This window comes from Halichoerus grypus, chromosome X, assembly GCF_964656455.1.
Source record: "Halichoerus grypus chromosome X, mHalGry1.hap1.1, whole genome shotgun sequence".
NCBI lineage: Eukaryota > Metazoa > Chordata > Mammalia > Carnivora > Phocidae > Halichoerus > Halichoerus grypus.
Genome location: NC_135727.1, coordinates 678,106 through 913,406, shown reverse-complemented (window position 1 = coordinate 913,406; position 235,301 = coordinate 678,106). Strand labels below are relative to the sequence as shown.

The following is a 235,301-nucleotide window of genomic DNA, read 5'->3' as shown; positions in this document are numbered from 1 at the left end:
TACAAAGTAAGAAAACAGCAGGGTATAATTTCTCATGCACCGGACTGGCGAACTACAAAAGGACTGATGATGTTTCATGTTCTCAAGCGGGCGGGACACTGGGAACGTTACACCCCTACTGCTGGCAGGTGTGTAAATTGGTGCAATCACTGATCGCGGGGTGGGGCGTGCACTTACCCTTAGACCCAGCAAGTCAATCACAGGGTATATTCTGTAGGGAAACTCTCCTACGTGTGCACTGTGAGATGGGCAATAATGTTTATAGAAGCTTTATTGAGAAGAGAAAAGAAAAAACAAAACCCGGAAACAGTAGAAATGTCCTTCTACAGTTGGTCTAAATAAGTAGAGCTCTTTTCAAGTATCAACCTGGGAGAATCTCAGAACATACAGCAACTAAACAAAGAAAACCACAGAAGAATACATACATATGATTGAGGTTTTATAAAGTTTAAAAAGAGGCAAGGCTATGGTGTTAGAAGACGGGGTTGCCTTGGGGGCAAGGAGGGGCTGGTGATGCCAAGGAGGAGGGGGCGACAGATTTGTTCACTTTGTCCACTTGTCCCCTGTTGGCCTCTAGAGCAGCCCCTGGTCTTTTGGTTTGATCTCACTCTCAGCAGCCTCTGTTGGTCTTAACTAAGTTCACCTTGGCCTGTGCTGTGGCCGACAGCTCCCTAGATCCCATCTCAGTATCAATTAGAGTATCACTTCCGTCTTTCTTTCTCTTTGCATTTTCCATGTAGCAAATTCCTACCTTCCAGCCTTTTGCCTCAGCTCAGTAAATGGTGACTCCATCCCTTCACTTGCTCAGGCCACAAGCCTGGGAGGCACCCCTGAAGCCCCGCTCTCTCCCACACTCATCCAACTTAGATCCTGCCTGCAACTTGGCTGCTCCCCACCCTGGTCCAAGCGAAGTTGTCTCTCACCTGACTAGTCTCCCGGCTTCTGTCTTTGCTCCCCTATATTCTCAACATGGCAGCTGAGATGACCCTATAAAAACATCTACCAAATTATCTCCCTTCTCTGCTCCAAACATTCTGTTGGCTCCCTTATCATGCCCACCCAAATGCATTCATTGGCCCACTGGGACCTACTCGGCCCTCACTTACTCTGGTTTGTTTGCTGCTTTCGAACATACCAGGGGTGCTCTTGTCCCATCACTTGTGCCCCGCTGTGCCTTCTGCTCAGAACACCTCTTGGCTCAATGATCTGGATCCTCCCACGGGCACAGTGCTCCACGAGAGCCGGGATTACTGTCTGTGGGGTTACCTGCCGGGCTCGCAGTAGCTGTTTGGTAAGTGTCCACTGAATGCTTTCAACCCCAGAACAGCAAAGGGGAAAAGCAAATTGATAATTTGTAAAACTATTACCAGCATTACATTTATAATAGTATCATTTTATAATATAGATTATAAGAGTAAACAAGTAGAAACACCCTAAGTAATTATTGGAAAAAGGGGTGGTTAAATGACTTACATCATATCCACTGCAAGGAATACCAGGCAACTGCTTACGATGATATAGACATATATTTACTGACATGGAAAGATATCCATGATTTGTCATATAGTGAAAAAAACAGTAGGCTACAAAATAGCACGCACAGTGAAAGACTGTCCATGTGAACAAATTTCTGTGCCTGTGTGCACATCAGCATTTCTCAGTGTTTTAAAAGGCGAAAATAAATGCAAAGATAGTTTAAGATGGAAGACAATTTAATTTTAATTCATGGGTGCTTCCTCATTGTAAGCAAATAGCATACTCTGCCCAACTGAATCTTCTAGTACTTCACTGGATTGGTTCACCTACAAGAATACTGGGAAAAGAAGAGAAATGGATGAACTAAGTTTAAATTCCTATACAGTGGCCTGGTTTGCACAGAGTTGCTTTGTAGTTACATTACATTTCCCAAGATATGATTTTAGACAACGTCTCCTCTTAATATGAACCACGTGATTTCATTCAGACAAAATGCTTTGATGACTTGAGAAAATAAGAGTATGAATGTTTCTAGCATCGTATGGTTGGGATTGGAGGTAGATGTAGAAGTATGGTTAGGTAGCTTTTCAGTTAAGTGTCTGACTCTTGGTTTCAGCTCAGGCCCTAATCTCATGGGTCGTGGGATCAAGCCCCACATTGGGCTCTGTGCTCAGAGTCTGCTTGAAGATTCTTTCTTTCCCTCTCCCTCTGCCCCTTCCCACTTACACTCTCTCTCTCAAATAGACAAATCTTTTACGAAAATAAAGTATTTGCTAAAAAACTAACTAAACAATACAAGTTGTTCTGAAAAGATTAGGAAGTGCAGTTAGATGAAAATCAATAAAACAACAATAGTAATAATAATTAGAACCACAGGGGCGCCTGGGTGGCTCAGTCGTTCAGCGTCTGCCTTCGGCTCAGGTCATGGTCCCAGGGTCCTGGGATCGAGTTCCACATGGGGCTCCCCAATCCGCGGGAAGCCTGCTTCTCCCTCTCCCACTCCCCCTGCTTGTGTTCTCTCTCTCGCTGTCTCTCTTTGTCAAATAAATAAAATCTTTAAAAAAAAATAATTACAACCACCCATTTACCACCACAAGGACATAACCAATGTCTAATACTTTGGTTAGATCCTTAAAAGCTTTTTACCCTGTACGTATAGTTTTTTAAATTAATTTTTATTTTTTTTTGTTTTTAAGTAGGCTCCATGATAGCAGAGCCCAACGCCGGGCTTGAACTGACGACCCAGAGATCAAGACCCAGACTGTCATCAGCAGTCTGATGCTTAACTGACTGCTGCTTAACCAGGTGCCCTTAGTTTCTAATAACAAATTAGTTTAAATTGTATATCCTCTGTTATAATCCGCTTTTTCCAACTTAATATTTCTTGAATATGATTCCATGTAATTATCCTCTACAACAACATTTTGGTGACTATATAGTACTCATGGTATGAACATTCGGTGCTTTCTTTAACCAGCCAATGGACATTTAAGTTTTTTCTATTTTTTCACTATTATAAACCATACTAAAAATTCCTTATACACGTTTCTTTGCATACTTGTTAGCACTGAGAGATGAACAAGGCTTCCATGATGATTTCCTCAGGCAACGAAGCACTTAGTTTAAGGATAAGAGGCACAGAGAAACTCTTTCCAATCCTCACAGTGAAATGTATTTTTTTTTAAGATTTTATTTATTTGAGAGACAGAGAAAGAGAGAGCACACTAACGACTGAGCCACCCAGGCGCCCTAGGGAAATGTATTTTTAAAAAATCAGTATTATTGGGGCACTGGGCTGGCTCAGTTGATGGAGAATGCGACTCCTGATCTTGGGGTTGTGAGTTCAAGCCCCACATTGGGGGTAGAGATTACTTAAAAATAAAATCTTTTTTAAAAACTCAGTATTATTGAGAGTCTACTATGTGCCCAGTATTAAGTGCCAGTTTTTCCTGGGACTTCATGTGCCTTTATGACGATAGACTCAAAGCTTCCTTTATTACGGCAACATTTAAAAAATCATACCTCGAAGTGTTCTTTTCCTGTTGTATTATTTTGGTCCTCTTCTACAAAGAAGTTAATTATGTGCCCCCTGCATCTATCAGTGTTTCCTTTCATATTAGTTTCACTGAAATATTTCTTAATCACTAAATAAGGTTTTTTATATAAATTACTTATGTCTATTTAATGGTTCTGGCTTTTTAAATCCTGTCTTGCCTATCTCCTTTTATATTTCTTCATCAAAGTCTTCTTTTGTTTTGCTGTATCTTGCCTTCCCTCTTGCCCTCACTGTCCTCACTGGTGTTTCTTTCACGAGCCAGCTTGCTTGTTCCCAGCCAGGCCTTAATGGTTTTTCTCCTCAGGTTGAGGCATCTACTTCAAAGAAGGAAGTATTTCTTCTGGCATCTTGCCTGCTTTATCTCCACAGAAGTCCTCCTGAATATGTATGTTGAACCAATACCTCAGATGCTTCCGATGCAGCTGGCTGGCTGGCCAGAGTTTGAGTAACGATGACTCAGGAGATGGAGAATCAGATATATCTTGACTTGAGTCCTGGTTTCTTTCGTTGGGAAATGCAGCCTTTCTCTGTTTCATTTTTCCTTCCATATGTGGAATACAGCCACCCTGTAGGGCACACGGAAATATGCCACTCAGGATCCCCCTTGAGAAGAGCCTTATTTCTCTAGCTGCTGAGAGTGTTGTCAACACAGAGCCTCTATAAAATTTCAGCCACTTCAGGGGTGCCTGGGTGGCTCAGTCAGTTAAGCCTCTGACTCTTGATTTCGGCTCAGGTCATGATCTCAGGGTCCTGAGATCGAGCCCCTGCATCGGGCTCTGTGCTGGGCGTGGAGCCTGCTTGAGATTCTCTCTCTCCCTTTGCCCCCCATCCCTTGTTCTTTCAAAAAAAAAAAAAGTTTTAGCCATTTTAGGCTAATGTGGGACAACTCTGATGGGGTCAGTGGAGGCTTTTTTGGGCTTGCAAAGCAGTTTGACTTCTCCCTTCCTCCCCCCACACTCCACAGGGGTTGATCCCTGATAATACCCTGAACACAGAACTCCTGTCTGTCCGCTTCCACGACAACTGACTTGTGGCACAATTTTATCATGAGATGAAAATCCCATTTATCACTGTATCCAGCTCAAAGTCCAAAGTACCTGGGTGATGCTTGGTTCTCTCAAATCTGGGTGCGGCTCCTCTTGGTTTGAGTAACTTATTAAGTAAAACAAGTTATCTGCTCCTGATCTCCACACCCCAAATACAACGATGGAGCAGGAAGAGTATAACCACCATAAACATTCCCATTTGGAAAAAGGAATAATGGGAGACACACAGCAGTGTGATTAGGCCTGATCTGCTTTATAGGAGAAGCTCTGTGGCCCACTGCCCACCTTCTCGGAGGTTCTTCCTGTCCATTATTCCCTGTGGCTGTGACTGAAGCATGCCATCCTAGGAAACCTCAAAGCCTGTGTCCTTCTCATGGAAGATCAGAGGTCCAAATACTGTTTTAAGGCTCACACAACAGATAGCTCATTTAGTTCTGGCTCACAGTTTCTTCAGCAATAAGGTTCTCTCAAAAACTTAGCTGACATCTGTTTGGCTCCAATCAGTTCTATGTGTCAGTAACCATGTCCAAGGTAGTTTCCTAGACAGGGTTCTTGATCCTGTGATCATTTCAGATTTTTTTTTTTTTTTAAAGATTTTATTTATTTATTTGACAGAGAGATAGTACAAGTAGGCAGAGAGGCAGGCAGAGGGAGAGGGAGAAGCAGACTCCCCGCGGAGCAGGGAGCCCGACGTGGGGCTCGATCCCAGAACCCTGGAATCATGACCTGAGCCGAAGGCAGGCGCTTAACGACTGAGCCACCCAGGCGCCCCTGATCATTTCAGATTATCAGGAGTCTTAGGTGGCGATGCCACACTCTTACCTGATCTTTGCCCTCAGTCACTTTATTAGATTGTGCAGTTTGAACAATCCTTTAGCATGCTCTCGTAGGTTCTCCCACTTGGACTCCATCTCCCACCATAGCATTGACCCACCAGACAATTATTCAGTTGTCTTATTTCTCTGTCTCACTAGCAACTAGGACAGAGACAGGCAAGTAGTCATCTTCTGGTAAATTTGGATTGGATTAATAAAAATAAGGTTTTTCTACCTATATTTATTTTGTTACTATTTCAGAGATCTCTTTGACTTCATGTGGTTTATATAGATAAATATTGTGGCAAATTTTGAATTTGTGACACTTGAAAACATAGTTAATTGTATATTTTCTGTGTATAATTCCTAAACCAAAAGGAAAGATAATTAGGAGTTAAGGAAGTTAGTAAGAAAAAAAATCAGTTGGAAATGCTGGTTATTCAATGTTACCTGTAAGTTGCTGGTAATGGATGGAGTGGGTTGGATAAAACAAGAATTACCTTCCTTAAAACTTTCCCGTAATTATAGATGTATAGGCTGGTGGGGAACTTGATTGTTCTTCCTCCCCCTCAGGTCTCCCTCCCTCTCCTCACCCCACAGCAGCTTACGTGAGGCAGCAGAGGGTCCCCACTAGGACTATGGCGAGAAGAAAAGCAAAAATAGCTGCTGGAGGTATGGAGCTCTTGATGCGATCCCCCAAGTAATCTCTGAAGTTGCTGAGCCAGAACCTGTGGTTTTCTGCAGAAAAAGCACAGATGTTCAATGAGGAGAGATCAAGTACATGAGAAGGCTGGGATGTGAACCCTGGTTCAAGTTCAAATTATTGTCCCAGATATCATGCTCTTATAGTTGCCCAGAGCCCATATTCTTTTTTAAAAAATATTTATTTATTTGACAGGGAGAGAGCACACGCACATAAGCAGGGGCAGCAGCAGAGGGAGATGGAGATGCAGGCTCCCCGCTGAGCAAGGAGCCCGATGTGGGGCTCGATCCCAGGAGCCTGGGATCATGACCTGAGCCAAAGGCAGACGCCTCACCAACTGAGCCACCCAGGCGCCCCCAGAGCCCATATTCTTAACTACTTTGCTGTGATGCCTCTAAGACTTTTCAAGGGATATACATTAAAAAAAAGGTACCCATAGATGAATATCATCTGTGCCTCCTTGTACGTCAAACAGAAATAATAATCTCTGTCCCAGATATCTCAAGGGTTGTTTTGAGGTCATAGTGAAAAGATCTGAGCACTATATGTGTGCATGTCAGCAGCTGGGCTTTGAGAACAAGTCTTCCCTAACCCCTCCCCCCAAACAACTTTAATTATCCCTTTGTCCTCAGGGAGCCTTTGTCATATTTCACAGAAGATTGGCATCTAGGGGTTTGGCTGCCCATCCGTGAACTCCTAATCCATGTCGTTCTGCAAAGGGCTTGGTGCACAGTCGGTGGGTTAGTGCCTGTTGATCTAAATTGACCAAACCAGAATAGTTTGCTTTACTGTGAACACTATTTTTCTTCTCTTTTTTAAAAAAGATTTATTTATTGGGGGGCCTGGGTGGCTCAGTAGGTTAAGCGTCTGCCTTTGGCTCAGGTCATGATCCCAGGGTCCTGGGATCGAGCCCCGCATCGGGCTCCCTGCTCAGAGGGGAGCCTGCTTCTTCCCCTCCCTCTGCTGCTCCCTCTGCTTGTGTTCTCTCTGTCAAATAAATAAATAAAATCTTTGAAAAAATAAAGATTTATTTATTTATTTGAGAGAGACTGAGAGACAGCATAAGCGGGGGCGGGGGGGGCAGAGGGAGAAGGAGAGAGAGAATCCTAAGCAGACTCCCCGCCAAGCAGAGCCCAGTGTGGGGCTTGATCTCAGGACCCTGAGATCAGGACCCGAGCCAAAATCAAGAGTCAGCCGTTTAACTGACTGAGCCACCCAGGTGCCCCTGTGAACACTATTTTTCAATACAAAATCAGCTTTTCCTGACCTGAGACATGAGTCTTGTGTCTCACAAAGATAATAGGAACATTGATCCTAACAGCAAACACACCCCTTGAGTGTGGTTTCGACCCTGCTTTGTCTTGTATTCCAAAGGCAGATAAAGGTGATGTAGAGGAAGCTGCAGTCTCCAACGAGAGGCAACTCATGGAACACAGCAGAAATCCAATGTTCAGCAGCTTCTGGGGCTCCATGGATTCTCCTTAAGGCCACTCAGCTGTACTCCTAGCTCATTTGGCCAAAGGGAGATGTCCTTTTACTTGGCTCTTTCCAAAGCAGCTTTGTCTGAAAAGTTAGAAAATGGTGGGGTTTTGTTTTTATTTTTGTTTTTTAGAGAGAGTGACCAGCGGGGGAGGGACAGCGGGAGAGGGAGAGAGAGAGGATCTCCAGCAGACTCTGCACTGAGCAGGGAGCCCAACGCAGGGCTTGATCCCAGGACTCTGGGATCATGACCTGAGCCAAAGGCAGACGCTTAACCGACTGAGCCACCCAGGCGCCCCAATAAATTGTTTTTGAACGAATGAATGGATAGCAAATTTTGTTTATTGCCTGAGCCAACAGTCCTTCCCATCCCTTATTCACTTACTGGAGGAACTAGAAAAGCTGAAGCCTGCCTTTCCCAGCCATCCTTGCAGCCAACAATGGTCGGGTGACATAGTCTGGACAATGAGGACTAACAGAAATCTGTTGGGTAGCTTCTGGGAAGACTTTCTCCTGTCTTGATAAAAGAGATGGTGCTACCATTTTCCCTTGGTATGAGAAAAAATAACCCCTAGGCTGCTTGGTATGAGAAAAAATAACCCCTATTTGAGCCATTCTAATTTGGACTTTTTTTTTTTTTTTAAGATTTTATTTATTCAGGGGCGCCTGGGTGGCTCAGTTGGTTAAGCGTCTGCCTTTGGCTCAGGTCATGATCCCAGGGTCCTGGGATCGAGCCCTGCGTTGGGCTCACCCGAGCAGGGTGAGGGGCAGAGGGAGAAGCAGGCTCTCCACCGAGCAAGGAGCCCGACACGGGGCTTGATCCCGGGACTCCGGGATCATCACCTGAACTGAACGCAGACGCTTCACCGACTGAGCCACCCAGGTGTCCCCTAATCTGGACTTTCTATTACTTAAGACATTTATAACTAATACATTCATCTATTGTTTGATAGGGCTTAAAGAGACCCATGTCAGGTGGGAAGCCACTTACCTGAAAATTGACTTAGTGACAAAGGATCCAAAGAAGCCAGTGAATTAGGCTTCAGTCTAATAGAACTAGTTTGCGAAGACGCTGGTCAGAGTCTTCTCCTAAGGTCTCTAAAATTCCAAATAGAACTCTACCATCCCTTGTGATATCATCTACGCATATGACCCTCCCCCCACCTCTCTCCGACAGCTAAACATAGAGGCATCTTTTTCTGTCTATGTACAAACATCTGTGTTTCCTTTTAGGCTTGAAGAATTCTCAGATATTTTATTTGCCACATGGTATCTACTATACTTTACAATAGTGTACACATGGGACTTTAAATAATGATAAAACTGGCATTTCATATTAGTGGAGAAAAGAGAGCTGGTTTAATATGATCAGCTATTCATTTGGGTGCACTGAAGGAAAGGCCCTACACACAAAAATAAATTCTAGATGGATCAAGGACTAAACAAAAATAAAATCATATACATATTGGAATAAAATATGGGTGAATGTTTTTATAATCTTGGTGTGGAAAAAGCTACTTTAAGCATGTTATAAAACCCCAAACCATATTTGAAAGTACTGATGATAAATTTATTGCGTAAAAAATGTAAAGCTTTCATAAAACAAAATATTGTAAAGAAATATAAATGACGAATGACAAATTAGGTAATACATTTCATAGCATATATGACAAATAGGTTAATATTCTCAACATACAAAGAACTCTTACAAATTAATGTTTTTAAAGATTTATTTATTTTAGAGAGAGACAGACAGAGAGAGTGAGCATGCAGGTGAGTGGGGGGAGGGGCAGAGAGAGAGAATCTCAAGCAGACTCCCTGCCGAGTGCAGAGCTCGACCTAGGGCTCAGTCCCACGACCCCTGAGACCATGACCTGAGCGGAAACCAAGAGCTGGATGTTCAACCGACTGAGCCACCCAGGCGCCCCATCATACAAGTTAATTTTTAAGAAAAGATGATCCCCTCCATAGAAGAACCAGCATAAATGATGTATTAGAGTTCTATCAGAAAAACAATGGATAAATTGTGATATATACCAAATAACATAATAGTATACAGCAATTAAAATGAGCAACTAAAGGGGCGCCTGGGTGGCTCAGTCGGTGAAGCGTCTGCCTTCGGCTCACATCGTGATCCCGGGGTCCTGGGATTGAGCCCCCACATCGGGCTCCCTGCTCAGCGGGGAGCCTGCTTCTCCCTCTCCCACTCCCCCTACTTGTGTTCCCTCTCTCGCTGTCTCTCTGTCTGTCAAATAAATAAAATCTTTAAAAAGAAACGAGCCACTAGGAAACATATGCAAGAGAGCTGGTTTCCAGTTTGGAGCTGTTACGGATGGTGCTCCCCTGTCTCATGGCCCACATGGCAATTCTACTCCTAGGTCATTACCCAAGAGAATTATTGTAGGGCATCCACATGCCCAACTTTGGTAGATAATGCCAGACTGTTTTCCAGAATGATTATACCACAGCAGAAGAGAGTTCCACCAGCTCCACATCCATTTGTCAATTGTACATATGCTACAAATATCTTCTCCCGCTCTGTGAATGAACAGAAGATCTGAATCTAAATGTAGTCAAATTTATCAATCTCTTCCTTCATGGTTAGTGGTTTTGGGGATGCTGTTTAAGAAACCTGTCCATGACCCTCCTAGAAGTTTTATTGTTTGTTGTTCAGAGAGCTTTAATTACCTTAAAACTGATTTTATTTTTGTATAGTGTGAGGAAGGGGTCAAATTTCTTTTTTTAAAAAAATAGCTTTCTCTTTTTTTTAAGTTTATTTATTTACTTATTTTTAGTAATCACTACCTCCAAGGTGGGGCTCGAACTCATGACTCTGGGATCAAGAGTCACATGCTCTACTGACTGAGCCAGCTAGGTGCCCCAAATTTCAATTTTTCATATGGATTTCTGATTGACCCTGTACCACTGTTCTGGAGAGCTTTTTTGTCATGAATCAAGTGTCCATATATAATGTGGGTCTACTTCTGGATTCTAGTCTATTGATCTGTACTTGTGTCAATACCACGTTGTCTTAATTACCGTGACTTTATTTTTTTTTAAGATTTTATTTATTTATTTGACAGAGAGAGAGAGAGAGAAAGCACAAGCGGGGGAAGCAGCAGAGGGAGAGGGAGAAGCAGGCTCCCCACTGAGCAGGGAGCCCAATGCGGGACTCGATCCCAGGACCCTGGGATCATGACCTGAGCCGAAGGCAGACACTTAACGACTGAGCCACACAGGCGCCCCAATGACTATAGCTTTAAAATAAATGTTGCTGGGGCACTTGGCTGGCTCAGTCAGGAAAACATGTGATTCTTGATCTCAGAGTTGTGAGTTTGAGCCCCATTTGGTTATAGAGATTACTTAAAAATAAATAAAAAATCTTAAAAAATAAAATAAATGTTGCTTTCTGATATTGGGAATATTTTGGCTATTCTTGGCCTTTTACATTTCCACATGCTTGATTCCACAATGAGAAAATGCAGGAAGTTAGACTGAGATTGGTTGAATCTGTAGATCTGTCTGTGAAGAACGGAAATCTTTGTAACATTGAGTCTTCTAATCCCAATTATTTAGGTCTTTTAAGATATCCCTCAATAAAATTTTATAAATAGTCTCAGTCTTGGTTTGCAATATGGATGAAATTGTATCCACAAAGTTTCTAGAAGCACTGTCAGTCATCACCCTGTGATGAGATAGTCGAGGAAGAAGGTTAGAAATTGTTACATTTTATAAACAATAAAGTTAAGTCTAAATCTGTATCTTGTCATCATAAAGCTTGATTTCTATATAGTCTGTACACTAAACTTTTCTTTTTTAAAAAAATATTTTATTTATGTGAGAGAGAGAGCACGAGCAGGGGAGAGGCAGAGGGAGAGGGAGAAGCAGGTTCCCTGATGAGCTGGGAGCCCGACGCGGGGCTCGATCCCAGGACCCCGGATCACGACTAAGCCGAAGGCAGACGCCCAACCGACTGAGCCACCCAGGCGCCCCTAAACTTCTCTATAACATTGAAAAATAGACTTGTTTTAGTATGTATCTTCCAAAGATTGTTGACTTGTAACCTTGAGATTATGTTTGATAAAATGCTTGTGAGAGAAAATTGTATTTGTTCACTTAGAGACTATATTTGTCATAGGAGAGTGAATTTGCTTCCTGATCTTCTGAAAATTAACTTGCTATGATCTCAGTGATTTTGTAAATAACTCACTTCCCGCGGAGCAGGGAGCCTGATGCAGGACTCCATCCCAGGACCCTGGGATCATGACTTGAGTTGAAGGCAGATGCTTAACGACTGAGCCACCCAGGTGCCCCTGTTCCGGTCTTTCTTTAATTTTGCTTTGCATTAACAGACTCTGATCTGAAGATTCAAATTTGTTTGATTATTATTGTTATTTTATCCCAAAGTTTTTCCTATTGTTTTATTTGACCACATCCAATCTGATCTTTCAGGAACTTTGAATTTTTATTGTGGTAAGAACACTTAACAGAGCTCACCCTGTGGAATTTTGAAGCGCACAATACAGTATTGTTAACTACAGCACAATATTGTACAGCACAGCTCTAGGACTTATTCATCTTGCAACTCCCCTTTCTCTTTCAGTCTCTCTCTATATAAAGTCTTCTCCTGGATCAAGGCTCCATTTCTAATTTTTAAAATTTTATTTTACCTCTCGTAAATGATATCACTTTCTACTCTGGGCTCAATTTAATCTGGTTTTCTAAGTCACTAATTTGGTTTTCTAAAGTCTCCATCCTGCTATTCAGTGCCTCTGTTTGTTTTTAATATGAGTGTTCACATTTTTATTTCCAGTGTAAAAATACAGATCCCGAAGGCATTTGTTTGTATGTGCCAAGATTTTATTTAACTAGTTATTGAGGAAACCAGCAGGAAGACAAAAGGCCTGGGTCCAAGAGCATTTGAGAAATAGAGATGTATATAGTCAATAGGAAAAGAATGCCAAAACAAGGTCATTAAGTTAGACATAAGAATGACTAAACTTTTACAGGAAATAAAACCATATCACCTTTGGGGTTAACTTTTCTACCAGGCTATTAAGAAAAACAATTTATTGATTTTTGTAAATTAACCTCTGACCTTACAATCTTACAGAATTATGACCCTTTGTACCTTCATCGTTGTGGTTTGTGCTACATTCCCCCAAAAGGTCGGATCAGCGTCAAGCAGGATTATTAGAAAATGCTCTAGCTTGTGGAAAAAAAGCATTTATTTTCTTACTTCTTCTGAGATTGTAATACATTTTTCTCTTATACTAGGAACTCCTGTTTTTAAATTGCTCTGGATTGCCAACTTTGGATGCTTCCTCCAACTGCTCTATGGTTTATCCTTGCCTCTAGCCCCCTTTGCCATCTAGGAAATGTTTGTGGAGTCATAGTGAGGGGGGCAAGCAGGTGTAAGAAGCAGGTGGAGGCGCGTCCTGCACTAGAGGTCTTTTCGCTCTGCTTTCGCCAGCTCAGTGTTCTTCTGACTCCTTGAAACTCCAACTATGTAATTGGGACTCTAGTTTCCCGTCACGGTATAGAATTTCCCCTGCTTCATTTTTGCTGTGTTTCAGCAGGAAATTAGCTGAGGGAGGGAGTAAAATAAGTGTATCACTAGAATTATACAGGTGAAGCTCCTATCCCAGATAGCCATGGATTCTCCTTGTTTCTCTGTGGGAATATTAAAAATACGCTCTTTAGAAATCTATTATGATTATTACCTTTCTTGGTCACCACAAATTTCAAGGGGACATTGTCATTTTACTTCTGTGATCCTAACCTATTATTTTCCTTGTTGATTAGAATTAAGACCAAATGGCTTTATTTGTACATCCTTCTGAGATTAAATTGAACTCTTTAAAGCCATTCGCTCCTTTAAAACTCTGATGAAATCTCTGGACACTGTTGTCAGAAAAACGCACATATGCATTCATACATAATGTTGTATATAATGTCAGGGAATTGAGGGGGGCGGTTCTTGAATCCCACCTGTGAGTCTCAGTTTAAAAACACTAGTTTTTGAGGGAAGAGTATGACCAACTAAGATAATTGTATCTATCTATACCTATATCTATAAGGAGGCAAAAATAGACTTTATGTACTGGTTCTGACATTATCTACATTTTGCAGATTGTTAAGATGACTTGCCTTTGGCTTCAAGGCTGTGGCGATATGATCCCCAAACGTGTTTTGCTCCATGCTTCACCAGGATAAGAAACAAATGAGAGTTTTATTTTAAATGTATAAAGCCTAATCTGAAATGCTTACATCATGAATATCTTCTGCCAACTTTAAACACACTGTTTTTCTACAAAAGAGGAAGTGGTGGCTGTGTGAGAGACCTAATTTGTCAGGAGGAGAATGCTTTCCAGATGAGTCTTCTCCTTTCCTCATTACATGGGAAGGAAAAGCCAATCTGGGAGCAGTTGCAGCAAATGGTGAAGAGTTCAACTGAATGCAACGCTCCCAGGAAGCGCAGGATTAATGACAGTTGATTTGGGAGGCTTCCGGGCAGTGTCTGCTAGGACCAGGTTATTTCCTGCCCCACACAGAGAAGTCAGGGCGCCACGGGCATCGTGGGGCAGGAAATAACCTGGAGGCTGGGCTCGGAGGCAGAAGACAAGTCTGAGGGGTGCTGCACCCTCAGGACAGCTGCTGTGCCGCACAGCCCAGAACCTCCAGCCTCAGGGCGATCTGGCGTGCCCAGCTCTGGGGGTAAATTCGAAGGTAGCGAGTCAGTAGTGGCGGGTCTAGAGAGTTCACCACAGGTGTGAAAGAGTCTTGATTTCCCTGAAAAACCTGAAAGAAGAAAGATAGCATTGATTAGTTGTCTGACAGGAAGAACATTACAATGTTGGTCCCCCGTCCCCCGCTCCATTGGCCTCCTACTGTGTCAGCCGCAAACCCATCCCTCCGGCCCCGACATGGCCCTCCGCCTCACTAGCATCTATCGCAGGGCCCACTGCAATGCACAGACGTTTTTCCACTCCCCACTGAGTAGTCCATGCTTCCAGGAGTCCCGGACTGAACCAGGGGGGTGGGGGTGGGTGGGTGACTGGATGACTCTGCATCCTATGCATCGGCCTGGGAAAGTGACATCTAGAATTAAGAGCACCTGGCTAGCCTGCTGTGGAGGCCTTTGCTCCAGCTATGCCTTATATCTGGAATGTTCTCACCCACTTGCCAAAATCTTAGTGAAATTGAATGTTTTGTGCGAGGTTACGCCACGCGTCTGCCTGCTGAGCCGTGTGGAGGGGGGAGTCAGACTTTTGCCCAGGAAAGTGCACAACAAGCCCTCACTAAATGGTATCTACGGTCCAACCAACGTGACTTGCTTTCAGACGTTGGTTTCACACCTCTTGGTACTAACTGGAGGATAATAACAAAAGCAACACAATGTCAGTCAGCTCCATGAGGGTCAGAGACCTTGGTCACATAGAATATATAGTATAATGTATATACATGGCAAATACACTATAAACATTTGTTAAAGTTTGTGTGTTTGATGAAACTCTTGAGAAACATTAAAGTCCCTGTTCTGGGATTTTTCGACAAATGTTTACGGTATATTTGGAGGCTTGTACGGCTTCTGTTAGACTTATTCCTTGCTTTGTCCCCTCAAGTTTTAATTTTAAAATGTTATCAACCTCAAGAAATTGAAAGAATAATGCAATGAACACTTAAATCCTTCACCTAGATTCAGTAATTGTTAACATATTATCTCTCTATTTCTCTACACACATGCTTACACACACACACACACACACACACACACACACACACACATTTTCTGAACTACTTGAAAGGAAGTTGTAAACCTCATGTCATTTTGCTTCTAACTACTTCAGCATGTCAAACCTAAAAATAGGGTATTTATAACCACAGAATAACATTTTCATATCCCCCAATGTAATATTGATATAATATAGCCTAGTATTCTAAAATTTCCAGTTATCAGTATGATACCCTTTATACAATTTTTCCAATCCAGAATCTAATAAAAACCACACATCACATTTACTTATCATATCTCTTTAAATCACCTTTAATCTAGAACAGACTCCTAGTATCTGGACTTTTTTTGTCCTTCATGACATGGACATTTTTAAAAGTGTAGGACTATTGTGTTGTAGAACCCACATTCTAAATTTGTCTGTTTTCTCATTATTAGATTTTGGTTAAATATTTTTTTAACATTGATTGATTGATTGATTTTAGAGACAGAGAGAGCGAGCGAGCACACCCAAGCGGGAGGAGCAGAGGGAATCTCACACGGGACTGCATCTCACAACCCTGAGATCAAGTCCTCAGCCTATACCAAGAGTCTGACGCTTAACCAACTGCGCCACCCAGGTGCCCCTTGGTTAAATATTTTTAGTGAGAAAACCCAGTGCATGATGTGTCCTTCCCATTACATCATATCAGGGGACACATGATGCTAGTTTGTCCCATAAATTGATGATGCAAAGTGTGATCACACGGTAAAGGTGGTGCCCACCAGATCACTCTGTTATAAAGGTGATCATTTCCCTTCCCTAACAATCTGCGGGATGATACTTTGAGACCGTGTAAATATTCCCCATCAAGCTTTCATCCAATGGTTTCAGCATTCATTAAAGTTCCCTACAAGTATTAAATAGTATATTGATGAATGCAAATTGATTTCCTAATTTTGTCATTTCTTCTACATTTCTTAGCTGGAATTCTTCTATGGAGAAAAGCTCCTCCTCCCCCTTTATATTTTAAACTATGATTCTGGACTCCTGGATTCTTTCTTTATCGTACGTATTATAATCCATTACCATCATTATTCTTTTTGATGCTCAAATTGTCTCAAATTTGGCCAGCAGGAACCCCTTCAATCCAGCTCTTGTGTCCTTTTTATAAGACCCCATTAGTGTTTGTGCATTCTGGCACACCAAGATGTTCCAAGATTACCTGGCAGTTTCTTTGCTCCAGCTTTGGAATCAGTAATTTTTCTAAGAATCCCAGCTTCGGGGCGCCTGGGTGGCTCAGTTGGTTAAGCGACTGCCTTCGGCTCAGGTCATGATCCTGGAGTCCTGGGATCGAGTCCCAGGATCGAGTCCCGCATCGGGCTCCCTGCTCGACAGGGAGTCTGTTTCTCCCTCTGACCCTCCTCTCTCTCTCTCTCAAATAAATAAATAAAATCTTAAATAAATAAATAAATAAATAAATAAATAAATAAATAAATAAATAAGGATCCCAGCTTCCTTTTACTGGGAAGTGGTATCTAGAGACAAAGAATGCTCTGGGTTCAAGGAAGCTCTGCTCCAGGCCGAGGCTCCTGTTCCATGTGTCTTCTCAGGTTGGACATTTTTATCTCATGGCAGAGGCACAAGAGACTGAGTCAAACACACACATTTAAAGTTTCTGTTCGGACTCACATTCCATTGGTCAAAATGAGTACTATTGCCAAGCCCAAAGTCAATGGAGTTTTCAAGGAAGGAGGCAGTGAAAAATCAAGAACAATAACACATTTTACCTCGTTTGCTGTTTTCTGTTCATTTAGAAGTTCTTTATAATTTCTTGTTCCAGAAATAACAGATGATTTTATGTAGGCAGGGATAAGAAAGTTGGGTGGAGTATTAGGTTTATTAGTCCAGGAGCACCCTCTACTGTTGATAAAGTGAAGTGCAATTTCTTTAATAGATGGGACAGAAAGGGGCTCGCGTCTTGTGATGTTTTTGCTTTTATAGGACACTTGATTTCCACCAGTTGATTTCTGTTCTTGTTCATCACCAAGCCTCCAACAGATATATCGCCCTTCACCAGAAACAGTGTCACCTCCAGTCCTACATACTTTCAATCCCTTTCCTTTTGGTTCCAGAAGCCAATGCTCTGATCCACAGGTCTTGAATATTAGTATTTCTTCACTCAGGGTGGGAATTTCTCTTTCCAGAAGTGATTTTGTTTTCTACCACTGACCTTTTCTCTTTTTTTTTTTGCACAGTCTCTCCTAGACTCTCCAGAGTGAGCTCTGGAGCTAGCTCAGCTGGCTCTGCATGTTTATTTTCTACTTACTTGTAAATAGAAACTTATAGTATTCTTTGTATTCTAGCTATTCTGTAGGTGAGTTATGGGTGGTTTTATGCAATTAAAAATATATATTCATAGCACTGGTGAAGAAAGATTTATTTCTTCCTTTCCAATTTAGATGCCTTTTATTTCTTTCTCTTGACTAATTTCTCTGGTTATAACTTCCAGTGACATGTTGAATAGAAGTGGCAAAAGTGCTAGTCCTTGTTTGTTTTGTGAAAATTAATAAAAGGAAACCTCCTTTAGAATGGAGTCAGGAGGCCAGCAGGGTGAGCTCTCACACCTTACCACTTATCCTCAATTGAAAATCCAACAAAAGGATACCATTTTCTTTACTACTTTACTACCAGAGCAGAAGGGAGAAAGGTTCACCCCTCCTCCACCCTCATCCCCGCAACAGCCCAGCCAATAAGAGACAGTCACAACTCAGCCAATGAGAAACCACTACACTTCCAACTTCCAGTTTATTCCAATGGACTTTTTGTTTATAACAGCTCCTCCCAACTCCCCCCTTTCCTGTATTAAAAGGGTGTGCCTCTCTTTTGTTCTGTAGACTTGACTATGGTTCGGCCCTAGCTTGCTTGTTCCAGATTGGAATTCTCTGCTATTCCAAAAAAATCCATTTTTGCAGGTAAAATAACTGGCAGTTTTCTTTTTAAAGTGAACATTTTGCCATTTCTCCACTGTATTTTCCCTTTCATTCTGGGATTCCGGTTATGTAATTTCCTTTTATATGTCTTGTCTTCTGTGCTCCATCCTAGGTAATTTCTTCAGCTATATCTTCCTATTGACTAAATTCTCTTTGGCTGTGTCTAATCTGCTATTAAGTCTTTCTTTTTTTTTTTTTTTAAGATTTTATTTATTTGACAGAGAGAGACACAGAGAGGGAACACAAGCAGGGGGAGTGGGAGAGAGATAAGCAGGCTTCCCACTGAGCAGGGAGCCTGATGCGGGGCTCGATCCCAGGACCCTGGGATCATGACCTGAGCCGAAGGCAGACGCTTAACGACTGAGCCACCCAGGCGCCCCTAAGTCTTTCTTTGATTTTCAAGCTTCAACAACTATGTTTTTCATTTCTTTTTTTTTTTCAAAGATTTTATTTATTTATTTGACAGAGAGCGCGAGCGAGTGAGAGAGCACAAGCAGGGGGAGCAGTAGGTAGAGGGAGAGGAGAAACAGGCTCTCTGCTGAGCAAGGAGCCCGATGCAGGACTCTATCCCAGGACCGCAGGACCATGACCCAAGCCGAAGGCAGATGCTTAACCAACTGAGCCACCCAGGCACCCCTATGCTTTTCATTTCTAAAAGTACTTTTGTTTTCCGAAAACCGCCTAATAATTTTGGATAATTTGTCATTTATTTTTATGTTTTCATAGTTCATCAATATCTGATGTTTTTCGATACTAACTCTGTATTGATTGTTCTTGCTCACTTGTTTTTTTAAATTTAATTTCATTAATTTTTTTAAAGTAGGCTCCACACCCGGGACGCCTGGGTGGCTCAGTCGGTGGAGCGTCTGCCTTCGGCTCAGGTCATGATCCTGGGGTCCTGGGATTGAGTCCCCGTGTCAGGCTCTCTGCTCAGTGGGGAGTCTGCTTCTCCCTCTCCCACTCCCCCTGCTTGTGCTTTCTCTCTCTCAAATAAATAAATAAAATCTTAAAAAAAGTAGGCTCCACACCCAATCTGGGGGCTTGAACTCATGACTCTGAGATCAAGAGTCATATGCTCTACCGACTGAGCCAGCCAGGAGCCCCTCTGCTCACTTGTAGTCAAGTTGGTTGGTTGTCTTGCATGTTTGCTAATATTTATGATCTTATCATTTAAGGATGTGGGAATCTTGGAGACCTATACTGGGAGTGCTTTCTTCTGAGTGGACTTCCAGATGCCAGGAGGTGCTACTAACCTGCAGCTACTTTAGCTCCCTTCTGGGGTTCATTACCTAATGCGTTCAGTTTTCCTTGCATTTTGCTCAAAGCTTAGTCTCCTAATAACACTAATATAAGCATTTTCCTTTAGGAAAGCTCATCCATTTTACATTTTCTCATATTTTACCTCTGTTTGCTATGATTTCAGCTCATTATTTTCAAATAAAAGCTCATGGGGTTTTATTTGGGGACTGGAGAGTCCCCTTTCCTTGTTTCCGAGTGTAACAATGCATTAAGAAGTATGCACCTCAGGATGGCCCGCACTATGGAACCAGTGGCAAAGAAGATCTTTAAAGGAGTTTTAGTAGTTGAACCCTTGGGCGTTTTTGGAGCATATTTTTTGTTTAATAAGATGAATGCAAGCCAAGATTTCAGGCAAACAATGAGCAAGAAATTTCCCTTCATCTTGGAAGTTTATTACAAATCCATTGAACAGTCTGGAATGTACGGAGTCAGAGAGCACGATCAAGAAAATCTTTAAGAAAAAAAAGAAAAATGGCTGAATAGCAAAAATTAGGACCAGTCATCACGTTCAGCCTCCCATCTAAGCTGTTTGAGACCTTTGTGGGGGAGAAGAAAGATGAGCACACCACATTGCAGACTCCTCGCCCCACAGAACAAAACAGGAACTTCTGGTCTGCCATGGCTCACAGTCATTTCCCATCCACTATGCACATCCCCTGCTTTTGTTTGTTGCTTTCCTTTGGCATTTATTATTAAAGACTACTGCTTAACAAATAAAAGACTAGGAGAAGGAAGGAAAAAAAAAAGGTATGTACTATAGAGTGCCTGGGTGGCTCAGTGAAGTGTCTGCCTTCGGCTTAGGTCATGATCCCTGGGTCCTGGGATCGTTGGGCTCCCTGCTCAGTGGGGAGTCTGCTTCTCCCTCCCTCTGCTCTTGTGCTCTTGCCTGCTCTCTCTCCCTCTCAAATAAATAAATAAAATCTTTAAAAAAAAAGAAGTATGTACTATAAGTGAGATAGCCTTCTTATTGTGATAATATATACATAACATATAATTTACCATTTTGACCAGTTTTAAGTGTACAATTCAGTGGCATTAAATAGATTCACAATGTTGTACAAGCATCACCACCATCCATCTCCAGAATTCTTCATCTTGCAAAACTGAAACTCTATGCATTAGACAGTAACTCTCCATTATCCTCTCCCCAAGTCTTCGGTAACCTCTGTTCTACTTTCAGTCTCCATGAACTTGCCTATTCCAGGTACCTCATTATAATTGTTAATTCTGTGTGCCAACTTGCCTAGGTCAGGAGGTACCCGGATATTTGGTCAAACACTATTCTGGGTGTGTCTGTGAGGATGTTTTTGGGTAAGATTAACATTCAAATGGTAGAGTGAATAAAGCAGATTTTCTTCCAAACCTTTGAAAGCCTGAAGAGAATAAAAAGGCTGACCTTCCTCTGAATAAGAACTCTTCCTGCCTGACTGCCTTGGAACTGGGACATTGGCTTTTCCAGCTTTGGGGCTCAAACTGAATTACTGGCCCTTCCTAAGTCTTGAGCCTGCTGGCCTTCGGCCTGGAATTTACACCATCAGCTACCTTGGTTCTCAGGCTTTTGGACTCGGACCGGAACTAGACCATTGGTACTCCTGGGTCTCCAGCTTGCTGGTTCACCCTGCAGATCTTGGGACTTGTCAGTCTTCATAATCATAAGCCAGTTCCTTACAATAATCTCTTTATACACACACATACATAGGTGTGCATGCACACACACATTCTATTGGATCTGTTTCTCTGGAGAAGCCTCACTAATACACTCATATAAATGGTCCTTTTATGTCTGGCCTATTTCTGGACACCACATTTCCCATGCCCCACCATGGGGTGTGGCCTATTTCATTTAACATAATGCATTCAAAGTTCATCCATATGGTAGCACGTATCAGAGATATACCCTTTAAAAAATGGGAATATCCTCTAGCATACATATTATCTATACTCTGGTCCACTGAACTGCCAGAAGCAGAAGTCTAATCCAGCATTGGAGGATCAGGGAATTCTTCCTGGAGGAGAAGATGTTTATCTGAGACTTAAAGAATGAGCCAAGTAAAGGGCAGTGCTAAGTACCTAGGAAAGAATTGTTCTAGGTAGAATAAACAGTATGTAAACAGGTAGAATGTAAAAGCCTGGTATGAGAAATAACATGCTGTTTTTAGGGACCTGAGAGTTTCTTAGTATGGGGGGGGGGGAGCTTAGAGAGCAAAGGAGATTGGTAAGGGCCACACCATGATTAATTCTTGATGAAAAAGAAAAGAGACCATAGAGATGAACTATTCATTCTCTCATTACTCATGGGATAGCAAGACTTTTGTCATGTCCTCTAATTAGCATAATTTGTTGACTTATCCAGCAAACCCACATCAAGAAGGAAGATTGTCTGGGTCCCATATGTTAAAGATCAACGAGGCTTGGGACTCTAAGTTGCTGATGAGGATACAGACATCTTTAAACATCTGGCAAGTAACTCTCATTCTTCTTCAGCCCTCTGATTCTTGCCATCATCCTGGATGACATCAACATCCATGAGGATAATCAACTTTTGGCTCTACTCTGCTCTTTCCTGGGATTGTACGTCCTTGCTTGGAGTCACTGTGTCCTCCCAAAATGTCTTTCATGGTGTCCTATTACTATAGAGACTCAATAAAATTTATCTTGAAAGTTTGATCTTATATCAACCTTGTTATGTTTCTAAATGTCAAGCCCTAGGAGAGCTCTTGTGCCTTTCGCATGAGACCAGCATACCTTTACTTTGCCATTGTGAAGAAAAAGAGTCCAGTTGTGGCCATCTTGACTACTGCTGATGAGGAACTCCTTCACATACATGCTGGTAAGGAGCGATTTTACCCCCTGCGTGGTTATTCCTGTGACTCTCATTATCTTCTGGAAGTCCACTTGCAGCCACTCTTTTGGATTATTTGCCTGGGGAAGTCAGTTAGACTAGTATCCTGTTGCTTACTATTTGCTCCCAGAAATCCCCACATCCTTTCTTCACCATGTCATAGCACGTATCACTCTGCATCTTAATGGTCTCTTTGTCAGTCTCCCTTATTAGACTCTAAGCAACTTCATTGCCGAAATTTTTCATGATTTGTCCCTGTATCCGTCTGCCATTCAATAGGTGCTCAGTAAATGTTGGCTAAATGAATATAGAGCCGTATATAGATGGACTAGAGTATTACAAGTTCGGCAAAGTGTTATACAAGCTGTTTTGCTTAAAGTAAGCCCCTTGGAGGAGCAGAGACCATTGACTGCATTCATCACCAAAAGCTATTCAGTGATTGAAAATCACAAATTCACTGGTTCTGGAAAAACAACTGTGCCCAATGAACTGTACATGGCTGTGGCACTTTCCTTTGAGGCACCGAGAAACTACTTCAGCTACTGCAAGTCCTTCACAGACATCTGCCCAGGATTGCATATAGAGATTCTGCTTCTAGGAGGTTCAATTAGGGATCATTTCCCCCCACAAATGCTGTGTGAGATCACATGGCACATCCACTAGACATCTACGGGGATTTTTCCCCCCAGAGCCAACCACCCTTGACACTTTTTTGGGAACAGTCAGGTGACAGAAATGCCTCTAAAGAAACAGTCAAGGACCTTCCCTATTCTTTCCCAACCTGTACTCCCTCCTCTGCATCAGTTAAATGGCAAATTTGTTGCCTCTTACCTGAGGTCTCCAGGCGTTAGTCCTCCCCTGGAGGTGTAATCGGGCTTGTGAAGGAGACCAAGTGGCAAACATACTGTTTAAGTAGGATGAGGCAGTAATCTGGGCATCCGATATTGCTTTATTCTCCATTCCCAGTGGCATGCTGCAACCTCAGAGAAATGAAAGGGATGTAATCGTCAGGAGAAGACGCACCCACAGGGCAACTGTCATCCTGACGTCATTTCTCAGGCATTGACTTCGGCACCGATTCTGTTACTGTTAACCTGACCTGCCCCTCATTTTTGGGTCAGCCCTTCTCAGTTCTGTTTGACTTTGATTTGCCTTGTTAATAGTACCTTGGGAGGTGCTGCCCCTAGGGAATCCCATGTTTCAAATGACCAAGTCCTGGGTTTGCTCAGGACTGGGCTGGTTTTAGCATTAATAGTTTTGTGCCCTGGGAAATCCCCCTACTCTTCAGAACACTAGGACAGTTAGTCATCCTCCCCAGGGTTGGGAGAGGGAAGGACACATGATGACTTGGCACTTACTGTTTAAATCACAGCCCATCAGCTCCATGCGAAGAGTGCTGCGGATGCTGTAATGTGTTGGGTGCAAACGGATGTACCGAGCAATAATTGGAGGGTTAAAAATATTGTGTTTTATCCCAGATGAATCCACATTGCCAAAGAAGACCTGTAGGGAGGAATTAGCACAGGTACATGGCAAGTGGAGACAGTAAAAAGCAATTCCTCCCAATCATATCTGCCTCCTAATCTTGCTTTGTGTGTTTCTCAACAGCATTCAACACACACAAATAAAACCATTCCAGCTAGACAGATGTGAGAATGGAATACATGAAGGAGAGAAACACCTGGAAGAAGAATGGAACAAGGGAGATTAAGTCTGGGCAGGTGAAGTGGTCTTCTATTTTGGGGTCCTGTAAAAGGCTCATCAAAGTTGAGGAAGCCATTTAGGGCCTTGCTAATCCTGCAGTATCAGCATTTAGAAATACTGTATCTTGGGCTCTATTCCGGATCTACTGAATCAGAATTCGAAGTTTGAGAAGCACCAGCTTAGGCCAGAGTCAGCTGTGAAAGTCTGCCTCACTTACTGGCCTCAGAATAATCTTCCAAGAATGTGGGCTGTGTGTGTGTGTGTGCATGAACTGTGAGGCTTTAATTAATAATTCCTTGTGTATGAATTCGAGACACATGTTAACATCCATCATGTGGGGTTTAAGACCTTGACAAGTCTAGGTTCCAGAGGAAAGTGCACAGCATATTTAAAGGAAAAGGAACACAGTTTGAGAAATATGATAGTAATGCCTATTCAAAAGGCCTAGATTTAAACCATGGCACATAGTATAAGGAAAGTTGAAAAAAAATTTTTTTAAAGATTTTTATTTATTTGAGAGAGACAGACAAAGTGAGAGAAGGAACATAAGCTGGGGGAGTGGGAGAGGGAGAAGCAGGCTTCCCACCAAGCAGGGAGCCCGATGCGGGGCTTGGTCCCAGAACCCTGGGATCATGACCTGAGCCGAAGGCAGATGCTTAACGACTGAGCCACCCAGGCGCCCCGGAAAGTTGAAAGTTATCTTTTACAAAACACCTGGGATTTGTATCTGCTTGAATACACTAAAATAGGAATCAGTGTAAGTCTGTTATATAATCACACAGCAGAGTAATAGTATTATGGGGAATTTTCTAAGAAATTGTTTTGCCGGGGCGCCTGGGTGGCTCAGTCAGTTAAGCGACTGCCTTCAGCTCAGGTCATGATCATAGGGTCTCGGGATCGAGTCCCACAGCGGGCTCCCCAGGGAGCCTGCTTCTTCCTCTCACTCTGCCTCCCCCCACTCATTCTCTCTCTTTCATATAATAAACAAAAAATCTTTGAAACAAGAATATAGAGGGGTGCCTGGGTGGCTCAGTTGGTTAAGTGTCTGCCTTTGGCTCAGGTCATGATCTGGAGTCCCAGGATCGAGCCCCGTGTTGGGCTCCAATGTCAGTGGGGAGTCTGCTTCTCCCTCTCCCTCTGCTCCTCCCCCCACTCGTGTTCTCTCTCTCACTTGCTCACACTCACTTTCTCAAATAAATAAATAAAATCTCTAAAAAAAAGAATATAGGAGCGCCTGGGTGGCTCAGTTGGTTAAGCATCTGCCTTCTGTTCAGGTCATGATCTCAAGGTCCTGGGAATGAGCCCCGTGTTGGGCTCCCTGCACAGTGGGGAGTCTGCTTCTCCCTCTCCCTCTGATACTCCTCCCTGCTTGTGCTCTCCCTCTGTCTCAAATAAATAAAGAAAATCTTTAAAAAAAAGAATATAGATGCAGAAATCCTCAAATAATTTTAGCAAACTGAATCCAGCAGCACATTATAAATATTACATTTCATGTCCAAATAGGAATTCTCCCAGGAATACAAAGATGCTTCAACATAAGAAAATTATTTAACACTAAATTAATAAAACAAAGTTGAAAAAACCCACATGATCCTCTCAATTGATGCAGAAAAAGCATTGAGCAAAACCCAATTTTTCCTGACAAAAAACAACAGCAAACTAGGAATAGAACAGGAATTACCAAACATAATAAAGGGCATTTATGAAATACCCATAGCTAATGTCATACTCAATGGTGGAAGACTGAAAGCTTTTCCCCTAACATCAGGAACAAGACAAGAATTCTTGCTTTCGCTGCTTCTATTCAGGATTGTAATGGAAATCCTAGCCAGAGCAATGACACAAGAAAAAGAAATAAAAGGCTTCTAAATTGGAAATGAAGAAGGAAAACTATCTCTATTCTCAGATGACATAATCTTACATATAAAAAATCCTAAACAATACACAAAACACATAGAGTTAATAAGTGAATTCAACAAAGTAGCAGGATATGAGATCAACACACAAAAATCAGTTGTGTTTCTATATAGTAGCAATGAAAAAATCTAAAATGAAATTGACAATTCTATTTTTTTAAAGATTTTATTAATTTATTTGAAAGAGAGCATCAGCAGGGGGGAGGGGCAGAGGGAGAAGCAGATCCCTGATGAGCAGGGAGCCCGATGGGGGACTCAACTCTAGGACCCTGAGATCATGACCTGAGCCAAAGGCAGACACTTAACTGACTGAGCCACCCAGACACCCCCAACAATTCTATTTAAAATATCATCAAATGGATGGAGCACCTGGGTGGCTCAGTCGTTAAGCGTCTGCCTTTGGCTTAGGTCATGATCCCAGGGTCCTGGGATCGAGCCCCGCATCGGGCTCCCTGCTCTGTGGGAAACCTGCTTCTCCCTCTCCCACTCCCTCTGCTTGTGTTCCCTCTCTCCCTGTGTCTCTGTCTGTCAAATAAATAAATAAAATCTTTAAAAAATATATCATCAAATGGAATTAAATGCATAGGAATAAATTTAGCCAAGGAGGTGCAAGACTTGTGCACTGAAAATTACAAATTGTTGCTGAAAGAAATTAAAGAGGACCTAAATAAATGGAAAGTCATCCTGTTTCAGTAAACTGAACATTTAATATTGTTAAGATGGCCATAGTCCCCAAGGCAATATAGAGATTCAATACAACCCCTATCAAAATCTCAGTGACTTGTTTTGCAGAAATGTTAAAGCCAATCCTAAATGCATATGGAACTGCAAGGGACACAGACAGCCAAAACAATCTGGAAAAAGAAGAACAAAGTTGGAGGACCCACACTTCCCAATTTCCAAGCAATCCCCAAAACGGCATAATGGTGGCATAACGGTAGACATGTAGGTCAATGTTTTGGAATTTAGAGTGAGAAATAAATTCACAGATTTATGAATAGCTGATATTGAACAAGGGTGGTCAGGCCATTCAATGTAGGAATGTGCAATCTCTTCAAGGAATGGTGCTGGGAAAACTGAATGTCCACAGACAAAAGAAAGAATGCGGAGTCCAGTCTGAAACCGTGTCTGCAAATGAACTCCAAAACTGGATCACAAACCTAAATGTAAGCAAGGAAACTATGAAACCCTTGGAATAAACCATAGATGTAAATCCTGGTGGATTTGATTATGCAATGGTTCCTTAAATATGGCAGCAAAAGCACAGCTACAAGAAAGGGAGGAGGGGAAGAGGAAGAAGGAGGAATGGAGGAGGAGGAGAGAAACAAAACTGTACCCCATCCAAACCAAAAACATTTGTGCATCAAAGGACTCTCCCTAGAGACTCTGTTACGCAACAGTTCCTTAAAAATGGTAGCAAAAGCATAGCCACAAAAGAAGGAGGACCTGTGTGGAAAGTGAAAGGCCAACCTCCCCCTCCCCAGGATGGGAGAAGCATTTGCAAATCATGTATGTGATAAGGGCGTATTTTTCAGAATGCCTCAAGAATGCTTAGACCTCAACAACAAAGAGGTGAACAACCCGGTTAAACAATGGGCAAAGGACTTGAGCAGACAAGGCGAACAAGGCAGTTAAACAACGGGCAAAGGACTTGAGCAGCCGTTCCTCCGACGCTCATGTACAAATGGCCAAGAGGCACATGAAAAGCTGCTCAACATCGTTATAGCCGTTAGGGACGTGCAGATCAAAAGCACCAGCAGGGGCGCCTGGGTGGCTCAGTCGGTTGAACGTTTGGACTCTGGACCTCGGCTCAGGTCATGCATGATCTCAGGGTTGTGAGATCCAGCCCCACGTCAGGCTCCACGGTGGGCTCTGCACCGGGCATGGAGCCTGCTTAAGATTCTCTCTCTCTCTCTCTCTCTCCCCCCTCCCTCTGCTCCTCCCCCCGTCTCCCTCTCTAAGAAAAAGTCACCATGAGATAGCACTTCACACCCAGTAGGATGGCTCTTCCAGGCACAAGAGAAACAAAACAAGTGGAAAATGACAAGTTTGGGCGAGGGTGTGGCAGAACTGGGACCGTCGCACAGTGCTACTGGGATTGGAAAGTGGTACCGCTGCCGTGGGAATCCGTTGGGCAGCTCCTCGGGAAGTTACACATAGGATGACCATAGGAAGGACCCCGCAATCCCACTCCTAGCTCTATACCCGAAGGCGTGGGGACCAGGCGCTCCGACAGAAGCCTGTACTCCGGGAACGTCCCCGCAGCGCTCTTCCTTCCCATCTGCCCCAAGGTGGAAAGCACCGCAAGGCCCGTCCACTGACGCACGGGATGCACGACACGTGGTCTATCCACGGCCGTGGGATATTCTTCGGCCGTCGAAAGACACGAGGTGCTGATTCAGGCTACCACGTGGAGGAACCCTCATGGAAACGTGGGTGCTGGGTGAAAGCAGCGCGACCCCAAAAGCCACCTATTGGTCTTACGATCCCATCTCTAGGTGAGTCTCCCGAAGAGGCAAACCTCTGTGGGCCGGAAGCAGATGAGTGGTGGCCTGGGGGCTACGGGGGGCGGGGGGGGGGGGTGGGGAGGGACGGAGGTGCCGTGGGGGGAGTGACTGCCTGACAGGTGCAGGGGTCTCTTCTTGGGGTGGTGCGCACGTTTTGGAACTAGAGAGTCGTGTTGGTCGCCCGACACCTCGAGTGTCTGCTCGGTACCACCGGACCCGCCACGTCCGGTTTGTTTTTTTTTTCTGTACAACGTCCCCGTGGGGCGGAAAAGTGAGCATTCCCTCCAAGAGAGGTTGCAGGGGGGCAGGGTGAGCAGGCTCCTGCCGGCGCCGTTTCCTGGCGGGCCCAGGCTCCCAGCAGGGGCCGATGGGAAAGCAGTGACCTCACCGGATCTACGTGTTACGAAGCGTGTCCCCGGACCAATGAAACGGGTCGGTCCGTGGTCGCTAGGAGACGGCGGCTCAGGGGCCCAACGACCGGCTGGTTGGAGAAGTTGGGCCAGCTGGCACCGCACCGCAGCGCAGAGCTAGGCCCGTCGGAGAAAGCGCGCACCGCACCGCACCGCAGCGCAGAGCTAGGCCCGTCGGAGAAAGCGCGCACCGCACCGCACCGCAGCGCAGAGCTAGGCCCGTCGGAGAAAGCGCGCACCGCACCGCAGCGCACCGCAGAGCTAGGCCCGTCGGAGAAAGCGCGCAGCGCAGCGCAGCGCAGAGCTAGGCCCGTCGGAGAAAGCGCAGCCAAGGCCCAGCATGCCGGGGAAAAGGAGCCGTCGAGGGTCGTCCAGGGGCCAGAGGCGGGCCCGCTCCCGCACTGCCCGAGCCGAGCTGTCGTTCTCCGTGAGCCACGTGGAGCGCCGCCTGAGGGAGGGCCACTACGCCCGGCGCCTGGGCTCGTCCGCAGCGGTCTTCCTAGCGGCCGTCATCCAGTACCTGACGGCCACGGTCCTGGAGCTGGCAGGCAACGAGGCCCGGAACAGCGGCGGCAGGCGCATCACCCCGGAGCTCGTGGACATGGCCGTCCACAACAACGCGCTGCTCAGCGGCTTCTTGGGGGCTACGACCATCTCCCAGGTGGCCCCGGCCTGGGACTAGCTGCCCAACGTGAGCCGGGTTCGCGGGCCTCGGCCGGCCAGTCAGGTCTGCTCACCGCTGGGGCGGCCCCGGCCTGGCAGGTGCCTTGGGCAAAGCCCTTGACGGTCCAGAAAAGTGGGGCAAGGAACCCCTTTTGGTCAAAGCAATAAAAGCGAACGAAAGAAAGAACCCCGTGTGTGTGCTTCAGTCGCTTTGTGTGGGACGTGGTTGGGGGACGTCCGTCTCCCGGGAGGGACGGGGCGGGGGTCGCGGGTGCTGGCGGCGTCTGGCTGCGGCGCGGGGAGGGGTCCGGCTCGGGGAGGACTGAGAAGAGCCGTTTCTCTCGGGGACAGTGCAGGGGGTGGCCCTGGGTGGGAGAGGCTGGCTGCGGTGGGGAGGGGGGTGAGGCCGGGGCACAGAAGGCCCCCCCCCCCCGCCTTCCCCGCCTTCCCCGCCTTGGCTCCGAGCACGTCGGAGCCCGGGACGGTCCCGGGAAGGACGGTGTTCCTTGGGCTGGAGCTCAGAGACCATGTGACCGTGGCGTCGTGAAGGGGTGAACACGTGCAACGGCGACCCGGGTGCGGGACGGAGGGGTGGGCAGACCTGTTGGCCTGGGCTCTAGTGGGGCAGGGGCTTTGGAAGGTTGAGGACGGACGGGGTGGCGGGGCTGGCAATCATGAAACGTGCAAACTTGGCTTTCGGGCCACGCGGGATCGCGAGTTGAGTTTTCCTCGGGTTCCGGTTCCGGACGCTAGGAGCCGCCTGGAGTAGCAACCTGGGTGCGCAGGCTGTCGCCTGGCAACAGCGGGCACCTGGCCAGGCCCCGCCCCAGGACCCACGATTTCCATAGACAACGGGCGCCCCGCGAGGTCTCCGGCCGCGGATCCCGCGCGTCTGCCCATCCCCCAGGGCACCGGCGCGCGCGGGCTCCGCGAGCGCGCGCGGTCGCGCAGCCAGCCCGGGCCGGCGGGACGCAAGGCACGTCGCTACAGGCGCCGCCACGTCCGACGGCCTGCGTCAGCGCGAGGGCGGCGAACATGGCGTCGTCCGCCGCCGGCCTGGGTGGCGGTGCGGGCCCCGGGTCCGAGGCTGGGGATTTCCTGGCCCGCTACCGCCAGGTGTCCAGCAAGCTGAAGAAGCGGTTCCTGCGGAAGCCGAACGTGGCGGAGGCGGGCGAGCAGTTTGGCCAGTTGGGCCGCGAGCTGCGTGCCCAGGAGTGCCTGCCCTACGCGGCCTGGTGCCAGCTGGCGGTGGCGCGCTGCCAGCAGGCGCTCTTCCACGGGCCTGGGGAGGCGCTGGCGCTGACCGAGGCCGCCCGACTCTTCCTGCGGCAGGAGCGCGACGCGCGCCAGCGACTCGTCTGCCCGGCAGCCTACGGGGAGCCGCTGCAGGCCGCGGCCAGCGCTCTGGGCGCCGCCGTGCGCCTGCACCTCGACTTGGGCCAGCCGGCCGCCGCCGCCGCCCTCTGCCTCGAGCTGGCCGCCGCCCTGCGCGACCTGGGCCAGCCGGCCGCCGCCGCCGGCCACTTCCAGCGCGCCGCCCAGCTGCAGCTGCCGCAGCTGCCCCTGGCCGCGCTGCAGGCTCTTGGCGACGCCGCCTCCTGCCAGCTGCTGGCGCGCGACTACAACGGTGCCCTGGCGGTCTTCACGCGCATGCAGCGCCTGGCGCGGGAGCACGGCAGCCACCCGGTGCAGCCGCCGCCGCCGCCGCCGCCGCCGCCGCCGCTGCCAGGGCAGCAGGTGGGCCCCGGCGCGGCCCCGGCCCTGCCCGCCGCGCTGCTCCCTCCGAGCGCCGGCTCCGCGCCCGGCGCGCCCTCTCCCGCCGCGCTGGGCGCCTTCTCGGATGTGTTGGTCCGCTGCGAGGTGTCCCGCGTGCTGCTGCTGCTGCTCCTGCAGCCGCCGCCCGCCAAGCTCCTGCCGGAGCACGCCCACACCCTGGAGAAGTACTCCTGGGAGGCTTTCGACAGCCACGGGCAGGAGAGCAGTGGCCAGCTTCCCGAGGAGCTGTTCCTGCTGCTCCAGTCCTTGGTCATGGCTACCCACGAAAAGGACACAGAAGCCGTCAAGTCGCTGCAAGTGGAGATGTGGCCACTGCTGAGTGCTGAGCAGAACCACCTCCTTCACCTCGTTCTGCAGGAAAGCGTCTCCCCCTCGGGACAGGGCATCTGATGAATCACCTTAACTAAGTGACTTTCTGCTTGTGACAGAACTTCGTGCACCTCCCCTGGCGTTGGGGGCGGACGGGGGCGGGCGGCGGAATAAAAGACGTGAATCCTGGCGGTTCTACCTTTGTTTATCTTATTCCTCTTGCCTCCATAGGAACTTAGTTGACCGGACGTTACCTGTATCCCAAAAACTTATTTCCATGACGGTGGGAGGGAAACGGCAGCAACGTGATAGAATCAGTGGAGGACATGGCTCTCTTCCCCAAAACTGCCCACATACAAGTAAGAACCCCCTTTATCCCTTACCTCTTCTTCCACCCGCTCCCCCCCCCCCACATCTTCGTCGCAAAGTGAGGATTTGATTTTGCACAGCTCTAAGTACTTAAGCTACATGATTTTTATCCTGATCCGATTTCTTGGCATAGATCAGTGTCTATCCATGTGACCACCCAAGTTCTCCTGTGTTTCATCCGCCCCATACGTGTTCGTGGGAATGATCTGATTACATACACCATTGTGGCTACAGCCCTAAGTCCATAATAAAGCCATTCTGATGCTCCGAACTTGTGGTTTAGCTTTCCTTCCATCTGTAACATGGGAACAGCGTCTCTACCTATCAGGAAGCAGAAAGTAGAAAAACAGATGGTTGTCTTTCAGGTCCATGATGTATTCATTCATTTGAAACTGACAGCCCAGGACTCAGGCTGTGCCACGCAGTGAAGCTACAGAGATCCTTTGCGATGTGGACCTTACTCAGCTGCAATGCAAATGTGTCCGGTGCAAGGGAGGGGGCGTGTTCTAATGCAAATGCGTCTGATGTGCCTTGGAATTCACAGTTCCGGTTCTGGGTTCTATTCTGAGAGGTATGCCTCGTCCGCGTGACAACTTTTATTTTGTGGTAGGGAGCTCTCTGCGACTCTTACTTAGCTCAAATATGTGAAATCAGCATGGTTCTCTGGTACTGTGCGGTCATATGTATGCTAGACGGTGTCTCTGGTCCCCAAGAGCAGGAAAGCATCCCATTTCAAAATACTACATTTACAAGGCTTTTTGGTCCAAATGTTACATGAAAGGTTACAAACTGGGCGTTTTTAAATTCGATTTTATTCTCTTTACAGTTAGGGTTAGGGTTAGTATGCATCCTCTACGCTGAACTTGTATACAGTACTGATCTTTTGGGGTGAGATTTGAGGACACGGTTCAGCAGTAGATTTCTGTTTTGCCTTTAGTGTGTGGTGGTGGGGGGGGGCGGGGAGGGGGATATGTGGAGGGTTGTCACCGTGAGTCAAGTGCCTCAAAATGGGTGGGATTTTTAGGGTCATCTTTTTTTTTTTTTAAAGATTTTATTTATTTATTTGACAGAGAGAGAGACAGCGAGAGAGGGAACACAAGCAGGGGGAGTGGGAGAGGGAGAAGCAGGCTTCCCGCTGAGCAGGGAGCCCGGCGCGGGGCTCGATCCCAGGACCCTGGGATCATGACCTGAGCCGAAGGCAGACGCTTAACGACTGAGCCACCCAGGCGCCCCTAGGGTCATCTTTACTACCTCTGTTTCAACAGTGTGGAAGCAATAGGTAAGGCAATATAAGAGAGGCCCATGTGAGACAGAAGCAGCCACCATTCCTGTGCTCTCACTTGGCTGCATGGAAGGGTCTTTCAGAGCCCTAAAAGCTCAGTCTAACTTATTGAAAAAGTGGGTAGGGTGTCAGACATGTGAAAAGATGCTCAACAGCATTCATCATCAGGGAAATGCAAGCCAAAACCGCCACGAGAGATCCCCTCACATCTGTCAGAAAGGCTAAAATAAAAAAACACAGGAAACCACAAGTGTTGGCGAGGATGTGGAGAAAAAGGTACCCTCGTGCACTGTTGGTGGGAATGCCGGCTGGTGTGGCTGCTGTGGAAAACACTATGGAGGTACCTCAAAAAGTTAAAAATAGAATTACCATATGATCAAGTAATTGCACTACTGGGTATTTACCCAAAGAAAATGAAAACAACTAATTCAAAGAGATAGATGAACCCCTATGTTTATTGCAGCATTATTTAAAATAGCCAAATTATGGAAGCAGCCCGAGTGTCCATCCATAGATGAATGGATAAAGAACACACACACACAAATTGGAATATTTCTGAGCCATAGAAAAGAATGAAATCTTGCCATTTGCAACGTGGATGGATCTAGAAGGTATAAGGCTATATAATGCTAATAAGTCAGAGAAAGACAAATGGCATATGATTTTACTCATGTGGAGTTTAAGAAACAAAGGATGAGAGAAAACAAAGAGACAAAAAACCATACTCTCAACTCTAGAGAAAAACTGATGGTTACCAGAGGGGAGGTGGGTGGGGGGATGGGTGACATAGGTGAAGGGGATGAAGAGTGCACTTACTGTGATGAGCACTGAGTAATGTACAGAAGTGTGGAGTCACTAAGTGTACACCCGAAACTAATATAACACTGTGCATTAATTATATTGGAATTAAAAAAGAAAGTGGTTAGGGTGCATGGTCCTTTGTGGTTTTGCTTCTCTTAGTATACTCCTCTCAACCTGGGCTACGGGCCTGGCCCGCTGCCTTACTGTCTTACTGATGAGGGAGCAAAAGGTGTGCTGAGGGCAAAGCACAAGCTAATACTTTGCGACCCCCCCCCCCCATCCACCACCACCACCACCACCAGGTGGGAAAGGTGTGACATTCCTCAGGCACTCCTGGCTGCCCAAGAGCAAAGGAAGAGGAAAAACAAATGGTTAACTGATAGAGATCACAGTCATGCATGACACGAATCTCCCATCAGTTTTGCAACTGTCTTAATGACTTATAAGAGAAAAAGCAATCTTGGGGCACCTGGATGGCTCAGTCGGTGAAGCATCTGCCTTCGGCTCAGGTCATGATCCCAGGGCCTTGGGATCAAGCCCCACTTCCGGGCTCTCCGCTCCTCGCGGAGCCTGCTGCTTCCTCTCCTCTGCCTGCCGCTCCCCCTGCTTGTGCCCATGCGCGCTCTCTCTCCCTCCCAAATAAATAAAATATTTAAAATAAAAAACGAAAAAAAGCAATCTTATCAATAGCTAGACCTCCAGAAACCTATAGACTCAATTTCCTGGGACCCTAATGTCACCCTCCCCTCCACAGGATAGGAATATAATCAGTCACTCCTCACAACCCCAGTGCAGCTCTTTTTGCCCACAGGTCCCTGTCCCTGTGCTATAATTAAACCCACCCTTTTTTGCACTGACAAAGTCTCAGGAATTCTTTCTTGGCCATTGGCTACCGAACCGCACTTCAAACCACATCATTACGACAAGAACGTTTAGGAGTTATGATATGTGACTGTGATAGTATTTGGATTTGGGCTTAAGGGAAAGCCTCCTCAGGCCTGGTCTAAATTCCTTGCATTGAGGAAGTGGGGGTGTGTGTGTGGGGGGGGGGGGGAGGGATTACCAGAGGCCTCGGTGTTGGGTATACCAGTATAATCTTAGAAAACATCAAGGTTGTTTTTCATTTGCCATTGGCTCATTTATATATCTCCCTCAGAAACTTCATAGCATAGATAGCTGGGCCAAGGCCAGATTTCAGCGATTTTCCCAGACTTTGACAAAATCACTTGGTAATTATCAACTTAATGTCAAAACAACACTGATTTCTAACATGACCAAAAATAAATATTTTTAAAGGACATTAAAAATAGTTTTCTTTTTAACCAGAAGACCAGAGAGAAAGAGCCACATCACTGAAATGTTCACTGATAAATCAAAATTAACATTTGCATTATTATAGACTGTTGAGAATGGTGGCAGTGAAGCAGTGGTCCTTAAGGTTCCCCTCTCCCTCTTTACGGGGGACATCTGTGATGGGAAATATTGCTGATGAAAAATATTTTGTATGTGAATGAAATAAATATATAAAAACATTTGAGAATCGCTACACTGGAGGATGATGACCAAGATAGAAATCTCCACGTTAGGCACACTCTGGGGTGGAAGGGTTCTGGTTAATGGTAACTGCCTGGGCATCTCTACTGCCATTACACTAGACCAGCAGCCTGCAAACTTTTTCTGTAAGGGACCAGATGGAAATATTTTAGTCTTCTCAGGCCACAAGTGATCTCTATTGCATAATCTTTGTTTTGCAACTTTAAACCTGTAAAAATCATTCTTAACTCACAGTCCACACAAAAGCCGGTGGTGGTCCAAACCCGTAGGCGGGCTCTAGCTTACCCATCCCATTTACTAGAACCCAGAACATAGCAGTTACTCAGTAGCTGTTTGTTAGATGAATGACCTTCATGAGAGTAATTAATAACTCTTTTATCATATTGAATGAGAAAGACTGAAAATAAATCAACTAGTCATTCAACTCCAGGTTCTAGGAGACAAAAAATAAAACCAAAAGAAAGTAAAAGAGAATTTTTAAAGTTTTGAACAGAAATTAATGCATTAGAAAACAGCTTCAGGGGCACCTGGGTGGCTCAATCAGTTAAGCACCTGACTCTTGGTTTCGGCTCAGGTCATGATCTCGGGGTGGCAGGATCAAGACCCAATCGGTGCTCTGTGCTCAGCACTCAGCACAGAGTGTGCTTTAGAGTCTCTCTCCCTCTCCTTCCTGCTCATGCTCTCAGTCTCTCCAAAAAATAAAAATAAAAATAAAATCTTTAAAAAACAAACAACCTCAAATCTATGTTTGATTTTAAGACCAAGAGTTGATTCTTTGAAAATCCAACAGAATAGACAAACACCCACTCTGGTAAAGAAAGAAATATGTGTGTATGTAGATGTGGTTCTGTGGCATATGCAAGGAGACAGAACTCGAATGTATACATTCACAGCAATTAGCTACGGGTCATAGAAAATGAGAACAACAGTATTCAGATAAGGAATGGAAAAGGCAGCCAAGCATCTAGCACTAAGTGAGGCACAAAGCTCAGTGGCATTTCCACCTAACTTTGATTAAACACATGATTACTACATTAATGAGGCTATTCTAGATCAATAAGTTAATGGGAAAAGATGGAAGCTTTTCTACTTTATTTTCAAGTTTAATATAACTCTCATGCCAAAACCTCATAAATAGAGATCCTGAAAAAGGTAAACCAATTTTACTGATTAGTATAGATAGAAAAATTCTATCTCTGCATTCAGTGACATTACATCAGCAGCTTGAAATCAGGTCTGATGGGAATCTTTACATCATGGAAACCACCCCCCCCTCCCCCCTCCTCCCCCCTCCCCCCCCCCCCCCCCCCCCCGTGTGCTGCAGCACCAGCTGTTAACATTCGCCAGCACACCACTGAGTGTGATCAAAGATGCTGAAACAACATTTGATGAAACTCTGCAGCCATTCTAAGTAAAACAGAAGTAGAAAGCAACTTTGTGATAAAAAGTGTTTGTTTGAAACAGTGAACATCAAACAGTGAAATAAGGGATCCATTCACAGTAAAGTCAAGAAAAGATAGGCTTCTTTGTTTTATATATATGTCTATATAGTGTCTCTCTGTGTGTGTATTTATGCATATTAATCACAAAAGCATTCAGGGTGACTGCTATTTCCTGTTTGCCAGGACCTGCCAGCATAACGTTATCAATATAATGGACCAGTATGGTATTCCGTGGGATGTCAAGATGTTTGGAGTCCCTTGGGTCTATAGTACAACAGAGAACAAGGGAGCTGGCATTGTCCTGAGACACGAATAGTAAAGTGAATACTCTTGTTCCCACCTCGTGAATGCAAATCTATTCTGACTTTGCTTATCAATGGGAATGAAGGAAAAAGCAGTTTCTAGGTCAGTTGTTCCATCCATATCAGGTGCCTAGTGCTGTGTTAATTTGCTCCAGGGAAGATACCACCTCTGGAATTGCAAAGTTTTTGTTATCACCACCTGACTAACATTTGTGATATCTGTCATTTCCCCATGACTCCTCTGCCTTTTATAGTAGCCAAACAGGGGCCCTAAGGGGACTAGACACTGCCTCGTGAGGTGCAGTCACTGAAAGACCTTTATGCAGAGAAAAGATGACTGCCTCGGAGACTTGGGGAAGGCTGCCTCCTCAGGCACGGAGATTCAGGGGGACTTGGAGCTTGGCTGTTCTCAGCCTCATCCATGTCTGTGTAAATGTACCCATCCCAGGTCTCAGAGTTCCACTTTTTTCCACCGGTACCCTTACCTTAGCATAGGAGAGCTGATGGGGTGGACCGTTAAATTGTCACTGCAAGTCTGCAATTCATATGCTCAGACCTTAGACTTGGTCTCAAGTCTAAGTATTTGTCTACAAGCACAGGATATGGAAGACTCCTTTTAGAGCTCCACGGATGTGTCCTGATTCTCCATGTATGTTCATGGGTGTTCTTGTGTATATTCATAACATGTAATTTATTTTCCCCTTTGTATGCCATAAAAGGAAGGGCTATAAAAGGTTGACGGGTCACTCTACAATCAGCTGATGCTACAGTTCTTGCTATAGTGACTAAATGCCCCTGTCAATTGAGTCTCCCAATGTCTTTCTCACCATCTGTAACGCATCCCATAGTATCACTGGTGATAGATAATCTGAGAAATTGTGATACCAGCACATATCATGGATTACCCAACATCCAATCTTAGAATTCCATCTAATCCTAGAATTCCATTTTGAGGGTATGTTTCTTAGGACTAATTCTGGCATTAATTACTGTATAAGACTGAGTTTGAACAAGAAACAAGGAACACTCAAATTATAATAATTTGAGAAAAGTTTAATATAGGTACTAGGTAGGTAGGTGGGGGCAGGGTATTGTCATCCCTAGGCCTGGTGGAAGAAGGAGTGGGAGCAAAATCTTAAAGGAGAAAATTAGGTAGATTCTTATAGTGGTTTATAAAAATGAACACAAATTCCTTACATTCCTCCCACTGAGAAGTGGGGTCTATGTCCCTTTCCCTTGAATCTGGGTGGATGTGTGAAACTGTCATGGTCTGAGAAGCTTAGATCTCATAGAAGGCCATATAGAGTTGCTTCAGTCAATAGCCCCAGCTGCTATCTTAGCTAGGTTAGTCAGCACCAACTACCAGACATGCAAGTGAAGATGCTTCCAGATGATTCCAGCCCCCAGCTGTCAAATCTTCCCAGCTGAGCCCTAGATATTGCGGAGCACAGCTAACTATCTCTACTGTGCTAAAAGTCCTGACCCATAGAATCCGTGAACAAAACAGAATGGTTGTTTTTATGACATTAAATTTTGGGGTGGTTTGGTACTCAGTGATAGTAACTGAACCAGAGAGAGAAAGCCACTCTGAAGGGAGCAGTGACCTTCAGTGGAGAGATACAGCCAAATCCTCTACAAGGAGGGCACCAGGAGAATAAATATCTTATATATATATATATATATATATATATATATATTTTTTTTTTTTTTTTTTTTTTTTAAAGTGAACTCTACCCCCAACGTGGGGCTTGAACTCACAGCCCCGAGATTAAGAGTTCCATGCTCTACCAACTGAGCCAGCCAGGTGCCCCAAGAATAAATGTTTTGGTCTTACTCTCCTTCCTTCCTCTGCTCTCTTGCCAGTGCTCCCAAAAGCTAGAGGATAAGGTAGCCTGTTGATGTATTCCACACAGGTCAGGCTCACAGAACAAGAAGCAGGGTAGAGAAGTAGGACCATGGATCTAAAGGGGAAAACAGGAGTTATCTTGCCCAGGGCCATTTGAGGACTTTGAACTTTATTCTAAAGAGAAAAGGGAGACACTGAAAGGTTTTAGCAGGGGGCTGATAAAATGATTATCCCAAAAATGATGTGCAGCTTTTATTAGAGAAGAGAACAGAAACAGGAGATGACTAGTTAGGAATTAAGGCAATATTAACAGCAGTAAAAATGAAACAGAAGAGATATGAGAAAGAATTGCTGGATTTGTGGACCAATTCATCGCGAGGCATGAAAATAAGGGAAGAGTAGACAATGATACTAAGGTTTCAAGCCTGTTTAATTTAGCGTCTTGTGATCATTTCCCAAGGTTTCACCCATCCCTTTATGTGGAAGACACAAATCTTCACGTCCATTCATGGTTTTGCCCCCTAAATTCAAGTCTTTAATCTCCTGCCTGCTGGACATTCAACGTGATTGCCCTGCTATCATCTCAAACTGAAAATATCCATAAGCAAACCCATAACGTTATCAATCCACTCAATCCTAATCACATATTTCTGTCAACAGAACATCTCTTCATTTCTATTATCTATGAGATCTTTGATGCTACTTTTTATCCATATGTCCATAATCACTCTTTTGCCCATAAGTTGAAAATCTTTTTTGGAATTAAGTTTGTAGAAGCTAGGAGTGTTTGTCCCATATATGAAATCTTTGTCAAAAGCTCTTTAAAAGATTCATGCACTCTCTTGAAAGAAGTAATTACATACCATTAAGGTCCCAGTGGAATTCCCTCGATAACTCTGCCACTTCTTTCCATCAAGACTATACATGATGATAAACTGAGAGATGTAGAGGCTGGAGAACTTCTGACGGGCACCCTGGGTCATGATGCTGTGAATAATCATTGGTGCCAACAGATCCACCTACCAATTGAAACAACACTTTATTTTAAATGTACATACCACCTTCTGAAATTAATTATTGGCTTAAGAAGGATCTACATCAATACAGATATGCTCAGTAGTACCTTGGATTTGTGTGAAATGGTGAGATAAATGACAGGAACAAAAAAAAGGAAAGGTGCTTAGTGGTGGGTTCCCAGGCTACTTCCCAACAAACCAGACCACTTTCAGAAAGTGGTCGCTTTTCTGTTCAGAGAGTTGTTGCTATTCTTTTCTTTGATCTCCTGTTGAGTTTGTAGGTGTTCAGAATGGTTTGATCCCTATCCAGCTGGATTCCTGAGACCAGATGAAATCCAGGTCTCCTACTCCTCCGCCATCTTAAACCAGACCACTTTCAAATCAATGTGCTGCACATATGGACCCACATAACCTAGTGCTTTGCCTACACCTCAGCCTCAGCCTAGTCAAAACCAATTTCCTCTGTTCTCCCCAGGCCAGTCCCCCTCCCAACATCACTATCAGCACTATAAACTGTTGTCCCTCCTTCAAGTGTTAGTTCAGAAACTATTTCTCCTGGTTAGCCTTTCCTGACTCACCCAAATTTAATGCTTTCTCTATGCTTCTACTTCACTTTGTATACAACTTCATTAGAGCATATTATTGTACTATATTATAAAGCTTTCTTCCCTCATCTGCCTTCCTTGTTACACTGAGATCCTTAAGGCAGTGAACCTGTTTGAATCACCTAACCTCTCTGTGTCTCAATTTCTTTATCTGTAAAGTGGAAATAATAATGGTGTTTATAAGCAAAGGATTAAAGGGTTAATACACGTAATGTGCTGAGTTCAGTGCCTGACACATACTAAACACCTAGTAAGTGTTAGCTTTTATATTTTTTCTAGCCCCAGTATTTAACATGGCATCTGGTATAATACCGATGCATAGCAAATGTTTTGGAATGAATGAGTGAATAATGGTAGAGTGGTAAGGAATTTGTTTTTCTTTCCCCATCCCCCCAAAATGATTGGTTCTTAAAGACAGCATGGACCACGAAAGCATTACAAGGCAGTAGCTAGTATAGGAATTTTGGCATCAGTTACTGCCCTAACAAGCAAGTCAAACTTAACTTGTCACAGATGCCTGGTACACCCAAATTGGATTGGTAATAACACTTGAGCTTAATGACTGTCTCTTTCAGTAAGTTCCTTCCATCCATCTATCCACCAGTCCATCCATCCATCCATCCAAAGAATATATTTTGAGTACTTGTTATGTGCTAGGCACTGCTCTACGTACTGGGAAGAGAGCATGAAGAAGAAAAAAAGAAAAAAGCCCTGCCTTAATGGAACTTACATTTGACTTGGAAAAACAGACTACATATCATATATATGTTTTTATTTATATACAGCATCAAGTAGTGATAAGGACAGGAGAAAAAGAAGCAGGGTAACAGGACAGAGAGTGGCAAGGTCTTCAGAAGCTACAGCACTATCTTGGCCCAGATTACATGATACTCCCAAATGAAGATATTACATTTTTCCTCTTGGTATTGTGGCATAAACAACTGAAAGTACCAGGTGCAAAAATTATGACTTTTGTTGAACTGACTTACACTATTTCTTCATGTAGTCTATGAGAGGTCTTTTTTGGACCACTGACTATTGCACTTTCTAGCAGTTTTTTTAAAATATTTTTTTAAAGATTTTATTTATTTATTTGACAGAGAGCGACACAGCGAGAGAGGGAACACAAGCAGGGGGAGTGGGAGAGGGAGAAGCAGGCTTCCTGCCGAGCAGGGAGCCCGATGCGGGGCTCGATCCCAGGACCCTGGGATCATGACCTGAGCTGAAGGCAGACACTTAACGACTGAGCCACCCAGGCGCCCCTAGCAGTTTTAATAAAGTCTGGCCAGCCACCTTTTTCACCTACATTCTGTAACTGATGAATTCTTGGCAAACTGCCAATCTTATCTACTTCATCTTGTTGTTGTGCCTTGTCTATATTATAATTGGAAACTTGGAGGAATTTGGCAATTACAGAGTCAACACTTTCACCTGTGTATCCAGCCATGTATTTGACTGTGACAAGACATATCTCTCTACAAGGAAGTACGCAAAGCAATAATGAGTCACTCAGTGTACAAATACAAACATTGCAGCTAGACATCTCTGATTGCCTCCCTGGCCCCCTAGAACCATTTCTTTCTTTTTTTTGTTAAGTCACCACAATTCTTTGTCTGGGGTATTTACTTTATAAAGTTACCAGATCAAGAAAATGTATACCTGGGCTTTAGTAGGACAGATGGTAAAAAACACCTTGAGGATGAGGTGATTTAATACAGATTGGGTGATAATACAACTAGGTGGATTTGTAACTGGTTCAATTACCAAAAGCAAACTGTGGCAGTTAATAGATGATTATAAACCTAAAGGGAGCATTCTAGAAACAGTATAGTATAATGATTACAAATTAGGCCTCTGGAGCCCAACTATCACAGTTTGAAGTTTGGCCCAGCCACTTATTGGCTGTATGACTTGGGGCAAGTTACTTTTCTTTGCTTCAGCTTTCTTATCTGAAATGAGGATGATAATAACAGTGTGGTAAGGATCTGATAGCTTGGGCTTGTTTAAAGCACACAGTAAGGAAGCCCTGTCTACTTCAGTATTTTGATCATGAATTTGCTAAAGTATAAAAACGTTTACTGATCAAGCAGTAGATTATGTGAAACTGGGAAGACTAAGAAATTCTTTGGGAGACAGAAGCTTGACAAGCTGGAACAATGGGCCAAATCTAGTAAGTGGAAACTTAACAGGGTGTATTACTCAGGTTCTTTGGCTAGGCATGGAAAAGGCACTCTATTTACTAGTCTCATTAGGTTGTATCCAGTGAGGGAGATAGAATTCCCCAAATGGAAATAACAATGCTATCACAATAAATAAATAAATGGAATGACAGATGCAGGGCACCCAAGTAGATGACAGTGTCCACTACCCAGGGATACATGTAAGGTTGAAAGTGAAAACCAGAGAAATACAAGGTAGAAAATGTGGTTTGGCAGCTTCACAAAGAAACAAACCAAATAAGGTGAGCTGATGGGACATTGGTTTATCTTTCCCTGATTCTTGTTTATTATTTTAACCTCAAGAGAAAATAGAGGAGTAGATGCAATCTTGCAAAGGAGGAAAATACGTAGGGGAATGTCTTTGGTCAACTCAGAAGAGGAAAGAAAGCTGGTGCACAATGAAAAGTGGACAGAGGTGGGGAAAGTAGGTGGTAAAACGTGTCTGCAGTACCCCTCTTCGGGCTGTAAGTACCAGAGGTGGGAGGCACGTTCGGGCTCTAGAGGGAACAACTCTTGCAGTTAGGCCGAGAGGCTGAGCTGGCACTTCTACACTACTCTCAGCTCTCATGGAGCATGGAAGGGACCCACAAGTCCCCACATGTATGCCCTTGAAGGGGCCAGAGCCCTGACTGACCCCATGTTCACTTGATAAAATCTTGGGATATGTTGGATGAAACATATCATTAAAATGAATTTCACATGTTTCTTTTTAAATGTGGCTACTAGGAAATATAAAATTACACATGTGGTTTGCATTTGTGGTTCGAATTACATTTCTACTGGACAGCGCTGCTCTAGAGGAAATGGGAAAGTGAGAAAATTTGAAATATTTAGTCATTTAAAAAGAAACTGAGTAAGCCTAAAGACACTGTTTCAGTCACTGGCTCCAAGTTAGTTTACCAGATTGGACTAACAAACAAATCAGCATACTTGATTCTATTCCCAAATACTCTATTCTTCATTCTTGACTGTTTTTGTACAAATCAGAAGCTATTCTATTCTTCAGTTCTTTCCCTGTTGGTTACCTGGAGTTTGATAAAAATGACTTTTGTTTTGAGCTTGCAAGAGGAATACATGTTGCGATTGAATGTGATGCACTTTCTAACCTTGATCCAGGAAAAGGGATCCTTGGTGCTCCAGGCATTGATTGATCCGGAATAATGAAGTCTGGCCAGCTTTGGGGCCCACTGTCCTTTGCCCAAGAAAGGAGAGAGATTAGATTCAGCTGTGTTGGTCCTAGACACTTAGGAATAAAATTGCTCTCTCTTCCTTTAAGATTTTATTTACTTATTTGAGAGAGAGAGAGGGAGGGAGCACATGAGTGGGGATGGGGTGGGGGAGGGGCAGAGGGAGAGGGACAAGCAGACTCCCTGCTGAGCAGGGAGCCCGACATGGGGCTCGATCCCAGGACCCTGAGATGATGATCTGAGCTGAAATCAAGAGTCAGTTAACAGACTGGGCCATCCAGGTGCCCCTAAAATTGCTCTCTTGAGAAAGGCTAAGCCTAGGTGTAGAGAAGATAAAGGCATAAAGCATAGTATTTTATTTTCTAAATTTAATAATTTCGTTTATTGTTAGCACCTCTAATTAGGTGCCACTGGAATGTGTTACCAGTACTACAAAATGCTATCATTGTTTCTTCATTACACAATGTATGTTCCTTGTAGAAAAGTTAGAAAATGAAAAATAAAACATAAGTAAAAATGAAAGTTAAAAAAAAAATCATCCTTTTGCCTAGAGAAAAATAATACTATTTTGGCATATAACTTTCAAGCCTTTTTCTTTTCTTTTTTTAAAGATTTTATTTATTTGAGAGAGAGAGCTCACATGAGCAGGAGGGAGGGGCAGAGGGAGAAGCAGACTCCCCGCTGAGCAGGGAGCCTGACATGGGGCTCAGTCCCAGGACCCCGAGATCATAACCTGAGCTGAAGGCAGACGCTTAACTGACTGAGCCACCCAGGTGTCCCATCAGGCCTTGTTTTAAAAGGGCATTTTGTTCCCTCTAAAACAGGGGTTGACAAGCCTTTTTCTGTAAATGGCCAGAGTGTAAATAATTTAGGCTTTGCAGATCATCTGGTTTCAGCTGTTGTTGTAGAGCTGTATGTGTCAATATAAGATTTTATTTACAGACACTGAAATTTGAATTTCACATAATTTTCACATGTCATGAGACATTCTTCTTCTTCTTCTGCCCATTTAAAACTAGAAAAATAATTCTTAGTTTGAAGGCTATATAAAAACAGGCGGTGGGCTAGATTTGGCCTGTAGGCCATAGTTTGCTCACTGTTGCTCTAAAGCAATATTTGAGAACTGTCAATAGATCATATTCAAGCTTTACTATCACTGCTAATAGAAAAGTGTAGCTTCCTGCCACACTGAAGACAATGGACTCAAGGGGAGCACTAGGGAATGCAGGTAGGACATTTAAGGAGGTGGTAATGAGAAATGATAGTAGCTTGAACAGTAGGAATCAGAGAAGAGAAAATGGATTTAAGAGGCACTTACGGAGTAAAATTAATAGAAGCATGGAGATGGATGGGTTATCTAAATCTCTCCAACAGAAATAAAAAAAGATATAATCAGCCCAGTTTTTGGAGACAAAATAATGGTATTTACCATATTGTCCTGAAGCTGTAATCTGAAAATCTCGAATGCGTCCAGAAGCCATTCCCAGTGGAGTCTGACACTCTGAAATCAAAGGAGAGGAGCATGATAGCTAGCAGTACATAAATTCAGCTTCACAAATGCAAGGCAATGAAAATGGGAGAACACAAAAAATGGTCAACATTTTTTATTGTTTACTATTTGCTGAGAACTGTACTAAATATTTTACTGTACTATCTATGTCATTTAATTCACTCTAATAGGTAGGTGCTAGAACCTTCCACATTCTGCAGCTGAAGAACTCAGTGGTTCTCTTACTTGTTTAGGGTTAAATCTTGAACTCTTCCAAGCCATATTTGTAAGTTATCTTTGGTAACTGAACCAAAATTCAGTTTCAAATTTTGCTCTTGGAGATCTTGGAGCTTCACAAAGTTGTGAGAATGAAGCTACTTTTTAGCACCAGTTTGTTAAATATTTAGAGCTTCAGGTTCAAACTGTTCAAAGCTTCAAACATATCTGCCCTTCTCTGAGGACTCTGCTGATTTCTACCAGCAATATTCGTTGTAGATTTGCTAATGACTGTGAGCTTGTATTTATTTCTTGACAAAAGCAGCCATCCTAGGAAGGAGGAAAGCCGTTTAGAAATAGGCTGAAGTGCTACTTACTTTTGCTGTACACCAGAAAAAGAGTGCTCATCCCAGCTTGTAGGTGTTCGCCAATAAGGCATTCTATCCGCCAAATTCCAACTTTGGATGGTAGCATTTCCACAGTCTCAAAAACACCTTATCAAAAACAAAAGGAACAAAAACTATTTCATTTTACTGAAAAAGCATGAGATACGTTGGTTTATGCAGAACATCAAAGGAAATCTACCTAAGTCAGTTCTTCCACTCTTGGACCCCTCAAAGCCAAAATGCTTGCTGTGTGACCCCTCCAGTTTGGAGGTACTGGGGATTGAGTTCTGACAGCCCTGACCCCTGGGAAATGGGAGAGACAGGAGAAAGCCACTGCACTCTCAGGGTTTTTCAGAGCCAAAGGTTTTTTTTTTTTTCCCCCCATCGACCAGATGTGAGCTCCCTGGGAAAAGGAAGTCAGGGTGAGGTCCTCGTGGACCTAGTCCACCAGGGCTGCCTTCAGGGCTAAAGTAACCCCAGCAGCAAGAAGCTGAGGAATGAGTCACAAGTGACCACCTAGAATAAAGGTGCCAGTTGTAAGTAGATAAGAACTGTCCTATCATTTACCAAAGCAGCAGCCAGGTACAGGAAGAGAAGACTCAACCATACCTCCCTTTCCCAGTGTAGACATCTTGGAGTGGACATTGCAATTCTGGATTTGAACTATATTTGTGATGTAAAGTGACTGCTGGGTGTTTATTACTTAAGAGTGAGCAGAAAAGTCACTGAACTTATTGGAATTTTTACACAGAAACGGGAAGTTTGCTCCCACTATTAAACCTGTTTTAAAGGGACAGTGGAAAGCTAAAATAAAGCTGTGTTTTGATCAATATTGTGAGTAGTGCTTAATCAATATACTGGTTACAGACATAAACAAATCACTCTGGATAGCTACTAGTGCTGTGTGGGATTTGAGATGGGGGAAAATCCCCTTTTCCCAGGCAAGTGCTACAACATTAATTATCCATTTTTTTCTGTTCTATTTCCTTTATAGCACATTATCTGTATCTGAAATTATCATGTTTATTGGCTAATTTATTTATTATGTCTCTGTAGGGTACAGTTACTTGAAAAAGTAAGTTATCTGAGATCAGGGACTTTATGTGCTTTGTTCACAGATTGCTTCCCCAGTGCCTAGACCAATTAAAGTACAGTAGGTAGAAAAAAAGAGCACAAATTAGCTCATACCTGGATAGAGGTTGTAGACTGCCATTTTATATTCCTCTTTTTTCCGTACAGTGAACACATGTCCACTGAAATGAATAGAATGGATGTTTTCATTGCTGCCCATGCTGAGCAGATACCATCGAATCTTTTGATCCTGAGCCATTACTAAGCCAGGTAGTGTATCCATCACATAGCCATTGATTGCTGGAGGAGAACACAGAAAAGGCTGTTGAAATCTGTTACAGAAGTTTCTTTCCCTCTACTCCAGTAAAAAATATTGATTCCTATGAGGATTCCACTCCCATACATATAAGCTCAATTCATACAATGTCCAAGCCTCAGGCTCCAGGCTCCTTTGTTGTACTGCATGCTTCATTCCACACTGAGTAATAATTGGGAGTGGGATATATTACCATGGAAGCGGTAATTTTCTTTAAGAGTGGGATCCTCCTTCTGGATATTGCAGGGAGCTCTGCAGTTCCTTTCCAGGTTTTCAGTGAAGTACCAGCTCTTAGTCTCATCAAAAATAGTGAAAAACAGAGCAAATTCCTGCACTGTCAGTTGTCTCCCGTGAACAGGGTTCAGTGTGTTGCTGCGGCAGATCAGAAGGGGTCCAATCAAGCCTGAGTGCACATCTTTTTCCTGAGAGAGAAGACATCAATCCTATGAATATAAGGTCCCTCACCTATGAACCAGCGTAGATTTCTTATCATCTTTTATGCCACTCTAACCCACTCCTTATCTTCCCATAGTACAATCCTTCCTGTTTAGTAGATTCCAGAGTGATAGTTCTCAAACACAAAAATGATAGCACCTCTCCTATTGAAAGCTTCCCATTAAGCTTACAATAAATAGCAAAATTCTTAGCAGATAACACGAAGTCCATTTCTTTTAAACCAGTAAGTGGCCAGTGCAATGTACACCTGCTTACCAGATCAACATCAGAAAAATAAGCCCAGGCTTTGCAGTCAAACTCATCTTTAGTGGGTGCCATATGATGTTGCACTGTCCAAAAGTAAATTTTGGTTTCATTAGGGTTGACAAACTTTCTTCTAGGTTCTGCTCCTTGCCTCTGATCTTCCTCATAAGAAATAAGGCTAGAATAGAAGGAGTAGGGACGAGAGGCCTGGTTTTTGAAAGTTACCTGCAGAGAAAAATTAAATACAAAATTTAAAAAAGAATTCGAGTATCATGTTTTAGGATCATATAAAGTCCTTGGCTTAGGGTTCACATCCCTAATAGTAATGCCTGTTTTTGAGTTTTTCCAAATTATTTTTTTAAAAAGATTTTATTTATTTATTTGACAGAGAGAGAGATTGAGAGAGAGAACACAAGCAGGCAGAGGGAGAGGGAGAAACAGGCTGCCCGCTGAGCAGGGAGCCCGATGCGGGGCTCCATCCCAGGACCCTGGGATCATGACCTGAGCTGAAGGCAGACACTTAACGACTGAGCCACCCAGGCACCCTATCCAAGTTCTTAATACCCAAAGGAAGTGGTACAGAGGACGGGTGTTGTCAGGACCAAACCTAAGGGTCTATCTATGGAGGAAACTGAGGAATTTTTTTTTTTTTTTGAAACTGAGGAATTTTTGAACTCTAAAATATTTAAAGCATGAACTCAAAGTTGCAAAAGAGAAAATTCCTAAATACTTAAAAGCAATTGAAAAATAAAAGGGAAAATATCACCCCAGGGGTTTTAAGAGAGCATAAGCCCAAGATTTAACACATATGGTTCTTATGACAATTCCAGGATGAATGCATATGATCTTTATTTATTTATTTATTTTTAATTTAATTTTATTATGTTATGTTAATCACCATACATTACATCGTTAGTTTTTGATGTAGTGTTCCATGATTCATTGTTTGCGTGTAACACCCAGTGCTCCATTCAGTATGTGCCCTCCTTAATACCCATCACCGGGCTAACCCATCCCCCCACCCCCCTCCCCTCTAGAACCCTCAGTTTGTTTCTCAGAGTCCATAGTCTCTCATGGTTCGTCTCGCCCTCCGATTTCCCCCCCTTCATTTTTCTGAGAGCTTTCCCCCTAAGGTCAGGAACACGGCAGGGATGTCCACTCTCACCATTGCTGTTCAACATAGTACTAGAAGTCCTAGCCTCAGCAATCAGACAACAAAAAGAATTAAAAGGCATCCGAATCGGCAAAGAAGAAGCATATGATCTTTAAAAAAGACTTCAGATTTCAAAAAATTATACATGTTTCATAGGACATATGTAAACTAAAATAAGAACCAAAACAGAAAAAGAATTGCTCACAATCCCATAATTTTAGATCCTTCTATATCCTTAATGTAAATAATCAATTGGGCCAATGGATGACTATTTTTGGAAAAGAATAAAACTACTTTCGGGCGCCTGGGTGGCTCCGTTGGTTAAGCGACTGCCTTCGGCTCAGGTCATGATCCTGGAGTCCCTGGATCGAGTCCCGCATCGGGCTCCCTGCTCGGCAGGGAGTCTGCTTCTCCCTCTGACCCTCCCCCCTCTCATGTGCTCTCTCTCATTCTCTCTCTCTCAAATAAATAAATAAAATCTTTAAAAAAAAAAAAAAGAATAAAACTACTTTCATTTTTAGCTCACACAATGCACCAAAATCACTTCTAGTCTACAGGAATTACTTAGGGATTAAAAGGTTAAATGTTAAGCAATTAAACTGTAAAATAAAGTTGAAGAAAGTATAAGTGATTTTAAGAAAAAAAAATCTTTCTATAGGGAAGGATTTTTATAAACATAAAAGGTATGTGTCATAAAGGAAAGATTTATGGGTTACTACCAATAATTCAAACCTGTTTTATTTCAAAAAACCACTATAAATAAAATTAAAAGATGACAAACTTGGAAAAATATATAGCATATAAGGTAATATAAATTGATAAGTACCCCCTCAAAAGGTCAAATGTGCAAAGGACATTAACAGATAATTCATTAGAGAAAGTCTTAAAATGTTCATGTACATTGCACTTCTGGAATTTTGTCCTAGGAAAAGGGTTGTGAATGCAGCATTATCAAACTAGTGAAAACATAACAAACTAAAAGTTGTTCAAAGTAAATGGCTAAGTATACCATAAATTCACGTAATAGACTATTATGCCATCATTAAAAAAAGATATTTAGAAAGTCTTTCTAATGACATAAGAAATATTTACAATATGATATTTAGTCAAAAAAGAAGAGGTAGAAGGGCGCCTGGGTGGCACAGTCGGTTAAGCCTCTGACAATTGGTTTTGGCTCAGGTTGTGATCTCGGGGTGGTGGGATTCAGCCTTGTATTGGGATTCTCCCTCCCTCTCCCTCTGCCCCTCCTACTCTTGCTCTTTCTTTCTCTCTAATATAAATAAATAAATCTTTAAAAAAAAGAAAAGGTAAAATTACACACTGTATAATTTTGAACACATAAAGAGAAGAATACATAGGACAAAGAGAACATACACCAAAATGGTAGTTATGGGATTATTTTTCAACTTCTTTATTTTCTATACTTTAAAATTCTTCAAAAGTAAGAATACATTATTTTTATAATCAGAAACAAAAATATATATGTAGGATTAATTTTCTTATAACTTTCAACTGTCCTCAACTCACCATGATATTGTCTTCAACTTCTGCTCTTATATATGGTCCCACGAGTCCCAAGTGTTCGTTTAGTTCTCCACGGTATAAGGGCTGAGTAAAGGATCCATCAGTAAATTCCTGGAAAACCACCTTCTTGAACTGAGGGACATCCATACCTTGAGCCCTGGGAAAAAAAAGCAGAGGAAAAGCAATATCTTCATGGACCAAAAACATCTCACATTCTTGCCCTCCCTGTATTTGAGACACTTGTCATAGAACTGATGATGAATTGGAGCAGAGAAGGAAGAAAGAAGAATTAAAGGTACTTCCAGGTTTCTGATTTGGGCAAGTGGATGGATGGTGATGCAACTCACTGAGAATAGGCAACCCTGGAGAAGTAGGTGGGGGTATACAGTTTTAAACACATGGGACAGCTATGTAAATTAAATTGGCAAATACAGAGGTTGAGAGCTCACAAAAGAGATCTAGATGAAGATTATCCATATTGAGACACTAATATTGAGACACTATCCAAATCATGTGAGTGGCTTATTAAAGCTGATAATCAATTTTGTTATGTCTTCATCTTTTTGGACAACTAAGCAACATTTTGCATAGTTAACCACCCCATCTTCCTGACATACTCTCTCTCCAGGCTTCGCTAGGATGTAAGTTCCATGAAAGCAGGGATTTTGTCTGTTTTGTCCACTGCTGTATTCCCAGCAGCTGGAACAAGTGTCTGGCACATAGTAGGTGGTCAAAAAATATTTGTTGAATGTTAAATGTATGTAGGACTCATAAACATATTCTCAGTATAAGACAGCCCCAGGGTTCAATCCTTGGACTACTTTTCTTTACTTAAAAAAACACCTGGGGGCACCTGGCTGGCTCAGTCAGTAGAACCTGTGACTCTTGATCTCAGGGTTATAAGTTCAAGCCCCACGTTGGGTGTAGAGATGACATAAACAAATTTAAAAAAAGTTAGAAAATCTGTTAAGGGGTGCCTGGGTGCTCAGTTGATTAAGCATCTGCCTTCAGCTCAGGTCATGATCCCAGGGTCCTGGGATTGAGCCCCGCTTTGGGCTCCTTGCTCATGGGGAGTGTGTTTCTCCTTCTCCCTGACACTCCCCTAACCCAGGCGCCCCATAAATAAAATCTTTTTAAAAATCTGTTAAAATTGTGAACTAAAATTATACAATAAAGTACATAAAATATAAATGTTTTGGTATAAAAATGTAACCACCATCCAGATCAAGAAGAACATTACCAGCAACACGGAAGGCTCACTCTGTACTTCCTCCCCACTAAAGGTAACCCCCATTATGATGTTTATGATAATTATTTCTTTGCTTTTCTTCACAATTTTACTGCTATGTACACTTCCCTAAAGAATACAGTTTATTTTACCGCTACGTACACTTCCCTAAAGAATACAGTTTAGTTTTGCCTGTTTTTGATGTAAATAGAACCATATTGTATATTCTTTTGTTTCTGGCTTCTTTCACTCAGCATTATGGTTGTAAAATTCATCTACATAGTCGTGTGCAGCTACAGTTTGTATTCCATTGTGTGAATATACCAAAATTATGAACATTTGAGTCATTTCTAATTTTTGATGCTTAAACAGTCCTGTTCCTGCTATGAATCTTCTTTTTTCTCCCTGGCTATGAACCGTCTTATACACATCTTTTGGTGAATGTATATATGCATTTCTGTGGGGCACATATCTAGGAGTGGAATTGCTGACTATACATATGTTCAGCTTTGGTAGCTACTACCATGCTGTTTTCCAAAGTGGCTGTGCCATTTTCCATTTTTGTCAGCAATGTATGAGAGTTCCATTCACTCCAAATCTTTACAGGCACTCGATACTGTTTTTACACTTTCGCCCATTCTAGTGGTTGCACAGCAGTGTCTCTGTGGTTTTATCTCACATTTCCCTGATTAATAATGAGGTTGAGCATCTTTTCTTGTGAGTACTAGCTATTTGAATTTCCTGTTTTTGGAATGCCTATCCAAGTTGATGTTATTGTTGTTTTTGCCAATTTTTCTATTGGGTAATCTTTTTTTCTTATTGAATCAAAGAAGTACTCTATACAGTCTTTTTTTAAAAAGGTTTTATTTATTTATTTGACAGAGAGAAATAAAGTAAGAGAGGGAACACAAGCAGGGGGAGTGGGAGAGGGAGAAGCAGGCTTCCCGCCGAGCAGGGAGCCCGATGCGGGGCTCGATCCCGGGACCCTGGGATCATGACATGATCCGAAGGCAGACGCTTAACTGACTGAGCCACCCAGGCAACCCTCTATACAGTCTTGATATGAATCCTTGTTGGCCTTTTGTGCTGCAAATATCTCACATTCTGTGGATAATCTTTTCATTCTTTTTTTTATATTTTGATGAGCATAGTTCATAATTTTAATGTAGTGAAATTTATCAAAAAAATCCTTCATGGTTAGTGCTTTTTCTATGTCAATTCTCTCCCTACCCTGAGGCTATTAAGATAGTCTCTTATTTTTCTTTCTAAGAGATTTATAGTTTTATGCTTACATTTAGACTTACAGCCCAATGTGAGTGGGTTTTTTGTATGGTCTAAGTTAGGGATCCAATTTAATGTTCTTCCATATGGATATTAAAATGTCCCAGCACTTTTTAGCACCAGTCTATTGTGTCAAAGTCTCTCAGCTTTTGTTTTTCTAAAAACATCTTTATTTCAATTTCATTTTGAAATGTTTTCTCTGGGTTTAGAATTCTAGGTTAGCATTTTTCTTTCAGTATTTTTCATTTTAAAGATATCATTCTGTTATCTTCTAGTATTGTGCTGTCAAATGGGTAGCCACCAGCTATGTGTGACTATTTAAACTAATTAAATTTAATACAATTAAAATTCAATTCTTCAATCACACTAGCTACATTTCAAGTACTCCATGGCCACATATGATTAGTAGTTACCATATTAGTGAAGATCTACAACATATCCATCATCACAGAAAGTTCTATTGGACAGTGTTGTTTTAGTAGTTTGACTGAAAAGTTGGCTATCAGTCTTATTGTTCCTATGGACGCAATGTATATTTTTCCCTCTGGTTTTTAATATTTTCTCTTTATCCTTAGTTTTCTTAAGTTTGATTATTTGCCTACATGCAATTTTCTTTGTACTTAATATGCTTTGGGTATACTTAGCTTATTGAATCTGTGACTTGACATGGTTCATCAGTTTTGGAAAATTTTTAGACATTCAATTTTTTTCCTGTCCCATTTTCTACATGCTCTCCTCCAAGGACTCCAATTATATTTATGCTGTATCATTTGAGAGTGTTTCTCTCACCTGTCTCTTATACTCTATTCTGTTCTTTTCATTTTTTTCCTTCCTATGCTTCAGTTTGGATATATTTGCTTGACCCTAATCCTGTCTTTTGCAGTGTTTGCCTGAAATTATACTCATCCAATGAGTTTTTAATTTTAGATGTTGTATTTTCCAATATTTTAGAATGACAATTTGAGTTTTTGAAAATAGATTCCAATTTCCAACTGTAATTCTCCACCTTCTTATCAGTATGATGAGGGATAGAAGCAGAAAAATGTTCACCTTTAGCCCAGAAGGCTGACCTATAGCCTGCATAGTTCCAATAAAGATCAAATATGTGCTGGTTGCTACATTCTTAAATGGTCTCATGACTGCCTGTGCATCTCTCCAATAGTTAATATTGAGCTGAATGATAAGCACCAGAGAAATGTGACAGTTTTACAAGTAGAAATTTGAAGAAGACATTTATGATCTAATACTCCCTGCACATCCCGCCCCCTTAAGCCTAAGCATATAACCACCAGCTTCATGTTATAGAAAATGCACCTTTTTACACTTAAAACATCTCAAGAATTATTTCTTGACCATTCGCTCGTGGCCCCACATCAAGTATTGTCCATCTTTCCACTATTTTCTTTAAAATATTAATTATCCCTGTTTCTCAGGCATGGCCCTCTTAGACTTTTGATTGAGAGCTTAGAAAGTCTTTGGTCCCTCAGCACTTAAGACATTTCAGCAAAGCCCACCAAGAAAGAAAACAACTAATGATCATCACTGCAACTAGGTGGTCCTCTCCCACTTAAATTTTAGTGCATCTAATTCTTATTGCTCCACAGCTCTCCAAAGATTTTTAAAATATGGATTTTTAAAGTTTATCTAGTTTTTATAGTTGTTGCAGCAGGAGTGTTAGCCTGCCATGACCTATTCTCTACCCAGAAGCAGAAGACCCACTACCTTTCTTTTGGCTAATATTTGCAAGGCATGCCATTTTCCATCCTTTTACTTTCAGCCTTTTATACTCATGTTTTAGATGTGTACCTTGGAAACAGCATCTAGTTGTATTTTGTTTTGTTTTAAAAAAGCCCAAATTGGAGTCATTTGTCCCCCGCCCCCAACAGCAAATCAAGGCTCACAGTCTCAACCAATCCCAGGAATGTGACCTTTTAACAGTCAGTCTGAGATTTCCAGATCAGCACTAGTGAGGTCATCTGCATGATAAAAATCCTACTGTTCCCTTCTCCCCAAATAGAAGAGATCCTGGGCTGAAATGACCCTTTTCTTGTGCTAATAACCTCCTTGCCCCACCCTCCTGCCTAGAAAAACCCGTTTTGTACCACTTCCATTTTGTACCACTCAGAGCATCTCTCTACTTGCTAGATAGGATGTTGCCTGATTCATAATCACTTAATAAGCTGATTTATTTGATTTAATATTGTTTTTTTAACAGATTTGGTGGCAGCAATGGGATCCAAAGTGAACCTCTGATGGCATTCAGAAGCAACAAGAAGCACAGGTGTGGCACCCCATGAACCCTTTTAAGTTCACTGTCTTTCTTGCTGTTTCCAAGGGTCATTGGTCAGTTCCTCAGTTGATTTCCGCTTTTTGTTTTCAAGCTCCCCATCTAATTAGCTTTCCAATCCAGGGTTAATGGGTCAGTCTAGACTGACAGGAGGCTCTAAGGAAGAGCCAGTCTTCAGCCCTTGGTCCAGTCCACAATTCCATGTTGGAATCCCTTCCCCATTTCCAGTCTGCAGTCTTTTGCTGGTTTAGTCCTTTCCTCAGTTCTAATCTGCTGTCTCTATTAATGGAGTCTCCTGGTTTAGTCCATGCTGGGAATTGCCGGAGGTGCACAAAGGCCTTCTAATGGCCAGTCTGCAGTAACATTTAAACTACAGTCTTCGGTTTTGTCCCTGGATTCCATGTTGGAAATTCCTGATGGTTTAGTTTGCAATTCCCCATTGGTTTGGAATTATTCCCCAGATTCCACACTGGGAACTGTTGGTGGCAGCTGCAATTCTCTATTTGTTTGGAATCAGTCTGCAGTCTCCATTCTTTTAGGCCTACTGGTTTAAGCCTGTCCCCAGTCCCTAGTTTGCTGGGTACTGCTGGTGTCCACGGTTCTGTTTCCATAGTTACTGTTGCATATGAGGTAAAGGCTGTCATAAAGAAAGTATCTCAGAAGCCAAAAGGCTTAGGTATTAGTTTGGCTCTGAGAAACTCAAAGGCCTAGCTAAACAAATGGGATCCTTTGTATCCAGAGAGTTGAGCAAGCCAGCTTGTTTTAAGTATAAGAACTATAGTACCAGAAGTTGCAGATACTTAGCAAGGTGGCAAAGCAAAGCCTACAACCCAGTTCTTTGGGGGAATTGGAGACAACTGTTTTTGCTTTGCAAATCTCTGCAGGGTCAAAGAAGTTCTAGAAGTTCAAAGTTCACTTTCCCTTTTTGCCAATCCTCCAAACCTCTGCTGATTCCTCTCAAAATGCTTGAAAAGATCAGGACACTGGAAACAGAATTATCCTGAACTTAATCTGTGCCTTTGGGTTGTAAATTTTCTTTTTTTAAAAGATTTTATTTATCTATTTATCAGAGAGAGAGAGAGAGCACAAGCAGGGGGAGCAGCAGAGGGAGATGGAGATGCAGGCTCCCCGCTGAGCAAGGAGCCCGAATCGATCCCAGGACTCTGGGATCATGACCTGAGCCAAGGCAGACACTTCACCAACTGAGCCACCCAGGCACCACTGTGATGTAAATTTTCTATTTCCATCTTATCTAGGACTTGAGAGCCGTCTTTTGACATGAAAACTTTAGGGAGGAGTATCTCATCAGAAGGAAGAAAAAGGGACAGAGGGAGGTTCTTGGAAATTAAGCCTAAATGTCCTCTCCATTAATATTAGCAAAAAGAAAAGTTGTAAGATCTTTGTGTTTCTGTGTGTCCATATATCTATATAAATGTAGATGTGACAAGTTTTTCTACATCTGGATAGTATTGCTAAAATTAATTTGTAAAAATGCTTTATTTAGTTGGTTTGAAGGCCAGCACTTATAAGGATTGGGCAATCTAAAATTTTTGAAAAGACAGAAACTAACCTAAATGTTTTTCAAGTTCACATGCTCTGGGATAATCTTCAGTCAAGTTGTTTCCATTAAAAAGTGTTGATTTTTAAAATAAATAGCTTAAAGTTGTGACACACAAAATAACAAATGGCCCATAAAACGTTCTCTTCTTCCAAAGGATTTATGATGCATTATCATTAACCAGTCCTTTACTACTAAACTTATATGGCCAATCGAGATAGTTCTGAGATTGTTCTTCCACCACTGATTAAGACTGAGGTGGCAGATATTAGGGATTACATTCGTTTAACTTTTTGAGCAGACTTTGTGACCTTGTTAGCCACAGAAGTCTTTGAGACACCCACAGCAATGGTCTGTCTCATGTTATGAAGAGCAAAATGGCCCAGAGGAGGATATCCAAAGAAGCACCCAATACATATGGGCTTGACAGGAACTATATCAACAAATTTCAAGAATTTGGGGTCATCTTCCAGCTTCTTCCCAGAACAGTAATCAATCTTCTTCAGCTCAGCAAACTTGCAAGCAATGTGAGGTGTATGACAATCCAGCACACGTGCATAGCCAGCACTCATTTGGCCCAGATGGATCAGGGTAATCACCTGAGCTGAGAAGCCAGCTACTTCCATTGGTGGGTCATTTTTGCTGTCACCAGCCATATTACTACAACAAACACCTTTGATAGATACATTTTTTTTTTAAGATTTTATTTTTAAGTAATCTCTATGTGCAACGTTGGGCTCGAACCCACAACCCCAAGATCAAGAGTCGCCTGCTCCACTGACTGAGCCAGCCAGGCAACCCTGACAGATACGTTCTTGATATCAAAGCCCATACTGTTTCAGGAAAAGCTTAACTCAAAGCTTCATGGTGCATTTTGACAGACTTGACTTCAGTTGTAACACTGACTGGAGCAAAGGTGACTACCATGCCAGGTTTGAGAACACACCTCCACTCAGCTCACAAGGAGAGTACTAATACCACCAATTTTGTAGACATACTAAAGGGGCAGACAAAGGGGCTTGTCAGTTGGATGATCTGCTGACAGGAGGCAATCCAGAGTTTCAAGCAGCATGGTTCCACTGGCATAGCTATCTTTTTTAAAATTTAATTAATTTTTATTATTAACATACAATGTATTATTTGTTTCAAGGGTACAGGTCTGTGATTCATCAGTCTTACATAGCTATTTTTTTTTTTTAAGATTTTATTTTTATTTATTTGACAGAGAGAGACACAGTGAGAGAGGGAACACAAGCAGAGGGAGTGAGGGAGGGAGAGGCAGGCTTCCGGCTAAGCAGGGAGCTCGATGCGGGGCTGGATCCCAGGACTCTGGGATCATGACCTGAGCGAAGGCAGACGCTTAACGACTGAGCCACCCAGGCGCCCTATCTTTGTGGGTGATGTTTCATTTCTTGAATCAAGGCATGTTAGCACTTGGCTCCAGCATTTTGTCATCACTCTAGCCAGAAATTGGCACAAATGCTACTGTGTTGGGGTTGTAGCCAAATTTCTTAATATAGGTGCTGACTTCCTTAACATTTTCCTTATATCTCTTCTGGCTGTAGGGTGGCTCAATGGAATCCATTTTGTAAACAACAATTAGTTGTTTCACACCCAGTATGTAAGCCAGAAGGCCATGCTTATGGGTCTGCCCATTCTTGGAGATATCTGCTTCAAGTTCATCAACATAAGCAGCAACAATTAGGAAGCACTGTCAGCCTGAGATGTGCCTGTCCTCATGTTATTGATGAAGTCTGTGTTTTGGGACATCAATGATAGTCACATAATACTTGCTAGTCTCCAGCTTCCAAGGGGAGATACCAAAAATGACCACACTCACTTTTGGCCTTCTGTTTGTCTGAGACCCAGGCATACTTGAAGGAGCTCTTTTCCATCTCAGCAGTCTCCTTCTCAAATTTTCAATGGTTCTTCTGTTGATCCCACCACATTTGTAGATCAGATGGCCAGGAGTGGTGGATTTGACCAAATTTACGTGTCCAAGGATGACAGTGTTGATATGAGTTTTTCCTTTCCAATTTAGGGGTGGTTTTCCTTTCTAAAATAGGGGTGGTTTTCATGACACCTGTGTTTAGGTGGCAAACCCATTGCGAAAAAAGCAATTATATCTTAGAGCTCATAAAACATTTTACCACAGTTTATACAAACAATATTTATATTTACCCATATATTTACCCTTTCTTTTTTAGTCCTTCTTGCCTTTCACCTCTTTCATTCAGTATCACTTTCCTATTGTCTCAAGTACATCATTAGAATATTTTTAGTGGGTTTTTGCTAGGGTGAGATTTCTCTGTTTCTATTTGTTGGAAAATGTTCTATTTTGCCTTGATTTTTGAATCATATTTTTGATGGGCAGTTATTGTATTTCAATGCCTTCTAGATATCATTCCCCTGTTTTCTATGTTTAATTAGCACTATTGAAAAGTCATCTTTCTGTATCTTGTTTGAATGTATGCTGTATTTTTTCTTTGGCTGCTTTTAAGACTTTTGGGTTTTCTGAAGTTTCACTCTGATGAAAAATGTCTAGGTGTTGATTTTTTTAATTCATCCTGTTTGGGATTTGTTGAGCTTCCTGAATCTGTGCATTGATGACTTTTTTTAATTTTGGAAAATATTCAGTCCTTACCTCTTCAAATATAGCTTCTCCTTTAATCACTCTTTCCTTTCCTTCTGAGATTTCAATTAAAAATAAGTAAATAAAAAAATAAGTAAATCCTTCACACTCTATCCTTTAAGTCTCCTCTGGTTATCTGTTGCTGTATCACAAACTACTTCAAAACTTTAATGGCTTAAAACAGCAACCATTGTATTATACTTGTCAATTCTGTTAAGTCCGAATTCTAGCAGTGCTTGGCTAGGTCATAGTTTTGCTCCTCCTGGTGTCAAATGTAGTGATTCAGTGGTATTCAGCTGGCATCTGGGTTTATCTGGAGGGTCCAAAATGACTTCACTCACGTGCCTGGTGCCTTGGTGGAGAATGGAAAGCTAGACTCTCTGGGACTCTTGACCAGAAGGCCTACATGTGACATCACCAGCATGACAGCACCAGGGTAATCAGATTTCTTACATAGCGGCTGGGCTTCTTCCAGAGAGGGCATCTCAGGAGAACTAGATGTAAGCTACACAGTATTTTCTGAACCAGCATCACTTCCATCACATCTATAGGTCACAAATTTCTGTTATATTGGTCACAAATGAGTTCTAATGCCAGGCCAGATCAAGAGGAGGGGGACTACATCTTACCTCTTGAATTGGAGAATGGCAAGGTCATACTGTACAAGAGCATATAGGACAGAACATATTGGCACATCCATTTTTGGAAAATACAGTTGGCCATAGTCTTTTATTATCTCTTTTGTATTTTCCATTTGAAAAATCTCTGCATGCTGCATTCCATACTATTTCATTTTACTTACCTACTAGTTCACCAATTCTTTCTACATGATGCATAAGTGTTTTAATAACTGTATACAATTCCTAGATCTTAAGTCTCTGAGTTTGTTTTGGCTCTCTATTGTTTCTGTGGCTTCTTATTTATTTTTTTCGTTTTGTTTTGTACCCTTTATCTTTGTGTTCTGGACATTGTATCTGAAATATTTGTGAAAATAAGTTGAGGCCTAGGATGTTGAGAGGTTTTATGTTTTCTTCTGCCAGATGTCTGCAGGCATTAAGAATAGAAATTTGCGCGTCAATGAAGTGAGTTAACTGGTTTACTGTTACCTTGAGGATATAGACCTTTGGGGACCCAGCTTAAAGTGGGCATTGCTTACATCTACTTTTACTCTCTTGATAATACCAACAAGTCTTATCTGAATGCTGTCAATATGCTTATAACTCCCAAATTTATTCATCTTTAGCATGGACCTCTTCCTTGGACTCCAGACTCATATATCCAACTGCCTACTCAACATCTCCACTGGAGGTCTAGTGGGCATCTCAAACTAAGTATGTTCAAAACAGACCCTTGAGTGTTTCCTCAAATAAATCTGTTCTATCTCAAGCCTTCCACATCTCATTAAATGTCACCATCATCCACCTAGTTGCTTAAGAAAAAAACTAAAAATCTTCTTTGAGTCCTTTCTCCCTATTCCCCCCATATTGAATCTAACAGCAAATCCTGTCTGCTTATCCTCAAATTATGCTCAACATCTTTCTGTTTCTTTTGATTTTTACCACCACTCTTTTGGTCTAAATAATCTGTCTTCTTTTACCTGGATGATTACAATCGCCTCTTAACTGGTCTCCCTGCCTCTCTATTCTTGCCCATGGAACTTGTGTTACTGTTTACTTGGTACTCTCTGGAGTTCAGACATACATAAAAAGACCTGCTCTTGCCTCCCTACATCCATCATTTACTAATTTATTCAACAGATATTTGAGTATCTATCACATGCCAGGCACTGTTTAAGGTTCTGGGGATATACCATTGAACAACACCTTCAAAATTTGTGTTCTCAATGAACTTACTTTCTAGTTGGGGAACATAGACAATAGACAAGTAAATGTATACTATTTCAGGTGCTAGTAAGTTCACTGAAAAAGTGTGGCAGGAGCTGTATGTATATACAGTGTTCAGGGAAAGCCTGATAAAATGAAACTTAAGCAGCAACCTGGAGGAAGTGAAAGAATGAATAGCAGGATATCAGAGGACGAGACACAAAGTGCAAAGGCCTATAGAAAGGTATACATTTTTTGCATTTGAGGAAGAACAATGAAGCCAGTGTGGCTGGAACAGAGTGAGCAAGAAACAATGGTAGAAGAGATCAGAGAGGTTTCAGAGGGTCAAATCTCAGAAACTTGAAGGCCATGATGAGGGCTTTGGAATTTACTAAGGGTGAGAAGGAAATCCACTGGGAGGTTTGGAGCAGAGAACAATAATCAGAATCACAATTTGAAAATTTGCTTTAGCTGCTGTGTTTGGAAAAGGGCCACGCTGGAAGCTGCAAGTCTAGTTAAGAGGCTATTACAATAATTTGGGTGAGAGTTGAGGATGATTTAGACCAGAATGGTAGCCACTGAGATGGAGAGAAGTAGCTGGATTCTTTTCCACCTATTCTTTCTTTAAACCACTCCAAAAAGTCTTTTATCTCTATTATTCCATAAAAACTACATTTTCAAGGCCACTGTTGGTCTTTACATTACTAATTCTCAGTCCTCATCTTAGTTGAACTCTCAGTAGTATATGATAGTTGATTACTCCATCCTTGATGTGTGTTCTCACCTGGTCTCTCTGACACCAATTTTCCTTCATTTTTCTACTAACCTCATGCCAATCTTTCTCTTTCAACTTCGCTGGTTCTTCATTTCCCTGACCTTTAAATGTTAGACTGCTCTGGTTATTAGTTCTTTGAACTCTCCTCTTTTCTGTTTACATTCATTCTCATGATGGTCTATTCTTATGCAGATAAAATCCAATTGTATATCTCCATCTCAGATATCTTCTTTGAACTTGAGATTCACATATAAACTCCCTACCTTACCATGTACAAAAGTAGTCTCTTAATTTCTGCCCCTTCCCAAAACCTGCTGTTTGTCCAGCCTTTTCCTTGGCAGTCAATGACCATTCCTTCTTTTTAGTTACTCTAAACACTGAAGTTATTCCTAACTCATCTTTTTCTCTCACAACCACATCTAATCCATCAAGGAATCCAATTGGCTTTAATTTCAAAAAACAACCAGAATTTGATTATGAACTGAGTATTGGATAAGATGAAAATGCACTGTAATGGAAAGCTGGAGATGGTTGACTAGGAAACTGGAGAGGTTGGCCTTAGGTGCATAGTCTATTTATTGTCATACGCATGAAGACAGTATATGGTTACAGATGTCAATAAATGTGTTGGGAGTCTGGAGGTTCACTGCACAAGCATTAGCTATGAATGAGAAGGGCTGTTGGAGAATGGGTAAAAGGGGTTGGAGATTTAAGGAAAAAGTAGAAAATGTAAGAAAGGGGTCCAGGACAGTGGGAAAGTCAGTAGACTAGGGAAATATTCTATAGTTGCTATGCAGCAATAAGGGACCATTTGAGGTAGAGAGCAAGGTCAGACAGTGACAATGAGCAATGAAGACGGCACCTAACCTTCCTCTAGGATCTCTATTATCTGACCACTACTCATCTTTACTACCTTGTCTCCCATAAACCCCTCCCCCCAGTTTTTGCTGTACTCCAGTCATACTGGTCCTTTTTTGTTCCTCAGATTTGTTCCATTCACAGGGCCTTTGTATTTTCTATTCCCTCTGCTTGGAAACATCTCCCAGAGCTCCATCAGCTGTCCTCTTATCATCATTTAGGTCTCAATTCCACAAAGAGGATTTCTCTGACCACCACAGCTAAAGTAACACCTCCAGTCACTCTGTATCATATTATTTGATTCTGTCTTTTGAATAGCACCATCAAGATTTCCCTATTTATTTTTCTACTAATTATCTCTTGCTCTCCCCAAATGAATGTAAACTTCTTCTTTACTGTACCCCAGTGTCTACAAATGTGTCTGGCATAAAGTAGGTGCTCAATAAAAATTATTTGTTGACTGACTGACTCTCCTTAAGTTTATTTTATTTAAAAGATTTTATTTATTTGTCAGACAGAGAGAGAACACAAGCAGGGGGAGCGGCAGGCAGAGGGAGAGGGAGAAGCAGACTCCCCTGCTGAGGAAGGAGCCCGATGTGGGGTTCGATCCCAGGACCCTGGGATCATGACCTGAGCTGAAGGCAGATGCTTAACTGACTGAGCCACCTAAGCGTCTGTCTCCTTGTCTTCCAAATTTCTCTGCGCTTTCTCTTCCTTGCCCAACCTCCCTCTGCTCCCCTAACAATCACATCCTCCCACTTTGCTACCTGGATCCCCAGTACCATGGAAAACAACTTTCTCTGCATCCTCAACCTCTTCACCACACACTTCACTTCTTCCTCCTGCCTCTCTCAGAACCTTTTCACAAGACTAAGACTACTCCTGCAGCTCATAAGGTTGACTTCCTTCCTGCTTCCCATTGATGCTTCTTGACCCTGATTCCTGTACCCTTTTGTAAGCCCCCTTTCTCCTCCATCTCACTAGAGTAAGAGTTTCATGCCTTCTGGATTTATCATTCTCTTTCATTGTTGGTGTCATCATCTAACCTCCTATTTACTCCGTAGCTTCATCTAGACTTTGCTACCTGGATCTCAGGGTTCTTCCTTCCTTTATAAGCAATCTTTGGAGTCTCATTCCTGCAGATAAGCTGTGCCTTTTCTATTATTTCAGCACCTGGTAAAGTCAAATGTTGCACTAGCAGGACAGAGGAATAATCAATGCACCCATACCTGTTTCTTACTCACCCATAATCCCAGAGACGCTCCACTGCAGCAATGAAATAGTGTCGTGTTCTCTTTTGAAAGCTGCGGAGGCCCTGATTTTCATCTTCACCATAGATGTCAAAATCTTCTCTCTTCATTTCAATTGAGAAGGTGTCATCATACTCAAATTTGTCTTCCTCTGGCTGAAGAGTACTAAGGGTTATTTCCCTTTGATGGCGTTTTGAGACTGGTGGGTTTTGAGAGCACAACCTTCTAGTCCCTCCTTGCTTTGCCCAGGTGGCTTCTCTTTGGGGCTTATCTTGTCCTTCATTTATTGCTGCTATTGAATGATTATTTTCACAAGGGCCCAGGGGCAAAATGGTGTCCTTTCTCTTAAAAGCTGTGTTTTTCTGTGACTTCTTTTGGGATTTCCACTCTTCTCTTGGTATCTGGGTAGCAGAGTGGTTATCCCAAGCAAGGGGACCCAGCAGCTTGGAGGGAATCTTCTCAGAGCTTTCTGTTGCCCATTTCAGAAAGGGCACTTTTCCAGGTCTATTTGTTTTATTCAATTTAACAGGTCCCTGTGTTTTCTGAAGAAAGATCTTTTCCATGAGATCCAGGTGGCCAGGAGAATCATTGCTAGTTTTTGTAGGTAAAGAGTCTTGATGAACATGAACTTTAGGCAGTAATTCAACTTTGCCAGATGTTTTAGACAAGCCTGGTTTCAAGGGAAGAGTGGTTTCAAGTTTCTTGTACGGGGGTTGGTTTGTGGCACTTTTCCCCATGGAGCTGAACTTTCCTTGACCTCTAATCATTTCTAAGGGTAGGAAGGCTAAAGAAAGGTTATTTCTTTTGGCTTCTTGTAAGAAATGACTCCTTTCTTGGACCCTAGAACTCCTCTCCCTAAAGGTATAATTACAGGCTGATGCTGGAAGATGAGAGGAGTTGTCTTGGGATGGGATCTTGGTCAGATCTGTATGTCTAATTGATGGAAATGCTGATACTTTTGCAATAGGTAATGCAGAATCATTCATTTGAATAAGGCCATGAATCCTCATAGAACAATCTGATAGGAGGGACTGAGTAATGGCTCTTTTTTCTTTCTCATTGTACTCTATCTTTGTGAGGGTGCCCTGGGTCAAATGGTTCATGTTTTTGGACCACTGGGTTAAGGTGTCATTCAAAATTACCCACCTTTCAAATTTTATTTCTCCTAGTGAGAGTCTGGGTTCTTTCAAAGCCCGCTTACCACGTTGAGCGATAAGATGCTGACTTGGATTAGGAGACATCCTTGTAGTGCTTGGAAATCTCTCTACCATTTGCTTTGTTTGATTTCCCAGGCCTCCCAAGTTTGCTTCTTCCCTTATTTTTGAGAAGTTGGCCATGTGAATCCCTCCTCTATGTGCTGAATCATTTAATGACCTGGTGTCTTGAAGTACTGGAGTATATGGCTGCTCATCTAAACCTTCTACATTTTGCTTAGTGCTTAGTAAGAAAAGGTTCTTCAGGAAATTCTTAGTGCCAATCACTGTATGTACCTGAGGCAAAACCATATTCTCTTGGATTAATTTTTCCTTTCTTTCTATCTCTTCCTGAGACTTTTTTTCTTGATTGTATGTATCATTTTCTTGGACATTAGCCAAATTAGTAAAAAATATGCTCTTGCTCTTTGGAAAAATCATCTCTTTGAGTCCTATGTCCTTTGTAAATTCATCCTCTCCTATTACCACCTTCTCCTCTGACAAAAAATTCTTACCTTTCACAGATTTTTCTGATCCTAAAGATGTTAATTGTTTTGGACTGGGCCTTTGCTCAGAGCTTAGGGAGTTCTTGCCATGGGTCCTTTTTAACCAATTTGCTGAATCTGGCAAGAACGGTATCTTGAAGAATGATAGATCTGGATTTTCTGTACCTAGTGGCACAGGGCCTTCTTTTCTTTGGTGGGCCATTTCCACATTTTTTGATGAAGTGGTTTTATTTGACACATGATTTAGCCCCAAAGCTGTAATATTTCTGTCCATAAATGTTCCATTATGAATCAAAGAAGTCACTTCTTGTAACTCAGTATTACTTTCTAATATAGTATCTCGCCAGACTGATGTACTGTTCTCAATAAATAATGTTGGGACATCAACATGAGTCTTTCTATTAATTGTTGAGTTAATTGATGTCTTGTTTGTCTTTACCAAAGAGATATTAACTTTGAATAAAGCATTATCTTTGATTAATGAAGCAGGTCCACTAACTCTTTCTTCTTTAAATAACCTATTACTCTCCATTGATAATACATTTTCTCCCAGTGAACTTTCTTGACTATTCATTAAAGCTGCTTCTAACAACTTGGAATCATTATCTCCTTCACTCAAGCCCAAAGGTACACCAGACTGAATAAGGTGAGATGAATTTTTGCCAAACACAATGGTACCTAAATGACTATTAAAGTGAACTGACATATTTGGGGGTTCTAAGGAATCTGTCTTTTCAGGACTTGCTGCCAACTTGTCTGATGGAATTGTTGGTGAAGTCATTAGACTGTCTGATGAACTAGAAATCTTTAAATCAGGTTTATTCAACTCTACTGTTACAGTTGTCCCCAAATTCTCATTTAATCTTAATTGCAGTTCTGGCTTAGGAGTAAATACTCTGCCCCCACTGTGATGGAGCTCTGGTCTGAGACTTGCCACTTCAGATGGGGCCTTGTTTCCTTCTATTGCTCCAAGTAAATGACCATCAGCTTCATGTGTGGCTTCTTGGAGATCAGATAAGAATAATCCATGTGGAGTAGGATTCTGTCCCAGCAGCATCAACAAATCACTAGAGGAGACACTCTGTGCTTTAAGCAGCGGTGTTCTTTCTGCAGACTGAGGGTCAATCTTCTCTATGTCATTTTCTGGAGTTGTGGTGGCTTTGAATTGCTTTTGCTTGGTGCTAGGGTGCCTTGAATTCTGGGAGAAGCTTCTGGGTGCAATGACATTGTTTTCATTCAGCAGGGAAATTGGAACATCTTCATATGTGTCCTCATAATAATCACCAATGTTCCTGTTACAACTAGAAACCTTCAGTAAGGCTGTCATGCCTTTGTTCCGAAAGTCTGAGTTGTGGCACCCCAGAACCCACAGACCTGGAGATGAGGAAGAATAAGACTCTGGTTACTTACAACCCAGGTCCCAAGCAAGTTCTGTATTAGTGGTTCTCTTCTATTCCCAGATAATGAAAAAATACTAGTCAGTATCATTTTATTACAGGTCATCAGGTTAAATCCCTGGCACATAAACAGTCCAACAATGGTAGTGAAAGTGGTTTTTGCATTGCTGCTATTGGGTATATCTGTCTGTAATTACAAGAAAGGCCTTTGATTAAAAATGGATATTGGGATAAAAATGGAGAAATGTAATTAACATACACATTAGTAGAGAGTCTTTTTTTAAAATAGATTTTATTTATTTATTTGAGAGAGAGAGAGAGAGAGAGCGCAAGCATGAGCTGGGGGGGAGGGGCAGAGGGAGAGGGAGAGGCAGACTACCCACAAGCAGGGAGCCTGATGCGGAGCTCAATCCCAGGACCCTGAGACCATGACCTGAGCCGAAGGCAGATGTTGAATTGACTGAGCTACCCAGGTGCCCCCAATAGTGGAGTTTTAATAGTCACACAGAAATCTTTTTTTAAAAAGATTTATTTTTTTTATTTTAGAGAAAGTGCGCATGTGAGCTGGGGGAGGAGCACAGGGGGAGGGAGAAGGAAGGGGAAAGAATCTCAAGGAGACTTAGTGCTGAGTGCAGGGCCCGACATGGGGCTCGATCTTACCACCCTGAGATCATGACCTGAGCTGAAACCAAGAGTAGGATGCTTAACTGATTGAGCCACCCAGACTCCCCCACACAGAACTCTTTGATGATGATAATGACTTAATTCATGAAATTTTATGTAGGCTAGCTATTATTGCTATATAACATAATGGCACAGGTTCTCAGAGTCGGATTGCCTGGGTTTAAATTCTAGCTCTACCATTTACCAGCTGTGGCTTTGAGCAAGTCAACTGAGCTCTCTGAGCTCCAGTTTTCTAATTTATAAATGAGGCTAATAGTATCTATCCTATCATATAAAGTATTCAAATCATATAACACAATGACTAGCTTCCACTGTCATCAATTTGCAGGATAAGTAAGCACAAGGGAGTAGGACTTAGGTTTAGGATACACATAATATAAAATTCCACTACAGGGCTAGCAATATTAATTTCTACTATGAACAGGATTATTCAAGTGAAGGAATTTCATAGTGGTAAAGTAGATACATAAACATAAGTTAAAAAAAATACACATTTACCAAGCAACCCATCAGGTACCTTAACAGTCTCATCATCTTGCATGACATTTGCAAGCAAAATCTTAACTGAATCCAGCTTTCCCTCAAAGGGAAAACTTTCCCCCAAGAATATTTCCATAGAGACCTATAAGATAATGGGATGCCCATGGAAAAGGTTTTTATGGTCAAATGCATTTCAGAATTAATGCACATTGCACTCTGTGTGCAGCCAGATAATCAAATGCGAAATGAGAATACATTTTCTATCATACAAAGATTTAGAAAATCTACTTCTAAAGCAGCCAATCTCAGGAAGTGATGAAAGTGTGTTTTCAAAACAAAGGAGTATATTGTATATTTAAAAAAATAGGATGACATCCAGGAAAGAGGCACCTATGCTGAAGAAGGATGAAGAAAAGTCCCAAGTTAATAACTGATACTCAGTCAATTCTAGAAAGAACCAGCCCAGACTGGATGAGGATGCATGGGTCCAGGAGATCAGTCTCTAAGTAAAAAGAATACATTGTATGATAAAACTCTTGAAAAAAAAAAAAAGAGAATAACTAAAGGGGAAACATTATAATAAGAACAGTAAAACAATTAGAAGTTTCAATTAAACAAGTTATAAAAATAAGAAATGAAATCCTATTTGATTCCATAGTGAACATATGTTTGTGGATTGGGAGCCTAATTTCATAACATTTAAAGGATATTTTTGATGGTGTAAAACTAGGTTAGCTCAAAGGATACAAAAATACAGATTCAAAGGGCTACATGTACCCCGATGTTCATGGCAGTACTATCAACAATAGCCAAACTATGGACAGACCCACATGTCCACTGACAGATGAATGGATAAAGAAGATGTGGTATACATACACAATGGAATATTACTCAGCCATCAAAAAGAATGAACTCTTGCCACTCACAATGACGTGGATGGAGCTAGGGTGCATTACGGTAAGTGAAATAAGTCAGTCAGAGAAAGACAAATATCATATGATTTCACTCATGTGGAATTTAAGAAACAAAACAGATGAACATATGGGAGGGGGAAAAAGAGAGGGAGGCAAACAAACCATAAGAAACTATAGAGAACAACTGAGGGTTGATGGAGGGAGGTGGGTGGGAGATGGGCTAGATGAGTGACAGGTATTAAGGAGGCACTTGTGATAAGCACTAGGTGTTGTATGTAAGTGATGAATCACTGAATTCTACTCCTTTTTAAAAAGATTTTATTTATTTATTTGAGAGAGAGAGAGCAAGCAGGGGGAGGGGAAGAGGGAGAGAGACAACCAGATTCTGTGGTAAGCACGGAGCCCGTTGCAGGGCTTGATCTCATCCTGAGATCATGACCTGAGTTGAAACCAAGAGTCAGACGCTCAACTGATTGAGCCACCCAGGTGCCCCTGAATTCTACTCCTGAAACCAATGTTACCCTATATGCTAACTAACTGGAATTTAAATAAAAATTTGAAGGAAAAAAAACCATGTTGGGTCAGAGTAGAGTAGGATTGGAGCTGAAATGAGTAATTTAAATAAGGTCTTTGACTCTTAAAATTCTACTGTTATAACTTAGACATAACCAGTTCCTTTTTTTTCCTAAGAAGGACAGCAACTGACTGAGAAAAGGGAAAATGAAACTCCATAAACAGGTTTGGAATGACATACACCAAACTCTGAGAAGAGCCTGGGATTGGGAATAGTAGTTTAAAAAAGTTATATCTGTACTTGTTGAAATTTTGTAATGAAAACAACTTTTTGTATTACACACATGAATAAAAGTTAATTTAAAACATTATAATTAATTAAATCTCAATCCAAGAGCTTAAAGAAGAGCTGACTCTGATGAAAAACAATAAAATAACCAAATAAAAATAAGAAATTCTACATGTACAAAATTTAAAATAAGAAAGAAGATATAGTTACAGTTGTGAAGAAAATTAAAAGAATTATAATTCCCTTGGAGACACCAGCTGCCAATCCCCTCCTCCAACTTCTGACACAGACATAAGATGCCCAGCCAAGTTAGAGACTTACAAATATATAGACCAGTTAGTCTCCTGCCTCAGTGATATAACCGGGGCTTTCAGTGAACTAATTATTTTTGTAAGCTGTTATCAATCTTGGAATTAGTTTTTATCAAAGTAACCCAGAGAGACAGAGCCCAGCTGATCACAGGTAGGTAGGAGCACATCTCAGGCTCCAATAGACAAGAGCTCTTTGGTCATCCAAGGCTAGTACAATATCCCTAGTATGGAATATTAAGCAATCTTTTAAAAATAATTATGCTCGTCTATATTTATTAGATGTATATATAGAAAAACATTGAATATATCATTAGGAAACAAAGTAGGTTACAAAACATGATATAACCACCATTCTACTATCTGTTTCCATGAGTTTGACTTTTTCTTCTTCCTTTTTTTTTTTAGACTTCCCACATAAGTGATTCCATACAGTATTTGTCCTTGTCTGGCTTATTTCACTTAGCATAATGCCTTCCAGGTTCATCCATATTGTCATAAATGGTGGTTTCTCCTTTTTGTGGCTGAATAATATTCCATTATATATATCACATTTCCTTTATCCATTCATTCATCAATAGGCACTTAGGTTATTTCCATATATTGGCTATTGTGAATGATGCTGCAATAAACACAGGAGTGCAGATATGTCTTTGAAATCATGATTTCATTTCCTTTGGCTATATACTCAGAAGTGGGATTGCTGGATCGTTCTATTTTTTTTTTTTTAAAGATTTTATTTATTTGACAGAGAGAGACACAGCAAGAGAGGGAACACAAGCAGGGGGAGTGGGAGAAGGAGAAGCAGGCTTCCCGTGGAGCAGGGAGCCCGATGCGGGGCTCGATCCCAGGACCCTGGGACCATGACCTGAGCCGAAGGCAGACGCTTAACGACTGAGCCACCCAGGCGCCCCAGGATCATTCTATTTTTAATTTGTGAGGAATCTCATATTGTTTTCTAGAGTGGCTGCACCAGTTTACATTCCATCAACAATGCACGCGGGTTCCTTTTTTTCCATATCTTCACCAGCATTTGCTATCTCTTGTCTTTTTAATAATAGGCATCCTAACAGATGTGAGGTGATATCTCATTTTGGTTTTGATTTACATTTACTGATGATTAGTGATTTGAACACCTTTTCATATACCTATTGGCCATTTGTATGTCTTCTTGGGAAAAATTTAATGGTATCCCTTAGGTCCTGTAGGCTTTCTTCATTCCTTTTTTTTTTTTTCTCAGACTGGATAATTTCAAAAGACTTGTTATTGAGTTCACAAATTCACAGATTTTTTCTTCTGTTTGATTAAGTCTGATGTATTTTCCTCCCATTTCACTCATTGTACTTTTTAGCTCCAGAATTTTTAAAGTGATTTCTCTTTTTTGAACTTATTTTGTTAATGTACTATTTTCCTAATTTTATCGAATTTCCTGTTTGTGTTCTCTTATATCTTGCTGAGCTTCCTTAAAATAATAAGTTTGTGTTTCTTTACAGGCAATTTGTAGATTTCCATTTCTCTGGAAAGTTACTGTGTTCCTCTGGTTGTGTCAGGTTTGATGTCTGCACATTTGAGGGAGCAATCACCTCTTCCAATCTGTATGGACTGACTTGATTGGGAGTGACTTTCACCTGTGGGTGGGGTTCAGCAGGTCCAGTTACAGGGAGGGCACAGTAGCATCATTTCTATGCAGCTCTGTCAGCTGAGGTTAATGTCAGTGAAGAATGGAGGGGGAGGCCCTTGGTGGCCAAGGCTGTGTCTGGTAGCAGTGGCGGTGAGAGTTGTTGGAGGCTGGCTGGGGTCCTCTTGTTCTCCTTTTCACCCACAGGTCAATGTCCTAGCTAGGGGGATCCATCTTGGTGCTGGGTCTGGCAGGTGAGTGTCCAGGCCTTGGTGACGGTGTTAGGTTCTGGGGCAGAGGGGTGCATGCAGTAGTGGTAATGCTGGTTTTCAGGGGTCTTGGAGCATGGGCACATCTGCTGTGCTTGTGTCAGTGACCAAAGCTCAGGCATGCATAGATCATCCATGGAGCTGGGGTCCAGGTCTCTGGGGCATGCCCCACTGCCTAGGCCCTGGTGGGTGGGGTGCTCTGATGGCTTGGTGCTTGGGGGCAGGGTACAACAGCAGCATGGGCCCCAGGGATGATGGGGTACTGTGGTGGTGCCTCAGGCCCTGAGGATGGCAGGTGCTATGGAGGCCTAGGCCCCAGGGAGCAGGGCCAGCATCATATCCTTGGGGAGAAGATACAGCTTAAACTCTGAGCAGCTCTGTGAGCTGGCTTCAGTATCTGTGAAGACTGTGGAGGTCTTCAGGTGGTGATTAGAGTTGCTAGAGTCCTCCTGTTTCCTTTCCCCATGAGAAGAAATCCCTCAGAGCGGATTGATACATTAATATATTACAATACGATTACCACCATAGCATTAGCTAGCACCTCTATCACATCATATAATTATCATTTATTTTTTATGGTGATGTGTGGTTAAAGCAGAGAGTGTAAAGTGAAGTGTGTAGTGACAAAAAGAATGATGTATTGAGACCCACTACAACATGGATGAATCTTGAAAACATTACACTGAATGAAATAAGCCAGACACAAAAGGACAAATATTGTATTATTCTACTTATATGAAATACTCAGAAGAGGTAAATTCCTACAGACAGAAAGTAGATTAGTGCTTGTTAGGAAAGGGGGGATGGGGAGTGACTGCTTAATGGTAAAGGGTCTCTTTGGGGTGATAAAAATATTTTGGAATTAGATAATAGTAATAGTTGCACAACACTGTGCATGTACTGGAAAGCCACTGAATTGTATACTTTTAAAAGGTTAAAATGGTGAATTTTACCTCAATAAAATAAACAAAAGGGATCAGACTTTACCATGTTGAACACAGGAAATCTCTAGCGGCTTTGGCTTGAGCTTTGTAATTAGTGATATTTTATTAAAATTTTTTCCTCAAGACACATAAAGCAGAGTTTTAATTTGTCTTTAGAATTTAAGTGATCACCAAAATAATTTAAAAGCTTCTCAAAATATTGATATTTAAAATATTTTTTCCTCTGCTTATACACACACACATACACATACAGACACTTTCTCTCTTTGGCTTAGACAATTACAACCATATTATACATACTGTTTCATAATCTTTTCGTACATATTTGATTCATTCATTAATGGGAAAAATATTTATTAAGCATTTATTATAGGCCAGGAGCTATAAACTTTAGAGATACAGTGATGAATAAGATAAACAAGGTCTCTGTTCTCAGAGTTTGCAAATTAGATATAAAACAGATAACAAAGACATAAACATAAATATAAAAGATACTTTCAGAGACATTATTGGAGTTCTGTCAGGTTCTTCTTTACTCACTTCCCACAAAAGTACAGTACTTGAAGTAAGATAAGTTTCTGGGTATAAAGGTGAACATATGTTTATATATGATGAGACTGGCTTTTATTCCCCAGAAATTTTCCCATGAGAGTTTTATCTCCAGAAAAGCCTTCCATGTAAGAGAATAACTATAATCTGCAGGTAGTTTTATGTGCTTTCCTCTGCAGATGATAGAGGTGGGAGGGACTGGAGCACAGAGTGGCCTAGCACTTGTTACTAAACTGTATAATTGAAGCAACAATCTGTGTTGGATTTAGGCCAGGTCAGTGTTCCTCCTGATCACAGGGCTGGTGCTTTCAAAAGCCTTGCAGTGGTTATGGAGGGAGAGAGAAGATGAGAAACTGCCAGCCACATTCGTCCTGAAGGGTTCCCAGTGGTTTGAGGGTATGCGTACAAAGAGAGATTACAATGCACTCCCAAAGGCTTCTAGGGGGTATTTATAAGAGTACACAGTTCACAAAGCACACAGAAACATATTTAGCTTCACATGTTAATTGCATGTATAAATGTATATTCACCACTATAGTTTAATAAACACACTTATAATTTTGGCCAATGGTAAGTAAGGCACTTTTTAGAGGAAAGACTTTAAAGTTAAATACCTGATGTTTTGTTGTCATTAAAATGCCTTGCAATTATTAAGATCACTTGAACCATTTAGTATTTGCCTACATATGAGCAAATGCATGGCTAGTGAAGTGATCACAGCTGTTAGTAAAAGAATAATATAAATAACTGGGGTGCCTGGGTGGCTCAGTTGGTTGGGTGTCCGACTCTTGGTTTCAGCTCAGGCCCTGATCTCAGGGTTGTGAGATTGAGCCCTGCGTTGGGCTCCAAGCTCAGTGCAGAATCTGCTTAGGACTCCTTCTCCCTCTCCGTCTGCCCCTTCCCACCGCTCTCTCTCTCTTTCTCAAATAAATACATAAAATCTTAAAAAAAGAATAACATAAATAACTAACCTGGGTTTTCCATTGACATGAAGACAGTTTCTCCTGAGAATGGGAATAGGGTAAGTGTGTCTTCATAGACCATTTTGTGTTTGAAGGTATATCCAGAGAAGAAGACAGACAGGAAGTCAGTTTGTGCTCCAACACTTAGAATGTACCAGTATGCCACCTCATGCAAACAAACTGACAGCTGCAAGTTGTCAAAAACATAGCCATTGATGCCTGCAAAAGAAATGGGGAGCAAGAGATTTTAGCAGTATCCAGATTTATTATTTGAGATTGTCATGATATGATTAGAAATAATTATATGTTATGTCCATTACCTTATTCCCAAGAAGAGATAGCATTATACTTTCCAAAAAAAGTAGATTATTAATACTTGATCAGCTAGGTCCCAAACCCAAAGTGAGAAGAATCACAGACCTTGACCCTTCATGAACTGGAGGGAGGAAATACTACAAAAGATGGCACTGATTTATACAATCAGAATATTGGCTGCCAATTAGATAAATGTATTATATCAATGTTAAATTTTCTGAATTTCATAATTCCACTTCGGTTACATAAGAGAATATCTGTATTCATAGGAAATGCACAATGAAGTACTAAGAGATAAAAGGGCAACCTGTTCTCAATTAGAAAATAAGTAATAAGGGGCGCCTGGGTGGCTCATTCGTTAAGTGTCTGCCTTCAGCTCAGGTCATGATCCCAGGGTCCTGGGATCGAGCCCCGCATCGGGCTCCCTGCTCGGCGGGAAGCCTGCTTCTCCCTCTCCCACTCCCCCTGCTTGTGTTCCCTCTCTCGCTGTGTCTCTCTCTGTCAAATAAATAAACAAAATCTTTTTTAAAACAGAAAATAAGTAATAAAAGTGAGTATATAGAGAAAAAAGAGAATGATAAAGCAAATATAGAAAATTATTAAAAATTAGTGAATCTGGGTAAAGGGTATATGGGAGTTCTCTATCCTATTCTTGCAGAATTTCTGTTAAGTTTGAAGTTATTTCTACATAAAAAGCTAAACAAAAGTAACTTTTTGACTTCAGTCTATAAAGGGAATTGTTTCTGAAAGCCTCTTCCATATATCTGTTCTGCAGGGTGGTGGTCCACAAATCAACTAAGCAATGCTCAGACTCTAGTTTAGTGCAACTAATTGAGAATCAAAATTTCTTGCCTTACAAAGCATTACAAGATACTATAAATCTATTATAATTAAATGTGTGGTAATATGCAGGTATAGATGAATATATCAATCAGAATATAGAATCCAGAAAGAGACACAGATATAAATGGGAATTTAATATATGATAAAGACAGCATTTCAAACAGGTAGCAAAAGAGAATGAGCTATTGGTAAATGCTGATGGAAAATATGACTGTTCATACGGAACCACAAAAGACCCTGAACAGCCACAGCAGTCTTGAGAAAGAACAAAGCTGGAGGCATCACATTTCCTGATTTTAAGCTATACTACAAAGCTGTAGTAATTAAAGCAGTATGGTACTGGCATAAAAATAGACACATAGACTAATGGAACAGAATCGAGAGCCCAGAAATAAATCCTTAAATATATGGTCAACTAATATTTGACAATGTAGTCAAGAATATTCAATGAGGGGGGCGCCTGGGTGGCTCAGTGGGTTAAGCATCTGCCTTTGGCTCAGGTCATCATCCCGGGCTCCCTGCTCAGCGGGGAGTCTGCTTCTCCCTCTCCTTCTGTCTCTCCTGCCCCCCCTTGTGCTCTCTGTCTCTCAAATAAATAAATAAAATCTTTAAAAAATGTTAAGAATATTCAGTGAGGAAAGGGTAGTGTCTTCAATAAATGGTGTTGGGAAAACTGGATAACCACATGGAGAAGAATGAAATTGAAGCCTTACATTACACCACATACAAAAATTAACTTGAAATGGATTAAAGACTTAAACATAAGACCTGAAACTGTAAAACTCCTAGAAACACAGGGAAAAAGCTCCTTGACATTGGTTTTGGCAATGATTCTTTTGGATATGACACCAAAAGCACAAGCAACAAAGGAAAAATTAATAAGTGGGGTTATATCAAACTAAAAAGCTTCTGCACAGGAAAAGAAACAATCAACACAATGAAAAGGCAACCTAAGGAACAGGAGAAAATATCTGCAAATCATTTATCTGATAAGGGGTTAATATCCAAAATATATAAAGAACTCATACAACTCAATAACAAAACAAAATCTGATTTTTAAAAAGGGCAGAGGAACTAAATAGAATTTTTTCCGAAGAAGACATACAATTGGTCAACAGGTACATGAAAAGGTGCTCAACATTAATCATCAGGGAAATGTGATCATCAGTGAAATAAGTCAGACAGAGAAAGCCAAATACTGTATGATTCCACTTATATGTGGAATCTAAAAAAGCTGAACTCAGAACCAGGGTTGAATGGCTGGTTACCAGGGATGGCAGGATGGGGGAAATGGGCAGATGTTGGTCAAAGGATACAAACTTCTAGTGAGAAGACGAATAAATTCTTGGGATCTAACGTACAGCATGGTGATTATAGTTAATAATACTGTATTACATACTTGAAACTTGCTAAGAGAGATCTGAAATGTTCTCACTAGAAAAAAAGAGATGGTAATGATGTGACATGGTGGAAGTGTCAGCTAACACTATGGGAGTAATCATTTTGCAATATATACAACTATCAAATCAACACCTTAAACCTACACAATGTTATGTGTCAACTATATTTCAATAATTCTGGACACAAAATAAAACAAATAACAACAGACTTTGTGTGAATGGCAATATTTCAAGAGTAACCCTCCTCAATTCGAGAAACAAGACAGAGGACCATAGGGGAAGGGAGGAAAAAATGAAACAAGATGAAACCAGAGAGGGAGACAAACCATAAGAGACTCTTAATCTCAGGAAACAAACTGAGGGCTGCTGGAGTGGTGGGGGGTGGGAGGAACGGGGTGCCTGGGTGATGGACATTGGGGAGGGTATGTGCTATGGTGAGCGCTGTGAATTGTGTAAGACTGATGAATCACAGACTTGTACCTCTGAAACACATAAGACATTATATGTTAAAAAAAAAAAAAGATAGTAGGAAGGGAAAAATGAAGGGGGGAAATCGGAAGGGGAGATGAACCATGAGAGACTATGGACTCTGAGAAACAGACAGTGTTTTAGAGGAGAGGGGGATGGGGGGATGGGTTACCCCGGTGATGGGTATTTTTTTTTTTTCAGATTTTGTTCATTCATTTGAGACACAGAGATATAGAGAAAGAGAGCATGAGCAGGTGGAGAGGCAGAGGGAGAGGGAGAAGCAGGCTCCCCGCTGAGCCAGGAGCCCGATATGGGGCTCGATCCCAGGACCCTGGGATCATGACCCGAGCCGAAGGCAGACGCTTAACCATCTGAGCGACCCCGGCGCCCCCTGGTGATGGGTATTAAGGAGGGCATGTATTGCATGGAGCACTGGGTGTTATACGCCAACAATGAATCATGGAACACTACATGATGTAATGTATGGTGACTAACTTAACATAAAAAAAAAAAAGGGTAATCCTCCTCAAAGAGAAATAGAAAAATTCAGAAAAAATAGGAAACACAAAGTAAGATATTACCATAAATCCCCTGCAGATGGGCTAAATGGATTGGATTTGAAAAAAGAGAACATCAAATCCCTCTTCTCAAGACTTATATTGCCATAGTATTTCTTGATATAATTTACAAAATTTTGTTCTTGAAACAAAGTGGGAGTAAAGTGCTAGAGATATGATTAGAAATACTGAGGAAAGACCCCAATCCAGAACAATTAGAACATATCATCCTGTCTTGAAACCATATCATTCTCTACATAGACCTATATGCATACATATCTATGGTTTCTCTTTTGTGGTCATTGTTTATTTTACAAAAATGAGATCATATTATATACACTTTTTCTGCACCTGCAATATATTATTCAACAATATTTCATAGAAATTGCTTTAAGTAGCTGGGTACAGCTCTAATTCATTCTTTTTTTTTTTAAAAAAGATTTTATTTATTTATTTATTTGTCAGAGAGAAAGAGAGAGCACAAGCAGGTGGAGCAGCAAGCAGAGGGAGAGGAAGAAGCAGGCTCCCCATGGTGTGGGGAGCCCGACGTGGGGCTCAATCCCAGGAGTCAGAGATCATGACCTGAGCTGAAGGCAGACACTTAACCGACTGAGCCACCCAGGTGCCCCGCTAATTCATTCTTTTTAATGGCTTCATAATATTTCATATTATGAGTGTGCCAGAATATATTCAACCTTCCTCTAACAATAGGCATCATCTTTGATTTTAGTTTTTCTGTTTTAGGCACTACAAACACTGCTATATGAGACATACCCCAGCAGTTGGAGGAGCATGTGACTCTTGATCTCAGGGTTGTGAGTTCAAGCCCCATGTTGGGTGCAGAGATTACTTTAAAAAATAAAAATAGAAGTTTACAGAGTAAAATTGATTCTTATTTGGTGCACAGTTTTATGAGTTTTAGCACATATGTCAATGTGTGTAACCACGAGCACAGTCAGGATACAGAACATCTCACTTAACATAGAAAACTCCATTGTACTGGAGTTCTTCATTGCAAATAGTCAAACTCCTCCTCCACTCCAAGCTCTGATAACCATTGCCTTCACCAGAATGCCTTGTAAATGAAATAATACAGTATGTCACCTTTTGAGACTGGATCTTAGCACTCGGCTTAATGCCTTTGAGGTTCATTCATGTTGTGTATATCAATAGTTCATTCTGTTTTATTGCTGAAAAATATTCAAGTGTATGGATGTACCACAGTTTGTTTAATCATTTGCTTACTGTGGGCCGTTCTGATTGTTTCCAAGTTTTTTATTTTGTTTTTTAACAAAAACTGGCACATTTGTTCTACAGAGGCCCATTTTCAAGAAGCTACAGTGAAGGTGGGAAAGGACAGGTTTCCTCCTTTTTTCCTTTCTTCGTCATCAAGTTTTCCCCAGGGGATAAAAATGGCATGGACCCCAAAACATATCCAAATAAAACCCCCCAAAACTGAGTTTCCAAAAAGTTATAGCATCTTAATTCCTCATAGAAAGGGGGAGGGTAGGGCACCTGGGTGGTTCAGCCAGTTAAGCATATGCCTTCAGCTCAGATCATGATTTCTGGGTCCTGGGATCGAGCCCTGCATCAGGCTTCCTGCTCAGTAGGGAGTCTGCTTCTCTCTCTCTCTCTCTCCCCACCACCCCTCACCATTGCTCATTCTTTCTCTCTCTCTCAAATAAATAAATAAAATCTTTAAAAAGAAAAAGAAAGCAGGGGGGAAGGCACTAGTGGGAAGGAGGTCCCTGGTTTGGGGGGAGACTCTCTTAGTTTGGTGGGACATCCCCCCACTTTAAATTGCTGGCCCCAAATGGAACAAGCTTGGAGCTATAGCATTCAAAATCTCCTCACACCCAATTTTATCAAAACCAAAAAATTTTCTCCCCCATCCTGCAAAACACAAATGCATACATACATGTGTATGTATTTACAAAGCAAACAGAAATTCAAAGGCATTAAGCCTTAAAGTGAATCTAGAACAAGGGGATGTGAAATTCCCACCACATGTGGGCGTGGTGCCAGTGAGGCCACATCACTTGGAATTTTCCAGTTGGGATGGGAAGTGGGTAAGAGGCATTCTCCTGTAGTCTTCAGCCAATTTCAAGTCAAGTCAGGGCAAGGAAGGCAGGGTGCCAAGTGCAGTGTGCAGAAAGGAGAGACGGGCTCTTCTGGGTCCCTGTGGTCAGGGGGAGCGCTGCTTACTCAGCTCCTGGACAAAGAATTCAATTATTTCCTCATCACTGGAGCTGGGTGCAGAGGGGTGAACCTCAGAAGTGGTAAATGAAGAAGAGGATTTCACTCTCAGCTACATGTATGTGCTGCTCTCACAGGTTCTCCATACAGTTTCACTTTGGGCTTAGACTCTAGCCTCTGGTTCCTCCTGATTGGTAGCTTCATCCTTGAGGCATTTCTCCCCTTCTGGTGTGGCTTTCCTTCCTGGTGCTGCTCCAAGAGTGGGCTGCATGACCACAGGGTGAGTGCTTCTGGGGTACCCCTGGGTCAAGACTTAAGTTCTCTGTTTCCAAGTTTTAACACTTATGGATAGAGCTTCTGTAAACCTTCATGGGCAGGTTTTTGTGTGAACATAAGTTTTCATTTTTCTAGGGAAAATATCCAGGAGTGGTACTTCTGGATCATATGTTAAGTATATGTTTAAATTTGTAAGAACCTGCCAAGTTGTCTCCCAGAGTGACTGATGCTTAATAACTGAGCCACCCAGGTGCCCCGAGACTGAAATTCTTTATCATATTTTTGACCATTCTGATTTGTGTGTATGTATAAAACACATACACATATGTATTTTTGTAATAGGTTGAATTGTGCTCCCGTCCAAATTCATATGTTGAAGTTCTAACCCCTTGTGTCTCAGAATGTGACTGTATTTAGAGACAGGGTCTTTAAATAGGTCATTCATTAAAATGAGGTCTTATATGACTACTGTCTTTTTTTTTAAAGATTTATTTTATTTATTTGAGAGAGAGGGGCATGCAGAGGGAGATGGAAAGAGAGAAACTCAAGCAGACTTCCCACTGAGCATGGAGCCCAATGCAGGGCTCAATCTCACAACCCTGAGATCATGACCTGAGCTGAAACCAAGAGTTGGACACTCAACTGACTGAGACACCCAGGCGCCCCTATGACTGGTGTCTTTATAAGAAAAGGAAATTTGTGGAGGGGAGGCAAGATGGCAGAAGAGTAGGGGACCTCATTTCACCTAGTCCCTTGAATTCAGCTAGATAGCTGTCAAATCATTCTGAACACCTGTGAGCTCAAACTGAGATCTAAGGAAAAAATTGCTGCAATTCTACAAATAGAAAAGCAACCACTTTTTGCAAGGTAGGAGGTATGGAGAAGTGAATCTGAACCAACATATCGGAAAATAAACCATGGGGGGAGGGAGCCTCAATCAGCTACCTGAAAGTGATACAGCAGTGGACTCCAAAATTGGAACTTCTAGAAGTCAGCTCCGGTGAGGGACTTCCCTGCCTGAAAGGTGCTCAGGTGGCAAAGCAGGGCAGAATCCTAGGTGGGACAGTGTGGTCTCAGGATCCCTGGGGTCACAGAAAGAACAGGGGTGCCTGAGCCTGAAGAGTTCCCAAGCGTTGGAGCAGGGAAACCAGTTATGGTCAGTGAGCCCAGGAGGGGGCTCTCAGCTCAGTTCGCCATAAACCACAAACCACGGCACGACTGGGCAACCGCTCTCTGTGTGCAGGCCTTGCAAAGGGCAAAAACACTGCTTCCCTCCGCCTTCCCCTGGGGGGATTGTTGTGGGTGCACACTGCAGGAGTTTGCAGTTTGGCACACACAGAAGTGAAGACTGCTTATCCCTGAGGGTTTACTGAAGAGAAGGGACTGTGATCTTTCAGGTCTGGGGCTGGAGATCAGGGCGTGGCCATTTTTATATTCATCCTCTAAAGAGGCACAGAAAGCCTTCAGGGAACAAAAGCCACAAAGAGCAACCAGAAGCAGCTTACACTGAGGCCAGCCCCCTGGCAAGGGGCGGTGCAACTCCACCCAGGCAAAGACACCTGAGCATCAGCACAGCAGGCCCCTCCCCCAGAAGACCAGCTGGAACAACAGGCAAACAACAAGTTTATGGAGCACACAGGACTGCAAAACTCCAGCGCTAGGGAAAAATAGTATATATAATATGAAGTTTTTTCTCATGATTCATTTATCTTTCAGTTTAAAATTTTCCATTTCTTTTTTTTTTCTTACACTGTTGGTGGGAATGCAAACTGGTGCAGTCACTCTGGAAAACAGTGTGTAGGTTCCTCAAAAAATTAAAAATAGAGCTACCCTATGACCCAGCAATTGCACTCCTGGGTATTTATCCCAAAGACACAGATGTAGTGAAAAGAAAGGCCATATGCACCCCAGTGTTCATAGCAGCAATGTCTGCAATAGCCAAACTGTGGAAAGAGCCGAGATGCCCTTCAACAGATGAATGGATAGAGAAGATGTGGTCCATACATACAATGGAATATTACTCAGCCATCAGAAAGGATGAATACCCAACTTTTACATCAACATGGATGGGACTGGAGGAGATTATGCTAAGTGAAATAAGTCAAGCAGAGAAAGTCAATTATCATAGGGTTTCACTTATTTGTGGAACATAAGGAATAACACGGAGGACCATAGGGACAGGGAGGGAAACCTGAATGGGAAGAAATCAGAGAGGGAGACAAACCATGAGAGGGTCTTGGCTCTAGGAAACAAACTGAGGGTTACAGAGGGGAGGGGGGTGGGGGATGGGGTAACTGGGTGATGGGTATCAAGGAGGGCATGTATTGCATGGAGCACCGGGTGTTATACGCAAATAATGAATTGTTGAACACTACATCTGAAACTGATGATGTACTATATGTTGGCTAATTGAATTTAAATTAAAAAAAAACATATGAAATTTGTACCCAGACATGTACATGCACAGAGGAAAGACCATGTGAGGGCACAGAAAGTGGCTATCTACAAGCCAACGAAAGAGGCCCCCGAAGAGACCAATCCTGCTGAATCTGGATCTCAGACCTTTAGCCTTCAGAATTGTAAGGAAGTAAATCTCTGCTATTGAAGCCACCCATTCTTTGGTACTTTGTTATGGCAGGCCTAGCAGACTAAGACTACATACGTGTTTGTGTGTGTTTATATGTGTTTATATGTTTATATATATGATTATATAATCATGGAGAAAATTTTAACATGGGCTACATGGACATGAAAAGGTTAGTGGGAAGGTGTAATATGGAAGGAAACAGAGATAAAAGGGAGGAGGCAGCCAAGTAAACACAAAAAAAATCATTTTGTACACCTTAAATATATATAATTTTTATGTGTCAATTCTACCTCAATAAAGCTGGGAAAAAGATGTTGTTTTTTTAATGTACAGTGTCTTGATTGATTTGACTTAAATTGCTATAGCTGGCAATTGGTTTACATGTGTAAAATTGCATTCCCTTTGTATTTCATGTGTAACTTACCAATTGAGTGAATTTAAAAACATTTTTAAAAAGATTTTAGTTTTAAGTAATCTCTACACCCAACAAGGGGCTCAAACTTACAACCCGGAGTTCAAGAGTTGCACACCCTACCAACTGAGCCAGCTAGGAACCCTGAGTGCATTTTATATTAAGGATGGATTATGCATATTTGGGTAAACGAAAGTTGTGTCTTATTTGATTTATCCTTTGAAATCCCTTCTAAAAGAAAAAAATATATGCAGTATATGATCTTAAGCCTTTATATAAAACTGTATACGTTCATATATATTAATTTTTTAAAAGATTTATTTATTTTAGAGAGAGTGAGAGAGAGAGAGAGAGAGAGAGCTTGTGTAAGGGGGATGGGCAGAGGGAGAGGGAGAGAGAATCTCAAGCCAAGTCCCCACTGAGCATGGAGCCTGACACAGGGACTGATGCCATGACCTGGAGATCATGACCTGAGCTGAAATCAAGTCAGATGCTTAGCTGACCTAGCCATCCAGGCACCCCCATGTAACAATTTTTAAGGAAATATGACTCTTACATGGCATATAAGTTAATCCATTATCTGGACATCAATTTGGTGGCTTCAGTTTTCCTTTATCCATTACCCACTGGACTTGAGTGCTGCTTTACTTACTGTGCATGATGTTAGAGACTTGAAACTCTGGATCATGGGGCTGCACTACATCTGCATCGGGGAGGAAGCGCTGCATATTCTCTGTGAGGTACCAGCTTCGATTCTCATCAAATATAGAAAACAGGATGACATTTCTCTTGTCCGACATCATCTATTAATTACACATATTGAAATAAATAAATAATAATAATAATAATACGTGAATAATCACTTGATCATAAAGAAAGAAATGCTATTAGTATTGTCCCAGGGCCTGGGAGTAGCAGTGAGTGTAACTTTAGAGCAAATGTGTCCTCAGGGCAACTTTAAAGAACAAGTGATTATTCAGTGTTTTTCTTAAACAAGTTAGTCAAGTCAAGGAAGATTAATGCCTTTCCTAAACTTTATGGAAAGGCTTGCCTTTCCATAAAGCTACCAATCTATAAAAAATTAAAAATAGAAAACAGAAATCAAATAACAAAGTTAAGATGGGCCATAAAATGTTAACTAACACTAATATCTAAAGTTTTCTGTTAAAAAAGTTTAAAGTTCTTTTTAGAAGAGCAGTTTGTATATGAACCAAAGTTATGAGTTATTTGCTAATTGATTCTGTTAAGATTTAATGTGTAAACTTCATTAATATGTATAAATTTCATTTTGCATAACCTAGTGCTACAGAAACCAAAATGCTGAGGAGAGGACATTGGAAAATATAGAGGTACATTTCAGTCCTCTTCCAAAAAACTGGTGGAAAAAACTATAATTAGGAAAAATTTGTCAGGACAGGTACTTGCCCAAATATATGCCTTTTTGGGTTTGTGTGTCATGTGTTTTAAAATTCACGTGCTTTACTCTCTAAACCAAGGAAATGTTTTCAGACTAGTAAAAATCCTATGTAGTAAATAACCAAACTGACATCCAGTCAAGTCTCAGCAATATGGCAACGAGTTATTCTGATGCAAGCAATGAGTTTTTGAGAAGCACTAGGCTTTCCTTTCTTTTTTTTTAAAAAAGATTTTAGTTATTTATTTTGAGGGGGAGTGGCAGAAGGAGAGAGAGAGAGAGTCCTAAGCAGACCCTGCAGTGAGCACAGAGCCTGATGTGGGGTTTGATCTCACAACCCTGAGATCATGACCTGAACCACATTCAAGAATTGGGTGCTTAACCAACTGCGCCACCCAGGCACCCCAGCATTAGGCTTTCCTTATGCAGAGAATTTAGCTTTATTTTCTTTTTCTTTTTTTTTTTTTTTAAGATTTTATTTATTTATTTGAGAGAGAGAGAGAATGAGAGAGAGCACATGAGAGGGGGGAGGGTCAGAGGGAGAAGCAGACTCCCTGCCGAGCAGGGAGCCTGATGTGGGACTCGATCCAGGGACTCCAGGATCATGACCTGAGCCGAAGGCAGTTGCTTAACCAACTGAGCCACCCAGGCGCCCCTATTTTCTTTTTCTTTTTCTTTTTTTTTTTTAAAGATTTTATTTACGTATTTGACAGAGAGAGACACAGCGAGAGAGGGAACACAAGCAGGGGGAGGGGGAGAGGGAGAAGCAGGCTTCCCACTGAGCAGGGATCCTGATGTGGGGCTCGATCCCAGGACCCTAGGATCATGACCTGAGCTGAAGGCAGATGCTTAACGAATGAGCCACCCAGGCGCCCCTAGCTTTATTTTCTTAAAGCAGTATAAGTGGTCTAAATTCTAAACATTTCTGAAATATTTTATATCTTTCCCTGTATTCTGCTCAACAAATATTTATTGAATTCCTACTACATGCCATGCACTATGCTAGATGCTGCAGATATGTTCATTTTGAGGTGTCTTTGAGTCACTCATGATGAGACATCCAGGGGAGAAGTCTAGACTCTGATACAGATTCACGGGTCATCTAAAAATGAGTGGTAGTTCAACATGTAAAAATGAGCAAGATCATTTACAGAAAGTGGAATTTTAAATTTTTTAAAGTTTTATTTATATAAGTAATTGCTACACCCAATGAGAGGCTTGAACTCATGACCCCAAGATCAAGAGTCACATCCTCTTCCAAGTGACCCAGGCAGTGGCCACCAGAAAGTGAAATTTTAGACTGGGAATGAGTATTATAGGAATATAATAGGAGGGGCACCTGGGTGGCTGAGTCGTTAAGCGTCTGCCTTCAGCTTAGGTCATGATCCCAGGGTCCTGGGATCGAGCCCTGCATCGGGCTCCCTGCTCAGGGGGAGGCCTGCTTCTCCCTCTCCCACTCCCCCTGCTTGTGTTCCCTCTCTCGCTGTCTCTTTCTGTCAAATAAATAAATAAAAAATCTTAAAAAAAAAAGGAATATAATAGGAGAGGCTCTCCTATCTATCCAGCAGGCAAGTTTATTAAACCAAACTAAATTCAAAAACAGCTGTGAGAAACCCAGCTCATTTCTTTTATTGGCCACTACTGCAGACTATTATATTTTCTGCAGACTATAGGGGGATGTACACTGAGAGAGTATAGCAAATATCTGAAAGTTCATATGCATCATCAGTCCATCAAACCCAGAACTTTGAAAGACATGAACTCACCTGGTTTCCTCTTTGATCTACAGATTCTTTGTAGCAGATGAGGAGAGGGCCAATGAGTCCTGAAGCTAGATCTCTCTCCAGATTAATGAAGCTTGAGTAATATCGGGTCAGGCACCGAGGATCTGATTTAGTTGGCCCATCTTCTACAGTCACTGTCCATTTATACTTGAATACCTCTCCTGGCAGAATTGGCATATCTTTCAAATGTTTCATGCCTACCCACACCCAAACCGCAAAATATCTTGATTAGAGTATAACAAGCCACATATTGGTAAATCCTGTTATTTCGAGGGCTCTACCAATTTATACGTACATGTGAAGCTTCTCAATAAACTGAAACTAAATTTGCGCCTATTATAAGCTTAAGATTCACACAATTGTTTTACAATAAAAGTGGGTCGAGGACTTGAAGTTTTATTACAAATCTATAGTGATCAAAACAGTATGGTACCGGCACAAAAACAGGCACATAGATCAATGGAACAGAATAGGAAATCCAGAAATGAACCCACAACTCTATGGTCAATTAATCTTCAACAAAGCAGGAAAGAATGTCCAATGGAAAAAAGGCAGTCTCTTCAACAAATGGGGTTGGGCAAATTGGACAGCCACATGCAGAAGAATTTTCTTACACTCTACACAAAAATAAACTCAAAATGGATGAAAGACCTAAATGTGACACAGGAATCCATCAAAATCCTAGAAGAGAACACAAGCAACAACCTCTTTGACCTTGGCTGCAGCAACTTCTGGCTAGACACGTCTCCAAAGGCAAGGGAAACAAAAGCAAAAAGGAACTATTGGGACTTCATCACGATAAAAAACTTGCAGGAGGGAAGAGTCCAAGATGGTGGAGGCGTAGGAGACCTAAATTTCGTCTGGTCCCAGGAATTCAGCTAGATAGCTATCAAATCATTCTGAACACCTGTGAACTCAACCGGAGATCGAAGAAAATAGCTACAACTCTATGAATAGAAAAGCGACCACTTTCTGGAAGGTAGGACATGCGGAGAAGTGAATCCGAGGCGATATTCGGGAAGATAGACTGCGGGGGAAGGGAGCCTCCGTCGGCCACTACTGGCAAGTGATAGAGCAGACGCTTAACCGAATGAACCACCCAGGCACCTGATAATAATATTATTAAATGTTTATAATAAATAAGTGAAAATCTATGAAGAAGAAAAAAAATCTCAAGTGCTTAAAAAATAGACATCAAAACCAGAGTGATAAGCTACAGATGATAATCCAGTTGACCATGAGAATTTCAGGCCCAAATATATGCCAAAGGACTGCTTACTGGAGTTTTAACTCACATATTTTATAAGGAGATGTGGTATCTAAATAATACTGCAATAAACATAGGGGTGCATGTATCTTTTCAAATTAGTGTTTTCATTTTATTTGGGTAGATATTCAATAGTGGAATTACTGGATCATATGGTATTTTAATTTAAAAATTTTTTGAGGAAATTCCATACTGTTTTTCACAGTGGCTGTATCAATTTACATTCCCACCAATAGTTTATGTGGGCTCCTTTTTCTCCACATCCTCACCAACACCTGTTATTTCTCATCTTTTTTATTTAGCCCTTCTAACAGGTGTAAGATGATATCTTATTTGGGTTTTGATTTGCATTTTCCTGATGCTTAGTGATGTTGAGCATCTTTTCATGTGTCTGTTGGCTTTCTGGAGGTCTATTCTTTGAAAAAAATATCTACTCAGGTCCTCTGCCCATTTTTTAATTGCATTGTTTATATTTTTGGTGTTGAGTTGTATAAGTTCTTTATATATTTTAGATATTAACCCCTTATTGCATATATCATTTGCAAATATCTTCTCACATTCAGTAGGCTGTCTTTTTGTTTTGTTTATGGTTTTCTTCCCTGCACAAAAGCTTTTTAGTTTGATGCAGTCCCAATAGTTTTTGTTTTGCTTTTGTTTCCCTTGCCTGTGGCTCAAATCAAAAACATAAGAAACAACAAGTACTGGCAAGGATGTGGAAAAAAAGGAATCCTCTTGCACTGTTGGTGTGTATCCAAAGTGGCATAACCACTGTGGAAAACAGTATGGAGGTTCCTTAAAAAATTAAAAATGGAATTCCCATATGATCCAGTAATTCCATTACTGGGTATTTACCCAAAGAATATGAAAATACTAAATCAAAAAGATGTAGGCATCCCTTTTTTACTGCAGCATTACTTACAATAGCCAAATTATGGAAGCAGCCTAAGTGTCCATCAATACATGAAGGGATAAAGAAGATGTGATACACACACAATGGAATATTACTCTGCATAAAAAGGAATGAAATTATTCCATTTGCAATGACATGGATGGAGCTAGAGAGTATAATGCTAAGTGAAATGAGTCAGTCAGAGAAAAAGAAATACCATATGATTTCACTCATATGTGGAATTTAAGAAATAAAACAAACAAGCAAAGGAAAAAAGAGAGAGAGGCAAACCAAGACAAAGACTCTTAACTATGAACACCCTGATGGTTACCAGAGGGGAGGTAGGTGGGAGGATAGGTGAACTAGGGGATGGGGATTAAGAAGGGCACTTGTCCTGATGAGCACCGGGGGTTGTACGGAAGTGCTGAATCACTACATCGTACATCTGAAGCTAATATAACACTGTATGTTAACTATACTGGAATTAAAATTAAAAAATAATAAAAAAATAAAATTAAAAAACAGCATTGAGACACCACTTTTCACCCACCAGATTGGCAGGAGTTTTAAAAATTGTCAATGTCTAGGGGCACCTGTGTGGCTCAGTCAGTTAAGTGTCTGCCTTGGGCTCAGGTCATGATCCCAGGGCCCTGGGATCGAGCCCCGCATTGGGCTCTCTGCTCTGCGGAGAGCCTGCTTCTCCCTCTCCCTCTACAGCTCCTCCTGCTTGTGCTTTCTCATTCTCTCTCTGTCAAATAAATAAATGAATAATCTTTTTAAAAAACTGTCAATGTCTAGGTATCAATAATGTGGGAAATTATACTTTCATATATGAGTAGTAGGAGTATGAATTATAACTTTATCTGGGAACAAAAGTGCAGCTATCTATTAAAAATAGAAATACATATACTGTGACTCAGAAATTCCAGTTTGAGGTCAGTGAACCTGAAGATAGGTCAACAGAAAATATCCACTTTGCAGATGAGATGGAGAAAGAAAAAAAATATGATGAAAATATTAAGGCATGTGGGACAATACCAAAATGTCATTCATGTAATTAGAGACCCAGGAAAGGAGATAGAGAACAGGGTAGAAAATTTTTTTGAAGAAATAATGACCACTATCTTTCCAAATTTGTAAAAATATAAATTTACAGATCCAGGAAGATCAGTGAACCTCAAGTGGGAGAAATATGAAGAAAATTACAGTCAGACAACAATAACATACAGGGTAAGAATAATTGAATGGAATCTAAGTTTAGCTATTATGAAGGCCAGAAGATAGTAAAACAATATTTTCAAAGTGATAAAAGGAATAAAAAGCCCTCTCAACCTAGAATTCTATATCCAGCAAAATTAGCCTTCAAAGTGAAGACAAAGACATTTTCAAATAAAATAAAACTAAGAGAATCTATCTCTAGCATACTTGCACTACAAGGAATGATAAAGGAAGTTCTTTAGATTGAAGAGAAATGATCTGAATGGAAGTGATGCCAGATGGAAATCTGGATCTTTAGGTGGGCATAAAAAGCATTGGTAATAGTAAATAACTGGTAAATATGAATGAATATTTTTCCTCATAATTTTATAAGACTACATATGACTATTTATTTATTTAAAAATTTTTTTTTAATCAGGGGTGCCTGGGTGGCTCAGTCATTAAGCGTCTGCCTTCAGCTCAGGTCATGATCCCAGGGTCCTGGGATCGAGCCCCGCATCGGGCTCCCTGCTCGGCGGGAAGCCTGCTTCTCCCTCTCCCACTCCCCCTGCTTGTGTTCCCTCTCTCACTGTCTCTCTCTCTGTCAAATAAATAAAATCTTTAAAAAAAAAATTTTTTTTTAATCAGAGAGAGAGAGCGCACATGCACACAAGCAGGGGGAGCGGCAGAGGTAGAAGGAGAAGCAGACTCCCTGCTGAGCAAGGAGCCCAATGTGGGGCTCTATCCCAGGACCCCAGAATCATGACCTGAGCCGAAGGCAGACGCTTAACTGGCTGAGCCACCCAGGCGTCCCTACATATGACTATTTAAAGCAAAAATTATAGCATTTTCTTGTGTGTACTGTAAAGCATAGAGATGTAATACATATGGAAATTGAGGTAACACTTACCTTTTGGCAATCTCCCTGAGTGCAAAGGACTGACATCAGTGATTCCATGAGGGTAGATGTTATAAGGCCGGCTTGCTTGATTCTTAAATATAATCTGAAAGTATACATGAAATACAAGATCAAGTCCTAAAACAACTAGGATCAACAGGAAAAGTGTGGCCTATCTCCAGAAAACAAAAGCTGTCTTATATCCATGTTATAGGGGTTTGAGCCTAGATAAAGCTCAAAATATTTGTTCTTTCCATAAAATTGCTCAGACAGCTACTTAGGTTTTTTTTTTTACTAAAGGCCCCTTTCCATTTCTTTAAAGTTATTTCAATCGTTTCAGGAAGTATTCCTTGCACCTTGTCACACTAATTGAAATTTGAATGTCTGCTGAGGGCACTGCTTCCCCTCAGTCTTATTCCACCATTTGGGTACTAAATTCCCCAAGAGTGAAGAGGAAAACAGTGACTCAGGTGATAAAATCTTCACTGAATGAGCAGGCATGACTAGGAGGACAGTTGATTACAGAACTAAGGAAGGGTGGCAGTCAGTGTTATCTAATTGCATGAGCTTTAAATGGGAGGAAGAATGGAAGAGCAGTAACATGGAAGCAGCAATTAAGAACATTTGAACAGGGGCGCCTGGGTGGCTCAGTGGTTAAGCGACTGCCTTCGGCTCAGGTCATGATCTTGGAGTCCCTGGATCGAGTCCCGCATCGGGCTCCCTGCTCGGCGAGGAGCCTGCTTCTCCCTCTAACCCTCCCCCCTCTCATGTACTCTCTCTCTCTCTCTCATTCTCGCTCTCTCAAATAAATAAATAAATCTTTAAAAAAAAAAAAAAAAAAGAACATTTGAACACATCAACCCAGTCTCTAGATCTGAGGTTGGGTATGACATGAGGATAAAAAACCAACTTCTGAAAAAACTGAGGGTTTTAGAGGCGGGGGGGGGGGGGATGGGCTAGCCCGGTGATGGGTATTAAGGAGGGCACGTTCTGCATGGAGCACTGGGTGTTATAGGCAAACAGTGAATCATGGAACACTACATCAAAAACTAATGATGTACCGTATGGTGACTAATGTAACATAAAAAAAAAAACAAAAAACTTCCACCTGCATTATTGTCTTAAAACCCACTCATTTGGTAAAACCCAATAAAGAGCTGATTCTTTGCCCGCACTTAAAGCAGCAGAATGATGTAGACGAAAAATCACACAGCTCTGCAATCAGCCTTTTAAAATTCATGATCCCAAATCTAAAATGAGCACTCAAGTTACCTAGCTATCTATTTGGTTCTCCTAGAAATTCACCTTCCCACTTACTTAGTTGATTAATATTTGGTTTCAGGGGCGCCTGGGTGGCTCAGTCGTTAAGCGTCTGGCTTCGGCTCAGGTCATGATCCCAGGGTCCTGGGATCGAGCCCCGCATCGAGCTCCCTGCTCTGCGGGAAGCCTGCTTCTCCCCCTCCCACTCCCCCTGCTGTGTTCCTGCTCTCGCTGTGTCTCTCTGTCAAATAAATAAATAAAATCTTTAAAAAAAAAAAAAAATTTGGTTTCAGATTTTCACTCTCGGGCGCTTATGTTTTCACTGAGAAAGGAATTTCCTCGTCCTCCCATCATCAAATCTACCCACCTATATGCATGTGAAAATCAACTCCTATCTAATGCCAACATCTCTTTTGTACTAGTACACAATAAGGCTGCAGCATCTTGATTTTAAAAACTTCATTTTGGAACAGAGAGCCCAGAAACAGACTCACATAAATATAGTCAACTGATTTTTGACAAAGAAGCAGAAGACAATAAAATGGTACAAAGATAGTCTTATCAACAAATGGTGCTAGAACCACCAGACATCCACATGCAAAAAAAAAAAAAAAAAAAAAAAGAGAGAGAAAGAGAGAGAGAAGGGATCTAGACATAGACCTTACACCTTTTACAAAAATTAACCCCAAAAGAATTACATACCTACATAATTTTTTTTAGAACTCTTCTGTATGTGAGCTATGTCTCTACTTCCTCATTTATTTGCTTATTTAATCATTTATTTACATCAGTAATGATTCATGGATGTTTATTTTATACTTTGGGGTATAATCCAATACTACTTTATTTTGTTGCTCAAATTCTTCCACCTTGGCCATTAGAAGCTCTGAACACTCCTGTGTTCCTTTGACATTGTCCTATTCTTTTATTGGGTACTTTCTTACTATATTAAGAATTATACTGATGCCTCCAATTCTAATCCAGAATCCCAAGATTTATTCTAGCCTTATTTTATTATTACCCTCTCCAACAAGAAATCTGGCTCCCACCAAGTGTCATACATTTACTTAATCTTCAAATAATAACAGTTTTGTTTATTTCTTTCCAATCTGAAAACTTTTTCTCCTAAGAACACTGGCTACAGTTTCTAGTAAAATATCACAGAGATGTGTTTTATCCTGATCTTTTTTTTTTTTTAAAGATTTTATTTATTTATTTGAAGAGAGAGACACAGCGAGAGAGGGAACACAAGCAGGGGGAGTGGCAGAGGGAGAAGCAGGCCTCCCGCCGACGGGAGCCCGATCCCAGGACCCTGGGATCATGACCTGAGCCGAAGGCAGACGCTTAACAACTGAGCCACCCAGGCACCCCTATCCTGATCTTTAACAGAAGGATTTCTGAGTTTCACTACCAAGTGTGATGGTGACTATAGGTTTTCTGCAGATCTTTATTAGGATAAGGATGTCTCTTGCAATCCCAATTTCCTATGATTTTTTTATTATGTATTAATTATTTTCTACATATAAGATCATGTCATCTGCAAATAAAGACAGTATTATTTCTTCCTTCCAATCCAAATGCCTCTAATTCTTGTTTTTGTTTTTTGGTTGTTGTTCGTTTTTTTTTTTTTTTTTTTTTTTTTTGGCTTACTGCACTGGTTTCCAATACAATATTAAATAGAAGTGACAAGAGTAGACCCTTAATTTTTTCCCCAGTCTTAGGGGGAAAACAATCTTTCACCATATAATAAATTTTCTTAGATGTTCTTCATCAAATTAAGGACCTTGCCTTCTGTTGCTAGTTCATTGAGACTTTTTTTCATCACAAATGGGTAGCGGATTTTGTCAAACTATTTTTCTCCACCTATTATATGATCATGTGCTTTTTGTTCTTTATTTGATTAATATGGTGTATTGCCTTAATATTCATATATTGAACCAACCTTGTGTTATCCTGGGATAAATCCCACTTGATCATGGCATATATTCTTTTTTAAATTGTTGCTAGATTTGGTATACTAATGTGTTGTGGAAGATTTTTGTATCTATATTCATGAGGGATATTGGACTATAGTTTTCTTTAAAATTTTGACACTTGTTCTATGGCATAATGGTCTATCCTGGAGAATGTTTCATGTGCACTTGAGAAGAATGTGTATTCTACTGGAAGTGGGTGGACTGTTCTATAGATGTCTGTTAGGCCTAGGTGGTTTATAGATAAAAGGAGATTAGCCATTTGTCAATAACTGTTGAATCTGAGTGATGGGTTCAAAGAACTTTATTTTGCTATTCTACCTCTAGGTATGTTTGAAATTTTTCATATAAGAAGTAAAAAATAATCCTCAAATTCTTACATTAATAGAAAAGTTTAATAGGATTCAAGAAGATGTTCGAATATAACTTATATAAATCAAAAAATGAGGTAGATCTATATATCTTGATATGAAATGATATTCAAGATACGTTGTTAAGTTAAAAAAAATCAAGGTACAGAACAATTTACATAGTGCTCCTGGTTTTGCTTAAAATATAAACATAAACATATATATTTATATACTATTTCTGGAAGAGGATATTAAAACTGACAGTAATGACTGCCTATCAGACTATGGGATTAGAAGTCTGGGAGGGAGAAAAATTTGCCTTTCACTGTATACATTTTTTGACTTTTGAATTATTTTTACTGGATAATTCAAAAATAGGTAAATAAAATTTATGAAGAAAAATTATACAAGGATAGCTAATTAAAATGTTGAAGAAGTACAATCAGGGAAGACTTGCTCTACAAATACCAAAACACAGGACAAGGTTGCAGTCATCAAAACAGAGTGGTAACAGATCAATTAAAGAAAACAGATATTAGCAATTTGGTATATAATAAAGGAGGCATTTTTAATTTAGTGAAAAAAGGATCAGTTGGCCCAGTTAGCTCTCATTTGGGAAAATCCTTATTTGACACTATACACTATAACCAAAAGTAACTTCCAGAGCAATTAAAATCCTTATTGTAAAAATAAAACTATAAAAGTATAAAGAATAAAATGTAATAGACTATTTTTATAATCTGGAGGTGATGAAGACATTCCAAGGCAGAAATCATAAATCAAAAATATCCAGAAAAATATAAATAAAAAGACTGATAAAAGATCTTCACTGTAGGAGCGCCTGGGTGGCTCAGTCGGTTGAGCATCTGGGATCCTGGGATCAAGTCCCTCATTGGGCTCCTTGCTCAGCGGGGAGCCTGCTTCTCCCTCTCCCCTTGCTTCTCCCCCCTGCTCATGCTCTCTCTCTGTCAAATAAATAAATAAAATCTTAAAAAAAAAGATCTTGACTGTATAAAGACTAAAAATCTTTGTAGGACAAAAGTACAAGTGACAGATTGAAAAAAATATTTGAAAAATAACAATGTGCCAATATCCACACTGCATAAAGCCTTTTACAAATATATAAGCAAGAGACAACCATCCTAATAGAAAACTGGACAAAATTTCAGGCAATTTGCTGAGGGTGTCATGTAAATAGTCAACAAACATGAAACAGCAATTTCACTACTAATTGGGGAAATGCAAATGAAGACAGTATATAAATACTTAGCTTATCAAATTGGAAAATTTTTCTGAAGGCTTATAATATACATTGTCAATGATGTGGGGAAAGCATACTCAGACACTCTTGGTGAGGGTCTAAATTGGGGCAGAATTGCTGAAAGACTTTGGCACTATCTAACAAAACTCCACATCAGGAAAGGTAGCCTTGTGTGCACAGTCTTTGGATCCCTACTTGGCTATGTAAGAATGGGTCTTAAGCCTGGGACACCACCTTACCAGGAGCTAAAGAGCCCACATAGCCTATGGCAGGCTTATCACCTTGCATGGGAGTATCTTTCCTTGTTTCAGTCTCAGTGGGTGGTCCTTTGTTCTGCTTAAGCATGTGCATCAGTGACCCTCATGCATGCCCTCAGCTTTCAGTATTTCAGACTCCTTGGGGGAGGAGCTGGGATCCTTCTGTCTCAGCACAAGGGGGGTACACAGAGGCCAACTGCCCTGTGCTGGCTGCTGAGGGATATCTGCTAGCCATAGGGGACCCATGCATACTACTGGAGCTGACCTTGCTCTGTCTCTTCTCTATGTAAGTAGAAGCACTGTGTCATCCAGGGCTTGATTGCCTTGTGTTTTCCTGGGTGACTCTGCTACCAAGATGCTGTGGGCAGAAGTGTTTGGATTTCTATTCTCAGTGGTTGGCATGTAATATAGTTGGAGTCCTCCTCTGGCACTGGTAACAGGTTCATGGTGTTCTGCTCAACACTCCATATATAATGATCAGCATCCTTCAAAACATTTTGGAGCAGCTGAGTTGATACAAACAACCATCCATCTCTAAATTGATTGTGAAAAAATAAATCCCTATTTTTTTAAACCACGGCTTATTCAGTACCCTATTCTTTGCAGCATAAGCCTTCTTAATACCCTATATCAAGGGACAGCAAACATTTTCTGGAAAGGGCCAGACAGTAAATGCTCTAAACTTTGTGAGCCATATCTAGTCTCTGTCACATGTTTGTCGTATTATTATTATTATTATTATTATTCTTTTCTTTCTTTTTTTTTTTTTAAGATTTTATTTATTTATTTGAGAGAGAGAATGAGATAGAGAGAGCATGAGAGGGTGGATGGTCAGAGGGAGAAGGAGACTCCCTGCTGAGCAGGGAGCCCGATGCGGGACTCGATCCCGGGACTCCAGGACCATGACCTGAGCCGAAGGCAGTCGCTTAACCAACTGAGCCACCCAGGCGCCCATTATTATTCTTTTCTTTACAACACTTTAAAAAGGTAAAATCTGGGGCGCCTGGGCGACTCAGTGGGTTAAGAGTCTGCCTTTGGCTCAGATCGTGATCCCGGAGTCCCGGGATCCATGGGATCCATGCCAGGATTGAGCCCTGAGTTGGGCTTCCTGCTCAGTGGGGAGAATGCTTCTCCTTGCCCCTCTGTTCCTCCCCACCGCTCGTACTCTCTCTCATTCGCTCACTCTCTCAAATAAATAAATAAAATCTTAAAAAAAATTAAAAGGTAAAATCCTTCACAGGCTGAAAGGTCACAGGCTGTCCAAAAACACACTATGAGCCAAATTAGGCTCACAGGCCACAGTCTGATGATTCCTGTACTATATAATTAGTGGAAAAAAATTATATAAGGATATGTATCAAAGACCATGTAATAAGTGTTTCAAAGGGGTGACAGGTTTAATGGGTGGCATTAAATTTGTATTCTATATACTCATATTTTTAAAACAAATTTATAATTTATATTTATTTGCATAACATAATTTTTAGAAGATCATAACCATTGGAACACAAAACTGAATTATGAAGCTTTTAGAAACTCAAAATGCTCCAGACTTTGTCTTCATAATTACCCAACCTTATTCCTCTTCCTCAACTTACCAACAGTGTGTCTCCAACTTCTCCATAAAGTAAAGGTCCCAGGATTCCTGATTCATACTGAATAGCTTCACGAGTCTTAAATGTTTCATCTGTGTATGCCATAAATCGGACTTTTTTGTACTTCCTACCAATCCGCTGAGGACCATTGTTCAAATACAGATTTTTATAACTTCTGCATGAGACACAAATAGATGAGATGTTGGGATGGAGAATTCTAGGTAGAGGACAGGTGGCTAAAATCCAGCTCTAAAACAGCTGAAATGATTTAATCGATGAAAAGGCGTGAGAAAAATACAAGTAAATACAATAAACATGGCTTGAAGATTTGTTGTTTTGAATAATTGGCAATAACCTTTTAAAAATGAGGAAGAGTTCATATCAAGAGTTAAAAGGTGCTTGCTTACCTATCATTGGGGGTGGGGCCTGAGGGAGCATAGTCCCAGTCCTCCTCTTCAGCAGCAATATAGTGGACCCAAGTTTTAGGATGCTTCTTGGCAACTGAGCGGATTTGGATAAAGGGAGAGGAGTTGTCATCACCAAAGCTAACCACGTCCATGTCAGAGTCATAAAGATCACCATAATCTTCCTCTTCTTCATTATTTTTCATCCGTACTTGGGGTTCCTCTGGGCAGCTATCTACTTTGACATAAGCTTCCATACCACCTGAGGTCAGACAAACCAAACAATGTCAGATTCCTATAAGACTTGCCTTAACTTCTACAACTTCTTTGTCTCTCATTAGGCCTTCAAGACCCTCTCTTAAGTGTTCCCTTCCCCACACCTATACCCTTATCTTGTCACTCTCCTATAGGGATTACCTCCCCCGTAGCTGGTACTTGCTGGTTTCTTCCTATGATTTTTGCACTCACCATTTCCCTTCTGCCTGACTCTCCTCCAGTATATGTTTTATCCTTCTTTCAAGACTCACTCATTTGCTCTTATAATATGTATGAATATTTTCCTTCTGGAATTGGCTCTGAACATATCACTCTCCAATTCTCTAATTATAAACAAGTAGACTTGAGAAACTGTATATTTTCAGCATTTGGATGCCTAGGTCAAACCAACTCCCCATTCTGCCAGTTACCAGTACTCCACTGAATTATGATACAAACCATTGATTTAATAAGTTTACTAGGAAAAATGTCAGTGTAGATATAAATTTTAAGACATTTCAAGTTCATAAAAACATGAAAAGGTACAACTTAGAGTTAAGGAAATATATGTTATATATTTTAAGAGCATGTCTGCCTGTGACTAGTTATAAGCCCTACAGCAAGTCTATTCAACAATTTCAATCTCATCTTTAGCTTTATAATATGTGGATAGTAATAATTCCCACCCAATCTATGCTATAGGGCTATTTTGAAAATCAATACTAAGAAGGCAGACCTATTTACTAGAGGATGGGGAATATGGTAGATTTCAGGAGCAGCAAACAAGTAGTCTGGGGTTCATGCGGCTTTAAACATAATTCCTTCTAGATCTAAAAATGAAAGGATTTGTCTGCGGTCCAACAAGACAAAGCATTTTTCTGAAAAAATGACAATTAAAATCAGTGGGAAAAAGTCAAAATAATAAAACAAAACATAAAGTAAATTCCTCAAACTAGATAACAACCAACTTGCATACAAGTAAATGACCTATTCCTCTGTGCCTATAGGATCAACTTCCTTTGTCCCCTAACATCTTGTCAAAAGTCCCATAAAATTATGTAACAGATGAGGAAAAGAGGTCCCTATTCTTCATCACTACAGAGCACTACAAACAAGGTCACTCACAGAACATGAGAAAATGGTGGATGCATGGCAAGATCAAATCTCTTCTCCAAGGCAAGCAAGTAATCTGAAGAGAGGGGTAATACAAGAGTGCTAGAACAAACAAGTGCTGTTAGACACGAAAGATTAGGCCTCCTCAATGTTTTTCTCCAACAACCCTCATGGGCCACAACAGAGGAGAAGACAAAGAGGAATGTTAGATTGATCCAACATTAAGAGTTAGCAGAGTTAGGGCGCCTGGGTGGCTCAGTCGTTAAGCGTCTGCCTTCGGCTCAGGTCATGGTCCCAGGGTCCGGGGATCGAGCCCCGCATCGGGCTCTCTGTTCAGCGGGGAGCCTGCTTCTCCCTCTCCCACTCTGCCTGCTTGTGTTCCCTCTCTCACTGTCTCTCTCTGTCAAATAAATAAATAGAGTCTTTAAAAAAAAAAAAAAGAGCAGAGTAAATATACAAGAAGGAAAATGGGGGTGGGATGATCATGTTATATGAATTTTCAGTCTGTAGCTACAAATGAGGTCACATTAATGATAATTTGAAACCGTATTACTGTCCCAACTTGCTTAGACAGGACCTTTAACCCTTTGCAAAGTCCTCATTAAGAAGTCTTTGAAAACCTCACGTGGTGTTTCACATATGCTCACCAACTTCCACTCCCACATTGCTTCTCCCAGTGTCTGCTATCCCCGACAGGCTCTGTATTTCCCACGTCTCTCATCTCCTTCCAGGTATTGATGGAGTGCCTCTATGTACACCAGTAGTCTGGTGTTTCAGAGTGAGTACTGCAATATCCTCTGGGCATCACTACTGCTAGCCTGCAGCCCTTATGGTTACAACCTAGACAATGCTGGACTTTTTTTATTTCCTTAAATTTCTCAAAAACATCTCTTCAGGGGTGCCTGGGTGGCTCAGTTGGTTAAGCATCTGCCTTCAGCTCAGGTCATGGTCTCAGGGTCCTGGGATTGAGCCCCACATCGGGCTCCCTGCTCTGCGGGAAGCCTGCTTCTCCCTCTCCCACTCCCCCTGCTTGCGTTCCCTCTCTCGCTGTGTCTCTGTCTGTCAAATAAGCAAATAAAATCTTAAAAAAAAACCCCATCTCTTTAGCTATGATCTACAATCCCTCTCTCCATAGCACTGAAGCCTGGTTAATTGGATCTGGCCAGGAAACCAATGATACACTGTCCTCCCCACTTTCACCACCTCATTCGTCCCTAAAATGTCTCCCCTCCGCTATTATAGTCATTTAAACTAAAAATTCACCAGTACTACTAACACTCAAGCCCTCTTACATCCAAGGTAAAATCTTATAATGGACAGTGGACAGTAAAAGAAGAGCTGAATATTTATAATACTCGTTTTTAAGATCAACAGATATTACCATGTTGGTGGGAAGGGATATGACAAAACAGTAGAAACTGGCCAAGGTCCATCAGGAATGTCTGAGCAGTAAGGAAAGTGATTGGTGAGATCTCCAAGGAGGCCTGGCGATGGTTCCTCACAAGAAATGTGTGACCTTCTAGAAAAATTGAGTGCACTTCGGGGGTGGTGCCCATTCCAATCACATGCCAATAGATTGATCTCTTGTGACATCCAGTCAGACCTGTAACATGGGAAAATAAGACAGTTATGGTCAAGAAGTAGAGAATTTGAAATGGAAAACACTTTCTAGGATAGGATAGACAAATTGACCTTCAAATTTTATTACTAACTTGGAACCAAACTTTCCGAGGATGCTGGGGTACTGCCAAACCAATAGCTCTTGCCAAGGTCAGCAATGAGTGTCGTGCTGCTAAATCCAATGGACACTTTTCAATAATCTGCACCTGGTGACCACTCATTCCTTCTTGAGATTCTCTTCCTCCCTTGTCCTCTGTGCCAACCCTCTCTGGGTTTTGTTCCCCTGTTGTTTAGATAGCTCCCTCTTCTGCCTCCTTTCCTGACCCTTCATTAAATGACGGATCACCTAGGACTCAGCCCTAGGCTTATTCTCTTGTTAATAAATATTTTATCTTTGAATAATATCAAAATTATGCAAGTGAGAGTTATTCTTCTCACCACTCTCACTTCCTAAATCCAGTCTGATACTAATTATGACAATATAATTAATAATACTAATATTTACTGAGCACTTGTTTTATATCAAGCACTGTCCAAACTATTTTACAAGTTTTAACTCATTCAACTCCAGTAATCACATGAATGTAGAAACTATTGTTATCAGGAGAGGATCCTGATGCCCAGTTCAAACTGGAACCCAAGCAGCTGTATGTTTAGATCTTACACTGTTAACTACTAGGGCACAGCTGTCTCATATTTTGCCTCCTGAAGCTTTCAAATATACATATTTTTTCACCATCATTACTACCCCCCCCACATCTTAATTCAAGCTAGCTACCATTATCTCTTGTCTGTGTCAAATCCAAACTCTCTAGTAAGGCCTAGAAAGCCCTGAATGGTATTGCCAATTTAATTCTCATGCCTTTGTATGGGACCTCTTTTTCCCAGGGGAAGCTTTAACATCTTCTCTTTGTTCTCTGAAATTCCACAATCATAATTTTGTGTGGGGATCTTTTTTTATTTATCCTGCTGGGAAATTTGAGTATGAAAACTCAAATATTTTCATCCTTAACACTTTCTTCTATCATTTCTTTGATTTTTAAAATCTGTTTTAAAATGTATTCCAAATCTCTTTTTGTTTTACTTTCTGGGAGATTTTCTCTATTCTAACTACCTTCTATTGAGTTTGTATTTTCACAATCATATTCCTAACTTTTGTTAGCATACTCCTGGTTTGATTGCTTCTTTTCATAGAATCATATTATTACTTTATTGATGCAGTATCTTCTTGAATCTTTATGAAAATACTAAGTAGACCTTTTGACAAGTTTTCTTCTAAGTATTATCTCTTTTTCTTCTGGGATTATTATTTTTTTGTTTATCTTTGCATATCCCTTTCATGTTTCAGGTTTCCCTTAAATATTTGTTCATCCTTGGCTGTTCACCTATATTTAAGCAAAAGGGAAGAGAAATCTGTGAGCTCTGTGTACATGGGCAGGGCTTCATTTTTAGGTCACTGGAAGAAGAATCAGCCACTTCAGTTTAAGCCCTCACCAGAGGCCAGAATTCAGTGGGCTTTCCTCTGGGGATACAGAGCTGTCTGAGGAGAACCAGAGAAGAGAGCTCTGGTGGTGAATGCAGAAGACCCTGAGGATTCTTTTTTTTTTTTTTTAAGATTTTATTTATTTATTTATTTGAGAGAGTGCATGAGAGAGCATGCACGGAGGAAGGGGCAGACGGGGAGGGAAAGGTTCTCAAGCAGACTCCCCGTTGAGGGTGGCACACAAAGCAGGGCTCCATCTCATGACTCTGAGATCATGACCTGAGCTGAAACCAAGAGTCAGATGCCTAACTGGCTGCGCCACCCAGGCGCCCTGACCCTGAGGATTCCTGAGCAGGTGTGTACATACCTGGCAGAGACCTGTTTATATAGCCATTGACTGTGTGCATTTCATGCTGGGCCTGAGCAGATGCAGGATCCAAAGCCTCATTTGTTTCTGAGTGCCAACTTTTCCCTGATGAGAGAGGAGGCAAATATAGGGCCAGCTAAGTGTCTGTCTCATGAATCACTCTCCCTCTCTCCTTCCCTCCCTCCCATGGGTCAAAGAGTGCTCACACCTTAAGCATTTTTGTCAGTACAGTAGGCATGGATGACTTGCCCTCAAAGTCAGTAAGAGAAAGGCAGAAGACAATTACCAAAAGGCAGACATTTCTTGCTCAAATTGATTATCTCTCCCTATATTTGTCCATGACAGTAGATGGGAAGGGATGATGGCAAATGATAACTAGAAGGGAGAATATCGGTTAGTTTGTGCCATGAGGACTTCATTCTATTCATTCACTGACTCATTTAAAAGGGAGCAGATGAAAATCATCTTAGAAAAGGGCTCTCAGTCCCTGTCCTCATCCTAATTGCTTCATTCAGATTGTAGTAATGAAAACTCAAGAACCTGAAAGCTTTCCACCCACCTCCCTGAAATTAAGTTCCTTTATCTGTTCATCTACTGATTCGTTCATTCATCCAAACATATTTACTGAGCACTACTGAGTGCTAGGCACTGAGGACAGAGAAGACACAGTCTCTGCCTTCAAGGTGCTTACAATTTAGCTTGAATAGAGAAACTGACAATTATAACAGAGTGGAGAGTAATGTAACAGAGATTAGAACAGGCTAATACAGATGCAGAGAGGAGAAGGGACTTCACTTGACTTGAAGGGAAAGGGATATAAAATCAAAGAAGCAGGCAATGATGATTTAATGTGATAAGGAGGAAACTCCAGGTGCTGTGGAAACGTATAAATGTAAAATGCAGACTGGAAGGAGAAGGAAAAACTTAACTTGGTGTGAAGGTGCAGACAGGCTTTCTAGGCAGAGGTAACAGCATAAACAAGGGTCTGGATGCAAGAAAGAGCATGGTACGTTTCAGTGTGATACAAACTGTGTTCAGGGTGGCTGGGGCCTGTACAGTGAGGCTAGACAGGTCATCAGTAATAATGGAGTGTTGGGGACACAAAAAGACAGGGAGACTAGTCAGGAGAGGGATGATGAGGTCCTCAATTCAGAAGAGGCAGTGTGGGAGGATAAGATGGGAGAGAAGATGATCATGCTGTTGCTTATATTAGGAGGAGGAGGTGGCAGAAGTTCTGCACCACATAATGTTCTAATTTACTTAATTTAAATCACTTACTTAATCCCCACAACTATCCTATGAAGAAAGTATTATTATTTCAATTTTCAATTTGAGGAAACTGAGACACAAAGAGTTTAAGTAACTTACCACACAGAAGCACACAGCAGAATGCTGGTTGCCAGGAGCAGAGGGGTGGGGGAAATGGGGAATTATTGTCTAAAGAGTACAAACTTTCAGTACTTTTTTAGATTTATTTTTTTAGAGAGGGGGAGGGGAAGAGAGAGAGGGGGAGAGAAAGAATTCTCAAGCAGACTTCGCGCTGAGCACAGAGTCTGACACAGAGGCTCAATCTCATAATCCTGAGATCATGACCTGAGACGAAGCCAAGAGTTGGACACTCAACTGCACCACTCAGGTGCTCCCAAACTTTCAGTTTTAAGATGAGTAAGTTCCAGGGATCTGCTATACAGGTGTGATAACTACAGTTAATAATACTGTATTGAACATTGAAAATATGCTAAAGGAGTAGGTTATAGGCGCACTCATCACACACAAAAAATGGTAACTATGTGAGGGGACATATATTGATTAGCTTGACTATAGTAATCATTTTATTATCTTTCGTATATCAAATCATCATATTGTACCCTTTAAATATTCATTTTTTTAAAAAAATTGTCTTAAAAAGACACATGAAAAGATGCTCAACCTAATTACTAATCATCAGGGAAATACAAATCAAAACTGCAATGAGATACCACCTCACATTACTCAAAAATGGCTAGTATCAAAAAGACAAGAGATAACAGGTGTTGGCAAGGATGAGGAGAAAAAGGAAGCCTTGTGCACTATTGTTGGGAGTGCAAACTGGTGCAGACACTGTGGAAAACAGTATGGAGGGTCCTCAAAACATGAAAAATAGAACTACTCTATGATCCAGTAATTCCACTTCTGGGTATTTACCCCCAAAATACAAAACCACTAATTCGATGGGATATATGTACCCCTATGTTTACTGCAGCATTATTTACAATAGCCAAGATATGGAAGCAGCCAAAGTGTCCATCCATAGATGAATGGATAAAGAACAGGTGGTATGTGTGTGTATATATACATAAAAGAATGAGATCTTCCCATTTGCAGCAACATAAATGGACCTAGACAGTATTTCACTTATGCTAAGTGAAATGAGTCAGAGAAAGAGAAATACTGTATGGCTTCACTTTTACGTAGAATCTAAAAAACAGACAAAGCAGAAACAGACCCACAAACACAGAGAACAAACTGGTGGTTGACAGGGGGTGGTGGGGGTTGGGAGATGGGCAAGTAGGTGAAGGGGTTAATGAAGTACAAACTTCCAGTTATAAAAAAAGTAAGTCACAGGGATGAAAGTACAGCCTAGGGAATATGGTCAATACTACTGCAATTCAATACTACTGCAATACACTTATCATGGTGAGCATTTCATAATATATATAATCGGATCATTATTCTCTACACCTGAAACTAACAGATGTCAACTATACTTCAACCAAAAATCTTTTTAAAATTTAAATTAAAAAATAAATAAAATTTTCTAAAAAAAGATAAGAGGGGAGGGGGGGAGGGGGATGGGTTAGCCCGGTGTTGGGTATTAAAGAGGGCACGTTCTGCATGGAGCACTGGGTGTTATACACAAACAATGAATCATGGAACACTACATTAAAAACTAATGATGTAATGTATGGTGATTAACATAACATAATAATAATGAAAAAAGATAAAAGGAAGTATTTAAAAATTAGAGCTAAAAGTCTTTGTTAATGGATTTAATGAGGGGGATAAACCCAGCCTGTTACCCAGCTCCTCTATCTTCTTACCTGATAGCTCCCAATGGAACTCAGGCTGTATTTTTTCTGGAAATTCAGTTCCATCCCCACTTCCTTCATTCCTGAACAGTTTATGATCTTTCTATAATCACTTCCTCTGGACAATAGCAGCCCTCATTCTCAAATACCAGATTAATATATTCTATTTTTTTAGGAGCCCCAAATTCAGATTGCAGCTCACTAACCTTCATCAAATACAGCAAAAAGTAGTACAAATTCATGCAAGGTCTGTGTCCTTTCTTTGGCCAGACTCCCTGAAAAAAAAGTGAGAACATTTATCTTCTATTGAGAATCCTGTCATAGGAAATCAACACTAGGAGGAGACATCACTTCATCTACTGCTTTGTCTTTTGGTCTCCTGTTAACCTTACCATAGTATTGCTTCTTTGGTGTCAGGTGTCCTATACCAGTTCTTCTAATACTATTTGGGGTAAACGACTTTTTTCATTTCAAATTTGTTGCAGACCAGTATTTATGTAAAATACAAGAAAAATGAATTACTCAGAAAATGAAATTAAAGAAACATGCAAAATATAAGCCCATATAATCATATTTCATATACGTATATATACATGTATTCAGAACAAACTTAAAAGAGGAAAATTGCAAAAACTGTAAATGCTGTTCATGGGAAGTGTGCATATAGGCAAATATAAATAATTTCTATTATGCTTTTAACTTTTTTTACTTTTGCAAAGTATTATGACCAAAATAACAATGATCGATATTAAACCCCTATAATCACACTTTAAGTGAACACCATGTATACCAATATTTCAAGTTGTTAATGTTACAAATGAACTTGCTTCATGCTTTAATTATTGAATTTGTTGGTTGTCTTTCTTAGTATTGTATTTCTTCATTGGGAAATTTTCTTTGCAGGCTTACTTTAAGCAGGAAGATTTTTGTTTATGACATTCTCCTTTTTTCTTGTACCCTTGACACTTGAAAGTAAATCTTCGATTGGACGAAGAAAGTAACTCACCTATACAAATTTAAAATATAGGTAAAGCTGTCTGAAAACATTTGAATTCTTTTTATTTTATTTTTAAAATTACCAAGTAGTGAAACTGACTTTTACTTTTGGTGTATAAGTCATGGGCCTTAACACAGGTATAGATAGATGTATGGTATGGATGTACTACAGTTTGTTTAACCATTCACTTGTTGAAGGGCATTTAGGTTGTTTCCAGTTCTTGGCTATTACAAATAAAGCTGCTGTGAACATTAATGTACATACAGATTTTTATGTGAATATTAAGTTTTCATTTGTCTAGGGTAAATACTCAGGAATGGAAATTAAATATATATTTACCTTTATAAGAAATTGCCTATAATTGTGACACCAATTCCAGTGTACATGGGTTTTTCCCTACCACCAAACAATTCTGTGACATCAGCTGGGTGTCCTACATTTTAACTTAATTCTGAAAATATTTCCCTGGAGATGGTGTAGATTCCCACAGGTTAAGGGCTCAGTTCTACCAGACTTCCCTGCACCCATATGTCAGATGCCAATCCAAAGTCCAGGTCATCACCTGTGCTTCTGACCAACCTCTACAGATCAGAGGTTCCAAAAACTCCCTTCTTGGGTTCCATTAATTTGCTAGAGCAGCTCACAGAACTCAGAGAAACATGTTACTTAGTAGATCACCAGTTCATTCAAAAAAGATATAACTAAGAAACAGCCAGATGGAAGAGATGTGTAGGGCAAGTTATGGGGAAAAGATGCAGAGCTCCCATGCCCTCTCCAGGTATGCCACTCTCCTCAAATATCCTTGTGTTCACCATCCTGGAAGCTCTTTGAACCTCGTCCTTTTGTTCGTTTTTTTTTACGAAAGCTTCATTACATAGGCATAATTGATTAAATCATTAGCCACTGGCAACTGACCTCAATACTCAGTCCCTCTCTCTCCTCCTGGTGGAGGGGGGTTTAGAGTGGGTGAGACTGAAAATTCCAGCCCTCTAATCACTTGGTTGACCCTACTGGCAATCAGCCCCCATCCTTAGGTATATGGTCCAAAAATCACCTCATTAACAAAACAAAAGACATCTTTATTGCTCTCATTACAGAAAAATCTCAAGGGTTTTAGAAGCTTTATCAGGAAGGAGATGAAAACCAAATATGTATTTTATTTAAACCACAATATTAAACTGCCAAACTGTTTTCCAGAGTGGCTATACCGAATCCCCAGCAATGATGTATGAGACTTCCTGTTGGTCTGCATTCTTGACAGCATTCTTAACAATTTTTAAATTATTACATTAGGTATTCTAATAGATATGTAGCAGTATACATTGTGGTTTTAATATGCATTTCCATAATGGCCAATGATATTGGACATCTTTTCATGTATTTATTTGGCACTTGTATATCTTCTTTGGTGAGTTATCTATTCAAATATTTTGCCCATTAAAAAATGGATTTTTTTCCTTATTGTTGAGATTTGAGAGCATGTTTTATAAAATAAAATGTTTTATATATAATACATACATATATAATACACATGTATAATACATATGTAAAACATATAAAAATATCTTGGTTATTGTGAATATATTTTTTATATATATCACATCAGTCCTTTGCCAGATATGTGATTGGCAAATATTTCCTCCCACTCTGTAGCTTGTCTCTTCATTCTCTTAACAGTGTTTTTTGGGGGCGCCTGGGTGGCTCAGTCGTTAAGCGTCTGCCTTCAGCTCAGGTCATGATCCCAGGGGCCTGGGATGGAGCCCCATATCGGGCTCCCTGCTCAGCGGGAAGCCTGCTTCTCCCTCTCCCACTCCCCCTGCTTGTGTTCCCTCTCTCGCTGTCTCTCTGTCAAAAATAAATTTAAAAAATCTTTAAAAAAAACCAGTTTTTTTATTACAAAAGCAAAAATTATTAATGTCGATGAAGTCACATTTATCAATTTTTTCTTTTACGGACTGTGTTTGTGATGTTTTCTCAGAACCCTTCTCTTAACCCCAGGTCATGAAGGAGGTGTTCATAGGTCATGAAGACAAGTGTTATGATTGTACATATTACATTTAGAGCTACAATTCATTTTGAGTTACTCTTTGTATAACTAGTAAGGTCTAATGATCATTGCATATAGATGTCCAATTGTTCCAACACCATTTCTTGAAAAGATGCTTCCTTTGAGTTGTTTTTGCACCAAATCAACTGGGCTCACTTGTGTGGATCTATTTCTGGACTTTTATTCTATTTCATTGATCTACAGGTCTATTCTGTTAACTAACACATGTTATGATTACAACAGCTTTGTAGTGAATTGCAAAATTGAGTAGGATTATTACTCCAAATTTATTCTTTTACAAAATCATTTTAGCTAATCTAGTAATTTTTTAAATATTTTATTTATTTATTTGACAGACAGAGACAGTGAGAGAGGGAACACAAGCAGGGGGAGTGGAGAGGGAGAAGCAGGCTTCCCGCCGAGCAGGGAGCCCGATGCGGGGCTTGATCCCAGGACCCTGGGATCATGACCTGAGCCGAAGGCAGATGCTTAACGACTGAGCCACCCAGGCGCCCCACTGATCTAGTACTTTTGCTTTTTCATATAAATTTCAGAATCAGCTTGTCTGTGACCACACAAAAATCTTGCTGAGAATCTACAGACTGGGGAGAACTGAGATCTTTACTATGCTGAATCTTACAGTACACAAACAGTATGTCTCTCTGTTTGACTTTCACTTTGTAGTTTTCACCATACAGACAGTGTACATGTTTTGTTAGATTTATACCTAAACTTTCCATTTTTGGAGCTATTGTTAACATTCTTACATTTTGGTTTCCAGTTATTCATTGAAAGTATATAGAATACTAATTTTTTAAAGATTTATTTAAATTCCAGTTAGTTAACATACAGTGTAATATTAGTTTCAGGTGTACAATATAGTGATTCAACACCTCCATACAGCACCCAGCGCTCACCACAAGTGTCCTCCTTAATCCCCATCACGTATGCAACTCATCCCCCCCCACCTCCTCTCTGGTAACCATCAGTTTGTTCTGTAGTTAAGCCTGTTTCTTGGTTTGCCTCTCTGTTTCCTTTTTTCCCCATTCGCTCATATGTTTTGTTTCTTAAATTTCACGAGTGAAATCATAAGGTATTTGTCTTCAACTTATTTTGCTTAGCATTATCCTCTCTAGCTCCATCCCTGTCATTGTAAATGGCAAGATTTCATTACAAAAGAAAGCATACTCTTGCCATAGGATCCAGCAACTGTGCTCCTTGGCATTTACCCAAAGGGGTTGAAAACTATGTATGCATACAAACCTGCACATGGATGTTTATAGCAGCTTTATTCATAACTGTTAAAACTTGGAAGCAACCAAGATGTCCTTCATTGGTGAGTAGATAAATAAACTATGGTCCATCCAGACAACAGAATATTATTCAGTGCTAATAAGAAAAAAGCTATCAAGCCATGAGAAGACATGGAGGAAACCTAAATGCATATTACTAAGTGGAAGAAGCCAATATAAAAAGGCTACATGCTGTATAATTTCAACTATTTCACATTCTGGAAAAGGCAAAACTATGGAGACAATTTAAAAAATCAGTGGTTGCTGGGGGTGGGACAGGAAAGGATGAATAGGTGGGGACACAGAGGATTTTTAGAATAGTGAAACTATTCTGTATGATACTATAATGGTGGATACATGTCATTCTACATTTGTCCAAACCTGTAGACTGCAAACCAACAAGAGTGAACCCTCATGTAAAGTATGGACTTTGGTTGATAATGTCAGTGTAGGTTACAATTGTAACAGGCACACCACTCTGGTGCAGGATGTTGATAGTGGGGCAGGCTCTGTGTGTGGGTGGCAGACAGGTGGTATTTGCGAATTCTCTGTACTTTCTGCTCAATTTTGCTGTAAACCTAAACTATTCTAAAAATAGAGTCCATTTAAAAGGAAAAAAACTACTGGCTACCCTGTGGAAAGCTCCAGCTATTTGAGTTTCCAAGCCCAGGTGCCAGACATGTGAATAAAGTTTCATTCAGGATGACCTTGGCTCCAGCACTATTTGACTACAACCTCATCAGACAGTGGGGTACAAGAGGACTGCAGATCCGGCTGTCATTCTGAGAGGTAGAGTGGCTCATATAAGGTCTCCAGTCTGGCCAGGGATCTGCTGCTGCTGCTTCTTTTTTTTTTTTTTTTTAAAGATTTTATTTATTTATCTGGCAGAGAGAGACACAGCGAGAGAGGGAACACAAGCAGGGGGAGTGGGAGAGGGAGAAGCAGGCTTCCCGCCGAGCAGGGAGCCTGATGCGGGGCTCGATCCCAGGACCCCAGGATCATGACCTGAGCCGAACGAACGCAGACGCTTAATGACTGAGCCACCCAGGTGCCTCAGATCTGGTGCTTCTTCCTGCCCTTCTCTTCCTCTTCCAAAGGCAAGGTTTCAAGGCAGGGAGTAGAAAGCCTTGGGGAGAGGCTAAAGGGCTAGGGCATTTTGGGGCACCTGGGTGGCTCAGTTGGTTAAGCATCTGAATATTGATTTTAGCTCAGGTCATGATCTCATGGGTCATGGGATCAAGCCCCGAGTTGGACTCCGTGCTCAGCAGGGAGTCTGCTTGAGGATTCTCTCTCCCTCTCCCTCTGCCCGTCCCTGCACATGCACACACACCCTTGCACTCTCATAATAAATAAATAAATAGCTAGAGCAAATTAAAAAAAAAAAAGAAATCCTGAGACAGACCACCAAGTAAACATACTCCCAAATTCCATGAGAGACCCACAAAAACCATGAAAAATGATAAATGATGACTGTCATTTTTAGCCACTAAATTATGGGGACATGCAGTAATAGTCAAAGGAAAAAAACGTCCCATGAAGCTGATTTCACTATTAAAAACTTAGAATTAAAGAAAATTCTGCAATGTTTACTTCCCTAATTTAGTGTATGCTATTAAACTATAAATTAAAAACAGGTTTAATTAGGGGCGCCCAGGTGGCTCAGTCGTTAAGCCTCTGCCTTTGGCTCAGGTCATGATCCCAGGGTCCTAGGATCGAGCCCCATGTCAGGCTCCCTGCTCCGCGGGAAGCCTGCTTCTCCCTCTCCCACTCCCCCCGCTTGTGTTCCCTCTCTAGCTGTGTTTCTCTCTCTCAAATAAATAAATAAAATCTTTTAAAAAAACAGGTTTAATTAAATTTTTTAAAGATTTTATTTATTTATTTATTTGATAGAGAGAGAGTGAGCACAAGCAGGAGGAACAGCAGAGGGAGATGGAGAAGCAGGGAGCCCGATGTGGGGCTCAATCCCAGGACAATGGGGTCAGGACTGAGCCACCCAGGTGCCCCAGGTTTAATTAAATTTAAGATGATTTTTAGAATAACAAGTTATAGATGTTTGCTTTTCTCCTATTTTTTTAAAAGTAGGCTCCACGCCCAGCACAGAGCCCAATGCAGAGCCCAATGTGGGGCTCGAATTCACGACCCTGAGATTAAGACCTGAGCTGAAATCAACAGTTGGACTTAACTGACTGAGCCACCTAGGCACCCTGCTTTTCTCCAATTTTTAAATGCTTTTGAGATACAGATGACACAGCTGGATGTGTTTATCTCCAGAAAGCTTTCAGGGAACTTAACACAAAATTTACAAAAGGCACTACTGAGATAGCCCACTGAATGTAGTATTTTCTTTCCATGGGCATGTTGCTAGGAAAAAGAACCTCCTTTAAATGAAAGAACACAAATGCTTTAATAATTGACCCAGATGTTTATACTTCCATGCTTATTTGATTTGAGTCCTACCCTTTCTCACACTTACCTTCTTTGCAAACCAGCAGGGCTCCAATGAGGCCTGAATTCAGGTCTTTCACCAGGTCCACATGAGAAAAATATGAGTAGGTGAGACATGGTGGATCAGAGGCCATTGGACCGTTCTCTTTCAGGACCTGCCAGACATAAGTATGGCTTTCACCAGGAATGACTTTATCATCTTCCTTCTCCTTTTGGCTGGTCTGATCCTCATATTCAGCACCTAAGCAAGAAGGGATAAAATTGTCCTTTCCATACCCATTGTTCACTCAAGGAAACATAGCAAGTTTATCGTTATCAGTAGATTCTATCAGTAGAAAGAAACAGACTTTCTGCAACTTAATTTGGAAGACTATCAAACAGCCTCATATATTTCAGAGAAGTTGTAGACCACTAATGCAAGCATGAGGGGTTGAGTGGTTCTCACTGTGACCTCCAGATTCTAACCAATAGTATTGCTTCCATCATTGCATCTTTTTATCTAGTTCATATCAATTCAACTCAACAGACATACATTGGTTACGTACTTTGTCCCAGACTCTCTAATGAGTAATGGTCATGGAAAGATGAGATACAGAGATTTTTAAAAATGTTTTTTTAGAGGGGGAGGGGGAGGGTAGGGGCAGAGGGAGTGGGAGAAAGAGAATCTTAAGCAGACTCCACACCCAGCACGGAGCCCTACGCGGGGTTTGAACTCGCAACCCTGAAGATCATGATCTGAGCCAAAATCTAGAGTCTGACACTTAACCAACTGAGCAACCCAGGTGGCCCTTTTTAAAAATGTTTTTAACTTGGTTCTTCTCTGGAGGAGCAGATCACATCAGGGGCAGATATTTTCTGGCTGTCTCATGCTTAGTGATGTTAAAATTAACCCCTGGATTAGTTTGATACCTTGATTCTAAATTGAGCACTATATGTGTTCATTGTTAATGAAGTATCTTTGCTTCTAGGTCATTTCAGTGGACAGAAGTAGAAACTATTTAAAGGCACTGACATAATGCCTTATACTTCTATTGAAACATTTTTCTAGCAACTTCACTATAACTTCCTGGATTTATAATGGTCTCTGGAGTTCCAGAGCAGCCCAAAACATTCAGGAGGCTCTTTATTATTACCTTATCCCATAACATCTATACATCTGAGAGAGGGACCTCTCCAACAGAGCAGTACAAGAGACCCTTGCACTGCCCCTACTCTGCCTGTACTTTTACTACAGGTGTGCACTAGGTACTACTGGCTTCATCCAGAAGCAACATCAGACCAACACCTTGGCAGAGAGTGATAGACATTTTTAAAAACCTGAGTTGGCACCTGGGGAAGGAGTGTGTGTGTGATCATGGACTGATATTAAATTCTAGGTAGTAGATACATTTGGATAGGGAGGAAGGGAATCAGAAGGGATACATAAAGGGATTCAACTGTATAATGTTTAATTTCTTTCTTTAATTTCTTAAAGCAAAGATGGCAAAATATTTTTATTTTTAAAAAAATTTTTAAAAGATTTTATTTATTTATTTGACAGAGAGAGACAGCAAGAGAGGGAAAAGTCTGCCCTGATCTTATGAGTACAACTCAAAAAATTAAGACTTTCCAATTTCAGAATGAGAAATTAGTCAACATAGGGCATGTGCTCTGATAGTTTATTAATGATTTGCTTGAATCTTCTTGATCTATATATGCCATAGTCTATCTGGAAAATATCATAGTTAATTGTGGTACCCCCTTCACTCCCTTCCTGCATTGTGAAGGTTAAGGAGAAGCTATGTAAAGTAGGGACTCTGGCCAAACAGGTTTTTGTTTTAACAAAGTCAGTTTGTGCTTCTGGTAGGTGGCTCTTATCACATGGTGGCATCCATATTTAGAAACTGGGGGGAGGAGAAGCAGAGAAAGTGTCTGGACAGTCAGAATCTAAGGAAAGAGAAGATGAAATCCATTTCACTTCCATACCATGAGCCTTGATCCTCCCTAGGAAGTTTTCTGGGCATAGGAAGGCAGACGAAGTGGAATTGTTAGGATCAGTGGCCTGGCTCCTCAAGGGAGAATAGGAACCAAATTAAACTTCAGGGCTTATGGGGCACCTGGGTGGCTCAGTTGGTTAAGTGTCTGGCTTCAGCTCAGGTCATGATCGCAGGGTCCTGAGAGCAAGTCCTTGCATCAGGCTCCTTGCTTGGCGGGGAGTCTCCTTCTCCCTCTCCCTCTGCTGCTCCCCCTGCTTGTGCGCACGTGTGTGCTCACTCTCTTTCTCAAAAAAATAAAATCTTAAAAAAAATAAACTTCAGGGCTTAGACGAAAATGACAATGTTCCTGACTTCATGAAATTGGCCTAGGTTTGAATCCTGAGTACACCATTCACTAGCTGTAGGACCTTGTATTCAATACTCCTTTATCCCTGAGATGACAGGAGAATAGGAGGGCATTTGACTCACCTTCAGAAGCTTTCCAATAGGATACACCAACAGCATGAAGACTGACAGGATGAGAAGCCATGTTCTTAAGTATAATGACCACTGTGTCATAAACTTCAGCACGGATGGTAGGACCCAGCAAACCTGCAAGAATGAGATGCCACCCAAAGGTCACTTTGAGAGTGGTACTCCAGGAAACCTGATATTATGAAAGTGATGGCCAAAGTCACAGTGGAAAAACATGACCCTGTGATTATCAATAAAAAGTAGTAACTGACTGAATAAATGCATAAACTGCTATCACCAGCTCAGAGTCATGGTTGTTCTGAGGATAGATTTCTGGCAATTTATTCAATGTATTCATTCATTCAACTAATAGTTGAGTTCCTACTATAGTCTAGGAACTGCCCTAGGCACTGGAGATGCAGTAGTGAAGAAGACAGATCATGGAAACTACATTCTGGAGAATGTAATTAAGCACATAAAGAAATAACAAGAAATATTCTTTTTTTAAAAAATATTTTTATTTATTTGAGAGAGAGAATGAGAGAGAAAGCACAAGAGGGGGGAGGGTCAGAGGGAGAAGCAGACTCCCCGCTGAGTGGGGAGCCTGACATGGGACTCAATCGTGGGAATCTGGGATTATGACCTGAGCCGAAGGCAGACGCCTAACCAACAGAGCCGCCCAGGCGCCCCAACAAGAAATATTCTGATTGTTGTAAATGCTATAAAAGATGGTGGTGTGCTAGAAAATGATGAAGCAGGAGACAGAATTTTTTAAATATAGTGGTTAGGAAGGGCATCTTTGAAGAGGTGGCATTTGAGCAGAGATCTAACTAAATTGAAAAGAAGCAAGATTTGTAAATATCTAGTAGAATAACATTCAAAGCAGATAAAACAAATGGAAAAGTCCTGAGACAGGAATAATCTTGACATAGTTGAGTAACATGTGAATGAACAGGGGAATAAGAGAAAATAAGGTTATAAAGGCAGGCAGGGAACATAACATGTAGGACTTTGTAGGCCACAGGAGTTTCGGTGAATTTGGAATTTACAAGAAGTATGCAGACTTGGGACTTGTTTTGGATGAATAGTCAACAAGACTTGCTGATGGATTGGATGTTAGAGATAGGAAAAAAAACAAGAGCAGCCAGGGATGACTCCTGTGGTTTGGGTTTGTGCAACTGGGTGGTAGGCAGGCCAAGAGGCAGAAAATTAAGAGGAAAATCAAGACTTCTGACTTATAAACATATTAAGTATAAGATGCCTACAAATGATTTATTGAATGAAGTGGATTCAATGGGTCAAAAACATCAAAGAGATTTATTTTTCATAGTTTTTAACTGTGCTATGTGGAGGGACACCTGGGTGGCTCAGTCAGTTAAGTGTCTGCCTTTGGCTCAGGTCATGATCCCAGGTTCCTGGGATCGAGTCCCGCTTTGGGCTCCCTGTTCTGCGGGGAGCTGCTTCTCCCTCTCCTGCTCCCCCTGCTTGTGCTCTGTGTCAAATAAATAAATAACATCTTAAAAAAAACCACCTGTGTTACGTGGAGTTTCCCCTCTTGCACTTTGAACAATTCCAATGTTTTCCAGTAACCATCACATATTAGCAGTCTAGCTTAATATCAAACATCTGATGTATCCTGCAATGTAAGGGTCCCTCCCTCCTCCAGCTTTCTCATCTTCCTCTCCGAATCCGCCTCCCCCACTCACCTTACTATCTCCTGACCCTCTAAGCTTGTAGCTAGTGAGAAAAGGACAGGGGTGTAAAAAGAGGCATGATGACAAGATCTTTCTTGGAAAGAATAGTGATAATGTGGCTTTGCTAGCCCCTGGTTGTGGGGCATGCCAAAATTCTGTCTCTCTCTTTCTTAGGGAACTTATACGAGTTCTTTGGAGACTCTCTCCTTCCAAATCATGCCCTCTCCAGCTGTCACTTGTATATCTCTTCTCAGTTTCTGCTTCTGGCAATACAATTAGAGAGACTTTTTCTATCGGGGTCACCTAGCCCTGGCAGGAAGGCCTCTCAGGCAGGGTCTTCTTGAGACGAATCTTGTCCTATGACTTTCCTCATCTCACACCTAACAGTGGTAGTGCAGTTAGCTTCAGCTATAACCCACTCTCTTTATTATGCCATCAGGGGAAGTTCCCTGAAGACTCTGACCTTGAAAGTTTTTTCAGATAAAAAGCAGGAACTAGTCAGAGTCTTAGGAGTTCCACAGGTCTTATGTCAAGTCTTCTAAGTGGTTCTCCTAAAGGCTTCCTCACTACAGCTTGACATGAGGGTGAAACCTTCCTCCCACTATGGGCTGGGGAACATACAAATCACCAAAAATGGTTTACAAAGAAATCCTCAAACCTAAATTATTTCATAAGTTCCTAGCCTTCTTTTATTTAGGCTTGAGGTGCAAGATGGGCTGAGGGTTGCAGAACCAATTTTGGGTCACCACCTGAACAAGTCCCTGAATAAGTCCTACATATGAGGGCTGACATCTCTTTTTTTTTTTCCATCAGATTTTAATTTAAATTCTAGGTAGTTAACATACAGTGCAATATTGGTTTCAGGAGTAGGGGCGCCTGGGTGGCTCAGTTGGTTAAATATTTGAGTCTTGATTTCGGTTCAGGTCATGATTTCAGGGTCTTGAGATTAAGCCCTGCAACATGCTCTGTGTTGGGTGTGGAGCCTGCTTGGGATTCTTTCTCTCCCTCTCTCTCTGCTCCTCTTCCTCATTCTCTCTCACTTTAAATATATATATATATATATATATATATATATATATATATATATATATGTGTGTGTGTGTGTGTGTGTACATACATATATATACACACATACACATACATACATACATATACTGGTTTCAGGAGAATTCAATGATTCATCACTTACATACAATATCCAGTGCTTATCATAACATGTGTCCTTCTTCATATCCATCACCAATCTAGCCCATCCCCACCCACCTCCCTCCATCAACCCTCTATTTGTTCTCTATTGTTAAGAGTTTCCCATGGTTTGTTTCTGTCTCATAAAATTTATTTCTTTTCTCTTAGTCCAAGATTTCAAACTGGGTAAAACTGACCTTTTATAATTTTAAAAAATAATCTCTATACCCAACATAGGGTTTGAACTTACAACCACAAGATCAAGAGCCATGTGCTCTACTGACTGAGCCAGCCGGGTGCTCCCAATCTCTCTTTAGAATTTGGGAGTACTTGTCACCTATAATTCTCAGCAATAATTCTAAGGTAGGAGATGTCTTATTTTGATATCCTGTTACATGCTTATTTGACATCTAAGTGGATGTATCATGCAAGCAGCCTGAACTGAAGATATAAACCTGGGAGTTACTAGCATAGGGATATCTTAAAATTGTGGGACTGGATAAGATCAGCTAGTGATCGAAGGTAAAGAAAAGATAAGACAAACCCAGGTCCAAGACCCAGAGCACTCTAACATCTAGAGAACAAGCAGAGGAGGAGAGTCCAGCAAAGAGACAGAATATTCTGTGTCAGTGTATTTCCCCAACAGGTGGTAGTAAGGGAAGCCTGGCCTTCTACAACTGTAGCTCCAAGACTGGGGGATCCTTGCTAGGACATCAGATACTCAGTTTCATAATAAACAGTCTATATTGTTTATATTACCCATCCATGGTGGCCTGGGCTTGGCAATGTTGAAAAGGTCATCTGTAAACTCTACGAACACAGTCTTTTTGTACATGACTGATGTGTTGAATGGCAAAGATCTTGGCACCCTAGGAGAAAACCTGTGTGAAGAAAGGAAAATGTCATTCATTTTGGTGGACCTTCTTTGAACCCACTTTTCCAGAAGCTGGAAGTAAAGCTTCCATCCCACTCTCTTCTACTGTTAACAAGGCAAACTGGAAATTGTATATAACACTGCTATAGACTGAATGTTTATGTGTGCAGACAATGGGATTAGTGACCTTATAAAAGAGACCCAAGACCCCAGAGAGATCTCTCACCTCTTCCACCATATGCAATGATACAGTGGCACAATGGGAAGATGGCCGTCTGTGAACCAGACAGGGAATCTGCCAGCACTTGACCTTGGACTTCCAGGCTCCACAACCGTCAGAAATCTGTGCTATTTTGTTGGAGCAGCCTGAACAGACTAAGACAATTCCTAACATCTATCAAACCAAAACACTGTTTTCAAAAGTCATCTGATATATTAGGTGCCACATGATAAAATAAATCATAAAATCATAAATCATGGTTTGTTTCTGTCTCAATAAAGTTTGAGTACCCATACACTGCATCCTTTGCCAAAACAATAACTACAGGGTCCTTCAATTTTATCTCTAAAAGACACTGTAACTTTAATCTAATTAACTTGTATTCAAATTTTGTCTGTATGTACCTAAAATTATACTTCCCCTCTCAGGGATACCAGGAATATCACAGAGAAAATTACCTTCCAATAAACACTATGTACATTGATCTACCGGTGCCAGAAGCTGTAATTTAGAGTCAATTCTCCATTAATGCTCATTTTTGTCTCTAGTCAGATACTCCCAATTATCCATTTATTCACAGATTAGCTACTGAATCAGAAATTTTACAGGTAATTATATAAATGTTTCTAAAATGTTATACTTTGCCTCAGTTATTAAAACTCTTTTAGGTAAAGATTGGTTCCCAACCTTTTCCTCTCTCTCTACCTGACAACTTAGGTTGTCATGTTCTGGGGCCCAGTCTAGGTTGAATAATCAAAAGGATCAATGTGAAGAAGGCTGCAGGTGAATTGGTAGAAAATACAAAGTGCTTGAAGGTGGCTATTGTCACTCATTTTTGCATGCACAGAGTAGTTCTGCAGTTTTCTATATGCCATAGAGAGCCTCTCTTCCTGACTTATACTTCTGGATATCTAACTCTTACCACTTCCCAGATTTTACCAATTGGCATTGTTTCAGCAAGCCAAAGAAGTATAGGCACAAGGCATGGACATCTGGAGAATGAATGCTGCTGCTCTGGAAGGAAACTTTCATGTGTAGATCCTGGTCTCCAAACCCCAATCAGTCAAAAAAAAATTGAGCACTCACTCCCCACAGATGTATATACATCACTGATGTATAAACCATATACTACATGCCACTGTGCTGTCACAAAATATGAAAAATGAATATGGAAAAGGAGAGATTGTTAAAGATATATAATTATAGAGCAGATGTTGTTTCTTTTGTTTTGGTAACTAAATATTTTTATTTGACATCACATTTCAATCTCATATATTTGTGTAATAATTAAAAATGACCCCTCATGATGAACTTTTCACAACTGCATGCTAGTTCAACTGATCCCCCTTTCATTCTCCACTTAAAATCCAACTCTTTTTTTTTTTTAAAGATTTTATTTATTTATATGACAGAGAGAGACACAGCGAGAGAGGGAACACAAGCAAGGGGAGTGGGAGAGGGAGAAGCAGGCTTCCTGCGGAGCAGGGAGCCTGATGCGGGGCTCGATCCCAGGACCCTGGGATCATGACCTGAGCCGAAGGGAGATGCCCAACGACTGAGCCACCCAGGCACCCCTAAAATCCAACTCTTGCTTTGTTGTAACACCACAAAGGAAAGAACTGCTGGTCCTTGAGAGCAAAATGGGGATGTGTGTACATAAAACCTAGTGGGTGGGTTCTCCTTACATCATGGTTTGTATGGCAATGTTTGTTTTGGTAAATAGGATAGAAAAGGGTAAGAACAGAAAAGAGGGCCTCATTATAAAAGAAACACAAATGCATTTCAGTGCCCCAGGTAGTTTGAACTGCTGAGCCAGTAACCCAGTGCATTCTCTCTGCCTGGTTACTGACAGGTGTCAGGGTCTAGAATCTGAGGGTGGAAAGGAAGCTCAGGCACCACCCAGCCAGCCCCCTCTAGTTTCTGGCTAATGACAAGGTTCAGGGAACTTGGGTGAATGGCTGGACAGGGGCAGGAACTCAGGCTCTCCTTAGTACTTGGTGTCAAACTCATTTCCTGGTCCTCTGCATAAACTTGGGGGTCTGTGAACCGATGCTTTTTCAGTCTGACTAATGTCAGAAACAATTCAGTTTTCATGTGTAAGTTTCCTCTGCACAACATTTGTAGTCTTGGTTGTAATTCTGATGAGGGCAGTTTCCATCTGTCACTCCAAGTGAGTGCACTAGGCTTCAGTGTCAGTAGAGCTCTTTTCATGCTGTTTCTCTCTTCATCTATAGCTTACATAACAGCCTGTTTTCAAATTTAATAATTAGGTCAATGATTCTTGATTTATTTTTAAAAGATAAAACTAAAGACAGTAATAAGGCCAAGGAGAAATGGTGCAGTTCTAACATCCCAATCTGAAAGGATTTTTTTCTATATTACACAGAGGAATCTAGCATTAATAGATACTCAGAAGTAGCATTTAAGGATGAAGAGAAGAAGGTTTATGTGGTGGACACCAAGGACCCTCAACAGAGAACTTTCTCAGCTTAAATTTTTTCTCATTTTTTAAATTGTGGTAAAACACATAAAACATCAAATTTACTCTTAAACATGTTTAAGTGTATAATTCAGTGGTACTAAGTATATTAATATTGTTGTACAACCATCACCACCATCTATCTCCATAACTCTTATCTTGCAAAACTGAAACTCAATATCCATTAAACAATAACTTGTCATTCTCCACTCCCCTCAGCCCCTGAAACCACCATTCTGCTTTCTGTTGCTATGATTTTGACTATTCTAGGTACCTCATACAAGTGGAATTATACAGTACTTGTCTTTTTCTGACTGGCTTAATGTCCTTAAGATTGATCCACATTGTAGCAGGTGTCAGAATTTTCTTCATTTTTAAGGCTGAATAACATTCCATTGTATGAACAGATCACATGTTGTTTATCCACTCATCCATAAACAGACACTTGGGTTGCTTCCATGTTTTAGCTATTGAGAATAATGCTGCTATGAACATGGGTATACAAATATCTCTTCAAGATCCTGCTTTCAATTATTTTGAGTATATATCCAGAAATGGAACTGATGGATTATATGGTAATTTTCAAAAAGTTTTTAAGAGTCACCATCCTGTTTTTCACAGTGGCTACACCATTTTATATTCCACCCAACAGTGCAGAAGTGTTCCAATTCCTCTACATCTCACCAACACTTATTTTCTGTTTTTTGTTTGTTTGTTTGTTTGTTTGTATAATAGCCATCCTAATGGGTGAGAGATTGTATCTCTTTGTAGTTTTGATTTGTATTTCCCTAGGTGAGTTTGAGCATCTTTTCATGTGCTTATTGGCCATTTGTGTACTTTCTTTGGAGAAATGCCTATTCAAGTGTGTTTTGTCCATTTTTGAATTAGGTTGTTTGCTTTCTTATTGAGTTTTTCTTTTTAAGTTTTTTTTTAAAGTGATCTCTACACCCAACATGGGGCTTGAACTCATAACCCTGAGACCAAGAGTCGCATGCTCCTCCAACTGAGCCAGCCAGGCACCCCTTTCTTGTTGAGTTTTAAGGAGTTCTCCATATACAGGCTTCCCCTGCTATCCAAAAGTAGAATATGCCTATGAAACCTTTTGTAAGCTGAAATGGCATAAAACAAAGAAGCAACTATCATTTTGTAAAAGGCACAATCCTCTTCAGATTTTTTTAGTTAGTGAAAACAGGTACTAAAGTAGGTCTTTTGTAAAAGCAGTGTTGTAAAGCAAACTTACAGATAGTGGGGGAAACGTGTACTTTGGATATTAATCTCTTAGGTATTTTAAAAAAGATTTTATTTATTTATTATATTAGAGAGAGAGAGAGAGACAGAGAGCGTGAGTGGGGGAAGGGGTAGAGGAAGAGAATCTTCAAGCACACTCCCTGCTGAGCATGAAGACCGATGTGAGGCTTGATCTAATGACCCTGGGATTTTGACCTGAGCCGAAGGCAGACGCCCAACAACTGAGCCACCCAGGTGTCCCTTTATTGGTGCTTATTGAGGCTAAGTATCTGAATAGTTTCCTTGAGCAACTGTGACATATTAGGACATTCACAGCAGCAGGAGCAACCTACAGCATTTCTTTTTTATTTTTCTTTAACATAATTGATTAGTTTTGGATCACAAAATACAGGGAAAGCACAAGGGCAGTGCCTGAGACCCCTTGGCTGTACTTCCCAGGGAAGTTCCAGATGAACTACCTCTGTACAACACCAGGCTTGGCCCTCAGCATCCTCACACCCTAACAGCTGCAGAGTTTAAACACACCCCATTCACAACACAGGGCTCCCCTCCAAACATTCTCCAGATCTCTTGCCAACAGTGAAATAGTTGTTCCAACTATCAATTTCTTAGAACTCTTAGAAATGAGCAGGTCACAGGCAATTATGCCTCAAAGCTCTTAAGAGTTTTTTTTTTAACCTTTTAAGAAGGTCTTTCTTAATTAACAGCAGTGACTAAAGCCCTTTCTGTGTTCCCAGCATTCTAAGCCCCAGGCGGCGATGGAGGAAGGGCAGGCCAGGCCAAGCATGAGGAATAAACAATTTTATTGCGCTCAGACCAGGAGTCCATGCGTCTTGAGGACCTCTGTGTATTTATCAATTTTCTTCTCCACATTCTTTTTGGCCTGTTTCTGTAGCCTCATGAGCTGCTGCTTCTTCCGGTAATGGATCTTGGCCTTCTCCTTTCTCTTCTCCTCCAGGGTGGCTGTTATGGCCTGGTACTTCCAGCCAACCTCGTGAGCCAGGCACCCGAGGTAAGCAAACTTCCGTGTAGGCTTCAGGCGCACCACCTTGAGGGCAGCAGGAACCACCATCTGCTTTTTCTTGTTGTAGGGTGGCGGGATCCCATCAAACACCTTGAGGTGGTCCAGGGCAGCCTGGCCTTGCTTGGTCTTGTGTCGCAGCATGCCTCGCACTGTCTGCCAAAAGATGCGGCTGGGTCCTTGGAAGTGGTAGGGGCCACGGAATGGGCTGGTGTTCATGCGCTTGTGGAGGAAGACCAGGTACTTCAACTGGTTTCTGTAGAAATTGCCAAAAATGTTGATGCCTTCACAGCACACAACTACAACCTTCCGGCCCAGAAGCACTTGTTTGGCCATGATGGCCGCCAGGCGGCCCAGGAGATGGCCTCAGCCATCGAGCACCAGGACCTGCCCCTCCACCATCTTCAGCAGCCGCCTGGGCTACAGCATTTCACTCCATTCCAGGGTTCCCAGGGCACCCAAGAAAGCACGTCATGGGAGCAGCTCTGCCAACCCTATGCCATGACAAATGACTTTCTGTACTGACTGAGGGCCAGGGGCTGGCGTACTGATAAGGAAATGCTCCCAGTAAAAGGACTTGATTTACAGAGGAAGGAATGAGGATCTGCATGGACTAGTGGGCACAAGCAGGCTGTATGAGCAGGTTGTCAGAGACCCATCTCATTCATTCCTGCTATACTGGTACCTCTACTTCAGATTACATCTATGGTCATGTAGGGGATCCCTGATGACCAGCTGCTAGTGGCGGAAGAAGCCTGAGCTTTATTTACAGATGGGTCAGCTTGATATGCAGGTGCAAGTCAATGCTATTGGTTGTGAACTTTGTGTAGAAAGAGAAATGGCCCAAGGTTCAAATATATACGGATGAATGGATATCAGCAAATGGTTTGGCTGTCTAGCTGGGGGCCTAGAATTAATAGGATTGGGATATCAGGGACAAGGATATCTGGGGCAAAGACATATTAGTGAGTGGGCACAAAATAGAAAAATCTCCATATCATATGTTAATGCCACCAGGGTGCATCTAATGACTGGAAATTAACATCAGCCAACCTCTGCATGGGCCACCCCAGTGCTGGCAAAATGTGAGATAAGTGGCTATGGTGGCAGGAAGAGAATTTATGCAGCCCCAAAAGCATGGGTTCCTGCTAAGGCTAATATACCTAGTATTGTCCCTGAAAGTCCAACCTGCCAGAAGCAGAAACCAATCCTGAATGCACAATACTGCCGTCCACCGTAGAGACCAGCCAGCTGGTCAGTGGCAAGTTGACTGCATTGGACCCCTTCCCATTGTAGAAAGGATAACAGTTCATTGTGATTGAGACACATATTTAGTCTTTCCTGCCTGCAAGGCCTTGGCAAGCCCCACTGAAGGCTTACAGAGGGTTTGATGCACTAATGTGGGATTCCATATAACATCATGTCTGACCAGGGGACCCACTATACAATAAAGGAGGTGCTGGAGTGGGCCCATGACCATGGCATCCATTGGCTTTATCACATGCCACCCCATCCAGAAGCTGCCAGACAGAGTCCAGTGAAATAACTTCTTAAAGCACAACTGAAGCTCCAACTTGAAGCCGGGGCCCTGTGAGAGCTCCAAGGTGCTGTATATGCACTGATGCAAAGATGGTGGCAGCAAAAGAAGCTCAACTTACCATCACCCCACTGTGACCTTTCTGGGGAGTCTGTGCCAACCCTCCCTACAGCTGTGAGCTCCTAGTGTACAAGATTCCCACAGTGAAAATGCAAAAGTCTCACTGAATTAGAAACTAGGGGGCCACTTGGGGCTACTCATACCAAAGGGGCATGGGCCAGAAAAGGAGCCCCAAGGGCATGATTACAAGGTGGGGGGGGTCGGGGTGCTGTCACACGCAGGGCGGGCACAAATGTGCACCAGCCAAGGGCAGCCAACCACCTGAGAGGCATGGAGCAGGCCACTGGGAGCTGAAGAAGCTGCCCCCCTCCCCATACAAGCGAGGACATGGCAGGTGAGTGGGTGGAAGTCGTGGTGAAGACAGAAATGGGATGGTTCTGGGAGTCACGGCCTGGCCGTGCTCACACCCGCACCACAGGCACCAGAAACCACCCCTCCCTTTCCGAAAGCAGCCCTTCCCCCACAGGTCCGTCGCAGGGCAGGCCACGCCCCCTTCCCAGGGCAGGTCACAATATTATCTGGTGCCCATACCACCATGTGCACCCCTCTGTTCAGTCCATCTGTCCCACTTCCTGGCCACTTTGAGAATTATGCCCTTCTACACTCATCAACTCGTCCCTTTTTCCATTTTGTTTCCTTGGTTCTGCAGAGTCTACTCCACCCAGTTTCTCCAAAGCTTCCATCAGTTTGTTACAAAACTGAGACCCATGTCAAGAGACAGGTATTTTGACATTCGCTAGCACAGTGCTTCCACTTTAATATTTTTTACTAAAATGAAAATATAAGACACACAAAATGTTTACTAGAGCAAGAGCTTGGAATAGCCTAGAGGGAACAGGATCAAGAGCACACAGAAACACTTTTTTCTCCCTCTAAGGAAAGAGGCAAAAATCAGAGGCAAAAGAAATAAGGTTGTGGGACAGAGAAACAGAAGGCCTAGGCTCTAGTTTAGTGGGACATGGTCCACAATAGGACTCCCTATTCAAAGGGACATTCCTAAGAGCATCAGCACCTTCCAGATATGTGATTCAGTTCTGAGATGAACGTATTTAGGACCTTTTCTATTAGAGTGAATAGTTTCCACTGGTGCAGAAACATGTGATGTATGTGCCTGTGTCAGTTTCAGGGTAATCTGCACAATAAGTGACAAAATGTTCCAGGGTTCATGGGTTTTACTCCTTCCTAACTTCTGTGGGATTTTTGTTTGTGCACTTCCCTTGGGATTTGATATATAAATCTTGCCAAATATATTTGGCAACAATGTCCTTCACATGAACTGTTCTTTCACATTTTATCTAAAAAGAATCGGAAAACCTATTATATTCCCTGACCTTTGCTTAGAAGAAGTTGAGCAGCTGCAGGAACAGATAATATAAAACTGAATTTCCCCAGATGTTTATTTCAAAATTTGGCAGAGGTTGTCAGGATGTGTCCAGAGTCAGCTTATCCCGTTAATCAGTATCAAAATAATCTAGGCTATAAAATGGTATCATCAAAAAAAAATTCTATCAACTTTTTCCTGGTAAAAATACATGTGACTGCTTGACAACAACAGAAAGCTGGATAACAAATACATCATTTTCTCCATTCAATTCAATTTTACAGTTATTCACTATACTACAGGCTACATGCTAGAGGGAAGCTACAATACAAAATATAATGTACTAAGTACAATTATTTTAATAATTTTTAACAAGACCTACATTAATGGATAAGTGGCTAATTGTCCAGTTAGAGATCAGACTACTGACCATCTGGACCTCTGCTTTAGGGTCATTAACACTGCACAACTGCAGGCTATATAGACTGTAGAAGGAACTTGAATCCATTCCTCATACCACACACAAAAATTAATTCAGCATATCAAAGACCTAAATATAAGAGCTAATATTGTAAAACTCTTGGGAGCAAATATAGCTATAATTCTGTGTGACCCTGGATTTGGCAATAGTTTCTTAGATAAGACATCAAAAGCACAAGCAACCAAAGGAAAAAAATAGATTAAACTGGACTTCATCAAAATGAAAAACTTTGTGCTAGGACAGAATATTTAAAATGAGTACATCTGAAAATGTATCCAGAATATATACAGAATTCTCAAAACTCAAAAGTAACAAGACAAACAACCCAATTTTAAAATGGGCCAAAGCTCTGAACAGACATTTCATCAAAGGAAATATAGGAACAGCCAATTACACATGCAAAGATGCTCAGAATCTTTAGTTATCAGAGAAATGCAAATTAAACATACAGTGAGATACCACCACAGAGTCATTAAAATGACTAAACTTAAATACTGGCTGAACTTAAATACTGGCAACATCAAGTATTGCCCAGGATGTGTTGTAACTGGCACTCTCATGTGTTGCTGGTGGGAGTATAAATGGTACAACCATTCTAGAAATCTGTTGGCAGTTCTTATGGTTAAACATGCATTTCCCATATGATCCAGCAATTTCATTCCTAGATATTTAACTAAGATAAATAAAAACAGATGTCCACACAAAAGCTTGTACAGGAATGCTCACAGAAGTTTTCTTTATATTAGCCCCCAAACTGGAAACAATCCAAAGGTCCATAGGGCAGTGAATAGATATACAAATTGTGATGTAGTCCCATAATGGAGCAGTAATCAGCAATACAAATAATAAAATTACTTCATGCAACAATCTGGATGAATTTCCAAATCATGATGGTAAAGATAGAAAGCCAGACACTGAAGAGTGCATACTGTATGATTCTAATGATGTAAAAGTCTTAAACAGTCAAAAATGAATCCAGAAAGCAGCTTGTTGCCAGGGGCCAGGTCAGGGTAATGAGACTCACCGGAAAGTTGCAGAAGGATTGATGTAAATGTTCTACATGTTGATTAAGGTGGCGGTGATGTAACTTGTATGCATTTGCCAAAACTTACCAAATTGCATATTAAAAATCTGTGTGTTTCATTTTATGTAAATTATACCTGTGGTAGGCAAAATTTTGCTTCTTTTCACCTTTCCCCTTTGGTGTTATGCCTATGAATATGTTATGTTACATAGTTAAAGAAACTGTGGATGGAATTAGCTGTAGCTAATCAGCTGGTCTTGAGAGAGAGAGATGATCCTGAAATATTTGGGTGGACCCAAAGTAATCATAAAGGTCTTAAAAGTGGAACAGGAAGGCAGAAAAGGTCAGAGAGATGTGGTGGAAGTTGAAGTCAGAACTATTTAAAGCATTCGAGAGACTCAATACACTCTTCCTACTTTGAAGATGAAGGGCCCTACATGGAACTTCAGAGAAGGAACTGAATTCCAGTAATGATGGCAGCCCTGTCAACAACTTGATTTTGGTCTTGTGTGACCCTGACTAGGGTGCCCAGTCGAGCCCACCTGGCTTCTGAACCACTAAAATTATAATAATAAATTGGTGTTGTTGCAAGCTGTAAAGTTTGAGATAATTTGTTACACAGCAAGAAGAAACTATTATGATACTCAAAGTTGATCCAATTATAAAGAAATAACTTGACAAGCAAATAAAAATGCAATTAAAGTTCATGCTCCTAAATGAAGCTGGTTCTTTGAAAAAATTAATGAAATTGATAAACCTCTAGCCACACTTATTAAAAAGAAAAGAGAAAGGACCCAAATAAATAAAATCACAAATGAGAGAGGAGAGATCACAACCAACACCACAGAAATACAAACAACTGTAAGAGAATATTATTGAAAACTGTATGACAATAAATCGAAAACCTAGAAGAAATAGATAAATTCCTAGAAACACATAAACTACCAAAACTGAAACAGGAAGAAATAGAAAATTGAACAGATTCATAACCAGCAAAGAAATTGAATCAATAATAAAAAATCTCCCAACAAAAGTCCAGGACCAGATGGCTTCCCAGGGGAATTCTACCAAACATTTAAAGAGAGTTAATACCTATTTTTCTCAAACTATTCCAAAAAACAGAAAATGAAGGAAAACTTGCAAATTCATTCTATTACCCTGATCCCAAACCAGACAGACTCCACTAAAAAACAGAACAGGCTCCACTAAAAAACAGAACAGGCTAATATCCTTGATGAACATGGATGCAAAAATTCTCAATAAAATACTAGCAAACCAAATCCAACAGTACATTAAAATAATCATTCACCACGATTGAGTGGGATTTATTCCTGGGTTGCAAGGGTGGTTCAATATTCGCAAATCAATCAATGTGATACACTACATTAATAAAAGAAAGGATAAGAACCATATGATCCTCTCAATAGATGCAGAAAAAGCATTTGACAAAGTACAGCATCCATTCATGATAAAAACCCTCAACAAAGTAGGTTTAGAGGGAACCAAGCACAACATAATAAAAGCCATATATGAAAAACCCACAGCTACTATTATCCTTAATGGGAAAAAACAGAGCTTTCCCGCTATGGTCAGGAAGACGACAGGGATGTCCACTCTCACCACTGTTGTTCAACATAATACTGGAAATCCTAGACACAGCAATTCAACAACACAAAGAAATAAAAGGCATCCAAATTGGCAAGGAAGAAGTCAAACTTTCACTATTTGCAGATGACATGATACTCCATGTGGAAAACCTGAAAGACTCCACCAAAAAACTGCTAGAACTGATACACAAATTCAGTAAAGTCACAGGATACACAACATACAGAAATCTGTTGCATTTCTATACACCAATAATGAAGCAGCAGAAAGATAAATTAAGGAATCAATCCCATTTACAACTGCACCAAAAATAATAAGATCCCTAGGAATAAACCTAACCAAAGAGGTGAAAGACCTGTATTCTGAAAACTGTAAAACACTGATGAGAGAAATTGAAGATGAAACAAAGAAATGTAAAAAAAAAAAAAAAAATTCCATGCTCATGGATTGGAAGAACAAATATTGTTAAAGTGTCTATAGCACAGAGGACATTAGAGGAAGGAAGGGAAAACCAAAGAGGGGAAATCAGAGGGGAAGACGAACCATGAGCAACTCTGGACTCCAGGAAACAATCTGAGGGTTTTAGAGGGGAGGATGGGGGGATGGGGGAGCCGGGTGATGGGTATTAAGGAGGGCACGTGTTTGTAATGAGCACTGGGTGTTATACGCAAACAATGAATCACGGAACACTACATCAAAAACTAATTATGTACTGTATGGTGACTAGCGTAACATAATAAAAAAATAAAGTAACACTATACCACTTCAAAAAAAATGTCTATAGTACCCAAAGCAATCTACAGATTTAATGCAATCCTTATGAAAATACCAACAGCATTTTTCACAGAGCTAGAACAAACAATCCTAAAATTTGTATGGAGCCACAAAAGACCCCGAATAGTCAAAGCAACCTTGAAAAAGAAAAGGTTAAAAAGGTTAGTATCTACTAGATAGAACTTATAAAACTCAACACCCAAAAATGAATCATTCAATTAAAAAATGGACAGAATACCTGAATAGACATTTTTCCAAAGAAGGCATCCAGATGGCCAACAGACACATGAAAAGATGCTCAACATCACGGATCATCAGGGAAATGCAAATCAAAACTACACTGAGATATCCCCTCACACCTGTCAGAATGGTTAAAATCAACAACACAAGAAACAGGTGTTGGTGAGGATATGGGAAAAGGGTAAACTGTTGGTGGGAATGCAAACTGGTGCAGCCACTGTGGCAAACAGTATGGAGGTTCCTCAAAAGTTAAAAATAGAACTACCCTATGACCCAGCAATTGCACTACCAGGTATGTACCCAAATACAAAAATACTAATTCAAAGGGATACATGCACCCTTATGTTTATAGCAGCATTATCTACAGTAGCCAAATTATGGAAACAGCCCAAAGTGTCATTGACTGATAAAGATGTGGTGTGTGTGTGTGTGTGTGTGTGTGTATATATATAAAACAGAGCCATCAAAAAGAATGAGATCTTGCCATTTGCAGTGACATGGATGGAGCTAGAGAATATAATACTAAGTGAAGTCAGTCAGTCAGAGAAAGACAAATACCCATATGATTTCACTTATATGTGGGATTTAAGAAATTAAACAAGCAAAGGAGAGAAAAAAGAAGAGAGACAAACCACGAAACAGAATCTTAACTACATAGAACAAACTGATGGTTACCAGAGGAGAGGAGTGTGGGGAGATGTATTAAATAGGTGATGGGGATTAAGGAGGGCACTTATGGTGATGAGCATCGGGTATTGAATAGAAGTGTTGAATCACTATACTGTACACCTGAAACTAACATCACACTGTATGTTAACGAACTGGAATTTAAATAGAAACTTTAGAAAAAGAAAAAGAAAAAAATCATGATCCTAAATGAAATCCAAGAGGATATTACAAACTACTGTAAATAATGAAAAGAAAACTTCATATCATAACCTGTGTGATACGCAAACATTGTTCTCAGAGAAAAACGTATAGCTTTAAATGCCTTCACTATTAAAAACAGAGGACAAAGGAAAAATAGCACCACTTTTCCTTTTTTTATAACATCACTTTTCCTAAGGTATTAGAAAAAATACAGCACAATAAGCCGAAAGAAAATAAGAGATCGTTGAAAAAGATAAAATCTAAAAATAAATATTAAAAAATAACTGGGGTGGGTGGTGCCTGGGTGGCGCAGTTGGTTGAGCATCCGACTCTTGGTTTCAGCTTGGGTCATGAGATCAAATCCCATGTCGGGCTCTGCGCTCAGCAGGAAACCTGCTGCAGATTCTCTCTCCCTCTCCTTCTGCCCCTCCTGCTTGTGCTCTCAAATAAATAAATAAATCTTTAAAACAATAACTGGGAAAAACAAAGAAACTTGGAAGCTCATTGTTTGAAAAGAACATCACCAACAACAAAATAGACAAATCCCTTACAAACCTGTTTGTGGATAAAAGATAAATAGCAAAGATATAGTAATTTAAGAAAAAGAAAGGGCGGGGCGCCTGGGTGGCTCAGTCGTTAAGCGTCTGCCTTCAGCTCAGGTCATGATCCCAGGGTCCTGGGATGGAGCCCCGCATCGGGCTCCCTGCTCGGCAGGAAGCCTGCTTCTCCCCCTTCCACTCCCCCTGCTTGTGTTCCTGCTCTCACTATCTCTCTCTCTGTGTCAAATAAATAAATAAAATCTTAAAAAAAACAAAAAAGAAAGGGCATATAATTTAGATAATGTGGCAACAGAATTGAAAAAATAAAGTGATTACCTGTACAAATATAAAATTAAAGCTGACTTCAAAAAAAGTTGAAACTTGATTTGACTAATTTTCATAGAAGAGCCAGAAGAGATGATTAAAAATATTGCAAATGTCACCTGGAGCAAATAGACTCATAAATGAGTCTTACCTTTTATTTATTTTTTAAAGATTTTATTTATTTATTTGAGAGAGAGAGAGCACGAGCAGGGGGATGAGGAGCAGAGGGAGAGGGAGAAGCAGGATCCCTGCCGAGCAGGGAGCCCAACGTGGGGCTCGATCCCAGGACCCCGGGATCATGACCTGAGCCGAAGGCAGTTGTTCAACCGACTGAGCCACCCAGGCTCCCCTTATCTAATTATTAAACAATAGATAATTCTAATGTTATTTGAGCTATAAAAGAAAAAGATGGAGCACTCATCAATTCATTTGATAAAACCAGCAAAATTTTAATACCAAAATCTAGTAATAGTCAAAAATAAAGCTATAGATCAATCTCACATAATAAAGGCACACAGTGTTTACCTCTATAGTCCTCTGCTCTACCAGCTGAGCTGTCAAAGGGTGGTATTGTTCAAAGAAATATTCATTGTTCAAAGAAATATTAGCAATAATCAAATTATAGGAATATTAGATTGTACTCCAAGAATGTAAGCTTATTCAATATCAGGAAATCTATAAATATAAACATAATCCATTTGTCAATCAACATATTAAAAAATAAAACTTAGATGATATGAGATGTTGAAGTCATTTCTAATAAAAATTTTTATGGCAGTGCGCCTGGGTGGCTCAGTCAGTTAAGTGGCTAACTCTTGATTTCTGCTCAGGTCATGATCTCAGGGTCATGGGATCGAGCCCCATGAGCCCCACGCTGGGCTCCATGCTCAGCAGGGAGTCTGTTTCAGGATTCTCTCTCCCCCTCTGCCCCTCCTCTGGCTCATGCTCGCTCACTCTATCTCTCTAAAATAAATAAATCTTTAAAAAAAATTTATGGCAAATTGGAATAGAAGTAACAAAGACTATTTATGAAAAACAAACAGCAAATATTATTCTGAATAACAAAATATTAAGACTATTTCAAGTAAAATCATGGAGTAGACAGGAATGCTTGCTTTCATCACTAATATTTAACATTTTCTTGTATTTTCTAATAAATTCAGTAAGATAAAAAAGAATAGGTTATAAACATTGGAAAAGAGCTATAATCTGTCTCATTTTGCTCATTTTAGGTAAAATTCAATACTCATAGAGACTCTAGTGTAAAATTACTAGAATTAATAACAGAATTCTGTAAGGTAGCTAGATTCAACATGAATATAAACAAACAGATAGTTTTCTTTATTCTGGTACTAAACATCAAGAAATAGAAATAAGAGAAAACATTTTATTAACAATGGCAACACATTTATAAAATGCATAGAGATAAATATAATAAATTGCTTACATTATATTAATAAAAGTTTCATAAAATTCCAATTAAAATCACAACAGGACTTGGCTCTTTTTAATTGGAAGAAAATTTAAAATTTTTATATGGAAGAATAAAATGCCTAAGAAATGCTAAGAAAGGTAGGGGTGCCTGGGTGGCTCAGTCAGTTAAGTATCTGCCTTCAGCTCAGGTCATGATCCCAGGGTCCTGGGATTAAGCCCCACACTGGGCTCCCTGCTCAGCAGGGAGTCTGCTTCTCCCCCTCCCTCGGCCTTCCCCCCTTCCCTGGCTTCTGTGCACATGCTCTCTCTCTCTCTCTAATGAACAAATAAAAATCTTAAAAAAAAAAATAAATGCTAAGAAAGGTTAAAAAAAAAAAAAAAGAGCAGCGAGGACTGATTTCACTTACCAGATATCAGAAGATATAATAGACCCATTGTAATCCAATCAGTATGGTATTGGCATAGCAAGACAAAAGTAAAGTAGTTCAATGAAGAAGGATAATGTGTCCAGAAATACCTAACAGTATGTATGAAAATTTTATATGATGAATGGGTTTATTCAAATCAGTAGTAAAAGATGTATTATTTGATAAATGGTGCCATTGCCATAGGCTATTGATCTAGATGGAAATAAAACTGCACAGATCCCACTTCTATACCATATATAAAAATAATTATCAGATGAATTGATGACAAATGTAAAAAACAAAACAATAAAAATCTTGCAAGAAAATTTGGGAAATACACATACAACCTTGATACGCAGAAAACATTTTTTTTTTTTTAAGATTTTATTTATTTGACAGAGAGAGACACAGCAAGAGAGGGAACACAAGCAGGGGGAGTGGGAGAGGGAGAAGCAGGCTTCCCACGGAGCAGGGAGCCTGATGTGGGGCTCGATCCCAAGACCCTGGGAACATGACCTGAGCCGAAGGCAGACGCTTAACAACTAAGCCACCCAGGTGCCCCAGGCAGAAAACATTTTTAACCAACACTGGCCACTCTGAAGATATGAAAGAAAAGATAGATATATTTGAGTATAAATTTTTTTTTAAGTTTTAGTAAAAGTTATGAACAAGTCAGTAGACAATAGGTCTTGGGGGGAAATTGCACTATACACTAGTATGTTAATGCAGTATAACAAATAATTAACATTTGTGATAATAAAAGGGTTTTTGTAATTAAAAAAGTAAAAGAGCCCAAAGAAAAATGGGCAAAACATATGAATAGTCAAATCTCAAAATATAAATGCAATAGCCAACAGGCATTTGAAAAGATGTTCAACCTAAGAAATAAAAGGAATGCAATTAACGATCCAGCATCACTCTATACCTAACTAAATTGGCAAAAATTAGAACAAGATAAAACTTATTGATATGAGAACAGGGAGAAGGGCACTCGCATATGTTGATAGTAGAAATGTTTGAAGAGTTCTGGCCTTTCTGGAAATTATTCCCTTCATTCCAGTAATATCCCTCTTGAGAATCTGTCCCATAGGAATAAAAGCACCAGTATGTAATGAATGACCAAAAAGTGGAAATAATACAGAATCTTATGTAGTCATTAAAATGAATGAATTGGGGCACCTGGCTCAGTGGTTCAGTTGGTTAAGTGTCCAACTCTTGATTTAGGCTCAGGTCATGATCTCAGGGTGGGCGCTAGGCGTGGAGCCTGCTTGAGATCCTCCTCTCTCCCTCTGCCCTCCCCTCCAGTCCCTCTCTAAAATAAAAAGAAAAATGAAATGAAGCTATGCTAACTGACTTAGAATTCTACTAGGTGCTAACGGGAGAGAAACGTGTGTGTAATATCCCATTTTTGTAAAACAAGAATGACCGAGAAAACCTTTATTTGCATATATATATATATATGTGTGTGTGCATGAGTATATATTATCATACTAGGGTTATTTGTTTGGGAATAGGCAAGAAGGGGGCTAATGTAGAAGGAAGATGGGGAGCCAAACAGAACAAAAAAAGACTGTAGCGTATGACATGATCACATTTAATATTTACATTGCCATTATATATGTACTGGGGTTAAATCTTTATAATACACATTTAAAGAAAACAAAACAAAATTAAATTATTTCAGCATTCAATTCAATAAGCAAAACTAGATCAGCAAAATGAACCAAAGGAAATCAGGAAGAAGGAATGAATTAATGAAAGTAAAAGCAGAAATTGATAGAAACAAAAGATGGTTCCTGACAAGATCAACAAAATTGAGAAACTTCCCAGAAACATTATTTTTAAGAGAGTGAAAGAGGACTTACATAATATAAGAATGAAAAAGGAAATATAATTACAGACACAGAACAGTTGAACATCACAAGACTAGTATGTGACTTGAGAGCAATACATTCTCAAATTCAGAAAAATCTAGACTGCTTTCTAGAAAAATATATATAACCAAATTTGACTGAAGAAGAGGCAGAAAAATCCAAATAAATTGATGATCATAGATAATATTGAAAAAATCATTTAATACTAGTCTCCCAAAATGTACTGGAACCCAAAAAAGATGAAAAGCTTCTGAACTCATGGCTAATACCATTCTTTTTTTTTTTTCCTTAAAGATTTTATTTATTTATTTGAAGAGAGAGACACAGCAAGAGAGGGAACACAAGCAGGGGGAGTGGCAGAGGGAGAAGCAGGCCTCCCGCCGAGCGGGGAGCCCGATGCGGGGCTCGATCCCAGGACCCTGGGATCATGACCTGAGCCGATGCGGGGCTCGATCCCAGGACCCTGGGATCATGACCTGAGCGGAAGGCAGACGCTTAACGACTCAGCCACCCAGGCGGCCCTGGCTAATACCATTCTTAAACCAAAACTGGGCAAAGGTATCAAAACCACACCACACCCACACAGGAGAACTACAGACTAAAGTTGTGTGTAATACTGATGGGATCTCATTGTTCTGTTTCTCTGTATGGAAGCTTGGAGGTAGGCTGAGGGAAGTTTTGTTTTCTCTCAGGCTCCTTGCCTCTTCGTTCTCCCTCTACTGTCTAGTTTCCAAAGTGGCAGCATGTGACAAAGAGAAGCAATGGACAAAACATAACAACATATCCACAAATAGTTCACATCTGTGAAAAGGACTGGCAATAAGCACCCATACCTTACCTCAATAGTGCTTTTTCAGTGCTTAACTACCATCACAACCATCCTAACCTGACATCTGCACCTTCCTCCAAACAGTCACATCCTCACAATCCTGACCGGACCCTATAGAACGTGCCTTTACCTTGTGTCCACGTGCAGCTCACTGAGCAGTTCACTTTGCATATAGTCCCAGGACAGTTCCACTGCACCCAGGTAGTATCTTCTGGTGGCACTAAAGCTGAATGGCAAAAGGCACAGAAAGAAGCAGGTAGAGAGTTCTGTTTGCATGGCTCGTATTGCTAGAAAATGTTCAACTGGAGAAACAAAAGATTAATTCTTCTCTAAAATATCTTCAGCTCCCAGGGAAAAAAAAGGTAAATTTTCTATGATTTAGTGAAAAGTCCCAAAATTTTTGCTGTGAATTTTAGGGAACTTTACCTGCTGGATGTTACAGCAGCATCAGCAGTAAGCAGTAACAGATAAGATTGCTTCCTTTTTAGCAGTGGAAAGCAGCCACAGGAAAAGAGAGGTGGAGCTAAATCTTAACCCATTCACTTTTGAGAGTACTAAGGGCACAAGAATGCTGCTTTCATCAGAACCTTTAAGGAAAAGAAGAGAGAGAGGGAGAGGTCAAGGTGAAGAGGAGCAGCAAAAGAAGCTCTGGATGTTGTTGGAAATTCTGGAATCCACTTGCACAAACAAGAGTAACCAGTATTCTAATAGTCTCCTTGTTTCTACCCTTGCCCCTCACACAGCCACCGAGTGACTTTTTAAAACTATAAAGTAGATCGTGTCACTCCTTCACTCAGAACCCTCCACTGGCTTCTGACCTCAGAGTAAAATCCTAAGTCTTTACCATGGCCTAGAGCATCTCCCATGATCTGCATGTCCTTTTCCTTCAGACCTCTGTGGTCTCACGTCACTATGGCTACTGGCCTTCTTGCTCTTCCTTAAAAACCAAGCACACTCTTGCACTTAGACCTTAGCACTTGCTATCCCCTTTACTTGAAACATCTTTTCCCCAGATCGCCACACATTTCCACTTTCACATCTCCTTCAAGTCTTGACTCAAATCCTGCCTTCGCAATGAGCTTAAACATGAACCACCACATTTACGTTGTAAACTCTCTACCCCCACTGGCAGTACTGATATCCCTCCTGGCTTCATTTTTCTATGTAGCACTCATAACCATTCAGCATCCATGTATTTTTTTATATTGCATTGTTGTTACCTGATGCTTCTTAACGTTGTTTGCGTTTGTCCCAGGTATAGGATAGATCTCCTTACATCAAAATGTAGCCCTGCTGAGCTCAAGCAGAGCCCCTACTCAGGTTAATGTTTATCAGGGGGAATGAGGGCCTCAAAGTATAGGAGATAATAAGAAGAAATTTGACCAGGGTTGCTATAAAAAATGTTATCACTAAGAGTCCAGTTCTGCAGAAGTATGAATGTGCCTGGGAGCAACTGCTGAGGTGTTGTCCAGCTTGGAAACAAGCAGGAAGAAGTCCCTTTCATAAACATTTGCTGAGACCTTCTCTCTGTCACCCACCAGGATGCAGAAATAATAGCTGGCATGTACTATATGCCAGGAATTGTTGTAAGTTACTTTAAGGCAGCTGCTATTCTTGTCTTCATTTTACAGGTGATGAAACTGAAGCACAGAGAGGTTAGGCAACTTGGCCAAGATCACACAGTTTGCCAAGTGGTAGCATTCCAACCCATGTAATCCGACTCCATACTCACGCTCCGAACTCCTATGCTATACTTCCATGCACTGGGTACACAGCATTGAAAAATACAAGCAACTGATGTAATTAATACTTATCACACATAAGTACCTCATAACAGTATGTTATAAGGTGAAATAAGTGCTGTGCACAAAAGGAAAGTAAGCAGGGGAAGGCAGGATATACCAGGCTGCAATTTTAAAGGAGGATGGTCATGGAAAATCTCACCGAGTAGGTTACGGTTCAGCAAAAGGAGTTTGGCTTCTCTACTGAGGACAATAGGGAGACATGGTAGGCTTCTGAGTAGAGGAGGGCTGTGATCAGAATTACCTTTTAGACCAATCTTTCTGGCCGAGGTGGAGAGAACAGACTTTAGGCGGATAAGGGTAGGAGCAGATCGACCTGTTAACTTCGGGCAAGAAATGATTGTGAGTTGGGCTAAGATGATAGCACTGGAGGGTGAGAAATGGCTGGATTCACTGTGAAGCGGTTATCTATGGGGCTTTGCTGATGAACTGGATTTGTAGCATTGAGAGAGGCGTTCAAAATTAAGACCAAAGTTTTTGGAATGGTGAACTTGCCATTAACTGGGATAGCGTGAGGGCGAGAGGAGTAGCTTAGGGGTGGGGGGGAGTGGGGAGACGTGCCCTGAAACATAGTTAAGTGGCTCCAAAGGCATTCTTACTTATTGCAGTGGTTTTTTAAGTGTCCGACTTTCTCTACTGGAACAAAGTCGGGCACATAGCAAGCACTGATAAATATTTGCTCAACGTTTACATGAACTAACACCGCAAGCCAGCTTTATTTTTAAATAAAGTAATGGGTAAAAGAGTCCTTACTAGGGAACGGCACGGTGGCGGTCGCGTCTCAAGAAATCTTCTAGGTGAGAGCCTCCGTCAGAGCAGGCTCTCTGCGCACGCGCGTCTCGGCGCACCTGCTGGGCGGGGCCGCGGAGCCTTGTGACGCAGCTACGCGCGGGGGTGGGAAGGGACAGCTAGGCGCTCGGCCCGCCCTCTTCCGCTGCCGCCGTGGGAATGGAAACATCTGCCCCACGTGCCGGAAGCCAGCTTGCGGCGATGACGGCGCGCCACCCCGCGTCCTACCGCGCCCAAACCCTGCGGTTGTCATCGCGAGACAAACTCGCCGAAATGGCCGCATCCAGTAAAGGTAAGGACGGGCGCGCGCAGCGCCGGCGCCACGCGGAGCCGCCTTTCTCAGCTCCGGAAGGGGAAGGGCTCCGCGCCTGCGGGTCCCGGCAGAGCTCCCCCGGGAGTTCTGGCAGTGCGCGGGCGGGGAGGGCGTGCCAGTCTCGCCCCTGACCCAGCCGCTTCCCAGGGTCCGGCCAAGGTCAGGCGCCGGGCTGGGACTGAACTGCCCCGGGGTGTTGTCTCTGGTTGGGCTCAGTCGGCCTTCCGGCGCCGCCCCGAACAGCCTCAACCCGGAGACATTCTGTCCTGGTTCTCGGAAGCGCTCTGGCACTTTCAGACTAAGGCGACTTCTTTTGACCCTTTGCACGTTCATCTCAAACACCTGGCAAGCCTCTTCTGTGTGCAAAGGAGCCTTCTCTTGTGCTGTTGATGGTTTTGAAAGAGTAGTACACACATGGGATTGTACTTTGAAATAGTTTTTATATTCAGTCCGCGTAGTCAAAGAAGATGCCCTATAATAAAATACACAGAGGAGCATGACTTTAAATCATGCTTCTTTCCCTACTAATTACCTTGCTTCAGGTTATATTCAATTCAGGATTGGTTCACAAGGTCCCATTGCTAAACACAGCCATCATCGAAAACCCAATTATATAAACCTAAAATTACTTAAATTATGTTAAAAACAAAGGCAGTGAAGATATTCAGAATTCATCACTTCTTAATTGTCTGCTATGGTATGCTGTTATCTATGCTCTTGACGTTATTTACATCTGTGCTGTCCGTGTGATGGAAATAACTGTGCATCTTTTTCCAACCCTGCGTTCAGTGATGTCACGGTTCCATGCTGTCACACTCGCAGGGAGTGAATACATCGTGGAAATTGATGTACACTAGAGATCACCCCCAGCCGGTTGTTAATCATTGACCAGCACCCCACCGAGTTTAAGTGACTAAGGGGTTGGAATGCACAATGTAATTATTTTCTTGCAGAGTACACTGTCTTCATTCACTTAAAATATATAGGTTGATTAAATATTTGCTTCTAGGAAATGGTTGTGAGAAATTTTTAGGTTGGCATCATGAATTTCAATCTTTATCATGGTGATGAACACATAACACTGTGATAATTGATTTCCTGGACCCATAAACAAGGCTAAATGACTTTTGTCTACATACTGGTTAACAGTGTTTGTTATGAACTGAATGAAGTTGGATGAACTAAACGTCTCTGATTTGATCCCCCTTTTGACTGGAGCCTCCAATTGAGCTGAGGGGCTTGGTAAAATTACATTAGAACAAAACTCAGGGGCGCCTGGATGGCGCTGTGGGTTAAGCGTCAAACTCCTGATTTCAGCTCAGGTCAGTGATCTCAGGGTCGTGAAATCGAGCCCTGAAATCCGAGCCCTGAAATCCAGCCGGCAGAGCGTCCATCCCTGTGCTCAGCGGGGAGTCTGCCAGAGATTCTTTCCTGCTCCCTCTTCCTCTGCCCCTCGCCCGCCCCTCTCTAAAATAAATAAATCTTAAAAAAAAAAAACCACAAACCTCAAAACTCATTCTTGGTGGGGTTTCTTTTTTTTCCGTTCTTGTTTTCAGTGATATTCTTTAACCCAGGGAGAGAACTTCTTCTTCAACACAGCAGTAATGTTTTAGTGTTCTTTTGTACTGGTGTCTAATGTTGTTACATTAGAAAAATAATTTTCATGTAGCTGCTTGTGAACCCATAGGATACCTACTTCCTCAAACATCCATATTTTGGTTCTGCTAAATTGGGATCTATGATCCATGTTGAATTATATTTTGTGTATGATATAAGGTAGGGATTGCATTTTTTTTAGTACAGATACCTAGTAGTTCTAACACAATTTGTTGAAAACACTCTTTCCCTATTAAATTGCCTTGGTGCCATGTTATTGAAAATCGAATGACTATGTGTACATCTACTTGTGGACTCTGTATTCTCTTCCATTCATATATGTATGTCAGTTCTACACTGTCAAATATGGTTGCTTTACAAGTCGACGTTAGGTAGCTGTATTCCTCTGTAGCTTTGTAAGAAGTCTTGAAATTCCTTGAACTTTGTTCTTTGTTGTTGTTGTTGTTGTTAAAGATTTATTTATTTGAGAGAGAGAAAGCGCGGTCCAGCGAGCAGGTGGGAAGGGGGGAAAGGAGTACATGGGGAGGGACAGATGGGGAAAGAATCCCAAGCCGACTCCTTGGTAAGCATGGACTCCCACACGGGGCTCAATCTCACAACCCTGAGACCATGCATGACCTGTGCTGAAACCAAGAATCTGAGGCTTAACAGACTGGGCCACCCAGGCACCCCAAACTTTGTTCTTTTTCTCCAAAACTGTTTTGACCACTTATGGCACATTGTATTTTCCTAAATGATTGCAACAGTATCTTTCATTCCACCTGCTCTTTTCTCAGTGTGACTTTGACACTGCTCCCACTCGGTGATGGGATCTATATATTCCCTCTTCAATCTTTGTGGGAGTTTGGGACTGATTCTACAGAATGCGGTGGAAGTAACACTGCATGGCTTCTGGGGCTAGGTCTTAAATAGTTAACACCTTCTGCTTAGTCCTCCAGCTGCCTCCCTGATCTCTCACTGCCTCCCTTGGGATGCACCCTTGTGCCTAGGCACCATGCTGTAAGGCAGTCCAAATTAACCCACATAGAGAGGCAGCCTGTATATGTGAATGTAGGAGATGATTGCAGACCTTCTGCCTGTAAGTCTTCCAGCTGAATCTCAGACATCATGGAGTAGGAATGGACTGTAATGCCATATTCTGTCTGAATCCTGACCCACAGAATCTAAGAGCATAATAAATTATTGTTTAGCTCCATGACATTTTGGGGTAATTTGCCATAGTAACTGGAACACTACTCTAGGTAGTCCTTTGCATCTCCATATAAATTTTAGAACCAGCTTGTCAATTTCTAAATAAAAATGTACTTTTTGACTGGAATGGCATTGAGTCTGTAGATGGATATGGAGAGAATGAACATCTTAAAAATACTGCCTTGCAAAACAAAGTATGTATCTCCATTAATTTGTCATCTTCACTTTCTCTCTTCAGTGTTTTGTTCTTTACAGTGTAGAGGTCTTGTGCATTATTCATTAAATTTATCCCTACATTATCTTCCCACAGAGAAAGGGATTAGACATTTTGTTAACTCTTTTTCCTTTCTTGGGCAAATCACTTAACCTCTGAGCCACCATTTCTTAATTATAAAGTGGGATTAATAAATAGTACCTTGTTTTGTACCTACTATGTTCTGTGGATTTAATTAAGTATACATGTTTATTGTTTAGCACATTGCCTGGTAAATAGTAACAGCTCAATTGAACATTACCTTTTATCTTTATTATCAGTGGAGATCCATATAGTGGTAAGAATTCGTGAATTTGTGAGCTAAATAGTATTGACATATTCTTTTTTTTTTTTTTAAAGATTTTATTTATTTATTTGACAGAGAGAGTGAGAGAGCACAAGCAGGGGGAACAGTAGAGGGAGAGGGAGAAGCAGGCTCCTCGCTGAGCCAGGAGCCCGATGTGGGGCTCGATCCCAGGACCCTGGGATCATGACCTGAGCTGAAGGCAGACGCTTAACCATCTGAGCCACCCAGGCGCCCAGTATTGACATTCTTGAAAAGGAGAGGCAAATGAAGAAAATCCATTTCATTTAGGATACATTATTATTACTATCAGATTTTGTACATCCATTGATTGTTTTTAAATTTGAGAGGAAAAACTAGAGTACTAATTCTAAATTGTCTAGTTATTTTTTTCTTTAAGACAGATATTATTTGTTGATTTTAGTCTGATTTTCAAGTCGCTAGCCACAATTTCAGAGTTAATTTGCCATTTAAAATAGAATATTTGCAGGTTCTTAGTACAATACCCATTTCCTTAAAAATCTCTTAATCTAGTTAAGAACTGTGATTTATTGTAAAAGTAAATATTTTCTTATTCAGTATCTTAATTCTTGTAGGAAACTTTGAGTCACTGGACCTTGTAGAATTTGCTAAAAGGCAGCCATGGTGGCGCAAGCTGTTTGGGCAGGAATCTGGGCCCTCAGCTGAAAAATACAATGTGGCAACCCAGCTGTTAATTGGAGGTGTCACTGGATGGTAAGTGATGAAAAAGATGTCCAGTGTCTTTTTTTGCATGATTTAGTATTGCAGTTACAGGAACAATCTCCTTAACTAATGAAAACACATTGACTTTTGTGAAATTGATCACTTAATATGTAGCATTCATCTAAACATAGTATTTATTATATGCCGGGCACTATTTTGAGTATTTATGTATTTCATTTCCTTCTCACAACAACTCTGAAATTGGTACTGGATTGAATTGGTACTGGATTGACTGTTCTCATTTTTCTTCCAGTTTTATCGAGAAATAAATACACATCACTGTATGTTTAAGGTATACACCATGATGATTTGATTTACATATATTGTAAAATGATTACCACAGTAGGTTTAGTGAACATTCATCATCTCATACATATATAATAAAAAGAGAAGAAAAAATTGTCTTCTTGTGATTAGAACTCTCAGAATCTACTCTCCTAACCATTTTCTTATATACCATATGGCAGTGGTTGCTATATTCATCACATTGTACATTACCTCCCTGATACTTACTTCTAAGTGGAAGTTTGTACCTTTTGACCACCTTCATCTAATTCCCCCTCCCCAACCCGTTGCCTCTGGGAACCACAAATTTGATCACTTTTTCTATGGGTTTTGTGTTTGTTTTAGATTGCATATATAACTGAGATCATACAGCATTTGTCTTTCTTTGTCTGACTTCTCAGCATAAGTTCTTCAGGTCAATCCACGTTGTCACAAACGGTAGAATTTCGTTTTTTATGGTTGAATAATATTCCATGGTGTGTGTGTATATATCACATGTTTATCCATTCACCCACTGATGTACGCTTAGGTTGTTTCCATGACTTGGCTATTGTAAATAGTGCTGCAATGAATGTGGGGGTGCAGATATCTTTTTGAGTTAGTGTTTTTATTTCCTTTAGATATATTCCCCGAAGTGGAATTGCTGGATCCTCTATGATAGTTCTATTTTTAATTTTTTTTTAAGATTTTCTTTATTTGACAGAGAGAGAGAGCCAGAGAGCACAAGCGGGGGAATGGCAGAGGGAGAGGGAGAAGCAGGCTCCCCACTGAGCAGGGAGCCCTATGTAGGGTTCTATCCCAGGACCCCGTGATCACGACCTGAGCCAAAGGCAGATGCTTAACCAACTGAGCCACCCAGGCGCCCTGTTTTTAATTTTTTGAGACACCTCCATATGGTTTTTCACAATGGCTGTACCAATTTACAGTTCCACTAAGAGTATATAAGAGTTCACTTTTCTCCACACCAAGAAGTAGAGAACACAAAAATACACAAATATTTTAGTATTTATATAGATATCTCATTTTCTTCTCACAACCACTCTGAAATTGGTACTGTAATTATGCTTATTTTATAGGAACTCAGGCTCAAAAGGCCCAGGACCACATGGATAGAAAGTTGTATAATTAGGAGGTAGCCAATAACTTCCTCAATTGTGACACAGCTTATGGCGTCATTTGTAATAAATTCAAAAAGTTTAATAGCAGATTTAGTGAGGAATATATAATGTATCAATCTTATCTCTACTTTTTACATTTAAAAATGTTATTGTACAAGATAATATAAATACAGAACAGTACATATGTGTACATTTTAATGAATATATATAGAGCAGACACCTATGTAACAACCACACAGGTTAAAAAAATGATTAGCACCCCAAAAACTCTAGAGATAAATGCTGTACTGATTATTATGCAGTTATTTCTTTGCTTTTCTTTGTAGTTTTAACACCAATTCTATCAGTAAATAATATACTATAGTTTACCTGCTTTTGAACTTTAAATAAATGCAATTATGTGTATTCTTTTGAGTCTTACCTTTTTTGCTCAATTTGTTTTGTATGTAGTTTTAGTTTCTTTGTTTTCGTTTATATATGGAATTTCATTGCATGAATATACCACAGTATTTTTACCCAGGTGATGACTGACATTTGAGTTGATTCCATTTTTGGCTAATTTAAACAATGCTGATATGAACACTGTATAAATTTCCTGGTGTGTATATACGCACATTTTTACCTAGGAGTTGAAATGCTAGGTCATGGGACATAAGTATCTTCGGCTTTGCTGGGTAATGTCAAACTGCTTTCCAAAAGCGGTTGTAACAGTTTACCCTCCCAACAACAAGGATTGAGTGTTCCTGATGCTCTGCATTCTTGTAAGCACTTAATATTGCCAGACTTAAATTTTTGCTTGTCTGATAGTTGTATCTCACATGGTTTTCATTTACATTTTCCTGAGTAGTGGTGATACTGAATAACTTTTACCATGTTTCTTGACCATTTTCGATCTCTTCTTTGATAAAGTCTCATTTTTAATCTTATGTAATTTTTCTGTTGTCATTCTTTTTCTTACTGAGTTATAAGAGTTCTTTATATATTCTGAATAGGAGTCCTTTGTTGGTTGTACGTTTTACGGATATTTTCACTCATTCTACATTCTGTGATTGTCTTCATTTGCCTTTTGGTATCTTTTGATGAACTGATCTTATTTTTAATGTAGTCAATTTTATGGATCTTTACCTTTAGGTTAGTAATTTTTGTGGCCTGTTTAAGTAATCTTTGCCTACCCCATATGCTAGAACTTTATTACTTTACCTTTCACATTTACATTTATAAATCCACCTGGAATTGTTTTTTGTGTTTAGTTTGTAGTAGATTCCTTTCTTTTTTTTTCATGTGGAATACCCAGTTGCCCCAACTCAGTTTTTTTTTTTTTTTTTTTTAAGATTTTATTTATTTATTTGACAGAGAGAGAGAGTTAGCGAGAGCAGGAACACAAGCAGGGGGAAGTGGGAGAGGGAGAAGCAGGCTTCCCGCCGAGCAGGGAGCCCGATGCGGGGCTCAATCCCAGACCCCGGGACCATGACCTGAGCTGAAGGCAGATGCTTAACAACTGAGCCACCCAGGCGCCCCACCAACTCAGTTTATTGCAAAAGTTATCCTTTCCCCACTTCTCTGCCACACTCCCTCTGTTATATGTCAGCATCTGTGTGTGTGTGTGTGTAACTGCCAATTTGTTTTTCAGGAATTTCTTGGCTATTCTTTATTATTTTTTAACAGTTTAATAAATAAATCGGCATTATCATAAGTTACACTTGTTTAAAGTATACAATTTGAGGGACGCCTGGGTGGCTCAGTCGGTTAAGCGTCTGCCTTCGGCTCAGGTCATGATCTCAGGTCCTGGGATTGAGCCCTGCATCCAGCTCCCTGCTCAGCGAGGAGTCTGCTTCTCCCTCTCCCTCTGCCCCTCCCCCTGCTTGTGCTCTTGCTCTCTATCAAATAAATAAATAAAATCTTAAAAAATAAAGTATACAATTTGATAAATTTTGACATATACACACCCATAAATCATTACCACGGTCAGGGTAATGAACACATCCATCACTCTAAAAGTTTCTTTGTACCTCTTCATTATCCCTTTCATGCCCCCACCAACCACTGATCTGCATTTCTATCACTGTAGATGGAATTATACAGTATGTGTTCTTTTTTGTCTGGCTGGTTTCTTCTGGTTAGCATACTAATTTTGAGGTTCGTCTGGCTGGTTTTTTTTAAATCAGTAGTTCATTCCTTTTCCTTGATGAGTAGTAGTCCACTGTGTGGATGAACCATTTTGTTTATCCATTTACCTTGATGGATATTGGTTTGTTTCCACTTTGGGGCTAAAACTGCTGTGAACATTTGTGTACAAGTCTGTATAAACATATGCTTTTATTTCTTTTGGGTAAATACTTAGGAATAGTATGGCTGGGGATTATAGGTGGAATGCTTTAACTTCTTAAGAACCTGACATACACTTTTCTAAAATGCGTGTACTATCTTGTACCTCTGCCAGCAATGTATGAGGATTCCAGTTTTTCCACATCTTCACTAATGCTTGGGCATTATGCCTTTTTGATTACAACCATCCTGGTGGGTGTAAAGTGGTATCTCATTGTGGTTTTAATTTGTATTTCCCTAATGATTAATGATATTAGCATCTTTTCATGGGCTTATTTTTGCCATCCATCTATCTTTGATGAGGTATCTGTTCAAATCCTTTCTCCATATTTTTATTGGGATGTTGGTTTTCTCATTACAGAGTTATGAGTGTTCTTTATATATTCCAGATACAAGTTTTATATCAGATATGTGATTTGCAAATATATTCTTCTCTATAGCTTTTTATTCTCTTAACAGTAAAGAACAGAAGTTCTGAACCTTGAAATGTAATTTATCAACTCTTTTTAGTAGCTCTAGCTTTTGGTATCCTTATCTAGGATCACTAAGATTTTCTTCTAGACAATATATAGGTTTAGATTTTTCATTAGGTCCATGATTCATTTTGATTTACTTTTTCTATATGTTGCAAGATAGGAATCCAAGTTCTTTATTTGCATATGATACCTAATTGTGCCCACGTTTTGATGAATAGACTATAATTCTCTACACTGAATTGCTTTTGCACATGTTGACAATCAGTTGACTATATGTCTGTTTCTGAACTCTTTTTTTTAAGATTTTATTTTTAAGTAACCTCTATCTGCAGTGTGGGGCTCGAACTCATGACCCTGAGATCAGGAGTCACATGCTCTTCCCACTGAGCCACCCAGGTGCCCCTGTTTCTGAACTCTTTGTTTTCTTTTTTAAGTATTTTTAGTTTTAGTTTTTAAGTAGGCTCCATGCCCAGCGTGGAGCCCAGTGTGGGGCTTAAACCCACGACCCTGAGATCAAGACCTAAGCTGAGATCAAGAGTCAGATGCTCAACCAACTGAGACACCCAGGTGCCCCTGAACTCTTTGTTAAGAGGATTTGTCAATCTTTGTGCTAGTGTCACACTATTTTGATCACTGTAACTTTATAATAAGTCATGAAATAGGTAAATCTTACAACTTTGTTCTTTTTCAAAGTTGATTTGACTGTTCCGGGTACACAGCACTTTCATACGAATTTTAGAATAAGCTTGCTGCCAATTTCTACAAAAAACCTGATGAGATTGTTGACTGGAATTGCATTGATCCATAAACCATGTTTAGGTTTCTTTTAATTTCTCTCAGCAATGCTTTGTAGGTCTTGCACATCTTATTTTTGATGCTATTGTAAATGGTATTTTTAAATTTCAATTTCTAATTGTTCATTGCTTATATATAGAAACACAATTGAGTTTTTGTATATTGCTCTTTTATACTGCAGTCTTGCCAGAGTCACTTACTAGTTTGCAGAGTTTGGGGGTCCCCTCATGTTTTTTAATTTCCTGGGAGGATATTTGCCTTTATGCTTTCCCCCTGGAATCCCTTCTCCACAATGTAGCCAGAGTCATCTTTTAAAGTGCAACCCAGGGGTGCCAGGGTGGCTCAGTTGATGAAGTGTCTGCCGTCAGCTCAGGTCATGATCCCAGAGTCCCTGGATCCCTGCTTGGCGGAGAGTCTGCTTTTCCATCTGCCCCTCCCTCTGATTGTGCTCTCTCTCAAATAAATAAATTTTAAAAATCTTAAAAAAAAAATTAAAGTGCAACTTGAAAGTTTTAAGGGATTTGCTCAAGACCACAAAATTAGTAAGTGGTAGAGCCAAGATTTGAATCAGGGCTTTCTGAGCCTCTGCTCTCTGCTTATATCATGTAAGAGTGGGAAGGAGGATCCCAAGGTAAGTAGGATCTGAACGTTGTTAGAAGTACATGTTTGTGTGCATTTGACAGCCTGTCAACTTGTCTGTTGTTGGTTTGGTTTTTGTAGGTGCACGGGTTTCATATTCCAAAAGGTTGGAAAGTTGGCTGCAACAGCTGTGGGAGGTGGATTTTTTCTCCTTCAGGTCTGTATGTGAAATATTCCTAGATGTTTGGAAATCCCCCTTGCCCATTAAGAATGTGGTATGAGGAGCTGTAATACAGTCTTGGCTATATTACACTAGAATAGCCTTTGCACTTATTTTCAGTGTACTATTTGAAATGCTAGTGACCATTTGAATCAAATTTCATCAGTTAGTAGTCACATTTTGTTTCATAATCTATAACATGGGGACATAGTACATATTCCTTATCATAGCTCCTTTGGGTTTTTGAGACCAGTTGAAATGTTAAACAAATGTGATTTCAAAAATATGAAGTGTTATGCAAATGCCCTGTGATAGGATTTATTTTACATAGGGGACATTGATCCCAGAGCAGTCAGTGAGAAATGAGGGCTAATGACAGCCCAATCTGATGTCCTCTCTTGTCTGTTTGGCCCAGAGTTTATTTCAGACTACTAGGTATTGGTTCTCTGAGGCTGCATTGTAGCATTGCTTTGCAGACTTGACTCCATGTTGGAATTACCTAAGGAGTTTAAAAAACACTAATGCTTGGGGCCTGCCTTGTACCCCCCCCCCCCACCTAATTTCATAGGTGGAAGGTGTGCTTGCACATCTAAGTATTTTTTTAAAGATTTTATTTATTTATTTGACAGAGAGAGAACCCAAGCAGGGGGAGCAGCAGAGGGAGAGGGAGAGGCAGGCTTTCCACCAAGCAGAGAGCCCGATGCGGGGCTCGATCCCAGGACTCTGGGATCATGACCTGAGCCGAAGGCAGACGCTTCACTGACTGAGCCACCCAGGCACCCTCACATCTAAGTATTTTTAAACTCCTGAGATGATTCTGATGTGGAGCAGAGTTTGAGAACCAATGCTCTGTAGGAATTGTGCCACGGTCTCCGAATTCATAGCCCTTTGTCTCCTACAGTTGACAGTCCTCATTTTAGCGGGGTAAGTGCTATCTTCGAACCGCAGGTGGAGTGATTTTCCCAGATGGCTCAGGTGAAAGTTAAATGTGTAGGAGGAGGAGGCTGGTGACTGGCAGGCCGGGGTGGTGGCCAGGGCTGGGGCGAGTTGGGTATAGTATTGCCACACAACAAATTCCCTCAAAACCTAATCTCGAAAGAACCATCATTTTATTATCTCTTACAGTTTCTGTGGGTCAGGAATTTGGAGAGGGTAAGGTGGGTGCCTATGGCTACAGGTCTAATGTAGTTACAGGCAGGAGGTGACTGGAGCTAGATAAGCAGAGTGGGCTGGGGCAGGTCTGGGCCCCTCTCTGTCTCTCTGGCAGGTCAGACTCCCTGCAAGGCGGAGGCCCTCCTCACACCTTTCCCTGTCCTTCTGGGTTGCAGTAATCTTTCCTTCCTCTCACCCCTTCAGGCCGAAGTGCAGTGACAGCACTGTTTCTGGTAGACCCACAGTCTTCTATCCCTGTGGTTTCCCCTACACCCTGCTCCAGACTTGACTTTGTAAATATATTAATGTTCCTTTGAAATATCTTTTTTATTTCACCTTAAACTTTTTTCACTTGAAGTATAATTGACATACAATATTAATTTCAGGAGTACAACATAGTGATTCAATATTTATATACATTACAAAATATCTTTTTTTAAAAGATGTTATTTATTTATTTGGCAGAGAGAGACACAGCGAGAGAGGGAACACAAGCAGGGGGAGTGGGAGAGGGAGAAGCAGGCTTCCCGCTGAGCAGGGAGCCCGATGCGGGGCTCAATCCCAGGACCCTGGGACCATGACCCGAGCCGAAGGCAGACGCTTAACGACTGAGCCACCCAGGCGCCCCTGACTCTGTCTCTGTTAGATACAGGAGTTCTTGTTCGTTTTTTGGTTGGATTCTTTGAGATTATGTAGACAGACATGTCTATGAATAGCAACAGTTTGGCTCCTTCCTTTCTGATCTGGAGAACAATTTCACTTTTTATGAGTAGTAATATTTTGTGTATTACCTATATTGCAAATATTTTCTCCATCCTGGTTTGGGTGACTGATGAGTTGATGGTGCCATTAAGTAAAATAGGAACTAGAGGAAGAGCAACAATGCAGGAGGAGACTGTAGAGAGAAGAGTTTTAGTTATAGATATTTTGAGAAATTCAGATAGGTATGACTTACCAAAACTTGGGTGGAGAGAAGTGATATTGATGAAGATTGATTAATGGGCTGTAATGAGTCTCTTTACTTCCTTAGATAATAATCCATCAGAAAACAACATACTTAAATAAGTTTTATCCTATTCACATATTCTCAGTGAAATTGTTTTCACTGAGTTTTAGTGTTTGTGCCTGCTATCTTCATGAAGGGAAGTGGGCATATTCTATACATATATTTGGATGTATTTCTCTCAGTACCCTTTATATGAAGTTGCTCCTGAGAAATCTCTGTGGGGCCATGTATTAGAAGATTTCTTTCTGAGCTGTAAGGTCTGTAAGGTTTCTTCACCTTACATCTTGACTTTCAATTCTGATTTTCTTCTTACCGTGTTATATTTTTAAGCTAACTTAAAACTTTCTAGAGAGGGATAAGAGTATAAATAAGAGTACAAGAATTGCCAGCAGTCATTGAAGGCCAGTCTATCAATCTGGCATCAGGCATAGGGCCTTGCATGTTGGGTGGATACTGAGTAGATGTGGAGTGAATGTCATTGTCATGCAATGAACTGGATGGCAAATGTCTCAAGAAATGGAAAGTCAGAAGGGTTTTTGATAATGTACTTCAGTGATTTAATTATAATGAACAGAAATAACAAGCCTGTGTTTCTTATTTTTTGCTGTCATTATTGAAACTATAGCTTGCACACCATACTGGGTACATCAAGGTTGACTGGCAGCGAGTAGAGAAGGACATGAAGAAAGCCAAGGAACAGCTGAAGATCCGTAAGAGCAACCAGATAACTACAGAGGTCAAAAGCAAAGCAGAGGAGGTGAGACTTGTTTTGTTCACTGGCAGTGTGAAAAGAGTGCAGACAGTGGGGTAGACACACCAATACGTCAGCCTTAGATGGAATATCTTTACTTTAGAGGCATTTGTTCAAAGCTGGGTGATTGAAGTGTTGGTGACTTTTATCAGTGAGTGAGAATGCAAAATGATACATTACGTATGTGGATTGGTCATGCCTTGAGTTCGTTCTTGCAGCAAGTGGGATGTAGATGGTTTTATTTTTTTTTATTTTTTATTTTTTTTTAAAGATTTTATTTATTTCACAGAGAGAGACATAGCGAGAGAGGGAACACAAGCAGGGGGAGTGGGAGAGGGAGAAGCAGGCTTCCTGCTGAGCAGGGAGCCCGATGTGGGGCTCGAACCCAGGACCCTGGGATCATGACCTGAGCCGAAGGCAGACACTTAACGACTGAGCCACCCAGGCGCCCCTGTAGATGGTTTTAAATCATACTTTGTCTCCATGCACGCACTTCTCTGAAATGTCCATACTTTACATGTACATATAACTAGCAGGAACATCTAGCTCAGAGATTGGCAACCTTTTTTTTTTTTTGTAAAGGGCCAGATGAAATGTTTCCAGCTTTGTAGGCCATGTGGTCTCTGTCACAACTACTGAACCCCACCATGTAGCATGAAAATAGGCATAGATGGTATGTAGACAAGTGGGTGTGGCTGTGTTACAACAAAACTTTATATAAAAATAGGCAGCTGCCTGGACTTGGTTTACAGGCTATATAGTTTGCTAACCCCTGCTCTAACACATAAAACCAGGTTAGGTTATATTGGCTGGCACTTGGGAGGACAGGAGAAGTCCTTCCTTTTTAAAAGAATTTTGCTACTTTATTACCTTTGGAAATATGTTAAATGTGCCAAAGAAATAAGTGCACTGAAGTGGAGAGAAATTAACTAGGATCAAGGAGGCCTTGATCAGTGGTGTTCTGGATTCACAGAGAGAAGGAATGAATAAGTGCAGAAGAGGGATTTAGATGTAAATTGAAACAGGCCTTATCCTTGAAATATTGCCAAATGATGGCGACAAAATAAAACAGGTTAAACCCATAAGGACCAAGAGAATAGGAGAAAAATACCAGAAGACAAGAAATGTCAGCAAGTTTTTGGAAGTTGAAAAGCAGATAGATAAGCGGTAAATGACTTAGCCGATTAGAAAATACTGAACAGATAAGTCCACCTCACCAGGTACATAATGGCAGTCCCAGTATGATGGTGGGTGGCAGGCCAAAGCTGGTCCTTTGCCCAGACCAGAAGGTGGCATCTGTGGGGGCCCAGGAGTGCAGATAGTCCCTCCCACTTCTATCCCTGCCTCAAGCTCAGGGTTATAAAAGTGACACTTTTTTCATTTTGCCAAAACTTGACTATTCGCATGTTTACAAAAGTAATACATGATTGTTGAAAACTTCTTTAATGACATGGGAAGTATATATAATAAACAGTATAAGGTTAATGTTTTTTATAAAACTAACTGTTGAGTCACAGAGGGAACTTGTTATAAACTAACCAAAAGGTTTGGAATTGGTTCATTCCACAAATTTTTGTATTCCTGTTTGTGGCCTGGCTAGTTCCCTCTTCAGAGCCCATGCTGTTACTTGGGAAGCCAGGGAATGAGGATGATAAATTCAGTGTTTACCAATAAAGTCGTTGGTGACTTCAGTGACAACAGTTTTAGGGGGGTGGTGGAGTTGAAAGCCAAACTGTAGCAAGTTGAGGAATGAGTAGGAAGTAATAAAGTAAAGATAATGAATGAAAGCAATTATTTCAGGAATTTGTATGATTTTTTTCATTCCCCCTGATGGTAGGTGGCAAAAGACAATACCTCAAGTAGGGAAATGTGGGGTCCAGTCAAGTCAGAGGGCCAGTGAAAGTGACATAGGAAGTCATAGGCATAGTGGGAGTAAGGATGCTAAAGAGTCCCAGAAGGATGGGGTAGTAGAGTGGAGCAGGTCAGGGTATGAGAGGCTTAAATGGTTGGGACATGAAGTCACTGTACTTGAGTTCAAGGATACCAGATATGTTGTCCCAATGAACAGTGTCTAAGGTGATGGTTGTACTTGGGAAAAAGAGGGAGTCTGACCCACTTGCCAAAGTTCTCTCTGAAATGGAAATTGATAGAGCATGGGAGTCAAAGGGTGCTGGGTGCATGTTCTGAGCTGCAGATGAGTGGACAGGAGAAGGTGGAAGTTTTGTGAATTTAAGATATCCTTATTTTAATCATCCTTTGATGTGGTGAGGTGTGAGAATGCAAATATATAGCTTCTACTCAAGAGGAAGCCTCAGAGGGGGATGGGTGAGGTAGATGGACAGATCGACTGATGGATGGACAGGATGAATGGATAGAGAAATTTGGAGGAGAGACTTCAGAATGAGCAGCCTTAATTGGAAAGTAGGTGTCAGGGAGAACAAAGGAGTGAAACTGGAAACTGAGAATTGCCTCTATAACTAGTTTATTGAATACAGCTTTAATCTTTCCCCATAAGTTCCCCCGTGAACTCTGTTTTTCCCTGTTCCTTTGGCTTCTCCTCCTCATCCCTCATATGGCCAGTCATCCAATCAAAGTCCCATTTCAAAAACATCTCTTGAATTTTATCATTTCACACTAGCATCCCTGCTACCATCTTGACCCAGAGACCCAGTGGTGAGGGGATTGACATTGTTAAGATCGCATAGGTAATAGATACCTGATTCCTAATAATAATATCCCTGCAAAATAACCGATTTGTGCTATCTTCTGTTCCTAGGTAGTGTCATTTGTGAAGAAGAACGTTCTAGTGACTGGGGGATTTTTCGGAGGCTTTCTGCTTGGCATGGCATCCTAAGGAGGACAACTTCACTTTCATTATTCCTGTTTTTTTCCAAACCAGCAGCCTCTTCACTCCATCATAGGACATCAAGTCTCTCCTGCTTCTCCTCTTCTTCCTCCCTGCTGTGGCATATCTGAATGGCTTCTATAGGCATCTGTCGGTACAAGTCGATACGGCCCTATTGTGAACCTGATGGCAACGGAAGAGACCATAGACATTAGCTCTTCTCCCAGCACACTCCCCACTTGACTAATCTGTAGGTCAGCAAAAGTGTTCCTTTCCCCCTCCCATATAAGATACTTAACAGAGCATGGTACATAAGATGGCTCACCTTGGAGGATGAGTGGATCCTCAAAGGTTGTCCCAAACTTGATTTGGAAAAGAAATCACAAGCATATAGATACCTTATGTGCTGCATGGAAAGGAACTGAATACATTTGCCTTTAAGCATGAAAGACTTGTTATCTTGGTGTCTTTCTTTTTTAGTTGGTTTTAGATTACAGAAAGAGAGCTATTTGTATACCTGCTGTAATTATCCTGACAAAAATGGCAGTAAAGCACTATAATTGAAAAATCTGAATACGGAATGAACTTGTGCTAAAGGTATATATGCTGAGCTAAAGGTATTGTGTTTGGTGGGAGACCAACTAATAGATATATTGTCAGATGGTCAAACTTAGTGAATCATTTAGGGACATTAAGATATTATCCAGGGATGCTTTCCTCATGGCTATTTCCAAAGGGTTTTTTCATGGTAAAATAAGTGATTTTAGGTAGGAAAGGGAAGAAGCTCTTGGATTTTTATTACATAGAAAAGGTTTTAAGTATTATTTACCTCTTGTCAAAACATTAGGGATAGCCATGGCTCCTCTGTGCCAGATCTATTTCTTTATCTAGTTGGTATGAAATACCTCACATTTGAGCCAGAGTTTTAAAGAGGCATTCAGAATTGAGAGCAGTAGCAATAGCATGTGTGAAGTAAATTATTTCCATCATCAAACGTTCTGCTGTCTCACAGTGGCCACAACTCTTAGAATTATTCTTTAAAAGTTTATAGATACACATGCTTAGAATCTTAGCACATTTTGTTGTCATGGCCTGTTACCATGTCTGCAACCTCAGCTAGACTATCCACTTCTGGAGGGTAAGGCTTGTGTCTTCACCATTTCACCCATGGAACTGAGCACTTAATAGGTATTCAGGATTTGTTGAACATATGACTGATGACCTCAAAATGATAAACGTATCCAGAAAAGGGACTGATCCAAAGAATTATTTGAGACTTTATGAGTTCTGAGAATGCGGGAAACTTAGAATTAATTCTTAAACTTGCAGGTGATCTCTGCAAAATGTATGTTTTTAAGGCCTTCTTTTAAAATGTTTGCCTTTTAACTTGGGAAAAAATGGATTGAATTTGGAAATTGTAGCTACCAATGGATGTGTGGAACTTTTTAGATTTCATCTATCTGCATTTTTTCCCTCATTTTAAGGCAACGTAAGTTATTTTGCTTACAATATGTATGAACCATCCCCAAATCATAATGCTATGAGCCTCTGTGTTGCATATTTTTGTGTAAGAACTAAAAAAAATGTTTTCACTTTTTATTATGGAAATTTTCAGACATATCTAAGAGAAAAGTACAGTGACCCTCATATATTTATTACCCACCTGCAATGATCATCAAATCATACCTTGTTTTATCAATTGTTTTGAAACAAATACAAAATGTATCATTTCATTATATTTCAGTATGTGTCTCTAAAAGGTAAGAACTGTTGTTAAAAATCATAAATATAATACTCTACTATCATACCAAAAAATTAATAATAATTCGTTACTATCATCAAATATCCGGCCAGTTTTCAAAATTTCCTGTCTCTTAAGTGGTTTGCATTTGGTTTGATTGAATCAAAATCCATATAAGGTCTACCCACATTGCATTCAAATGGTCTCTTAAGTCTCTTTTAATCTTGTATGTTCTTTTTTTTTTCCTTTATTTTTTTGGCCTGCAATATAGTTATTAAAGACACTGAGTTATTTGTTCCTTAGTTTTCTACATTCTGCTTCTGATGCCTGGGTCCCTGGGTTATGTCATACATGGCAATCAAGGCTGCAGCTCTTTGATGACTTGACCCAAGGGAATGGTTACTGTAAAACCTAAGTGACGTGTCCTGTGCTCCTTTGGGTTGCATGACAGGAAGAGTGGCCATTGGATGCCTCTCTGATGGGATGGGAGTTGCCTGTGATTATTGGCAATGACAACAGACATTAGCAGGTCATTCTAAGCTCTCAGCAGGTTGTAATAGATAATAGACTGAAATAAAATCTCTAGGTTCCTGCTGAAGTTTCTTCCAAGGTGGCTGCTTCTGGGACCCTGAAGTGCATGGTTAAGGTCAGTATTGCAGGTTGGTGTCATGCTGTGCGGTGCTCTGGTGTATATGTCAGATTTCAGCTGAGCTGAAGTAGGCGCAGGCATTTAGGGGAGCTTATAAATTGAGGCCCTTTTGCCAGCAGCTTTGTTTGAGATGGTGAAGGGGGAGGTAAGATTTCTCCCAAAAGAACAGCTAGCTGCCAACCCTTCATGTAAAACCAAGATACCAGGACCAGGCAATTGCACCCATGACTGCAACATTTTCATTTGATTAGCAAGGCCTGTTTAGTGAGGCACATATTTTTCTCTAGTACCCAGAGTCTGATAATGTGCTGGGCTTCTTTTTTAGTGGTGGGGGAGCTGAAGATACTGCAGTTTTTCCTTGAATGACAGGTATCCAGTGTGTTCAGGGTTTTGGCGCCCCCTGATGGCAGGGGTGTGGTAACACCACACTCGGGCCTTCTCTACTTGTAGCTTGGCCCGAATTGGGAGAAACTCCTATGACGCTGAGTTGTCTGACATAACACATCCACACCTGGTGCCTGGAACACCTGCAAGGCTTTTCTCCCCTTTGCCACCCTGCCCCCAAGCACCCCACTGCACCCTTTTTGTCCCCTGCCGGGCCACCACGGCCCCTCTCAGTGCCCTTGTGACTTGGACCAGCCTTTGATCAATTGTTGCTCCCGTGATGGGACTGGGCAGGATTGGGACATGGGGCCCGACACAGCAGAGCTGTAATGCTTGAGTTCCTTCTCCCCAAAGTTCGCCGTGGTGTCAGTTTAGGGCTACTGCCCTGTCATTCTCAAAAAATAGACTCCAGTGTTGTCAGTCTCCCTAAGGCTCTGTGTACTCATTGCTGAGCAGCCTCATAGTCATTAGTGTCATTGTCTTAACATACAACATTTTCCTCCTGCTTCCCATCTGGACCTCATGTTTGCTGCAACCTCTTACCACTCAGCCTGGAGACATTCATCAAAGAGCAGGGGTCTTGACTCCCCCACCTGCCCTACCATTGGGTAAGAGCCCTCCTTACTGTACCTGGGCAGTTAACTGTCTCATGGATGCTGGCAGAAGACAGGACATGAATAAAGTTGGAGAACAGTATTCTAGAAGGAATGAATCTTATGTAATTCTAGCTAACATACTCTTGGGGTGGGTGCTTAAGGTATCAAAATGCAGTTACTGTATAGTTAACTATTATAAGAATGTTGTCTCCATCCTTCTGTTTGACATTTGTCAGCAAGATGGGCATGACTAATGGGCTCTTACTTGAAACCTCTACTTTTCTATAGTTTTGGAAAATACAATAAATCTGCTTGAAGAAATGGTATAGAGATGGATTTGAAATTTCTGAGTATCATTAATGTTTCATGATCATCTTAGTTTCTTCTCTGAAGGAAACTCACTTAAGGCCAGTTTTGGACCCTGTAAGCAAAATTAGACTGCTGCCCTCTCTGCTGCTTCCACCAACTTACCAGCTTGATTTCTTTGTCATGAAGTCCAGGTATGGGGCCTTCTTGATCGTTTACACAATGTTAGTGTATCTCTTGGAAAATTGGGCAAAAAATATATATCTTATCTTGGACCTGATTTCCCAGAAATCATGTCCTGTGATGTTTGGTTCTTCTTAAGGAATCATGAATTTTAAGAGCACTATTTTTCCTAAAGAAAATTGACAGTGTTGCACTTTTTTCACATTTAAAAAAACCTGTGAAGTCAGCTTATTGACTCACCAAAACTGTCTACCTTTCTGAATTTAAAATCATAAGAAATGCTATTAGGATTATTGAGAGCAATGGAATTCTACAAATTACTGATACCTGGCTCTCATCCTAAAGACTGATTTCACTCATCTGGGGTACCTTTGGGCAGCCTGAGTTTTTGACATGCCTCGTATGTTTCTACTGAGCAGCCAAGGTTGAGAACCACTGAAGCAGATTTGGAACCTGGTGCTAAAAAAGTTATAGTTCTGCTGTTAACAAGTGACTACCTAACAGGCCTTTAAAGCCTTTTATATTAAGTGCCATACAACTTTAGATGCCTTTCAGATACAAAACACAAGTGTACAGTTTATTAAATGTTAGGAGTTGTGGGAAGTGGATGCAGGGAAGGGAGTTGTCACACTAGCATAATGGCAGATCAGGAGCTTTTGTCATCAATGGATGCTGAAGTTTTGGGATGAAAAGTAGTGGGATATGGCCCAACATATCACCCTCTCCACTGAGGTCTTTTAGTCGCTAATTAACCAAGTGATTAAACTTAGCACCACCAGCCCACTTACAGACTTCTTAGTCTCTAAAATAGAGGAGATCATAGTTCTCACCTTCCCAGTTCCTCCCTGGAGACTGAGCTTCAGTGCTGTGGCCCCTAACACATAAAAAACACTGGATGAATGTTGAGCTTTTCTGATGGCTATTTTATTTTTCTATGTGTCATAATAGTTGAGAAGAATCAGATTTAAATTAATGTCTGCCAATAGATGTTAACTTCAACTGAGACAGGACTGAGTTTAAAGACAGGAAGGAACAATTTATTTGAAGCTTTAAAAGTCCTAAGTAAAGTAGTATACCATAGGAAAAAAATTTTAAAACAGCCTGAAACTTGAGTAGTTAATAAAAATAATTTTGTAATAAAGCACAGGAAAACAATGTATTTGGTCATATTGTGATTCCTAATGTAAATCCTAGCACCGCTATTAATTGATAATTTTAAATGTAATTTACATTTGTATATGATGTAAACAGTTGGAAAATGTTTGATTAAATCGTTTCACTATTAACACAAGAGTTCATTTAAATGATTTCATGAGAACGGAGCAGGGTTACCTTGGTTTGTCGACCAAACATCTTTAAGGCAGTGTTTCTCCAAGTCTCTCTGGGGAACGTTCACCCTGTGAGGTGCTGTCTGCAAAATGGGTACACTTTGGCAAGTACTGCATACAATAGCCCTTTTCAAAGAAACATGATTTACAGTAGCATATTGAAAGCTTTGAAGTCTTACAGGAGAGAAACCTGTTAACTTATGTCTAACCTAGCATTCCCCAAACTTACCTGACCACAGAAGCCTTTTGTCCCCCCTTTTACAGCAATTCCTAGAAACACTTTAGGGATTGCTGCTTAAAAGAAGAGTTGGTCTCAAATAATAATGGTATTTGAATATCACAGACTATCTTATGTTAGTCCATTCATGGCAATGTAGGCTTTTTCTAGCATGCTGAAAGAGGCAAGGAAGGATCCTCACTGTTATAGACTGAATGTTTGTGTTCCCAAAAATTCATGTTGAAATCATAACACCCAAGGTGATGGTATTTGGAGGTGGGGCTTTTGGGAGATGATTAGTTCATGGAGGTGGAACCCTCATGACTCATTAGTGCCTCTATTAAACACACCCGGGAAAGCTTGCCCACCCCTCCCAACAGGTGAGGACACAGCAAGACAGCCATCTGTGAACCAGGAAGCAGGCCCTCACCAGACATCAAATCTGCTGGTGCCTTGATCTTGGACTGCCAGCCTCCATAACTGTGAGAAATAACATGTCTGCTGTTTATAAGCCTGAATGGACTTAACAGCAGCCTGAATGGACTAAGACAAGGACATACCAGAATTCGTTTTTGCTCCTGCTTAGAAAGTCATCTTTTTCTTTTTGGGGCAGAGTGGAGTGATAGTGGTTCTAGCACCTCTTTGAGGAAAGCAAATGGCCTGTTTGATACATGTCACTGACAACTGTCCACAGGCTTCTTGTATTAACATCATGAAGATCCACTGTAACGTTTTGATTATAAGGATATAAAGAGTAGATAAAGCACCTAAGAATTCTGTTGCTGCCTGCCTTCCAATGAAGTCTTTTTTTTTTTTCTGGTTTTCTCATGATAAATCAGGGGTTGTTAAACATTACAAGAATCATTTCTAGGCCTTTCCTACCACTCTGAACAAATATTAAGTGTCTTCTTGCTAGGCACTGTGGTGGGGAGGTAAAAGTGGAAAGAAATGCTCTCACTGGCATCTGGAAGGACACTTTGCTCTGAATTACTGGAAATGCAACAGGTGTGGAGTTGGGTTAGAGAAACCTTTGAATTTAGCATGTATGAAAGGCATCATGATTGTGGCACTGGAGGGGTATCTTTTCACTTAACACATGACTAGTTTTATGAATGGTACCAGTACTCTAAACTCAAATGCTAAAGACAATTCATTAACATCTATATCTACAATCTTAAGAAATGCATTTAGGGGGCTCCTGAGTGGCTTATTCAGTTGAGTGTCCAACTCTTGGTTTCGAGTCCTACAGTGGGCTCCACGCTCAGCACGGAGTCTGTTTCAGATTCTCTCTCCCTTTCCCTCTCCCCCGCCACTCTCCCCACTCACTCATGCTCTAATAAATAAATACAATCTTTTCTAAAAAACCAAATACATTTAGTACTCGTGTTTTTTTCTAACACCGCCAAGCAATTCTCCCAATTCTCAGTGGCCACTGACTAGGTGTCCTACAAACTTAATTCAGTTATGACCCTATCTACTTGGAATTAGTGTCAGATCCCACAGGTTAAGGGCTCAGTCCAACAAGACTGCCCCTAATTCAAACACCTATTGCTAAGTCCTGATTGTTACCTGTCCTTCTGACTTACTGGCTATAAATCTGAAGTTCCCACTGACATCCTCCTTGGGTTTGATTAATTTGCTAGAGTAACTACAGAACTCAGAAAAACATTTACTTAAACATTTACCAGCTTATTATAAAGGATACAGATGAACAGCTAGGTGAAGAGGTACAAAGGGCAAGGTCCCACAGACAGGGTCTGTCCAAACCCAGTCCTTTTGGGTTTTTATAGAGGCTTCATTACACAGTCACGATTGATTAAATCATTGGCCATTGGTGTTTGATTTAACCTCCAGCCCCTCTCCCCTCCCTAGAGGTGGGGGGAAGTGGGGGATTGAAAGTTCCAACCCTCTAATCACACGGTTGGTTCCCCTGGCAACCAGTCCCCATCCACAGGTTACTTAGGAGCTTTCCAAAAGTTACCTCATTAAAGTTACAAGACACGTTTATCACTCTTATCACTTAAGAAATTTCAAGAGTTTTAGGAGCTCCGTACCAGGAAAGGAGATAAAGACCAAATATATATGTCTTATAAGTCGCAATATCACAAGTACCAAACAAAAATTTTTCACTTAACAGGTTTATTTTAGCAGCTCAGTTTTATTACATTCTACATATTTAATATATTTATATGTCTATCTGTTCTGCATAGATGGCATATTCATTAACTTTTATAGTTGACTTTTTTATTTGATATTTGCTGCTACCTGGCCTGAAGAAAGAGTCAGGAAGACAAAACTTGCTTGGTGGATACATGGTGCAGCATTTAACTTTTCAGCAGAACTTTACTTTGATGTAGGCTTCAGTGTCAGCTTTTCTTCCTCTTCTTTTTCAAATCCCGAACAGACGAGAGATCTTCCCTTAGGATATCGAGCACAACACTTACGCAGTTCTTGGATGACAGCCTGACACTTAGATTCCATGTAGTTGTTGGCTGAAAAACAGACAGGCAGACCCTAGTCATGATCTCAGAGAACTAAGGCACAGGGAAGTTTAGATCAGTGCTTCCCACTCTACAGACCTGGAAGAAAAAGGATGTACCCAAGTCCACCTAATTCTTTCTGATGTACAGACCAGTCAACAGGATAATTAGAAAAAAAAAGCATGATTTACAAAGTGGTTGAAAGCTATTTTTATATATGAATTTCCTTTTCTTTAAGGTTGAGTTAATAGCTTACGTGCCCTTTTCTAAGACAGTGGTGGCCGTAAGTGCAACAGAGGTTGGCAAACTGCAGCCTCTGGATAGAGTTCAACTCTTTTTTACAGCTGTGAGCTAAGAATGGTTCTTACATTTTTCAAGGGTTGCAAACACACACCCACATACCCACCCACACACTATACAACAAAGACCTTCTGGCCTCCAAAGCTAAAATAGTTCCTATTTGGCCTTCTACAGAAAATATTTTGTAGACCCCCTACTATACATAGACCTTAAGTCAAGGAGAACTTGACCTAAAGGTTCTAGGTCAGCTGCAGTTGATCTGAGTCCCCCGGTGCTAAAATGGGGTGCATGGGAGTTAGTCCAGGATTAAAAAAAAAAAACAACCCAATTCTGACTAGAAAGAATACAGCGGAGTGGCTGAGTCCAAGCTTGGAGCCAGACCAAAAGGGTTCAAATCCTCACTGTACCCCTTATTAGCTGTGTGACCCTAGACAAGTTATCTAACTTCTGTGTCAATTTCTCCATCTATAAAATGGGGGTCACAGTAGCATCCACCTAATGGATGAAAGGATTAAATGACTCAATATGTTTAAAACCCTTATGGCTGTGCTTAATTCTCTTAGTCCTTCCAGCCCTCAGTCCTCCCACACTGTAGCCATGTGTTGCTAATTCAAATAAGGTAAGAATTTATTTGGGAAAAGAAACTGTGAAAAACATTTTCCTTTTTCTTAAATTTGGAGGAAGGAAAGAAAAGGATGAATAAAGTAGCATTACTATCATACATTAACATTTTAGATTAAGATTTTTATGAAATGTTGCTTACATCATAAAAAGTCTAAGAATGAAAGTTAAAAGTCAAAGGAAATAAACAAGAGTTTTCTTTAGTAGTGAATCTTTGGGTAAATTCTTAACATTTTTCCTTCAGACCCTTCTATATTTTCATGGGCATCCATCTCTATCTGTTACTTTAATAATGGGAAAAGTTATCAAAAACGTCACTTTTGAAGTTCAGAAAGCCTTGTAGCTTTTTCTATCTGTTCTTCTGCCAATAATCATTTGCTGATTTTTAAAAAATATAAAATCCTCTAGCATTTGGTCAAACTTATTGGCCAATTTAAAACCAAACTGGGGGAAAAAATCAAGTGGACAGATCACATCAAATATGCTTTAGTTGAAGTTTGCTTTTGCCTTTAAGACTTAGTTGCTGACTTTGGCAGCCTGAATTCCAATTGTATTTTCAACCCCCATTTCTAACCTGATTGCTTTTAAGAAGTGGGTTGTCAGCCACAGTGAAGTATAACCAACCAACCCATTTAAAACTAGTCTTTTTTAAAAAAGGACTTTGCTCAGCTTAGTTATTCTCAACTCTGGCTGTACATTAAAATAACCTGGTTAGCTTTTTAGACTGATTCCTGCCCAGAACCCATCCTCAGGAAGTCTGATTTAATTGTTCTAGGCAAGAGCTTTTTTTAAAGCTCTTCAGGTGATTCTAATGTACAACCAGAATTGCAAACACGAAGCTTGGATCATATCACTTTTTATTTTCTGCATCTTTGATGAAATGAGAAAAATCTTCAGGATAATTACAGAAATATTACATTTGAGAGGAGCTCATATCATTTGTGATAAAAAGAAAAATTGGTCTCTTGTAGTTAGTTCACAGATAAAGTGAAAAAATATAAAAAAGCATTTAACATACTACCTTGTAAACATTTCTGTATTTCACAGGCTTGTTTCTGGCACGGATCCTTCTGCGGCATATCCAGAAAACTAAAATAAGAAAAATGATTTTTATTTTGTCTTTTATCCATAAAGACTTTAAAGCCCCTCTAGATGGAATTTTCTTCTGAGACAACCAGGTATGCTAGAAAACAATTGCACTAAAAAATACTCTTCCCATTCATAGGATGAATCAACTGTATTTTTATAATATCCATTTCATTCAATTTGGAAGACATAAATAGCTTTACATGAAAATAAAACCGTGAATTCAATCACCTCATCTTGAATATTGTAAACCAATTGTGGGCTAGAGGAGCCGATGCCACAGCCAAATAGGCCTGTCCACTGCTCAGATCTATCATTCACAGAACCACCCTTGGTAAATGATTAAACTCCTTGAGCCTTTTTCCTTATAATTCATGAGTAAAACAGGGACCATTCCTACCTACCTCAAAGCATTAATGGAAGGATTAAGTGTGATAAAGAATATAAAGTGCACAGAGTAGTGCCTGGAAGGAAGGCAGTAAGGATTCAATACATGGTAGCTATGATTCCCAAGATTTTTTAGAAAGTAAAACCTTACTTTTAATGTACATAAACAGTTATGACTACTTTAACTCAGAAAATTCTTTATCAGGTAGTAAATGATTTCCTAGGAATCAGCAATATTTGGTGCTATTATTACTTCCTGAGAAAGGTGCTAGTTAAGCGGCTAAAATAATTTTTGGAGCTCTTACAGAAACCAACTTATTTAAAATATCTGTAACCAGAGAATGAATTGAAGTGCCCACGATTTTGATTAGCAACCTCTAATAATTTGAAGGCACAATTTCAGAAAGGAAAAAGGCCCAGGAGCCTTTGTAGCTAATTTCATTAATTCAAATAACCTCCTCTTTTTTCAGAGCCCCCTAAGTTCTCAGTAGATCCAAGTTAGGTCAGTACTGGGAGGGGAAACACTGGAGCAAAACCTAGGATATTTACAGGATGGGGGAAGGAAAGGCAGGTGAATTGCTGCAGGGCAAATAAGCGACAAATAGATGTTGATGCTGCTAGGAGCTGCTCTCTTCTCTCTAAATCAGTACCAAGTCCTTGGTGATCAGGGCATCTGTTCTGTAGCAGGTGCTGACTTTTGTGGGATTCATCAGATCCCAGTTCCAGCTGATGATGTCCATTAAAGGTTCTATGGCAATTTCCAAAGGAGTCAATTTCAAGTTAGGTATCCTGACTAAGTGCTTTTGTTGACTTGCTTTCTGCCTACGTAACCCCCTCTCTGCAGTTCCATTTGTGGTGTTCTTCATGACCCTTCCTAAGCTTCTGTGTTCTTGAGCAGTTTTTCAACCCACTCCCTCCCCACAGGCCCACAGGTGGGTGCACTGCAGTGGTGGATGAAGTGATTGCCATATACTGAACAGAACAGAGGAGCATATCTTCCTAGAATCCCAGCACCTGGAAAAAAAATAGATCATTAAAATCACCACAACTGAATAGAGTGAAAAAGAAGAAGGGAGAACAGGGGAGAAATAGAAATACATACCAGGTTAATCATCAGGCAAAAGCTTAAGCAACAGCTCCTGTACTCCCCTGACCTGTCAGAAAAAGAAAAGTTTATAGAGTACTCTGTTGTAAGAGCCCCAATACAATGGAAAATGATTAAGCAACATGGGTACCATTAAATGATGCTGAATCTGCCACAAGCGAGAGTTGTTATCCATGTAGCGTTCCTCAGGGTAGAGTTGCCACATGAGAGGTAGCTGGGAGGTAAGAAGGTGACTTGGCCTAGCCGGGTCACCTAAGGGAACCTGAACTTGCTGGACTCGTGCCCTTAGGAAACTCGTCTCCTAATGGGAAAAAAATGACAAAAATAAAAGCAAAGATTTCAGGATTTTGAGACTGGTTAGACACCAAGTTGCTTGAAAGCTAAGTCAATTAAAAAAATAAGCAAAATGTAAACAGTTACCTCTTCCACGACGGCCACCCACGTGCGCTGGTATTCGTCGCGGTAGATACCCTCTTGGTGAACCCAGAGGTGATCGGGTGGAGCCCCCACATCCTCTCCTGCCATTCTGGGCTTTGGGTTCCAATTCTAGCCCTGCTTTTCTCCACCTAAGCCTGCAGCACCCGCGCACAGGACACAGGTGTGACTTTTTGGGTTTGAATGAACTCACCAGTGAGCAAGGTGACCTGGTACTAGCAACCACCAACCAGAACAAAACTCTTATATGTCTACTTGCACAGCCTAAATAGAGCCGAGGCTATCTGAAGCTCCCTGCAAGACACTGAAGTGACATTCAGCAGAGCCTCAGGTCATGCTAACTGTTGACTGTGAAGCACTCAGCTCCTCAGCTCAGTGGGGAGTTCTGTGGAAATGTAGGACTAGCACCTCAGGAAGCTGGGCAGTGGTGTCACAGTCTTTGCACTCACAAAGCAGCATCTGACAAAATGTAGGTGGCAACAGAGTATGCACAGGCACTTATTTGGGCAACAATGGACACGTGTGCCATATTCCCCAGGTAAAAGCCCCTTTCAAGCAATTCCATTTTAAAGGATTGTGAAGGCTGAATTATGTGCATCGCTTTGTAAATTAAAATTAAGTTTGTTTTAAGGACAAGCAACCTATTTATCAGCTTACTTAGAAAGGTTACTTATAGCAGCTGGGCATTTCCAGAAGGGGGTTTTCATGTTAAGGAAAATATTTAAGGTAGCTTCATGGAATTTTGAAGCTGCAAAAGACTTTGGGGATCATGGTGATTTGGAGCTGAGAGCAAATGATCGTTATCCATCTAGGTCCTTGTTTCATTTTGATAATGCTTCAGGATGTCACAGGAACCCATTTTTCCACAGAGGTGTGCATTTAAATTCTGATTTCCCAAGTCAGAAGGCCAGAAAAACCCCTCTGCCGTTTGAGAGGTGTAAAGGAAGCAAACCTCCTGGGCAAACTCTTTCCATAATGCAGATTCGGCTCTAACCCCGTAAGGACTTTCTGCCTAGCTCTGGATCTCATTTCAGGGCCTCACAATTACTTGACCTGCATTTTGGAGGAATGAATTGTTTGTACCTGGTTCCTAGCATCATGGCATGGTTTCCCTGTATTTCTACCTTTGACAGAGCAGATAACAGCATTGGGGCATCTGCCCCACAAAACAAAGGTCTCCTATTCTCATTGGGTGGCCTTAAGGTAGGAGAGCAACTGCAGCACATCTCGGGAGGTTGTTAAACCATTATTGAGATTGTCAAGAGCAAATGAGATGCCAGAACACAGTATGATACAGCCCAGGAAAAAGCCAGAAAGAATTAATTGGGCTAAACCAAGCCCTCTTTTCAAGGACAACAATTTGATTTTTTTTTTTCTCTTAACACTGTTAGTTCACCTTCCAAGTAGATCTCTTTTATAGACTTAAGAAATGGTCTGATTTCAGTGGATAATTTAAGAGCATCATAGTTGCTTCACCCATTGTACCCTGATTGGAGTTGACTCTGAGCCTATTGTAAGCTCCCATCTTATAGGGCTCCCTCATTTCAAACTCACCTAAAGAACCCCTTCTCCTTCACCAAATTCCAATTTCTCTCAGTGGCAACACCACCTCTCCTGATCTTGCAGACTCAAAACTTCTGAGTTATCTTGGACTTCTTCCTCTTCTTCAGTTGCTACATCCTGTCACCAGTTCCAGCAAGCACCACTACCACCATATTTGAGACAAACTTTCCCCTAAATACTAGGCCCATTTCTAGCTCCAAATCCTTGCTCTAGCTTTCTACTTGTCTAAAATGCCTCCACAGGCCATTCTGTTTATCTCAGTACCTTCGCTATGAAAACTTCTTGCCTCTTAGGACTACTGCAGCATTTATGTCTCAGCTCAAGCTCATATTCTGGCCTCTAATTATAAATTGCCTTTGCATATTTGCTTTGCTTATTTCACAAGCCTTGTCTCCCCTCAAATACAGTATTATAAGCTCTTCGATAACAGGAATGATACAGTAGTACTGGGCACCCTAAGTCTCAATACTAGTCAGTGTTCCTGTGAGTGAGTGGATATGTATGCTGAGAGGGGAAACAGATAAAGACCACACATACATGGACAGAGATTGATTCTCTAGGTATATTATATACCTATATATTTTTTCAAAGCCATTTTTTTTTCCATTTAGCAGATACAATTGTTCTGCCTCTCCTTTTCCCCAGGGCTTTGGAAAGGAGAGATACAAACAAAAACCAAGTAAATACTAATGTGAAAAAAATATTTATTAAAGTCTGGATTTTGAGTACAAAAGAAATAAGTATGGCCATTAAAAAAAAAAGAAACCAAGTGTTAAGAGTTTCAGTACCATCTCACCTTCACAGACAGGTCCATTCACAGATAGACAACAACTAATATATTGACATTTAAATTTGTTTTGAATGAAAAGCAAAATTTTACTGGTTACACTGACATTAAAAGGAAATGATTCCAGTGGTATAGAGGGCAAACAAATTGGAGATGATAGTCTGAGTTACTATGAATTACTACAAAGAGGCCTATGAGTCACTACAAAATATTCTAAGAAAGGCAGTGTGATGTGCTGCTGTGACCTGAAGGCCAACATGCTGGGCATCAGTAGGATGAGCCTGGGAACAAACTCCAGCACGTGACCCTGGACTTGTGTGTGCTACCACTCACCGAGATGCTGCCATATGAGCACGAACCAACAACATCCTTACCAGAGAAAAGCAAAGGCTGAATGACTAAGATTAAGATGAAGGACCATAAAATCATAGATTGTATAAATTGCAAACCATTTCCCTAAAATGTGATTCTTGGAACACTTGCCCCTAACTTTTTCCCTGGTCAAATAAGTTTGGGAATCTTATAGTCATAAAGCTTATTAGTGTAGTAAAAGCTCTGGCAAGTTACACAGTAAAGAAACTTTAACAATTCCCAAATTTATTTGACTAGAGAACATTTTTCTGCACATGAAACTTGTTCATAAAATTCAGAACCCCTTGAACTAAGATGAATCTCTTAAATCCTCAAGATAAACTCAGGCACAACGTGCAGTATAATACACAACATAAACCTCTTCCACTCAACGCAAAGGAAAACTACCATCTGCAAATTCAAATGGATTCAAAAAGTGCTTATATGGCTTTATCATCCAGTAAGGCACTAAAGCCGACTGTCCCCATGGGGGTCACCTTGATGTCATGGCCAGAGACCATACTGGCCTAGACAGACTATTTCCTAGTAAGGCATTTCATAAATTATGTTTTAAATGGACGATATACAACATAGAAAGGGTTCCTTAAGAAAAATATAATTTACTTCAATTTGCAGGTGTTTGAACAATTTTTAAACATTAATTAGTTGAATATACTTATTTTCTTTGAAGTGAATTAATAAACTGATTTAATTACAATGGGTGAAGTTACTAAGAACGCATGCCCTGGAGTCAGCCTGGCCTGGGTATGAATCCTGATTTTGCCACTTAATAGCTTTGTGACTTGGGAGAAGTTCACCTCTCTACACTTGTTTTCTGAGGTGTAAAATGAGAAATAAACAATATACTGATCATAATGGTCAGCACTTATTTAGCACTTATTATATGTTATATGTATATTGACTCTTTTAATCTTCACTATCACCTGATTAGATGGATACTGTTATTACCCCCCCCCCCGCCCCCCCATTTATAGATGAGGGAAGTAAGGCATAGAGAAGTTAGGTAACTTGCATGAAGTCACAACACAGGTAGGAAGTTGTAGAGTCTGATTCCAGTTGGGGCAGTTTACACAGAAAGGTATATAAATGCTTGGTAGAGTGTCTAGCACAAAATAAGCTTGCCATAAATTTTAATAGTCCTTCTCTGTACTCCAATTAAACATTTAGAACTGTAAAAATGCAGTCATGAGCATTATAAAAGTTAGAGAATGTTGTTCTGATATTTGAGATTGACTAACAGCAACAACAAAGAAAAGGTGTTTTTTCTCTTGAAGGTGCCTAAAGGCACTTTATAAACTCAAAATATTCTATTACTAAACATAATAATGAGAACAGCCATCGTTGTCCCACTAAGGCAGGGCATACAAGCCGCGAACAGTAACTGGACATAATATATGGTGTAAAATTGAAACTTAAGAGAAAATTTAGATGGGTCCAATGTAATTGCACACTTCAAGATTTGCCCAATCTTCATCATTATCAAGACGAATCATGGAAAGAGGTGCCATGTGATCCTTAAGCATTAGGTAAAAATGGAGGTTGCTGGTATATATGTCACAGATAATTTCAGTGGATACGGGCCGTATTTGTGGGGGGACTTGGATTGGAACTGAGTTGGGAGAAAAGAGCAAAGCATCAACACCTCTTCAAGTAGCATCTTGGGAATGTTCCCTTTCCAGTACTGCCATGCCTGCCTGGCTTCAACACTGCACAGGGAATAGAAAACCAGATCAAACAAACATAAACACTGATGGGCTGTGGGAGGCGGCACGGCATGTATTTTTCTTTGATTTAGAATGGTTCCTAAAATCCACGTGTAATTCCTAACCTTGGGAGTTGAAAGATCTGTACTTTTACCCGTGGCACGTTTGACATTCCTGAAAAGAAAATTACTTTTACATAGAATTTCACCATGTCTGATATCATCAAGACAAGGAGAGCTGAGGAAACTTATATTGTGGATATCGACTGCGATACATCTGAGACCTTCAATAAAAACTGAAGTCCCTCATGCCCGTTCCCTGGATCGAACACATAAGATACCTAAAAGCCTTTGGAGAACATAGCAGTAGCCAAGCTTAAGAGTGATACTTTTTCAGATACAGTATAGCACTGTTTCTGGAAGAGGTTACTCACATGAATATAATGTTTCTTGGGCTAATTAATCCGCCTCAGGAGCAGCGAGGCTAAAACTTCCAGGTCCCCCGCCCTGGGCCACTCAAGCCAGGATCGGGACGTGAGCCTGGGGCGAGCCGAGGGGCATCCCGGGCCGAGGTCACCCGAACCGAAGTTATGAGGCGAGGGCCGGCAACCGGAAGTGGTCCAGGGAGAGTTGTACAAAATTCAGGGGCCGTAACTTGGAAACAAAGCGAAATAAAATAAAACCTGAACTGTCTTAGGACCGAATTTCAAAAGAGCGTCCCCCCTGGCTCAGGAGGCCGGCGCGCGCGGCGAGGCCGCCTTAAAGGGCTGTCCCCGGAGCGTGTAGGCCGCGTACGGCTCTCTTCAGCGGGCGGGCAAAATGGGCGCGGGCGCTCGAGAGGCGCCGGCCCGGCCGCCGGGGCGCCGCTCACAGAGCACGTCGGCCCACGACCCGCAAGCGCCGCCTCCCTGCCCACCCCGCCACCCGGCCTGACGCCCCGACCGCGGCCGGCTACCGCCCTCCGCCCCACGGCCACGCCTGCCCCAACCGGCGCGGGCGTCTCCCAGGTGCCGCCGGGCCGGCCCCGCCCGGCCCCCGCGCCCCACGCCCCGCCTCCGCGCGCCCCCCTCGAGCCCCGCCCCACTCCGCCCGCCCCGCCCCGCCCCGCCCGCGCTCCTCAAGCCCCGCCCCCGCGGAACCCGCGCTCCGGAGCACCCGGTTGGCCAGGCCCGGAGTGGGCCCGAGGCGGACGTGAGCAGGGTCGGACCAAGATGGCGGTGCAGGTGGTACAGGCGGTGCAGGCGGTTCATCTGGAGTCGGATGCTTTCCTGGTTTGTCTCAACCACGCTCTGAGCACAGAGAAGGAGGAGGTGATGGGGCTGTGTATAGGGGAGGTGAGTAGGTCAGTTAGCCTGACCGGAACCCTGCTGAGCAGTCGCAGCGTGTCCCCGGGGTGGGTGTTGGCAGCGCCCGGGGCTGCGGAGGCTACAGGCACCTCTGACCTGGCCCCTAGGGCTGATCCTTTGGAAGGTCAGGTAGCGGGGGCCCCGTTTCCTCTGGCTCTGGACGCTTGTTTAGCCTCCCGCAAACCCCCGGCGATCTGCATAAGCCTCCGGGTGGGCCTTGCAGTTTCTCTTATAGTCTGTGGCTTTTCTCCAGATCTGGAGTTGTCACCCCATTGACCCAAACCGCAAGTCAGGCTGTAAAGACGTTGTAGTATAATGAGGACACCGGTGTATTAGGAAGCATCCAACCACGATCAGGGCCCCTGGCCTCGCCTCCAGTCTTCCTGCTGGGAAGCCTTCTAAGTGTATCAGAAAACCAGACAGAGAAGAGGGTTTCAAAGATGCAAAGGTTTCCACTGGGTTAAGTGTTGGAGAGGAGCAAAAGAGGATGAGGAGATAGACCTGACTTGTTTACAGCCCGAAGTAAGAATTCTCCAGTCTTTCATGCTGGTGTACAGGAACACATGACCCAAGTTTCATATAATCTACATCCATGTACATCAAACTAGTGTAATGTGATCAATAATGTTTTCTGCTTTTTCCCACTCTAGTTGAATGATGACACAAGGTAAGATTATATTTGTTTACTCATATCTTTTTTTTTTTTTTTAAGATTTTATTTATTTGACAGAGAGAGACACAGCGAGAGAGGGATCACAAGCAGGGGGAGTGGGAGAGGGAGAAGCAGGCTCCCCGCGGAGCAGGGAGCCCCATGCGGGGCTCGATCCCAGGACCCTGGGATCATGACCCGAGCCGAAGGCAGACGCTTAACGACTGAGCCACCCAGGCGCCCGTTTGCTCATATCTTTTGATCTCTATGTCACTGTTAACTCAAAATCATGACAAGGTTGGCAATATTGTGTACAACTTATATTTTAAGTTACCATTATGAGTCCGGAGTTCCCTCAGTGATACATTTTGAATTCCACCCCGACCCTGAAGGTTGGTTTCCACCTTACTTCCTACTAGGAGAATTTTCAGTTGATATATGTATGACCTTCTGTAAAAAATATGGGTAGGGGTACCAAGATCATGAGTGAACCTGTGAAAGCTCTTACACGTAGAATTTTGTTTACTCATACAGTGCTGTTACGTTCTGTTTTATTTCTTGATATGTTTTATGTTCTCTCTCTCCTGAAATGACAATGAAATACAGATAATTTTCTTTGCAGCAAATGATAAGCATATTAAGAAACATTTCCCCCTATTGACTCATTCCTTTGACTAAATTGTCAATGGCTTTCTGCCTCCCCCTGGTGGACCCTACAACGATCTCAGAGATGCCCAGGAACTTGAATGCTTGAGGAGGCAAAAGCTTTGGGTTACCTTTATTTAAATTTCAAAGCGTAGCGGAATGTGTATTTCTCAAGCCCACCTGCTTAATACCCAGGATTCTAGGAATTTCGCTTTGCCACTGAGCAGATTATGTACTTAGCCACTCTTCCTTTGTCTCTGCTAAGGTTTCATTGCAAAAACTTCGAATCTTGTTACTTTGCTTTAATATCTTTTTATATTCCAAACCTGAGTTCCTTTTTCCCCCCTAATTTATCCCCAAAAGGAGTGACTCCAAATTTACATATACCGGAACTGAAATACGCACAGTTGCTGAAAAGGTATGTGTGCTAGACTTTTGTATGATAGAAACTTTCAGTTGGGGAGGGATTTCTGTCCTCAATTTGATGATCTCAGCCAGGGATTAACTGGTTTGTGCAGGCCCACACTTGTGGCTGGGTAGGGTGTTCTCTCTAGTAAAATCAGATGAAAAGTATACTCATTAGGACTGGAACCTAATTTTTCTATTTGTAGCAAATTCAGATGAGTAATCGCTCTCAGCCCTCCTCCTTGCTGTTCTCTGCCTGATCTCTGGCCCTTCTCCCTGCTTCCTTGAGACTTTTGGCTGGTTTGCTTCCTTGGAATCTGTGAATTTCTTCACATCACTGTTATCTCAAGTCCCAATTCCTACTTGGGCAACCTTCTCCTATAAGCAAACTATCCATAACTTATAATTCTTAGTCTACCTTGATTTTTTTCTTGTCTACAATCCTGCCTTGCCTTTTCTGGCATGCTCTAGCCTTCGTGGTGTAGTATAATGCTTTTCAACCTATACTTTTTGGTATAGGGCCATTTCATTGTTTTTCCAATATGTTGCAGGCCACTGCTTTTGTAAAATACGATAAAAATAAATTATGGCCTCTTCTCTGCCAAGCAGATGATGGGCATGATAAAAACTATCAGGCAACAACTCCATCTACTTTTTACCCCTATATCCAAACTTCTCCATGTTAACCACTTTGCTTCCTTTCTTCCCATATCAAGGGAAGAAGTTTACTTCCTATCCAGAGCTACAGGTCTCTTCAGAGACCTTGCTTATCAAATATCCTATTTTCTGAGTCTTCAACCTTTTGACAGGCTTTTTCCCCTTAGAATACAAATGTGCTTAAATTACTCTCATTTTCACAAAGGAAAGAAAAATAACTTTTCAATCCTGTATATTCTTGTAGTCACTACTCTTGTACCCTTCTTTTAATAGCCAGACTGCTTAAAAGGATAGGCTACAATCATTATTATTTCTTTACCTTCAATAGTCACACATACCAAGATCTGGTTTCCAGTTCTCTCTCTTCAGCCACCTCCCCATTGCTATATCAGTGGATTATTTCTTGGTGCTTATCTTAATCTTTCTCCTCGGAACTCTGAACTGTCATTTTTTTTTTTTTTGTATCTCCCTATTCCTCTCCCCTCCCTCCCATCCATTATGGGCTCTTCATCTTCTGCATTAAATATTGGTATTCTCCAAGTTTCTGGCTTGGCCTCCTTGCCTTCCTGGAATGTCTTCTGGGCAGCATTACCTTCCCTATGGCTTTAGCTACGGCATTGAAGTTAGACAGATCTGTCTTTAAATCCTTCCTCTGATAATCACTGTGTGACTTTGGGCATGTTGTCTAACACTCATTTGTAAAATAGACATAATAATGAGTGTTTTACATACATTACCCAAATCCAACTCTCCCAACAATTCTATGAGGTCGGTGACTGTCATTATCACTGTTTTACAGTTAACATGTAGTGTAATATTAGTTTCAGGAGTAGAATTTAGTGATTCATCACTTACATATAACACCCAGTGCTTATCACAACAAGTGCCCTCCTTAATACCCATCGCCCATTTAACCCATCCCCCTGCCCACCTGCCTCCGTCAACCCTTAGTTTGTTCGCTATAGTTAAGGGTCTGTTTTATGGTTTGCCTCTCTTTGTTTTTTCCCCTATGTTCATCCGTTTTCTTTCGAAAATTCCACATATGAGTGGAATCATTCGGTATTTGTCTTTCTCTGCTGGATTTATTTCACTTAGCATAATACACTCTAGCTCCATCCACATAGTTGCAAATGGCAAGATTTCTTTCTTTTTATGGCTAATATTCCATTGTATATATATACCATATACCACCTCTTCTTTATCCATTCATTCATTAGTCAGTGGACATTTGGGCTCTTTCCATAATTTGGCTGTTATTGATAATGCTGCTATAAACATCGGGGTGCGTGTATCACTGGGGGAGTTACCAAGTTAATAAATGGAAAGCATTTTTCCAAGTGCCTGACACATGGCAGGTAGCCAATAAATATTTGTTGTTGTTAATATCCAGTAGATAGTAGTTAATATCAATTATCCCAAGCTCTAGTACTTCATTCACTACTGCCTATTTCAAGTTTAGCTAGACACAGGCATCTTTTTTTTTTTAAGATTTATTTATTTGACAGAGAGAGACACAGTGAGAGAGGGAACACAAGCAGGGGGAGTGGGAGAGGGAGAAGCAGGCTTCCCGCTGAGCATGGAGCCCGACGCGGGGCTCGATCCCGGGACCCTGGGATCATGACCCGAGCCAAAGGCAGACGCTTAACGACTGAGCCACCCAGGCGCCCCTAGACATAGGCATCTTAAACTAACATGTTCAAAACTGAACCTTCCCTCTTCCTCAAACCCACTCCCAACATTCCTCTGCCACAGTAGTTCCCAAGCCTGGGGGCACCTTGGAATTACCCATATTATTTCCAACACTTCATCCCAACTGCTGCTACCTTATTGGAGATCCTTATTCTTTTCTTGAATACTCGCTAGCCTCTCCCCAGTCTTCTTGCCTCGAGTCTCTTGCCTCTAGTCCTGTCTTCTGATTGCTTAGGGTGTGATCTTTTGAGAACATAAGTCTGACATACCTCTGCTTAAAATCAGTGCATTTCCCATTACCTTTAGGATGAAGCCTCATTAGTTAAGCATTCAGGGCCTTCTTGATCTCATTTCTATTTATCTCCAAGTTCTAACCATGGTAAATTATGGCATTTTCCAGTTTATGCTGTACTGTTTCATTCCTTGTATCTGCTGGGTATTATGCTTGGACAGGTGCCACCTGTCTCCTTTAAGGACTCTGTCTCTCTTCCTGGACATGACTACTGTATCCTGTTTATCTTTGTGTACTTAGGCCCTCACGTATATATGTTGTATGAATGAACATACATTCCCTAAAATAGGAAATTAGTGTTTACCTGCCCAGGAGCCATGGAGAGGCATGCCAGGGGGCACAGATTTCTATAAAGGGCCTGATGGTAAATATGAACGTGGCCAGATTTTGCCCAAGGGAGGCTGGGCAGGCCGTATTTTGCTAGCCCTTGCTCTATACCAAGACAGAGGAGCAAAAGCAACTGGGTTTTAGTACTTGAATTCCAAGACTGAAAAGGCGTAGGGGCCAATCTAGCTAAGCTGGAATATCTTATGTGACTATGACTATAACAGGCTTTCTCAAGCCCGTCAGCTACCAGTGGCTTTCAGGGACATCTGTCAGTCCTTTGTGGCCTTTATTTATGTTTGCCTTATTTTGTTTTTCATCTGTGTCTGGGCTGTTCTTGCCATCCTACCCTGAACTTCGTTTCCTCCTTCTTCTAGGCACTGAAATCTTATCTCACAATAGAGAGAGAAAAGAGTCACCCTGGGCATCAACTCATACTAAAATACATTGCCAGTCTTAATGATGTAATTTTATTTTTCAAGAGTCCATGCCCTCATCTGGAATTCTGTATTAATTTGTATGGCCAAATAGATATTAAACTTCATGAGTTCAGTGATCTTATCTTTTTGGTAGATGTTGGCATGGCATATCCTTTTCCATCCTTTTATTTTTGGTCTTTTTGTGTACTGATACTTAAAGTGTGTTTCTTATTAGCAGCATATAGTTTTTAAAAAATCCAGTCTGATAATCTTTTTAATTGGAGTATTTAGTCCAATTATATTTAATGTAATTATTGATATATATATATATATATATATATATATATATATATATATATATATGGGTTATGGCTTTATCTTTTTGCTTTCTATTTGACTCACTTATTTGCTATTTCTCTTTTTTCTTGCCTTCTTTCAAATTAATCAGATATGCTTTATTATCCCACTTTGAGCCTCCTTGTTATAACATTTTTTTTTTTTACTCTCCTTTTAGTGGTTATCCTACATATTTTGGTATGCATTCTTGATTTTTTAGTCTAATACAGGTTACTATTTTTACCATTTCCCTGATAATGCTAGAACCTTAGAACACTTTAATTTCATTTATACCCTCCCACCTTTTAGATTAGTGTTGTCACATATTTTAATTCTATAGATATTTTAAGCCCCCCTGTGGCATTGTTATTACTATTTTGTACAGTTAGTACTCATTTGTATTTACTCACATATTTTACCTTTTACAGTGTTTTTCATTTCTTTCTTTGTATCTGGGATTTTCCGTCTGCCTGAAGAGGTCTCTTCAGTACTTCTGTGCTGATAATGAGTTCTCTCAATTTTTTGCATCTGAAAATGTCTTTATCTTGCCTTCATTTTTGCAGGATATATTCTTTGAATATAGAATTCTTGGTTGGTAGATCTGGTCTTGATGCACTCTAATATGTCACTCCATCCTCTTTAGGCTTTCATTGTTTCTGTTGAAAACTCAGCTTTTTGTCTTGTTGCTCCTTGAGAGGTCAAGGGTCTTTCTATCTCTGCTTTTGATTTTCTTTATTGTGTACTCTGTGCCTGCCAGACACTGTACCATTGCTGGGGATAAAAATATAACTAAAACATGTTCCCTTCCTTTCAGAAGCTTATGTTCTAGTAGAGGAGAAAATTATGTCAACATGATAAAAACCGTAGTGAGATATGTGTGTATTATAAAAACAGTTGTATGGGAAGGGAGAATGACTAATTCTTTACAGGATGAGCAGGGAATTTCAAGCTGTGAAAGAGTTCACTTGGTGGAAAAAGGCACAAAAGGCAACCACATGTGCCTAATGGCTGCTTACTTCCAAGAATCTGCTCTGTGATTTCACATCTGCCAGTGCCACACCCATCTTTTCCCATGAAATTCTTGAACCATTTCATTCCTCTGATTTTCACTCCTCTGTTTTCCTTTTTGGCTCCTCTTAGCCTACCTCATCCTAAACATGGGTACCCCCCTTAATTCAGGCCTGGACCTCTGCTCCCTCTCCCTACACTATTCCTTGACTCTGTTAACATCTTCTCATCCTAGGTCAGCTCATTTTCCTTCCTTCCTGATCCTTTTTAAACTTAGATCTGCCTCCTGTGTTCCAACTGAGTTTCAACCTGAAATTTTAGAGGTTGTCCTTGACAACTTCCTTTCCTCTGTCACCTATGGGCCATTAGCAACCAACTCTTGTGGATTCTTAATGAGTTTCAAATCTGTTTTTTCCATCTCTGCCATCCACTTAGCCCAGTGTTTTATCATTACGTCACATCCAGGCTACCTGAAACAATGTCCTTCCTTCCAGTTCATCCTGCAGATCTTGGTGTCTGAGGTCCCATACATTTTTATTCTGATCTTAGTCTTACTGTCTGCCATTCCATCTCAAGTTCTGTACTTAAACCAGTTGGCCAACATGCCTCCCAAACATCTTACTCACATCCATTTGGCATCTCTAGAAATTCTGTGTACACACACACACACACACACACACACACACGCACACTCACATACTCTCAGAGCAGCCAGGAAATAGTACACTTGTTGGCCAATGAAGATTTTTTTCTAATCTAAGTGGCTCCTTTCCTCTAAGCTCTTGTAGCATTGATTTACTACATTATTTCATTATAGTTTCATGTATGATACTTGATGCTTAACCAAACTGATGGCATTTTGAACACGTGGATTGTCAGTCTCTGATTGTTAGCCTTGGATTGTCATACTCTGACTTGTATCCTTTTCTGTGAGAGTATCTTGCACATAGTTGTAAATCAAATGATTATTAGTTGATCATTCAAAAAGCTCTTCCTTCATCCAAATATTAGCATTTATGTTTTTGTTTTGAAATGCATATATTGAGCTTGGATGCCTTTTATTTGACATATTCTGTTACTCATGAGAAAAATGTCAGTTTTCTAAATGCAATTTTTAACCTGATAATATAATACAATACACATATTATTGGAGAGAGATAGAAGTAAACATTTCTATGGATTTTCCTCTAGGTTGACACCGTCAGAATTGTTCACATTCATTCTGTCATCATCTTGCGACGTTCTGATAAGAGGAAGGATCGAGTGGAAATTTCTCCAGAGCAGCTGTCTGCGGCCTCAACAGAGGCAGAGATATCCTTACTGGTCAATAAGAAGCTTTTATGTGCTCTGGGACTTCCGGGCCAGGCTTCTCTGTTTGCTGCCTTAGCCTGCTTGAGGAGATTTCACAGGTTTTCTTCCTGGTGACTCTTTCCCAGTTTTCCTGTTTACCCATCAGATCCAATTGTTTGGTTAATCAGAATTTCTTTCCATTTTTCCTTTTGAGTGGCTTTTATTGGAAAAATTAGAAATTTTTAACATTCCTGCTCTTAAATGCCAAAAGATCCCAGGGTCAAATCCTGTGACAATGAACTCTATGGGGGAGTTCCCTCCTCCTTCCTTTCATTCCTGCACTACCCTCTCCAGTCCTCTGCCCCCCTCCAAGTTTTCCTAATATGATTTCATTTCTAGGGCCTTGATGATCTTGGTCTCTGTCCTTTGGAGAGATTCTCTTTGGAGGCTGCCTCTCAAAAAAAAAAAAAAAATGCATTGCTGAAAACTGAAGGCAATATTCCATGTTAAATATAACCAAAAAAGGATCAAATGGGACATTTGCTTCCTATGATCGGGACTTCCATACCTCAGCTATAGCAGGTTAAATTTGCATCAGTGGCTTTTAGTAATTCATTGTTTTTTTTGATTAAGTTTATCTTGTTGTCAATTAAAAAGTAACTTTTAAAAATAGGCGGTTCACATGCATAGTACAAACTTTAAAAGGTACAAAAATATGTACAAAGTAAGTATTTTCTCTCCAACCTCTATGCCCCAGTTCCCTCATGGTCTGTCCCTGGACATAACCAGGATTATCAGGTTTTCATGTATCCTTACAGGTGAATTCTGAGCATACAGAAACATACGCAGATATTTTCTATTTAAAAAAAACTAATATATGATAGCTTATGACTTTGCTTAACAGTGTATCTGGACTATTGTTCACATCAGTACATAGAGGTACCTCATTCTGTTGACTGCAGAATATAGCCCTTGATGACTATTCTGTCCTCGTGCGGATGTTTAGGTTGTTTGTAATCTTTTACTGTGCTGCAGTGTAACCTTGTACATTACTCGCACTTCACAAATGTGTGCAAAGGTTATGTGTACTTGTAGCTGTAGCTGTTTAACCAGTTTACTCTGGCAGTATGCAAAAGTGCCTGTTTCCCTACGCCTTCATAAACACTGTGGGTTATCACAGTTTTTTGTTTTTGTGCTACGAGGCCAGGGTATATCAAAGCTATTGATTGATGCCAATCTGATTGGCAAAAAATTGTATCTTATTTCTTGCAATTTTAATTAGCATTTTTCTAATTATGAGTAAATGTGATCAGCTTTTAATTTTTAAGAATCATTTATTTTTCTCAAAATTATCTGGTTATTTCCTTTGCCTATCTTTCTATTGCTTTGGAAATCTTCTTAATAATTTATAGGCACTCTGTGTTAAGGAAATTAGCCCTTTGTGATAAGGATAATGATTTTTCTTAGCTTATTCATGGTGTGTGTGTATTTCTCCAATCAAATTGTTTTTGCATTTTTATATAATCACATGTATCAGTCTCTTATGGCATGTACCTTTTCCATCTTTTTTAAAAACTCTATTTTGAAATAGATTCATGGGAAGTTACAAAAACAGTATAGAAAGGTCCTTGTACCCTTGACCCAGTTTTCCCCAAATGCTACATCTTAAATAATTGACGATACAATATGGAAACCAGAAAACTGACACTGATACAATGTGTGTCATTCTGTTGCCGTTTTGTCACATGGGCAAATATATGTAACCACCACAGTAGTCAAGATTGCAAAATTATTCCATCACCATGAAGGTCTAACTTATGTTATTCCACTCCCTCAAGCTCCCGCTCCAACCCCTGGCAACCTCTAATCTGTTCTCCGTCTCCTGGAATATAATTGTATAAAAGATGTTTATTGTTGTGATTATATATTGTAACTTCAAACTGAAACTAGTCCATTCCCAAGATGGGGGGATGGCTGGAAACACTGTTGCATGTTACTGCACTTGGACATTACAATGACTATCTGTTAAACATTTACTAAACATCTTGCATGGGTTCCCTCATTTACTCTTCACTGCTGTTGGAAGTGGAATTTCCCCAGCCTGCAAGCTGAAGAAATGGGTTTAGAGAAGTTAAGTCAGTTTTGGCATTTAAAAAATTATTTAAAAAGTATTCTTTCTCAGGATTTGCTGTATAGAAAGGATTATTGTGTTCTAATGTAAGTAATTTGCAGGAAAACAAATCAGCATTTTATAAGATACCAGCAGAAGTCCCAATGAGCAGCAACAGAAGGGGGACCGCTTCTTATCCTTAAGTTGAATTCTTATCTCAACTTAGAGCCTCAGATAGAGTTATGGGAAATTTTTGTTTCTAGAACAAAGGAGGAAAATATTCTTTGGTGGTATATTTCTAGACACCTGGGGAGACCAAAATGGGAGGTCTCTGAAACCATCCCAGTTGCTGTTGTTGACGCTGGCAGGCTGCCAGAGAGAAATCAAACAAATTTTTAAATCTTGTGTTTCTTTCTCAAAACCGGGTAGGATGGAGCTAGAGAGAGGCTAGAAGATTACTCAAGTTAATAATGTGAGTTCCAAAGATTTAGATAAGCTTCTTTTCAGATAGCACAGTGTTAAGTATTTAAGTGATCAAACATTAGCTAAATTGGATTAAGAGAATATAACTATATATGATAATGGAAGCCAGATGGATTCTATTTTTATATTTTAATTAATTAATTAATTTTTAAAGTAATCTCTACACTCAGCCTGGGGCTCGAACTCACAACCCTGAGATCAAGAGTTGCATGCTCTACTGACTGAACCAGCCAGGTGCCCCAAATTGATTCTATTTTTAAAAAGAAATACCTTTGGCTTTAAATGGGAGGTCTGGGAAATTCTGGGGATTAACCTTATTTCATTCTTTTGGTGACATTAAATTATAATAGGTTTATTTTAAACCTCAGGATGCTTTCTGAGCCCTTACTAGCATCACAAATTTTGTTCCCACGAGTTGAAAACACCTTGACAGACACACAGGTTGGCTGAACTAACAGGTCGCCCCATGAGAGTTGTGGGCTGGTATCATTCCCATCCTCATATAACTGTTTGGCCTTCACATGTTGGTAAGTATTATAGGCTTGCAATATTTGTTGTTTTTATTTATATGTTTTTTAAAGATTTTATTTATTTATTTGAGAGAGAGAGAGAGAACAAGCAGTGGGGAGGGGCAGAGGGAGAGGGAGAAGCAGACTCCTGGCTGAGCAGGGAGCCCGATGCGGGGCTCAATTCCAGAACCTGGAGATCATGACCTGAGCTGAAGGCAGACGCTTAACTGCCTGAGCTACCTAGGCGCCCCATGTTTGTTGTTTTTAGAAATCAGTATCATCTTTCTCCGTTATATGAACGATGGTTATTTTAAATCATACTTTAATTATCCTTAAACAGGTGCCCTTATTTTTATTTTGCTGTGTTTTAAGAGTAATGATTTATGTCATACTATTTTTAATAGAGATAAAATTTTAGCACTCCATTTTGACTGTATTCAGGATACCATTGCTAACTAAAGCCTGACAATTGGCTGATATAAAAAAAATTAAATTGTAACTGAAAATTGCTGACTGCTGAATACCACTGTCCAGTACACTCCCATTCGGAAGACTTAAAGGTGTGAGGGGTGAAATTTACAAAATTGAGGTTTAACACATATTCCATCCAGCTGTTGAGGCTCTCAACCTACTTCCTCACCCCACTAATCAGTATAATGTAACAAAATTGTGTTCTCTCTTTTTATCTTTATTGCTTTTCCTGAATCATGGTCATTTTGTTGTTGTTGTTGTTTGTACCTGACTCTTGAAAGAAGTAGAATAACTTTGCTTGGGGAAAGTGAACTAACATTCTTGGAGGAATGTTAGTTCCTCCAAGGAACTAACATTTCCTCTCAGGGACAAAAGATCCAAGCTGCATATAACCATTTGCTAATGATTTATGAATGTTTTCTCCTCTTATCCTCATGGTAACCTGTGAGTTAGAGATCCTCCCCGCAGTGTACTGAGGAGTAAACTGAGGCTTACATCGGTTAAGTGCTCTTTCCACTGTGGTGTTCTCTTTCTAGTCATAGGGGCTTGAGATGATTGTAAGTTCTATATTCATCTACACCACGGTATGAATGCCAAAAAATCAATAGCAGTGCAGTCTCAGACTATAATAATAGCTGAGTGGTCCTCTGTATCTAGAGTAATGGGTGGGCAGGGATACTTCTCAGAATCACCTGGGAGAGCTTTTATAAAATGTACCTGTCTTAAACTCATCTTTCCCAGCCTGGACCTGCTATAAAAACCTCTGGGAGTAGGTCCTAGGTGGGTATATTATGAAAAGACTCCTCAAAGAATTCTGGTGCATAGTCCCAGTTAAGTACTGATATAAAGTAAGGGAGATAATAGACTTGCTCTATTTCTTGCTGACAGAAATTTACCTGACCTGCTGTTAACGTAAGAGTGACATGCCTAAGATAGCTTGTATTAACAAAAAATATATTTCAATTGGAAAAGAAAAAAGGTTAAAGCTGGAACTTGCAATAAAAATAAGGTGTTTTTAAACCTGTTTCAGACTTAAAGTTGATAAAATAGTACAAAGAATTCCTGATACTCTCCCCCCAGATTTGCCACATTTTCTTCCATGCTATCTACGTGTGTGTGTGTGTGTCCATGTTTTTTCTGAAGTATTTGAGAATAAGTCACAGCCAGTATTCACCTTAACTCCTGAATAGTGTTCGGTATGGATTTCCTAAACGCGACGATATTCTCTTACATAATCACAGTGTATTTATGAAAATTGAGAAATTAACATTGAAATAATATTATTTAAGTTACTGACCTTATTCAAATTCGTTAGCTCGCTAATTTCCTAATAAGGGTTGTTTTTATAGCTATAATGTATTCCTGTAAAACCTTTATATCACTGAATAAATTCAGTGTTTGATTTTTATCTTTTACTCAAAAATAATAGCTATTTTTTTCCCTGCCACCATCAACACTAAAATCAGATTTGCCTCAAATTTCTCCCATGGTTGTAGCATAGCCAGAGAGAAGTAAGTACCAAGCACTAATGAAAGGAAGGCTGGAGTGTATGTATTCCTGAACGTTATTGTCACTATGGTAATGAGTAGAATGGAGAATTTTCTGGCAAAAAAAGAAACTCTAAGAACTTAGGAAAAAAACTTTATCAGTCTCTGAAGTGGAACACCCAAAAAGTGTTCCGAATTCAGAGAATGATTGAATTTTCCTCTCAGGGGCAAAAGATCCAAGCTGCTCAACAAGAACCTAGAGCTGTTAGGAAAACAAAGTCACTGCAGAATGTAACTGAACAAAAAACCAACTCTAAATAATGAAATAAGATTAAGGAGGCAAATGAAAATAATTTAACACAAAATAAATTTAGAGACTAGAGCACTGAGATCTTACCTTGAAAAAATAATAATACGTAACTGGGTAAGGAAAAGGAATAAATAACAAAATGGAATAAAGGCAATAGAAAGTTCAGAGAGTTATTATAGCAGGGGAGTTGGGAATAGCAGCTTTGGATTCTATCAGGGAATTGGTCTGCTAGAATCTCATTTCAGCCACTTACTGGTTGAGAAGATCTTTGAACTTTTCTGTGCCATGGTTTCCTCACTGACAGAAAAGGGGAACGTGTTATCAGAACAGTATATGAAATCATGTATGAGGCATTCTGTCCCATGCTTAGCACAATAGCAAAGATAGATACCGAAGCATTTATCTGTATAACTCGACATGGAGAGAGCATGATTATCTAAAGCTGAAGGGCAGACAACACTGGAAGGATTAACAAAAATACTAAGATCTCAAAACTATAGATAAAACTAAAGAAAAAAATCATCTCCCAACTAAGCGGGTGTTCACAATGACAAGATTGTTGTGGATTTCCAGAGCCTAAGGAATTTTGTAGATACAAAGATACATAGCTCATCTCCAAATGGCTGTTTAAGAAATGAGTGAAACAGGTGCCCTCTTAGCAAGTCTTGGGGAGAAAATGAGTAATGATTTAAAGTATGTACAGTAATTATGCTTAATAGGAATGACAAGTGAGAAGGAGTGAAAAATGATTATTCAACAAATTTATAAGATACCTGGATGCAACAATGTAGTCACAGTTTCTGCTGGTTTGGACCTTACGATTTTGTGAGGAAGAAAAACAGTTAAAGTACTAAAGGGGAAATAGAGTAACAACAATAAGGAAGAAATAAAGAACATTTGCACCAGCGAGTTGAAACAGCAAATGTAAAAATAAAAGCCTTAGGACTAAGAAATAAATACAAGAATAAAACGTCATTAAAGACAAGCTTTATAGAGAGGGAGACAAACCATAAGAGACTCTTAATCTTAGGAAACAAACTGAGGATTGCTGGAGGGGATGGGGGTAGGGAGATGGGGTGGCTGGGTGATGGACATTGGGGAGGGTATGTGTTGTGGTGAGTGCTGGGTGTTATGTAAGACTGATGAATCACGGACCTGTACCCCTGAAACAAATGATACATTATATGTTAAATGAATTTAAATTAAAAAAAGAAAAGACAAGCTTTAAACTTAAAGACTTTAAAAAAAAAAAAAAGAAGAAAGACAAGCTTTAACCTAAAAAAAATAACAGGCCAGGTTAAGCTATATGGAGAAAATAAAAGTCACAGTTACATCATTAGGAAAAGGGTGAGACAAGATAGGCCATTCTGTAATAAAAGGCACAGTAAATAATGAAACTCTAACAATGTTAAATTATGTTCCCCACCATAACAATAAAATACACAAAGGACAAAGTTTTACGTATAGGGAATAAAATGGAAACTGGTTTGGAGTAGAACTTGATAACCCACTTTCAGAATCTTATTCCTTCAAGAGTATAATGTGAGTCTTTTGGCTTTGGATTGGGTTTTGCAGTGAAGGAGCAGGGGTATAGAGAAAGTATGTGAACAAAGGCAAGGGTGATGTGGGTCAAACACACCTGCTAACACTTTAAAACTTGATTATTAAAGAATTTCAGACTTACAGAAAAATCGCAAGAACAGTATAAAGAACCACATTCAATAACTGTTAACCTTTTGCCACATTTGCTTTATCATTTTCTCTATACACATACAATTTGAGAGTAAGTTGTAGACATGATGCTCCTTTATCCCTAAATACTAAATTGTCTATTTCTCAAGAACAAGGATACTTACTTCCATAACTACAGTGCAATTATCAAAATCAGGAAAATTGACATTGATATCATCCTTTTATGTAATCTACAGAACTTATTCAAATTTTGCCAGTTCTCCCAATTCTGTCCTTTGTAGCAATTTTTCCTTTCCAGTCCAGAATTCATTCTCAGATCATGCATGGCGTCTAGTATCATGTCCTTTTAGTTTCGATGTGGACCAGTTCCTTAGCTTTTTTGTCATTCCCAAACCTCTGAACTCCTCACTTCCTCCTTCACGTTCAGTGGATAACACTGCTTCCTACTTTATTTATTTTTTTAAAGATTTTATTTATTTATTTGACAGAGAGAGAGGAAGAGTGAGAGCACAAGCAGGGGGAGCGGCAGGGAGCCGGTGGAGGAGCAAGGAGCCCGGTGCAGGACTTGATCCCAGGACCGTGGGATCATGACCTGAACCAAAGGCAGACACTTAAGGGACTGAGCCACCTAGGTGCCCCTGCTTCCTACTTTAATAAAGGAAATGGAAGTCATTAGAAAGGAATTTTCTCCATTTCTCTTTACTCACTTATCATTAGGCTCATCTCCTTTTCCGTCCTCCTAGCTAATACCCATCCTTCCACTCTGGCTCTCAATATTTGCCTCCCATGACTTGAAGAACTTTACACTCTTCATTGTGCTTCTCTCTCCAACATCTCTATCCCTTTCCACTGCACTGGGTTTTTCCCATCATTTATTTGTTCCTTCAACAAATAAATTTGAGTGTCTACTATGTGTCCAGCCCTCCTCAAGGTGGTGGGGATAAAGCAGTGAATGAGAAAAAAAGACCTCTGCCTTCATGGAGCTTTACCTCATGTTTAAGAAAACAACAAAAATACTTGCCAATCCCACTTCTCCTTCAGGTCAAAGACATTTCTCACTTTTCATTCACACTCTTCACCCTGCTCTAGTCTGCCTTCCAGTCCACTGAAAGTCATCAGTGACATCCATGTTGAAAATCTAGTAAACATTAGGGGTGCCCGGATGGCTCAATCAGTAAAGCGTCTGACTCTTGGTTTTAGCTCAGGTCATGATCTCAGAGTCCTGGGATTGAGCCCCGTGTCAGCTCCATGCTCAGTGCGGAGTCAGCTTGAGATTGTCTCTCTCCCTACCCCTCGGCCCCTCCCTCACTCACACGCGTGCTCTCTCTCCAAAAAACAAACAAAACAAAAACCAGAGAGAAAATCTAGTAAACATTTTATGTCTCCATCTTATGTAGCATTTGATACTATAATGATTCTACTCCTTAAAAACACTTCCCAATTAATGAGGAGTGCTTGGCTCTTAAGGATAGAAACTAAGCTGAGGCTGAGAGTTGAAATACCTTGTCTGAAACCAGAGATGGCTCATAACTGGAGTCAGTATTTGAACTGAGATTTGTATGAATCAGGGACCTAAGAATTCTATTGCATCTCAGTTTGACTGGTTAAGTGGGAATGCTATTTATGAACATAGGAAATGGAGGACGAAGTGTAGGTTTGGTGGAGAAAGAGATAGTTGAAGTTATGTCATACCCACACCATTAACTTACTGAAATTTTATACATAGTTTGCAAAAGAAAAAGGGAAGTGATTTAAATAGTATAGATTATTTAATAAATCTCAGGAGACTTGGCATGGTTTTTAAGTTACTCTTATATACACTTTATTGTCCTTTTAAGTATATATGAGAAGGAGAAATGTGCCTGTAGCTATGTTCATAATTTTAAGATCTGCTCAGTTCTTTCTTATGGAGTGAGGTGGTTCACACTGCAACGAACAGTGATATATTAGGTAATTACCACCAAAGTTGGGTTAAATCAACCTCCCATGACAGATACAGGCTGCAACTTCAATTAAGCTTAACAACCAATCACTGTATCAAATTACATTTTCCCAAACAAGCATTCTGTTCTAGAAGTTACAAGTCAATACTCCTTAGAATCATTATCAACAAATTTTATGAAAAAGTTTTTAGTGTACTTAGGAAGACGCGGGGGAGAAGTCCCAATGTTTAAGAACATATTGCCAAAGTAACTGGGCATAAGTCCCTGGACCGAACCACACCCTTCAGTGTTTTGTTGTAATACCTGATCTTTTATATCCTTCATAAACAATGGTCTGAAGACCTCAGATTTTTAAATTTAGCCTCTATTTAGTTTGGGGTAATCTTTTTTTTTTTTTTTTTAATGTTTTTTTGATTCTGTAGGTTTTTTTTTTTTTAAGATTTTTTATTTATTTATCTGAGAGAGAGAATGGGAGACAGAGAGCATGAGAGGGGGAGGATCAGAGGGAGAAGCAGACTCCCCGCTGAGCAGGGAGTCCGATGCGGGACTTGATCCCGGGACTCCAGGATCATGACCTGAGCTGAAGGCAGTCGCTTAACCAACTGAGCCACCCAGGCGCCCCTAGTTTGGGGTAATCTTTTAACAAATCCTTTCAAATATTGTTCTTTGGTGCCTGTTTATGATTTCCTTTTCTAAAATTGCATAACCATATAGTGAGATTTTGTTTCTACTCCCTGGAATGTTGGTTTTAATTCTGTTGCAGTCTCTATAAGAATTTCCTCCATAATAGTTCTACATTTCCATTCTTTATTGTCAAGTCTCATGTATTCACTTCCCTAAAAGATGTCCACCAAAAGGCTTATTTGAGGAAGCTATTTGTCTTCTTCCAGGGCCTTCCTTTCTCTCTGAGTCCCGTGGAAGAAATTATCAAGTTTTGGGGGGCCAACTGAAGAGTTATTAATCTAGCTTTTCTTACTTAATTGCAGACTTCTCATGGTACTCTTCCCTCATCTAGTAAAATGTTTATGCTTTGCCAGTCATATTGTCCCTGTTCTGCCTGTAGAATCTGAACTCTGGGAGGACTGTATGCTGCTATGATCTTTAAATCTTCATGTTTGTGAGATTTTTATTTTTGTTTATTTGCAGATGTTCGCACGCAAGCCATGTACCAGATGATGGATCAAGGCTTTGTAGGACTTATTTTTTCCTGTTTCATAGAAGATAAAAACACAAAGGTATTTGTGTGTGTGTGTGTGTGTGTGTGTGTGTGTGTGTGCATGTGTGTGTGCGTATGCACACAGAATAGAGAAAAATCTTTTTGCAATTTTAATAGGGTGGCCAGGGAAGGTTTCAATGAGAAGGGTCATTGAGTCAGGACCTGAAGAAAGTGAGGGAGCAAGTCTTGGATTTCTTGGGGGAAGAGCGTTCCAGGCAGACGAAATAGCCAGTGCAAAGACCCTGAGGTGAGTGTGGCATGTTCAGGGGACATCAAGGAAGTCAGTGTGGCTACAGCAGAATGAGGAAGACCATGACCATATGTCCCAGTTTGCCTCTGTCAGTCCCAGTTTTACCCCATTATTCCAGTCTCCTCTTTAGTTAGCACCTTTCCTTCTTGGAAGTGTCCTGGTTTGGACAATAACTCATTTGATCATTCTATAATGAGGTCTGAAAGATAACCAGGTGCCGGATCTCATGAGGCCTTTGATTTGACTGACTTGGGAAGCCACTAGAGGGTGACTTTGTGTTTTAATGGGATCTCTCTGGCTACTGTGTTGATAGTAGACTAGTCAGGGGGTGGGGGTGGGTGCACGGGGAAGGAGGGAGTGTGGAATCCATGACATTTGTGAAACCAGTTAGGAAGGTACTGCAGTAATCTAGGCAAGAGTTGATGGGGGTTTGACTATGAGGAGTGGAGGTCATGATTAGGGGCCAGGTTCTGTATATATTTTGATGGCTAATAATAGTAACAAGTGCTGCCATTTATCATCTATTGTATGGTGCCTACTTATTAGGTGTTTTACATAAATATGCTCTAACCCTGACAACAGGTCTGTGAGGATGATTATTATTTTTTAAAGATTTATTTATTTATTTTAGAGAGAAAGAGAGCATGTGGGGGAGGGACAGAGGGAGAGGGAGAGAGAATCTCAAGCAGACTCTGTGCTGAGCACAGAGCCTGATGCGGGGCTCAATCTCACCACCCCAAGATCATGACCTGAGCTGAAATCAAGAGTTGGATGCTTAACTGACTGAGCCATCCAGGCGCCCTGAGGGTTATTATTTTTTATGGATGAGCCAAGCTCAGAGAAGCTCAGAGAAGTTAAGAGAAGTTAAGCAGCCCAATCAATGGCTAGTCTTGCCATTCTCTATTTAGAGTGTTTCTGTTTGAGTTTTATGTTTATGTCAAGAGGTTTGACTATGTGTCAATTCAAACAAAAAGAAAATTACTATTTAACATTGTAGGAATGAATTTTGCCTAAACTATCAAGTATGCTCTGTCCTTTAGTACATTATTTATATTGTCAGAATTTATATTAATGATGAATATTATTCATAAAATCACTCTTTTCCAGAAACAGTAATCTTGAACTTTATACTTCATATGAAATGATTTTGGCTTTGTCATCGTAAATTTATTTATTGTCATTATAAATAGTTAAATATTTGTCAGCTTCCAACAAAGCAGTTCGAATGCTCTGGTTCTTAGTTTCTTGGTTCTCATGTTTATAAGAAATTCTTTGCTGTCACATGAACAGATGTTTCATTATGGCCATTTCATATTGACTGAGTTGAGTACATGATCCTTTATAGAAATTGATTTATGACATATTCCATCTTTGGAATCCCTTTTAACCTTCCACTTCTAGAGGGTCTTCGGATACCACTCATGTAAGGATATGAGTATTAGGTTTGAATCTTCTAAAGTGCTATACCTGTATCAATATTAATCCTTCTCTGTGTGATATTTCTTTCTTTCTTTCTCTCTTTCTTTTCTTTCTTTTTTTCCTCTCTCTTTCTCTCTTTCTTTTTCCTTTTTTTTTTCTTTTAGACTGGCCGAGTACTCTACACTTGCTTTCAATCTATACAGGCCCAAAAGAGCTCAGAGTAAGTATGACAGAGACATATGTATGTATGTATGTATGTATGGGCTAATTTTCATTCCAGGGAATTGATTGTACATACCCAATTAAATAAATTATGCATCTAAATAATGGAATAATATGCAGCCATTAAAAATATGAGGAAGTTCAGTAGTAATACAGAAATATCTGTAAGAAACATCATTAAATAAAAAAGGCAAGATACAAGAATAGTATGTATAGCATGCTACCATTTGTGTAAGGATATGGAAGAGAAATCTATACATCAACACACCAGCATACTTGCTGGTAAATACATAAAATATCCGGAAGGAAACACATCAGTCACTTCAGCAGAGCCAAAGTGATGTTTACTTTGATATCTCTAAATAATATACTTTTCATACTCTTTCTTGATTTACTAATTTTAGATGTTATCTATTCTTATTATGTTATTTTGCCCTCAACAAATGAGGATTAAGCTCAAGTACCCTGCCCCATCTCTATTATATTATATTACTACTTTTTGTTCTTCTGTTGGTGACTTTTCTATTCTTAAGGTTTGCCCCTTTATTTATTCTGTCAACAACAGACAATAGACAGTATCTTTTGGCTCCTTGCTGTTTTTTTACTATAAACCTTTAAATTTTCACAGTTGCAAACATGTGTGTTATGTGTTATAACCATAATTGCATTTTCTGTGCTTTCTCTACTAGTTGACTCTAAGAGTAGAAAATAAAGTGTTTATGTTATTATGATTATGTAAATATTATTCCATGTACAACCAAGCAGTGTAAAGTAGTATATTATGATTCCATTTCCTTTTTTGAATAGCTTTTTGCTTTTTCATGGGGTTTTTGAATGGCTTTTCTCTTCTTATTTTTCTGCCTTTATCACCTCCCTGAGTTCCAAATTCTTAGGAGTAATATAGAAATCTTTGGAGTCCCTGCTTTTGCTAGGCTCACTCCCTGAAGCCCTCCATCTTCCCACCTTAGTCAGGTCTTGGCTGACATCCTGGAACTTTCCTTCATTATTGTCCTTGGTTAGACCCACCGATTTCAGTGGATTTCATTTCAATCCACTGTCTGGATTTCGTGTCGTCTTTCTTGGTTCACTCTTTCTAAGAAAGGTATGCATTTGAGTCTTTAACCAGTCTAATTCTTATTCTTTTATAGGGCACTTCTTTTTTTCTCTGACAGCTTTTGGGAACTTCCCTATTCTTAATGTTGTGAAATTTTATATCATATAACCAGAGTGTGAATATTCTATGACTCAAACTGCTGGATGCTGTCAGTCAGCACTTGTCCTTCAACTCTGGGAAGTTCTCTGCTATCATTTTCTTTGGTATCCTCAGATAAAACAATCCATATATACCCAGTTCCTGGGAAGAGAAAATCTTATTTATAATTCAATCCAATCCCATCATTTAAAGCTTCTTCAAGTGTAACTCAGTCTTTGGGGGATAATTTCTCATTCTTTGAGTTACTTCCCTTTCCATTTTGACTTGAAGATGGCATTTGAAGTATTGGAAAGATGAAGTAAATGAACTTATGCTATAGGGAAAGGAGACTTCCTGGTTTCATGCTGGTTTTGGGAATCAGGGCATGAATCCTTCTATTCATGGTTAATGCCCACCTTCGTTTACCCAATGTATTTCTCCTCTCTCATGGAGTTAAAGCCCCAACATAAAGAGATACCTTAACAGCTTCCTCTCCTATGACTACCTCATTCTCCCCATAGGTTAGTAGGACAGGTGTGTCATATCCTTTTCTCTATTCTTTGATAAATCTTCCCCCTGTTTTCCCTTTCTCTTTCTAGAACTCATATTAGATATTAAAGGTTGTAGATTGATGGTAGTGACTCTTTTAACTCATATTTTCTGTCTCTCTCTTCTGTTGTTGTTCTGATTTCTCAAGTATATTTTAGATTTTATCTTCTAGCCCATTCATTTAGCAATTTTTTGTATCTTAACTTAGAGATTTTTCCTTGTTTAGTTGTTATTCCTATTTCACAGTATCCTATTCTTGATTTGTTGATATGATAGTTAAATAGGAAATGTTAAATTTTCTTCTGTTTTTTCAGTTACCTGTTTCCTCTGTGGTAATTTTTCTGTTTATTTTTTATTATATTTATATTCATGTTATATTTATAATATTTTATAACTTATTTTTAAAAATATTTCTTTTTCATCCTCTTTTAAGAACAAGCCAACAAAAACATGAGTGATAGCTCATTATTTGTGGCCTTAGCTTGTCAACAGGAGGCTTTATTTTAGGGTGAGTGAGTTGAGAGCCAGCCACTTTTCTCAGGGATCACTAAATGTTAGATTTCAGGTATCTTGCTCTGGGATACCAATCTTAACAATTGCTGCAATCCGAGACAGTTTATTCTATTAGTTAGGAGAACTTTTACTGCTGCTGTTGTTGCTAATGATGGTGATGATAATGTTGGCTTAAGAATGGAAGGCTAGTTACTAAACATTCTATGTATACAGAGGCCCAGTTGTGGAAGAGCACAAAAGAAGATTAACGAGAGTCCAAAATTTCTGGCAGGAAGACCAAAAAGGGTAGCCTCCAGGAAATTACACAAAGGGAGGAGTGTGTTAAAGCCAACTTCATAAAGTTGTTTATAAATTTTTTTTTTTTTAAGATTTTATTTATTTATTTGACAGAGAGAGACACAGCGAGAGAGGGAACACAAGCAAGGGGAGTGGGAGAGGGAGAAGCAGGCTTCCCGTGGAGCAGGAAGCCCAATGCGGGGCTCAATCCCAGGACCCTGGGATCATGACCTGAGCCGAAGGCAGACACTTAATGACTGAGCCACCCAGGTGCCCTGTTTATAAATTTCTGGGCCCACTCGTGAGCCATGTATGTATCGACCTGATCCTAATTAGCATAAATGATAACTGAATTAACTAGTAGACCACCACATCGGTTCCATACTAACCACTGGGTGGCATATATGCAGGAAGATCTGAAGAGCACTAGAAACGCTCTGAAAATTATACTGACATTGGAACCACGGCCCACTGTGGAAATTTCAACCTGAACTTAACTAAGCAGATGACCTGCTAAAACAAAAACAACAACACTCTCTGTAGAATATAAACAAGACCCAGTATATCATAAAAAATATTCAAAATACACAGGATATAATTCAGAATTACTTAGCATGGGAAGAACCACAGAAGTTTCAACTTGCATGGAAAACAATAATCAACAGATGCCAACACTGAGGTGACAAATGATGTAGGAATGACCTGATAAAGACTTTAAGGTAACTATTATAAAAATGTTTTTTAAAATCACAAATACATCTGTAGCAAATGTTTAAATAGAAAGTCTCAGCAAACAAATGCAACACCCTTTTAAAGAACCCAGTGCAAACTTTAGAACTAAAGATTACAATCACTGAAATACAAGACTCACTGGATGGATTTGCCAGGAAGTTCTCCACAAAAGCAGTGAATAATCTGGCAAAAACTGTCAGAATCAACGTTATTAGAACTGTAGAAACTAATCAAAACTTTATAGCAACCAGGCAAATGCTTAGTCAAAAAAAAAAATCACAATCTCACATTTAAGGAAATCTCTGTTGAGTCACTACATGGCCACTAAGCTAACAGGACAGCAATCTCAGTGGCCACACATAACAAAGAATATAGATTATGAAAAATTAGTTCAAGAAAGTCACTAAACACACAAAATCAGTTAAAACAATCAGCAACAACAAACCCTAGGGTTGGGTAGAATCTGATTTCCACTGTTACTGTGTTATAATATTCAAACCATCCAGTTTTAACAACAAAAAAAGGCATTCAAAGAAACAAATTTTGGGCCATAAACAGGAAAAAAGAATTAATAAAAACATTCCTGGAGGACGCCCAGACATTGGACTTACTAGACAAAGACTTTTAATCAACTAAAATATTCTCAAAAAGTTAAAAGGAAACCATGTACAAAGAACTAAAGGAAACCATGAAAATGACAGAGGATATCAAATAGAGAATATTGGTAAAGAGATAAATTATAAAAAGGAACCAAATAAGAATTCTGGAATGAGAAGTACAATAACTGAAGTGAAAAATGCACCAGGGAGGTTCAACAACAGATTTGAGAAGACGAAAGAAAGAATCAACTGATATTAGTGTCTGAGGAACAGAAAGTAAAAAGAATGAAGAAAATTGAACAGAGCCTAAGAGACCCGTGGGACACTTTGAAACATTATCAATATACTCAAAATAGGAGTCTCAGTACAAGAGGAGAGAAAGAAAGGAGCAGAAAGTATATATAAAGGAATAATGGTCAAAAAGTTCCCAAATTTGATGAAAGGCATGAAGCTACACATCCCAAGAATCTCAAAGAACTCCAAGCAGGATAAACTCAAGGAGATTGACACTGATACATATTATAATCAAAGTGTTGGAAGCAAAAGGCAAAGAGAGAATCTTGACAGCAGCAAGAGAGAAGGGACTCATTACACACAAGGGATTCTCAATAAGATTGAGAGGCAATTTATCATTAGAAACCAGAGAGGCTAGAAGTCAGTGGGATGAAATATTCTAAATGTTGATAGAAAAAAAAAAAAAAAAAGAACAGAACTACTAAGGAAGAATTCTGTATCTGGCAAAATGATCCTCTAAAAATGAAGGAGAAATTGACATTCCCAGGTAAACCAAAACTGAGAGTATTGTTACTAGTAGATCCACCAAACTGTAGCTAAAAATACATTTTTCTCAAGTGCACATGGGATGTTCTCCAGGATAAACTGCATGTTAGTCCACAAAGCAAGTCTCAATAAATTTAAAAAGTTTGAAATCATACAAAGCATCTTCTTTTTTTTTTTTTTTTTAAAGATTTTATTTATTTGACAGAGAGAGACACAGGGAGAGAGGGAACACAAGCAGGGGGAGTGGGAGAGGGAGAAGCAGGCTTCCTGCCGAGCAGGGAGCCCGATGCGGGGCTCGATCCCAGGACCCTGGGATCATGACTTGAGCCGAAGGCAGACGCTTAATGACTGAGCCACCCAGGCGCCCCATACAAAGTATCTTCTACAAATATAGAATGAGATCTGAAATCAGTTACAGAAGGAAATTTGGAAATTTCCCAAATATGTAGAAATTAAATAACACAGTCTTAACCAATGGGACAAAGAAAAAATTACAAAAGAAATTAGAAAATACTTTGAGACTGAAAATAAAATCACAATATACCAAAATTTATGGGGTACAGAAAAAGCAGTACTCAGAAATTTATAGCTGTATATTAAAGAAGAAATCAGTCAGGGGCGCCTGGCTGTCTCAGTTGGTAGAGCGTGTGACTCTTGATCTCGGGGTTGTGAGTTCCAGCCCCAGGTTGGTTGTAGAGATACTTAAAAAATAAAACAGGGGCGCCTGGGTGGCTCAGTTGGTTAAGCATCTGCCTTCGGCTCAGGTCATGATCTCAGGGTCTTGGGATCAAGCCCCATGTCTGGCTGTCAGCTCAGTGGGGAGTCTGCTTCTGCCTCTCCCTCTGCTTGTGCTCTCTCTCTCTCTCTCAAATGAATAAATAAAATCTTTAAAAAAATAAAAATTAAAAAAATAATAAAATAAAAAAGAAATATCTTAAGTCAATAACCTAACTTTACATTTTAAGGAACTGGAAAAAGTGTCAACAAAATACAAAGCAATCAGAAGGAAGGAAATCATAAATGTTAAAGTTGAAGACAAGATAGGGAATAGAAAAACAATGGATAAGGGGCACCTGGGTGGCTCAGTCAGTTAAGTGTCTTCGTTTGGCTCAGGTCATGGTCTCAGGGTCCTAGGATTGAGCCCCCACATCGGGCTTCCTGCTCAGCCAGGAGTCTGCTTCTCCCTTTCCCTCTGTCCCTACCCCTGCTTGTGCTCTCTCACTCACTCTCTCTCAAATAAATCTTTTTTTTTTTTAAAAGAAAAACAATAGAATCAGCTGTACCAAAAGGTAGTTCTTTGAAAAGGCCAACAAAACTGACATATCTTTAGTTAGAATGACAAAGAAAAATGAGAGAAGACACAAGTAACTAAAATCTGAAATAGAAGTAGGGACACTACTACTGACCTTCCAGAAATAAAAGGATTATAAGGTAAAACTGAACAATTGCATGCCAACACATTAGATAACCTAAATGAAATGGAAAAATCCCTAGAAATACACAAATCGCCAAAACTGGTTCAAAAAGAAAGAAAACTAGAACAGACCTACAAAAAATAGATTGAATCTGTAGTCAAAAACCTCCTGACAAAGAAAATTCTAAAACCAGATGACTACACTGGTTAATTCTGCCACACACTAAAAGAAGAATTAACACTAATCCTTCTCAAATTCTTCCAAAAAATAGAAGAGGAGGAAGTACTTCTAACTCATTCTTTGAGTCCAACATTACCCTGTTACCAAAGCCAGACAAAAATATCACAGAAAAGAAAAAAGAAAATTACAAAGCAATATTCCTTGTGAATACAGATAAAAATTTTCAGTAAAGTCCTAGCAAACTGAATCCTACAGCATATTAAAAGGATAATATGCCATGACCAACTGGGATTTATCCCAGACATCTAAGCAAGTTTTAAGATAAAATCAGTTAATATAATATGAAGGAAAAAACCCACATGATTATCTTAATTGATGCACAAAAAGTATTTGACAAATTCCAACACAGTTTCATGATAAAAACACTCAGAAAACTAGGAATTTAGAGGACATTCCTCAACATTTATGGACAGTTAAGAGAACCCACAGATAACATTTTACTCAGTGGTGAAAGAGTGAAAACTTTCTAAGATAAGGAACAAGACAAGGATGCCCACTTTCACCACTGCTATTCAACATTGTACTAGTAGTTCTAGCCAAGACAATTAGGCAAGAAAAGAAATAAAGGGCATCCAAGTTGGAAAGTAAGAAGTAAAACTATCTGTATTTGAAGATGACATGATCCTATCTATCTATATAGAAAATCCCAAAGAAGTCCCCAAAAGCTATTAGAGCTAATAAATTCAGCAAAGCTATAGTGTTTGGTCAATATACAAAAGTCAATTGTGTTTTACACACCAGCAAGGAACAATCCAAAAAGGAAATTAAGAAAATAGTTCCATTTACAGTAGCATCCATAATAATGAAATACCCAGGAAAAAAATTTAACCAAGTATGGGAAAGATTTGTAAAGTTAAAAATAGAATATACTGCTGAAAGAAATTAAAGAACACCTAAATAAATCAGAAGACATCCCATATTCATGGATCAGAAGATTCAGTATCGTTTAGATGACAGTACTTCTCAAAGAGACCTCCAGATTCAATACAATCCCTATTAAAATTCTAATGGCCCTTTTTGGAGCACCTGGGTGGCTCAGTCGATTAAACGTCTGCCTTCGGCTCAGGTTATGATCCCAAGGTCCTGGGATCGAGCCCCACATTGGGCTCCTTGCTCAGCAGGGAGTCTGCTGCTTCCTCTCCTGCTCCCCCTGCTTGTGCTCTCTCTCTTTCTGTTTTACAAATAAATAAAATCTTAAAAAAATAAAATTCTAATGGCCCTTTTTACAGAAATGGAAAAGATGATCCTAAAATTTATATGAAATTGCAAGGTACCCTGGATAGCCAAAATAATATTGAAAAAGAACAAAATTGGAGGAATCACACTTCCAGATTTCAAAACTTATACAAAGCTTCAGCAACCAAAACGGTGTGGATCTGGCATCAGTATAGACATACAAACCAGTGGAATGGAATTGAGAATCCAGATGTAAACCTGTATACCTATGGCCAATTGATTTTCAACAAGGGTACTGTTGTCATTCAAAGAGGAAAGAATAGTCTGTTCAACAAGTGGTGCTGGGACAACTGGATATCCACATCTAGTATAAACAAAAATTAACTCAAGATAGATCAATGACCTAAATAGAAGAGCTGACACCAGAAAACACTTAGAAGAAAACATAAGGATAATCATGACATTGGATTTATTTTAATTTTAATTTTAATTAATTAATTTTTTAAGTAGGCTCCATGCCCAACACGGGGCTTGAACTCATGACCCTGAGATTAAGACCCGAGCTGAGATCAGGAGTTGGATGCTTAACCGACTGAGCCACTCAGGCAGGCACCCCCTGACATTGGATTGTAGATGGAATCTTAGATATGACACAAAAGCATGAATAACAGAAGAACATAAAGTGGACTTTTAAAAAATTCAAAACTCTTGTGCCTCAAAAGACATTATCAAGAAAGTGAAAGGACAAGCTACAGAATAGAAAATATTTGCCAGTCATATATCTACTGTGGCTCTAGTATTCAGAATATATAAGGTACTCTTAAAATTCAACAGCAAAATGACAAGACTCAATTTAAAAATTGACAAGGAATTTGAATAGACCTTTCTAAAGAAGATGTACAAATGGTCAACAAGTACATGAAAAAATGTTCAACATCAATCATTTGGAAAATGCAAATCAAAGCTAAAATGAGATGCCACCTCACATTTGATAAGTTGAACATAATTTTTAAAATGGAAAATAGCAAGTTGGCAAAGATGTGGAGAAATTGGAACCTTCAGACATTGCTGGTGGGAATATAAAATGGTGTGGTCACTGTGAAAAACAGTTTGGTGGTTCTTCAAAAGGTTAAAATAGAATTATCTTATGATCTAGTAATTGTATTCCTAGGTACATATCCAAAAGAATTAAAAACATATACTCAAATACTTGTATGTGAATATTCATAGCAGCAGTAGTTACAATAGTCAAAAGATGGAAACAACCCAAATGTTCATCAGCTGATGAACGGATAAGCTAAATATAGTATAGTTGATCCTTGAACAACATGGGGGCTGGGGTGCCAACCCTCCATGCAGTAAAAAATACACATATAACTTTTGACCTCCCCAAAACTTAACTACTGATAGCCTACTGTTGACCAGAAACCTTACTGATAACATAAACAGTCAATTAACACATATTTTGTATATGTATTATATACTGTATTCTTCTAATAAAGTAAGCTATGGAAAAGAAAATTAATAAAATAATAAGAAAATACATTTATAATACTTTTCTGTATTTAAGAAAAAATCTGTATATAAGTGGACTCACACAATTCAAACCCATATTAAGGATCAACTGTATATCCATTGAATGGAATATTATTCATAGAAAAGGAATGAAATGTTGAAACCTGCTACAACATGGAGGAATCTTGAAAACATTATGCTAAGTGAAGGAAGCCAAACACAAAAGGTCACATATTGTATGATTTCATTATATAAAGTATTCAGAATAGCTAAATTCATAGAGACAGAAAGCAAATTGGTGGTTGGCAATGGGTTGAAGAGAGGGAAGAATGGGGAGCAGCTGCTTAATGAATATGGTGTTTTATTTTGGGGTGATAAACATGTTTTAGAACTAGTCAGGCGTTGGGGTCCCCCAGCATTGTGAATGTACTAAGTCCTACCTGAATTGTCCACTTTAAAATGGTTGATTTTATATGAATTGCATCTCAATTTTTAAAAATGGGCAAAGGACTTGAGTAGACATTTCTCCAAGGAATGTATATAAATGGCCAGTAAACACATAAAAAGCTGTCCAACATCATTAGTCTAGGGAAATGCAAGTAAAAAATAATAATGATTACATACTACTTCCCACCCACTAGGATAGCTATAATTTTTTTAAAAGGAAAATAACATATTGCTGAGGCTGTGGAGACAGTGGGAATATCCATTGCTTCAGTTGCTGTGGAAAAGTCTGGTGATTCCTCAACAATTTATATATAGAATTAACATATGACCTAGCAATTCTACCCTTAGGTAAAACCAAAGACAATTGAAAACAAGGGTTCAAAGAAAAACTTGTACTTGAATGCTGATAGCAGCATTTTTTATAATAGCCAAAACATGGAAACAGCCCATATGTCCATCAACTGATAAGGATAAACAAAATGTAGTGTATCCGTACAATGGGAATATTCAGTTATAAAAAGGAATGAAGTACTGATAAATGCTATAACATGGATGAGGCCTGAATACATGCTAAGTTAAAGAAGCCTGATACAGAAAGCCACATAATGGTATGAAATACCCAGAATAGGCTAATCTGTAGAGACAAAAAGGAGAGAAGAGAGGCAAATTGAGAGTACATTTGTGTGCTGTTTCAATAATTGAGACAGCACGGTACTGGTTAAGGGATAAACACCTAGATCAGTGGAACGGAATAGAGTTCAGAAATAGACCCACAAAAAGATGACCAACTGATTTTAGACAAAACCGAAAAAGCTATACAGTGAAGGAAGGATAGCATTTTCAGCAAATGGCATTAGACAATTAGACTACCATATATAAAATAATGTCAATCTAAACCTTATATCAAACTTCATATAAAGAAAAGATCATAGGTCCAAATAGAAGACAAAACTATGAAAGATTTAGAGGAAAAGAGAGGAGAAAATCTGTGTGTTGGGTTTGCCAACAACTTACACATAGAACCAAAAGTATTTTCCATAAAAGAAAAAAATTTGATAAATGAGACTTCATTAAAATTAAAAACTTTGCTGAGTGAAACTTTTAAAAAATTTTATTTGAGAGAGAGAGAGAGAGAACATGAGCCAGCATGGAGGGGGGAAGGGCAGAGGGAGAGGGAGAAGCAGACTCCCCACTGAGCAGGGAGCCTGACATGGGGCTCGATCCCAGGACCCTGAGATCATGACCTGAGCTGAAGGCAGACACGCCACCCACACACCCCCATGAAAGAAACTTTTAAGAGAATAAAAAGACTAGCTACAGAACGAGTGAAAATATTTGCAAATCACATATCGGACAATAGACTTGTATCAACAATATATAAAGAACTCTTAAAACTCAACAAAAAAGCAAACAACCCAATTAAGAAACAGGCAAAAGATATGAACAGATACTTCAACAAGTATATAAGGATAGCAAATAAGCACATGAAAAGATGGTGAACATCACTAGCTATTAGGAAAATGAAAATGGAAACCATGATGAGATACCCCTACATACCTAGTAGAATCACTAAAATATATACAGAACCAAGTGCTGGCAAGGATGCAGAACCAGAGCTCATAAAATGCTAGTGCCGATGCACAGTGATATAGTCACTTTAGAAAACTATGTGACTTAGCAGTCTTGTTATCTGCCATAGAGAAAGGAACATAATTTCACACACAACCCTGTATGCATATGTTTAAAGCAGCTTTATCATAACTGCCATAAAATAGAAACAACCCCAATTCCTTCAGTAGGTGAGTAGATTACCAAACTCTGAGACAGTTTTTTAGAGTGGTTGATGGAAAATTCTGTATCCTTGTTAAAGTGGCTACTGGAGTCTATGTTAAAATTTTCTGAACTGTACTCCCTACACTTCTGACTGTATGACAAAAGTAAAAAAAAAGGCCTCTCACAATAACACTATAAGGGGAACAGTGAATTAATATCTCCACTTAACATATAAGGAAACTGAGGCAGAGAGACCTTGAGTTATTTTCCCAAAGTCACACACCCAGTTAAAGGTGCCTTCAGGACTCAAACCAGGTTGGCTGGCTCAAGGTCCCATGCCTGTTTCACAAATCAGTGGTACGTGAGGACAACTAGTGATGTGACCACAAGGGGTTAACTCAGTTAAGTTCCAGGTGAAGTAAGGTTGTAAATGTAAAAACCAAAATGATAAAAGAAAATACTTTGGGCTATATTTATGGTCTTCAGGAAAAGAAAGGTATTTTAAAGAAGACAAATGGCATAAATGATAACACAGTAAATACATTTCAAAGTTTTTGTCTAACAAATAGCACAATAAAGTTGCAAAATATTTGCAACACACTTGACAAAGGATGAAATTCCCAGAACATATAAAGAAATCATGCACATCAGCAGGTAAAAACCCCAGCAACTCTCACTAATAACTGCCTGACATTAAGAGTGGCCCTGTATGCCAGGTTTGAGCAAATCTCTTAATCTCTGAGTGCCTTTCCTCATCAATGAAGGGAGGCACAGGACTTTGGGGAAGATTAAATGAGAGGAGACACATCAAGTACCTGACAGTTTGCATTAGCAATGACTTTTGTCAATGTCTTTCCAATGTCTACGGTTTTTCTCCTATAATCTATTGATGTAATGAATTATAATACATTTAGATTTCCTGAAGCTTAAGGAACCTTGTATTTCTGGATTAAACTCAATTTACTCATTGTGTATTATTCCCTAATTACACTGCTATATTTGATTTGTTGATATTTTATTCTGAATTTTTACATCTACAAGTGATATTGGTCAATAGTTTTCTTTTTCTGTGATATCTCTAATCAGGTTTTGGTGTTAAAATTATTCTAGTTATTTAAAAAAATTGGGGAGATTTTAACCTTTCTGTATGGTCTGGAAAAACATGTAAATTAATTTAGAACCACCTATCCTTCAAAGGTTACTTAGAATTCAGCTGTGAAGCCATGTAAACATGTCTTTTACAATCACAGATCCTTAATCACCTTGTTAAATGGATTCAAGACTGAAATGTAAGACCTAAAACCATAAAAGTAGTAGAGTAAAATGTAGGAAAAAAGCTTTTTCAAGAACTTGGCAATGATTTTTGTGGATATGGCAACAAAAGCAAAAATAGGCAAATGGGATTTCATCAAGCTGAAAGTTTCTTGTCAAAGGATACAAAGTTTCAGTTATGCAAGATAGGAATAAGTAAGATATGCAATATAAGACATAAGATGATTCTTCTCTTCCTCTGTTGTTTGAATTCCTGAGCCTTATCCTTGTCTTATCTTACTGGGCTTTACAAGTTTTACTTCTGACTTTATTGGGTTACAAATGATTTAGAACCTACATATAAATCAGGTATAGGGCTAGAATGTCATCACACATACAATAAAGGAGAGACCCATGAACAATGAAAATTATGGCACCCATTGAGTGTTCTGGGTTTTTTTTTTTAACCATCTTAATCTTCAAGACCTTATTTTAGCCGCACAGTGCTATTTTTTTTCTTGCTTGTTCATTTTTTAAACAGCTTTGTTAAGGCATAATTGATATACAAAGAACTACACTATTTAATATATATAATTTGATGAGTTTGGACTGTGTAAATAGACGTGATACCGTCACCACAATCAAGGTAATAGACATTTCCAGTACCTCCAAAGTTTCCTTGTGTCCTTTGCGGGGTTTTTTTTGGATTCATTTTACTTTGTTTTTTGTGGTAAGAAGAGAGCATGAGATTTGCCGTCCTAACAAATTTTGAAATGCACTGTATCTTACTGTTAACTATAGGCACCGTGTTGTACAGCAGATCTTTAGAATTTATTCATGTAGCATAACTGAAGCTTTATGCCCATTGAATAACAACCCCCTTTATACCTACCCCCGCCCCTGGCAACCACTACTGTATTCTCTGCTTCTATGAGTTTGACTATTTTAGATGCCTCATATAAGTGGAATCATGCAGAATTTGTCAGTTATGGTAATTTATAGTTTCCTAGAAAATTATCCATTTCATCTGTTTTCCATTCTTTGGACTTGAGGATATATGTATTTAACATTAAAAAAAATTTTTTTTTTAAATCTGTTTCATTTTCTTTGTAGCATTTATCACTAAAGGAAGTTATTCTTTTATTATTTACAGTCTCTTTCCCGCCATTAGATTGTTGTCTCCATGATTGTGGGGACCTTGTCTGTCTTGTTGACTAGCACCTAGAGCAAGGCCTGTCACATGGTAGCCATTCCTTAAATATTTCTTGAGTGGATGATTGTGTGATCTGTTTCTTTAAGTATGTCCCCTTTTCCATTGCTAATGCTGTTTACTTGTGTTTTCTCTTTTTTCTTGATTCTGTTGCCAAAGACTCATCTATTTTGTTGGTTTTTTTCAAAGGACCAGCTTTAAGTTCTCCAGATCAATTTTAAAAAAATTCTGCTTTTTTTCTTTATTAATTTCTTCCTTCTGTTTTCTGTATGTTTTATTGTTGCTGTGTTGTTCTCGTTGTTGTCTTCATTCTAAATTCTTGAGATAAGGGGCACCTGGGTGGCTCAGTCGTCGTTAAGCGTCTGCCTTCGGCTCAGGTCATGATCTTGGGGTCCTGGGATCGAGCCCCGCGTCGGGCTCCCTGCTCCGCGGGAAGCCTGCTTCTCCCTCTGCCTGCCGCTCCCCCTGCTGTGCGCTCTCGCCCTCTCGCTCTCTCTCTCTCTCTCTCTCAGGTAAATAAATAAAATCTTTAAAAAGATAAATTCTTGAGGTGAAAACTAAGTTTATTTTCTGTCTTCCTTGTTTTCTGATAAATACTTTTAATGCTGTAAATTTTCCTCCTCACTTTTGCTTCATTCCATAGGTTCCAATGGCTTTTTTTTTAAACTTCTGATTTATGTTTTCAGTTTTTATTTTCTCTTCAACCCAAGATTTATTTAGAAGTGCATTTAAAAATTTCCAGATTTGTAGATCTGGGAGGGGGTGGACTTTATTTATTTATTTATTTTGCTATTGCATTAATTTTTAAATTTTTTTTTTTAGAGAGAGTGAGAGTGTGGGGCGGGGAGGGGCAGAGGGAGAGGGAGAGAGAGAATCTCAGGCAGGCTCCCTGCCCAGCACAGAGTGTGCTGCAGGGCTTGATCTCACTCTCTGAGATCATGACCTGAGCTGAAATCAAGAGCTGGATGCTTAACTGACTGAGCCACCCAGGTGCCCCATAATTTTTAACACATGGTAACTGTGGCCTAGGTAATACCGGCTTTATGGAAATTTTTGGATATTTCCTTTGTTACCTAGAAAAGAGGTCCATAGACTACACCCTGTAGGTCACAAGGGCCTGGTGCCTATGTTAGAAATCAAGTTTTGTTGGACCACAGCTGAGTGTCTTAAGTTGTGTTATAGTGATCCTTATGTCCTTCCTCATAGTTTGTGGTTTTGATTATACATATCTGAGAGAGATGTATATAAAATTCCCATCCACTTCTATATTTTAGTCAGGGTTAGGTTTATATATTTTGAAGCTGCATTGTTATTGCATAAAGAGTTTATAAAGGTTCATAACTATTATATTGTCCTGTTGTGTTTTCCTTAATAAAATGTGAAATAGTCTTCTTTGCCCACTTACACATTTATGTATGTATGTCTTAAAGTATTTCTAAAGAATATTATTGTTCCTGTCAGGTTTAGGTTGAACTACATATATTAGGAAAAAATAAATAAATAAGAGTTTAAACAAGAAAGATTATTTCTTTCTTGGGTAGAAGTCTGGAGATAGGTATTCCAGGGCTCTGTGATGTCATCAGGGACCCAGGCTCCTATCTTCTGCTTCACCATCTTGGTATATGGTTTTCATCCTAAGGTCCCCTCATGGTCCACGAGACTTCTGGAGTTCCAGCCAGCACATCTCCATTGAGGGCCAGAAGGAAGAGGAAAGGTAGGAGGGCAAAAAGGGGCCCATCCTAGCTCAGCCCATTTCTGATAAATGACCTCAGAAAGCCCAGAAAACAATTCCATTTCCATCTCACTGGCAGAACTTAGTGAAGTAGCCACACCTAAGCAGAGAGGCCTGTCAGGTAGTTACCAAGGAGGAAGGTGAGACTGCCTCTTGCATGTAGCCTTTTCCTTTTACAACTTTTTCTATTCCTTCATTGTCAACCTTCCTCAGTTATTTTGTTTCAGGTATGTCTCTTGTAAATAGAATATAGCAAGATCTTGAGTTATTTGGTTTTAAACAATCAGAACATCTGTCTTAATAGGTGAGTGTAATGCATTCATTTTATTATCATTGCTGATATATGTGGCAGTATTTCTGCAATTGTCTTTTTTGCCTTCTGTTTGCCATGCTTTCTATTTAATTCTTTTTACTTTCCCTGCCGTTTGTTACACTGAATTTTCTTTTCTTTTTTCTGTTTTAGAAGTTGTATGTACTGTTTTGATTCTTTTAGTTATTACTCTTAGTGTTTTTTAACATTGTTTTAAAATAATTTCAAATTTACAGAAAAGTTGCAAGAATAGTACAAAGGATTCCTGTGTGCCCTTTACCGAGATTCCTCAAATGTCAACAGTTTATCAAATTTCCATTATCATTTTTTCCTTATACCTATGAATAGTGTTTCCTGAACCATTTGAGAATACGTTACACACATAATGCCCCTTCCATGGACATTTCCTAAAGAACAGGTCCATTCTCTTACATAATAACAATAAAAGAGTCAATTCAGGACATTAAAATTCATACAGTACTATTACCTAGTCGATAGATAGTGTTCAAATTTCACCAGTTATCTTAGTAACACTGCTTGTAGTGGGAAACAACACTTTATTTTGGTCTTGGATGCAGGTTCACACATTGCATGTCATTATCATGACTCCGTGGTCTCCTTTGATCTTCTGTGAATGTAGGATTTTTGAAGACTGTAGGCCAGCTATTTTGGAAAATGTCCCTCATTTTGGATTTGTTTACATTTTTCATGATGAGATGCAGATTACGCACTTTTGGCAAAACTACCACAAAAGTCATGTTGCGTTCTTCTCAGTGATTTCTATCAGGAGGCACATGGTATCAATTTGTCCCATTACTGGTGGTTTCAACTTTGACTGGATGCTTAAGGTAGTGTCTTTGAAGTTTTCCACTGTAAAGTTACTCTTCCCTTTGAAATGAATAAGTATATTGTGGGGAGTTTTAGCATTCATCAGTGATTCTTTCCTAAATTCTTTATTACTAAGATGATTATCAAAGGCAAGGTTCTAATTCCATCATTCCTTTTACCAGTTGGGATTCTACTCCCAGGAAGGGCTTTCCCTACCCATTTGTTTATTTATTCATTCATTTATTTATATTTGTGTGTATATCTGGATTCTTATTTTATTCAGTGGGTTCTAATCCGTTGTTATCATTAGCTATTTTGAGGCATGCATTGTTTCAGAATCAACCAGTGGAAGCCCGTCCCATGTTCTTTTGACATGTTCTTTTGACATGTTCTCATTATTTGAGTACTGCTTGATTTTCTGGCACGAGATGTTCCACTTTCGTCTTGTTCTTTCCTGGATTTGGCATTTCTCCAAGGAGCCCTGATTCCTTTTATTTTTTAACAGCTTTATTGAGGTATAATTGCATACAATAAACTACACATGTTTAAAGTAGACAATTTGTTAAGTTTTGACATGTACATACCATCACCACAATCAAGATAATGAAAATATCCATCACCCACAAAATTTTCTTACTGCCCCTTTGTGATTCCTCCCTTACCACTCCCTGTCCCTCCTGCAACCGCAGAAGCCCTGATCTACAGTCACTATAGAGTAGCCTGCATTTTTTTTAGGGAAAAAATATACATATATATAGAATCATATACTCTGTACTTTTTGTCTGTCTCATTTCATACACCAGAATTATTTTGAGATTCATGTATGTTATAGCAGGTATCAATAGTTTACACCTTTTATTACAGAAAAGTATTAAATTGTATAAATATTACCACAGTTTGTTTATTCATTTGCCTGTTGATAGACATTTGAGTTACTTGCAGTTTTGGTTTATTACAAATAAAACTACTTTGAACCTCTGTGTACAAGTCTTTGCATGGATATGTGCTCTCTCTCCCCTTGGGGAGATGCTTAGGAGCAGACTGGTTGAATTATATGGCACATGTATATTTAACTTTTTAAGAAATTCCAGACTGTTTTCCAAAATAGTCTGCTGAGATTTTTGATTGGGATTATATTGAATATGGATCATTTTGGGGAGAATTAACATCTTAATAATACTGAGCGTTCCAATCTATGAACGTGTTATATCTCTCCATTTATTTAGGTCTTTAATTTTCTCAATAATGGTTTGTACATTGCTACATACAAGTCTTGCATATCTTTTGTCAGATTTATCCCTCCACATTTCATTTTTTTATCCTATTATAAATACTTTCATTTTAATTTCAATTTCCTATTGTTCATTGCTACTGTATAAAAATACAATTGATTTTTGTATATAGAATTTACATCCTACCTTTCTAAATTCACTTGTTAATTTTAGTACCTTTTTTGAAGAATCCATTGGATTACCCACATAGGTTGTCATCTGTGAATAAAAGCAGTTTTACTTCTTTCTTTCCAATCTGGATGCCTTCTGTTTATTTTTCTTACCTTACTGCACTCATTGGAATCTCCCAATAAACTGCTGAGGGCAGTCATGGTACCTTTCTTCCTGATCTTGGGGGAAATTATTCAGTCTTTTACTATTAAAGTATGATGTTACCTGAAGGTTTTTCCCCTTATTGATTTGAGGAAATTTACTTCCATCCCTAGTTTTCTGAGCATTCTCTTTTTCATCAATAATAAATGTTGCATTTTGTCAAATGCTTATTTGTATCTACTGAGATGATCCTATAGTGCTTTCTTTTTTAGTCTGTTAATATTGATGAATTACATTGGTTGAATTTTTATTGCTAAACCAACTTTTCACTCCTGGAATAAACCCCATCAGTCAGGAGGAATTATCCATTTTAAGTACTGCTAGATTTGATTTGCTAAAATTTTGTTCAGAATTTTTACACCTATCTACTTGAGGGATATTAGTATGTAGTTTTCTTTTCTTGTAAAGTCTTTCTCTAGCTTTGGTATCAGAAATGCTGGCTTCAGAAAACAAGTTGGACAGTATTGCCTCCTTTTCAATTTAACGGGAGAGTTTTTGTAGAATTGATAGTCTTTCTTCCTTAAGTATTCGGTAGAATTCACCAGTCAAGCCTTCTGGGCCTGGAATCTTCATTGTGGGAAGCTTTTCAACTACCAGTTTGATTTATTTAATAGATATAAGGCTATTCAGGCTATATATTTCTTCTTGAGTGAGCTTTGGTAATTTATATCTTTCAAGGGACTTATTTCATCTAAGTATTTGAATTTATTGGCATAAAGTTGTTAGAATAATATCTTTTATTGTTTATTATCTGTAAAATCATTGTAATGTCATCTGTCTTGTTACTATATTGGTAATTTATTTCTCTTTTCTGGTAAGTCTGGCTAGAAATGTAACAATTTTATTGAATATCTCAAAAAATCACTTTTGTTTCATTGATTTTCTCTGTTTATCTGTGTACTGTTCCATTTATGTCAACTCTGATAAATGATATTTCCTTCTCTTTGCTTACTTTGAGCTTCACTTGTTCTTTTTCTATTTTTTTTCTTCTATTTGTCTTAAGGTGTATGGAAGCTGAGTTCATTCATTTGAGATCTATTTTCTTTTTTTATAGAAATTTATGTAAATTTCCAAGTACTCCTTTAGTTGTATCTCACAAATCTTGCTGTGTTTTTCATTTTTATTCAGTTCAAAATAATTTGTAATTTTCCTTTTGACTTCCTCATTGATCCATAGGTTATGTATGTATGTATGTATGTATGTATTATACAGTTTTATTGAGATATAATTACATAAAACATTGTATAAGTTTTAGGTGTAGAGCATAATGATTTGATACATGTATATATTGCAAAATAATTAGCACAAGTTTAGTCAACATCCATCATCTTGCATAGTTACAAATTGCTTTTTTTTTTTTAAGATTTTATTTATTTGACAGAGAGAGAGAGAGAGAGTAGGAACACAAGCAGGGGGAGTGGGAGAGGGAGAAGCAGGCTTCCCGCGGAGCAGGGAGCCGGATGCGGGGCTCGATCCCAGGACCCTGGGATCATGACCTGAGCCGAAGGCAGATGCTTAACGACTGAGCCACTCAGGCACCCCTACAAATTGCTTTTGTGTGTGTGTGTGTGTGTGTGTGTGTGTGTGTGTGTGTGTGTGTGTGTGTATGATGAGATCTTTTAGGATTTATTCTCTTAGTAACTGTCAAATATATAATACAGTATTGTTAACTATAGTCATCATGTTGTACATTACATCCCCAGGACTTATTTATGTTTTAATTAGATGAATTTACCTATTAAAGAAAACTATTTTAAAATTAGATAGCAAAGACAAACCCAACTCTATGTTCTATGCGAGAGTCAAACAAAACACAAAGATTCAAAAAGGCTAAAAATAAAGGGATGGGCAAAAATATATCAGGAACATGGGAACAGTAAGAAAGCAGGAGTTGCAAGATCAGGATCAAAGGCAAGGAAGCTCACTATTTCTTTTTTCTTTATTCTTTTTTTTGCGTGTATTTTCACTGAGATAATTTTTCCATATTTTATTATTTTTTTTAAGTTTAAGTTTTTATTTTCACTCCAGTTAGTTAACATATAGTGTAGTATTAGATTGTATACAGTATAGTGATTCAACACTTCCGTACAACACCCGGTGCTCATTGCAAGTGCACTCCTTCATCTCCATCACCTATTTCGCCCATTCCCCCACCGACCTCCCCTAAGGGGACCATCAGTACATTCTCTATAGTTAAGAGTCTGTTTCTTGGTTTGCTTCCTCTCTTTTTTCCCCCTTTGTTCATTTGTTTTGTTTCTTAAATTCCACACAAGTGAAATCACATGGTATTTGTCTTTCTCTGACTGACTTATTTCACTTAGCATTATACTCTCTAGATCCATTCATGTCATTGCAAATGGCAGGATTTCTTTCTTTTTGATGGCCGAGTAGTATTCCATTGTGTATACATACCACATCTTCTTCATCCATTCATCTGTCAGTGGACACTTGGGCTGTTTCCATACTTTGGCTGTTGTTGATAATGCTGCTATGAACATCAGGGTACATGATTCCCTTTGAATTAGTATGTTTGTATTCTTTAGGTAAATACTTAGTAGTGCAATTGTGGGATTATAGGATAGTTTTATTTTTAACTTTTTGAGGAACCTCCATACTGATTTCCATAGTGGCTGCACCAGTTTGCATTCCCACCAACAGTATAAGAGGATTCCTTTTCCTCTACATCCTCACCAGCACCTGTTGTTTCTTGTATTTTTGATTTTAGCAGTTCTGGCAGATGTGAGCTGATATTGTAGGTTTGATTTGCATTTCCCTGAGGATCAGTGATGTTGAGTATCTTTTCATGTGTCTGTTGGCCATCTGGATGTCTTCTTTGGAAAATGTCTATTCATGTCTTCTGCCCATTTTTTAATTGGCTGCCCATCTTTTAATTGGATGATTCATGTTTTGGGTGTTGAGTTTTATAAGGTCTTTCTATATTTTGGATACTAACCTTTTATCAGATATGTCATTTGCAGATATCTTCTCCCATCGCTTCTCGGCCTTTTGGCTAAGGTCAAGTGCAGATATCTTCTCCCATTCAGTAGGTTACCATTTCCAGTACTCTTCATTTCTGTTTCCATCTGTTATCATTTTCTTTCTTCTTAAATGTCTTTTAATGTTTCTGGTAGTGTAAGTCTTCTGGTGAAATATTCTTTCAACTTTCGTATGTCTGAAAAAAGTCTTCAATTCTATCTTTAAAAAATATTTTCAATAGGTAAAAAAACTCTAGGGTGGCCATTTTTTCTTTCAGAACTATAAAGATATTTCTCTACCATCCAATGAGAAACCGGCTATCATCTTTACCTTTGTTTCTGTTTACTTAATATGACTTTTTTTCTGACTTCTCTTAAGATTTTCTCTTTTTCACAGTTTTAAGCTATTTGATTATAGTGTGCCATGGTGTAATTGTTTTCATGTGTTCTGTACTTGGGTTTCATTGAGCTTAGACATGTGGATTTATATTTTTCATCAAATTTACAAAAATCTCAGCTATTATTTCTACAAGTTTTTTTTTTTTTTTTTTCTGTTCCACTCTCTCGTTTTCTTTGGATATTCCAATTATACACATATTTGGCCACTTGACGTTGTCTCACAGTTCACTGATGTTGTGTTCATTGTTTTTTGGTCTTTTTTTTTTTCTATCTGTGATTTATATAGTTTCTATTGCTATGTCTTCAAGTTCACTAATCTTTCCTTCTGTAATATTTAATTTCCTGTTAATCCTATCCATTTTCAATCTTTCCTCTAGCTTCCTGTACACACACAGAATATTTATAATGATAATGGTTATTTCAAGAAGCTTTTCTTCTAATTCTTTCATCTTTGATATTTCTTGCTCTATTTTGGTTGATTTATTTTTTTCTTATGTATGGGTCACATTTTTCTGCTTCTTCCTATGCCTAGTAATTTTATATGAATGCCAGATACTGTTAATTTTACTAAATAACCCTTTGAGGTTTCATATCTAGCCAGAAAGCACTTTGCTTATCAGCTTTCTTTTATTGTTAGAAAGAAAACTCATGTATCTGATCTTATTTTTTTCTTTCTAAAGAAAAGTTAATAGGTTTCTGCAACTCTAAGGAACGTTTTGTCACCAAAAATTAAGGAACGTTTGAATTGAATAGACTGGAAGGTGTGGAGAAAGAAAAATGAGTTAGACCAGTCATTCCCAAACTTGGCTGAACATTGGAATCACCTGAGTAGTTTAAAAAATACACTGAGCCAATCTGAAAAGGCTATATACTACACGATTCCAACTATAAGACGTGCTATACAAGGAAAGGAAAAACTATGGATACAATAAGAAGATAAGTGGTTGCTAGGGGTTAGGGAGGAGAGAGGGTTGAATAGGGAGCATAGAGGATTTTTTAGGGCAGTGAAATTATCCTGTATGATGTTATAATGGTGGATACATGCTATTATACATTTGTGAAAACCCACAAAATGTACAACCCCAAGAGTGAATCTTTTTTTTTTTTAAATTTTATTTATTTATTTGAGAGAGAGAGAGAGAAAGAGAGAGAGAGCAAGAGGGAGAGGAAGAGGGCAAAGAATCTGAAGCAGACTCTGTGCAAGGCACAGAGCCCGATGTGGGGCTCGATTATGACCTGAGCCAAAACCAAGAGTCAGACACTTAACCGACTGAGCCACCCAGGCACCCCAGTATTTGTGAATTTCTTACCTAGTTTCCTTCAGGGGAGAGAATGGGAACTGAGGGCCACTGGTGAACACTGAGTTAGAAGAAGTGAGCATTTATATGAGTAATCCCATCTACATCATGAATCTGATGGAATCATTGAAAAATCTGCAGCTACTCTTCCCCAGGCTTTGTGATCAATGTGTTCAACCCCAATGGCAACTTCTCAACCAAAAACAGCATCAATTAGCTATTCCCCTTGTCTGGGGGAGTGAACATAAGGACCTTGAACTCCCAAGGCCTCCGTTAAGTTTATGAAAGTGGCCTCACATTTTCTAGGAGAGTGGGGAATATTGACTCTGCAAATGGGCTTCTAATTTGCTCCCCAGATGAGCTCAGTTTGAATTCAGTCAACTTTGAAGTTGAGCTACTAAATGAATGACAGGAATGTCTAATCTTTGAGTATACTGTATCCCAAAATTTCTATTAAGGGTATAGAAAACTTCTGATTATGACAACTCGGCATTAAAAACTAACCCATTCTTGATATATATCCAAAGAAAATGAAATACGGATCTCAAAATGATATCTGTAGTCCAGTGTTCTTTGCAGAATTATTCACAATAGTCAAGATACAAAAACAACCTAAAGGTCTGTCAATGGATGAATTGAAATAAATAAAAATAGTCAAACTCATTGAAGCAGAGAGTAGAATGGTGGTTGCCATGGCAGGAGTGGTGGAAGGGAAAATGAGGGAGTGTTGGTCAAAGGGTACAAAGTTTCAGGATGAATGAATTCTGGAGATCTAATGCACAACATGGTGACTACCGTTTACTGTATTATAAACTTGAAATTTTCTAAGAAGGTAGATCTCAAGTATTCTTACAGACACACAAAGAATGGTAACTATGTGAGGTAATGGATATGTTAATTGGCCTGAGTGTGGTGATCATTTTACTCAAAATATCATTATCAAAACAAAGATTTGTACACCTTAGATATCTATAATTCCTTTTCGTCAATTATACCAAAATAAAGCTAGAAACAAACAAACATAAAACGGACCTGAATCGATTGTCTTGCAGGTATGAGAGGATTGAAATTCCCATCCATATTGTACCTCATGTAACCATTGGGAAGGTGTGCCTTGAATCAGCAGTTGAGCTGCCCAAGATCCTGTGCCAAGAGGAGCAGGACGCATACAGGAGGATCCACAGGTAGGGCCCTCGCTCCTCTCCTGTCTCTACCTCTCAGGGCCTGGGCCCGCTTCTCCTCTTCTTGAGTCCCCTTTCCTTTCACCTCTCTGTGAGAAGATGTGTTAATAATCTATTTAACATTCATTTCTCTCCTACTGCACTTTGGCTCCTTCAAGGGCAATGGTACTTTTTGGATGTTAAAAACAAAACCGAAAACAACTGCATCTTAGCAGCCCTATTGCCAAGCACTGGGTCTTACCCACGAAATGTGTACTATATGAAGTGACAGACAGCAATTGCAAATTATCTCTTTGAATTCTCTTGAAGTTCTGAATAAAAGTACATCCTCCAAATCATGAAAAATTTAACTATGATGGAATTTAAATTATACATATCAATCCAATTCGCAAAGGTCTGGTGCAGTTTATCATTTTGTTACATAGTCTATGACCATTTTGTTTTCCCTTCACTGCTGCTTTGCTACTAACCTAAACTGTTTTATCCCTTTAGCCTTACACATCTGGACTCAGTAACCAAGATCCATAATGGCTCAGGTAAGATTGCTGTTTTCTAGAATATAGGCAGTGAGGGTGCCTGGGTGGCTCAGTCATTAAAGCGTCTGCCTTTGGCTCAGGTCATGATCTCGGGGTCCTGGGATCGAGCCCCCGTCAGGCTCCCTGCTCGGTGGGAGGCCTGCTTCTCCCTTTCCCTCTCCCTCTGCTGCTCCCCCTGCTTGTGCTCTCTCACTCTCTCTCTTGAATAAATAAATAAAATCTTTAAAAAAAAAAGACTTTAAAAAATAAAATATAGGCAGTGATCTCTGAAATACTCAGCTGACAGAAACAAATTTAGTTTATGTGCTTGAAGTAATAGGTTCAAGTTCTCCTTGAATTTCCTTTTCCAAGAGCTTTGCCATTCATTAATCCTGCTCCCAACTTTTCTTTTGAACCCTGCAGACCCTTTACTGTATATGCTACCTAGAGTAAGGCTGGAGGAAAGACTGGGACGAACTTTATGATCGACTTTCTCGGTGGTATGCTGGTACATGTTAAATACCCAGTTCTCAGGGAGGAGGAAGGGCCCTGATTTTTTGTGTTTGCCAGTTTCCATGGTGTAATACTCCTACCATGGCTGATTTTAAACAACTAATGTGGCCTCAACCAGCTCACAGACTTCTGAAATTTCAGTAGTTGGCTTTCATGGGCTGATCTAAATTGGTTCCAGCACAGCACTACCAGCCTAGTATGGTGGGAGTTGAAAGAGATGGATAGACAGACAGATAAAAGGGAAGGTATGAAGGAAGAAATCTTTTCATGTCAATAAACACAGAAGGAATTCCTATACAAGGCCAAGGAGCAGAAGACTCAATACAATATACATACTGAATCACTTTCCTCCAGCATACACACCTACCCTACCATACCTTCTCTTTGAATAACCCTGATTCCCAGACCACTTTGTGTAGTCTTTCCCAGTGACTGGCAGAGTCACCAGTGAGGAAGAAAGGGAGGCTTTCAAGTTATAGGCCATTACTTTGAGAGGAAAAGAAGAGATAGCTTGGTATATCTCTCCCATCATTTCTGTCTGGAGGTAAAATACGGCGAAGAATTAAAAGTTGGTAGTATATGACATGTAGCCATATTCTAAAGCCACAGTAATTTATTTTATTTTATTTTAAAGATTCTATTTATTTACAGCGAGAGAGGGAACACAAGCAGGGGGGAGTGGAGAGGGAGAAGCAGGCTTCCCGCCAAGCAAGGAGCCTGACGCGGGGCTCGATCCTAGGACCCCAGGACCATGACCTGAGCCGAAGGCAGATGCCTAATGACTGAGCCACCCAGGTGCCCCCACAGTAATTTAAATAGTATGGTAATAACTAAAAAATGAACAAATAAATCAGTAGAACTGAATAGAGCCCACAAATGGGCCCAATGTGTGTATAAGAATTTATATTTAAGAAAGATATTACTTCAAATCAATAAAAAAGGATGGATTATATACCAGTGTTGGGACAGTTCCTTTGTTTGATAGTTTCTTCATTCAGGAAGTATCTGTGTGCCAGCTCTCAGCTCGGCACTATTCCAGGCACTGGGGTTCAGTGCTGAACAAAAGAGACATTCTTAACTTTCATGGACTTCTGTTCTTCTATTTCCATTTGGGGGAAAATAGATTCCTAACTAACATCATACACAAAAAATAAATTCCAGATGTAGTTAAGCTTTTTAAAAAATGTTTAAGTTTGTTTGTTTGTTTATGTAATCTCTACACCCAATGTGGGGCTCAAACTCATGACCCTGAGATCAAGAGTTGCAGGCTCTTCTGACTGAGCCAGCCAAGCGCCTCTATATTTGAACTTTGACTATTAAATGTGGGATAGCCACTTTGGGAAAGAGTTAGCAATTACAGTTACCAAATGTTCCACCAGTTGTACGTATACCCCAAAGAGCTGAAAACAGGTGTTCAAATGAAAACTTGCATAGGAATATTCATAGCAGCATTATTCACAATAGCCAAAAGGTGGAAACAACCCAGTGTCTGTCAGTGGGTGAATGGACAAAGTGTGATCCATCCATACAATGGAGTACTGTTCAACAACAAAAAGGACTACTGATACATGAACCACCTGGATGAATCTCAAGAGCATTATGCCAAGTGAAAGCAGGATTACACAAAATGCTACATACTTTATTGTTCCATTTATATGAAATTCAAGAATAGGCAAAAGTCATCTGTGGTGCCAGCAAGTAGATCAGCAGCTGCTGGGGCCAAAGGGCAAAGGGAACTGCAGAGGGGCCTCTGGGCTGATGGAAAGGATCTGTTTCTTCACTAGAGATCGTTACCACAGGTACACGTTTGTCAAAACTCAGTGAACTGTACACTTTAAATGGGGTCATTTTATTGTCTACAAATTATGCCCTTTATAGCTCATTTTATTTTATTTTTTAAGATTTTATTTATTTGAGAGAGAGAGAGAGAGCATGAACAGGGTGGAGGGGCAGAGGGAGAGGGAGAAGCAGGCTCCCCACCGAGCAGGGATCCCGATGCAGGACTTGATCCTAGGACCCTGGGATTATGACCTCAGCTGAAAACAGACACCTAACTGACTGAACCACCCAGGCGCCCCCCCCCCTTTCTAGCTCATTTTAAAAGTTAAAAAAATACAGGAGGAAAATAAAGAGGATATTTTTCAAACTCTGGAAAGACTTGGCCTAATTAAGCTGACTAAGAAAGAATGAAAGACTTGGGATGCCTGGGTGGCTCAGTCGTTAAGCGTCTGCCTTCGGCTCAGGTCATGATCCCAGGGTCCTGGGATCGAGCCCTGCATTGGGCTCCCTGCTCAGCGGGGAGTCTGCTTCTCCCTCTCCCTCTGCCCCTCCCCCTGCTCATGCATGCTCTCTCTCTCTCTCTCAAATAAAATCTTTAAAAAAAAAAAGAATGAAAGACTTTTATAGAAAAATCAAATTGTTCATAAATATCTTTAGAAGAAGTATGGATTAAGATGGCAGTTTTTCACCTTTTCTTTTGGCAAAGATTAAATTGAGAGGTATTTAGGTGAAGATGTGGAGGAAGTGAACGCTCCCATATACTGTTCCTGGAGGTATAATTTGGTGCAATCTGGAAAATACTGGCTAATCAGTTTTATTTATTTATTTTTAAAGATTTTATTTTATTTATTTGACAGAGAGAGAGAGAGACAGCTAGAGAGGGAACACAAGCAGGGGGAGTGGGAGAGGGAGAAGCAGGCTTCCTGCAGAGCAGGGAGTCCGATGCGGGGCTCGATCCCAGGACCCTGGGATCATGACCTGAGCCAAAGGCAGACGCTTAATGACTGAGCCACCCAGGCGCCTCTGGCTAATCAGTTTTAAAATAAATATGTATTTGAATCTAACAGTTCCACCTCTAGAAATGTATCCTTCAAAAATTTGTAGGACAAGTATGCAAAAATAAATTTAAAGGGATATTAACCACAGTCTTTGTAATAGCAAAAAAATGGATGCCACTGAAGTGTCCGTCAGTAGAAGACTCATTAAATTGGTACATCAATGGGGCGCCTGAGTGGTGCAGTTGAAACTCTTGGTTTCAGTTCAGGTCACGATCTCAGGGTTGTGAGATGGAGCCCCTTATCGGGCTCCATGCTCAGTGTGGAGTCTGCTTGAGGCTCTCTCTCCTTCTCCCTCCCCATCTGCCCCTGCCCTGCTCGTGCTCTTTCTCTCTCTCTCTCTAACATAAATAAATACATCTTTAAATTGGTACATCCATTCTGATGAATATTGTGCAGCCCTTAAGAAAGAAAGCCAGATCTTTCCTGACACAGAAAGATGTCATTGTTATGTGGTAAAAAAGTAACATCCAAAATCATACAGTTTTTATTCAAAAGTATACATACAAATGTACACAGGTACACAGGTATGTCGTATACATACATCTTGGAAGATATTACAGTGGTCATTTTCAGTAAGTCATATATTTTTTTAAAGATTTTATTTATTTGAGAGAGAGACAGCACGAGCAGGGTGGAGGGGCAGAGGGAGAGGGAGAAGCAGACTCCCAGCTGAGCAGGGAGCCTGACACAGGGCTCAATCCCAAGAATCATGCCCTGAACCAAAGGCAGATGTTTAACCGACTGAGCCACCCAGCCACCCAGGTGTCCCTCAATAAGTCATGTATTATGAAGGAGAGAAAGGTATTTCCATTAGGCAGAGTTTGTTTTAGAATGAGTACTATAAGGGCACCTGGGTGGCTCAGTTGGTTAAGCGTCTGCCTTCGGCTCAGATCATGATCTCAGGGTCCTGGGATCGAGCCCCGCATCAGGCTCCCTGCTCCACAGGGAGCCTGCTTCTTCCTCTCCCGCTTCCCCTGCTTGTGCTTTCTCTCTGTCCGTCAAATAAGTAAATAAAATCTTAAAAGAAATGAGTGCTATAGAATCTTTGTCTCACCATCAAGCTGAATATGAAAGATGGTAACTCCCTTGCTCTTCATCTCTCTGTTTTTTCCTCATTTTGAAAGAGTAGCTTTCAGGTGAGTTGAATTAATGTATTTATTTCTTAAATATGCAAAACATTTGAGCAATTTTCCTAGTGGACTTGTGGAAAACTAAGTTGCAGAAAGCAGAGTTCTAGCTCTCTAGGGTTTATGGTCATTTGTCATTTACACCGTGCAAAGGCCTAAGGGCTGGGGAAAGAAACCTATAGTTCTCAGCCCTTTTGTGTAAGGGAGTAAAGATCTGGTTATCTTTCTTCTCTCTGCATAGCCGGGCTTCCCTCTGGCTGATGGATCTAGGGATATTCAGAATGGCCTCAAAATAGGTGTCTTCTTTGCTCAGCTCTTCTGTCTTTCTCCTGGCTAGCGATACAAAATCATCTGCTAGTCCTACCTCCTGCTCCAACTGCTTCTTTCTGTGCTCACAACTGGGGAGCCGTTGGTGGTGGAGGGTTATCTCATCCGTGTTCTTCCTGTTGAAGTGTTCACCAAGAATCTGTGCAGTCAAATGTCAGCAGTCAGCGGGCCTCTCCTGCAGTGGCTGGAGGACAGACTGGAGCAAAACCAACAGCATCTGCAGGAGCTGCAACAAGAAAAGGAAGAGCTTCTGCAAGAACTTTCTTCTCTAGAATAAAGTCAGAGAACAGTGGGGTAAACAAACTTTTTTTCTTCCATTTGTATATTAAGCATGGTCTGAAAATTCACCCACCTCGTGTGTAGTCAGACAGTGGAGCAGCTCTCTTTATCTCCCAGTGGATGAGTTTTAATAATGCAATAAACACAAGATGTCTTCCTGAAAGTTTCATTAGGAATCAGTGAACACTCTTACCTGTAACTGGCCTACAAAGTACATATGAAGATGCTTTAAGTAGACAAAGTTTTTTTAAAGGCTATGGGAGGTCCATTGGCAAGGACATCTTGTAATAAAATGTCCTAGGAACATATTTTAAATACTTACTTCTCCCTTGTTTAACTTTGAAGTCCTTATTTTCAATTTTAGACACTCCCTAGAGTAAGCTAAAGGAAGAAGAGTATTTCATGTTTCAATTTTATAGTTACGAGGTTTATGTTGGACAGGTACACGAGTATACTAGAGTTAGTGGAAGGAAGTGAAGGTGACTTATTAGCACCCCGCCTCTACTCTTAGCCCTCATTGAGAGGCATATGTCTTACGTCTTCCTTCTTGATCTCTAAAATATTAGGTATTCTAAGATACCTATCAAAGGTTGAATCTGTGTGGGTGCCCTTTCTAACCATATAGATGAGTTCTAGCATATTTGACTCTGAAGCAAATTCCTATTGAGCAGATCCTATTTACCTCGGAACTTCCATTATAATATAAATATGTTTTTCCAGAAACATTAAGGACCTAGGATGTAACAAAAATCATGTTTTAACAAGTTCTGTTGCATTACTCTTTCCGTGTATAACCACAAAAGGTAAGTGCGTCTTTAGAAAAGAGTCAAGCCTATTGCATACTGGAAATTAAAGTGGGCATTGGAGGAGGTGGGAAGAAAGAAAACAATCCCAACAATAGTGACAAAGGGTTGGGTTTTGTGTTTGTTTTTTCTTCTTGTTTCTCCCTAGATTATTGTTTTTCATATTTCAATGTGAAATGCACCTGTAGTCCACCTGCATGAGAATCACTTGGAGGTCAAACTTTATCTCTGGGGGTGGAACCGAGAAATCTTCATGAACCCCCAGCTGATTCTAAGGCATACTATAGTTTAAAAACCACTACCGTAGGGCATATGGAGTGTAAATGCTGTATTTTCCTTAATTTCCCACAGCCACAGTTCTTCTCTATTCTTTTCTTTCCCTATAGGAAAAATGAAAATATCCAGGTATAAAATTAATTAAGCTAAATCAATTTTGAAGAAGTTGGAGGACTCACATTACCTGACTTCAAGACTTGCTCTAAAGCTACAGTAATCAAGACAGTGTGGTTTATGCCCAACTGATTTTGACAAAGGGTAAAAGCATTTCAGTGGAGTAGGATAGACAGTCTTTTCAACAAATTATGCTGGAGCAATTGATACCCATAGGCAAAAAAATGAACTTTGAACTAAACTGCACACCTTAGACAGAAATTAACTCAAAATATATCATGAACTTAGATGTAAGATGTAAAACTATAAAACTTTTAGGAAAAAAATCATAGAAAAATCATCAGGACCTTGGGCTAGGCAACAAGCTCTTGGCCTTCACTACAAAAGCACAGTCCTAAGAGGAAAACAATATACTGGACTTCATCAAAATGAAAAACTTTTGCTCTGTAAAAAATTTAAGAGGAGGAAATCATTGAGAGAAATTATTTGCAAACCGTATGTCTGATCAATCTAGACTAGATAAAGTCAACAATAAAAAAACCATCCAATTGCAAATGAGCAAAAGACATGAATAGACATTTCACTAAAGAGGATATATGGATGGCACATGAAAAGATGTTGAACTTCGGTAGTCATCAGGGAATGCAAATTAAAACCACACTGAATTATGATTACATACTTATCAGAATGGCTAAAGAAAAAATAATGAAAATACCAGATGCTGTTGAGCATACAAACTGGATCTCTCATACATTACTTATAGGAATGTTAAATGGTACAGCTACTCTAGAAAAGAGTTTGGGAATTTCTAATAAAGTTAAACATCCATGTATCAGACAACCCAGCAGTTGCACTCCTGGATTTTTATCCCGGAGAAATGAGAAGCTATGATGGCACAAAAATTTGTACACAGATGTTCTTAGCAGCTTATTTGTAAGAGCTAAAAACTGGAAATAACCCAGATGTTCTGCAATTGAGTGAGTGATTAAACCAAACATCCGTACCATGGAATACTACTCTGCAATGAAGAGAAACAGATGACTATTGATATACACAACTTGGGTAGACCTCAAGGGTATTATGATGAATGAAAAGGCCAGTCTCAAAAGGTCACATACTATATGATTGCATTCTTGAAATGACAAAATTCTAGAAATGAAGAATAGATTAATGATTGCCAGGGATAGGGACTGGAGGGGGTATGGGATATGTGTGACTATAAAGGGATAACACAGGATGTTCATTTGTGCTGATGGAACAGTTCTGTATCTTGATTATGGTGTTGATTACATTATCTGTGCTAAAACTACATAGACCTACACACACCCACAAATGAACGCATGTGAAATCTAGTGAAACTGAATAAGGTCTGTAGTCGAGTTAGCAGTATTGTGCTATTGTCAATATGTCAGTTTTGAAGTTGTACTATAGTAACATAAGATCTTGCCACTGGGGGGAAACTGGGTAAAGGGTACATGGGACTCACTGTACTATTTTTGCAACTTCCTGTAAATCTATAATTATTACAAAATAAAAAGTTAGACGTATTAAATAAGGAACTAGGAGGAATGGTACTTAATTTATGAAATAAGAGTGATGAAAAGAAAACCCAAGGGGAATAAAATGATTTGAATGTTTTTACGGGCCAATGTTGAGCACATGTCCCTTTCCTTTTCTGGGCTTCATTTTTTTCATTTATAAGGTTAGAGTGGATCACCACCGAGGTTCCTTTTAGCTCAGTGTTCAGTCTTTAAAAGTGTTCAGCATCACAAGGAACAGTGATATAAAGAAGATGTATCGTTAATTTCCCACCTGCACCAATCGGGCTTACTTTACACAAAATATTGCACTCCCTATGCAACCCTGCACCCCTTCTGGTCAGTAGATTCTCTATTTTCAATCACAGCCAAGACTCTGACGGGAACAATATATATATACACTTGCCTTCTCTCTCCATTTTGTCATTTCCTGTTCATTCAAGTCATTGCATTCTGACCTCTGTCCATATCACTCCATTCATACCACTCCTGCCAATGTCACCAGTGACCTTCAGGACACAGTGAATGTCAATAGATGCTTTTCGTGCCCGTAATGAACCTCTCTGTCTTTAAAAAAGTCTTTAAAATCTGCCTCTCTTGGCTTCTGCTGTTTTCCGGTTTTTCTGTTCTCTAGCTGTTCCTTCTCAAATTCATTCATAGGCTTCTCTATTGCTGCTTACCTATATGGAGTTGACAGACAAGTCTGTGTCTCCATTCAGACCTCTATGTGAACTCTAGATCTACATTGCCACCTGCCTTCTACACATTTCCACTGGCTCTCTTAATACTTATAAATCTGAACTCGTGGTTTTCAATCTAAACCATATTAGGGAATATTTCTTACCTCAGTGAATTGAGCAACCATTTGCACAAATCAGAAATCGAATAGACATCCTTAACATCTCTCTCCATCACCTTCTGAACTATTTACACTGGTAGAGTTATGGCAGTTTGAAATTATTTTTCTAACCTGATAATCTGAGTCGTAATCTATAAAACAGGCAGTTGGGGGGAAAAGGTGGTTACATGGAGGTGTCAAAGTGCCTGGCGGCTGAGGAAGCAGGGCTGGAATTACTGCACAGAAGTATTGGTGGGGGAAAATCTAGTGAATCTGTGGTGTGCTGGTACCCTCAGGGTGAGGAGGTAGCAAACCATCAGTCCATTAAACAAATAAGTAACTTGATTGTGCAAATACTGAGGATAGTGGGAGCTAGGTTTCTCAGTGTCAGAAAAATAACTTAACAAACATGAAAAGAGGGAAGGGTAAAATGAACCTCAAGAGATTGGATTGAAATTAGAAGTATTTATATGGAGTTTTTTCAAAGGAAAAAAAAATATATATGCACAGATAGTGATGTATATGTATACATATATATATATATATATATATATATATATATATATATATATACATTTCTTCACTCTGTCCACTAACAGAGATTAGAAGTAGCTATGAACACATCTATCACCTAGATTTTGGTTCTCAAATACTGTCCTTCACTAAAGGTAAACAGCGACCCCTGAAAGAAATGGCTCATTCCAGGGCTAGAGCAGAGAAAGTATGATATATGCCCAGACCATCTTTTTGAACCATTTAACTAAGCAAATTGGTCCAGCCTGAAGGGGCTCCCATTGGCCAAATCTGGGACAATTTGTGCATCAAAATAGAGTGAAGGATTATAATACTTTGAATAATATAATAATGTGAGTCCACACTGATAAAAATGAATAGGTGGGTCAACTAATAAATGTAGAAGGAATGATGAAATTAGAAAATTACCCTTGGGTAATCATCATAGTAGTGGTTGATTCAGGTGAGGGTCATCAGTGGATGCTAAGACAGGTTGATGGGTGGTTTAACTATCAAGGACATGAAAAATAGGTTAAGGCCAAGGAGTTTCCCTGGACAAAAAGACGTTTAAGACATGAGAACTAAGTAAAATGTGTGTTCCTATATTGGATTCTGGACCAGAAAGGAAAAAGAAATTGTTGGGACAGTTGCAATATTTCAATGGGGTCTTTGGATTGGATTGTAGTGTTGTATTCCCTGATTTGGGGGGGGTATGTGTATAGGGTGACAGCTCTGCCATGGTGCCTTGGTACCTGTGTGGTCTCCACATATGCCACATAGGCTTGAACTACCGCTAATCTGGGTCTTTGCAAAACAGATTGAGATCCTCCTGTTACATGAGAGGATGGAGGCCTGTAAAGAACTTGTCTGAGGCCATCTGCCACCCATCTCCCTAGCTCCCCTGGGAGGCTGTTTTGAAGCAGTTCCTCATTGCCTCCTTGGTTCTGATGAGGTATGACGATCACTCACTGCCTCACCCCCTCAGTAGAAATGCTTGGCTGCAGCACGGCAATGGGGTGTTTCACAATTCACTCTGCAGTCTTCCAGCCCCTTTCATTTTGGTTTCATCCATTTTGGTGTGTGGGACAAGGACCACAAGGAGCTGGTACCTTTGATTTCTCTTCCTTCTGCAGATGATGTAAGTAATAAACTATCTGAATCTAAAAAGGGCTTGGGTGGCTTAACTCACCAAATCTGTCAGTCTTGGTCTTGTGCCTTACAAATTTGGTGGCCAACATGAGGCTGGTAAACTTAAAATGCCCTTTTAAAATACAAATGGGGCCAGGTTAAGGGATAAGATAGACTCCCCAGGATCTGGTAGCACAGCTCCCACTGTCCTACACGTTCAGGGATTGCATGGTCTAGGTTAGAAGATAGACACTTGGAAGTAAAGCAGCAGAAAGTAGGACTGAAATAAGCCACCTGATTGGTGCCTTAGCTGTCATTAAAAGTTCATTTGTTATAGCTGGCAAGAGGCCACTTAAAACCAAAAGGAAGGGGTGCCTGGGTGGCTCAGTCGGTTGAGCGTCTGCCTTCGGCTCAGGTCATGATCCCGGGGTCCTGGGATCGAGCCCCGCATCGGGCTCCCTGCTCATCAGGGAAGCCTTCTTCTCCCTCTCCCACTCCCCCTGCTTGTGTTCCCTCTCGCGCTGTGTCTCTCTCTGTCACATAAATAAATAAAATCTTAAAAAAAAAAAAAAACCAAAAGCAAATTCAAAGCAGTGCTTATTGATATGAGCAGCTTTGCAGCCTCTCCCAAATCCCTCCGTCCTTTACCCTAATTTCAGCTGCTTTAAGAGAAGAAAGGTCCATTAACTTCCAGCACCACAATGTGAGGAGGTCTGCAGACTCCCCAGTGAAACTGGTGAAAATTATTTTTAAAAACTTGAAGTCTCTGGAAGTGGTCCTGAGGGCAAACACCAAGTCAAATGTCTATTCTAGAAAATCTACAAAAATTTGGTAAGAATCTCTACTTTTTGAACTGAGATCTGCTACCTCCTTCCCCTCTCCCAGCTCAACGAGGAGGAGACTCCACTTCAGACTGGTGCAGCCAAGAAAACAGGGTTCCCTTCCCCCCAACTCCCAGTTGGAGGGCTTTCTTCCCAGGAGGAGCAGGACTTCAGTGTTCCTCATCCTGCTCCCCACTACCTGTTGCTGAGACTTAGTAAGTGCAGGTAAGTGCAGTTGAGAGGTGGGGGCTCCCTTCTCCCATCCAGCCCCCACTCATTGGATGGAGGCTCTAATTTGGGCATGGTGCACTGAGAGTACTGGGTACCTGATCGCCTAGCTCAAGAGGTGGTGGTTCCATGCCTGGAGAGGCAAACTGAAAGGAATCTCAGGCTGCTGCAATGCCCCCCGCCCAACCAAACTGACAATGTAACTCCTAGAGCAGGGGTGTCATACAGAGAGAAGCTTGCCATTGTCCCCATCTTCAGCTCCAGAGTGGTGGCTCTGAGATTTTGCCTAGGCGGAGAAGCAGCCCAGAAAACAGATACTCCTAATCTCTTCCCAGAGGAACTGACTTCACTTGCAACAGAATGTGGAACAGTTCAAGCCTAAGGGCCCTTGTACAAATGGTAGAGATTATGGTGAAAGCCAATGTGTGGAAGTGAATAGCTGGAACAATCTTGAAAAAGAAGAACAAAGTAGGAGGAACACACTAACCGATTTTAAAACTCACACAAAGCAATGGTCATCAAGACAGGTTGGTACTGTCACAAGGATAGACATATAGATCTCTGGAATAGAACTGAGTGTCCAGAAGTAAACCCACACATCTGTGGTCCACTTATCAATAAGGATACCAAGACTATTGAATGGGGGAGAAATAATCTTAACAGCTGATGTGTGGACAATTGCATATCCACATGCAATAGAATGAAGGTGGACACCTACCCCACACCATATTCAAATATCAACCCAAAACGTATCAAAGACCCAAATATAAGAGCTAAAACTCTAAAAACCTTAGAAGAAAACATAGCCGTAAATCTTCATGACTTAGGTTTTGGCAATGGAGTCTTAAATATGACACCAAAAGCACAAGCAACAAAGAAAAATAGATAAATTGGACTTCAAAAAGTGAAAAGAATGCAGAGAGTGAGAAAATACTTGCAAATCATATAAATAAGAGTCTAGCATCCAGAATATGTAAAGAACTTTGACAACTCACAAAAAAATTTTTTTAATGGTCAAAGGACATAAATAGGTATTTCTCTGTAGATAAACAAATTATCAATAAGCACATGAAAAGATGCTTGACATCATTAGTAATCAGGGAAATGCAAATCAAAACCACCATGAGATACCAATTCACACGTGCTAGAATAAAGAAGTATGATAATTACAAGTGTTGGCAAGGATACAGAGAAATTAGAACTCTTGTACACTGGTGGTGGGAGTGTGAAATGGACAATAGTGGTTCCTCCAAAAGGTAACTCCACTCCTACGTATACATTGCATAGAACTGAAAACAGGTATTCAAACAACAAGTTATACACGAATGTTTATGTCAGAACTATTCAAAATAGCCAAAAGGTGGAAACAACCCAAATATCTACAAACTGTAATGGATAAAGAAAATGTGGTTTAGCCATACAATGGAATATTACTCAGTGATAAAAAAGAATGAATTACTGGCCCTTGCTATAACATAGATGAATCTTGAAAATATTATGCTACGTAAAAGAAGGCAGATACAAAAGGACACATATTTCATAATTCCATGTATATGGAATGTCCACAATAGGGAAATCCACAGAGACAGCAGATTTGTGGTTGCCAGAGGCTGGAGGGAGTGAGGACACAGGGATGATAGCAAAAAGGTATTGGATTTCTTTTTGAGGTGATGAAAATATTCTAAATTTAACTCTGGTGATGGTTGCACAACTCTGTGACTATAATAAAAACAATTGAATTGTACACTTTAAATGGATTGTATGCTGTTGGTGGGAATGCAAGCTGGTGCAGCCACTCTGGAAAACAGTATGGAGGTTCCTCAAAAAGTTGAAAATAGAGCTACCCTATGACCCAGCAATTGCACTCCTGGGTATTTACCCCAAAGACACAGATGTAGTGAAAAGAAGGGCCACATGCACCCCAATGTTCATAGCAGCAATGTCCACAATAGCCAAACTGTGGAAAGAGCCGAGATGCCCTTCAACAGACGAATGGATAAAGAAGATGTGGTCCATATATACAATGGAATATTACTCAGCCATCAGAAAGGAAGAATACCCAACTTTTACATCAACATGGATGGGACTGGAGGAGATTCTGCTAAGTGAAATAAGTCAAGCAGAGAAAGTCAATTATCACATGGTTTCACTTATTTGTGGAACATAAGGAATAGCACGGAGGACATTAGGAGAAGGAAGGGAAAAATGAAGGGGGTGGAATTCGGAGGGGGAGACGAACCATGACAGACTATGGACTCTGAGAAACAAACAGGGTTTTAGAGGGGAGGGGGTTGGGGGGATGGGTTAGCCCGGTGATGGGTATTAAGGAGGGCACGTACTGCATGGAGCACTGGGTGTCATACGAAAACAATGAATCATGGAACACTACATGATGTAATGTATGGTGACTAACTTAACATAATAAAATAAAATTTAAAAAAATAGTGAGAACAGTGGGAGCATAGAAGTCTAAGACTAATGGCCAGTGTGTACAGTGTCCAACACAGTACATAGCAATGATGGGGAACCGTATTTGATTTTCAACTGTAACTTTTTCCAATTTTCAGTTCATGTATACTTTTTGGTAGTGTTCGATAGTATTACAAGTATTTATAAACAAAGTAAATTGGGCACTCTATAAAAAAAATAAATGGGTTGTATGGTCTGTAAATTATTTCTCAATAAAGCTGCTTATAAAAAATGAAAAAAAGAGAAAAATCTTCTGCGCAGCTCCAGCCAACCCTGCAGGCTGGCCTCTTCCTCTCTACCTCGAACTCCCTAAGCTCCCAGCTGAGGAGATAAGATGTAGTATCTCTTTTTCTTAGAACAAAAACAAAAACAAAAAAATTCTTAGAGTTTGGACAAAACTTGCAGTGAAGAGAAAAAAAGTTTAAAGTAACCTTGTGATGTGAATGAGGCTTGGGCCATTTAATTGTATGTATTGTAAAAATGTGTAATTGGTGTTAAAATATGTTACATGTTTAAATGACACATATTTATAAAGTGTTAGAAACTTTCTCTGATGTCCAGAATTTTTACTGTATAAATAATGTCTTGGTTGTGGCAAGTTGAAAGTTTCAATCTCAATGGCTGTGGCTGATAATCCCCAACAAAATCCAGATGCCTGCCTGCCAGGGAGCATTTCTTGAAACAATGGGGTGAATTCACAATGCTTACTCTTTCTGTCAGCCGGAGGAAAACAGCTGTCTTTCACAAAGTAAAGAACTTTATGTTCCTGATTTAAAAAAAAGCTGTAACTCCTGCCAAAAATTGGCCTATTTTTTCTGTGGTAAAAGAAGCTGCATCAGACTTTGGATCCCCTCTTGGGCTACTGGTGGTGCTAAGACCTTTTTGGGTGATAGTGTTGTTATTTCAGTGCAGTCAGCTGACTGTGGGCACACCACCGAGGTCCTTGAAGCTAATTTCTATTCTGTTTTTTTCTGATGGACATTCCTCATACCCCTATGCTTATGGCTGATCCATAGGACTAGATGTGCTGAGAATGTTTCATACTTCTTCACGTTGTGAGGGAGGTTCCACAATTAGAACAGTGATGGTGGGGTGGGTGCACACAGCAGTGTGGTTTAAGGGAAGCAGTATAGGATACCAGGGCAAGAGAAGTGGGGGATCACAATCCTGATGAAGCAGCCAATAGAAACAGGAGCTGTTAAGGAAACTATTCAGCATGAAGTCTACAGCCTGAAGCACTCCTGTGTCCCCAAGCTCCTTCATTAGTACAGTGATCTTTACCCCAATGTCTTCCCTTTCCTACACTGACGTTCCTGTAGATGCCTAGGCCTAGTTCAAAGATATATCAGCTCACTGAAGGCCAAAATGGGTTTCTCACCCCCTCCAACCCCAAAATTAAATATTTTTATTTAAATAGGAGGTACCTTTCCAGGAGGGAACTGACACATTTACACACCAAACCGCCTGCCTTGAGTGTGTGCTGCGCCAGGGCCGAGCCTCAGTTAGCCAATGCTGGTTTTCAGTTGTGTAGCCCCTGCCCCAAAAAGGCTTAAAACGGTACATGAGTGAATTCTACAAAACATTTAATTAAGAATTTATACCAATCCTTCTCAAACTTTTGCAAAAAATTAAAGAGGAGGGAACACATCCAAATTCATTTAATAAGGCCAGCATTACCCTCATACCAAAGCCAGATAAGGACACACAATAAAATGAAATTGTAGGCCAATATCCCTGATGAATATAGATGTAAAATTCTCAACAAAGTACCAGCAAACCAAATTCAACAGCACCATAAAAGGATCATGCATCATGATCAAATGGAACCTATTCCAGGGATGCAAGGATGTTTTAACATTGACAAACCAATCAATGTGATACACCACATTAACAAAATGAAGGTTACAAGTGTACTTCAACATAATAAAAGCCATAGCCAACAAGCCCACAGCTAACATCATCTTCAATGGTGAAAAGCTGAAAGCTTTTTCTCAAGGTTCAGAAAACAAAACAAGGGTGCCTACTCTCACTCCTTTATTTAACCTAATACTGGTAGTCCTAGGCAGAGCAATTAGGCAAGAAAAAGAAAAGACATCCAAACTGTAAAAAAAGAAGCAAGATTATCTCTGTTTGCAGATGACACATAGACAAACAGACTAGAATAAAGAACACAGGAATAAACCTGCACATACATGGTCAACTAATCTTTGACAAGAGCACCAAGAATACACAATGGGGAAATGATAGTCTTCTCAATAAATGGTGTTGGGAAAACCGGATATCCACACACAAAAGAGTGAAATTAGACCCATATACTACACAATACACAGAAATTAACTTGAAATGGAGTAATGACTTAAATATAAGACCTGAAACCACAAAACTCCTAGAAGAAAACACAGGGAAAATCTCTTTGATATTGATCTTGGTAATGATTTTTTGGATATGACACCAAAAGCACAGAAAACAAAAGCAAAAATAAGCAAGTGGGACTACATCAAACTAAAAAGCTCTGTACAGCAAAGCAAACCATCAACAAAATGAAAATGTAACCTACAGAATGTGAGAAAATATTCGCAAATCATATATCTGGTAAGAAGCTAGTCTCCAAAATATATAAGGAACTAATACAACAGTAGCAAACAAAACAAAACAAAAACAAATAACCTGTCAAAAAA

The 235,301-nt window shown here is 40.3% G+C and overlaps 8 protein-coding genes, 2 long non-coding RNA genes and 1 pseudogene across 32 annotated transcripts; 6 read left to right on the top strand and 5 right to left on the bottom strand.

The window, feature by feature from the left end:
- Positions 1 to 5,988: 5,988 nt before the first annotated feature.
- Positions 5,989 to 7,568, bottom strand: SMIM9 (small integral membrane protein 9). The gene is made up of 2 exons (XM_036111123.2): positions 7,427 to 7,568; positions 5,989 to 6,131 (listed from the first exon to the last, which is right to left on the bottom strand). Exons 1-2 carry the CDS (start codon positions 7,566 to 7,568, stop codon positions 5,998 to 6,000), a joined length of 276 nt encoding a protein of 91 aa, XP_035967016.2. The 3' UTR covers positions 5,989 to 5,997.
- Positions 7,569 to 12,413: 4,845 nt separating this feature from the next.
- Positions 12,414 to 140,952, bottom strand: F8 (coagulation factor VIII). Of its 19 annotated transcripts, none has more exons than XM_078064128.1 (27): positions 140,879 to 140,940; positions 138,454 to 138,549; positions 119,862 to 119,983; positions 116,239 to 116,361; positions 113,823 to 114,035; positions 107,220 to 107,288; positions 103,946 to 104,050; positions 101,857 to 102,078; positions 99,111 to 99,369; positions 98,707 to 98,878; positions 92,020 to 92,113; positions 87,739 to 87,953; positions 85,211 to 85,361; positions 75,514 to 75,723; positions 64,873 to 67,951; positions 51,190 to 51,343; positions 48,522 to 48,734; positions 48,004 to 48,232; positions 47,612 to 47,794; positions 46,415 to 46,531; positions 45,762 to 45,833; positions 44,252 to 44,337; positions 40,169 to 40,324; positions 23,783 to 23,927; positions 23,256 to 23,404; positions 22,328 to 22,504; positions 12,414 to 14,376 (listed from the first exon to the last, which is right to left on the bottom strand). In XM_078064128.1, exons 2-27 carry the CDS (start codon positions 138,492 to 138,494, stop codon positions 14,221 to 14,223), a joined length of 6,912 nt encoding a protein of 2,303 aa, XP_077920254.1. In that variant the 5' UTR covers positions 138,495 to 138,549; positions 140,879 to 140,940; the 3' UTR covers positions 12,414 to 14,220. The 19 variants fall into 19 exon arrangements, 14 of the variants coding, with proteins under 14 accessions (XP_077920254.1, XP_077920256.1, XP_077920255.1 ...); XM_078064130.1 differs by having other exon boundaries at positions 119,862 to 119,971; XM_078064129.1 differs by lacking the exon at positions 140,879 to 140,940 and adding an exon at positions 138,750 to 138,873.
- LOC118547565 (uncharacterized) lies at positions 17,856 to 22,254 on the top strand. Its single transcript, XR_004923162.2, has 2 exons — positions 17,856 to 18,265; positions 21,936 to 22,254. It is a non-coding gene; the product is annotated as an uncharacterized LOC118547565 (long non-coding RNA).
- H2AB1 (H2A.B variant histone 1) lies at positions 28,643 to 29,805 on the top strand. Its single transcript, XM_036111122.2, has one exon. The coding sequence runs from the start codon at positions 29,302 to 29,304 to the stop codon at positions 29,641 to 29,643; it is 342 nt and encodes a 113-aa protein (XP_035967015.1). The 5' UTR covers positions 28,643 to 29,301; the 3' UTR covers positions 29,644 to 29,805.
- F8A1 (coagulation factor VIII associated 1) lies at positions 30,446 to 32,349 on the top strand. Its single transcript, XM_036111121.2, has one exon. The coding sequence runs from the start codon at positions 30,660 to 30,662 to the stop codon at positions 31,788 to 31,790; it is 1,131 nt and encodes a 376-aa protein (XP_035967014.2). The 5' UTR covers positions 30,446 to 30,659; the 3' UTR covers positions 31,791 to 32,349.
- Positions 47,669 to 80,169, top strand: LOC144380422 (uncharacterized). Of its 2 annotated transcripts, none has more exons than XR_013444564.1 (4): positions 47,669 to 47,764; positions 55,911 to 55,976; positions 79,553 to 79,709; positions 79,832 to 80,168. It is a non-coding gene; the product is annotated as an uncharacterized LOC144380422 (long non-coding RNA). The 2 variants fall into 2 exon arrangements; XR_013444565.1 differs by lacking the exon at positions 47,669 to 47,764 and adding an exon at positions 51,331 to 51,481 and having other exon boundaries at positions 79,832 to 80,169.
- Positions 124,710 to 125,377, bottom strand: LOC118532597 (large ribosomal subunit protein uL13 pseudogene; annotated as a pseudogene).
- Positions 140,953 to 141,050: 98 nt separating the features above from the next.
- FUNDC2 (FUN14 domain containing 2) lies at positions 141,051 to 160,584 on the top strand. The gene is made up of 5 exons (XM_036087270.2): positions 141,051 to 141,206; positions 145,189 to 145,327; positions 151,056 to 151,131; positions 153,918 to 154,049; positions 156,820 to 160,584. The coding sequence occupies exons 1-5, from the start codon at positions 141,074 to 141,076 to the stop codon at positions 156,895 to 156,897; spliced, it is 558 nt and encodes a 185-aa protein (XP_035943163.1). The 5' UTR covers positions 141,051 to 141,073; the 3' UTR covers positions 156,898 to 160,584.
- A 3,830-nt stretch (positions 160,585 to 164,414) lies between these two features.
- CMC4 (C-X9-C motif containing 4) lies at positions 164,415 to 173,703 on the bottom strand. Of its 3 annotated transcripts, none has more exons than XM_036087265.2 (3): positions 173,565 to 173,703; positions 166,715 to 166,782; positions 164,415 to 164,784 (listed from the first exon to the last, which is right to left on the bottom strand). In XM_036087265.2, exons 2-3 carry the CDS (start codon positions 166,770 to 166,772, stop codon positions 164,636 to 164,638), a joined length of 207 nt encoding a protein of 68 aa, XP_035943158.1. In that variant the 5' UTR covers positions 166,773 to 166,782; positions 173,565 to 173,703; the 3' UTR covers positions 164,415 to 164,635. The 3 variants fall into 3 exon arrangements, with proteins under 3 accessions (XP_035943158.1, XP_077921571.1, XP_035943159.1); XM_078065445.1 differs by lacking the exon at positions 173,565 to 173,703 and adding an exon at positions 167,817 to 168,130; XM_036087266.2 differs by lacking the exon at positions 173,565 to 173,703 and adding an exon at positions 167,716 to 167,822.
- MTCP1 (mature T cell proliferation 1) lies at positions 168,041 to 173,689 on the bottom strand. 2 transcript variants are annotated; one of them, XM_036087264.2, is made up of 5 exons: positions 173,565 to 173,689; positions 168,692 to 168,843; positions 168,402 to 168,572; positions 168,269 to 168,320; positions 168,041 to 168,180 (listed from the first exon to the last, which is right to left on the bottom strand). In XM_036087264.2, the coding sequence occupies exons 2-4, from the start codon at positions 168,794 to 168,796 to the stop codon at positions 168,273 to 168,275; spliced, it is 324 nt and encodes a 107-aa protein (XP_035943157.1). In that variant the 5' UTR covers positions 168,797 to 168,843; positions 173,565 to 173,689; the 3' UTR covers positions 168,041 to 168,180; positions 168,269 to 168,272. The 2 variants fall into 2 exon arrangements, with proteins under 2 accessions (XP_035943157.1, XP_077921570.1); XM_078065444.1 differs by lacking the exon at positions 173,565 to 173,689 and adding an exon at positions 173,071 to 173,556.
- Positions 173,704 to 174,262: 559 nt separating the features above from the next.
- On the top strand, positions 174,263 to 226,647 carry BRCC3 (BRCA1/BRCA2-containing complex subunit 3). The gene is made up of 12 exons (XM_078065034.1): positions 174,263 to 174,464; positions 175,127 to 175,143; positions 176,134 to 176,188; positions 182,092 to 182,211; positions 185,223 to 185,310; positions 192,342 to 192,430; positions 194,245 to 194,300; positions 209,610 to 209,684; positions 218,169 to 218,300; positions 218,790 to 218,833; positions 223,742 to 223,910; positions 225,085 to 226,647. The coding sequence occupies exons 1-11, from the start codon at positions 174,342 to 174,344 to the stop codon at positions 223,891 to 223,893; spliced, it is 951 nt and encodes a 316-aa protein (XP_077921160.1). The 5' UTR covers positions 174,263 to 174,341; the 3' UTR covers positions 223,894 to 223,910; positions 225,085 to 226,647.
- The last annotated feature ends 8,654 nt before the right edge of the window (positions 226,648 to 235,301 follow it).

Excerpts from the sequence above, each read along its gene's own strand:
- FUNDC2 (XM_036087270.2), top strand. The coding sequence starts at position 141,074 with ATGGAAACATCTGCCCCACGTGCCGGAAGCCAGCTTGCGGCGATGACG. Across the intron at positions 141,207-145,188 it reads AATGGCCGCATCCAGTAAAG|GAAACTTTGAGTCACTGGAC; the intron begins GTAAGGACGGGC and ends TAATTCTTGTAG. Across the intron at positions 145,328-151,055 it reads ATTGGAGGTGTCACTGGATG|GTGCACGGGTTTCATATTCC; the intron begins GTAAGTGATGAA and ends TGGTTTTTGTAG.
- H2AB1 (XM_036111122.2), top strand. The coding sequence starts at position 29,302 with ATGCCGGGGAAAAGGAGCCGTCGAGGGTCGTCCAGGGGCCAGAGGCGG.
- MTCP1 (XM_036087264.2), bottom strand. The coding sequence starts at position 168,796 with ATGGCAGGAGAGGATGTGGGGGCTCCACCCGATCACCTCTGGGTTCAC. Across the intron at positions 168,573-168,691 it reads GGGTGGCCGTCGTGGAAGAG|GAGACGAGTTTCCTAAGGGC; the intron begins GTAACTGTTTAC and ends TTTTCCCATTAG. Across the intron at positions 168,321-168,401 it reads AGATTCAGCATCATTTAATG|GTCAGGGGAGTACAGGAGCT; the intron begins GTACCCATGTTG and ends TTTTTCTGACAG.
- F8A1 (XM_036111121.2), top strand. The coding sequence starts at position 30,660 with ATGGCGTCGTCCGCCGCCGGCCTGGGTGGCGGTGCGGGCCCCGGGTCC.
- SMIM9 (XM_036111123.2), bottom strand. The coding sequence starts at position 7,568 with ATGGAGCCCCAGAAGCTGCTGAACATTGGATTTCTGCTGTGTTCCATG. Across the intron at positions 6,132-7,426 it reads GTCGAAACCACACTCAAGGG|AAAACCACAGGTTCTGGCTC; the intron begins GTGTGTTTGCTG and ends CTTTTTCTGCAG.
- F8 (XM_078064126.1), bottom strand. The coding sequence starts at position 138,599 with ATGCAAACAGAACTCTCTACCTGCTTCTTTCTGTGCCTTTTGCCATTC. Across the intron at positions 119,984-138,453 it reads GAGCTGCACGTGGACACAAG|GTTTTCTCCTAGGGTGCCAA; the intron begins GTAAAGGCACGT and ends TTCTTCACACAG. Across the intron at positions 92,114-98,706 it reads AAGTTGGAGACACACTGTTG|ATTATATTTAAGAATCAAGC; the intron begins GTAAGTTGAGGA and ends GTATACTTTCAG.
- BRCC3 (XM_078065034.1), top strand. The coding sequence starts at position 174,342 with ATGGCGGTGCAGGTGGTACAGGCGGTGCAGGCGGTTCATCTGGAGTCG. Across the intron at positions 194,301-209,609 it reads CAGGCCCAAAAGAGCTCAGA|GTCCCCTCATGGTCCACGAG; the intron begins GTAAGTATGACA and ends TTTCATCCTAAG. Across the intron at positions 218,301-218,789 it reads GCATACAGGAGGATCCACAG|CCTTACACATCTGGACTCAG; the intron begins GTAGGGCCCTCG and ends TTATCCCTTTAG.
- CMC4 (XM_036087265.2), bottom strand. The coding sequence starts at position 166,772 with ATGCCGCAGAAGGATCCGTGCCAGAAACAAGCCTGTGAAATACAGAAA. Across the intron at positions 164,785-166,714 it reads AATACAGAAATGTTTACAAG|CCAACAACTACATGGAATCT; the intron begins GTAGTATGTTAA and ends TCTGTTTTTCAG.